Genomic DNA, 288,358 nt, shown 5'->3' on the forward strand with positions numbered 1-288,358 from the left:
TGAGAGAACCCTGAGTCCGTGGATCAGGCGTCGGCTGCTCTTCGCCCTATGGACCTTGGAGTTCTGCTTCAGTCCTTTTGCCCGGGGTCACCCGACGGTCTATGTGGGTGCACCTCCGGGCCCATCACGACATTTGGAACCGTAACGATGGCGTTTCACCGCTGCTCATATCGCCGTGATTTTAACGAATTTGTATCAAGAAAAACAAAAAACCCACCACTTCATTCCAGGTTAAAAATGCATTGTGACACGTGTTACTGACATTTGTACCAAGTAAAATATGACAATTTTTTCCCACTGTAATGCCTTACGTTTGTTACTTTTATAAAGTGTTACTCCTAATCCTGCCTACGAGTATGAAAAAAAATCAAAATAAGTTTATCTTTGCAGTCACATTAATGCACTTCCTGATTCTTGGACGATAAAAACACTTTACGATTAGAAGCAGACAGAACACAGCAGACTTATTTTAAACTCGAGAGCTGGTTATAAAATAAATCTGTACTGGGGTAAGACACGTTTTGCTCAAATACATGTGCATAAAGACGGCAGTGAGGCAGGAGAAATCGGATCTGACCGGACCCGTGGAGCTATTGCAAAACGTCCGCCGAGATTTTCCCACAAAGTTTGACAAAAATCAGACAAAAAGTAAAATAGGTCAATCACTCTGGGCATGCCCCCGAACGTGCCAAAAATAAAGGTTCTGTGTCTTCTCTTCCTCCTCCTCTTCCTCTCCTCTGTCTCTTGTCTGCGCTAATCAAAACCAGATGGACTCTCCCATGCGCGGGGGGCTCACTGGCGCTCTGTTCTCCCCCCGCCGTCGTTGAACGCACCATGGCCGGAAATAGTCCAGGTTCCAGGCCCTGAAGGCAGCATGTCTGGGCTAACCGCTAACAGATGAGGGGATGAGGGAAGGAGGAGAGAAGAGAGGGAGAGAGAGAGATAAGGATGGATGATAAGTAAGTTGTTTAAAGTGTGACAGATTAGACTAAATACAATTCACTAAAGGAACTTGATTGTATTTAGGGTTTAAAGCTTCTATATTAAGCAAAAAAGACTCTTGTGAGCTTTAAGCCGTGTTATAATGTTGTTACCTCATCTAAAACAGACCTGGAGTTGGGTCCAGTCAAGCGGTAACGGAGGGGATGAAATATGCAGCACTTTTTGGGCAATAAATACAAACAGTGATAACTAGTGGTTCTCACTTACATATCCTTAACAAACTGGTTTGAATATTTGCTTCATATAGTTTTCTACCATATGGTACAAGATTAGGTTGAAAAACCTCTTACTTTTTGAGTAATGAGATTTTTTATTAAGAAAGGTCATGGTAACGGAGGGAAAAGTAACAGAGGGAAAATTGTGCAAGTAGAAGGTGCATGATTTTGCATCATTTGTCGCTTTTTTCTTCCGAATACTTTAATATTACTTCAAAATGAAAGGAAACTATTTCTATAAAATATGTCAGTCCTTCCAAGCAAATTTTTATCATTTTAAATACATAAAAAAAAAAAAAAATCATGTACCTTCAACAGTTCAAAGATGGAATAACACAAGATATGATGAAATACATCCATTTATTTACATGATTTGCAGGTCTTTGAAATTTGGGAAATAATTTTTGTTCCATGTTTCATACATGGTCTGTTTAAAACGTATGTAACTTTAGAACCACAAATGGTACAGAAAAAAGGTCAAACAGTTTCATAAACTAGAGTACATATGTATCTGTTCAATACATTTTTATATCAGATGCATTAACTTGAATTTTTGGCCTTGCTGTTTACTTCTGCTTGACCGGGCCCAGTTGTGTTTGTTTTGTTTCATTCACACTTGTTTGAATAACCCTTTATTATTAGTCTGTCTACATCTCCAAAGCTCAAAATGCTCCGTTCCTCTTTGTGACGTTGCGTAGCAGTAATTTTCAAGTTAATGGTTACTCTTTACCTTTTGTTCAGCAGAAATTGGTAATTCTAGGGCTGACATTATCCAAAAGTTTAAAAACACAGTGGAGCACTTCTTGCATTACCACATGACATCACCAGATGGAACAGAGTGTTTTTGTTTAAGAGAAGAACTCTTAAATATGCAGGATTTGTGCTGAAACTTGTGTGAATAAAACAAAACACAACTCCAGGTTTGTTTGTGACGAGGAAACAATATTATAACATGGATCAGGAACCAAAAAGAGAGAGCACACTACCCCAATCCTTCCATCGTTGCACTGGTTTCCTGTTAATTTTAGAATTGATTTTTAAGATTTTGTTGTTTGTTTTTAAAGCTTTGAATGGACTGGCTCCACAATACGTCTTGGACCTCACCCCCCGTACTCGCTCTGAGGTCCGAGGGCCAGCTCCAGCTCGTGGTGCCTATGATGAGACTTAAAACCAGGTGGACTGGACCTCCTCTGTGGTCGGCCCTGAACTCTGGAACGTTCTGCCGATCCACGTCCGAACAGCCTCCACAGTGGAGAGTTTTAAGTCTCGTCTTAAAACCCTCTTTTATTCTCTGGCTTTCAACACTGCATGAGTTGTGTGGTCCTCTGTGTCTTTTATTTATTTTATTTATTTTTAATGCATTTTATTGGCTTTATTTATTTATTGATATTCTGTTACAGTTTTATTATTTTAAGACTAGTATGATTAAATCTGAGCGTTTATTTGATCATTGTATTATTGTTATTATCTATTTGTGCAGCACTTTGGAAACTGTTTGTGAAATGTTCTATATAAATAAAGTGAGATCAGAAAATAGTGTAATATGAGCCCTTTAATAAAATTACATGCGCATTGTAATATAACATTTTTCTAAGTTTTATGCAGATTAATTGATATTTAGAGGTTGCTCAAGACACTTGAAAATTGCCCTGTAGGATTACACTATAACATAGTGAACCAAATAAATAAGACGTACTCGAATAATTTTTCATTTTATTCTGCAAATACAAATTGAAACTTGTATAAACATTATCTTTAGCAGAATGTTAACCTTACTGAAAGATGTAAAAGTGGGCAAGGTACAAACCCGTGGCACTCTGACTGAATATGTTAGAAGTACTTTATTACATGAAGGGACGGCAACGCGTTTCGACAGCAAGATGGTCTTCGTCAGGGAAAAAAACAAAAAAAGAAAAATAATAATAATAATAATAATAATAATAATTGCCATCTAATAAAGGGCTTTTAATATATTCAGTTGGAGTGCCTCGGGTTTGTACCTTGCCCACTTTTACATTTTTCAGTAAGGGTAACTTTCTGCTACAGATTACGAGTTTAACCCTCGTAGAGCACTGGTACTGCTTTTTTTTTTTTTTTTTTTTTTTACTTTTTTATGACCCTGTACCTCTTTTTTTCAACTATTGTATAAAATTTACTTAGAAAGTCCATAAATATTCAAAATGTGCCTGTGTTCTTTCACAACCTGCAGTAGATTCTGTTTCTGATCTTCATTCTTTGTTCGGCTACAGTTAAAATATTGAATAAACTTCACCCCCTTTCAGCAACATCATCGACTACTTTCCTGGAATGCTCAGTTTTATCAGCCTTCTGAAAGTCTACATCATCAGCCCAGTCTGCTGTTGGGGAATTGTTAAAATGTTTTTGGCAGATCAAGAGTGTCGAAGAAACGCATCGTGCTGGCGGTGACAAAATCCCTGATCTGCTTCCCTTCATAATCTGCTTGATTAACAGTGTCACGTCGCTTTGGTGGAACCTCTGAACCTTCCTTTTCCATAATATTGTGAACCATCAGCTTCTTCTGTTCTTCTGTCACACTGGAGTCGAAAAATCCCAGGCCAAACATTTCTTCACTCAAGTACCAAAGATGTCGGGCCGAAAGCTGTTAAGGTTCTGCTTTCTTGACAACTGCATTTTCATACTGGTACAGCTTCTTAAGGAAAACCAAATCATCTGCAGGAGCTTCAAAACTTCATACAGAAAATTCACGCAGCTTGAGCCACCTCCAAAACATCTCCAAGTCTTCCAAGTTTTTTCCTAAATTATCTTTTGGATGCATTGCTCCAACCGAGGATATCTGAAACTTTATTCTTTACCACACTTTGATGGACCACCATAATGCTCCTCTGTGTTTTTAGACTCCTTCACTAGAAACATTTGGATAATTTCAGCTCTGTAATTGCCAAACTGTACTGAACTAAAAGAAAAATGAGCTGTTAACTTGAAAATTACTGCTTGATTGCATCACAAGAAAGAACAGAGCATTTTGAGCTGGAGATGTAGACAGACTAATAATAAAGGATTACTCAGACACATGTGAATGAAACAAAACACAACTCCAGACACGTTTATGGGGTTACAACATTATAACATGGCTTACAAGAGTCAATTATGTGTAATATAGGACCTTTAAACTATAGTATAAACCAACTCCTGCCCCACCAGCTCTGATGCCACAGGGAGGAGGCCCACTCAAGCCCATTCTCCATAGACTGTATATTATTAGAAGCATTTAAATACAAACTATAGGATTTATGCTTGAGGCGGTATACTGTTTTCACACAAAAGCCCACTGAGCGCCTGCTTCCTCTGGTGCAAAGCATGATGGGAGACTGCCCACTGAGTGACCGGGTGTTGTACTTTCTCTGTTGAATAAGATGAAGCACACTTGCTCTGTACGCATGAGGTGTTTTGAAAAGTGCAGTCATGTTACCGATTCTAACGCGCTGTGAGCTGTTGGGTGTGGAAACATGTAAGGGGAACTTCACAGACCACAATCCTTTCCTCTATTTTGGTGGAGCTATAGTGAATATTGGCTAGAAGTTGCTCAAGAGTCACACAAGCCAAAAACTGTGTAATGAAGAAGACAAAAATACATACTTAAGTCGTACTGAGCTATAAGTTGCACTTTTTAGGGGAAATTTATTTTATAAAATCAGACACCAGGAACCGACATTTCATGTTGAAAGGCAAGTTATAATAATAACAACAGAACAGAGAACAACAGACTGTTAACGTCACATATGAACAGTTCTTCAGATAAACTATAACATAAACAACAGAACAGAACAAGTTTAACAAACTCTCCATCTCACTCCAAATCACTAAATCCATTCAATTCTTCATCCTCGGTGTCACTTCTGAACAACTCTGTGACCTCCGGAGGTAAACAGAGCGCCACTTCCTCTTCTGTGTAGCTGTCGTCAGACTCAGCATCAGTTAGAATTATTCCGACAGAATGGTATCAGTTGTCACAGAGGTCCAGGCTTTATCGATCCAGCCGGCAGTGTTGGGGAGTAACAGATTACATGTACCAGAGTTATGTAATCAGAGTACAAATTATGAGTAACTGTATTCAGTTACAGTTACTGTTTCAGTGAGTGGTAATTGGATTACAGTTACTTTGTTGAAATAAATGGATTACATGGCGGTATTTTCCTGTTTTCACATTTTGGGCTAAACCAGGTCTAAACCAGGACTAAAACCAGGACTAAACCAGGACTAAACCAGGTCTAAACCAGGACTAAACCAGGTCTAAACCAGGACTAAACCAGGTCTAAACTAGGAACTAAACCAGGTCTAAACCAGGACTAAACCAGGACTAAACCAGGTATAAACCAGGTCTAAACAGGTCTAAACCAGGTCTAAACCAGGTAAACCAGGTCTAAACCAGGAAACCAGGACTAAACCAGGTAAACCAGGACTAAACCAGGACTAAACCAGGACTAAACCAGGTCTAAACCAGGACTAAACCAGGTCTAAACCAGGACTAAACCAGGTCTAAACCAGGACTAAACTGTGTCTCCTCCTCTTCTATCAATAATATTTTTAATTTGGTTGAGTAAAGTCTGGGCTTTTTATTTTCTTTTAGCAGACAAAATATCTTATGTGAAGATTTCCTCATCTTTGCTTCTCTACAGCAAACCATGTAATCCAAAGTATTCAGATTACGTTACTCACTTTAAGTAATTTAATGGATTACGTTACAAACTACATTTTGGGGTGTGTAATCTGTAATCTGTAGGTGAATACATTTTAAAAGTCACCTTCCCAACACTGCCTGCCGCTGACTTCCAAGGAAGTTACATAGCACATCCTCCCTGATACCATGAAGCTGTGTTCTCCATCTCTGCCTTTCTCCAGTCCCTCACAAGTTTCTCGCTCACTCCAAACTTTCATTCTGTTGCTCGATTACTGTTTGTGGCTGAATATTTCACTACTTACAGCAGGAGACATGCGCAGTAGAGCGAAGTGACAGTGGTACAGGAGTAATATGAGCAGCAGATACTGACACACAAGTCTAGAGCCTCTTGCGGCTGTTGAATATATAAGTCACACACTTAAGTATAAGTCGCAGGAAACACCCAAACCATAAAAAAAAGTGACTTAGTTACTGTTATGAAACAACTTCAGTCTTGATTCTTTAAAATGCATTAGATAAGGTGCAGATATATTGTATTTGCAGTTCCTGAGGTCAGAATAAGTTCACCGTGTTCTAATTGTTGTTTGCTTTCAACTGAAAAACTCTCTGAGAGCTGTGAAAAGCAATTAGAAACTGATTGTGGGGAATAATTAGGGCTGCAAACTATTTTAAATGAACTAGTTTGACTTTTATGTTTGAAGAAGTGGATTTATTAGGACATCATCATCTAACTAAATTCACAATTTGCACGTAATATGGTGTGCAAGATTTTTTTTTTTTCTCTTTTAATGTTCTTGGGCGACCCACTCTCCTCCAGATTACCTGTTCAGAAACGTATATGTGCAGACAATGATGCAAACAAACCCACTAATTATAATAAATAAACAAAAAAAGACATAGAATAAAAATAAATAAGGAATAAATGGGTGATTTAAAAGATGATACTGATGGTGCGTTCCAAAGCCGAGGCGCTCGAACTGAAAAGGATCAGCTTTCGTCCAGAGCCTGGATTTTGGTACAGGGACCTGCATGAGGCTCGTACAGGGTTAAAAGTTCCGAAATGTAACTTGCAAGACCTAAAAGAGCTTTAAAAGTGATCAGTAAAATCTTAAACTCAATTCTAAAACACTCAGGCAGCCAGTGAAGGGAAGCTTAAACAGGGTCATGTGCTGATGTTTGTTAAACCCAGTGAGGAGCCGAGCTGCTGCGTCTGAACCAGTTGGAGGTGGGAGATGGATTTGGAATCGAGGCCGGAGAGGAGGAAGTTGGAATAGTCTAGACTGGAGAAGATGAGCACATGGATGATGCAGGCTTGCACACTGTGAGTCAAATGCAATGTTGTCATGAGTTTCCCACATGTAGTTGTGGTAGGACTAGGCCTTGGGGTAGTAGTAATAGTCGTTTTAAGCTTTGTTCAGACTGCAACCTCAAGTGATTCAAATACGACTTTTTCACCCCTATGTGACCCTTTTCTGATCTTTTAATGACAGTCTGAACGACACAGACAGGACCCAGACCACTTGGATATGTGCTCCTGAAACTGATACATATCTGATCTTTTAACATGTGACTTCAGTCTGAACTGCCAGGTCGCATTCATCCCACCTACACGTCAGGCTCAGAGTCCCGTCAATGGAGAGGAAGTGAGGTTAGTGAGTTTATGAATATTTGGGGGGATTTCTGTATTCAGGCCAAATTGGAGGAGTCTCATTGGGACCGTTTTTGTTTGTTTGTTTTATTTGTTTAAAAAGGGACAATGAATATTCATGAACATCTGTAGTCCCTGGCAAGTCAGAGAGATAACATAAGACAACGTCACACAACAGACAAACTGTCAATGACATTTCATAGGACAAACCTAGTAGAAAGGTTGTTTTTGAAATGATTGCCTAGCTCCAATATGAAAAATAAATACAAGGAGGACAAACGAAGTGACCGTGGAACCTGTCCAAGCCCAGCTTTTAGGCAACTTCAATAAACACTGCGCACGTTCGCTGCGTGTGACGTCGTCGTGTCCTCCAATGCACATGCGGGACACTTTTGGGGCGTTTAAAGTTTACACTGCAGATCACATACAAGTCACATTTAACTGGAAAATGTGAACGACCTCGCAAAAACATCAGATTAAAAAAAAAAAAATCTGAATTGAGCATTAAGCCCTGCAATCTGAACATAGCCTTAGTAACAGCAGTTGTAGTAGTTGTCGTAGGCCAAACTTACACGTACTTCCCAATCACAATGGGTAAAGTGTGATGCCTAAGGGCCCAGTAGAAGTTTAGTGGAGCAGAGTTCATCGCACCAACCCTGCTAACCACTTCACTGACGTCAGCCTCCCAATCTGCCAGTTTAGCTCTGTTTGAAAAATGTCTGTGGGCGGAGTTTCTGTGTTTAGTCCCACTTTAATGACCTGTAATGCAATGTTATTTTTCACACCATTGGCTCCTTTCCCCTCACAGCGTTACGTCACCTGACCACACACACTCATCACCACGATCCGGGTCCAAACAGGGAGCTCCGCCGCCTCTGCCCGGCTCTTTCCCTTCATCCTTCATCCTCTGCTCCGGCCCCGGTCTCCCACGATGATGTCACGCCGTAGGGACCGCTGCGTCCGTCGTAAAAACAGCCCAAGCCTCAGAAATCCCCTCCAAGTCTCCAGCCTTTACTTTGCGCACAGTTCAGTAACTCCGTTTAGAACCGTAGTGATGAATGAAACATGACCAAAATACATTAACTGTTTTATTTAAAGGAACTGTATATAAGATTCTGATTTTTCCATAAACACGACCGAATATGAGGTAAACACGTTCAAATCAAATATAGCTTTTACTGGGAGCAACTGTAATGCTGATTTATTCTTAACTGAAATATTGACGATTGCCAAGCTGTTTATGTTATAATTTGGTGTTTTGGTTCTCAGGGCGATTATCCAATCAGAAGAAAAACAAACCTCAAACGAGTCTCTCATTTGGGTTGCCAGTTTCAATGCTGAAATCCAGTGGGTTTACATGAAGCATGGCCTGTCCATAAACTGAGAATGAGGAAACTTGTATGTGTCTGCAGATTCAGCTACTGGCAACCCGACCTCAGTGTGTGTTGTGCTTTTTTAAAAACAGTACGAGCACAGGCTACACACAGGTTTTTTTTTAATTTTTTTTATACAATTGTACTTTTTGGAGTAGTTTTCAGACACCATGCATTCCCACTTGAGTAATTTATTTGATGGTGTAACAGTACTGCTACTTGCGTAAATGTTTTGGTCATTCTTCTCACTGTAGGGCTTAAAGGTTGTATAGAGGATTTTCCAAGGAACGAGAAATCCAGCGACTGTTTGTCCTTTTTCAAATGTTGCGCATGCGTGAAACCACCCCTCCTCCCCTACAGCTCCCTACGTAGAAACGCCTCCTCCCTCCTCCTCCTTACACCAGAAACAGGTTTGTTTACAGCCGGTGCGCTGCACATGACTTGTAAACAACTAACTACAGTGTTGGTTAGGCAAGACGGAGAAGTGAGGAGCGGGGGGAGGGGGTGCGCGGACATTTCGTGCACGGAGAAGAGGTGAGGAGCAGGGAGAAGAGTGGAGCGGGGAGCGAGGAGAGGAGAGAGGAGAGGGGAGCGGTGCGCGGAGATTCCGTGCGCGGAGATTCCGTGCGCGGAGATTCCGTGCGCGGAGATTCCGTGAGGAGTAGGGGGAAGAGCGGAACGGGCAGCGGGGAGAGGAGCAGAGAGGGGTGTGCGGAGATTCAGTGCGAATGAACTAGCTACTACTACAACACGCAGCAGCAAGCGGACTCTTTCTTTGCCTTGAAAATGACGTTTTCAGACATAGGATATCGCATTCGTGTCCTGTAAAACGTTTGTCTAACTCTTGGATATAAAGTACGTTTTCATAATAAGCAGAAGTTTCCTGTCCAGGAGTAATTTGGCGACCAGTGCGTCAGTCTTTAGACCCTTCGTCTGCTTCAGTCGCGCCATCGCTGGAATGAATCTCCAAGAATCACCTTAGTTTGGCTTCGCTGCTTTTCCCCTTGTCTTCTTCTTTCAGCGACCCCAAAAATGGACTTTCTTTTGCGGCGAACTGCTCCTGGATTCTTGTCGCCATTGCAACAAACTTTGTGCGAACTGCGAGGAAGATACAGGTCAAAAAAGCCGCTAAGAACTGTTGCGTTGGTGGAGTAAACAGCGTCTGTGCGTCTTGCGTCTGTGGACTGCGTGACAGGCGTACGTAAACCACGTACCGGCGGCGCGCAGGCAAGTCAGTTACGATAGAAACGTAGGGAGATTGATTGACAGCCTGTCAGCTAACGGATAACGAGGAAGTGTTGTTATCTATTGGCAAATCTTTAGCCCCACCACGAGTTGATGAATTTTTATTCTCTTTTTTTTGGTCATCATAATTACAAGGTTACTGCACCTCTATAATGCTATCATTGACAATTTGAAACAAAAAAAAATCCTCCATACAACCTTTAATGCTCAATTCAGATTTTTTGTGAAATCCGATTTTTTTGCAAGGTTGTTCACATCTCCAATTAAACGCAACTTGTATGTGATCTCCAGTGTGAACTTTAAAGGCCTGAAAAGTGTCCCACATGTGCATTGGAGGACACAACAATGGCACAGGCAGCGAGTGTGTTCAGTGTTTGAGGAAGTCACCTAAACATGGACGTGAGCATCGAGCACCTGGAGATTTTAAAGTCGCTGTTGTACCGGAGCCAGAACATGTACAGCTTATTTGTTTCAAGGAGGAGATTGAGAAGGAGAAGGACGAGGTTTTAGGCCGTGGTGTTTTGTGGGGCAGCGGCAGCGACGTCTGTAGAAAGGAACGTGTGGGTGCGGAGTCGCAGCCAAGAATGGTGGGACTGAAATGTGCCTCACTGACTTGGGGTTTGTACACAATTTTTGTATGACGACAATGTTTATATACATTTGTGAGTGCCTACTTGTACAACTTTCGTGGGAGGAGACACGTCTTCAGAGAATAAAAATTCTCTGTCATGCGCTATTGTTATGGCTTTCTTCCAGTTTCCACCTACTTCAGTGCAGAATAGTGACATTTGCTGCTTGTTGATGACGAATGAAAAAAACAGATATATATCGGTTTTAGGAGCACATATCCAAGTGTCCTGGGTCGCACTTGAAAAAATCTGATCTGTGTCATTCAGACTGTCATTAAAAGATCAGACACAGGAGCATAAGGGCGAAAAAATCGGATTTGGGTCACTTCAGGCTGCAGTCTGAACGTAGCCTAAGTCTACAAGTGACAAAAGCTTTATTTTGATGATATGAAATTATTTGAACATCCTCCTTCACATATGATTTTGTTTTGGTAATTTCCTCCATTTCCTATCCATTAGAAATATTTTTTTTTATTGCATTCAAATTATTAGCGAAAAATCATGTTCAGAGGGTTTGTTTTTCACTTCTACTTGAATAGTTTCCTCAAATATTTGTATCACTATGGTTAAAAAAAAAAAATGGTAAAAGGTCACATTTTTATACAGCGCTTTTCCACCTTCAATGCACTCACAGGAATCACTCACCCATTCACACACTCATTCATACACCAGTGTACACAGACAACGGGGGTGAGGTGGGCTAAGTGTCTTGCCCAAGGACACAACAACAGTATTCAACTTTCGGATCACGATCTGGACAAACACTCTTCCAGCTGAGCTACTCCCACCCCATCACTGTTTTCCTTCGTGAGTTATATTATTTATAAGTAAAATTTTTGGCGTTTCTATCGTCTCGGCAGACTTCAGATGCTGACTAAGGAGTATATATAAGAAGAAAATGAACTAATACGAATCCTGCTCCTGCCAGCGCCAAACCCAAAGCCACATGTATGCTAATAGCAGATGGGGTCACTCTGGAGTTTCATGCTCAGTAACGTAATATCAGTGTGTGTCAGAATGGAAGCTCGTGTAGTTTTGGGTTAATATGAAGAATGACAGCTGCGTAAAAGTGGTGATAAAACATGGCGCCATAGTTGCTACTTCTGTGTGGAGTTACTGACCCGAAGCCAGGTCTGTACAGCTGCAAGGTTCCAAGGAAAGTAGTTGGACATTAACTCTGTCTTCCTTTTATGTATATGCTCTGGAACATAACAGACTTTACAATAGAATGGAAACACACAGTTATAAAAGTTCAAGGCGCCATACCTGAATTTTTCTGTCTTAAAAATGTGAAAAACAGAAGTAGTTCATTTTAGACAGTTTGCAGTGGTCCAAAGTTATTCTTCACTTCCCCGCATCCTAATACTTCATCAGATGAGTAAGTCAGGAAGTAAGTTTTTTATTTATATAGCGCTGTTTCATAGACGTTTGTCACAAAGACACTTTACCAGATCATTATTCATTCACTCCAGACCTGATGGGAGTAAACTAAGATTGTAGCCACAGTAGCAGTGCCATCATCGGTCCCTCTGACCACCACCATCACTCCTGCACACACCTCTTTCATACTAGGCAATGTGGGTGAGGTGTCTTGCCTAAGGACACAATGACAGGTTTTTTTTATTATTTATTTTTTTTGTTCCCAGTGGTCTTCCATCCTAATACTAATCAGGCCCAGGCTTGCTTAGCTTCTGAGATCTGACAGGATCAGGCTTTGACAAGATGGTATGGCTTTATAAGCGCTTTTCACAATATTCAGGCCCCATTTACACATACACGGGTATTTTTAAAAACTGAGACATTTCCCTTCGTTTGTACACATCTTTTACACGCAAATGTGGAATTCACCTCTGAACGAATCTTTCTAAAAACTTCGGCTAGAGTGGAGACTCTGGAAAACGACGATTGCACATTTGCATGTAAAGTGAGATAAACAGAATTTTAGGAGAAAGTGTGACCAATGTTTCCTTTTTGCTCTGATGATGATCATGGAGCATTCAGAGCAGCAGTCACATTTCTTCTGGCACAAACACTTTTCATGTGTTTGCATTTGCACAAACAGCTGATATTTCATATTTCATTAATGAAATAAATGCTACAGGTTTGAGTCTAACACAGGTGCCACCCAGAGGCTTGGTGTAGTTATGATGGCACTTGATGGTGTAAAACCGTGCTATATGATGTTATTTTGGAAAATGTAGAGAGGGAAATATTTGTTTCTCAGCGTACCCGGCTATGTGTAAATGTAGCCTCAGAGACCAGAGCACGAGTTAGCAGTGCTGGTAAAGCTATCAGCTAGCATGCTAACAGTGCACTTTCTCATTACCAGACAATAGAATGCTTTATAATTACATGCAGACAGTACACCGCAGACATATTTTGACCTCAAGAGCTGTTTATACAATATATTTGTACAGCTGTTCAGTTGTACAGTTTACAATCACATTCTTTATTTTCACACAACTTTTGGGACACTTTTTTCAAACCAGTTTCAGAATCACTTGTGGATATTGTGCGTGGGCTGAGACACATAAACAACAGCTCTATGTGTGAAGAAAACTTGTCACCATATTGCATCTCTGGCAGTCGAATTTATAAATGTACTTAGCTGAAAAACTTAATATCAGAACTGCTCAATCTTAAAGGTTCTATATTATGAGAAATGAACTCTTTTAGATTTAAGCTACATTATAATGTTGTTACCTCCTCTAAAACATACCTGGAGTTTTGTTTCATTTACTTATGTTTGAGTAATTCTTTATTATCAGTCTGTCTACATCTCCAAAGCTCAAAATGCTGTTCCAGGTAGTCTTCCATTTCCATTTTACATTTTGTTCAGTAGAGATTGGCAATTCCAGGGCTGAAATTTTCCAAAGTGAAGGTGTACGGAGTTTAAAAACACAGGGTGCTTTCAATTTGAGAGAACACAGACTAAATATGCAGGGTTTGTGTGTTAAATGTGTCTGAACGAAACAAAGCACAACTCTAGGTAAGTTTTGATGAGGAAATGACATTACAGCATAATTAAAAAGATAATATGGGCCTTTTAAAGCCACAGTATGGAGCGTTTTTGCCATTTGGTTGTGTTTATTGCACTGAAAAACTTTCTTCTTTACTGTGAGTTGCTTGCATCTCCACAAATCTTGCTCTTATTCAGTCTGGAAGAGCTCGTTTGTGTGGAAATGCTGTTCTATTTGCTATAATATTTCTCTGTATGCCATAAAACATATCCATAGCCATGAATAGGGTGACCAGACGTACTTATTTACCCAGGACAGTCCAGGTTTGAGCCCCCAGATTTATCCAAAACCAGTGATTTGTCCCAGTTTTATACAAGAAATGTCCCAGGTGTCCCTATTTTTGACCAATCTGATCCCTACCAACAGTGAAGAGAGATATAAATGGTAATTTGTTTAGGTAAAATACAGAAAAGCTGCTTAAAAATGACCAAAAGACAAAGAAAATGTGACTATATTGACACATGTTAGTCATGAATGGGCTAAGTGCAGAACAATTCTCCTTAATTACACACTTATTTCACAAATTTATTATTACCAACGACCATAAACCAGGGATGTCCCAAGTTTTTATTTTGAAATTCTGGTCGCCCTAGCCATGAAGTTGTTGAAAATGTTCCTAAGTATGGTTCTAATTTTCTATTTCACCTCCAGAAAATTACACACTGTACCTTTAAATATTTCTCCTCTTACTTCATCTGAATCTATTCTCCGTCTGTCCAATTTGACCAGTAAAATTTTTACTGCGGAATACCGGCCACAAAACGCCGGTGCCATCATTAACCCTTAAACCAGCCAACATTCCCAGTGTGCCCATAACACTTAGCCCCTCCCCCTCCACAGGCCAATCCCCCTCCTCGGTACCTCCGTCGAACAGCACATGTGCGCTGTACCTGGGTGACAGCGCCTGGGTGGTCCACGTGGTGCACTAAAGCAGATGCCAATCACAGCCTCGAAGTGCAATTGTACTTTTTAAACACAAAAAGAAAAAGTAATTTATGTTTTTTTTATATATTTTAATAAAAACACTGCACAAATTTTATACAAAAAGTTACATCATAATAGTTTGGCTAGTGCACTCTTGTGATAATACTGACGATATTCAAAGTGACAACATATGACATTCTTTGGTTGGTAATTTTGCAGATTCTGAACAGTTAAGGGTTAAGTTAAATCGGGTGAGACATTCAAAGTTCATTTAGAGTTCACACTTGTACATGCAACATCAAAACTGGGACTGAATCCAGAACTAATCCTGAGCTAAACCAGGGTTAGAACAAGAACAAATCAAGTCGACATCAGGACTAAACCAGGTTTAAACAGGATCAAACTAGAACTAGTGTGAACAAACTCTTACATTTTGCAGCTTAAAGAAGACATATTATGCTCTTGTCTGGTGTATAGTGAGAACATGACACCGTGGATTATTATTTCATGTTTGACGGCTTGTTTACACAAGAATGCTTGCGGGTTACAACGACAAAATATTTGATCAGAAGTGCCTTTCTTTTAAAAAGTGGCGGCGCTTTTGAGGCTTAAAAACGCCAAAATTTGAAACCACCCTCCAGAGTTGAATACGCTCCACCGTAGTGTTTCAGTCTACACTGCCCAAGACGCAAAATTCTGGTCAGATCTGCTCAGGTTGCGTACTCGTTTACATCACATACATCACCACCTCGCCACCTGGTGTGCATACCCAATCGAACTTCACACACTTTTGCGTCACCGTATGCACGTAGACTTCCTCCTCAAAATGCTCATCTAAACACGGAATAAAAAGTGAAAACACGATGCCACTTTTACGTCTTCTGTTCAGACCGTGATCATATAAACGTAGCCTTTGGCAGTCGTCTAAGCTGAAATATTGATCTAAAAGAACTCAAACGTGAACTCTCTCAATTTTTATGAGTTAACAAACTCTTGAGAATCTGTCTTGTTTGGCTCCGGCTGAATGGTTTGCATGTAATAGGTCCCACACACAACTGCGCAAATCAATCTGCTGACAGGCAGTTTAACTTACAGTCACAGTATGTAACCTTTTAGACAAAAAAAAAGAAAAAAAAAAAAAGATTGAGATAAAAATATGTGGGTTTTTTGTTTTGGCTTTTTTTTCTATGAATGAGAATTTCCCAAAGTATGGTTTTATCTTTATATTTCCATGAAATCAATCAGATGATGTTCCAAATCCAGAAAGTTACATACTGTACGTTTTAATTAAGATTCCGACTGGAAACTGCTGAGCTGATTTCCAACTTCCCATTACAAAGCTTTATTGTAAGTCCTTTGTACCTCCAAAAAACTATATAGAGCAGGGGCGGTCCTAGGGGGGCCGACGGGACAGCCACCCAGGGCACCGCCCCCAGTCCTCACTTTTTAAAATGTATTTTTAAATTTATTTTTACAGTGGGACCCCCTGTGTTTTCTTCCTGGTACGCCATGAGGAGGTCTCACCCAGGGCGCCAATCAGTGTAGGATCGCCACTGATATATTGTAGACCAGTGGGCGTGTATGCGGGGTAGGGTAGAACTGTAATTTTCTGAGTAATGGCACCTTGATTGCAGGAGAATTCAGATAAACATGCATCAGTTACTGTATACAACTTTGGGTGGGTAAATAATAAAAGCTGTTAAAAGTTGATTTTGCAAAATATGTCTTCTTTAAGAGCCATTTTGAAACATTCTATGAAGCTGTATGATTATTAGGTCAGAAGAGAAATGGAAGTCATTACATTTTGGCACACTTTAGATTCTGTAAATTAGTAAACGTCCAATTCAGATTTCAGATTTAGTACTACTGTATCTGTAGCCCTACCACAAATTACAGTTAGAAACTTGAGTAATTGAATCCCGTTGCCAAAACCTATTTCTATTATGTCAGAAGAACCAACCACAGAAAGGCTGTTTTAACAATCTGCTCTTTCAATAGCTAGTCATTTAATGCACGGCCGCCATATTCTCCCCATGTGTGGGACATAAATTACAAAACACGTAGAGGCGCTGTACCTGATTTTTTTACTGTTCCAAAAAATGAGAAAAACAAAACTAGTTCATTCAAAGTTATTGCTTTATGCATTCTGAGCATCCTAATGACTCACCATGATGAGTTTGTAAGAGGTATTTACTCTCAGTGTGATGAGTAGTAGTCACAATACTAAAATTTACTAAAACAACAGTACTTTATTTTATATTACCTTGTGAAATATCTGTGTAATACCTCAGTGGTCCAGGTAGGTTCCATAGTGGTCCATTGGTGTATACTAGTCTATGTGGTCTTATATTTGTTCAAGATCATTCTAAAACTATACATAAAAAGTTCATTTCTGTCCTGTGAATGTGATTTGTTTAGTATCGATCTTCCTCAAATGAGAATCTAGTTTTGATTCTAGTTTAAGTATTGATTAGTAGCTGATTTTTGATACTTTTCACTACCCTAAAGCTAAACAACAACGTGCACTTCCTGATTATCAGACAATAAATCAGGTACAGGGCCTTACCGACATGTAAAAAGCATTAACTTTGCGATCCACGTTAAGTTATTATTCGTTACTTACATTAAAACAGATATTCCATACTAACAGGTAGATGTCATGTGTTAAGGAGTTACACAGTTAAGGAATCTCTCAAAGCAACCCTGTACTTGAAGTATTTACTACAGGTAGTTCCATAAGTCGTCTCTTATTAGTGAGAATAGGGTTTCATCATGGTGCTATTCAGTGACCAATGTGGCCAATAAAAGTACCATTTTATATTTAGGATAACCTTAATAATACTTTTTATTTACATATATTCATTTGTAGAGTTTAGTGATGACCGGTTTTCACATTGAGTCGCATGAGTACCTGTAGGTATTTAATGAAAATAGTTTGGTGAGTCTCTTGTCTCACACACCAAAAACAGTTATCCAGAATCCAGAGAAAATTGTCTTGATTTTCTAAAGTTGTGACAAATTCAAACTGATAAGAACGAGAACCAGAGCCTGTTTATCGAAATGCATTGCTAACTTGGAGTCGAGTTGAGTATTTGGAATTAAGAGCATGTGCATCATAGCAACCAAAGGCCCAATCAGGAGCGAGGTTGTTGAAGGCACTCGGTCCTTAATGCCTGCACCACTGGTTTGGCAGGGGGTGGGTGTTTAGCAATGTTGTTTATCAAACCTGTTGCTGACGTTAATGGGAAACCTGCTGCTAACCTCAGGGAAAACAAGGCATCTGATTCGTCTTTTATTAATTTTTTATTTCTTGATTTATGGACAAAATATCCATCCATCTATTTCACTTCCGCTTATCCGGGGCATTGGTGAGGGGGCAGCAGTCTAAGCAGGGACTCCCAGACTCCCTAAACTTCCTCCAGCTCCTCAAGGGGGGACCCCAAAGTGTTCCCAGGCCAGGTGAGAGACATAGTCCCTCCAGCGTGTCCTGGGTCTTCCCTGGGGCCTCCTCCCATTGGGACATGCCTGGAACACCTCCCGAGGGAGGTGCCCAGGAGGCATCCAGGACAGGTGCCCGAGCCACCTCAACTGCTCCTCTTGATGTAGAGGAGCAGCGGCTCTACTCTGAGCTCCTCCCGTGTGACTGAGCTCCTCTACCTGTCTCTAAGGAAGCGCCCAGACACCTTGTGGAGGAAACTCATTTTGGCTGCTTGTATCCGCGATCTCGTCCTTTCAGTCATTACCAAAAGCTCATGGCTGTAGGTGAAAGTAGAACATAGATTGACAGTAAATCGAGAACTTTGCCTTTCAGCTCAGCTCCCTCTTCACAAGAACGATCTGATGCAGCACCCGCATCACTGCCGACGCTGCACCAATCCGCCTGTCAATCTCACGCTCCATCCTCCCCTCACTCGAGAACAAGACTTGACGACAACGAAAATAAAAAATAGCAAAATTAAAACACCTGGATCATGTAGAGTGAGATTGAATATTGAAAATGACAAGCCTGACAGCAGCAGTTACAAAAAGAGGGGCAACAACTTTGCACCAGAATGTGAACTGATCGCTGGAGCCAAGTAGCACCCTGGCGAACTTCCTATGTGGAACACAGACACTAGTGGGCGGGCTATGTCTGTTTATATGTACAGTATTTTATCAACAACCTCATGATGGCGTCAATGGCGTAAACGGAAAACTGAAACCCATGAAACCCAATACAAATTTGCTTCAATTCCAAATAGCTCAAACTTGATGTGATGATTTTTAATACTGACAACCATAATGTTAATATTCTGTCTTCTTCCTTGTATCCTTTTTATACAAACACAGTCGAGAAAATTAAAACAAAAAGCACATTTGGCAGAAGTCCTTCATCATTTGTAACATCTTAAAGTCCATATTAATTTACTCATCTTCTAGTACCTTTATACACATTTTGTACAACATACTTTAAATCCCATTTTACATCTCCAACATCTCTTTGGTGAGTCTTTTGCCAAAACCAATTCACCAACTAACCACAAACATTCGACATAGCTCTATCCAGTCTTCCTCCTCACACAGTAGTCATCACTTTCAGCGAACCAGTGCGGAAGCGTAGGATCTTCTTCTTTAGCGCGTGCGAGGCCTTGATCTTCACGAAGGCCTTCTGCTGGAGAGGTCCCCCTGGTGCCGCGGCTGCTGCCGACGGGGGCGGGTGGGCCAGCTGGGGCGGGAGCTGCTGAGGCCAAACAAGCCCCCCGCTCTCGTCTGAATCGCTGGACAGAGAGCTGGAATCTGGAGACTCCGCTTCACTCGTACTGGACTCGGACTCCCCTTGCGCCCCGTGGTGGTAGTCCTCAACCGGCCGACTGTCCAGCTGGTACTCCATGTGCTGGTGATGGGAATGGTGGTGGGAATGGTTGTGGTGGGGGTGGTTGTGGTGGTTGGGCGCGGGGTAGGCGTAGGAGGGGTGCGTGGGACGGGATTTGCGGGTGCGCTTTGAACAGTGGTCCCTCTGGTTGGAAGTTGGATGGACCTGCACATGTGTTGGACCATGTGGTTGTTCGGCTTCATCCTGACTGAGCTCCAAGGAGGACTGCCATCTCCGGTAGTTTCCATTGCTGTGATGCTGCTGCTTCTTACTCTTCGTCTGGCTACCCCGGCTACCCCTGCTACCGCTCCCACTCCCCGCTCCATCGCGTTCAACCGTGTTGTACTTCCTTTCTGGCGCTCTCTGCAAACTATTTTCTGATTGCGACCTGCTTGCCTTTTTGCCTTGCTTCCGAGCGGCGCCATTTTTGTCACATTTCTTGGCGTTGCTTCGAGATCTTGACGGCTGGCTTTGCGTCGGTTGTTGTTCTTGATGGTGATGGGTTCTTTCCGGGGAATATGTGCTCCGGTTGGGTTTGGAAGCGCCGGAAGTTTTGTGGTGATGGTGGTGATGGTGCGCATATGCCCTGGTTGACGCTCGGCAAGGCTGGGCGGGGATGTACTCCGCGTTGACTAGATGTTCTTCAGGCGGGGGCAGTTGCTGGGGTTTGGGCGCTGCCGGTGAGTAGCCTCCTTGGAAGTTCTGGGGCGAATCAGGTTCACTATTGCTTGAGTCCACGTGGGTCGGAATCACCCTACAAGACTGATATTCCAACGATATCGACCGATTGGCGACCATCTGAACTTGTTTGGGTTTGTGGTATGGACCTGATTGATGTTGGATGTTTTGCGGAAGATGATGATACGGAGGTGGCGGTTCGTCAATGTAAGCACTTCCTTGAAACCGTTCATGGTCCAAGTTGTGGACAGTGACAGTTGGAATCCTTTCTGGAACTTGCGATTGGATAAGAACTGGAGAAGCAACCTCAGGAATCACTTGCGTAGGCACTTGCTTTGGGGAATGCTGGTCTTCTTTGCGACATAAACTACTCTGCCTCACCACGCCTATCGCACGGGCATCGGGTGCTAAGCTTGTGCGAGGTTTTGAAGGCCTCGGCGGTAGGGCTTTACGCTGGATCAGTCCGAAAATATAGGTCTCTGCCTTCTGAGCTTGCTGGTTGCCCTCTTGACCCTGTTCGAGGCTCTTGAGCTCCGCCAAAGCGTCTGCAAACAATGTACTTCTGGCTAAGTCGGAGAGCCAGGTGTCAGTGTCCGGGGTCCCGTTTGGAGCTGATAAAGAGCGGGGAAGCCTCTGGTGAAAGGTGGATACTTCGGTGGGTAAGTCAGCTTCTTTAGGCAGAGAGATTTCTGTAAAACACAAAAAGATACAGTATTAGTGCAACAATAATGGGAGTACTGGTGGTGTCATGTTACTAAAACATCAAACTTGACTTTGATACCAAAGAATTCACTCAATACTCATTTTACAATACCACAGTGAAGACAAAATGTTTTCTTTTTAGTAATAGAATGCAAATTTCATATAAAAAATAATAGTACTTTCTTAATCTTAGCATGATGTCTTATGTTCTTTCTGATAAAGCTCAAAATCAAACTGTTCACGAAAGCTCAAATTTTGTCCTGTGTATTTTTTATATATTTTTTTGCAATTTCAATATTGATTAGATGTTCGATACTTTTAACAATCCCTGAAAATTGTTGTTGTGGTTTTTTAAAAAATAGATTACAATGTATCTGTATCTGAAGTTTTTGATTTGACTTTTAATTTCACTTAAAAAGAAACAAATACTGTAGATTAGTAAAACTAAAGCTGCACAATTTGAGGAAAATATCTAATTATTACTTTTTCTTTTCTGTCAGGCAATGCAATTCGATTTATAATTTAGGTTTTGATAATAGGATTTTGTTCAGAGTAGACACATTCAGAAAAAAACTAAGAAAAAGACTGAGATATGAATTGACAAACTAATACCAGAATCACATTTCAGAGCATGTTTGTACAGATGTAAACTATAGACCTAGCAGTGTTTATGCAAAATAAGATGGGAGATTTTGTTATTTGTGGAGGAAATTACAGTACTTCAGAAATGGCAACTATACAAAATGAACAAATACACAAAATTCACAAATGTTTAAAGGGACAGGCTGGAATTTTGGACATAGGACCTAGATAGCCAGAGTGTTGGAGACGTGGAGACACTTTTTAAAATATTCCATCCAGTCCTTGTATTTGCAGAGGTCGCTGGTGCTAGACTAGTGCATGCCAATGGCAATAGTTATCCTGCCACTTACCCACTCCACAAAACACCCGAAAAAAATGTATTATTACACCAGACTGTTGATGTGAATGTCTGTGTCAATAGAATAATTTTAGAAGTAAAACCAACTTTGCATTTGAAGGATTTATGTCTGAGCAGCAGCAGCGAGCTGTACTTCCTGATAAAAAGGTTGGCAGTGGCGGACTGATATATGAGAAAATAGTCCCTCAACATGCGACAATTCATGTAATGCAAGGTTAGTTTTATTTCAAACATTATTCTGTCAACACAGACATTTACATTGATAGTCTGACATGATAACAGATTCGCTTCGGGTGTTTTGTGGAGTGGGTAAGACTATGACATTGACATGCACAAGCCTGGATGGAAGGACTGGATGGAATATTCAAAAAAGTGTCTCCACACGTCTCCAACACTCTGGCTCACTAGGGAATGAGGTCCTATGTCCAAAATTCCACCTGTCCCTTCAACCTGATCATTTCTATCAATGACTAGACCCACAAACTCCCTGTATTACAACACAAACCTGCACTTTGACAATATTAACTATAACTGCCCCCGACTATATTAAATATTATTGACCAACAGAACGCTGTGATGCCATTAGAAACCCAACAGTTAATCACAATTTAATGGGTTCTTCTTGGGCAATCTGTCATAACAGCAACTGCTAAATGTTTTAAACAATCGAAAATCCATTTGTGCTTTAGCCAGACCCAAGAGTATACTAGAAGCAACAGGAACAGACAACAGTCCCTGCATACCTTAAACAACTCTCCAGCCCACTATGGCGTGATGAGCCAGGGAGACACAGTGCGCTTGTTTGTGCCTTTGCCAGATTCTAAAATGCCTCTGTAATGACCTCAGTGCATGCAATATGTCCAGGATCAATGTTGTGTTCATCTTTGGCACTTATAGAGGCTTTCATTAATCATTTATGGGCTCTGGATCTTTTTTTACACATCTTAAATCAATGTTAAATGTCAAATGTTAAAAATACAGTCTGTAACTTTCTGAAGGTGGTGTGCCAACTGCTTAATTCCATAGAAAAAGATAGTTAAAGCCAAACTTTGGAACATTCAGATACATTTTATGTCATAATAGAGAGTTTTTTTTTTTTTTTTTAATGCAATATACACTACCAACATGAACAACCAGGTAAAAAGTAACATATTGTGGCTTAAATTTTTATGACTCAGCAAAATAGGAAAATAGACTTAGATTTCTGTAGATATGTTTTATAAATAACACTGAAAGGGTCTTACTAATGCTTTTCCATCAATCGTGAGCCAAAACTGTCTATTTGAGACATTAAAAGTGCACTGACTAACATTTTTAGTGCAGGGTTTGCCACCTGCTTATCTCCATGGCAAAGTTATTGGTTTGTCTAGAATGTTCCATAGTATAAATTAAAGTGTCTACACTAAACTATCTATTAAATGTATCACAAGCAGGTTACAGCACTATGCTCCATTACAGTTCAGATCTGTGGAGAGTTGCCCTGATTCACAGAAGGAATTACTGTATTTTTGAACAATAGAAATACCCGTAATGAATAAATGTTAGATGGATATGTTAAATGTCATAACATGGAAAATGCAAAGCAATAATATCTCCATGGAGACAAATCATTAGCAGACCCTCTACCAGAAAAGTTGCGCAGTGCATCTTTAAGGCATGAGGACAGGGGACCAGAGAAAGTGAAATAAGGATGTGAGGAAGTTTGCCTGGACAACACAGTGACAAACTCTGAAGTAGCTGTAAAACTACATGGAGCCAATGAAAGTGCGGTGTGAGTCCACTGCTATCTAAGGAAGCACATGAGAAACACTGGAAAGGCCTTAGTTAGTTAAATAGTTAGATTGTTTATTTTCTTCGGTCATTTTACATAATCATTAATCATATTAAAATTATTTATGAGTAACGCAAAAACAACGGATAACACTTCAGTTATTCTACAGACCGAAGGGCTTTAGGCTCAAGTTTAGCACTTGTTTTGCTTATTTTATAAAATAGAAGATGGGCAGAAAATCAATTTACAGAAAAAAATAAATAAATAAAAAATCTAATACTTTTATGAGAGCAGGAAAGAAGACCTACTTAAAGGTCTGGTGGAAGGTCCAGCAAATGTTTCTCTCCATGGAGATGCTATTGCTTTGTTTGGAATGTTTCACAGTGTGGTACTGAAGCTTTCTCTCTTCAAGGAGACCAAACCAGACCAAGTTACAGGTCAGATCTGTGGAGAAGCAACCCCACTCACAGTCAGAATGCCTTTTGAGGCAATAATAAATCCATCTGTATTTGAATAAATCTGAATTAAAGCTGTTTAATGTCATACTGTGGAACACATATACATATACAGACACGCAATCCCGTTGTCTATGTTCATACCATAGAACTATAATAAAATCTGGAAGGTAAACTCAAGATGGGCCCCAAAAACATGTTCACTTCTGCATTTATTTCCTCAGTAGAGGCGAGCTCTTCCCACGGTGTGGACCGTTTGGACCAATCAGAGCGAGAGTTACTAGAGTGGAGCTTGTACGAGCTCAGGGCTAAGTCTTACAGAGATCACTTTTAGGCGCTTTGAGGAAAAGTTTATGTTGTGAAAATATAAAATAATCCCTACAAAATCCAACCTTTGTTAAAGTTGTCAATGCCCTGTCAGCCGAACACGGGCAGTTTGAATTCCCAAAAAATGCATTGTGCTTCTATGGGAAAATTCTTTCTGGGCCCAAACTCCCAGGGGCTGCAGTACCTGGAGCGGCCACTAGTCTGTCTTGCAATGGGGCAGAGGGGAATGCTTTATCCAGGTTTATAATAGATCCATGGTTCATACCCCCACACACACACACACACACTGATCCATGAAAGTGAAATCTGTGTGTGCCGGGGGCGGGCGCATGTGAGAGTTTCTGAGCACCCACTTTAAAAACAGCCCCTTTAACAGGATTTTCAACAGCGATCTAATTTGGACAAATAGGCCAAACCGAGTTACATAATTGTCCTGATTGGAATTTCTGGAGCCAGTCTTAGCGTTTTTACCTGCGGGGGCTTGGCAGTCATCCAGTACGGTGGGCAAATCTGCTAATTTCACCTCAGCGTTCACCTTCAACTGGGCCACATGCTGCTCCAAAGATGCCATAATGCCCCATGGTGTGCACTGCAAGCTGCTCTGAAAAAAAAGAACAGAGAGAAAGCTAAAGTTAGAAACTGGAGAGAGACGTAGTTTCCCATACCCTACCATTATCCCAGACATGACAGGAAAGCTTTTATTTTGAAGGTCCTAGCTGTCTCTTCTGTCAGAGAGTGGAGGTGGGCCAAAATACACTACACTCTGAAATCTCTTTGACATTTTCGCTCTGCATGTGGGTTTTTCGGTTGCTGTAGTGACGGCCGCATTTCATTGGCCCGAATGTTGAACAAACAGAAGTGAAGTATGATGTGGAAATGGGATGTTCGAAAGGCCTTGTAATCAATAGCCCCAAAATAAAATGGTATAAAGTACATGCAACTGATAATATTATACAAGAACTTTAACTAGTTTCTGAGAAGTTAAAAGGTCAGGTGTAAGAACTAGATATTATTCAAGTGAAAATTGTTAGAAAAAAGCATGTTTAGTTTATTAAAGAGCCAATACTACACAAAATTGACTCTTGTGTGCTTTAAGCCACGTTGTTATGGAGTTGTGTTTAGTTTTATTCACACATGTTGGAGAAACCCTTTATTAGTCTGTCTACATCTCTAAAGCTCAAAATACTCTTAAATAGTTTTATGCCATACTGTGGAAGATTACGTCAAAAGGAACATTTCCACGGAGACAAGCAGGTCAGGTTTGTGGACGTGCAAGCCCGCTCACACGAAGGACGTAGTTTTCCTATAGTTCTTATACTTGAGGCTGTAAGAATAAAAATACTGCATTTTTCTTGTAACTTCTTCTTAACACATCAGCTTTGTGTAGATACTTCAACATTACGCTGGGGGTGTTCTACAGGCATCTCCTCAGCAGAATTTTCAGCAGTTACCGTGGTGAACGCAATGTACACACTAGCCAACACAGACAAAAAAGTTTTACAAAAATCTGAAAACTCAAAAAATATAAAGTGGATTTAAACAACACTTTGTATTTTTCAGGAGCCTGTGATCAATACGAGCGTTCATGGACCTGTTCAGTTTGATTTTCAACAAAAAGGTGAGAGTGACTAACTTAGGGTGACCAGATTTTCAGAATAAAAAACTGGGACATCCCTGGTTTGGGTTGGTTGTTAACAAAATTGTGAAAGGAGTGCATAGTTAATTAAGGAAAATTGTTGTGCACTCGACTCACTAATGTGAATCAGTACACTTTTTCTTTGTGTTTTTGTAATTTTTAAGCAGGTTTTCTGTAAACAAACGACCATTTATGCCTCTCTTTACTAGCTGGCAGGGATCAAATTGGTCCAAAATAGGAACACCAGTGACATTTGTTGTATAAAACTGGGACAAATCACTGGTTTTGTATAAATCTGCTGGGACAGGGGACACAGGGCTCAAAACTGGGACTGTCCCGAGTAAACAGGGACATCTGGTCACGATAAACTAACTGAAAAACTGTTGGATAATGCTGGTTAGATTACGAATTTTAGGTGCGAGAGACTTGTTTAACAGCACAAAAACATGTCAGCTGTTGTAGTTCTGGCTAAATCAACTCTGTCTTGCCAGATTGTGTAAAAAATAAACTCAGATTAAGTCTAATTTGTGTAACAGAGCTTCAGACAGAGTAGTGCTTTGACGCCACTTTCCATGGTATGTTAGAGTGTTCTAGATCATCACATTTAGAAGCGCACAACTGTCATTTTGTCACCTGCGCCGTACGACTAAAATCCGCTGTGTAACGACAACAGAAAAGCTCAGATGGAAACGTAATACTTTGTTTAGTGAAAACAGCGTAATTGGAACACAGTGTTTGGGGTTGTTTGCATGTCTGAGCCTTGGCCTGCGTCCTGTCTCTTTCCACTGCAGCTGCTGTGAGTGTGACCAGACGGCTGCTTTCAACACCACCTCAGATACGCTGGCATGTCTCACAGTACAGCCCCCGGTATCCACGGCAACAGGGACAGCACAATACTCATCTGGATTTTGGTTGGTTTTGCTGACTAGGTTAAAACAAATCTATGTATGTTTTTGATTTTAAAGGTCGTAGCTACACAAAATGGGTTCTTGTGAGCTTTCAGTCATGTTATAATGTCGTTACCTCCTCAAAAACAAATCCAAAGTTGTGTTTTGTTTCATTCACGCATGTTTGAGTAAAACTTTATCGTTAGTCTGTCTACATCTCCAAACCATTACCTTTAATTCTGTAAAGATGGGCAATGCCAGAGCTGAAATCATCCAAATGATTCTAGTGAAGGTGTATGGAGTTTGAAAAGACAGAGGAGCACTTTCTGTATTTCCACATGACATCACAAGGTGGAACAGAGTGCTTTGCAGTTCTCCCACGGTCATGGAAATCCTGGAAAAGTCATGACATCTTGTAGATTCAATGAAAGTTTTGCAAAAGTCATGGAATTTCAGGATCTCTTTCAAGCTACTAATTAAGTTCTTATTAGGCTATTATGATTATGTCCGAACGTTTGCGCTTTTTGTTTTAAAAGAGACGACAATAAATGCACTGACAGGATTTTGAATGTTAAAAAACTATAATCGAAAACCATAAGTTGAGTGGAAAGGGTTAACATTTCATAGTTGCCCCTAAAAGTCTGATCAAATCTACACATGTTGGTGCCGTAAAGTCAAAATTCACGGTTATGGAAAAGTGTTGAAATTTTGTCAGTGAAAAAAAGTGGAAACCCTGGTTTTGATAGAAGAACACGGTCTAAATGTGCAGGATTTGTGTGTTAAACATGTGTGAATGAAACAAAACACAACTCCAGGCATGTTTTTGATGAGGAGACAGTTTCAAAAAGGTGATCTACCCTGTCCTCAGATGCGAGTTGTTTTTGTATGTTGTGATTGTGATACATATATTTTACAACAGCAAGACAGTAACTTTTAATTTACTTGTTGGTTTTGCAAATGTTTGTGTGGATTTGTCATTGTAAGGGCATTTATTTTACTCCCACATGTAAGCACAAAACCACAAATAATAACATCGAGACCACCCAAAAATGACCTTGAAGCAAACACGTGTAGCCAAAACCAGACCAGCAGTTAACAGCCTAAAACTGTGACAAATACAACCGCTAGTTCATTTGAAATGGTTTGCAGTTAAAGGCATTCTTCACAACTTTAAATGTGCAATGTGCAAGTGTGGTGGTATGACATAAAACATATTCACAGCATTTAACAGGTGTTTCGCTGCACTGACCACAACAGAAGAGCCCTGCAGTACATAGTGAACATTACCAGCAAGATCACTGGTGCACCACTCCCCTCCCTGCAAGACATATACACCACCTGCCTTACCATATCCAATTTTTTGCAAGGTTATTCACATTTCCAATTAAATGCAACTCTTATGTGATCTCCAGTGTGAACTTTAAACGCCCCAAAAGTGTCCCGCATGCGCATTGGAGAACACAACTCATGAAGTAGCCTAAATGCTGGGCTTGCTTCTTAAAATATGGTCCAGTTCTTGGTAAAATGGACAGGTTACACGTCCACGGCCGCTTCATTTATTTTGAGTCTTTAGCCTCCTTGAATTTGACTCGCAGGCTCTTTATGTTTCCTTGACATTGGAGCCAGGACCACCTGTAGTCGGGCTCGGACATTTCTTTGGCAGTCATTTCAAAAACTGCCCGGTTTCGATAAGACCCCTCCAATTTGACCTGAATACAGCGATCCCCCCAAATATTAATAAACTCTCTAACCTCACTTTCCCTCCATTATCTAGACTCCAAGCCTGACCTGTAGGTGGGATGAATGTGACCTGGCCGTTCAGACTGAAGTCGCATGTCAAAAGATCAGATATGTATCCGTTTTAAGGGCACATATCCAAGTGGCCTGGGTCACATGGGAAAACATCGGATCTGTGTTGTTCAGACTGCCATTAAAAGATCAGATACAGGTCACATTGGAGCAAAAAAAATCAGATTTGAGCCACTTCAGGCTGCAGTCTGAACGTAGTCTAACAGCTTCATCCACCAGGCTGTTAGGATGCTGAACTCTTTTCCCTTTCCAACCACCAGAGGGCCAGGAAGCTATAAATCTGCATCTCCCCAAAGAACACTTGGACTTTTCCATTTATTATTATTTATTTATACATTTCGGAGTGAGAAACACAATGCTGATTCTTCATATGTTTCATATGACGAATTGACAGTAAACGTTTCTGAATTGAATTTGAACTGAATTTGAATTTCTATTGCTTAAAAATACAATAATTCCTTCTGTGAATATGGGCGACCCTCCATAGATCTGAACTGTAATGTAGCGCAGTGCTGTAATCTGCTCATCTCTCTCATGATGGTCACATTGGTCACATTTTTCTGTAGCACTTTTCCACCTTCAAGGCACTCAAAGTGCTTTACAACAAGGAACCACTCACACATTCACACACCAGTGTACGCAGACACTGTGGGCAAGGTGGGTTAAGTGTCTTGCCCAAGGACACAATGGCAGCATTCATCTGTGGGAGCTGGAATCACACCAGCCAACCTGTGGGTCAGTGGATCTGACCGCTCAACCTGTAATGTTTATCTCGAGATCTGGATTCGAACCGCCAACCTTCAGATCAGTGGGCGAACATTCTAGACAAAGCAATAACATTTTACCACCACAGTAAAGCTAACAACAACTAGCACACGCTTCCTGATTCCCGGACAATAAAGCGCTTAAAAATGCAATGCTTATTTAACCTCTGCTTATGCAATATAGCTGTACTGACACATTTTCAAGGGCTTTTCTCTGATAAACATTGCAATTTTTGATTCACATAATGAAACAACATGGGAAATTCTGCCCGTTGAGAGTCCTATCCAGAGGGCTTACATCTGTATCCTCTCATCTCAAGAACACAATTAAACGCATTTATCGAAAGTGCGCATACAAACAAATGGGGGCTAAGGGTTAGGAACGCACGCACAGTACAAAAACAGATCCCATTCCCTGACTATGGGGAGGACCACATGCTCTGCTATGATAACAACGGAACAAGAACAGTCCCCTCTCCCCGTCTCGCACACACACGGACACTTCTGCGCGAGCCAAAGGATGGGACGAGTCTGACGGTTTGCCAAAAGCTGTGCAAACAAAACTAGCAGGACATAGAAGGCGATGGAGACGCAGCAAGAGACCTGGGGAACTCGAGACTTGAAATAATAATACAGTTAAAGGCCATGTGTTTTTTTTTCCCCCCCATGTATTTGAGAAAAACAAGGTCAAAATGAGTCCACTTTGTATTGTCTCGCAAGTCGTGATTTGGACTTGAGTCAGACTTGAGTCACTGTTTTCAGGATTTGAGACTTGACTTGATAAAATAGACGAAGACTTGGGGCTCGACTTGGGCTTGAAGGTCAATGACTTGGGACTTGAGAAGACTTTTCTCTTTACGGTTGATAAATGCAGTGCTCAATTTTACAGGAACAAACTGGAACATGTCCTTCTACTTTGGATGTAACTGAAGTACTGTGATATCCTTAAATGTATGACAGTAATATACAGTAATATAGAGTAATATAGAGGGATGTAACGATATCCAGATCTCTTGGTACGATATTATCACGATATGCATCTCATGGTACAATATTTATTACGATATTTTTTGGAGAGGCTAATGTAATTATAGATTGGACACTTTTTTTGCTTTTAAAATACCTTGACAAGATTTTGGTGTCAATTATTTTTATCATAATCTCAAGAATTCAAGTAAAAAACAAACGTCTTCATGTTGTCTGAACCGAAATGAATCATGGGATATGTAGTTCCCGATGTTCATAAGCTGTTACTACTATAAAACCATGACTTTACACAAAGGAACTTTTGATTCGATACAATGTGATGGCCCACAATATTATTGTGAGACTTTTGATGATACGATATCACGATATTTCGGTTATTGTTACATCCCTAGTAATAATACTAATAGTAATACAGTAATACAATATAATACAGTAAAACAGAGGGAACTGTATAGAACATTCTTATTCTGACAGTAATGATTTGCACTAAGGTCTTGTGAAGACATTTAAAAATGGAAAAAAAAAATTCAACAACTGTTATATAAATAATAAATATTCATATATGAATATACCATGACTTTTTAAGTACAATTCAAATAAATTGCAAAAATCTGGTTTAAAGACTTGAAATGACTTGAAGCTCAAAGCAGACGACTTGGACTTGGACTTATAGACCAGTGACTCGAGACTCGACATGGACTTTCCCGTCCTTGACTTGGGACTTGACTCGGACTGGAGCTCAAAGACTTGAGACTTACTTGAGACTTGTGAAAACAACGACTTGGTCCCACCTCTGCTGTCTGCATTTAGTGTCCGAGAATTAGGGAGTGTGTGTTAGCATGCTAGTTGGTATTTGTTTTACTGTCATGGCAAAAGCGGCTCTAAAAAAGCACATAAACTCATCGTCGGGAATAATTAGGATGCCCAGAACGGCTAAGGTAATTGAGGAATAACATCGAACCACGGTAAATTGTTTAAAATTAACTTGATTTTTTTTAAGTTTTGAAGACAGTAATAAGTTCCATTAAAAGCCAAAATGGTATGTTTTTGATGAGGTAACAACATTATAACATGGCTTAAAGCTCACAAGAGTCAGTTTTTGTGTAATATTGAACTTTAAGTGAACGTGTCATGCGCATTTTTAAAACTCCAGACTAAAGTGTATCATGTTCCCAAATCCCTTTTTAGATTCCTGATGAGAAGCTGACAGCATTGTACTTGTCTGTTTTCTGTTTTTAGGATTACTTGTTCTTTTCTTGACGACCACATCTTATTATTGGCTCACTTAGTCCATACTTTACTTTGTTCTCTGGCAGTTTCTCCAGACAGAGTATCATTTCACTAACCGCTATAAGACTTCTCGTGTAACCTAACATTTATCCTCAAGTCGCTACAAAGAAGAACAAATGCACTGAGAGACACTGACTGACACCTGGATGTTACGGGGATCATTTGTACTCTCTTTCTTTCTTTATGTTCAGTGATGTTGCCCAAGAAAACAACTACAGTGTGAACAACAAGAACAGGAACTGAACCAAGAGGGAGATGTTTTGAGTAAGGATGCACTGATTTGATATGTCGGCGACAATACTGACAAAATTTCGGTTTAAAAATATCGGATCAGTTGATATCCTGGTTTGGCATAAACATTGATGTAATAAAACTATTTACTCATCCAGAGAGTCTCACTGGAAAAAAAAATAAAAAATCTAGGTAAGTTAAAATGACTTAAATCTAGAATATTTTGCTTTATTTGAGTCAATTCAACTTGACAAGTAACATTATCTACCAATGGAATCAGTGTGTTTTTCTTAATTCAGGCAACATTCAATTTTGTTTCTTATTTTAAGTGCAAAAAGTATTTTTTTTTTTTCATTTTAAGTATAGCAAGATGTATTTTTATATTTTAAGTACAAAAACTCTTATTCCACTTGCAGATAATTTTACTTGTCAAATGAAATTTACTCAAATCATGATCAAACTTTCTAAATTTGAGTTAAACTAAGAAACTACTTTGAAAAAATCCTACAAATTGTCCAAAATACTGCCAATCCCGATGTAAACACCATAATTCGGACATGACGATCTCTCTTGCCCTCTGCGTGACTACCCATCATGCTTTGTGGTGTGTGACCTATGAACTCGGGTGTGTTTGTTTTAGTCGATGGCCCCCTGGGGTGTAGCCGGGCCAGACGGAGGTGCTGTGGTGGGAGCCGCAGCAGTGGAACAGGCCGCCTCTTCAGCTAAGTACCGCTCCGTCTCCAGGGGCCCCTAAAAGTTCACTGAGAGCCCATTCTGTTTCACCGCTGTCTCTACGGGTCAACAAAAGAGCAGTGTTAGGAGCTTTACACCTTTTTTGGACTGACGTCTCTTTAGCTTTGATTTTCTAAAGCGTACAAATGACCCTGGAGCAAAAAAGTGGGTGTTTCTAAAGAGGTAACAACATTGTAACACGGCTTGAAGCTCACAATTTCATGTAATATAGAAAGTGTCTGACAGAATCAATGCAATAACAAGGGAAGTACGTTAATGTGGCTGAAAAAATGTTTGTTTTGTTTCTACCAAACTTTCTGTGTTCTGCAGTTTGAACAAGAAGTGATTGAATCTGTTTCTGTTATTAAACTATTTTCGACCAATATTGTGGTTTACAATGAACAAAATGTAAAATGATGTCTTTGTATATTATAGTTTCATACTAGGCCTCGAGGAACACAAATAAAGAACCCTGAACCTTGAACACACGAGAAGGGCATAATGTCTTTTTTAAAGGTTATGTACCTGTTTTTTTCAGTCTTAAAATGTGAGAAACAGAAGTTGTTCATTTGCTGTGGTCTAAAGTTATTCCTCATTTACCTTATGCATTCAGAGCGTCCTCATTATAAGCATTTTTCACCAAAACAGAGCTTTTCTGCAATGGTATAGTTGTCAACTCACATGTTAGCAATGTTAACCAGGGGTGTGCAAAAATACTGAAATATCAATATATCGTATTGTTTAATGTGATGATACCTGTATCAATATATCAGCAACAATATTTTTTGGTATATTTTACTCAATTTTGTTACAGTGCTACAGTTTTGTTGCTTGTTCAGAGGAAAGAAACTTGTTATTCGACACATTTGACATTTTTACTGTTTTGATGATTAAAATGTTTGTGTTTCATATTCACTTTGCACAGAAAGGGGTTTAACAAAGACTTTTAGTATCACACTCATGATTTAGCTTTTATTTTTTTGTTGAACCGTATAGAATCGATTTGAAATAGATCGTATTGAATTGTACACGAGAAAACGTTGTTTTTGTTTACATGTGGCTTTTCCACACGTGCACAGTGGCTGGTGGGCAAAAAGTCAGTGAGGTCGCTCGTTTGTGTTGGCAGTTGTGTTGTGTATGTCTGTCATGAGATAACTCGTCTTATTTTGAAGTAGGTTTTGCATTTAATTGTTTTTACATGACTTCATCATCTTACTCTAAGTCACTGAATGTTGAGGATCAAAAACGTTACTTTGAAAAGTTAAAACTCGTTGATAACTGTTGATGTTGACTTGCTGATACAGATGCTTTATGCCCACCAAAATGGCTCATGTGATGTCATCGTGTTTTCTCGTATTGAATTGTAAGCTCACTGTATCGAGATATGTATCGTATTGTGGTTTATGTATTGAGGTATGTATTGTAATTTGTGGTGTCACCTGCCTATGGACTACAGATAGAAATGAGCATTTTTGCTATAATCGGGCATATTTACCCTGCAGTGTTGCAGATGTTCATTAATATTCACTGTCCCTATTAAATAAATAAAGTATCTTGGCCTATGTAGGTATGTATCGTATCGGCAACTTCTGAATGATAGCCAGCCCTAATGTTAACATGCACTTCACTTACTTTAGACCATTGCAATTCATTTAAAGTAAATTTAAGTAAATTGTAGGTAAAAATACGGTACACTGCCTTCATTATAGCTGAATATTAGATATTGATTATGTAAAAAATCATAGCTGCCAATCACCCACCCACAAACTACGAGCACGCTGATGGGTGAAGTCTCTTGCCCATGAACACAACAACAGCTCGCACTGGAATCACACTGTCAACGTCTACTTTACCACAAAGTCACTGTTATTGATTCCTGATTTTCTTACGTTGACATACTTAAACCTCAAGAGCTGCTTATACAATATATCTGCACTCGGGCAAGTCAGATTTTTCTCAAATAATAAAATCTGGTACAGGGCCTTTAACTAAAACCATATTCTTTTGTCTATAGTACACAATGCTGGCTCTTCGGTCATACTCCTCCCTGCATGGCTCCATAAAGCTTTATAACGCATTTAATGAAAACAGCTTGTGTCAGCACCGGGGACGTTGAGATCCGTGAGGTGCGGCTGCCCTGAAATCTCTGCAGGAACCACTTCGCAATCCACATGTTTCTACTTTGGCATAAAACGCACCAAATGCTCCATCTGAAACTTTAATAGCACCTTATTTATGGCTTCGCTCGCAGATAACAGACGAGAATAAATCAAAAAATGACAAGGTAAAAGTTTTGAAGTGCTACTATTTGTCAGAAGTAATATGCTGGAAAGTACACAATGGACGTAAAACAGTTGTAAGAGGGATAATGGAGTCTGAGAGGAAGCATCGGAGCTACAGGAGAGCCATAAAGAAGAAGAAGAGGTGACCAAACATGGAGACAAAGAGGGCAGTGACGAGGAGAGAGGCCCTGGGAGATTGGAAACAGAGAGAGGAAGTACAAAGGTCTGTGGAGGGTTTGTTGGGAAATTTTACTTGAGGAAGTCCAAAAACATTATTTGTTTTGATTTCTGAAAAGATAAATAATCTGTCTATACATATATGCAGTTCTTCTCTCAAACTGAAAACACTCCAGTCCACCTTGTGATGTCATGTGGTAATACAAGAAATGCACCACTGTGTTTTTAAACTCCATACACCTTCACTAGAATCATTTGGATAATTTCAGCCCTGAAAATGTCTAAAGGTAAAAAAGGAAGTGGGAAACTCATGGAAATTGAAAATGTTATTTCCCTGGCCTGGAAAAGTCAAGGAAGTTTGTAAATTCAAAGAACATTTTGGAAAAGTCATGGAATTTTAGTATCTCTTTCATGCAACTACAATGTTCTGTTAAGTTCTCATTAGACTATTATGATTATTTCCAAGTGTATATGCCTTTTTTTTTTTTAAGAGATGACAATAAATGCACTGACAGTATTTTGAATATTAAAAAAACGATAATACCAAACCATAAGGTGAGTGGAAAGGGTTAATATTTCATGTTTAGCCCTAAAAGTCTGATCAGTTCTACACATGTAGGTGCCGTAAAGTCATAATTCACTTTAGGTCATGAAAAAGTCATGGAAAAGTTTTTGAAATTTTGTCAGTGAAAAAGAGTGGGAACCCTGTAAAGAGTTACTCAAACATGTGTGAATGAAACAAAACACGACTCCAGGTCTGTTTTTGATGAGGAAACAAAATTATAACAGGGCTAAAAGTTCAGAAGAGTCAATTTTGTGTAATACAGGATCTTTAATTTGATTAGTTTAGATTAGATTGCAAAAGACCTGTGAATATGAGATTTTTACTAAAGTTTGACCCAAACACTGTAATTAATACCGGAGATAGAAATCAAACCACCGACCTCACATAACAGTGGGTAAAATGTCTTGCCCAGTTACCCAAGATTAAGAGAATCAAACCACCATCTTTTTTCATGATCACCCAATACAGACATGTCCATTCATTTATGCATTAGAATTGTAAATAAAGTGACTTGTCCAAGAACACAATGTCCACATTTCAATAGTGGTTGTATAGGAATGGAACAATGAACCACCAAAACACACGCTCACAATCCAAAAGCACAACATCCATATGCTAAACCAGGGGCAATTATTTTATTTCCATGGGGCCACATGAGAAACAGAAAATATTTCGAAGGGCCGGCCCAAAATGCTTAACTCAGTTCTGCATTATATTAATTGTGTTTCTTTATAAAAAAGTAGTAAATAGCATTGTTCTGATGAGCTGGTCAGACTGGTAAGAGTACTGTATTTTAAGTTGCATGGTTTGGGTGTTTCCTGTGACTTATACTCCGGTGAGACTTATACATCAAAATTTTCACACTGACAGTCGCGAGAGGCTCTAAGCTTAGTGTGCCAGTATGTGCTACTCCTATTACTACTATTACTCCTGTACCACTGTCACTTGGCTCTACTGCGTGTCTCCTGTAGAAAGAGCCACTATCCTGTCTGTATCATGTCAGTCGATCGCACCATTACTTCTGTACCACTGAACATTTAAAATTTAAGTGAATTCAGTGACAACCGAAACCATCCTGTCAGGATTCAGAAAGGCCGGAATAATTCTAACTGGAACTGATGCCGAGTCTGACAACAGCTGCACAGAAGAGGAAATGGAGCTCAGAAGTGACACCAAGGATGAAGAATTCAGTGGATTTAGTGGTTTGGAGTGAGATCAATAGTTTGGTAAACTTGTTATGTTATGTTGTTCCCCCAGAAAGTGTGAATTATATATGTTTTTTCTTCTTCATTACGCATTTTTTGGATGGTGCGACTTATACTCTGGAGCGACTTATAGTCCAGAAAATATGGTTTATGTTATGACTAATCAATGAAAAGTGAGGTTGCAATGCAGCTTTAGTCCATGCATGAGATAAAATGATAAAATATGTTTATTTTGTAATACCAAATGAGCTTAAATGCGCAGGTCAGAGTCAACCAATGGGGCATATGTGGCCCGGGAGCTGCACAATGCCCAGGTCTGTGCTATACTGTAATGTTGTCACAATGCCAACATTTCAAACTTGATTTCAGTACTAAGGAATAGACTTGATACTCAGAATTGTTTCTGATACCACTCTTAAATCTTAATATTTTCTTTTTTATATCTGTGCAATCCCTCAGTGGTCCAGGTTCCACAGTGGTCCATGGGCATAAACTAGTCTATGTGCTCTTATACTTGTCCTTATACAGCTCAAGGTCATTCTAAACGATTCAGGAAAGGCACATTTCTGTCCTGTGAATGAGACTTTTTTAGTATCAATACCTGGGCATTCGATTAAACTTTCTTAATCGATCGTCAGGAGAATTAATGATCGATTATCGATTAATCATTCGTTTTTATATTAAAATTATCATCATTATTATTACTATCTGCACTACTAATCTGCATAAATAAATTCAACTTTACGACATATAAACCGTAACCACTCTAGAGCCACATCAGCCTGTTTGAGATTGTGTTTAATGCAGCTTTGTGCAACTCTCACAGAAACGAAACTTAAACCGCATGGCTAATTCGCATAAAATGCACTGATGCGGCATGACTCAGTGGAATACAGGTTAATGTAACCATATTTGCATTTGTCAAAACCAGGACATCGTACGGGGGTGGGAGGTGGGGCCTCGTCATTGACATTGCGCTACTCTCACCTGGCAAAGCTTTTTAAGGTTTTTCGCTGTCCTGGTGAACTTTGTGTGATGCTTTGTACCCTGTGCACGTATCGATTAGTATTTGATTTCCAATACTTCTGACAACCCTACAACCCCGTTAGTACATGAGAACCAAACCTCCTTCATCACTTTCTAACCCACACTTACAACCATGCGTTTCTTGACATGTCTTCCGTAGGCACGAAGATAGTCATTGTGGTTCTGGTTTGCCTGTATCCACTCTAGTTTCACTCCCCACTTTGTCTCAGCTCTGTGGCCTTCTCCGCGCCACAACAAATACTCACCCAAACATCTAACAGCTGTAGGAGAAGGTCTTACGCAACTATTGGCCCCATACTAAAGAACTCGCCTTTCAAAACGCTTTATTTTAAGAACATTAAAACTTCAAATATCTGAACGTTATAAGGTGTCGTAATGATTTTCTCGGGCCAACTGCGGGCTCGTACAGCAGCAGCGCCCTGGTTGTGATTAGGTGTTACACAACCTCGGCATAAATAGTTTAGTACAGGAGCAAAGAAGGACTGGGCACTGTAACCTGCTCTGTTTCAAGGTTAATCTCCTTAAATTTGACACATTTCTGAAACTGAGCAGCTGCAAGGTCTTATTCTACTGACGCGTATACCCATGTCCAACACGATTTCATGCACGTTGTGGTTTTATTGTTGTATGTATTGCAGTTTGGTTTTGATTTGTTACTTAAAAAGCGTATGGCAGGTTTTGATGATTCTCCAAGGATCCATCTTGGCGTCCGCTGGTGCGATAAAGCCCGACAGGAAATGGGCGACCAATAACAGACCAGTATTTATGTCTGTGCAGAAGCCAAAGGTGAAGCGCCCAAACCAAAACAAACATTGTGATGCTGACCATACCATACCAACTTCATTTATTAAGCACTTTAAAAACTTTACAGCTGGCCAAAGTGCTGTACACAAACACAGGACAGACAAGGACAATCACAATACACAATACAAACACAATATAACTACTAAAAAAACCAAAAAGATATAATAATAACAATAAGATATTCAGCAAGAAATGTACATCTCAATTGTGCCAGTGAAAAAAAGTGCATTTTTATGAGTGATTAAAAACGGGTACAAACTCGTTTAATCTCTAATGGCAAATGGTTCAAGAGCCGTGGGGCAGCAACAGAAAACGCACGGTCCCCACAAAGTCTTTGGGACATTTAGGTTGTGAACAATGTATAGAAGATAAGCGTTTTGTGCATGTGTGGACAGGGAAGATGTCTGTGCTTTTCTCTCAACTGATTTAACAACTTGTTCCTCCGTTGTCACACTGTCTGATTCATAGAATGTACAAAAAAAGTGGACTAAGCGAGTGTGACGTCATCCACAGTGTTCAGCGCCACTCAAATGAAGCTTGCGATGTTCACGGTTACACGAGCAAATCTGGAGACAGGCTCTATGTTATGAATAGGATTTGCATTAGGATTTGTTCGCTCGATGGTTGGCGGTACTTTTTAAATTTAACCAATCGCTGCTATTTGGTTGTGACGTATGTAATGCTCCAAATCCTGTATGAAGAAGGGCAATAAAGTCTTTCCCCTTGATAAAAATTCACTTAACATTCTCTTTGTTCCGGCTTTAAATCCTCGATCTCGGAAATCGTTGCCAACACAGAATGTATGGCTTCGTCTACATCCATCTCGACCGCTTTGTTTACTGTTGAGTTGTATCACATAAAGTGACCCAGTAATGGCTTCTCAGCTCTTCGCTGACTGGCCGATGCGCAGTCCAATTTCCCGGGTTCTTGCAAACCATCTAGTGTATTCCGACTTCCTAACCTAATCACTGAAGAGAAATGAAATAGAGCGGAGGCACTAGGTGGCACCAGCCTGGCTACATGTAGAGCGGGTTAATAGGAACATTTTAAGACCAAAATGAGAGGGGAGACAATATTCCAAAGTAAGTAACTTCCTATTTGGACCACAGCAGCTAGTGTGTTAGATATGTCCATTTATATATATACAGTCTGTGGTCTGATTCAAATGATCGTCATGACACTCTGCGGTTTCTGATCACTTTCATTGAGCGCCATCCCAGAAAGACACTGTGTAGAAGTCAATGCAGAGTGACACACATACTGTGTCTATCCGGTGTGAGTCCTGTAAGGGATAATACCTGTTTCTAAATCTAAATCTAAATTATAGTTTTCCACCAGTCAAGTTATATGTGGAAAATTACAGGAAGCTGAGTTCTAAACATGTGACATCATACTAGAGAGTCAGTACAATTTACACGCAAGAAACTTTTTATTTATATGTCAAATATTATTTTCTGTGACATGCTATGCAATCTCCTAGTGTAATGACACGATTTCCAACCAGAAAGTACAATTTTAACTAAAATCCTGAATATTGTAACTGTGTTTTAGAGATTTTTTTCATTTAATAAAGTAAAAATGGTTCGTCCAGTACAGATACATTGTAAAAGCAGCTTTTAATGAGACTGTGTCGGGTTTATTTAATTAAAAGATGTGATCTGGCACATTCATTCCATCGTCCGTAAACCAAGAAGTAACGCTGTTTATACTAGTACTATTTGCTGTTAGCAGTACTTTGATGTTGAAATCTGCTCTAAAAGTCGTGAAAAGTGCTCATAAACTCATCATGGTGAATAACTGGGATGCTCGGAATGTGTTAGGAAAGTGGAATAAATTTGGACTGTTTGAAAATCAACTAGGTCTGTTTCTTAAGACGGCTCCTCCAAATAAATCATGGCTCCTGACCACCAATCACTTTGACACACAACCAAACTGTGGATATTGGCGGGGTAGGTGAAGTTTCTTGCCTAAGAACACAACAACAGCTTCCATTGGACTCAAACTGGTAACCTTAAACATCTACTTTAATTTACTTTAGTACTAAGTCACTGTTATTAGTTGTGGTTTACTGCAGCTTATCCAAACAAGGCTGATGTTGGACAGTCTAATTAGTCTAAAAACATCATCATAATTACAGTCTTAAAGGGACAGTTGGGAATTTTGGACATAGGAACTCATTTCTTAGTTAACCAGAGTGTTGGAGATGTGTGGAGACAGTTTTTAAAATATTCCATCCAGTCCTTGTTTTTGCAGAGGTCGCTGGTGCTAGACTAGTGCATGTCAATGGGCATAGTTACTTTGTCACTAAAAACAGTCTTACCCAAAGATGTTCATTTTGTCTTCTTATGTACTTTAACTTCTTGGGTTCTGTTGTATTTGTATTTACCTTGTTGACATGTTTCGGCTGCTGCTGCAAGCCGTCTCCAGAGCTGTCACCGGTGTTGGTGGTGACGTGTCGTATATCAGCTGTTGTTTTCCTGTAGACATGGTCAGCCTGATTGACCTGGCAGGTCGCTCAGACTGCCGAAACATGTCAACAAGGTAAATACACTTTACTGTATTGTCTTTAAAAAGGATGCAAGAAGTTAAAGTCCTACCCACTTCACAAAGCACCCGAAGCAAAATCTGTTATTACACCAGACTGTCGATGTAAATGTCTGTGTCAATAGAATGATTTAAGAAGTAAAACCAACCTTGCATTTGAAGGATTTGTGTCTGAGCAGCAGCAGTGAGTTGTACTTCTTGAAAGAAAGCTCGGCAGCAGTGGACTGATATCACCAAGCGCCTATCTTACCGGCAAAGTAAAATTTAGCTATTCCTGAGAAAATAGACACAGACATTCACATCGACAGTCTGGTGTAATAATAGATTTACTTCAGGTGTTTTGTGGAGTGGGTAAGACTGTTTTTAGAGGCAGGATAACTATGGCCATTGACATGCACTAGCCTAGCACCAGCGACCTCTGCAAATACAAGGACTGGATGGAATATTTCAAAAGTGTCTCCACACGTCTCCAACACTCTGGCTCACTAGGAAATGAGGCCCTATGTCCAAAATTATGGATTGTCCCTTTAAAAATTTGAAAAACAGATCAAATAAATACACGGTTTGCAGTGGTCCAAAGTTATTCCTCATTTACCTTATGCATTACAATTATTTATCACAGAGTTTTGTTAGAATTTGCATCCTAACAAAGCACTTCTTGATTATCTGTTGCAGTTTGACCGCAAGAGCTGCTTATATAATATATCTGTGCTGGGGCAAGACAAATTTTCCTCAAACGGGTACAGGCCCTTTAATAAAAATAAACCAAGGTACATTTTTGCACTATTATTAAATTTCACTTTACATGGCCATGGCAAATAGTCATTGTTTTCTTGTCCCTGGCGAAGTGTGAGAACCAGACAGCTTGTGTTTACCCACTGTTAGGTCACTGGAAAGGATTTCAGACAACTGCAGAAGCGTGCGCCTGCCATTTGTTTTTATAAGGCCGCTTTTGCACTGTAATGAAACACAAAACTTCATATAATACCCCCATCGAGTAAAACACACCACGACCCGAGACCGCTCCAAAACCGCACACATTAGCCACCGACACGGTAACGCTCGTCAAACTCACCCCATTTTTTTACAAGTCCTCCTCCCCGGCTGTTCAGACCCAACCATGCAGGTATTCAGGTCAGCTTTTAAAGGGTCCATGTTACGCAATTTTCTGATTATAATGTTGTTTCGTCATCAAAAACATACCCGGAGTTCTGTTTCATTCACACGTTAAACACAGAAACCCTGCATATTTACGCTTCGGGTTCTTCGGTTTCATGCTGGTATTCAAACATGCCGCCATTTAGACATTGATCGCCAACAGGAGCGTGCACATGTTCCCTCAGCTTTATGTTCTAAGGTTTTTAGTTGACTGAATCATTCCTTTAAATGTGTTATAAAAGAAAAAAAAAATGACCTGAATTAAAGATTCATTTTGAGAAAAATCTTAGAAATAAGAAGAATCTTAGAAATGAGGGAACATAGGGCTGACCCTGGCGGAGCGGCATATACATTATTTTTCAAGCAACCCACTACTTCAATATTTTCTTTTTTTTTTTTTATTGTCGGGGTAGCGGCACTATACTATTTTTCTAACATTCTGCCTTTCCGATTATATTAAAGTGATAGCCTCTTATACTTTGTGCTTGGGCATCTTATGATATCAGAGAATACTTTAGCCACATAGGAAGATATCAGACAGTGGGAAAATGTCCTAACTGATAGCCGTGGGAAGCAGTCGTGTCGTGAGGATGCCCTTGAAAATGAGATGGCGAGACATCTCAGGGGGCTTATCCTCCAAATAAATAAATTCAAATTCAAGCATTATAAAAAAGAGCTTGGGCCAGCCTTCGGGAAAATATCAAATCTAAAACGGAAGCTGCATGTGCCCTTTGTGCTTCATTCATTTGGTCATGTAGGATATCTGCAGAGAACACCACATCACCTAAATAAAGAACTTTAAAAAAAAATAAAAATAAAAAAAATAAAATAAACTATAACATGTCGGAATAGTGATACTAAAAAGTGTCAGAAAACCGGCTCGTCTAAACAGAGACATATTGTAATGAAGGGATGTCAGAATAGACGGCAGCGCCCGAGTTCTTCTCTCTAACTGAAAACACTGTTCCACCTTGTGATGTCATGTGGTGATACAGGATGTGCTCCACTGTATTTTTAAACTCCACACACCTTCACAAGAATCATTTGGAAGAGTTCAGCCCTGCAATTGACTATCTCTACTGAACAAAAAGTAAAACGTAGCTGTTAACTCAAAAACTACAGCTTCATGACATCACAGGGTGGAACAGAACATTTTGAGCTTTGGAGATGTAGACAGACTAAGAAAGCAGGATTACGCAAACATTTGTGAATGAAACAAAACACAACTCCGGCTGTGTTTTTGATGAGGTAACAACATTATAACCTGGCTTAAAGATCACAAGAATCCATTTTGTGTAATATGGGACCTCTGACCATCGGACCGCGTGTGTAACTGGAGATTATAGTTATAAAAGTGGATAAGAGCGTGAAAGTCTATGTTTTTTTCCGAACATAATCACGTCTGTGCTGGCCCTGGAGAGTGGAAAGCTGTCGCCGTTGGAAGACCGCTGTAAACAGTGGTGAGCTGAAACCGCTCTAAACTTAAACACTGGGTCCAAACTTTCCTCATGAGAGAGACCACAGCCACAAGAGGGACGGCTCTGGTCTGGGCAGGTTGCTATGGGAAAGTTTAAAGGGCCTGTACTGGACTTTTGAGTGAAATTTGTCCTGCACCACAACAGCTATATTGTATAAACACCTTGCAATATATTTAAAGGTCCTATATATTACACAAAATTGACTCGTGAGCCATGTTAGGATGTTTTTACTTCGTCAAAAACATACCTGGAGTTGTGTTTTATTTCTTTTACATCTTTGAGTAACGCTTAATTATTAGTCTGTTTACATCTCTAAAGCTCAAAATGCACTCTTCCACCTTGTGATGTCATGCAGTGGAAGTTTTTGAGTTTGCAAGAACTCCGGAAGTTGTAGACCACCACCGGCCAATGAGCGAAAAGCTGAACCAACCTGAGTTGTGATAGCAGACTATATCCGCTATCCTCCTTTGGACTTCCTTTGTCAAATACAAACTTCACTTTTTTTTTTTTTTTTCATCTTTAATTCACAAATTCATCGCGCAGAAACGACAATGATCGTTGACAGACATTTTCACTCTCTGCTTTGTTTGCTGTTGTGCCGGCAATTACTTGGACACTATTGAGCGTTCCGGCGCATTACATACGTCATGACCAAATAGCAGCGATTGGTTAAATTAAAAAAAGTACCCTTCTATCGTCAAGCGAATGAATCCTAATGCAGCGAGATCAGAGTGTTTCCACAAAGTGAAACCATCTGATGAATCAGGCTAGAGATTGGCAGTTCCAAGGCTGAAATTATCACCTTTTTTATTTTGATATGATCATAAGCAGTAGATTTTGTCCCTTCTTTGTTATTGTTATTGGTTTGTATGACCATCAACAAAAACAAAACCGGCATCTTTAAAAAATGAAGAACTATAAAAAAAAGGGGGTTAGTATATGGAACAAACTGAGTGATGATTTTTAAAAAGTCTAACACTGTAGGAGCCTTTAAAAAAAGAGTAAAGCGTTATGTTTTGAAAGATATCGAGCTCTGGAATGAATGAATTATGCATTAAATTTAGTTTAATTTATATTCTGTCTTTTATATGTACAGTAAGTCATAAGTGAAATTGTAAACGTAAACTTGCTGTTCATATGCTGCTTTTCTTTCTTGGAATTCCGTTATTGTTTAATAGGGTTTGGCATTACAAGTAGTTTTTACTTCGGCCTAAACCCTTTCGTGATCCATGGGGTTGTAGTCCATGTTTTGTTTTGTAGTGCTGCAAAATGACTGAATAAAAAACTACTACTAAAAAAAAAAAAAAATCCAAATGATTCTAGCGAAATTGTATGGACTTCCTGTATTACCACATGATATCCCAAGGTGGAACAGTGTTTTCTGTTTGAGAGAAGAGCTTAGCCTAAATACACAGCATTTGTGTGTTAAATGTGTGAATAAAACAAAACACAACTCCAGGTATATTTGTGATTAGAAAACTACATTATAACAGATCAGAAAATAGCATAATAGGACCTTTAATGTCTCAGAATCAGGAAGTGCGTTGTTATCAAGCTTGATGCTCGTATTACCATGTAAACCAAAACTACACTCAGGCCTCTGAAAGTAGAGCAACGCACTTATAAACTATAAATAATGAATAATTCGGATGCTGAGAATGCATAAAGTAAGTGAAGAGGAACTTTGGAAAACTGCAAAATGTTTAAAATGAACTAGTTTTGTTTTTCACATTTTTAAGGCAGGAAAAATCAGGTAGAGCCCCTTTAATCTAGTGTCACAATACGGATTTCACTTTTGAGTTGATTAAGTTGGCTAAAGTAGCGTTTTCATATAAACAGTACAATTAGCAAACCATCCAAACGCTAGCGGATTTATTTAGACTTGGAATAGGCCGACTTTGGGTAATTGGATGTGATTTCACTTTAAAAGCCAACATGCTGTATTGATTCACTGTACATCAAGTGTGTTATAATAGCCTATAGTCACCACAGTTACACCATTAAAAGACATAAAATGAGTTTAGAGAAGCTGTTTTCTGAATAGTCTTTGTGTACTGACATTTAGCCATGACGTCGCGCTGGGGCAGCACAATGCACACGTTAACACACTGTCAAACAGTTTTAAGATGCTCTGAAAACTCGAGAACAGATACAACATGGATTTAAACAACGCATTTTCAGAAGTCTGTGATCAATAAAAATGTTCCTGTTTAGGAGTTTGATTTTCAACAAAAATGGTGAGTGTAGAAAACTGAAAAATTGTTGGCTTGTTGGCTGGGGTCCGCTGCCTATTCCGACATCCCTTCATTACGACATGCCTCTGTTCAGACGCATCAGTTTTCAGACACTTTTTAGGCCCCATCAACACTACTCTCACTCGAGTCGTTTTCATTGCAGATGCAGTGTTCGTCCACACTAATCCGATGGAAAACAGCTTCAGAGCCGGAACGATCTGGTGCCACTGGTACGGATCTGATGAACAGGTTGATACACTGATGTAGGAGCTCTAGTCGCCGTCCATATTCAGGGTCTCCCCAGGTTTGACTACCTCAAATTTAAGACTTTTTAAAGAACTTTTTAAGACCACTCAAATGAAAATTAAGACCAACATCGCATCTATTATGCGGGCGAAAAATACCAGATCCAATTCGAATAATGACCAACCAAACACTGAATTTAAGAGCCACTGTGGATAAAACCGACACTTCCCCATGATCCATCCAACGTCTTCCTCCACTCTACTGATTGTTTATTCATTGCCGTCGGCGCCTGAAACCAAAGTATTGTTTGCACATACTCCAAATTAGACGTTCATTCATGTTACATGATTTCACGTTGTTGTTGGTGGTGTTTTTTCCCCCTCCATTTAACATTGCAGTGCAGCCTGGTTAAGTTTAAAAAAAATAAATAGGCTAATGAAATTTAAGACCTTTGTGAAAAAAATAAGACTTGAACAGCAAAATTTAAGACCTTAATTTAGGAACATGAAATTTAAGACCTTTTTAAGACTTAAGACCCCGCGGCCACCCTGGTATTGGACCACGTCACTGTGACTTGTGCCTTCCTGATTCGTTCGTCACATCGGTTATGTCATTGCTATTGCGGAAAAACATTTAAACAAACCGTAGACAAAAGGGAAACAGCGTAGCTAAAACTACTTGTTAGTAGGCCATAGAAAACGAGGAACAACCTTGGATGCCTCTGCAGGTCACTGACACACTTTGCAGAACAGCCTAGTCATGTGACTAGCGTTTCAGGCGGTTTCGTGTTACTGTGTGGATAGGGACGGCTTTGATTGTGGACACACTGAAATGACGTGTCTGAACGCAAATCGTTTCCGATACGGTGATTTGTTTCAGTGTAAACGTAACCTTAACGTTAACCTTAACCTTAAACGTAACAAAAAAATGTTGAAGTAGTGGGATGATTGAAAAATAATGTTTATGCCCCTACTCCGACAATTAAATGTCAATGTCAAAATAACGCCATGTTGGAACAGCAGCATGTAACCTATCTATCTTGTGACCGTAATGTTATTTGACAGACTTGTTTAACAGCACAATCATCTCATGTGTTATAGTTCCAGCTAAGTCAGTTCTTTCTGGTCAGATTGTGTTAAAGATAAATTCAGATTAAAGTCTAACTTGTGTACCAGACATTTAGACAGAGCATGCCTACAGTTAGCATCACAATTCCAGTGAATGTTTATGATATTCAAAGTTAGGTCAACCAGACATCCCTGTTTACCTGGGACAGTCCCAGTTTTGAGCCCTGTGTCCCCTGTCTCAGCAGATTCATCCAAAACCAGTGATTTGTCCCAGTTTTATACAAGAAATGTCCCAGTTTTCCGTACATTGGACCAATCGGACCCCTGCCAACAATAAAGAGAAGCATGAATTGTCATTTGTTCAGATAAATTAAAGAAAAGCTGCACAAAGAAAATATGACTAAACTAACAATTTTCCTTAATTACGCACTCATTTCACAAATGTATTATTACCAACATCCCAAACCAGAGATGTCCCAGTTTTTTATTTTGAAAATCTGGTTAAAACACAGAAAAACAGCCAAACAATAGCCTACATTTTAACAAATTAGTGAGAGAATCTGTGCATAAGAGGCTACTGCAGCTTCTGGAACATGGCCACCACCTGCTACATGTCAGTGCCTGAAGTGAGTGACACATTTGGCGGGGTTGTGCGGCAGTAATTAGTAATTCATGAGCTGAAGGCCACATGCCAGTCCATTAGAACAGTCTGTGCTACAGTCAGGTCTTAAATGTGTGCCCTTATACAAATGTGCATGGAGGCATATGAAGGGCAATGACTCAGGATTTGTAAATGGACTTATTGGGGTAGTTATTTAGACATTTATAGATACCAGTACATTGCCAAAAAAAAAATACATGAAAAATTGGGTGTTCTACGTGTATCTCTATGGCATATGGTTCATCAGTTACTTTGGTGCGACAATGCAAATATTAAAATACACTGTCAATAAAGTTTTAAGATTGTCTGAAAACACAAAAAATACAAAGTGGATTTTAACAACGCATTTTCAGGAGTCTGAGACCAAAACGTGATCATGGTCCTGTTATTGTTGTTAGTTGTTTGATTTTCAACAAGAAGCTGAGTTACAGTAGCCTGATTCATGAGCCAGTTTCACTTCGTGGAAACCGTCTGACCTCACAGCATTAGTATTCGTTCACTCGACAGTAGGAAGAAGGGCTATAACGTCTTTCCCCTTGATAAAATTCACCAAACATTCTCTTTGTTCTGGCTTTAAATCCTCGATTTCAGGAGTCGTTGCCAACACAGAATGTCTGTCTTCGTCTAAATCCATCTCGACCGCTTTGTTTACTGTTGTGCTGTACCAAAAAAGGGACCCAGACAGGTGCTTGAGTTTGACGTCATGGCTTCACAGCTCTTTGCTGATTGGCCAATGCACGATCTACAACTTCTGGGGCTTCTTGCAAACCGTCTAATGTATTCCAATTCCTGACCTAGTCACTGGAGAGAAATGAAATTGAGCGGAGGCACTAGGTGGAGGCTAGAGTAAGGGTGACCAGATTTTCAAAATAAAAAACCCTCGGTTTGTGGTGGTTGGTAATAATACAATTGTGAAATGAGTGCATACTTAAGGAAAACTGTTCCACACACGGCCCATTCGTGACTAATATGAGTCAGTATAGTCACATTTTCTTTGCATTTTGGTCATTTTTAAGCAGCTTTTCTGTATTTCACCTAAACAGATGTCAATTTATGTCTCTCTTTGCTGTTAGTAGGTATCAGATTGGTCAAAAATAGGGACATTTCTTGTGAAAAACTGGGACAAATCAGTGGTTGTGGATGAATCTGCTGAGACAAGGGACACAGGGCTCAAAACTGGGACTATCCCGGGTAAACAGGGACATCTGGTCACCGTGAGCTGAGTGTGACCGCTGGCTAATGCTATGTGGTATGTGCTATGTGGAGGGACTTATTTACTTACTCACAAATCAACTCTTCTGTTGCAGCACCAGCTAAGTCAGCTCTTTCTGGTCAGACTGTGTTAAAGCCAAACTCATATTTAAGTCGAAAAGAGCAGTGCCCATCAGATGCAAAATATTAATAAAGGAAAAAACTAAACAAAACATGCTCCAGCACCAGCACCGAAAATAGCGTATCATTTAATTAAGTGTACCCGTAAAAATGCAGAAGTTCCAGCCCTAGCTACATACACATTCCCATATTTCACAAAACAACTAGGCCAACACGGCGCACGAAAATTCTCTAGTCCAACTAAACATAAACCTTTTGCAGCTGTAGCTTGTACCTGCATTAATCAACTATGGCAGGGTAATTACGTCACCATAAAACATAGCATCACAGTTTGCTAAAAACAACGTACGTCACCTTTGCCTCGACTTGTCTGAGCGAACTGACAGAAACGGGACCTGCACATCGGTGACGATAGAAACAGATGATAGATGGTCTTTATAACGACGCGCAATCAGTTTGAGTCACGATTAAATAAACATGAGAGTCCTGGTTGTAGAATCTTCTCGTTGTCTCTAAACTGTGACTAAACGGGAAAAGCATTACCGTCTGCAGTAACGTGACGACGGCAGACTCCTCAGGCCCTCGCAGACATTAGACACACGTGATTCACTGTAAAACATGGATGTCCCCGGGCACCTCCTGCTCTAACAGCCATTGTCCATTAAGGATATTTTTTTCTGACTGTTTCTCAGGGGTTATAGTTTTAAGAATGCCTCGTGGGGATTTGGCACACAGCCTATTTACGCCAGCACGGTTTTAAGATGAATCACAATCTAACTGAAGTACAGGCCCTTAACGTCAAGTATCACAAATACGCGACAAACCGTTTGGATCAAGATCTAAGCAGAAGCGGCTGCATTCCCCCAGTGGCAGTTAGAGCGTATGAAGAACCTTCCTAGGAACTTTTGGCAAGCACTTTTTTGTAGTTGTCGCAAATTTGCAGCATACCCCAATTTTTTTTATATATATTTTTTTGCTATAGTCAAATTAATAATCTCAACTTAATTTACCATCTACTTAAAGGAAAAAACACACCCAAAACATTTTTTTTAAATATACATCTATATAAAAGTGTTAAGGGGTTAAATGGGTGGAATTACAAATTAGCGTTTTCTACACAAACTACTTATTTGGCATAATGAACCACAGATGACATACAGTATATTACAATTATTTTACAGATCCAAGCACAATAGGCCTTCTTTAATAATACCACTTTGTTATACAGTATAAAGGTTTTTGTTTTTGTGTTATAGACAGGGTTCCCACAGTCATGGAAATTGACAATGTCATTTTCCAGGCTTGGAAAAGTCATGGACATTTTGTAAATTCAGTGAAAGTTTTGGATAAGTCATGGAATTTTAGTATCTCTTTCACTCAACTACAGCGTTCTGTTACGTTATCATTAGGCTATTATGATTATTTCTGAACGCATGCGCCTTTTGTTTTAAAGAGACGACAGTAATTGCACTGACAGTATTTTGAATGTTTAAAACTATAATACCAAACCATAAGTCTGATCAATTCTACAAATGTAGGTGCCATAAAGTCAAGGAAAATTCACTTTAAGTCATGCAAAGTCATTGAAAAGTTTAGAAATTTTGTCATTGAAAAAGAGTGGGAACCCTGTTTAGAGTCTGCATAGTCCAGATAACAATTACTAACAACAATTACAATCAAAATAAAACATTATCTTTTTAGAGTCGACTAGTCATTATAAATCAATTAATCGTTGCAGCAAGGTTTTAGGAAGTCAAAACGCTTGTCTTTCTAAAACTAGCATGCTCAAACATAAAAATCACTGTTAATACATTTACAATAGTTTAATTTAGGTGCTTTTACCATATTGTCAAAATGACCCTGTGCCATCATGTCCATAAAGCATGTCATACACATGTTTACAGTGTTGTGATAATGTCTTTACAGAGTTCATTAGACAGTGGAGGAGAGTCATTTGTCTGCACGGTTCCTGTGGGCCTCTTCTCAGAGCTCATGCTCGCTGGAATGTAGCACACTGCAGCTGTTATGTAAAACAATCAGCAGGAGACCCCTAATTGAGATCACATGATTTTAGTGGTTAGCCCAGAGTCATCCTCTCACAACAACACGGCTCTACCACAGCGATACAAGGAAGAATACGTTTATGTTTCAATAATAGGAGTCTGTTCAAAGTTTGCTCTAAAAATGGACAAAAAAAGACCATGAAATAGGCGTGTGAACTGATAAATGAATTGAAGGATCAGGGCTGTAACTACAGGGTTAGGATGTTTCTATGCAGAATAAGAAGATATTTTGGGGTTTGTGGAGGAAATTTTGGTACTTTGGAAAATTTAGTCTTCGGAATCTTCTAATCACATTCATTTAAATTGGAATTTCATAAAATTTTTGATGTTCGGTCCCAGGCTCTTTATGTTTCTGTGCATTATTAAAATCTACAATTCCAAAATGTCTATGGTTCTTTAGTAATAGTTAATGCGATGGTATTGTACAATGAGATTTGCTGCCACAAACTAACAAAAAAATAATACACTGAGTTGTATTCACAGTTTAAAAGGCTAATCCTGATTGGTGAGGTTGTCTCCTTCTGAACAGACTCAAACATAGAATAGCTATGCTGCTAATTTGTCAATAAGACATGCGCCAGGTCCCAATATGTCCAGCAGAGGGCATGAGCCACTCCAACACAACTACTTTTACGTACATATCCATAGCCATACATGCATATATACCGTATTTTTTGCACTATAAGATGCACCGGATTTTAAGGCGCAGCATCAATAATGTTGAATTCTCTCATCTATTTTCATACATAAGGCTCATCGGATTATAAGGCACACTAAGCAAAACAAACGGAAGACACTTGAGACTGATCCCTTAGCCCAGGCGTTTCTTGCCTGGCATTGCCTCCCTGTCTTGGTGAATTATGAACGTGAATGTGGGTGGATAATTTATGCTTTATTTATTTTTAAAATTTAATACTCAAATATATTTTGAGTAATGATGTGTTTGATGCAATTTTGTGGACATTTGTTTACGTTTTACAGAAAAAAATCTTAAAACCACATGGCTAATCCTGATGCAGTCATCTTCTGTCAGACTTACTCTGCGAGGCTCCTGACTACAGTAGCTGTAATGCTCCAACAATCCATCAAGCGGTGCGGCTTCGTAGTTTACTAAAGTCGTACTAAAACATTTTGACAGATTTTTGAGCGCCATGTACCACATAAAATTGGTTCGTTGCCAATAAGCACAACCAGAATTAATACATAAGACACACCCGACTATAAGGTACACTGTCGATTTTTGAGAAAATTAAAGGATTTTAAGTGCGCCTTATGGTCCAAAAAATATGGTAATTTAATGAAAGTTAAAGTTATTCCTCACTTAACTTATGTGTTTCAAGCATCCTAATTATTCACTGCAATGAGTTTATGAGCACTTTTCACAACTTTGAGAGAAACAACCTTTGACCAGTTGACAGAGTTCAACTTCTCCTTTGCAATGAATCCTACTTGTACGACTGAAGGATTGCACAAATGTTTCAAAGACCAGAGTGGTTGATTATCAGACAGTAACAAGACATTCTTGGGTACAGCCCCTTATCAGACCCTTATAAGTTATATCTGATCTCATCCACCTCCACCAATCACACTAACATCTTAAAGACAAAGACAAGACAATGTATGAAGTGACTGTTATCAAACCTACCCAAAGTTCTAGACCAACTTACTGAGAAAGAAGCTCACTGCAGTCAATCGGTTGCCATTTTTGCCCAAACCCTCATGTTTATACATTGCCTAATTAGCTATTTCTGGTGGCTAACTTCCCTGTTGCCCATTAAACCCCTTTTTTGCGGTCTGCCCCATTTCCTGTGCCAGAACTCGCTCATGTTGTGTACAAACATCACGGCTGTTGGACACGGCGTTTCAAACCGGGCCACACACAATCGCTGCACTTGGAATCGTTTCAGGAATAATTTATATCCCAGATGAAAACTCAAGCTTGCAAACAAAATTAAATCGATGCGCTGTAGTCTTTCTTTCCATCTGTAAACCATTGTAACCATTGATCCAGACTTATTAAAGGGCAATTAATCATTCAAAGCTGTTCTTTTTGGAAGCAGGGCAAAGCTAAATGTCCCGTCAGCTAATGGGTATTCGCGTTTCATTAAATCGGCAATAAATTACAAATAGAGATGCAACAAGATGATGACTGTGAGGATTTTAGGAGCAGCAACGGTGGTTTTAATAGTATTCTGTTCTGCATAACTAACAAACCAATACTAAAGAAGATATACGTTGCTTGAATCTGCTGGATAGTTGGATGGATCATTAAAGTTATAATTTGGACCTTTTAAATCGCAATATTTATCTAAAACGACTTAATAAAAGAAACAAGTCCGCTGACCTCTGTGTTAGAAAAGTATGGGAGCTGACGTTGCCGTAAATGTCGTCACAACAAAGAGTCTGCACCTATGGATCGCTGCAGATCACAGATGACAAATCCTACGTGTATCATGGATTAAGAAAATAAAATTGGTGAACAAAATAAGTTGACGGTAAAAACCTTGGTTGATCGGCAAAATGGCGTCTTGAAAATAAGTGATTAAAGATCGCTCAAACAATCACAAATCACACCAAATACAACGTCAAGAGAGTAAATGAGATGGTGAAAAAACTTTTACAGTAATAAATGCTCGTTGTTGTTGGTAGCAATACTGATGGCTTTTAAACTCAACCCAGAGAGGAATTTTGACAGCAGCATAAAGTAATCACGTAATCACTTCTTTATTTTTGGGCAGTAAATAAAATGCTTTATAATTACGTTGACCACAATTTCGAAATCAAAAACTGACAGTTTCGGTTTGGGGCAGTTGGTAATAATGAAATTGTGAAACAAGTGCGTAATTAAAGAGAATCGTTCTGCACTCGGCCCATTCATGACTTATTCAAAACTAACATTTTCTTTGTGTTTTGGTCATTTTTAAGCAGCTTTTCTGTATATTTCATAAACAAATGTCAATTTATGCCTCTTTTTACTGTTGGCAGTGATAAAATTGGTCAAAAATAGGGACACCTGGGTAGTGTTGTAGTCAAGACCGCACTGATTGAGACCAAGACCTGTCCGAGACCACAGGATCCCGAGACCAAGACAAGAACAAGACCTCTGGGGGTCAAGACTCAGACAAGACCAAGACCAAATTGAGACCTTCCTTGTCATTTTCTAAATTTAGAGTTATTTTGGCACATATATATCAATGTTTTTATGAATCTATTTCCATTTTATCACTCGTCAAGTGTCAGACCTCGAGACCAAGACCAGTCCAAAACCACAGGGTCCTGAGACCTCTGGGGGGTCGAGACCGAGACAAGACCAAGATTTTTAAAAGCCAAGACTGAGACAAAGCCGAACCCGTGGCCCATCAAAACCAAATCGAGACCATCTTTGTCATTTTCTACAGTTATTTGTATTTTAGAGTTATTTCAGCACATATATATCCATGTTTTTATAAATCTATCTCCATTTTATCGCTCGTCAAGTGTCAGACCTTGAAACGAGACAAGACTGTGTCCAAGTGCCTTCAAAAGTGAGACAAGACCAAGTCCAAGTGTCTTCAAGACCGAGACAAGACTGAGTCCAAGTGTCTTCAAGACCGAGACAAGACTGAGTCCAAGTGTCTTCAAGACCGAGACAAGACCGAGTCCAAGTGTCTTCAAGACCGAGACAAGACCGAGTCCAAGTGTCTTCAAGACCGAGTCCAAGTGTCTTCAAGACCGAGACAAGACCGAGTCCAAGTGTCTTCAAGACCGAGACAAGACCGAGTCCAAGTGTCTTCAAGACCGAGACAAGACCGAGTCCAAGTGTCTTCAAGACAAGACAAGACCGAGTCCAAGTGTCTTCAAGACCGAGACAAGACCGAGTCCAAGTGTCTTCAAGACCGAGACAAGACCGAGTCCAAGTGTCTTCAAGACCGAGACAAGACTGAGTCCAAGTGTCTTCAAGACCGAGACAAGACTGAGTCCAAGTGTCTTCAAGACCGAGACAAGACCGAGTTCAAGTGCCTTCAAGAACGAGACAAAACCAAGTCCAAGCGCCTTCAGACTGACACAAGACCAAGTCCAAGCACCTTCAAGACCGAGACAAGACCGAGTCCAAACGCAGGCACGTCCGAGATGAGACCAAGACCACAAAAAAACAGTCTCTCAAGTACTACGACACTACACCTGGGACATTTCTCTAAAAAAACTGGGACAAATCAGTGGTTTTGGATTAATCTGTTGGGACAGAGGACACAGGGCTCAAAACTGGGACTGTCCCGGGTAAATAGGGTCATCTGGTCACCTTATGCAAACACTACACAGCGGTAGCAGGTACAGGCCCTTTAAAAGTGCAGTTAAACTTGAGTTATACACATCAGAAATCTATAGCAAACTGGCTTGCGGGTTGGTGTGTGTGCATATGCAAAACTTAAGCTAGTTTATGTCTACCACAGCTCACATAAAGAAACCCAGTGTGCAACTCTGGGCAGCGACTTCCAAGGACCACACTGCTTCAATGGCTGCTTGTTCCCCCTCCCGAACACACACATATTTTTCATATTCATACGCACATACACGCACTCTCTGGGGCTGTAGCGATAGGCCGGAGTGGCATTTGAAGCAGGGGTCAAAACTGCCAGGCATTCCCCTCTCCACACAATTAACAGAGTGTGCTGCGAGTTTAACAGGCTCTTCATTGGACCGGGATAGAGCGCGGATAGGCCATAAGTCCGGTGTTTAAAATTAATATGTAGAAGCATGTGAAATATGCGACAGCCGCGCGACGGGTGGGACAGTGCCGGCAGCTGATGTGTTCACTGTCAGTACATAAATAGGAGAAGAGAGGTTCAGGGATTATTCTACAGGAACTGCTACTTCTGTTGGGAGCTATAATTGTCACTCGGGATGGATAATGTGGATCATGTTGGAAAGCAATATAGCAATGAAGCAAAATTATCTCTAAATAAGACATTATGGCTTTTGGGGTATTAGAGAAGACCTGTTGTGCTTGTGTCTGATGTATACCGTATTTTTCAGACTATAAGGTGAACTTAAAATCCTTTAATTTTCTCAAAAATCACCAGTGCGCCTTATAATCCAGTAGCCTGATTCATCAGCCGGTTTCACTTGGTAGAAACTGTCTGACCTCGCAGTATTAGAATTCATTTGATCAACGGTAGGCAGGTACTTTTTTCATTTAACCAATCGCTGCCATTTGGTCATGATGTATGTAATGTATATTAAGCTTTTCCCAAATCCTGTAGGAAGAAGGGCAATAACGTCTTTCCCCTTGATAAAATCCACCAAACATTCTCTTTGTTCCCGGCTTTAAATCCTCAATCTTGGGAATTGTTGCCAACATAGAATGTATGGCGACTTTCTGCGAACCGTCTAGTGTATTCCAATTCCTGACCTAGTCGCTGGAGAGAAATGAAAGTGAGTGAAGGCACTAGGTGGCGCCAGCCTGGCTAATAATCCAATGCGTTTTATGTATTAATTGTGGTTGTGTTTACTGACCTCAAACCGATTTTATGTGGTACATGGCACTCAAAAATCTGTCAAAATGTTTTAGTACGACTTTGGTAAACTACGAAGCCGCACCGTTTGATGGATTGTTGAAGCATTATGGCTGCTGTAGTCAGGAGCCTCGGAGTCCTACAGAAGCTGACCGCATCAGAGCACAAGGGGCGAGCTGTTTTTTTAAGCGCTTATAGTTTATGCAAATTAGCCATGTGGTTTTAAGTTTGGCTTCTGTAAAACGTAAACAAATGTGTGCAAAACTGCATTAAACACATTATTACTCAATGTATATTTAAGTCCTCCTCATAGGAAATAAAAAAAAAACTTAAATTATCCATCCACATTCACATTCATAATACATATTCACCAAGACAGGGGGACAACGCCGGGCGAATTACGCCACGATCAGCCAATGGATCGTCGACGCCTGGGCTAAGGGATCAGCTTCAAGTGTCATCTGTTTGTTTCTCTTCTTTCTCTAATCCGATGCACCTTATGTATGAAAATAGATGTGAGAATTCAACATTACTGATATAGCGCCTTATAAATTTATGACACCTTTGGATCATTATCTTTCAATTTAGACATTTTAAATCACAATATTCATCTAAAATGTTCTAATAAAGAAACAGACCAGCTGGAAAAACGCGATGCCAAATGGGAGTTGATGTCACCTTAAACGTTGTCATAACAAAATCTGAAGCTGTCAGCACCTCCGATGGATAGTAACACATCATGCTGGCAAGCTGTGGATTTTTTTTTCATGCATACCAAAACGACTACGCAGCATTTGTTGAATCCAACATGATCAGACCACTTAGATTAGTATACACTCTTGGATCACTATGGAACCTACCTACACAGATATAAGACCACATAGTAAAAGTACTTAAGGTTGAAAATCACATTCTGTCATCTAAAGAAAGAGTGTTTTTTATTTTCATCGTGGTATTGGTATTGATTATCTTGTCTGCATCAGGATTAACCACAACCAAACCAGGACTTAACCATGTTTTAATTTATATCTTGTCTCTTACAAATACAGTAAATCGTAAGTGACGTTAGAAATGCAAACTTGCTGTTCATACGCTGCCTTTCTTTCTTGGAATTCTGTCATTGTTTAATAGTTTTTGGCATTATAAGTACTTTCTACTTCAGCCTAAACCCTTTCAGTCATGATCCGTGAGGTTGTAGTCTATGTTTTGTTCCGTTTTGTTTTGTAGTGCTGCAAATTGACCCAATAAAAACTACTACTATACTACCTCACTCATTACTACCTATTACCCCATTGTGTCTTTACAAATGCCTGTGTATTATATTTGAACTTTCCTTTCCATCAATAGTCTAGACTTAATAAGTGAAAAGTCATTCCTGTAAATGTTATATATATGCATTTGTGCATATAGGGCAGAGTGGTTAGGGGTTAGCCACAAATAGACTGATACACTATGGGGCACGGGCATTTATATTTCTCTTGGACTCCAGACAAGCCACCTATTGTCAGCACCCAGCGGTACCTCCACCACACCGTGTTTACGCTGTTTTATGGAGATTTTATATAGAGCAGAGCAGGAAAGGCCCATTAGACTGGCTGTCCATAGGGTTTGTGTGGGCCACTGGCAAAATTTATAGCCTCTCCCAGACTTACGGCGTACAAAAATAGGCCAGACATTTTTGTGAATAGAGCTTTTTTTTAGGGCGCTCTCTCCCCAGGATCTGTTCAAACAAAGTACATATTGTAACACTGTTGATCTTCTGTTTATTTACGTATTTTCTCAACAGAAGCTTTAAGATTTGCTCAAACACTGGTTGTGAATATAAAAGAAACTCTATGTAGCCTGCACTTTTACAGTTTTAGAAAAGGTCACAACTGAACAGACAGCCTGCAGATAAAGGACACATTCTCAGTTTATGGACAGGCCATAGCGCAGGGGTCTCCAACCTTTTTTCTTCGGTGAGCTACCTGTACAAAATGAAAATTCCAGAGAGCTACTAGTCAAAAGAAACTGAGTACCATATTTTTTGGACTATGAGTTGCACTTATAGTCCTGTGACTTATACTAGAGTGCGACTTATATATTAAAATTTTCACACTGACAGCCGAGAGAGGCTCTAGTCTTGTGTATTAGTATCTGCTGCTCCTATTACTCCTGTACCAATGTCACTTTGTCCTCTACTGCGCATGTCTCTTGCAGAAAGAGACTCAGTCCTGCTGCAAGTACTGAAATATGCAGCCGAAAATGGTAATTGAGCAGCAGACAGAAAGTTTGGAGTGAGCGAGAAACTTATGAGGGACTGACGAAAGGCAGGGATGGAGAACAGAGCTTCATGGCAACCAGGAGGGCGCACCGTGCAACTTTCCTGGAAGTCACTGGATGGATCGACAAAGCCTGGACTTCAGTGACACCGAAATTATCCCGTCAGGATTCAGAATAATTCTAACCTTAACTGATGCTGAGTCTGACGACAGCTACACAGAAGAGGAAGTGATGCTCCGTTTACCTCCAGAGGCCATGGAGTATCTCAGAAGTGACACAGAGGATGAAGAATTCAATGGATTTAGTGATTTGGAGTGAGATGGAGAGTTTGGTAAAGTATCTGAATAACTCTTAATATGTGACGTTAACAGCCTGTTGTCATCTGTTCTATTGTTATTACTATAACTTGCCTTTCGAGGTGAAATGTCGCTTCCTGGTCTCTGATTTTATTATATAAATTTACCCAAAAAAGTGCGACTTATAGTCTGGTGCGAGTTATATATGTTTTTTTCTTCTTCATTTCGCATTTTTTGGCTGGTGCGACTTATACTCTGGAACAACTTATAGTCCGAAATATATGGTATACATACATAAGAGCCATGGCAAGCCTTAGATGAGGTACAGTTAGATGCCTATAAAACATAAACCGTTGTCCATTTATTAGTGTAGTTAGGAATTAAAGTGATACATGTACAATGGTAATACTAATAGGGATTTAAATAATCAGATTTTACTTATTCAGCACAGTAGGTGTAATTCAGAAATCCCTTGGCGAGCTCCTTGGAAGGGGGTGGAGAGATACTGATAGCTCCCCAGCTACAGGTTGGAGACCACTGCTATAACTCATGTGAAAGCTCAGAACCTCCAGAATTCATTTACTGAGCTGCTTTCAGATTAGAGAGACGCAGTTTACGTTTAAACCAACTGGATTTCAGCTTTGAAACTGGCAACCCAAATGCTCTTTCTGCTTTTTGACACTAACACTAAATTCTAACATACATGGCCTGCCCATCATGTCTGTGTCATGTGTTTTTGTAATTAAGAAAAAGTCCAAATAACAAGAAAAGCTATAACTGATTTGAAAATGTCCTTGAAACTGGGGACACAGTTAAGTAATGTGTATGGAATTTTAATAAAAATCTTTGATACAGTTCATTTAAAGAAAATAACTATAGACAAAGCACTATAAAACTCCACCCATGACTTATGAACTTGTGAACAAAATTTGCAGGAAAAGAAGTTTCAGTGGAAGGCCTGAGTCATCAGTAAAGCTGTGCAATTAATGACTTAGTTGGAACAATGTGTGTGAACTGTGATAAAAACATGAATGAGCACATTGCAATGATCAGTTTGGGAGGTTTTCAATCGGTCCTGTTTGAATGATTTAAGACTGAAGACTCTACACTGATGAGCACTCAATAAATGCGCTTTTGTTTTTAGTAAGAAAAAAATCATATTGCCAAGCTGTAGTCATATTTTCTTGTCAACACTGATAGACGATCTTAACAGGGCTGAACTACTTCAACTTCTGCTATGGCACCAAACCAGGATTCATCAACCGAACTTCTCAAATGACTCAGAATCTGGCCAGTTTGAAATCATCAAATTGTCTTCTCTTTCCTCCCTTCCAGAGGCTAAAGGTGCTGTATCTGAATCTGTGACTGAACCGAACAGAACAAGTTCATTTTAAAAGTTGCAGTGGTCCAGAGTTATTACTCACGACCGGAGCGGAGTTTTCCCATCATGATTAAGTTGACATAGGGTGACCAGATGTCCCTATTTACCCGGGACAGTCCCAGTTTTGAGCCCTGTCCCTGTAAATCTATCCAAAACCATCAATTTGTCCCAGTTTTATGCAAGAAATGTCCCTGGTGTCCCTATTTTTGAACAATTTTATACCTGCCAGCAGTAAAGAGAGGAATAAATTGACTTTTGTTTACAGAAAAGCTGCTTAAAAATGACCAAAACAAAGAAAATGTGACTATACTGACACATGTTAGTTGTGAATGGGCCGATTGCAGAATAGTTTTCCTTAATTATGCATTCGTTTCACAATTTTATTATTACCAACCACCAAAAAACCAAGAGTGTCCAAATTTTTGGTTTTGAAATGCTTTACAATTAGATGCAGTCAGTTCAAAATGGACTTAGTTTAACTTTAAGAGATGCTTATATAATATATCTGTACTGGGGCAAGACAATTTTTGCACAAATACACGCAAAAAAAAAATAGATAGAGGCTCATAACTGAACCGCTTTTCTTGTGCTTGTTTTGCATTCACTCAATATCTTTAAACTCTGAAACATGAACCAATGGAAAAAAACGACAACGTCACTGCTGTACAGTCACACTTTGATCCTATTGACCCAAAATAGCTCCATGTCTAAAGCACAGGTCCAGGCAAACATGTCTGGTATGTTTCCATATAAAGACCATAATGCAGAGGTGTAAAGTACATGTGTTGTGCAACTTTTAACACTAATGACAACTCTGTGGACAAGTGAAAATTTGAGCAAAATGTGGCTTGCCCCAGTACAGACATAGTGTATAAGCAGCTCTTGGGATCAGTTGTTTACTATATAAGAAAGTTTTTTTTTATCATTTAGCATTACCGTGACGGCTAAAACTCTGCTCTGGTTTCTGAGAGTTATAAAAAGTGTCTGTGTATCAATGTCTGCGTACACTGGAGTATGAATGTGTGTGTAAATGGGTGAGTGGTTCCTTGTTGTAAAGCGCTTTGAGAGCCTTGAAGGTGATGTAAAAAAAATCTGACCATGTACCATCATTTTGAACCACTGCAATCAGTTTAAAATGAACAAGCTCTGTTTTTTCTTATGTTTTAGGACAGTACAAATGAGGTACTTTAGTGTACTTGGAAGGATAAAAGTGGTATGTTCAAAGGATAGACCACAAAAATGAGAAAAGCTAAATAATATCTGAAGGAGCGGTGCAAGAAACTCAAATGGCAAAAGCAGAAATTCAGTTTGTCAACTGGACAAAAGTTTATTTGGTCGATTACGTTTTAGTTATTTATCCAAACTGCTTCTTCAGTTCTCAGGGCCTGTTGAGGGTAAATACGACAATATTTTATCAGAACTGTCTTTCATTTAGATGGTAAGGGCATTTTTGGGGCTTAAAAATGCAAAAATCTGAAACCACCCTCCAGAGTGGAAAAGTTGAATACACTCCACCGTAGTGTTTCTGTCTACACTGCCCAAGATGCAAAACTCTGGTCAGATCTGCTCAGGTCGTGTACACATTTACATTACACATATACAGTACACAGGAACCTGGCATGCATACCCAATTAAATTCTACACACTTTTGCGTCACTGTATGCATGATGTATGATTTCCTCCCGAAAACGCTCATCTAAACATGGAATAAAAAGTGAAGAAGCAACGCCACTTTTGTGTCTTCTGTTCACACCGTCATCATATAAACGTAGCCTCAGAAATGAAGTTTTGAGCCCTGTGACCCCTGTCCCAGCAGATTTATCCAAAACCATCGATTTGTCCCAGTTTTATACGAGAAATGTCCCTGGTGTCCCTATTTTTGACCAATTTTATACAAGACGTGACGAGATGCACACATTGACATTTGTTAACAGAAAAGCTGCTTAAAAATGACCAGAACACAAGGAAAATGTGACTATACTGACACATGTTAGTTATGAATGAGCTGAGTGCAGATCAGTTTCCTTAATTACGCACTCATTTCACAATTTTATTATTACCAATCGCCACAAACCAGTCTCCCAGTTTTTCATTGTGAAAATCTGGTCACCCTAATCTAACAACAACTAGAAACATCCAAGCTGTGAAACATATTCAACCAAGCTAGTTGACAAATTGAATTTCTCCTTTTGCTGTGGATTCCACCTCGGACGACTGAAGGATTTTTACACACAAGAAACACAAATGATCATAAAACTTTCGTGTTTTGTAGACTTAAGAAGAAAACTTTTGTCACTTGTAGATTTACAACGGAAAGCGTAACCAAAACTTTTACTGAAGTAAGAGTACTGTTTTATTGTCAAATAATATGTTACTCAAGTAGTAAAAGTAAGAGAGTAAAAGTATGTCTATGAAAACAACTCCAAGAAGTACAATTATATTAAAGTTATCCAAATAATTTTGACTTGAGAAAATATAACTGACTATTTCCCAACTGTGGAATTCAGTGTTTAAGACTCAAACACAGGAAGTGCACAATAGCATGCTAGTTGTTGTTAGGATGACCATGCATAAACTCTGCTCTGGCCTCTGAAACTTGTGAAAAGTGCTGATAAACTCATTGCGTTGAATAATCAGGATGCTCAGAATGCACAAGTTAAGTGAGGAATAACTTCTGGACACTGCAAACTGTTTCAAATGAACTAGCTCTGTTTTATTTGTTTTTAAGTCGGTAAAAGTGACGCCCAAACAGCAGGCTCCTCTCCGCTCAGGAATGCTCTGTTGACTTGTTTTGGCCTTAAATTAGATTTACGCTTTAACATGATTACACGCACACGGACATGCAGGCTCTGTCACCAAGAGTCTGGAGGTGAAGTTTGGATAAGACCAGACCAGCTTCCATCTTTCATAACGTCGGGGTGAAGGGCCAGTGACCTCTGAACCCCAAATCAGGAAGTTAGAAAAAAAAGTTTGTTATTCTTCATGTGCCCCAATCTAATCAGGTCTGTTCTCACACGACTGACCTCACAACATTTTCAGTCCAGTCCAATCCACGTTTTTTATAAACATGACAGTTTCCAAAGTGCTGCACAGACAAATTAATCAATAAAAGACAGTCAATCATAAATAAAAAGTGTTAAAGCTAAAAATCAAATAAATAAATAAATAAAAGACAGAGAGGACCACACAACTCACGCGGTGTTAAAGGCCAGAGAGTAAACGTCGATCTTAAGACAAGATTTAAAACACTCGACTGTGGAGGCTGTTTAGATGTGAGGGGGCAGAGCTTTCCAGAGTTTAGTTAGAGAAGAGAGAAGGTCCTGAATACGTGTATCATTCATTCATTCATTTTTCAAAATAAAACCAAAAATAAGAAAACGAAAAACCAACTATTTTCTTCATTATTTGTCTCTTTTGATTTTGTGTTTAAAGGAATAATGGAAAAAAACTTGATAATGGCCGTTTTTAGTTTCCCGTGACTTAAACTGTGATGTTGGACTAAACCAGACCTAAACCAGTTCTAAACCAGGACTAAACCAGTCTCAGTCTCGGTCTCAGTCCCAGTCTCAGTCCTCGTCTAGGCCCGGTCTCAGTCATGGTCTCAGTCCCGGTCTCAGTCCCAGTCTGGTCCCCGTCTGGTCCTGGTCTCAGTCCTGATCACCCAACAATCTACGCGGGTGCACCTCCGGGCCCATCCCGACATTCAGTCCTGGCGTAGTCTTGTTTTAGTCCTGTTTTAGTCCTGGTTCAGTCCGGCATTGCATTTAAGTCATGGAAATGGGAAATGGCTTATCTGTTTTTTCCATTATTCATTTAAACACAAAATCGAAAACTGAAAAACAAATCGTTATTTGATTTTTCATTTTGGTTTTGTACACAAATAATGAAGAAAACAGTTTTCTTATTTTTGGGTTTATTTTGAAAAAATAAATGAATGAATGATACACAGATTGCCCTGTCCCACCTGGTTTTAAGTCTCGTCTCAGCAGCTGGAGCTGGAGCTGGCCCTCGCACCTCAGCATGTGTAGAGGTGTAAATCTGGATGAGGTCAGAGATGTAACGTGGGGCCAGTCCGTTCACAGCTTTAAAAACAAACAATAAAATCTTAAAATCAATTCTAAATCAAACAGGAAGCAAGTGCAAAGACGAAAGAATTGATGAGATATCTTCTCATTTTTTGGTTCCTGTTAAAAGTCGAGCCGTGGAGTTCTGGACTAAGGGCCTGTTTACAAGAGAACACTTGCGGGTTAAAACAATAAAATATTTTATCGGAAGTGCTTTTTGTTTAGACGGTGGCAACATTTTTGAGGCTTAAAAACGCAAAAATCTGAAACCACTGTCCAGAGTGGAAAAGTTGAATACACTCCGCCGTAGTGTTTCCGTCTACACTGCCCAAGATGCAAAACTCTGGTCAGATCTGCTCACGTTGCATATGTATTTATGTCACATACATCACCACCTAGTGTCACCACCCAGCCCAGCAGAATTCCACACACTTTTGCATCACCGTATGCACGCAGATTACTGATAACTGCAGACAGGAAAGTGTGTTTTGAGAGATACCCGTGTAAAGTGCACTGAAGTGATCAAAGCGTGACAAAATAAAAGCGTGCATGATCTGTTCAAAAAGATTAAAAAAATAAAAATGGTTTGACTTTGGATAAAAAAACGCAAAAATATAAAAACTCAAATTATATGCTTATCAAATTCAGGGCTGGTGACTGTGGGACAGACATGATTTCAACCAACCACCAATCTTATTTCATACTGATAGAACAGAAAAAAAATGTGTTAATAATATGATATCAACTACTTTCTATGGGTAAGCTTGTGTATTAAGATCAGGACAAGGTTCTCATTTAAAGTACTGATATTGTAAAAAAAAATAATAATAATAATGAAGTACAAAAGTAAAAATACATTACTTAAATACAAATTTTAGGTATCTGCACTGTACTTAAGTAAATTTTACAGTGGACAGTTTTAACTTTTCTTCATTACATTTGAGAATGTGTATTTGTACTTTCTACTCCACTACATTTTAGAACTGGACTGAAAAGTATAAAGTACTTTTCTTTATACTTTGAGACCTGTTGAACTGTGTTTTTAGCACATTTATTTTGAGCTTCTGTCCCAACTTTGAGCAAACCAAAGAGGTACACAGAAAGAGCTAGGAAAATTGAATCAGTTGAATCATTTAAAATCATCTTAATTCTTTATCAGACTCACTATATTTCATCTTTTAATTATTCTAAAAATCTCTGCAAAAAACTTTTACTTAGGTAAAAGGTAAAAGTACATTACTTAAGTGCAAATTTTAGGTATCTGTACTGTACTTAAGTAAGTTTTACAGTGGACACTTTTTACTTTTACTTCACTACATTTGAGAACGTGTATTTGCACTTTCTACTCCACTATATTTTAAATCTGGACTAAAAAGTAAAAAGTACTTTTCTTTATAATTTGAGACCTGCTGAAACATATTTTTAGCGCATTTATTTTGAGCTTCTGTTCCAACTTTGAGCGAACCAAAAGAGGTACACCGAAACAGTTAGAATGATTAAGAATTCTGTTGAATAACTGAAATCAGCTCAATTCTTGATCAAAATCACTATTTCGTCTTTTAATTGCTCTAAAATTTTCTGCAAAAAACTTACTTTTTACTCTTGAAGTACATTTTTAAACAGGTACTTTCATACTTTTACTTAAGTAGATTTTTTCATGTGATACTTTTACTTGAGTAACCTTTTGCCCCGGGATCTGTATTTTTACGTAAATACCAAAACTGAATACTTCATGCACCACTGCTTGGAACCCAAAACATACAGCACAGGTTTAATCCTCCAGCTAAGTAATCCTGACCAAGCCAAGCAACAAGATCATGAAGATGGGTTCCTGGGAATTGACAGATAATATTATTTTGAATTAGTTTTTCTCTTACTCTTCTATTATTCTTATTCTGCAGTCTGTGTGTGTGCATAAAGCGTATTAACTGTAATATTCTATTGAAACGTCGTCCTGTTCCTGACCTTTCAGCTGTCCAGATGAGCAGATACAGTGACTCTGTGGTGGGCGTCTGGGCGGAGTTCGGAATGCGCTGTGAAAAGGCGAGTCTCTGATCCAGTGCACAGAGACGTGTTTGTGCTGATAACAACACAAAAGTCCAGAAATAATAATAATATTTGGGAAAAAAATGTTTCCATGACGACAAAAAGGGCAGGGGTTCGAAATGGTTAGTCAGACAAGTTGTTCATTATGTGAGGATTTTAGATGAGCTGTTAAATTGGATTTGTTTAATGGTGCACAATGCAGCTTTTTGATCTGTGCGTGATGGGTGACGTATGGGAGGAGGCAGTCCACGTGGCATGGATAAGTCCTGGCTAAATTCTGTTTTAGTCCTGGTTTTAGACCCTGTTTTAGACCTGTTTTTAGACCTGTTTTTAGACCTGGTTTAGACCTGGTTTAGTCCTGGTGGTCCACGCCACGTACAGAAGGAGGGACGGTCCACGTGGCATATGGGAGGGCGGGGTTGGCTCTTTCGTGGCCTGGTACCAAATGACCCACGACCCGGTTCTGTGGTATTTACCAGGGTATATACCACAGAACGTCAGGGGAGGAGGTCGACTAAAGCTCCTTTTACAACGCGAGTCTTACTGGATCATCGAATTAAGAGCTACAACCCACCCAGGATTAAATGAGGAAATGGACCTCTCACCTTATCTGTAACATCTGGATTGCAGTTTTTCATATTTGCGGTGTTCCTGCCAATGTCTGTGTCATATTTACTTGTGTATAATTCTTTTGTGCAAATGTGTCCTGCTGGATTTTGTATGTGTGAGTGTGCACCACTCTATCCACAGTCCAGAAGTTAATGGTGATCTGTGCCCAAATGGGTACATGCAAGGATTGGTGTGATATATTCTCATTTTCTGGTTCATGTTAACTTTTTTCCCCATGAAGACTACATTTGACGACCCTCCCTTGTTTACTTAATGACGTCTTTTGACACTTCCGCTGTATCACTAAAGACGTGATTTGACGACCATTACAAATGGCTCGGTTTTTCACATGTCAGCAGAGGCTGTGATAGGTGGGGGCCACTACAACCCATACATACTAATATATGTATGGGTTGTTCCAAGTAGGAGTCCAAGGGGGAAATAGTTAAAAGTCATGCTGTGGAGTTCTGATCTAAGGGCCTGTTTACACGAGAACGCTTGCAGGTAAAAACGACCAAACATTTTATCAGAAGTGTCTTTTGTTTAGACAGAAACGGCGTTCCTGAAACCACCCTCCAGAGTGTAAAAGCTGAATATTTTCCGCCATAGAGTTTCCGTCTACACTGCCCAAGATGCAAAACGCTCGTCAGATCTGCTCACGTTGCGTACATGTTTACGTCACATACATACAGTACACAGAAATCTGGCATGCATACCCAGTCGAATTCCACACACTTTTGAGTCACCATACGCACGCAGATATTCTCCCGAAAACACTCGTCTGAACGCGAAATAAAAAGCGAAGACGCGACGCCGCTTTTACATCTTCTGTTCAGACTGTTTTCATATAATCGTAGGCTGAAACACCGCTAGTACACACCTGTGATTTTTACGTGCCCTGACGAAGACGCAAGCCAAACCGCATTGGCGTTTGACATGAAATAAAATTATAGCAAAGTATATCTAGGTTATATATAGTGCCTCGGATCTCCTTTTTCCTCAAAAGTCCAGGACTGGAACGATCCAAATGACTCTACTGAAGGTGTGTGGAGTTTAAAAACACCGTGGAGCACTTCCTGTATTATCACATGTGTTTTCTGTGAGAATTAGACAAAACATTCCAGGTATGTTTTGACGAGGAAACAACATTATATGAGAAAATAGCATAATATGGGCTCTTTAGAGTTCAAATTGGTGTTGCATACTATTTGGTAATTTTCTCCACTGCACGCTGTGAGACATTAGCTGCCATTATAAGACAGGAAATCTGCTTGAGAAGTGTTAACCGACTGGCTCATTTACCGGTCCAAAATTGCACATATTTTCCAGGACTGCATTTTCAGCTCTCGTCAATGGATTCTACAGATTATATTTCACTTTTGAGCATTTTGACAGACGCAGGGACAGAGCGTTTAGGGCTATGTAAACAAGATGAGCTGAAGATGGAAAATAAGTAGATTTCGGTGCTGTCAAAACAGAACTAGTTCATTTTAAATGGTTCGCAACGGTCCAAAGTTATCCATCACTTACTTTATGCGTCAACTTTCAGAAGCTATTGCAGTCACGGTAAAGCTTACAACAACTAGTCATACACTTTTTGATTAATAATAAACACAAAAAGACATTAAAACACCTCATAATTGCAAACACAGTGCACATCTGACTTATTTTGACCGAATCGAGTACTGGTCCTTTGAGTGACAGTGGCGATGCAATTGGTACAAAGCAAGTAAACTCATGTCAAATCATATGACCTATCGCGCTGATTGCTGTCACTAAATGAATTTGTCTCACCCCAGCACAGATATACTGTATAAGCAGCTCTTGAGGGCTAAAAAATAAGCCCGTTGTGTACTATGTGTGTCTAATTATGAAGCATTTTATTGTCTGTTTTAGAGAAATTGCTGTGCTGAGCGGGAAGTGAGAGCCCTCAGTTCAGTTCAGCCTCGGAGACAAGAACGCTCAAAACACTGTGATAGCGTTGTCCTGTCTAGTCTGGCTATGCTTCATGTGTAGGGAGTATTATATCTCTGAAGACTTGAGCTAAGATAACAAGGACTGGGTGGGCAGTGAGAGCCCAGAAGTGAAATTTCTCTAAGACTTCTAAGACTTTGTCCACACGACTTTGTCCACTACTGGATTTTATTTTATTTCATTTTTTTTGCGTGTTGAAAAAAAATTGCGTCCACACATGTGTCGGATCAATAAATACTAATGTCCAGGTGTGCTGAGCAAAAACGGTGTAATACATATGCCACGCCTGTATGTGGAGCTGTAAACAGGAAAAAGCCAGAGCGATTGGATACACAAGACTACAAAGAGCGCATGTGCATAAAGTCCTTCCTCTTCAAACAAACAACAAACAAACACAAGAAGATGATGATGGCGATGGTGGTTTTGATGCAACAGTACAAATAAACTTAGAAGCGTCCGCAGCACAAGCTCCATTGTCTGCCATGGTTGTTATAGTTGTTACTGATTGTTGCGTGGGGTTCTCTTCTGGTCACGTGGCGATGACGGGGTTGCGACGGATGTCATTGTTTTCCAAAAGCTGGGGTTTGCTTGTCCACACAACAACACAACACCGGCGTTCTCAGATTTCTCTGCTCTGGAACCGTTTTTTGCCCACTTGAAACGCCGGCTCAGTGTGGACGAAAGGCCAAATCGAATAAAAACTTCACAGTTTGACCAAAAAAGTTGTTGTGTGGACAGTACCTAACAGTCAGATAATCAGGAAGTACAGGTTAGCATGATAGTTACGGTCACAGCAAAACTCTGCACTGGTCTTTGAGAGTTGTGAAAACTGCTTAGAAACTCATCACTGTGAATAACTCGGAGGCTCAAAATGCAAAATGTGAGGAATAACTTTGGACGGGAGCCTGTCTATGTTCCCTCAGCCTTAGGTTCCCTCATTTCTAAGGGTCAAAATTAGGCCCTATGTTCCCAGATTTTCTTTATCATCAGTGTGACTCAAAATTTATTCCCATTTCTCCCAATTTGGTTGTTAATTACACCCAACCTATTATCCAGCAGCAGTGGACTACAGATGTAATGTAGAGGTCGTGGTGCAAAGGATCCTAGGTTGAAATTACTCTGAATCATCCCGTTTAAATTTGGTATAAACAGTTTAAAAAAATGACTTGATTTAGAGTTTAATTTTGAGAAAAAATCTTAGAAGTCAGGAAACACAGGGCTGAGGGAACATAGGGCTGCCCCCGCTTTGGACCGCTGCAAACGAATTAAAATGAACTCGTTCTGTTTTTCACGTTTTTCAGATCAGTTACCGAACATTTAACATAACTCCAAACTCCTCAACGCTCTTCTACACACATTTACATCTGAGAGCGATTACAAAACTGCAAACTTATCCACACTTTAATTCTGGCGAGTGTTATTTCTCCAAACACCTTCCACATGACCCGGGCTAATCCGACGCTGCTGCCGTTCGTGTTGTTATGGTTACGTTGTGTGACCCTGGGTCCGTGAAAACCCACCCCTCCCTCACCTGCGGGGGCCCCTCGTGTCAGCCTGACCCCTGGGGGAGCCGATGACCATAATGACTTAAAGACTCCTTAAACACGGCGGTAGTTATAAACCAGGTTGTAACACGGTTTAGCATCTGGAAGTCTGTGTAGTTGTAAAGGTTTGGCTTGCTGTTGAATGTTGGCATGGGGGCTGTTAGCGGGAGAGGTATGTTAATGGAGAAAGCGTATGGTCCGGAAAAAGAAGAACGTCCAATTCCGTGATGCATGTTTGAAGTGACTTACTGCGGTAACAGGAATTCAATATAAAACTAAATGTATGTAAAAAGTTATGTTTGGATTGCCAGTTTGACTCAGGGCCGATATTACACTATTTTATGATCTATTTTCTTCATCGCAAACAGACCTGGAGAATCCGTGTATCATTCGTTCATTTGTTTTTCAATATAAAACCAAAAATAAGAAAACAAACAAACAAACAAAAAAATTGTCATTATTTGTCTCCAAAACCAAAATGAAAAAATTTCTAACGATTGTTTTTTTCAGTTTTCGATTTTGTGTTTAAATGAAGAATGGGACCGTTTCGTGACTTAAATTGAGATGCCGGACTGAACCAGGACTGAACCAGGACCAGGACCAGACCAGAACCAGACCGGAACTGAGACCAGGACTTAGATCGGGACTTGACCAGGACTGAGACCAAGACTAAGACCGTGAACAGGACCATGACTGAGACCAGGACCAAACCGGGACTGAGACCAGGACTGAGACCAGGACTGAGACCAGGACTGAGACCAGGACTGAGGACCAGGACCAGACCGGGACTGTAACCAGGACTGAGGCCGGGACCAGACCAGGACTGAAAACGGTTTAGTCCTGGTTTATTCCTGGTTCAATCCTTGTTCAGTCCGACATCGCAGTTTAAGTCATGGAAACAGGAAACGGTCATTATCCGTTTTTTCCATTATTCATTTAAACACAAAATCGGAAACTGAAAAAAACAAATTGTTGTCTGTTTTTTTTTGTTTGTTTGTTTTTTATTTTAGTTTTGGAGACAAATGAAGAAATTTTCCACAAAACTACATCAAAACACAAAGAAAACAATCAGGATAGCCAGGTCAGGCCCAGAAGTGTGAAAGCTCCATTTTGGCCCTGAATGATTCTGCTAATATGACCCCAAACTCAGTGCAGTTCAATAGGCTGAGCTAACAAACAGAAACTGTAAACAAATCTGTGTGTTAGTTTCAGAGTAGTTTCAGTGTAGTTAGCTCCTCCCTTCAAGCAGATATAAGGAACTGTCCACCAACGTCTGACCAGAACTGAAGAAGCAGCTTGGATGAGCTGCAAAACATATTTAACCAAATAAAGTTTTGTCCAGTTGACAAAATGAATTTTTCCTTTTGCCGTGGATTCTACCTGGACGACTGAGGGATTTTACTCACATAATTTCATCTTACTCAGTAAAACCCTGGAAACCGATTGCCTTGAATTGAGCAAGAAAATGTTACTTATACAACAAGTTAGAGTAAAAACAAGTTATATTCTACAATAATGCGGCAAAGACCTAATGAACAGAGGTAGGATATAGAGACGGCCCTGGGATGATCAGGGAATGAGTGGCGGCTATAGGAAAAGCAGGAAGGAAGCAAAACGAGGACCGGATCAGACTGGGAAATGGAGCTGGACTCTTGACAATAATACGTCACTGTTGAAACTACTTGTCTCATTCAAGTTGACCTTAGTCTAATTGACAAGTAATGTGCTTTTTTTCTGCCCTGAAAGTAACTGTGTGGTAAAACAGGAAGTGCTCCACTGTGTTTTTAAACTCCTTATACCTTTAGTAGAATCATTTGGATGATTTCAGACCTGGAATTATCGATCTCTTCTGAACTACTGATAAAAGTCGCTGTTGAAAGCTCTTGAAAACTAAGACTTCATGACATCACAAGGTGGATCAGAGCATTTTGAGCTTTGGAGATGTAGACAAATAATAAAAATATCTGTGAATGAAACAACTCTAGGTATGTTTTGGATGAGGCGACAAGATTATAACACGGCAAGAGTCAATTTTGTGTAACATAGGAGCTTCAAGAAATGATCTTCCTTAAAATCATATTGTTATTATGTTCTTATATAACAAAAATATTCAAACTACCCACTTTGTTTTTATGCTTCAGTTGATGTGATGAGGCTGAACTAGTGTTAGTTGTGTTATGTAAAAAGCTGCTGTGATTCACCTGCTGCCCACTCCTACTGCTGCTTTGCCCCGAAGCCAATTTGGTTATTCAGCTGTACAACTGTTCAAAACAACTGGCACAAAAACATGTCATCGAGGCTCACGCTGCAAAAATATCACCAAATTATTGATCGAAAACAAATACAACATGCACGAATCAGTCAGAAATAAAACAATTTGGTATTTATAAGCATATTGTAAGCAAGTAATTACCCAGAAATGATACAAAGATGATGGTATTATTGTAAAATTCAGATATCACACTGCCTTTTTTGCCGAAATTGTCTGTAGTTCAATGCTATTAGCCCAGTGTTGTTGGTACATTAACCATGACCATTTGCACACTCCCCTTTGTGGAAACCAGATGTGTGCCACTCCAAATATGGTCGTCTCATCACAGGGCGGACATGCTGACTGTGGGTGACCAACAGGCAGAAAATCAGTGTTCACCGGGACCTGCTGTGGTCTGAGGACAGGTGAAAGGGTCATGTGCAGCTGTTGTGTTCTGTATGAGAGATGGCGCTCTGAAATGGGATGTAATGGTTTTCACTGTTTGAACTAAGGACTTGTAAATATCTTAAAGCTGATCTAGTCTGCAAAATTAACTTTTCTGAGCTTTTAACCATGTTATACTTGTTTCTCATTTACCTTCTCAAAGTTGCATTGGCAGGTGTTTGTGTATGTTTGAATAATCTTTATATAATCTTTTAATAATTGCTTATTGTGGCCATACCAGCTTGTCAAAGCCTGATCCCGTTGGATTTCAGAAGCTAAGCAGGGCTGGTCCTGCTTTGTACTTGGATGGGAGACCGCTGGGAAAACCAAGAGCCACAGTTACAAAAACTCATTGTGTCCTTAGGCAAGGCACTTCACCCACATTGCCTAGTATGAAAATGCTGTGTGCATGAGTGATGGTGGTGATCAGAGGGACCAATGGCACAGATTGGCATTGTCACTGGTGAATGAATAATGCTCTGTAAAGCGTCTTTGAGTGTCCAGAAAAGTGATATATACATAAACTGATGCATTACTCATGATCAGTCCCTGTTTTCACCTCCACAGGTATACACTGCTCCGTAGTTCAATTCTTCAGTTTAATTTTCTCAATTGGTGACATGTGTAAAGCTCATCAGCATTGCGTAGTCATTTTGATAATGAAAAATAAATAAATACAAAAATCTGCAAATTTGCTACTTGCTAGTGTGATCTGCAGCTATCCACAGGACATGCTGACATCTTCATGACTCTTTATTATGATGTTTACAACAGCTGCTCCCATTGGACACCACAGTTTTGTAACGCAGAAATCAGCAGACTTGTTTATTTTTTATTAAACATGGATATTTAAATTTAACACATTAGAAAACAATGATCCACCGGTGTCATAGATTATTATAACTACTGTATATAGCAGACACAAACACAATAGCTTTTCTTTTTATTCTTTTAAAAAACTGAACCAAAACTACTCCTCAGCAGTACAGACCAGTGGGCGTATGTTGGTGATGTTAAAAATTATTATTTAAAAAAATTACTAAAACTGCTCAAACATGCACAAATCACTCCATATACAACTCCAGTGTGTAAATGGTGAGGAGAAGCAACTACAACATGGTCAAAAGCTCTGAAAAGTCCATTTTGCTTTACAGATTTGCTTTAAGATTCCTTGGAGTGACACGTTGTTCGCAGGGTGAGGCATCTAGCTCCTACAACCCCCTAAAACAAAACTTGTACCCACTTATAGTATCAGCATAATCTTCGTGGACCTCACAACTACTCATACCCTCGTAACCTCCCAGCATACTCTTACCTGATTGGCCAGTGTTTACCTCTTACTCTGACCTGATTGGAGAATACTCGACATAAGTGGGACTCGCTGATGGCTCCTCTCTCAGTAACCACACTTGATCCTTCCTGGAAACGCATTGATTATAGGCGGAAATCTCCTCTCCGCTTCCTAACTCACTTTCCCCTGATTGAAAACAGACAGTGAGCGCATCCCGGGGGCCCGTACTGTAGGATCTTGTGACTTGCATGTGCGCCGGGGGGCCCCTGGAGCGTATATTTCATTTTACGGAGGGTCTTTGAAGCAGCAGTGTTGCCTTTGTTGTCAGCAGACTCAGGCGACCGGCGGTGAATTATGTTTGGCTGTGCAGGGCCTCGCTGGTTAGAAGTGTGGTTGGAAAAATGGGTCTAGCCAGTAACATTAGTTTTGCTTTAGCTTTGGCTCAGAAATCACAGTTTCATTTGGATTTGATGAAGAAAAGAATCTTGTCTTTTACTCAAAACTAACAAAAATATTTAAGAGAGGGTTTATTTTACTTCTGAGGGGTTTTAACAGCAAACACAAAACAAACTTAGATCACAAAGTTATCTTTTTTGTTTTGAAATGCTATATTCATCAACAAAAAAACCCAAACAACAACATGTTTGATAAGTTTGACTTTTCACTCTCTTTGCTCTCTGTGGTAAGTCACACCCCCTTTCAAAACTACTGCACATCGCATCAGGCTTGTGAAGTTGGAAAAAAAAAAAAAGTAGTAGAAGTAGTAGTAGCAGTAGTAGCAGAAGTAGTAGTACTAGTAGTATTAATAGTAGTAGTAGTCATAGTCGTACTACTAGTAGTAGTAGTCATAGTAGTAGTAGTACTAGCAGTAGTAGTAGAAGTAGTAGTACAAGTTGTAGAAGTAGTAGTAGTAGTAGGAGTAGTAGTTGCAGAAGTAGAAGTAGTAGTAGCAGTAGCAGTAGTAGTAATAGAAGTAGTAGCCATTGTAGTAGAAGTAGTAGTAGCAGTAGTAGCAGCAGCAGTAGTAGTCGTAGTCGTAGTAGTAGCAGTAGTACCAGCAGTAGTAGTCGTAGTCGTAGTCATAGTAGTAGTCATAGTAGTAGTAGTAATAGTCATTTTCAGCCTGTAGTTAAAAGTTTTGAACCACAGTTTGCACATCTGTGCAGTAAATCAATGCGATGTCAACAAAGACCCATCCTAATGAACCACTAGCGTGTAATTACACAGTTGTCGTAAAACTGTTTTCTTTCGACACCCTCACCTTCAGCTCAGCGCATTTGTCACCTCGAAGTACAACAGCTGTGACAGAAAGTACCCAACTAGTGTTTTTCTTTGCTAAGACCCCACAAGTCAAGACCCCTCCCCCGTCGCATCCACGTTGAATCAGCACTGGCCGTACACGTAAACGCTTCTGGAACAGATCCGTTCGCGCCTGGATGTTTCTGCAAGGACGTAGAGACAAGATGTCGGAGTTTGTTGTGACAGTGACAGGCAATGTTGGGAAGGTGACTTTTAAAATGTATTCCCCTACAGATTACAGATTACATACCCCAAAATGTAGTTTGTAACATAATCCATTAAATTACTTAAAGTGAGTAACGTAATCTGAATACTTTGGATTACTCGATTTGCTGTAGAGTAGCAAAGACGAGGATATCTTCACATCAGATTTTTTATCTGCTAAAGGACAATAAAAAGCCCAGACTTTAATTAACCTTGTTAAAAAATATTATTGATAGAAGAGGAGGAGACACGGTCCACACAGCATGATTAAATCCTGCTTTAAACCTGGTTTAGAACTGGTTTAGTCCTGCTTTAGACCTGGATTAGACCTGGTTTTAGACCTGGTTTAGTGTCCGATAATGAGTGGAATTACCTAGAAAAAAAAGGGGGGGGTTTAGCCCAAAATGTGAAAATACTGCTGTGTAATCCATTTATTTCAACAAAGTAACTGTAATCCAATTACCACTCACTGAAACAGTAACTGTAACTGATTACAGTTACTCATAATTTGTACTCTGATTACGTAACTCCGGTACATGTAATCTGTTACTCCCCAACACTGGTGACAGGGGACATTAAATCCTCCTGGGACCCGAAGAAAAAAGGTGTATTGCAATGAATATTATTTTGTGATTTTCTATCTATTTCCTTTTCTAAACAAATACCTTAGCGTTTAGATTTAAATTTTATTTTTACTTATAATTTTATAACATGTCCTCTGTAATGGACGCCAGGGACACTTTGGAGTTAAATTCATGTGAAGTTAACAAGCCAACAACAACAACTTTTCTGATAACCAGCATCTCTGACAAGCTTCTACAGTCCCCTCAAAAAGTTTTTAGACCCTTTAAATTTTTTTTTTTTTTTTTTTTAACTCACCACACTTCCCTATTGTCCTGGGACAGTCCAAGTTTTGAGCTCTGTGTCCCCTGTCTCAGCAGATTTATACCAGTGATTTGTCCCAGTTTTACACAAGAGATGTCCCTATTTTTGACCAGTTTGATCCCTGCCAACAGTAAAGAGATGCATAAATTGTCTCTTGTTTAGGTAAAATACAGAAAAGCTGCTTAAAAATGACCAAAACACAAAGAAAACCTGACTATACTGACTTACACTTTGCGCTCGTTTCACAATTTTATTATTACCAAACGCTCCAAATCGGGGGTGACCCAGTTTTTATATTTTGAAAATCTGGTCCCCCTACTATTGAGTTCATTTTTTGTCCTAGACATCATTGTACCCCAACCTAGTCCCCCCCTTAAGAGTCAATCTCAAAACACTTAAAAGACAGACTGGTTAACTCAGTGTCCACTGTAAGGGACACAAATGAATGGGCCGGGTCTCAGGAGGATTTACACTAAGGTTGTCACAAGTATCAAAAAGCAGCTACATATACCAAAACTAGTACTGAAACTAGATACTCATTTGAGCAAGTATCAATACTACAAAAGTCACATTCACTTTAGAATGATCTTGAGCTGAATCAGAACAAGTTAGCAGCAGGGCCCAGTCAAGCAGAAGTAAACAGCAAGGCCAAAAATTCAAGTTAATGCATCTGATATAAAAATGTATTGAACAGATACATATGTACTCTAGTTTATGAAACTGTTGACCTTTTTTCTGTACCATTTTTGGTTCTAAAGTTACATACGTTTTAAACAGACCATGTATGAAACATGGAACAAAGATTATTTCCCAAATTTCAAAGACCTGCAAATCATGTAAATAAATGGATGTATTTCATCATATCTTGTGTTATTCCATCTTTGAACTGTTGATGAAGGTACATGATTTATTATTATTATTTTTTTATGTATTTAAAATGATAAAAATTTGCTTGGAAGGACTGACATATTTTATAGAAATAGTTTCCTTTCATTTTGAAGTAATATTAAAGTATTCAGAAGAAAAAAGTTGACAAATTATGTAAAATCATGCACCTTCTACTTGCTTGCACAATTTTCCCTCTGTTACTTTTCCCTCCGTTACCATGACCTTTCTTAATAAAAAATCTCATGACTCTAAAAAAGTAAGAGGTTTTTCAACCTAATCTTGTACCATATGGTAGAAAACTATATGAAGCAAATATTCAAACCAGTTTGTTAAGGATATGTAAGTGAGAACCAAGAGTTATCACTGTTTGGATTTATTGCCCAAAAAGTGCTGCATATTTCATTCCCTCCGTTACCGACATGAGTTTTAAAATTTTTTGTCAACAACTTGAAAGAATATCACAGGTTTAACTTAACCCTGTTGGAGTGTAACTCTTTCCTACATTCTGATACTTTACTTATTTCAATAGTCCCTCTAGTTTCTGAATAAGAGACATTTGAATGTCAAAAATCTGCCCCTGTTTCCCTCCGTTACCACTTGACCGGACCCAGCACATAGACTAGTATAAAGCCACATGGTAATACTGAAGAAAGTACAGTGATTGAATGTTCTTTTTCTAGTGTTTTTATATTAATTGTTGTATTGGAATCATTACTGAGCACAAAGTCTATTCCTTAGTTTCGAAATCGAGTTTGCAATTTCAGTATCGTGACAACTCCGGCAAACACAAGATGGTTTGTTCTGACCGTCACAGGGGGACATTTAATACACGTTTAATCAGCATGCGAGCGGACATGTATACGCTTCCAAAACAGATGTGTTAGCGCCTGGATGTTTCTTCAGGGCAGTGGACGCAGGAGTGTTTGTAGTTACAGTGACAGGGCAAACACGCACTGTAAATAAATGTGCATACAAAGGGTCTGCAGGTTGCCAAGGAGATGGAGGATGTAAACTAAAACTGGCTCGTACCCAAATATTTTCCTTGTATTTGCAAAACGTGTCTTGCCAATTGCTGATATATCGTATAAGCAGCATTTGAGGTCAAAATAACTCTGCTGGGTGCTGTCGGCATCTAATTATAAAGCGTTTTTTTGTTTTGTTTTGTTTTGTTTTGGTTTGTTTTGTTTTGGTTTGGTTTTTTGAGAGAGAATCAGGACTCATTTTTCCACAACTTTCAGAGACCAGAGTGGAGTTTATGGAATCAATTTTGAGTCGTATCATTCTAAGAACTCTTATATCAAGCAAAATAACAAAATAACTCTGCTGTGTGCTGTCGATGTCTAATTATAAAGCTTTTTTTTTGAGAGAGAGAATCAGGAATCATTTTTCCACAAGAGACCAGAATGTTTTTTATGGAATCAATTTTGAGTCATATCATTCAAAGAACTCTTATATCAAGCAAAAAAGTATTTAAAAAAAATACCAAATAAAAAAGAAAGTCTACCAAAAAAGTAAAATAAAAATAAATAAATTTCCAATCAAATTTGTTGTGTAATCTGTTGTGCAAGCTGATTGTCAAACATGAATTAACCAATGGGAATCCACTAGGGATGTAACAATATCCACATTTCTCGGTACAATATTTTCACGATATACATGTCCCGGTATGATATTTATTCCAATATTTTGTGGAGGCTAACGCAAATTCTAAATATGCTACTTTTTCCTTTTTAAAAGGCCTTGACAAGCCTTCGGTTCATAGCCTGGTTCATCAACTGGTTTGTAGAAACTGTCTGACCTCGCAGCATTAGGATTCATTTGCTTGATAGTAGGCGGGTACTTTTTAAAAATTTAACCAATCGCTGTTATTTTGTTGTAACGTATTAATGCGCTGCTAACAGGGCTAACTGGTATATTAAGCTTTTCACAAATCCCGTAGGAAGAAGGACATTAACGTCTTTCCCCTTGATAAAATTCACCAAACATTCTCTTTGTTCCGGCTTTAAATCCTCGATCTCGGGAATCGTTGCCAACACAGAATGTATGTCTTCGTCTACATCCATCTCAACTGCTTTGTTTACTGTTTTACAAATGTCTACAACTTCTGCGGTTCTTGTGTCTAGTATATTCTCATTCCTGACTTAGTCACTGGAGAGAAATGAAATTGAGCAGAGGCACTAGGTGGCGCCAGCTTGGCTAAAAAGAAAGTACATAGAAAACAAGAGCAGGGTGTTTGTAAGTATCTGAAGACTGTCGTGGATCGGATTGAGGAGTTAAACGCTCTGTGGCCAATTTCTTTTTTTATGGTAGGAACATTAAAAAAATAGTTGTTCAGTGTGACATAAATTATCTGCTGATCTAAATGGAATAAGAAACTCTTTTAAGTAAGGTGGAAACTTTGAGTAATAACACTGTAGGTGTCGTCTGGATGTAATAGAGCCAGTTGAGTGATGAATACATGTGACAGTGGTCTAATAATAAAAAGCTACATATACTATTATAAATTACATCTAACAATCGAAGAGTAGCTGCTGAAGTGTTCTGATAAATTATGTCTGCGTAGTCGAGTACTGGTAGAAGTAATTGTGAGGTAATTCTTTTTCTGACAGGTAACGTAAATCAGTTAATGTTTGAGTATAAATCCACAGCTGGGTAGAAACTTTCTTTATAAATAAATGCAGACAGCACACAGTGAACTCACTTTGACCTCAAGAGCTGCTTATACAATATATCTGCACTGCCTTTAAATAAAAATAAATCTTTAAGTATGCTTCTTCATAGCTCCAAACTACAACTATAGCCACACTGACTTCTGCATAGCCTACCTCATGCAACCCCTATTCCCCAAATATCACCCAAATCCAAATTTAACCCTTGTTCTATAAGCCTCCGCTCACTCTTCACTGTTGCCCCTGTGTGGGTCCATGGACCAGCTGCCCGGTGATAATTACCCCACACTACAGATCGACTTATATGGGTTTTTTCATGGCTGATGCCTGACCAATTGTTTAGAAACTTGAGCAACTGATGGCCGATAACATCTGCTTATCCAATTTTGATTATTTTTCTCAAACTATATCATTTAAATGTATAACATACTCAAACATAGCCCTATTTTTTCATTTTTTTTCTTACTACAAACAAGTCTAATTACATTTTGTGCCGTTATCTCTTCGCAATAAAGTGTTCAAACGAAGCTTTATGTGTACGTGAAATATCGGCCTGTGTTGGAGATTTAAGTTGATATTTGATATGGTAAAAAGGGTAAATATCGGTGTAATATATTGGTTTATCTCGGGGGTTGGCAAATTACTAATATTAATAATAAAAAAATAGTATTTTTAATCTGGCCTGCCGAACTTTAATTATACTAATAATTTTCAGTGTTTTAAAAGTCATTTCAATAAATAGTAAATACCGTGGGGCAGATGCCGTATTTTCCGCACTATAGAGCGCACTTAAAAGCCTTTAATTTCATCAAAAAAGACTGCGCCTTATAATCCAGAGCGCCTTATATATGAATTTATTTAGGTGTCTTAGTACGACTTTAGAAAACTCCAAAGCCGCACCATTTGCAGCGCACGTAAACACGCACGGAGCATGCATGATGGTGATTGTGCAGTGAAAAATACTTGTAGCCACATTTATTATTCCACGTGGACGAGGAAAGGAATGGAGGAATGAACTGAAAAAGTGAGTGTAATGTGTTATTTTTAGTTATAACTGAACAATTGACTTATTGTGAATATGTAAACAATTTAGCGCTCTCAGACAGTATTTTTTTTACGCGTTACGATTGAACAAAGTTGAGAGTTATTGTGAACGCGTTAAATAAAGTTTGACTGACTTATCTAGCTGTTGTGTTTCGTTTAATGTGTGACAAAAGTTTGAAAATAGACCATTCAATGACAGTGCGCCTTATAATCCAGAGCCCTATAGTGCGGAAAATACGGTATTTTGTTGTTATGCTTTGTAATGATTTTCAATTATGGGATATTTCAATAACATGGGATGTGTTTTCTACATATCCCATGTTATTTTTTTCTTTTATGAGGTGGATTACCAAACAACTTCATCCATCTTCTCCTGGTCCGTCAAATTTTAGAACCCTTTGTGGCCCACGAGTCAAAAAGTTTGCTCACTCCAGGTCTATCTCTATCTCTAACCCAGACCCTTTCAGCTCTACCCTATCTGTTCTGATGTGTCTATACAAGGATCACACGCGCCGCTCCTGAACTTCGCCGTGCTCTTTACTCTCCTGGGACCTCTGGGGGTGAAAGAGGACGGGGGGGAAAGGGGTGGCACTCCAGCTGCCGCCCTGCGTCACATGTCAGCTCAGAGTCCAGCACTAAAGGAATGCACACTCACACACTCACACACTCACACACTCAAGTTAGTTTTCCATGATTTTTGGAAACATTTCATTTTTGGCTTGTATTCATTTCCTGGAGAAAGATCTTAACCTGAACCATAATCAATTCAAGTCTGTACCCCAAAGTTCCCGTTTTGTTTCCATGTACATGAGCACCATTTGTCTTTCCCCAGTACAGATATGTCGTAAAAGCTGCTCTTGAGGTAAAAAAAAAAAAAAAAAGTCAGCTGTGTACTGTCTGCGTTTTATTGTCCGTCAGTCAGGAAGTGTGTAGTTTGCATGATACCAGTTGTTAGTGTTAGTGTACTGCTCTGTCCTCTGAAAGTTGTGGCAAGTGCTTATAAACTCATTGGGGTAATCCTGAATTCAAGGCGCAAAAAAAAAAAAAAAAAAAATAAAAATCTGTATCACCTATCACCTATCTCCACCCACTGCTCTGTATTTATTTGCAGTTATTTATAAAACTCAGACTTTGGCCACACATGTAGGGTCAAATATCAAGTACAAGTTATGGAAATCCTGGAAAAGTCATGGAATTTTAGTATCTCTTTCACACATCTACAGCGTTCTGTTCAGTTCTCATTAGTCTATTATGATTATTTCCGAACGTTTGCGCCTTTTGTTTCAAAGAGATATACAATAAATGCACTGACAGTTTTGAATGTTAAATTATAATCCCAAACCATAAGGTGAGTGGGAAGGGTTAATATTTCATATTTAACCCTAAAAAGCTGATCAATTCTACACATGTAGGTGCTGTAAAGTCATGGAAAATTCACTTTAGGTCATGAAAAAGACATGGAAAAGTTTTTACATTTTTGTCAGTGAAAAAGAGTGAAAACTCTGTAACCCTGCTAACTCTTATTATTATTCATTCTTAATTATTCGTAAGTCTCTTAGATGGTCCTATATAATGAGCAATTGACTCTTGTGAGCTTTAAACCATGTTATAATGTCACTACCTCCTCTAAAACAGACCTGCAGTTGTGTTTTGTTTAATTCACACATGTTTGAGTAATAGAGCTGTGCAAAAATATCTAAATATCGATATATGAGTATGAATATGATGATGAAGTATTGATATATCATGGGCTGCTGTATCTATATATTGCCAAGAGTATTTTTTGGCATTTTATACTAAATAATTCTTGTTACAGTGCTACAGTATTTTAGCTTTTTTTAGTGGAAAGAAAATCGTTTATGCGACACATTTGACATTTTCACTGTTTTGATGATTAAAATGTTTGTGTTTCATATTAACTTCACACAAGAAGTGGTTTAACAAAGACTTTTAATATCATAGCCATCATTTAGCCATATTTTTTACTGAACTGTATCAAATTGATTTGAAATATATCGAATCGAAAGCTCACTGTATCGAGATATGTATCGTATCGGCAACTTCTTAATGATACCCATCCCTACCACCTAATGATGACCTTTAGTTCAGCAGAGATTGGCAATTCCAAGTCTGAAATCATCAAAATGATTCTCGTGGGGGTGTATAGAGTTTAAAAACACAGTGGAGCACTTCCTGTATTACCAATGTGTTCAGTTTGAGAGAAATATGGAGGGCTTGTGTGTTAAACATGTGTGGGTGAAACAAAACACAAGTCCAGGTCTGTTTGTGATGAAGAAACAACATTCTAACAGAGATCAGAATGCAAAACGATGCAGACGGCTGTGGGTGAGGCGCGATCACATGACACGTCAGTCTGTGCCATTGGAGACACATGTGGCGCGTTTGCAGTAATAAGAACAGTGTTACGGTAAAGATGCACAGCCCTCGGTGCCAGAACAGTGTTGTGGAAGAATGTGTTTACCCTGAGGTGTAATCCTGTGCTGATGGAGAGAATCTACGGGGTGCACATTCCTTCGCAACACCAGCACAAGAGCAGCTTTTAACACCGAGAGAGAGTGGAGACAGCAGAAAAGTACTGTTGAAAATGAAGCCAATGCCAAAGATGTGGATGTGATTTAGTTATTTAAAAGTCCTGCATTACGCAAAATTGACTCTTGTGAGCTTTAAACCGCATAAGAATGTTGTTACTTCATCAAAAACATACCCAGAGAGTTGTTTTTGTTTCATCCACACATGTTCCAAAGCTCAAAATGCAAGTGTCACAAAGTTCCAAATGATTCTAGTAAAGGTGTATGGAGTTTAAAAACACAGTGGAGCACTTTCTGTATTGCAGAGTGTTTTCAGTTTGAGCCTAAATGGAACAGTCGACAATATATGTAAAAATTCACTTGTTATACCCATAGTTTGTCTCACTCGTTTTCTCTTATACAGTTTTATATTTGGTTTCTTATTATTTGTTAATCATTTATAAGGCGATATATGAGCAATACTATTTTATTTTGTACAATATTGTGATTTTTTTTTAGCTTATTCTAAGTCTAGTTTAAGGTCAAAAAACTTCTTCCCGTCTTCTGGTTTAATTTTATGTTTATGCGAAGTCGATCAAAATAAATCTTAAAGTTTTTAGTTCACTGGTTTGTTCACTTGCATGCCAAAGTGGTATGTATGTTTTCCGTGTTAATGTGCGACTTTGTGTGTATATAATGTGAGCCAGACCTTATGTTTTATTGTATATGTTTGCAAATTCTAGGGTGTGAACTGTGACGCCACAAAGACCACAGTAAACATCACTTGAAAAGAAACCTCATGTCTCTCGTGTTTGTGGAGAAACCAGCATACTAAATATGCAGGATTTGTGTGTTAAACATGTGTCAATGAAACAAAACACAACCCCAGGTACTGTTTGTCCACACCACATACAGGATTAAGGGAGTTTGACATCAACCACAGAGTTCGACTACAGTGAAATGAAGTTCACGAGGCTAGAAGTTTTAGATGCAAATTTGGGGCCAAGTTTCATATCCACATAGGCGAGTTTCAGCTGACGTCATTATTATTTAAATCCCGCGTTGCATGCTGGGAAATATTTTGGTCGGAGGCAAGAAACACAATAGCGGTCAAACAGCGCGAATCCAGTGATCTCCCCGATAATGGTAAATTCCTGCTGCATTATGGGATGCACAAATAGAAGCACGGAAGAAGGAAAATGTCTTTTTCATATTCTGAGTGAAAAGAACCGCTAACGGTGAATTAAACGGCTTTCAAACATTCGCAGAGCAAACGTAGAAGATCCTAGCAAACCGTGGACTCCAACAAGTTCAACAACACATCGAGACTCTTGGAGGTTTTCATCTTTTCTGCTGTGAATGGCCCAGGAGTTTCCACCAAGTCATTGTGGATATCGCTGAAGTGAATATTTGTCCAGGTAGTTGACAATTCTGACCAGAAATTTGGTTTGGTCCACCTTTTGTTGGGGTTGAAAATTTCTGGTCAAATCGTCTTGGGTCCTCTGCCGTTAGAGTGGATAAATAACCGGGATCAATACCCTTTACGTGCTTTCTCGCTCCGTCCATCATGTTGAATTAGTGTTTCTTGCTGCCGACCAAAATAATTCCCAGCATTCAACGCGCGCTTTTGTCAACAATGAAACTCGCCTATTACAAAATACCAAAATAAAAACAGTAGGATCATGTAAAGCAGGTTACTACGAATGTTTTAAGACCAAACTGACAGGGCGCACTGCAGCACTTACAGAGATTTTTAAATATAAACTGAATTGGAACCTGAGTCAATGGAGCCAGAAGAGCCCCCAACACAACGGATAGCAGATTAGCTATGTCCATTTATATATACAGTCATACCATATCATACCAACTTTATTTATAAATCACTTTAAAAACTTTACAGCTGGCCAAAGTGCTACACACAAACACAGGATAGACAAGGATAATAACAGTACAACACAATACACAATACAACTACTAAATACAATAAGATCAACAACAACAAATGTACATCTCACTTTTAAAAGTCAGTGAAAAAAATGCAGTTTTTAGGAGTGATTTAAAAACAGGTAAAGTCTCGGCCTGTCTAATCTCTAAAGGCGACTGGTTCAAGAGCCTTGGATAGCAACAGAAAACGCACGGTCCCCACAAAGCTGCGTTTAGTTTTTCTGACGGCGAGCTGGAGCTGGTGTGCTGACCTGAGGGTGCGATATGGGGGCGTAAGGGTGGATCAAGTCAGCGAGGTACGAAGGCGCTAGGCCATAAGTAAGTAACTAAAAGAATGTTGAAACTGACTCTAAAAGACACTGGGAGCCAAAGGAGAGAGTTTGAAATAGAGTTTGAAATAGCGCTCGTGTTTCCGGGTTCCAGTTAAAAGCCAAACTGCTGAGTTTTGGACCCGTTGCAACACGACTGTAGACCACTGTCAATCAGTCTCCTCTGTGCCGTGTGCATTCAGTTCGCCAGATTTACACAAACGCTCAATTTTTAGCAGTGTGATTCTGAAGTGCTGTATGTCTGCAAGTTTTCTCCCCGACAAAACCCACAATGTGGACGAAACATTCTGCACCGACAAAGGCTCCTGCGGTCGCACCCAAAAGGCAGAGGAACATGCAAACCATCGCACAAAAAGTTGAACTTCTTTATATGCCGAAGGAAGAGAGAAGTTACACAGCTGTAGGGCACCATTACAGAATAAATTATTCTTTGGTTCGTTACGCAAAGAAGGAAGAAAATAACATAAGGACGACAGCAGCAATACGTTTTAAGAAGGATGCAAAAAGGGTTCTAACTGTCCTGTCTGAGAAAAGTGTATAAAGTGTAGAGTGTGAAAGACGGGGACATGAGGGTGGATCAGGTCAGCCAGGTAGGAAGGCGCTGGGTAGGCCTGTAACGATAACAAATTTTGCAGGACAATTAATTGACCAAGAATTTATTGCGATAAACGATAATATTGACATTTTAAGTCTCTGTAACCAAATTGTCCTTAAAAGTTATTTTAGTGATTGACATACATTGGAATATTGTGTCTCCTATTTCTGTGGCTGCTGCTGTGAGCCTCGTCATTTTAGTCTTGAAGTGTTCGTATAAACCTGCGACACAGGATGTTATTGATGGAGCCTCTGTCCTGTCTGGTGTCGAGTTGGTTCGGTTTCGGGATTTTGGGTTCTCCCAGGCATTAGGCTAGTTCCGTCGCTTTGGGTTTATGTCGGCTGTTGGGGTTTGAGACATTTCTTCTCATCATTTGGGCGCTCGCTGCATTGCACGCATGTGGCTGTTGAGACGTGTCCCGTTCACTCGTGTTGATTCGGCATCGTGACTTGTTTTGTCACTCCGCGATGAACTGTTTTGGTTCTGACAGCGGCGCAAGCTTGTGTTTCTGCACTCAGACAACGCGCGCATTTGGTTCAAGCGTCATTCCGCTTGTTAAACGAGAGGAATCAGAGAGCGAGAGAATCTTCTAACATTCAGTCTCTTTGAGAGCGAGAGAGAGCGAGGAAAACAAACAAGCATGCAGATAGAATTTATCGTGGCTGGAAAAGTTATCGAGCTCGTTAAAAGTTATCGTAATTAATTGATTTATTGATTATCGTTACAGGCCTAGTGCTAGGCCGTAAATAAAAGAATGTTGAAATTTATTGTAAAAGACACTGGGAGCCAAAGGAGAGAGTTTGAAATAGAGTTTGAAATAGAGTTTGAAATAGAGTTTGAAATAGCTCTCGTGTTTCCGGGTTCCAGTTGAAAGCCGAACTGCTGAGTTTTGGACCCGTTGCAAATGGCAAAGTGCATTTTGGCTGACACCAACATAAAGTGCATTACAATAATCCAATCTAGTCGTCCCAAATGCATGTTGGACAGTTTCGAAGTGTTCTGCTGACAGAATGGGCTTAATTTTGGCCAGTTGTCTTAGCTGGAAAAAACTAGACTTTAAAACAGCACGAATCTGCTGATCAGTCTAGAGATACTTTGCCGTGACATCATGCTGGGGGTATGCTACTTGTATCTCTATTGGCGGAATCCTCAGCAGTTACCACGGTGAGAGAACACACACATTAGCAAACACAGACAAAAAAGTTTTAAGATCGTCTGAAAACCCAAGAAAGGACACAAAATGGATTTAAACCGCGCATTTTCAGGAGCCTGTGATGAATACGAGCGCTCATGGTCACCTGTCAGTTCTTTCTGGTCAAACAGTGTTAAAAATAAAGCTCATATTTAGTCTAACTTGAGTAAGATTGTAACAGAGCAGTGCTTTCAGTTAGCTTCACACCCGCGAGGAATGTTGGACGACATCAGCTGCAAAGTATCACTGCTCCACACGCTAAACAAATGGCTTTAGTTTTTATACAGTGTACACAGCTCACAAGTGTAGACCGTGTCAGAACAGATTTGAGGAAATGTGATTTGTGAGTTCGCTGTCAGACTGATTTGAGTTTTAAAGCGCGGGCAGTGATTGGAGCGATGATAAATATACACGAGAACAACTGAGAATTCAAGTCTGACCTTGGGACGGGAGGAGGAGGAGGAGGAGGAGGGGACGGGGCTCAGAGCGGAGGGGGCGACGGAGGACAGACCGGCTGGAATGTGCACTATTGGGATCCCCCCGAATCGATACTCTGCAGCTGAAGGCGTCGACATTCCACGGGGGTGTGACGCTAACTGTAGGCACTGCTCCGTCTGAAGCTCTGTTACTCACGTCAGACTTTAATCCGAGCTTTATTTGAACACTATCTGACAGAAAGAGCGGCTTTAGTTCGAGCTCAAAAGGTGAGAAGATCTATGCCTCTCAAATAACATTCTTGAGTTTTCAGACAGTCTTAAAACTTATTTGGTAGTTATTGCAATAATTGTGTCACCATGGTAACGGCTGAAGACTCCGCTCTAGGCATTCTTGCAGAACACCCTCACCGTGATGCCACTATGTTTTTAAATGCAATGACGTATAATTACATGCCTAGAGTTATACTCGGATAAAGTACAGGTTCAAAATTGTACTCAGAAAAGTACAACGAACTAAATAAATCAGTTACAGCAATATACTTGTAATGAATAAATTTACATCCAATTTAAGTGTAATTCTGCATCTTAAGCATCAGGGTTCTCCACTCTTTTTCCCTGACAAAATGTAAAAACTTTTCCATGACTTTTTCATGACCTAAAGTGAAATTTCCATGACTTTACCACACCCTACATGTGTAGAATTGATTATACTTTTAGGGCTCCCCTGCATCCTGATTGGCTAAGGCATTGTAGACCATTGTCAGTCAGTCTCCTTCGTCCCATGTCTCCTGTACAGTACAGAATGTGTTCAGTTTGCCAAATTTACGGAAATGTTAGATCTCTAGCAATGTGATTCTGAAGTGCTGTACGTTTGCAAGTTTTACGTTTGCAACAAAACCCACAATGTCAACGCAACATTCTGCACCGACAAAGGCTCTTAGACAGTCTTGCGCCACCTAGTGCCTCCACTCAATTTCATTTCTCTCCAGCGACTAGGTCAGGAATCGAAATACACTAGACAGTTCGCAAAATCCGGGCACCAACCAATCAGTGAAGAGCTATACATTCTGTGTTGGCAACAATTCCTGAGATTGAGGATTTAAAGCCAGGATAAAGAGAATGTTTGGTGAATTTTATCAAGGGGAAAGACGTTATTGCCCTTCTTCCTACGGGATTTGGGAAAAGCTTAATATACCAGTTAGCCTCGTTAGTGGTGCATTACATATGTCACGACCAAATAGCAGTGATTGGTTAAATTAAAAAAAAGTACCCGCCTACTGTCAAGCGAACGAATCCTAATGCTGCGAGGTCAGAAGGTTTCTATGAAGTGAAATTGGCTGATGAAACAGGCTAAAAGGCTCCTGCGGTCCTACCCAAATATCAGAGGAAGCTACTAACCAATGCAAAAAAAGTTGGACTTCTGGACATGCTGAAGGAAGGTACAAGTTACGCGGCTGTAGGGGCTATTACTGAATAAATAATTTTCTGTTCATTACATAAAGAAGCAGGAAAAGAAGGACGACAGCAGCAATAAGTTTTAAGAAGGATGCAAAAAGGGTTGTAACTGTCCTGTCTGAGAAAAGTGTATAAAGTGTGTGGTGAGGGGTTTTACGGCCTTAAAACAGATTGAATAATTGTACAAAATAAAGCTGACAACTTTGCAGATTTTGCCTATTGAGGGTTATTTTTTAGAATGTAACCCCCGCAATAAACAAGGGACCATTGTATAGTTTTTTTAACATTCAAAATACTGTCAGTGCATTTACTGTCGTCACATACGTTCGGAAATAATCATAATAGCCTAATGATAACTTAACAAAACGCTGCAGTTGTGTGAAAGAGATACTAAAATTCCTTGACTTTTCCAAAACTTTCGTTGAGTTTACAAAATTCCATGACTTTTCCAGGATTTCCATGACCGTGGGAACCCTGTACTCTGTCTCCCTCCTCCTCGTTCACAGGAAAGCCCACAGACTTTGACACGTCGAGACCAGAGCACGGCTCAGCTCACTGCACGCTCCACTGGCCTCCGCTGCTGATAACTTTCTCTGCCTTATCTTTACAATGCCACCTCCCTCTGTCTGCGCCTGTCTGCAGCTCCTGTCTACCCACATGACGCTGTTACCCAACCAGAGATCACACTTCAAATGTATGGAGGACAGTCATCAGCACCAGGACTGTGTCGACGTGTGAGGAATATAGGAGTAGTGTGCTGAAAACGAGCCAAATGTTCTACACGGATCCATTTTCTGTGAAACTACAAAGTGTAAATGAAGATGAATGACTTTTTGTCTGCTACAGTCAAGACCAAAATTATTCATACCCCTGACAAATTTTGACTTAAAGTAACTTTTATTCAACCAACAAGTTTTTTCTTGATTGGAAATGACACAGGCGTCTCCCAGAAGACAATGTACAAGGGGCATCATTGTGGAAAAAAAATATTTCTCAGCATTTATTTACATTTGAACGAAAAGTGGCATGTCCAGAATTATTCATACCCTTCTTGATAATCAATAGAAAAGCCTTTATTGGCTATTACAGTAATCCAATGCTTCCTATAATTGCTAACCAGTTTTTTACATGTTTGCACTGATATTTTTGCCCAGTCATCTTTAGCGATGAGTTCTAATGTTTTCAGATTGGAGGGTCTCCTTGCCATCACCCTGATCTTTAACTCCCTCCACAGATTCTCAGTTAGATTCAAGTCAGGACTCTAGCTGGGCCACTGCAAAATGGTAATGTTGCTGTCCAATAACCATTTCTTCAGCACTTTTGCAGTGTGCTTTGGGTCATTGTCGTGCTGAAATGACCACTGGTGCCCAAGTCCAAGTTCCTCTGCAGGCTGCATGATGTTGTTGTTGAGAATCTAGACGTATCGCTCTTTGTTCATGGTGCTGTTTACTGTGATTAGACTCCCTGGCCCATCGGCTGAAAAACATCTCCAACACATTAGGTTCCCACCATCATGTTTGACAGTGGGGATGGTGTTCTTAGGGTTGAAGGCCAAATCATCAATACATCATTGTGGCCAAACAATTCAATTTTTTGACCATAAAACAAAAGACCAAAAGTCTTCTTCTTTGTCCAGATAAGCATTTGCAAAGGCTAAACGGGCTTTAGTGTGTCTTATCTGGAGAAGTGGCGTCCTCCTTAGTCTACGTCCGTGGAATCCTGCAGTATGTAGTGTCTGTTGGATTGTCTGGCTTGTCTTATTATCTTCTGGGAGACGCCTGTGTCATTTCCAATTAAGAAAAAAACTTGAAAACTGGTTGAATAAAAGTAACTTTAAGTCAAAATTTGTCAGGGGTATGAATAATTTTGGGCTTGAATGTATTTAGTTATAATCTGACAAAATATTGATCTAAAATGACTTAATAATAGAAATAAGTCCACTGATTTCTGGATTAGAGGGCCCAGTGGGAGCTGATTCTCTTTGACCTCTTTATCGTAAATCTCCGTAAACGTCATCACAACAAAGAGCCACGGCTGATGTTTTTTCATCATTTGTGCCAAAATATCAACACAACACTACATTTATAAAGGATTAAGTCGATAATATGATATAATACAGAGCGGTGGGCAAGTACCAGAGGCAGTGATACGGTATCTTGGTGAAATTTCAGAACAGTTACATTGAAATTAAACATACATTTACATTTTATGATAATTTTCTTTTCTTTACTTGATAGGTCTTGTTCAATACTTAAAATATATGATTTTAGAGTTAAAGGGACAGTATGTAGCCTCTGCTCTTACTGGTTTAAAAAGGTCCTACAATCACAACTGAACCAGAGCCTAAATCTGTTTGCAGAAGACACAAGTTTTTCATGGATGGCTGTAGGTGCTGGTGTTTAGGTAGTGACCATTCAGATCAGAGAGAGACATTTTAAACCAACTGGATTTCAGCATTGAAACTATCTCTATTCACACTTACGCCTCAAACAAGGAAGATGTTTGGGAACATCCGATGACAACTTCCGGCGGGTTCTGTTTGTGGTAGTAAGTCTGATAAAATCTATGAGAAATGAGAAAATGGTCCAGTTTAAATAAATAAAAGAACTTGCGGTGTAGTTCCCAATACTGGGCTCGTCGACCGACTGTGATAAAACCCACTGAAGTAAACGTCATCAGCGGTTAGTGCACTCATCTCTTCTAATCTCATGTACCCAGTGTGCTCAGAGTTGTGTGTCAGTGGGGAAATTATGAAAACTGAGATATGGTCGTAATTGTTGATCAGCCGAACATAACAGAACACTAAAATGACATGGAGATGAAGAAAACTGGGTCATTTTCTCATTTTTCCAAGATTTTATCAAATTTACTACCGCAAACAGAGCCTGTTGGAAGTGAAAAGTGCTTATTAAAACATTGACCAATGGTTTTGTAATTAAAAATAAGCAGCATTACAGTTGTTACCAGTACAATAAATATTTGATTTGAACATCATATTGTGCAAGAATTACTACAAAACATTCTTTTTTTTCAATGTCAACCACAGCCACATCAGATTTCCTGCTCATTCCTCTCTTGTTTTGGAAACCTTTAATCTCCAGCCAATAACAATGTCCAAATAAAAGTAAAAGGCGTTATTTAAGACTTGCGAGACATTCTGGGGGGACATTTCTGGACAGTGTCTCGAGAGCGGGGGTGGTCCCGGGGTTCAGGCGACATAAATAGTCGTAATGCGTCTGTCAAACGTTGTGTCTTCGGTGTTATTTACATTAAAGTCATGAGACGTGTGAACGCTCAAAGCTCCGGAAGAACCCAGAGGGACAGGATGTACCTCGGGACCCGTGTCTGTAAACCAGGCGTCCTTCAGGAGGGCTAATGGTGACAGCAGCTCTGAGATAAGACATAAGATACAGCAGATGTTTAGCATGTGCTTCAGTACAGGCTCTGGACATGACTTTTCCATGTTTCTGAGCAAACGCCGTCTTGTCCCAGTACAGATATAATGTAGAAGCAGCTCTTGATGTAAAAAAAAAGTATACTGTGTGCTGTCTGCATCTAATTTTAAGTGTTTTATTGTCTGAGAATAAGGAAGTGCGCAGTTAGAATACTAGTTGTTGCAGTATTATGATTGTGGTGAATGATTAGGATGCTCTGAATGCATAAGATAAGTGGGGAATAATTTTGGACCACTGCAACATGATGCTTTTTAAATCTGGTAGAGCGCCTTTAAACATTCAGTATATCGATACGACACAGCTTCTCAAGTGCTACCGTAATTCATTCACACTTCTGTCAAAACAAAACAAACAAAAAAGTAAAAGTACTTTATCCACAGACACAACATCAGTGAGCACTGGTTGCAGCAGAGATTCAACTGCCAACCTTCTAGTAAAACCATCACGATCAAAAGTGGTGACGTATTTCAGAGCCCACAGCTGCCCCGCTGCAGATTGACTGACAAAATATAGATTAAATAAGGGGTTCCCAACCATCGGGCCGTGGACCGGTGTTGGGCTGTGGGTCATTTGGTACCGGGCCGTGAAAGCGCGAACCCACCCTCCTGTACACCGCGTGGACTGTTTCTCCTCCAGTACGCTGCATCTCTAAACCAGAACTAAAACTAGGACTAAACCAGGGCTAAAAACAGGACTAAACCAGGATTAAACCAGGTCTAAAACAGATCAAAAAACAGGATTAAATCAGTACTAAACAAGGATTAAAATGGGTCAAAAACCAGGACTAAACCAGGACTAAAACCAGAACTAAACCAGAACTAAAAACCAGGACTAAACCAAGACTAAAACCAGAACTAAACCAGAACTAAAACCAGGACTAACCCAGAACTAAAACCAGGACTAAACCAGGATTAAAAACAGACCCAAACCAGGATTAAACTAGGTTTAAACCAGGTCAAAAACCAGGACTAAAACAGGATTTAGCCAGGACTAAACCATGCCACACCTCCTCCCGTGTACCGCATCTTTGTCGATAAAACCGGTCCATAGTGCAAAAATAGCTGGGACAACTGGATTAAACTCTGTCATGAAATTCTGTGTGCTGTTTTGAATAACCTACAATAAATGATCTAAATAATAACAGAGATTTTAAAGAACCTGTACAAACATTTTTGTGCTTGAGCAATTTTTTTTAGTACAAATAATATTGTATAAGCAGCTCTAGAAGTAAAAAATATGTCCCGTGTATTGTCTGTACGTTTATTGTCCGATAATAAGGAAGTCCACGTTATCATGCTAGTTGTTAAAATAACGGCTCTGATAAAAGTAAAAAGCACTTAAGTGAGGAATAACTTTGGATCCAGTGGTGTAATGGGGATTTTTTAAGTGGGGGTACGCGATCTGTAACCTGTAATCATCGATGTGACCCCCCCAGGACTGAACCAGGATTAAAACAGGACTAAACCAAAACTGAACCAGGACAAAACCAAGTCAGAACCAGGACTGAACCAAAACAGAACCAGGACTGAACCAGGACAAAACTAAATCAAAACCAGGACTAAACCAGAACTGAACCAGGACTGAACCAGGACTAAAACAGGAAACCAGACAAAACTAAAAAAACCAAAACTGAACCAGGACTGAACTAAAACTGAATCAGGACAAAACCAAGTCACAACCAGGACTAAACCAAAACTGAACCAGGACTGAACCAGGATAAAACCAGGACTAAACCAGGACTAAAACCAGGACTAAACCAGATCTAAACAAGGACTAAACTAAGACTAATTTTGGACTTGAGAGCAAGAGAGAAAACCCGAAGCCCGTGGAGCAGGGTGTCCACAAAACGTGATTGGGGGACCTGGTTTAGAACTGTTTTAGTCCTGATTTAGTCCTGATTTAGTCCTGGTTCAGTCCTGGTTCAGTCCTAGTCCCTTATGTCTCAGATCACTATAGGACAGTACTGCAGATATCATGCAGATTGTTTTTGCCATTGCATTTACAGAATTCAGTGGTTGCTGGTTTGCTCTCTGCTCCATCCAGTGCATATTTTTGATGTGTCTTTGGGCAAAGCACTTAACCAAATACGCACAAATCATTCCAAATACAACTTTGAGAGGGTAAACAAGGAGCTGAAACTACTATAAGTTAAAAGTTAAAAGCTCTGAAAAGTTGATTTAACATAATAGACCTGCTTTAAGTCAAAATCCGGTACAGTTCCTTTAAGAAACCGTTGCACAATTGACAGCTGGGCCGATAGCAGAAGACGTATGGCTCTTACACTGACCATACCCAGCTAATGCAACCAGAAAGTCCATTAACACGAACATATCTGCTGAAAAATGTTCCAGTGGATGTTTCATAGTTTATATCTCAGCATCTCTGGATAAATATTTGCTTAATTGATTCCGCAGCCCTGGCCTTTTCACTTTCTCATATATCTTAAATACTTGCACTATCATCTGCAGACTGCATTAGCCCCTATAGCCGCCCCCCTCCCCTCGAAAAAACACCAAGCGGCTGCGTCCAGTTTCACTCATGTTGCTCTTGGACGCTACTTCAAAGCCTCCTAGCCTCCTCGCTTCCTTGGCTCCTCGGGTGCAATCTGAACTCCAATCTGGAAAGCTTTATGAAAAACAAGGGCTTTTAATACGGCTGTTTGCACGGTTTATGTGGAACGCGGAGAACGCACATGTCTGGGTAATTCATTAGGGCAAATGCAGAAGGGAACCTAACGAAGCAGGCTGGTGTCCTTAAATGGTAATGACTCGGAGGGTTCATAGCGGCGTGCTGAGGTCAATGGTAGGATTATGGAGGATTTACGAAGACAATTAGTTAGCGAAGAGAATAGTTCAAGTTATCTACTGCCTACAGCTGCGGGTAGAGTAGACAAAAATGTGCTGAAGTAATAATATTTTGAAGTAACAGAGCGTATTCTTACTTGAGTAGAAGTAGTAGTCAAAGAAAAGACTGAAGTAAGAGTAAAAAATTATTTAGGGAAACTACTAAAGAGCCGATATTACGCTATTTTCTGATCTATGTTATGCCGTTTCCTCATCACAAACAAACCTGGACTTGTGTTTTGTTTCGTTGACACATGTTTAACTCACAAATTCTGCATATTTACGCTGAGTTCTTTTCTCAAACAGAAAACTCTCTGTTGTGATGACACTTTCACGAGAATCATTTTGATCATTTCAGCCCTGGAATTTCCAATCGCAACTGAAATAAAGGTAAAAGGAAGCTGTTAACTTGAAAATCATGTGTCAAATTGAGATTTTGGAGATGTAGACAGACTAATAAGAAAGGATTATTGAAATATGTGAATGATACAAATGTTTTTTGATGAGGTAACAACATTATAACATGGCTTAAAGCTCACAAGAATCAGTTTTGTTTAATATAAGACGTTTAAGTAAGGCTACGTTCAGACTGCTGCCTCAAGTGACCCATATCTGATCTTTTAATGACTTTTAATGAGATCCGATTTTTTCAAATGCGACCCAGGCCACTTGGTAGCCAGGCTAGTGCCACCTAATGCTGCCGCTCAATATCATTTCTCTCCAGTGACTAAATCAGGAATCGGAATACACAAGACAGGCACCAGCCAATCAGTGAAGAGCCAAAGATTGACAGCGATTCCCGAGATTAAGGATTTAAAGCCGGAACAAAGACAATCTTCGGTGCATTTTAGCAAGAGGAAAGACGTTATTGCCCTTCTTCCTACAGGATTTGGTGCATTACATACATCATGACCAAATAACAGAGAATGGTTAAATAAAAAAAAGTACCCGCCTACTGTCAAGTGAATGAATTCTAACGCTGTGAGGTCAGACGGTTTCTACGAAGTGAAACTAACTGTTAAATCAGGCTAGCCACTTGGACATGTGCTCCTAAAACCAATACATATCCGATCTTTTGACATGTGACTTCAGTCTGAACGGCCAGGTCACATTCATACCACCTACACGTCAGGCTCAGAGTCTAGTCGATGGAGGCAAAGCGAGTTTAGCCAGTTTATTAATATTTGGGGGGATTGCTCTATTCAAGCCAAATTGGAGGGGTCTTATCGGAACCAGGCAGTTTTTGAAATGATCGCCAAAGAAATGTCTGAGCGCGGCTAGAGGTGGTCCTGGCTCCAATGTCAACGAAAAATAAAGCGAGCCAAATACAAGGAGGATAAAGACTCAAACAAACGAAGCGATCTTGGATGTGTAACCTGTTGATTTGACCATGAACTGGACTGTATTTTGGGAGACAAGCCCAGCGTTTAGGCGACTTCCGTAAACATTGAGCATGTTCGCTGTGTGTGACGTCGTTGTGTCCTCCAATGTGCATGCGGGACACTTTTGTGGCATTGAACTTCACAATGGAGATCACATATAAGTCACATTTACTTGGAAATGTGAACGACCACGCAAAAAAATCTGATTTCACAAAAAAATCTAAACTGAGCATTAAGCCCTGCAATCTGAACACAGCCTAAGAGCACTGCCTATTACTTCAAATTATTATTACTCGAGTAGAAGCACAAAACAGTAGTCGAAGAAAAGACTCAAGTTAAGGTACTACTTAAGTAAGAGTAACTGTCAGATTTGTCATTTAAAGTGAATGAAATTGGATCGACACAACATGTACTTGAGCATAATGTGTCTTACCCTAGTACAGATATATTATATAAGCAGCTCTTGAGATCTTGAGTGTGTCTGATAATCAGGAAGTGGGTGGTTTGCATGCTAGTTGTTGTTAGATTTACAGCGACAGCAAAACTCTGCTCTGGTCTCTGAAAGTTGTTGCTTAAAAACTCATTGTGGTGAATAATTAAGATGCTTTGAAAAGGGATGTAACGATATCCGAATCTCTCGGTACGATATTATCACGATATGCATCTCACTTTACGATATTTATTACGATATTTTGGAGAGGCCGATCTAATTGTAGATAGGACACTTTTTTGCTGTTAAAATACCCTTGACAAGATTTTGGTGTGAATTATTTCCGTCCTAATCCCAAGAATTCAAGTAAAAAACATATTTCTTCATGTTGTCTGCCCTGAAATGAATCATGGGATATGGAGTTTCCGATGTTTTTTAGCTGTTGCTGCTATAAAACCATGCATTTAAACAAAGAAACATATAATTCGATATATTGTGACAGCTCACGATATTATTGTGAGGCTTTTAACGATACAACATCACGATATTTCCAATATTGTTACATTCTTAGGTAAGTGAGGAATAACTTTGGACTTTCCAAACTGTTTTAAAAGAACTAGTATCTTCTATCTATCTAGAGCTTCAGGAAAAATGAAGTGCGGCGCCTTTCTATAATAAAATAATGCTGAAAAATCTGGTATTTTCAAAGGATAGACCACAAACTAAATCATATCTGAAGTTGGCCTAAGCACATTTTCCGTATATTTTCTTATCTCTTATTTTGACTCGTCTTGTCCTGCAGTGTCTCTCTAAAACTTCTCTGTAATAAAGGGAGGAAACCAGGTCTGAAGATTGAATTAGGATTGTCAAAACTGTTGAAAATAAGACACTAATCCACAGAGGTGGGACCAAGTCGTTGTTTTGTAAGTCTCAAGTAAGTTGAGTCTCGAGTCGCTGGTCCATAACTCCAAGTCAAGTCCAAGTCGTCTGCTTTGAGCTTCAAATCTTTTCAAGTCTTTAACCAAAGAACCAAATATTAGAGTTTTGCGTCTATGTCACAAAACCACGTGACTTGGTGTTTATGCCGCCACATTGAAGGTCAAACTATCCATCTGGAAAAACGTGTAGTATTTGTGTGCAATAAAATTTTAATTGAATAACAGTGGTTTTGACCTGCGTTGCTATTGGATGTTCTAATCGGAGTCAATCTGCTAAAGAAGGAGGCCAAAGTATCTTTTTATCAGATCCCGACTGAGAAAGATCGCAGACAGAGGTGGAAACGAAGAAGGGATTTACACTAAATGAAATGATAGATTCCAAAAGAATTTTTTTCTCGTCGGTATGAAGAATGATAACCCACTTTCACCAGATTACGTCCCATTATTATTCATGTTCGCCCCATCGCCAGTGAAAGACAAAGCAAAACGTTTGATTATTTCCAATGAAAGAAAATCTAACGTGAAAAAACAGACACTGGAGTTTAGGCACAGACGAGCGTTGATTCAACTAACAAAGCGGTCTGTCGGAATTAGATCGGGATCTGTTCCACAACCCAGGAGGACGACTTTAGCTTTACACCTTTCTAATGACGGCTGATCTAACGAGCTGGCGATTTCAGACAGTTTTATGTCGTTTACGCTCTTTAAAGTCGCCATGATTATATTGTAAATGAATAACACCGTCTGGATCAACCCCAACCTTGACCTCCAGTATGACCACCAAAACATTAAATCATGTGACTGCCACGTCGCACGCAAATCCTCAATTTTCAAGCTTCAAATTTATATGTATTTTAAACTAGATTGTACTTAAAAAGAGTAGAAATGCTAATATTTCCTTTTTAAATGTCTTGACAAAAGTGCGAATCATTAGGGTCAGAATAGAAAGAATGAAGATTTAAGAGTGATTAAGAAGGTTAATTTGTCAACTAGTCTAAGCATCAAGTCTTCTCAAGTCACAGGCCTCAAGTCCGAGTCAAATCCCAAGTCTTTGTCTACTTTATCAAGTCAAGTCTCAAGTCAAAAACATAGTGACTCAAGTCTGACTCGAGTCTAAGTCAAGACAACTCTACTAATCGATTCCAAATCTAGTATCAAAACTAGATTCTCATTTGAGTATGTATTGATACTAAAAAAGTCACACTCACAGGACAGAAATGAACCTTTCCTGAATAATTTTAGAATGATCTTGAGCTGCATCAGAACAAGTATAAGAGCACATAAACTAGTTTACAGAAAAAACTCCAATTTAATGTTGAAAATGACTCTATTGCCTAAAGAAAGAGTGTTTTTCATTATCATTGGGTATCGACTATGATCTTTAGTATCAAAATTGAGTTTGAAATCTTACTATCACGACAGCAGCCTGTATATTTTTGTTTACTCAAAGCTGGGACTTGAACTTTTAGTCTGGTTGTGCTAAAAATAACTCCTCAAACCATATGGAAAGTTCTTTCTAGTCCAGATCAAAAGTATAATAGGAAGTACAGATAGGCCAGATTAGAAGAGGGGGGTGGGATTAAATACATTTTCTTCTTCCCACTCCTTTTCGGGCCAATTTTTGTTTTGTTTTGTTTTGTTTTTTGCTGTTGTTATTTCTGCTATGATTTCATTAATGTCATGTGTTCCATTTCTTACTTGCCCAAAGTAAATACATGAATACAAAAACCTGAATACCTGCTGTCAGATGTAGTGAAGTTTAAGTAAAAAGTATCTTCTGGAAATGTACTTCACTAAAGTACAGATATCTAAACTGTAGTTAAACATAGTACTTTTACTTTTGTACTTACTTACTCATGCTGACTCAATCCAAATGCCCGCAGTACCGCAGTTACATGTACTTGAGTAACTTTTGTAAAGAAATTGTACTTTTCAGAGTATTTTTAGCAACATACTTCAACTCCTTCTTTATTGGAGTAACACTTTTCTTACTTGAGTAAAAGTTTTAGTTACTCTTCCCACTGAGAGCAAGTCTACAAGTGACAAAGCTTTATGTTGACAGTAAACCTTTGTGTTTCTTGCACCGCTCCTTCAGATATGATGCAATGATTTTGTCCAATTTTTGAGTCTGTCCTATACCAAATTGTGTGCATTATTTCATGTTTTTTGTCCTTCCACTTGCATCAACTTTAAAGTATAAATCAGATGTTGCATCCACAGTTGCTCTTTAGTTCCACTTTTCCCAAAGTGATTTTTTGGACCACTACTTTGTACTTCTACGTATTATTTTGAAGTAAGTCCTACTTGAGTACATATTTTGGCTCCTCTATCACATCAGCTCCACAAAATCACTCAAATTGTGCAATATTTCATGTTTTTTGTCCTTCCACTTGCATCAGCTTTAAAGTATAAATCAGATGTTGCGTCCACAGTTGTTCCTTTAGTTCCACTTTTCCCAAATTTTAGTGATTTTTTGGACTATTACTTTGTACTTCTACGTATTATTTTGAGGTAACTCTTACTTGAGTATAGTTTTTGACTCCTCTAGCTCCTCTGCTCCACAAAATCACTCAAATTGTGTGCATTATTTCATGTTTTTGTCCTTCCACTTGCATCAACTTTAAAGTATAAATCAGATGTTGCGTCCACAGTTGTTCCTTTAGTTCCTCTTTTCCCAAATTTGAGTGATTTTTTAGACCACTACTTTGTACTTCTACGTATTATTTTGAAGTAAGTCCTACTTGAGTACAGTTTTTGGCTCCTCTATCACCTCTGCTCCACTCTCACGCACAGTTAACGCACAGTCTCCCCTTTGGCACATTACTTCTAAAAGCCTCTTATCAACTTCAACGGACCATTTCTTTGTAACCATTTCCTACTCAGCCCACGTCAAAACTCCCGTCTGCTCTCTCCACTCCTGCCTTTCAGTCCACCGAGCCCCTCTTGTTACCCCCCTCAAACCCTGAACCCTCAACCACAACTCACGGTCTGCAGCCTCACGCCGAAATCCGGTGCGTCCTCCTCCGTCGCCCGCAGCGCCGTCCAAGCCGTGCGCACCGGAGCTTCGTCCCCGAGGCATAGCGCGCTGAGAACCCGGCTCTCCTGCCTCTGTTTCAGCAACTCCAGCTCGCACAGCGCCGCCAGGCTGGCCTCCAGGCGCTCCTTATTCCGGCTTCGCTCCTCTTTGAACGGGAACATGAGTCCGAATGACGCCGGCGGTTCCAGGCTGGCAGACATCCCCCGTGTAGTCCTGCTCCTCTTCCTCCTCTTCTGCCTCCTCCTCGCTGGGTTTGGGTTAGATCCGTGACCGTGGTGCTGCCGACCCCATTACCCCTCCTCCTTTTACGCGTGTGCTCCGTGGTTTTGTCAGCTCTCCCGGGCCGGTCTGAAGCGCTCGAGGCTCGTCTCCGGTTGAGAGTGCGCCGGGACAGCTGCGCGCGGTGCTGTTGGAGGAGGGCGGTTTGGTTTGGTGCGCTATGGTGTGGAGCTCACTCACTTTATGTCACTATAGGAGGAAAAACTACAACTTCAAAACTATAAAATGGCATATCATATCATCAAAAGTCTCAGTTACACCATGGGCCACCACAATATATCGATTTACAAGTTTCTATACTCTGCAAATTAACTCTTTAAGTCATGTTATAACGTTTTTACTTCATCAAAAACTACCTGGAGCTGTTTTGTTTCATTCACACATGTTTGAGTAAACCTTTATTATTAATCTGCATCTCCAAAGCTCAAAATGCTGCTTTCCATCATGTAATAGTGTAGTTTTCAAGTTAACAGGGAGGAAACCAGGTCTGAAGTTTGAATTAAGATTGTCAGAAGTATTGAACATAAGATACTAAACGATTCCAAACCTAGTATCGAAACTAGATACTCATTTGAGCAGGTGTCGATACTAAAAAGGAGAGAAATGTACCTTTTTTTGAATAGTTTTAGAACAAGTATAAGAGCACATAGACTAGTATACAGAAAAAAAACCCTACAATTTCATGTTGAAAATTCCATTCTATTGCGTAAAGTCTCACAATTATACCATGGGCCATCACAATATATCGAATCACAAGTTTCTATAGGATGCAAATTGACTCCTGTGACCTTTAAGTCATGTTATAATGTTTTTACCTCATTAAAAACTAGGTGGAGTTGTGTTATGTTTCATTCACACATTTTTGAGTAACACTTTATTATTAGTCTGCATCTCCAAAGCTCAAAATTCTCCTTTCCACCTTGTGATGGTGGTAGTTTTCTATAGAGATTTGCAATTCCAGGTCTGAAATAATCCAAATGATTCTAGTGAAAGTGTATGGACTTTAAAAACACAGTGGAGCACTTCCTGTATTACATATGACATCACAAGGTGGAACAGAGTGTTATAAACGTGTGAATGAAACAAAACACAAATCTTGGAATGTTTTGACGAGGAAGCAACATTATAACAGATCAGAAAATAGCGGGGTCAGCTTTCCTCTGCCCTATGTTCCTTCATTTCTAAGATTTTTCTTATTTTTAAGAATTTTCTCGAAATAAAACTGTAATTGAAGTCAATTTTTATCTTTACACAGCATTTAAAGGGATGATTCAGAGTCATTTCAACCTAGGATCCTTTGCACCATGACCTCTACATTACATCTGTAGTCTAAGATCTTCAAAGAAATACAGTTTCCAAAGTTACCAAAGTGAGGCTCTCTTTTTTACTGCTAGGCGCCAGTGGTGATGAAAGCCAAGTGCGCCATCTGGTGGTTGAATAGAGCATTACGCACAGTTCGGTTGGACCTAAAATTTTCTAAGCATCACAAGGAAACGTTGTCATACGCCAAAACTATGTTCAACTTAAATACAGTTTTGTACACATTATTTTTGTTGCCTTTCTTAATGTATATACATGTATAATATGTATAATATAATGCATGTATACATTACATATTAACGGTCTCAGGGCTACAGAGAATGTTAACGTTTTTAAGAGCAGGCTCAAGACCCACCTTTTTAGCTTAGCTTTTGATTGAAGTCTTATACTTTTACTTGTTTCTATTGTACACATTTTATTATATTTATTTATTTTAGGCATATTTTTAGGATTTCCAGTGTTTCCTCTGTAGGAGCCTCTGCATCAGGAGCGGAGGTCGGCTGTGGCTGCCCGGTCTGTCTTGTGGGCTCCTGGTGGAGAGTTAGTGCTTGGGCCTCATCTCTCCCCTGGGCCCTGTGGTGGTTCCTGGTGGCGCTGGATGACTCTGCTCCTGGTGTAGACATCTCCTCTGATGGTGCTTTCTGATGGTTTGCCTGTATTAAGCCTCACATTTTACTATGTGTAGTTTTATGTATTTTAGCATATTAGTGTGTGTGTGAGTGTGTGTGAGTGTGTGTGCATGTGTGCGCGCAGTGTTGTGAAGGTGACTTTTAAAATGTATTCCCCTACAGATTACCAGATTACATACACCAAAATGTAGTTTGTAACGTAATCCATTAAATTACTTAAAGTGAGTAATATAATCTGAACATTTTGGATTACTTGATTTGCTGTAGAGAAGCAAAGACGAGGAAATCATAACATAAGATGTTTTGTCTGATAAAAGAAAAGAAAAATCCCAGTCTTTACTTAACCGTATTAAAAATATTATTGATAGAAGACGAGGAGACAGGGTCCGCACAATATGGTTTAGTCCTGTTAAATCCTGTTTTAGTCCCATTTTAGTCCTGGTTTAGACCTGGTTTAGTCCTGGTTTAGTCCTGGTTTAGTCCTGGTTTAGACCTGGTTTAGTCCTGGTTTAGACCTGGTTTAAGTCCTTGTTTAGGCCAAAATATGAAAACAGGAAAATGCCACCATGTAATCATTTTATTTCAACAAAGTAACTGTAATCCTATTACCACTCATTGAAACAGTAACTGTAACCGAATACAGTTACTTATAATTTGTACTCTGATCATGTAACTCCAGTGCATGTAATCTGTTACTCCCCAACACTGTGTGCACATGTGTGTCTGGGTTGTTTGGTTATGTGGGGTCGGGCAGCTGTGGGGACTGGGTGGGTGGGTGATTGGAAGGAAATGAGGGATTGTTTTTAATCACTGTAAAGCACTTTGTGTTATGTTTTTGTATGAAAAGCGCTTTATAAATAAAGTTTGATTTGATTTGATGTATGTATATAACTGAAGTACTGTGATGTGGTATCCTCAAATGTACTACAGTAATATACAGTATAATACAGTAAAACAGAGGGAACTACACAGAACATTCTTTCTGTTCTGACTGTAATGATTCACACAAAGATTTTGTCAAGACATTTAAAAAAGAAAAAAAAATGCATTTCTACATATAAATATTTATAAATATATATACATATACCATGACTTATGGACCAGTAACTCGAGACTTGACTTGGACTTGCCTGTATTTGTCTTGGGACTTGACTTACTTGAGACTTACAAAACGGTGCTGGACCCTCTACCAGAAAAGTTACACAATAGACCTTTAAGTATCAAAATAGCATTCTTTTTATCATCTCTGCCTTTGTCCTAGAATCTAGAATAATACCTGTAATAATCTAGGCCCTAGATTATCCCAAAAAATACAGTGAAAAAACAAACAAACAAAAAAGACAAAACCACAGCAGTATTTCATTCTTCTCCTCCTTTTATTCATTCTGTTGCAGGCCTCTTTGAGCAATACTTTCATTTGAGTGCGCTTGGTCCGGGGCCACTGCCAGCGCGTCCCCACGAACCAACTAAACCTATACACATCAACAATATGCTGTACAACATGATCATATAAATAACCAGGAGTCATGTATGCAGTCAAAATAAGTCATTTACAAATATAAGTATACGCACATACAAGGCTACACAACAGGTGAGCTGGAGGAAGGCAAGACACAGGAAGTACACTTTTGGATTGTCATGGAAACGAGGGACATATTACGTGATACATCTTTAATAATTCTGATACTGTATCGTCTATGCTGGCGTTAAGATCCACGGTTAGGGACATTTACCACTTGGTCTAGTTATTTAAGGGTCTACTTTCTTAAAATACCCATGCGATATAACGGTCCTCTAATAGTACGGGATAGCATTCATATGACAGCCATGCATTTCATATACAGCGGAGTGGTTTGGTCAAGTGAGGAAGGAAAATAAGTAAGTAGAAGTAACAAAATGCAATGTTAAAATGGCCTTGGAGTGGAAAAATATGCATATACACCAAGAAAATGGAAGATCGAAAAAGGTTTGAAGTAACAGTAAGCAAATTAAGTAGCATATTTTTAATGGGAACAGATTGATTAAATATTTTCAGTGTGAATCAATGTTGAACTTTTTCACTACTAAACCGTATCTGGTGTTTTCGCAGCATTATCTACTGCTCTTTAATTATTTTTTTGGCAATTTTAGTGCAAACTACTGTCTGTACATTTGCAGCTTTGTGTTGAAAATATATATTAAAAAAATGTGTGATTTGCTATTTCAAGTGCTATGTGACATCACAGCTGGGTGTTTTTGATACAAACACCAGGCTGCAGGGGCGGAGTTTGACAGTGTGATTAGTCGTCTGTCCTTCTATTGTCTAGCTTGATTCATCCACGAAGTGAAACCGTATGACTCGCAGCATTAGGATTCGTTCGCTCGACGGTAGGTGGGTACTTTTTTATTTAACCAATCGCTGCCGTTTGGTTGTGAAGTATGTAATGTGCCAAATCCCGTAGGAAGAAGGGCAATAACGTCTTTCTGCTTGATAAAATTTACCAAACATTCTCTTTGTTCCGGTTTTAAGTCCTCGATCTCGGAAAGTGTTGTCGACACAGAATGTATTTCTTCGTTTACATCATTGACCGTATATATGAGTGGACTATCGCTTTAGCCGCTGTGTGCCAAATAGGAAGTTCGCCAGGAGGCTCTTCCGGCTCCTTCTGACTCTGGCTCCAATTGATTTACATTAGGATCTTGTCGCCCCTCTCTCTGTAACTGCAGCAGTGAGCCTCGTCATTTTGGTCTTTAAATGTTCGTATTAACCTGCGACACATGATCCTGATTTTTTTTTTTTTTTTCAGCTATTTTGTCCCTCAAAAAAATCCAATTCATAACATACAGCCTGGCTCCAGATTCGCTCCTGTAACCGAGCTCATCGTGAGCCTCATTTGAGCGGCGCTGAACGCTACGGGTGATGTCACACTCGCTTAGTCCACTTCTTTTATACAGTTTATGATCTACATCCATCTCGACCGCTTTGTTTATTGTTGTGCTGTTGCACAAAAGGGACCCAGACAGGCGCTTGAGTTTGACGTCATGGCTTCACAGCTCTTCGTTGATTGGTCGGTGCGTGGTCTACAAGATCCAGGGTTCTTGAAAACCATCTAATGTATTCCGATTCCTGACCGAGTCGCTGGAGAGAAATGAAATTGAGTGGAGACACCAGCCTGGCTACCTATTGTCTCCTGCACTGCTCTGTCATAATGTCCATCTTTTTTCAGTTGAGGCTCCTCGCTGAAATAAAGCCCTAACCTCCCACAGCCAGATTTCGAAAAAGCGATCCATGCATTTCTAACATCGTGCCTGGTCTATCACAATTCTTTGTATGTCGGGTTGGAGCTCGTCTGCTGACAAATACCAAGAGACGAGAACATATTAAACCTGTGCTGTGCAAACTGGCTCCCTGTCTTATATCGGGTGCAATTTAAAATGCTATTGTTTTCCAATGTTTGCACTCTATGGGTCCAGTCTATTTTCACGATTTACTGTAGCCCTGTACTCCGCCCAGAGCCATGAGATCAGCCGTCCACCTCCTGTTGGTCGTACCCAAAACTCGCCTCAAGACGAGAGGTGACAGAGCCTTTTTTTGTGTCAGCGCCTGGACTGTGGACCAGCCTTCCTCTTCCTGTCAGATCCTCTTAAGACTAGAATGAAAACTCACCTCTTCTCCTTGGCATTTAGTACGAGCGAGTCAGGTTATCTTGGTGTTTTTATTGTCGTTTTCACATGTTATCTGTATATATCTATATGTAACCCTTTCTTCTGTTTTTGTTGACTTGTAGGTGAAGCCCTTTGGTCACTTGAAGTTGTTTTAAACGTGCTATATAAATAAACTTGAACTGAATTGAACTGAATACGTGTTCGACCAATCACACTGTTCCTTATACACCCAGACTCCGCCCCTTCTTCTCTCGCTCTTTTCTTTTGTTTCGTTTTCCAGGTGCTGCCCGGTTTAGCAGCTCTGATTGAAATGTATTTATGGGTGGAGATGCAAAATTATCTCTTCAAAAATTGTTCATCGAATGAGCATATTTGATGTATTTAATATCTGGCGTGATCACATTCAAGGTCAAAATGAAATTGCATTGTTTTTATTTTTTACATTACATTATTGCGATGGCCTACCTCTAGACATATACACTAGAAGTCTATCAAGCTATTTTAATTATTCACTTGGTCGTTCGTGACCTGTGCAAAGCAAGCCTTAGAATTCAAATTTGGGTTTTTTCCCCCCTGTATTTGAGCAAAATGTGCACAGATAAATCGTATAAGCAGCTCTTGAGATCGAAATAAGTCCGCTCTGCATCAGATTAAAAAGCTATGTCTCATTGAAGTGCGTGTTTGCATGCTAGTTGTTGCTTTGCTCCTCTGCAAAACTTCACTCTGGCTCTTAGAAACTCATCACGGTGAATAATTAGGATGCTCGGAATACATAAGGTAAGTGAAGAATATTTTTGGACCACTACAAAATGTTTAAAATGAGCGATTTTGTCACATGTAAGACCGTAAAAGTCAGGTACAGCGCCTTTAAAAAACAAAAAAAAAGAGAAAAATGAAAAGTACTTATGCATTTCTAAATTTCAAATATTGACAATTTTAACTTTTTTGGTAAATTTGCCGTTACAAACCCCACGGTGTTTTACAGATAGTGTTGAAATGACATTACGAGTGATCAACATTTCACGTTTCACATCAATGACGTATCGTACACTGTGTTTGTGTTGCCAGGTTTGTGGGGTTGTGTCACTTTTGGAAGAACATAATTCAAATAAAATAATAATAAGTAAAAACGGTGAACAATCTCGGACATTGGTGCAGCTAAACGTCAAATGGCTGTCAAAAGGAAAGAGTTGGAAACATACCCGCTGTTCGCCAACTTTTAAATAATCACGTACAGCCATTTAGATTCTATACAAGTTGGTTTGATATTACATGGAGGTATAACTTATATTGTATGTTAGAGAGACATCTGAATGGAATGAAGAAAAGGTGAACCATGTAGAAAAACAAAAGGTATCTTAAAAGAGACGTATTATGCATTTTTCTCTTTAAAAGGCCCTTATTACTCCATTTCTGATCCGTGTTATAATGTTGTTTGCTCATCAAAAACAGACCTGGATTTGTGTTTATTTCATTCACACGTTTAATATAAAAGACTTATAGTCCAAAAAATACAGTACATTTAGTTTAGTAGAAATTGGAATTATAAGTCAGACTTATTTTCATGGTTTAGGTGTTTCCTGCGACTTATACTCCGGTGCGACTTGTATATGAAAATGTTCACACTGACGCCATTAGAGGGCGCTCTAGTTTTGAGTGTGAGTATCTGCTGCTCCTGTTCCTCCTGTATTGCTGTCACTTCACTCTACTGCGCATGTCTCCTGCAGAAAGAGCCTCTGTCCTGTCTGTCGATCACTCCATTACATTTAAAATTTTCAGTGGTGCAGAAGTAAACAAACTTATAAAGACGACTGAACACAAATGTCACCAAAAAGAAAATCACATTTCGCAGATTACAAGCTGCAAGTCGTGAAATATGCAGCTGAAAAAGGTAATCGAGCAGCAGAAAGAAAGTTTGGAGTGAGTGAGAAATGTGTGACATCCAGGAGGGTGCGTCATGCAACTTTCCAGGAAGTCACTGGATGGATGGACAAAGCCTGGACTTCAGTGACACCGAAACATCCTGTCGGGATTCAGAAAGGCCGGAATAATTCTAACTGGAACTGATGCTGAGTCTGACGACAGCGACACAGAACAAGTGGTGCTCCATTTACCTCTGGAGGTCATGAAGTTGCTCAGAAGTGACACTGAGGATGAAGAATTCGATGGATTTAGTGATTTGGAGTGAGATGGAGAGTTTGGTAAACTTGTTCTGTTCTGTTGTTTTTGTTATAGTTTATCTGAAGAACTGTTCATATGTGACGTTAACAGTCTGTTGTTCAAGATGAAATGTTGCTTCTTGGTAAATTTCCCCCTAAAAAGTGCGACTTGTCTATGTTTTTTTCTTCTTCATTACACATTTTTTTGGCTGGTGTGACTTATACTCCGGAGCGACCTATAGTCCGAAAAATATGGTACTTGGAAACTACCGCTTTATGACATCACAACATGGAAAAGGGCAATTTGAAGTTTGATTGATTGATTTTTATCGTAAGATTGTGATTACCAATTTTTTATTAATCTAGTAGTGAAAAGCTATGGACTTTAAAAACAGAGGTGCACTTCCCCGGGTTCAATAATTTACATAATGACTCAAATTGCTGTTTTAAGTCAGTCAGCTGTCCAAATAATTTCCCTTGTGGATCAATAAAGTTTGTCTAAGTGCAAGTCTAAGTCTAATAAAAGTAAGTAAAAGGAGTCAAGGAAGCAAAAAACGACTTAACTCGGATGTTTTTGATGAGTAAAACCTGATAAAAACCTTCTGTCAAGTTAAACCTCTGCGTAATACGTCCCCTTTAACCACACATTAAAGATGTGAAAAACAAAAAACGCACAGAAATGTAAAGCACGGTTTTCAGAGACCCGCCCTGATTCACTGCATATGTCCTGTTAAAGAGTTAGCCCTGATGCTAAGTGTCTGTTTTTTATTAATTTTTTTACAAATACTGCTAGCCTGTTATAGTTAGCGTGGTTTCCAGTTTATAGGATTCCCCAAAAAAAGGGAAAAATGCGTTGTTTTTGCAGTGCTAAAATAGATTCTTATGGTTTGAATATTAACTTACGCAGCATGTTAATATCAGAAATAAAAACAGCGAGGAGAGATTTTTGCGGCGGATGTCCAGACGGTTGGAGGTCACTTGAGTTGTTGGTTGTTTGAAAAACCTGGTCTGGATCAGAGGAGGAGGCGGAGTTTTGGAGGATATTGCACATGTAGTTTTGTCCGCCTATGGGTCAGTGGGGGTACTGCGCTTTCTTCTGGGATTGGGAAGAGGAGGAGTCCCTGAAGCCCATGTTTTTGTGGAGGGTCACCAGGGAATCTCTGAGCTGGAGGAGACACAAAAGAGGAAAATCATGATACACTGAAGAGTTGAAGTGAAAGAAACTGTACCAGATTTCAATGTATTTCACTTAATAAGTCTGCAGTGCTTTGTCTTTATCTGAAGCTACGTTTATATGATGACGGTCTGAACAGAAGACGCAAAAGTGGAGCAGCATCTTCACTTTTTATTCCGCGTTTAGACGAGCGTTTTCGGGAGGAAATCTGTGTGCATACGGTGACGCAAAAGTGTGTGGAATTCGATTGGGTATGCATGCCAGGCAGCTGGTGGTGACGTATGTGACGTAAACGCGTACCTGACGTGAGCAGATCTGACCAGAGTTTTGCGTCTTGGGCAGTGTAGACGGAAACACTACAACGAAGAGTATTCAACTTTTCCACTCTGCAGGGTGGTTTCAGATTTTTGTGTTTTTAAGTTCCAAAAACGCAGTCACCGTCTAAACGAAAGACACTTCTGATAAAATATTTTGTTGTTTTTACCCGCAAGCATTCTCGTGTTTAATTTATTTATTGGATCATTTTGCAGTAGCCTAATTCATCAGCTGGTTTCACTTCGTAGAAACCGTCTGACCTTGCAGTGTTAGAATTTGTTTGCTCTACGGTAGGCGGGTACTTTTTATCATTTAACCAATCGCTGCTATTTGGTCGTGACGTATGTAATATGTAATGCACCACTAAAAGGGCTAACTGGTATATTAAGCTTTTCCCAAATCCTGTAGGAAGAAGGGCAAAAACGTCTTTCCCCTTGATAAAATTCACCGAACATTCTCTTTGTTCCGGCTTTAAATCCTCGATCTCGGGGACTGTTAACAACACAGAATGTATGGCTCTTCGCTGACTGGCTGGTGCTCGAACTTGCACTTCCGGGGTTTTTGTGTATTCTGATTCCTGACCTAGTCGCTGGAGAGAAATGAAACTGAGCGGAGGCACAAATTGGCATTTTGCAGCACTACAAAACAAAAACAAAACAGACAACAACTACATGGATCATGACAGAAAGAGTCCAAGTTAAAGCGAAAGTACCAAACCCTATTAAACAATAACAGAACTCCAAGAAAGAAAAGATAGCAGCGCATAAACAAGTTTGCATCTGTACATATAAGAGACAAAACATGAGTTAAAACAAACCAAATTTAATGCATAATTCATTCATTCTAGAGCTTTATATCTAAACACTAAACAATCATCTCTCAGGCTGTTCCATAAACTAACCCCTCTAACAGAAATACAATCACTTTTTTTCTTAGTTCTTATCTTCATTTTTATTTATTTTTTAAAGATGGCTGCTTTGATTTTTTTGTTATTTTCGTTTATGGTCATACAAACTAACAGTAACGTTAACAAAGGCATAAAAGTTTATTGTTTATGATTGTTGAAAATAAACCATAATGAGAATGAAAAACTGTAAGGACCTAATTCTAAAGCCTTTAATTGTCTGAGATGGAAGCGTGCGGTTAACATGCTAGTTGTTGTTAGTTTTACTCATGGAAGTGTAATAACATCTGAAAAATGAACCAAAGATGACGACGTATTGGTTTCATTAACTCAGGCAGGCTCACTGGCGCATGTGGCCACAAATGATTTTCTCCTCTGCATTACTTCCTCAATACCACGATGCCCACGGTGTGACGACAGAAACGGGCACCGTGTGATCAGTTCTGACCAATCAGAGTGACAGCGCAGTCTCAGAGCAGAGGCAGGCCAAATCTTACATAGCTAACTTTTAGACACGTTGAGAATTAAAAATAAATAAAGTTAATGTTGTGAAAAAACTAAATAATTTCTCCAAAATCTGATCTTTGTGAAAGCTCTCAACACCCTCAGCAGAACACAGCTCATTTTTCTTTTTGTCAATTCTTGTGGACGTGTTTAAAATGTGAACTTTGAACAGAATCCTATTAATTAAAAAAATAAAGAGCAAATCGTAATGCTTGTCAGAAAAATCTAAACTGTATATTCTTCACAAATGTTTCAGCTCTATTCCTGTGTTATGCTTGTATCTAATGTCCTGGAGTGGCCTTGTGCCTGTCACAGTTCATTTGACAATAAATGGAGAATAAAGCCACCGTTCTCTCACCACATCAGTCTTTCCATGTTTGTTTAAGCAGGAACCGGCTCAGACTTCCATAAAAGTCCAACTCTGGCTCCTTGTTTACAGCAGCGTGGGGCAGTGGGGATAGAGGAGGGCAGCGGGCCGTGCTGCTTTGAGTTTAGAGGAAACAGTCTCTAAATCAGATATTTAGGATTATCAAGTTTCTGTTTTAACTGTGTTTATATTACGACCTTCATTTATTAATGTCGGCTGCACTGACTCAGAGGATCCTGGTCACTGCTGTTCCCCATTCCACTGTGACTGAGCAACGTGTTTAAACTCCACAAGTTTAGTGTTTGATATTTTTAAAGAGCACGCCAATACAGACTCTAATATCAGAGTTTTTTACGCATCAAGATGAATTCTTGTGATATTTGAGTTCACAAATGCTTTGTGGATAGGGAAGATGTCTTTGTTTCTTTCTGGATTGAACTGAATTTAACTAAAGTTCGATTTTTTGGCTTGTTCTTCTGTTCGCTTCGACATATAGGTCGATAAATCCTGAATGCTTTCAGTGAGATGATTGTAATGGTCAGCACTGGAAAACCAGAAAGACAGGGCAAGAGGTCGGTGCTCAAAAGTAAATTTACTTACACAATTAAGGTAGAAAAATCGAACAAAGAAAAGATGCCCCGGTCTTAGCTAAAAATAACTGAAGAGACAAACAAAAATGAACAAGTGCAGCCTCAATCCATGTATCATTCGTTTATTCAAAATAAAACCAAAAATAACAAAACAAGAAAACAACTATTTTCTTCCATTATTTGTCTCCAAAACCAAAATGAAAAAAACAGATAATGATTTGTTTTTCAGTTTTCGATTTTGTGTTTAAATGAATAATGCAAAAAATAGATAATGGCCATTTTCTATTTCCGTGACTTAAACTGTAATGCCGGACTTTTACATGCAGACTGTTACATACAGACTGAACCAGGACTGAACCAGGACTAAATTAGTCTCAGTCCTGGTCTGGTCCCGGTCTCAGTCTCAAAACTAGGACTAAATCAGAAGTGAACCAGTGTGTGTCAGGACGGGCCCGGACGTGCGCCCGCATAGACTGTCGGGTGATCGGGAAAATGGGACCAGACCGGGACCAAGACCAGGACTCAGACAAGGACTGAGATCGGTTTAGTCCTGGTTCAGTGCTGGTTTAGTCTGTATGTTTCGCAAAAGTCCGGCATCGCAGTTTAATTCACGGAAACAGGAAACGCCTGTTATCCGTTTTTTCCATTATTCATTTAACACAAAAGCAAAAACTGAAAAAAAAAAAAAAAAAAAAAAAAAAAAAAAGAATCGTTATCAGTTTTGTTTTTTTTTCATTTTGGTTTTGGAGACAAATAATGAAGAAAATTGTTGTTTTTTCTATTTCTTATTTTTGGTTTTATTTTGAAAAACAAATAAACGAATGACACACAGATCAGCCTCACTCCAAGCTGACCTCTCTTGATTCTCCTAAGCCAAATTAGAATTTTATCTCCCACTCTCTCACCATCATGCATGTTTTTTCAATGTCTTTGTATAAATGTAAGAAAAATATGAGGTACAGAAAGTTCAAAAGTTACATAGAGCACCTTTCAATTTGACGTGTCCCGTGTCTCACCTGGTCCAGCAGTATCACAGAGGACTTGATGATCTCCTTCCACTTGTGCAGCTCGGTGTCGTGAAAACGCTGCTGAGAGTCCAAGAGCTGCACCCACTCCATCTGAGTCTGTGGGGCTTTACTGAAGAGACACAACAAGAAACACTTCAGTATACAACTCCATTTTAAAGAAGACATATCGTGCTTTTCCATGCAATAGTTATAATCTATGACACCCATGGATCATTATGTCATATTTCAACTAAAATGACTTAATAAAATCTACAAATTGTTGCCCAATGAGGTATTAGGAGCTTTAAGAGCTTTAATAAACCTAACATTTGGTTTTAAACTCTGTATCTGTGCTTTCTAAACTGGTAGTCTGCAGAATATTTTTTTATTAAGTCTCGTTTTAGATGACTATTGTGATTTAAAATGTAAACTTTATAACATAATGATCCATGGGTGTCGTGGATTATAACGATATCTTTGTTGTAGTAGAGTGCAAAAATATTGAAGTATTGAAATATTGTATTGTTTAATTTGATGATACAGTATCAATATCGTGGGCAGCTGTGTCGATATAACTATTTTTAGGTATATTTGACTTTATTTTGTGTAAGAGCTACAATTGTGTTGACATTTTCACTGTTTTGATAAGTAAAATGGGTGTTCTTCAGATTAACTTTGCACAAACTTGGTAGACTTTGTAGACTTTTAGCATCACAGCCATGATTTAGGCTTTGTTTTTCACTGAACCGTACTGAATCGATTTGAAATATATTGTATCAAATCATAGTGGATTGAAAATGCACTGTATCGAAAAGCATATCGTATGGTGGGCTATGTATGTTACTGATACCCAGCTCTACTTTGGTGTATGTCAGTCTTTATAAAGCAGAGTGGAGGAGTCTTAACATCATACATCAGGTCTACACATGAACTGCAGTGGAAAAAAGCTATACTGTACTGTCTGTGTTTAACTCTGAGCTCACCTAATGTTCCATTACATAGGTGTTTATAGACCTCCACAGGTTACCAAGGAGTTAGGAGAGTCAGAGTATTTACAAAAGAATATTTAATAGGCACACAAAACTAAGATTACCATATTTTTCGCACTATAAGTCGCACTTTTTTCATGGTGTGGGTGTTTCCTGTGACTTATACTCCGGTGTGACTTATAATATTAAAATTTTCGTACTGACAAACTCAAGAGGCTCTAAGCATCTGCTGCTCCTGTTACTCATGTACCACTGTCACTTCACTCTACTGCGCATGTCTCCTGCACAAAGAGCTGCTGTCCTGCTGCAAGTAGTGAAATATTCAGCCGAAAACAGGAATCAAGCAGCAGAAAGAAAGTTTGGAGTGAGCGAGAAACTTGTGAGGGACTGGAGGAAAGTGGGGATGGAGAACACAGCTCCACGGTAACCGGGAGGGTGCACCATGCAAATTTCCTAGAAGTCACTGGATGGATGGACAAAGCCTGGACTTCAGTGACAACCAAAACCATCCTGTCAAGATTCAGAAAGGCCAGAATAATTCTAACTGAAACTGATGCTGTCTGCGTAGCTGCAGAGGAAGCAGCGCTCCATTTACCTCTGGAGGTCGCAGAGTTGCTCAGAAGTGACACAGAGGATGAAGAATTGAATGGATTTAGTGATTTGGAGTGAGATGGAGAGTTTGGTTCTGTTCTGTTGTGTTGTTTATGCTATAGTTTATCTTAAGAACTGTTCATATGTGACGTTAACAGCCTGTTGTTCTCTGTTCTATATTCTGTTCAAAAAGTGCGGCTTATATTTTTTCTTCTTCATTCCGCATTTTTTGGCTGGTGGACTTATACTCCAGAGAGACTTACAGTCCAAAAATACAGTATCTTTTTTTTATATAGAGAAAAATACAATGTGCTTGACATGAATCTGGCTTTGGATACAAACGTCTAAAAAGTGAACTGTGTTTCTGATGGAGAGTCTGCAACTTGCTCGTCTTCATGGAGATGTGCTTTCTTGACCTAGAATGTTCCACCATATGACATTAAGCAATTGAACTCAAGAGCCACAGATATCACCAGGCCAAGATACAAGTCAGATCTGTGGAGATGTGTCCCCACAAGAATTCTTCAAGGCATTTTTGAGCAATAAAACACCTGTAGTGGAATACATGTTGGGCAGATATTTAATGCCATACTGTGGAACACTTTAGGTAAACAAGTAAAAGTACAGTTTTCTTTTAACTGTGTAAAGCGTTGCCATGGTTACCTCTCCTGCGGCCTCAGCCCGTGGGACGTTGTCAGACTTGAGGTGGTGTATTCCAGCATCCACAGTTTATAGAACAGCATCAAGTGAAGAAATATCAGCAAAATTAAGCTGCAATACAAGAAAACACATTTACTTCAATACAGGCCCGTAGAAATACAGCAGGTACTAAACAACACAGAATCAGGAGCCAGGTTTTAGCAAAGTACCTTATACAGATCCTATTGGATGCAGAAAAAATAAAGACAGGCAAAATTAGACTGAAAGAAATCATACAAATAATATAAAGTCTAATGCAAACAATTAAAATAATACTTAAAGCTGGGGTACCTGAATTTTGTGTTTTCCCACAAAGAGCACAGGGTAAAAGCAGAAGTTTTTGACAACATGAGCCCACTGTGCACTGTAACTAATAATACAGTAATTTCAAACAGAGCTACTAAACTGGGAAGTACATGGAGGACTAACTGTGTGTTTTAGACTACATTTACACTGAAAAGAATCCGCTTATCACCGTATCACCGTATCGGAAACAATCTGTGTCCACACAAGCCGTTTCTGTGTCCACAAGCCTTCCCTCTCCACACAGCTTTGAACATATTTGTTTACGTTTTACAGAAATTAAACTTAAAACCACATGGGTAAATTGCATAAACTAAGAGCTCAAAAAACAGCTCTTTCCTTGTGCGCTGATGCGGTTCAGCTTCTGTCGGACTAAAGGACACGACTCAGTGGAAGATGAGTGTCTTTCTGTGACAGAGGATGTGCTGATGGTGGTGAGTCTGTTCTGTGCTTCTGTTTTGTTGGAGATGGTTCATGCGAAACTTTTCAGAGATTATACGTCTGCAGGTCACACACACAGACCGTATATATGAATGGACATATATTCTAGCCTCTTAGCGTTTTGGTGGTGAATTACTTCGAGGCACATAGACCTACATCAGTGTATCAGCGTTTTCAGGTGTCCACACAGTGCCGGATCAGATCTGTACTCAGGTGAATGGGTGGGAGCTGGCAGCACTAGATCTGGAGCCATTTTCCATCGGATAAGTGTGGACGAACACTGCATCCTCAACGAAAACAACTGGAATACGTACTAGTGTGGACGGGGTCTTATTAACCATCCATCTTAGAAGTCCGAAGACGTTGCCTAGTGGCACACACTGACACACCCCTTTTTCTCGGCTGGCGGAACTCGGAATTTGGAAGAACTTGGAACACAGAAGAGCTAACAGGAGACCGAGCAAGGACTCTGAGACAGAATTCAAGATGGCTGAGTGCAGTGTCACTTTTAAGTATGAAGTGTTTTCATTGTGTTTGGACGCTTTGGTGGTTTAAATGACAATTTCAATCACTCATTATTGCAATACTTTACTGAGCCCGTATCACTGCCTATGGGTGTGGTGGCCTGTGTTGCGGTGATTGATATTATGAAGCTCTCCAGGCAGGTGTTGCAGATTTACAACAGCCAAATTCCAATTACTTACTCCACATCCATATTTTATGAGCTTTTTTTTACTCAAGAGCCTTTTTTCCCATCCATGCTGATAAATGTGGACGATGCAGACTGTGCAAGAATGGCCTGCCAGAAGTGGAAAATACTTTTTTTGTTTATAAAGGATAAAAAAGTCAGGATTGTATATTACTAACTATATGATAATTTTCCCCAAATATCAGATTTTTCCTGATACTAAAAATTAATTTGAGCCTGAGAGGGATAATAATATTGAAGAAAGACTTGTTTTAAACGGGTTCTAAACATCCCTAGGGTCGCTAACAGAAGATAAACGACAACAGTAACAGCTTTCCGGGTGACGTCCACATTTTTCTCCAAGTCGGAACGCACGAAACATAATAAAACGCTTGAAGTGTGGATGTGATCATATCCGAGATCCGAGTGGGTTTGCAGAAAATAATAAAACGCAGCATAAAAGGGACAGTGAGTAGGGGTGGAGTCTGGTGGTATACGGAACAGTGTGATTGATGGAACAGGTATCCACACTTCAAACTCCACTCCTGCAGCGAGGCGTTTGTAACAGAAAAACCTGGTTGTTTAGCCGTTTGTTCTGTTTATCTGCATATGACTGAAAGATTTTTAGGCCGCACTCTTCTCTCTAATTTAATGTCTCTCTCTCTTAATTTTATGATGATTATTTATGTTTTGATTTGTTTTTATTGTGACTTTACTGTATTTCTTATTCTGCAAAGCACTTTGAATTACTTTGTGTACGAATTGTGCTATACAAATAAACTTGCCTTGCCTAATCACAAAAGTTGGGCACAGCAAATTTCTCTGGTCTGACCAAGATTTTAAAACTTATATCGGGTTATTCATCTTGTTTTCAGATTTATTATCTACTTACTAGTTCTGAATTGTTTGTATAATCTTAAAAATTGTCACTTTTATTTCTACCATGACTAGTTAGAAATCTTAAATTTACGCAATAAATGTTTAAAAGAAGCTACAGTCCGTTTACCAGTTTTCCCCTGCAACACTTAACTTATTTTTAACTTCAGTGATACAGATTTGCTTGATACTCAAGAATGTTTATCTAAAAACTTAGTATCCATAAACTTATTTCCAGCCCATAAACACTTACCAGACACTGCGTAATTCTCGTCTAGAGGTCGTTTATTTTAAGATAACTTGTCAAGTAAAATTATCTTGCTGCATGGACAGATCATTTCACTATCTTTAAGGCATTTTCGGATAGATTTAAAGTGTTTATATCTTACATTTTGGCCAAGCAGTGTGTGTGATGTCATGTAGTACTTGAATTTTTTTGTCATTACAGGCAGTCTACACTATTTTTATTTATTTATTATTTATTTTAAACCAAAAAGCTGCATATTTACCTAGTTTGCCATAAAACACCATATACATAGTTTCATAGAGAACAAAAAATAATGTAGTGTTTAGTTTAGTGTTTAATCCATGTGACAGATTTAAATTCTTTCTCATTCTGTGGTGTGAAAATCAGATACCCCAGCTTTAAACTGAAACTAAAATTACACAAAAAGTCCAGGTGATTTTGCATTGTTCCTAAGACTAATTACAGTCTGACATAAACATACACTGTTTATGATCTGGGATTTTTAAAAGGTGCATTGTGTAACTTTTCTGGGGGAGGGTCCGTCAAATAATTTTCTCCACGGAGGTGCTTTATCTAAAATGTTTCACAGTATGGTATGAAACCTTTCTATCAGGTCAGATCTGTGGAGAGACAACCCGCTCAAAGTCAGAATTAATGTTTTTCAAGGTATTTTGAGCAATAAAACCACCTGTAATTTAATAAATGTAAGGTTGAGATGTTTAATGTCATACTGTGGGACATTCTAGGCAGAGCAATGACCCCCAACCAAAAAGTGAAAACCTTTAACCTTTTATAACTTTCAGATAAGAGAGTTAACCTTTAGCACTGAACCAGCACTTACACAAGGCTTATAAAAAGTAAGATTTTGGAGAAGCTGTAAAGTGCCAGGCCTCCTGTAGAGTCCGAGAGGTGTCTGGTCTGAGTGGAACCTGCAAAACAAACTCATATTAGACACAAAACCTGCATCTTCTGACTTCAACTACTGATTTGTATCAATATAACATAATCCTGAAAACACTGAGGTCACAACAATCTGAAAAGTGTCAATAAAGGGCCTATACAACGCTATTTTCTGATGTTATAATGTTGTTTCTTTGTCAAAAACAGACCTGAAGTTGTGTTTTGTTTCATTCACATGTTTAACACACAGTTACATATTTAGGCTGAGTTCTTCTCTCAAACAGAAAACACTCTGTTCCACCTTGTGATGTCATGGGGTGATACATGAAGTCAGAGGTGGGACCAAGTCATCGTTTTGCAAGTCTCAAGTAAGTCTCAAGTCTTTGACCTCAAGTCCGAGTCAAGTCCCAAGTCAAATACAGGCAAGTCCAAGTCAAGTCTCGAGTCAGTGGCCCATAAGTCCAAGTCAGGTCCAAGTCATCTGCTTTGAGCTTCAAGTCATTTCAAGTCTTTAAACCAAAGTACAAAATATAGCTTAGATTTTTGTTATTAAATGACCTTTAAGATAAATTGTACTTATAAACTCATGGTATATTTATATATGAGTATTTATAGATTTTATAAGAGTTGTAGAAATGCATATTTTTCCTTTTTAAATGTCTTGACCATATCGTGGAGTCAAATACAGGCAAGGCCAACTCAAATCTCGAGTCACTGGCTCATAAGTCCAAGTCAAGTCCAAGTCGCTGAGATTTTTGCAATTTATATGACTTTTAAGATAAACTGTACTTATAAACTCATAGTATATTTATATATGAGTATTTATCGAGTATGTAAAAGTTGTAGAAATTCATTTTTTTCCTTTTTAAATGTCTTGACAAGATCTTAATGTGAATCATTACCATCAGAATAGAAAGAATTCAGATTTAAAAGTGCTTCTCACATCTTCTAAAGCCACAGTCCTCAAGTCCAAGTCTTAGTCTGAAAAATATTGACTCCAGTCTGACTCAAGATCAAGTCATGATTTGTAAGTCCCCACCTCTGCAGGAAGTCCTCCAAAGTATTTTAAACTCCACACACCTTCAGTAGAATCATTCAGCCCTGAAATTGCCAATTTCTACTAAACAAAAGGTCAAATTTAGCCGTTAACTTGAAAACTACAGCTTGATGACATCACAAGGTGGAACAGAGCATTTTGAGCTTTGGAGATGTAGACAGACTAATAATAAAGGATTACTCAAACATGTGAATGAAACAAAACACAACTCCAGGTCTGTTTTTGTGGAGGAAACAGCATTATAACATACAGTAGATCAGAAAATAACATAATAATAATAATAACATAACACAGGACCTTTAAAGGTGCATTGTGTAACTTTTCAGTGGAGGGTCCATCAAATATTGTTCTCCAAGGAAATGTTATTGTTTTTCTATCTTCATGAAAACGTAATCGGACCAAATTACAGGTCAGATAAGTCAGAATGCCAGATTTTCTAGGTGTTTTAAGCTATAAAACCACCTGTAGTTGAATAAATGTAAGGTGGAGATGTTTAATGTCATACTGTGGAACATTCCAGGCAGAGCAAACAAGCAGGTGACGTACCCTCCACCAGAAAAAAGTACACAGTGCAGCTTTAAACTACAGTGATGTTAGGTGAGGTTCTCGTACCTGCCACGTGCTTTATGAGGTGCATATCTTCGTCCTCCTCCTCTGGCGTGGTCACTGCCCCCATGGCTCGGTCCACGCTGCCGGCGGGCCTCAGGTGGTGGGAGAAGGTGCGTCTCCGCCTGCGCCCGCTCCTCATGCCTTTGCCCGGGGACGAGGGCGAGTGGGCGTCCAGCAGGAGCAGCTCCAGTTTGTTCAGCTCCAGCTCTGCGCACAGCGGGGGGCAGGAGTCAGGGCATTGTTCTCGGACAACAAACGACCGGTTATGTAATGATTAAAGGGGACAAAATCTGCGTGATGTTGTACTTTTGGTATTCCATGTTTTGCACTTAAAGGTGCGCTGTGTGACTTTTCTGGTGGAGGGTCCGTCACCTGCTTGTCTTCATGGAGTTGTTATTGCTTTGACAGGTTCCATGGTTAAACACATCTATCTAATATTTATTCATTGCAGGTGTTTCTGTTGCTCAAAAATACAATAATTCTCTCTGTGAATAGTGTTGCCTCTGCACAGATCTGACCTGTAATGTAGCCTATAGTTGCCTCCCTTGAGAGAGATTAAAAGGTTTAAACCATGGAACATTTCAGACAAAGCAAAATCATCTCGATGAACACGAGCAGGCAACAAATTCTCCACGAGAAAAGTTGCACAATGCACCTTTAAAACTCTGTATGTCAGGGATAGATGGATTTTTTTCAGTCAATGCAACATATAATATTTGTCAGTATACATAGTTTCAAATCTATGGTAAGACCTGTAGAGAAGTTGTAGTAATATTCACAAATTTATTGTTTGTTGATGTTCTTTTAATCACTTGAAATGTGGTTTAGTCTTTCTAAACTATTATGCAAAATTTACTTTCTAAAATTCTTGGATCAATTATTTTCAAGGGGCCATTTTGCCAATCAACTCTTGTTTTCACCGCCACCAGCAAACACCCACTGCTCTGTACCAACATCGTTCTCCAGTTTTTTTTCTTAATTGGCAACTTCGTTTAGTCATTTTGGTACAAATCTAGCAAAATCTGCAGCCTTGGAGATGCTGACCACAGGACACTACAGTTTTCTACTGGGGAAGTCAGTGGCCTTGTTTCTATTTGTTTTTATTACATAGTTTTTCATCAATATTATGGTTTAAAATCCAAATTCCAAAGTCCAAATTATAACATAATGATATATGGGTGTCATAGATTATAACTATTTAGCAGAAACACACACAATAGGTCTTCTTAGAAAGATCCCAAATAAAAAAGTTATAAATTGCTTGATTATTCCCTGTATCAGCAGATGCAGCAATAACACCATCTGCTGGAGATTACACAGATGGAAAGAACATGGTACCCAAATAGTTTAAAAGTGCAGACTCATCTACAGCTGTGTTTTTGAGATTTAGCATTATTTATTTCTTAAAATAAGTCAGCTGACCCAAGTGTCTGAAGTACTCGTCCAGGCCGCTCCTGAAGCTTCTCTCGATGAAGGTCTTGACCAGGCCCCACGGCTGTTTCCTGTAGCGCAGCTCTGTGGACACCCTGAGGAACCACACAAGAGCACCGGGTCAGTACAGTTCAACAGGAGGTTCAACAGGTCTGAAATGTACAGCAGGAAACGTGCACATCACATGTTCCAGTCCTGTTGATTTACTGGTTTCCATGCTCCCACTATTAACATAAAAAATGCACTATGTATGTGTATGTGTCTATGGAGATATGCTACGGAGAGTGCCTTCTCTAGAATGTACCACAGTATTGCATTAAAGTTGATTATTATTTCATTATAGTTTTTTTTTTTTTTGGCAATAAAACAAAACCTTGAAATATATGCATACTGTAAGCGAGCCCACCTCTCCACAAATTGGACCAGTATATTGGCCCCTTTAACAGTATAGCACCTATAATATTCAGGTTTTTTTTCTCAACACCACAAATTTGGCGATCGATTAGAATAATTCCTGTAATTGCCATCAATATGTGACTTTGCTCAATCACAGGTAATAACTAGAAATGTATTTTCTATGACAAAAAGTTGTCACCTGCTCCAAATCATCGACTATCGGGCTTTAAGTGAGACACAGTGAGACTGAACATTACCAAAGAAGCAGATTACTTTACTTACGTCATAGATACATTAAAATATAAAACTACGCAATGGACATGAACTACACCAGGACAGATGTTCTGAGGTTATGTCCTAACATATACATTACACAGATGAAAATACCAAAAACATGGTACCCAAATAGTTTAAAGCCCCTGTAAGTGCATATTTAAGAACATTTAACGTGCAGACTAATCTACACATCACATGTTCTAATGTGGATTAAAATATACTCTCGGTTTTTATGGTGACAAACATGGAATTGTAGCACCAACTAGTGGATCAGTGGGTCTGACTGCTTTACCAACAATGTTTACACTAGGTTTATAGACTGTTTGTATTCAGATCAAAGGACAAACAAAGACCCATCATCATCATCGAGTCGTTTTAGCACAGACCTGAGGCGACACTTGTTCTTGGCCACTCGTGTGAGGACGTAGCGGTTCACGGTGTAGAAGTAATCGTGATACGGGACGTCGTGAGCGTTCACCTCGGTGTCGATCACGTAGCACTCGTTCTCCTGACTGCCTTTGTACAGAGTCTGGACAAACACAAGAGAAGTCAGTCACGTCCACACTTTACTTACAGTAAATTTAAAGAACACATATTTTACATTCTGACTAAAATGACATTGTAAACATGCTTTTGGTCACCTTGGAATAATTTCACATTTTCTAACCTAAAATGATGTTTTGACAACTAAGCCATGTGAGCCATGTGCACATAAGTCGCAGTTTTTTTTCATGGTTTGGGTGTTTCCTGCGACTTATACTCCGGTGCGACTTATATATTAAACACACTGACAGCCGCGAGAGGGCGCACTAGACTTGTGTGTCATCTACTGCTCCTATTATTACTCCTGTACCTCTGTCACTTCTACTGTACTGCACATGTCTCCTGCAGAAAAAGCCGCTGTCCTTGCTGCAAGTAGTGAAATATGCAGCTGAAAACAGTAATCGAGCAGCAGAAAGAAAGTTTGAAGTGAGCGAGAAACTTTGTGAGGGACTGGAGGAAAGTGGGGATGGAGAACAAAGCTTCACGGTAAACAGGAGGGTGCACCATACAACTTTCCTGGAAGTCACTGGATGGATCGACAAAGCCTGGACTGAAACCATCCTGTCGGGATTCAGAAAGGCCAGTATAATTCTAACTGGAACTGATGCTGAGTCTGACAACAGCTACACAGAAGAGGAAGCGGCGCTCGGTTTACCTCATGGATCTACGGTTTACCTCCAGAGATTGTACAGAAGTGACACAGAGGATGAAGAATTCAATGGATTTATTGATTTGAAGTGAAATGCAGAGTTTGGTAAACTTATGTTCTGTTGTTTATGTGAGAATTATCTGAATAACTGTTCATATGTTACGTTAACATATTAACACCTATTCAGCCTGCTGCTCTCCTTTCTGTTGTTGCTACTAGAACTTGACTTTCAAGATGAAATGTCGGTTCCTGGTCTCTGGTTTTAGAAAATACATTTCCCCAAAAAGTGTGACTTATATATGTTATATGTTTTGTTCTTCTTCATTACACATTTATTGGCTGGTGTAACTTATACTCCGGAGCAACTTCTAGTCCGAAAAATACGGAAATTTGGAGTTTGATTTGTGACACAACAAAACTGGCTAAGCACACATACAAAGCCTTTTGAGTGCTTAGAGAAGACAACTTTGGATTTATTGATTAACAGAACAAGCATGAAGAATGAAGAAAAATACAACTAGGGGTTTGTTTTTGATGTAGATGACAAACATAAATTTTGCACAATATGAGTTCTTTAAAAAAAAAAATCACAAAAGAGCCAGAGGATTTATCTGCTGACTGGCAAAGCCGGTGCCCACCTGTGTCTCAGTGACCGTGGCAGCCTTCGGGACCAGAGGGTTGTTGAGGACGATGCTGTACATGAGCTCTCTGGTCTGGTTTCCATCTGGATCTTTCCTCCACGGCCGGTGCACCACATCTGGAACAGAAAATCATTCACATAAGGAAGTCAAATCCACAACAGTTCTAGACTAAATGACTTGACTGAATTAAAACACAGTGTCTGTTGTGCAGTAAATAAATCATTGTGTTAATTTGTTTAGCACTGCATGAGTCTGTCCTTGTTCTACCATGTTGTGTTAATTACATTTTTGTTCTTATGTTATTGTGTCCAGAGGTGGTTAGTACTCAGTTATATTTACCCAAGTAAACTTTTAAAGAAACTGTAGTTCTCTAAGTAGTTTTTGGACTGCAGTGAAGTGTAACAGTGCTCTTACTTACTTTGGTCAATGTATGTCTACAAGTGACAAAAGCTTAATTTTTTTATAGTGATGTAACAATATCGTATCGTCAAAAGTCTCTCAATAATATCGTGTGCTGTCACAATATATCGAATCACAAGTTTCTTTGCTTAAATTTATTGTTTTGGTGCAGCATTAGTTAAAATAACAGAGGGAACTACATTGACCATGATCCTTTGCTGCGTTTTGGTGCAAACTAAATGAAACCATAGCAGTTCTAAGCATTTTTAAATCTTAGTTCTTTGAATTAAGTCTTGTCGAGGCATTTTAAGAGAAAAACGTAAAATAAATACTGTACAGGGAGATGTATATCGTGAAAATATTGTACCGTGAGATTTGGATATTGTTACATCCCTATTTTTTATGATAATTTTTCCAACATGACATGACTCAAACATTTGTGTAGAGAGTTTTTCTCATTTTTGTCTTTATCGTTTGAAAATAACATATTTTGTGCATTATTTAAGGTTTTGTCCTTCTGGTCACAATAACTTATATAACATATTATACATCAGATGTTCAGATGTTCAGACAGTTGCTTTTACAATACTTCCTGGAGATGTCAAATCATCTGGATAATTTCATGAAAACAGAAAGTTAAAACCATAGTTCAGAACCTTTTTCATAGAAATAGGAATGCTTTATTCATTTATCTATTTAATTTATTTATTTATTTATGTATAAGGGAAACCCCTTGAGATGTAGCAACTTGTTTGTGAAGGGTTCCTAAATACATGAACAAACCTAGCATTTACAGAAAAGAAAGAAAAAACAAATCAAAACAGAACAAAAGACAAACAACACACAGACAACGTTCATACTATACAATCCAGAATCCTAAAATATACAGACATCTGTCTGGTTTTATCATCCCCACACTTATATTTGTAAATTAGTGAAGAAAAAAAACAACTTTATGTACAACAGAAAGTATACAGAACAAAAATGTATTTTTTATCAAAAACAGGAGCAGGATGTTTGTAAATATCTGAAGACTGACGCCTTAAAATGGTAGAATGATGTAATTGATTGGATTGAGGAGGGTAAGTTGTTCCATTCATTTGGAGCTTTGAAGTTAAATGCTCTGCGGGCCAGTTTCTTTTTTTATAGTAGGAACATTAAAAAAATAGTTGTTCAGTGTGATGTCAATTATATGCTGATCTAAATGGAATCAAAAACTCTTTTAAGTAGGGTTCATGCCATACTGTTGGAAGATTACAGGCAAAGGAACAACTTTTCCGTAAAGGACGCAAGTTTTTCTACATTTGTTCAGTATAATAAAACCAACAAAAAGTGCTATTTTTAGATAATGTTGCATACTGTGACTTTAAGCAGTTATTTCCTGAAATATTTATTCTTTTCATTGACCACTACACTTTGTACTTCTACTCGAGTACCTGTAATATTATTCTGAAGTAACACTATTTTCTGATCTGTTATAATGTTATTTCTTTATCACAAACATAATGTATCTGGAGCTGAGTTGATTCTTTCACATGTTTAACACACAAACATGTATTTTAGGCTGAGATCTTCACTCTGGTTCACCTTATGATGTCATGTGGTAATGTGGGAAGTGCTCCACTGTGTTTTTATACTCCGAACACCTTCACTAGAATCTCTATTTTGTAAGTAAATTCTATCTAGTCTTTGCACCTTTGCTTGTAAAACTATTAGACTAAGATAAGTGTCAGACCAGTGGAAGTCACGATCAGAGCACAGATTCACCTGAGAACCTCCTGCGCTCCAGAAAGTCCCTCATGAAGTCGGACTCGGAGAAGAGGAGGTCGTACATCTTGTCCACTCCCAGTCGGTACACGCAGTTCATGTACTGGCGTCCGCTCAGGTCCTCATGGAACGGCTGCACCTCCCCTGCACACAGGAACACAGCAGTGACGGTGAGATATGAATGTTTAGACCAGCCCAAATAAACACAGCTCCTAATCTGTTTTTGGGACTGTGGGGCAACAATCTACTGGGATTAGGAAAGGGCCGATTTGGGATTTTTAGACATGATGTTTAGCTTCCAAAATCCACAGCGAGAGCCACAAATTTATCTCAAGTTAAAGTAAATCATGAAAAAACTCTTGTAAAAATAGCTGTTTTTATCTAGCCAGGCTGGCTCCACCAAATGCCTCCACTCAATTTCATTTCTCTCCAGTGACTAGATCAGGATTCGGAATACACTAAACTGTTTGCAAGAACCCTGGAAGTGCGAGTTGGGACACCAGCCAATCTGCGAAGAGCCATATATTCTGTGTTAGCAACGATTCCTGAGATTGAGGATTTAAAGACAGAACAAAGAAAATGTTTGGTGATTTTTTTTTTAGAAAAGACAGGAAGGACGTTATTGTCCTCCTTCCTACGGGATTTGGGAAAAGATTAATATACCAGTTAGCTCCGTTAGCGGCGCATTGCATACGTCACGACCAAATAGCAGTGATTGGTTAAATAAAAAAAGTACCTGCCTACCGTTGAACGAACGAATCCTAATGCTGTGAAGTCAAGTGAAACCAGCTGATGAATCAGGCTAGTTTTTATATGGGATATAAAATAATTAGTTACATGTTTGCGTAAACATACAGTCATATAACGCTGTTCTGTTTCCATTTTAATCTGTTCAAAAAAGGCACACAAAAAGAGTGGCACAGTGCAAAAAATATTGGTTTTGAATATCAGCAGCAGGTATCGACATAGACCAATATCAAAGAATCTAATCTATATCAGCAGATACCGATACTGGAACTGATATACAGGCCTGCAATTTAATCAAGTCTAAGAAAATTATACTTTTTGTGATGTATTGCCAGAAAAACAAAACAGCTCTTTCTAGGCCGGAGCTCCTGGAAGCTGCAGAACCAATGGAGCGACCACGAGTCGATCTCGCTCGCAGAGTTAGTCCTCTTCTTTATACAGTCTGAGGTCCTAACTCTGACTCAACCTGTAGTGTCGTTCTCACCTTCGTCGTGCGTCTCAGACGAGTCGCTGAGCTCCGTGGGCAGGTCCTCGTTGTCGTTGAGGTCCAGGGTCGGCAGGGGGACGTGAGGGGGGGCGAGTGGGGTGAGCGGGCTCCTCTGGTGAGGGCGGTGATCGGGCACGGACAGGGTCACGGGGTCAGCCTCCGGGACGGTACTGGAGACGTCGTCCACCGGAGGAGCCTCGTACTGCTGTCAGAGAAAAGATAAAAGAAAGATTTAAAAAAAAGATAAGATAATATTTATTTTGATGATTCCCAGGTTTGTAGTTCTGATATTTATTTTTGAAAAGGTCCTATTTTACACAAAAAGAGGGAGTGAGTCAAAAACAAAACTGAAACTGAATAAATCATTAAACAATAAAAAAAAAGTAGTGTGGTGATCAAAAATGTGTTAGTAGTTAATACCTCATAGAAGTAAAATATCTACTCTTTAACAATATCTCTGCGTGGTTCCACATTTTTCCACCTTCAAAGCACTCACACACACATTCACACACCAGTGTACACAGACACTGGGGGCAGGAGGGGTAAAGTGTCTTGCCCAAGGACACAACAACAGCATTCATCTGTGGGAGCTGGGATCGCACCGCCAACACATGATTGCTCTGCCAAGATGGCAACACAACAAAGTATAGGCCTATATTATTTAAAACAGAATAAAAAAATTAAATAATAAATAAATACAGTGTTAAATAGAGTGTTGTTATACAGTACAGAGTGTCCCAAAAAAATTGACATCATTTTACAGGCCAATAATTTTGGCAATTCTTGTTGAAAAAAACTCAAATTTTCACAGAATGTATAGAAACAGACCAAGATTTTATACTTCATTTTGTTAAATATCTTATTTTATTTTTGTTCTGTTTTCAGATTGAGCCACATCGTTCACTCCCAAAGCGAAGTCAAGTCTTGGAATATGCTCACACATGTATGTAATCCTTTAGCCCTACATAAGAAGTCTTCCTCTTTAAATTTTTGGTACCAAGTCCAAATTTGTTTGCCAGTTGGTGAAGTGTTTCCAAATTTTGCATTGCAGGCTGTGTGCGAGCAGATTCCAAGACGCAAAGAGACTTCTCTTTGGGAGTGATCGGCATGGCTCAACCTGAAAACAAAAATAACACATTAAATATAAAATCTCGATCTGTTTCTGTCCATTCTGTGAAAATTTTAGGTTATTTCAACAAGAATTGGCCTGCAAGATGATGTCAAATTTTTTGGGACACCCTGTATGTGACAGAGCAGAACTACCACTGCATCACTGTAAATATTTTTTCACGCACATTTGGCATCTTTTTTTGCACTGCGGGACAATAAACCAGCCAAAAAACACAAATCCCGACTAAGCCTGAGTTTCCTGAAGAATCCCACCACACTGTAAAGCAAGTTCATGGGTCTAGTTTCATAAGAAAGTACAATGGAATTCAAAGGAGAAACTTGACATTATCACATTTTACAATCTAAAATAAACTGATATTCACTGACGTTCACTCTCCATACAACAGCTTTTGGCGGCGGGTTGCTTACAGGTAACGGGGACTCGTTGCTGGGCAGGTCTGGCGGGGCGTTGTTACTGCAGAAGCCTGTGTGGGGCGCCGTGGGGCTGACGTCGGCCTTGGTCTCGGCGCTCTTGTGGTTGTCCGGGGGGGTTTTGGCCGGAGTCTGGCTGGTCTCCTGGTTCTGCTCGGTGTTCTCCTCCACGGGCAGCTCCTCACAGTATCTGCACCAGGGAGACGGACAGCAGCTGTAGGTCAAGGTTACACGCCTGTGGCACGCCGTGGGCACTGGGCTACGCTCAAACAGGCGGTGGGGTGAGGAGGGAGATGGCATGGAGGGTCTAACTATAATAACTGCATACAAAAGTTAAAAGACTAGTGTGACGGTGTACAAAAACCACAGTTTGGTACCTTGGCTTTGAGCTCATGGTTCGGTTCATTTTCGGTCCAGTATGGGAACAAAATGCAGAGCCATTTGCTTGTTGTTTATTTGTGTGTTTGTTAAACCAATAATTTCTTTTAACATTATACTAACGGGAAAATAAAATAAATGCAAAGTGATCGAGGATTTAAAGCTTAATATACAGTTAGAGGTGCATTACATACGCCATGACCAAACAGCAGCGATTGGTTAGATCAAAAAAGTACCGTCGAGCGAACGAATCCTAATGCTGCGAGGAATTTTCGGTGCAACAACATTCGTACCAGCTTCATTAAGGACTGGCTCCTGACTTCCCTCGTTTCCCTGAGGTGCACAGATCTTTCTGGATTTATGTCCCTTTTTTTGGACAACCAAGCAAGCATTTCTCAACTTTAGCTGCAGGAACACTTGTCCAGGGAAGGCAGGTAGGACTCGCTGAGTCACCAACTGGACTTCTGCCGGACGTCTGCACCGCATACGGACTGAACAAGGACTGATCCAGGTCCGGGACCAGACCGAGACCAGACCGAGACCAGACCGAGACCAGACCGAGACTGAAACCGGGACCAGTGTGGGACCAGAGCGGGACCGAGACTGAGACCGGGACCAGAGCGGGACCACAGTGGGACTGAGACTGGGACCAGACTGGGACTGAGACAGACACCAGGACGGGACCAGACCGACACCAAAACCAGACTGGGACCAGACTGAGACCAGACCGGGACCAGACCGGGAACCAGACCGACACCAAGACCAGACCCGAGGCTCGGACCCCACGGAGGCTCGGAGTCAAAGTTCGGAATCCGCTCTGGTCCCGGTCCCGCTCTGGTCCCGCTGTGGTCCCGCTGTGGTCCCGGTCCCGCTCTGGTCCCGGACCGGTCCTGGTTCAGTCCGACATCGCAGTCACGGAAGTCACGTAAACGGCTGTTATCAGTTTTTTCCATTCTTCATTTAAATACAAAATCAAAAAATGGAAAAACAAATCATTAACAGTTTTTTCATTTTGGTTTTTGAGACAAATAATTGTTTTCTTATTTTTGGTTTTACATTGAAAAACTAATGAACGAATGACACACGGATTCCTTTAAACTGCTACAAAACTAAAAAGTGATTTTATATCATAGTTATTTCTTCATGTTTGCAACAAAAGATCATTCCCTTTGTGGTTTGATGTTTTTGTATCATTTCAGTCCAACAAAACAAGTGGAAAATACAGTGTCATTATGTTTGGTTGGGGAGATTTTGCAAGATCAAAGAATTGCGCAACCGGAGAGATAAGCTACTGACGTGCGTGTGGGTCTGAGCTTCCCGTTTTTTACCTTGACTGGTGTCATCGTGTGGCGAAATCCAGCTTCACAAAACTCATATGATTATTATTTGTACATAAATAGTTGTGTGCGAGTCTGAGCTGATCATCATTTATGACAGAAATCAAGTTCTGTCGGAGTTTAGTGGATTTCACCCAGACGCCAGAGTCACGTGATCAGACTGTGGTGAGCTGCGTGTCTGAAACTTAAACTGCGATGCTGGACTTTTGCGTCGCATAAGGACTAAACCAGGACGAAACCGGGACTAAACCAGGTCTGAACCAGTACTAAAACAGGTCCAGGACCAGACCAGAACCAGACCAGTCCTGAGACCAGGACTGAGACTGGGACCAGACCAGGACTGAGATTGGGACCAGACCAGGACTGAGATTAGGACCGAAACCGGGGCCGAGAGTGGAACTGAGACGGGACTGTGGCCGGTACTGAGACCGGGACCAGACAGGGACTGAAACCGGGATTAAGACCGAGACCAGACAAGGACTGAGATCAGGACTGAGACCAGGACTGAGACTGGGACCAGGACAGAGACCAGACTGGGACTGAGACTGGGACTGAGACTGGTACTGAGACTGGTACTGAGACCGGGACCAGACTGGGACTGAAACCGGGACTAAGACCGAGACCAGACAAGGACTGAGATCAGGACTGAGAGGAGAACTGAGACTGGGACCAGGACCAGACCAGGACCAAGACCAGACCGGGACCGAGATCGGGACCGAAACTGGGACCAGACAGGGGCTGAGACCGGGACCGAGACCGGGACTGAGGACTGAGACTGGGACCATACCAGGACTGAAAACGGTTTAGTCCTAGTTTAGTTCTGTTTTAGTCCTGGTTCAGTCCTGGTTTAGTCCTATCGGAGTTTAGCTGATTTTTTCTCGCCCAGACACCAGAGTCACGTGACCCGACTGTGGTGAGCTGCGTGTCTGAATCTCTCTGTGAATGAGTGCAATATGAAGTGCAATATGAAGTGCAATATGAAGTGCAATATGAAGTGCAACATGAAGTGCAATATGAAGTGCAATATGAAGTGCAATATGAAGTGCAATATGAAGTGCAATATGAAGTGCAATATCTGGAGTGACTGAGGGGTTAGGGACGAGGCTGGACATTCAGACATAATGGACAATGACATAATGACAGAGCTCAGGTCGTATTTAACACTCACCCCATTGTGTTGAAGTCTTCATCAGGAGGAACATAGTCTTCATCGTCACTGGTCAGACCGAGCTCGTTCCCGTAACACTGGTGAACGAAGTGCCACAGCTCCTTTGGACACAGAGGCTGGAGGAAAAGGAGGAAAGTAACAGTAAAAGATTTTCATGAGCTTTAAGTCATGTTAGAAAGTTGATACTGCCTCCTAAACAAACCTGGAGTCGTTTTGTTTCATTCACAAATGTTTGAGTAATTCTTTATTATTAGTCTGTCTACATCTCCAAAGTTCTTAATGCTCTCTCCCACCTTGTGACGTCATAATGCGGTAGTTTTCAAGTTAACAGCTGCCTTTTACCTTTTGTTAAGTAGGCAATTCCAGAGCTAAACTCACTGAACTGATTCTAGCAAAGGTGTACGAAGTTTAAAAACACAGTGGAGCACTTTCTGTATTACCACATGACATCACAAGGTGGAACAAGGTGGAGTGTTTTCAGTTTGAGAGAAGAACTCAGCCTAAATATGCAGGGTTTGTGTGTGTGAGACTCAAACAAAACACAACTCCGGGTCTGTTTTTGACATAGGGATGTTCAAATCAATATTCAATACGATATTCAAATCTCTCGGTACGATATTTATTGTGATATTTTGGAGTGGCAAATATAATAGTAGATGGGACACTTTTTGGCTTTTAAAATACCCTGACAAGATTTTGGTGTGAATTATTACTGTCAGAAGCTCAAGAATTCAAGTAAAAAAACATATTACTTCATGTTGTCTGTGCTGAAATGAATCATGGGATATGTAGTTCCCTATTTTTATAAGCTGTTCCTACAAAAGAACAATGCATTTAAGCAGAGGAACTTATAATTTGATATATTGTGACAGCTCTCGATATTGTTGTGAGACTTCTGACGATACGATATCACGATATTTTGGTTATTGTTACATCCCTAATACATAACAGTGAAATACAGGCCCTTTAATGGACTCAGCCACACCTTACGGTTTTGTTTTTTACCTTTTCCATGAGAGCATTTTGCCACAGTCTGAACATCATCATGTACGTCCGGTCCCGAGCCCCAAATGAGGTGAAAAAGTGCTGTGAAGATACAAAAAAACAAACAAACTTATGATTAATTTAAAATATCTTTAGGACAGGGGTCTCCAACAGTAGCTCTCCACCATGTTTCAAGTAGCTCGCCAAAGAATTTATTTTCTTTTATACTGAAAAACTCAAATTTGATTAATTACCATTGTAAATGTGTTACTTTGAACTATGTACACTAAAAAACGGATACTGATTTTATGTTTTAAAGGCATCTTAAATGTACAACATGTAAGGCTTGCTCTCTTATATCCACTCAGTTTCTTGCGGCCGCTAAAATGAGTAGCTCTCCGGCATTTCCATTTTCTAAAGGTAGCTCACTCGATGCAAAAGGTTGGAGACCTCTGCTGTAGGGACTTCACGTAGTGTTAAATAGAGATAGTGATTTATTGGGAAATGTTTGAATGGCTCCTTTTGTAGTTTGGGCGTATTGTCATCAGAGATTCAGATATACTCTAGTAGAGAGCATCAGAGAGAACGTAGTCTTAAGAAACTTACAGTTTTTACGGCTGTCCAAATGCCAAGCAGGTGAAAACAAAAAGCACATAATCCAGTCTGTTTGTGTGAGATGCAGCGATCTGATCATTATTTATGGCAAATAAAGTTTTATCTGAGAGCCTGTTTACACGAGAGTGGGTACAAACGACAAAATATTTTATCAGAAGTGCCTTTCCTTTAGATGGTGTTTTTGGGGCTTAAAAACGCAAAAATCTGAAACCACCATCTAGAGTCGAAAAGTTGAATACGCTCCGCTGTAGCGTTTCCGTCTACACTGCCCAAGACGTAAGACTGCTCACGCTGCGTACGCGTTTAAGTCACATACATCACCACCGAGCCACCTGGTATGCATACCCAATCGAATTCCACACACTTTTGCATCACCGCATGTACGCAGATTCCTCCAAAAGTGAAGTGAAGACCACTTTTGCGTCTTCTGTTCAGACCGTCATCATATAAACATAGCCTCAGTTGACTTTTTTTTCTCCCAGAGGCCAGAGTAAGAAAGTAGTGAGCTGTGTGTCCTAATCGCTCTGTGAATGAGTGCACTATAGAGGGCGCTAAAGAGTGCAGGACTGTGTAGTGAATGAAGGGTTTAAGGGTTAGGGTGGATCTTCAAACACAGCCAGCAACTACAATATACTACTACTAATACAAACGCATATATTTCTATTACTTCTCTCTTTAAAAGCTAACAGACCTTCTCGTTGTTGGTGCACAGCTGGATGGCGTTTGGGATGAGGCGGGCGGTCTTCTCCTTGGTCATGGTGCAGATATCCTTCAGCTGGACCATGAGCTGCGCACACACACACACACACACACACACACGTACAGTTCAGTTCTTACTCTTAAAACACTGCAGACACCGGTGGATTTTCCAAAGCTCTTACCAATGTTTCCCATCGGAAAATGTTGCTGTAGAAACAAATCCAGTTTTCGGAGAGGTAGAGGCGTCCCTGAAGGAGGATGTCACGCTGAAGGGCACACGAGTAGTCTGAAGGAAAAACAGCACGTCAAACAACATGTATTTATTATTCTAAATGTTGTTCATTAATAGAATTGTAACTATAACCACATCTCTGTACAATATTTTCACGACATGCATCTTATAATATTTATTGCAATATTTTATGGGCGCTAACAAAACTGTGAATATGCTACTTTTTCATTTTAAAACGCCTTAAACAGCCTTTAGTTCTCTCATAACACAAAGAACAAAGATTTAGTTGTAATTTTACCATTTATGTCCATGTGTTTGTATTTTTTAAAAAACAATTTGAGAAACGCTAATAAAATATTAGTGTTTTGTCTTGAATGCTGAAGACTTGCCAAATAAAAAATCATTTGCATTTGAAAAAAAACACCAAAAAACCCCCAAAGATTTACAAGAACAAAGATGTAAAAGTGCTTAATGATTTTTTTTATGTGCACTGAAGCAGAGCAAAGGATCATGGTCTATGTAGTTTCCTCTGTTTTTTTAGCTATAGCTGCATCATAACTATTCATTTCGGCAAAGAGACTTGTAATTTAATATACTGTGATGGTCCATGATATTATTGTGACATTGGCGGTACGATAGTGCTGTATTTATGATATCTGTTTTGGTTATTGTTACATCCCTATTAATTAATTATGAGGCTGAAACTTGTTGTATCCAAGGGCAAGACACATGATCTGCCTATGTACATGTGTCTATGTACATTGTGGTTTGAGTACGAGTGTGTTTATGTGTGTGTTTATGATGTGTGTGTTTATGAGAGCAAACACAGGACACGAGATGGAAATGAGCCCGAAGCTACACTCTGTTTACATGTGGCTCCTGTACATGCACTCTTCAATCAAATAACAACCTGAAACAATCATTTTAGTAAATTATTTTTCCCCTTTTTCATTAGAACACAAAAGAGTAATTGTGAAAGTGAGATTTTTACACAATTTAATTCAATTTAAAGCCACAGTTTGTTATCCAGGCTGGTGCCACCGAGTGCCTCCGCTCAATTTCATTTCTCTCCAGCGACGAGGTGAGGAATCAAAATACACTAGACGGTTTGCAAAAACCCCGGAAGTGCGAGTCTGGGCACCAGCCAATCAGCAAAAGAGCCATATATTCTGTGTTGGCAACGATTCCATCGAGGATTTAAAGCCAGAATAAAGAGAATATTTGGTGAATTTATCAAGGGGAAAGACGTTATTGTCCTCCTTCCTACGTAGTTTGGGAAAAGCTTAATATACCAGTTTGCCACGTTAGCTGCACATTACATACGTCATGACCAAACAGCAGTTATTGGTTAAATAAAAAAAGTACCCGCCTACCGTCGAGCGAACGAAATCGGATGGTTTCTACGAAGTGAAACAAAGCAAAACTGGCTGATGAATCAGGGTAACAGTTATACCTTTTCAGACAAAAAATTAGTAAAATAATTTGTGTTTATTGCTTTAAAAAAATCTAGAAAGCTGTGCCCCTTACACTCAGCAGGCTTGCCCCTCCACAGATCTCACCTAGAGGAGGGCCTTACTCCTGCTCGTTTCCATGGAAATGTTGTTCCTTTGGTGAATTGTTTTAAAAGGAGCTTTGTTCCAGCTGCTTATGAATAAACTGTTATCTAGTTATCTATCAATTTTTGTACACTGTCTGGGAAATCATGTGTTTTTTATATATATTTATTTAATATTTATTGTGCTCTTAGCTCAGCGTGATGGATAAATGTATTTACTGATGGCACAAAGGCATTCAGAACTGGAGCACTGTAACACTTTATTTTGTAATTGTGTTTTTATTCGTGTTTATTGTGCATAATGTTGATGAATAAAATGTGAAATGTGGGACCAGCCTCTCAAATCTGCAAAACAAATTTACCTACGCGCACGAATAAAGCAACCAAACCTACATCATGCAGGCGACGAGCTCCCTCCAGAAAGTTACACACTGTGCCTTTAAGCTACAGTGATGGAGCTTGGAAACAAAACATGTAATTTTGCTGCAATTACAGAATTACGGAACTGAATGAGACTTTTCTGACATCTTAAACTGCAACACATTTTGTTTCTGGCTGCGTGTATAAACAACTCTTTTCAAATCTAAGTCAGACAAAGTAAAACTCCGTCTTTATATATATTTAATCTCTTTTGTATTTGATCGTCTCTGCTCACCCACGATGAGGCGTTCAGTGTCAGGCAGTTGTTTGAAAAGCTTCCGGAAGTCTTCATTCCGCTGTTTGTAGGTTGGGCTCAGGACCTGGCAAAGACATAGACAAACAAAACTAGTTCAAATACAGAGTCAATGGAGCGTAGCCTGGTTTACATAGACATCCATCCACTCTCTCCTGCTTTATCCAGGGATTTTAGTAAACACATTGTATTAATTTCACATCCGTTGAAAGTGCTTTGTGTAAATTTTTTGGTGGAGAATCCATCAAATGCTTTTCTCCATGGAGATGTTTTTGCTTTGTCTTGAATGTTTCAGAGTATAAACCTTTTTATTTTCACGGAGACCAAACCAGACCAAGTTACAGGTCAGATCTGTGGAGAGGCGACGCCGCTCAGTCTGAATACCAGTTTTTCTAAGTATTTTTGAGCTATAAAACCACTTTTAATTTAAAGGGGACACTCAGTTTTCTGTTAAGTTAATGTTTTTTTTTCCAGGAAAGTTCAACAGCATGGCATTTCTTTTCATTATCTCCATGGAGACAAGCAGACCACATTACAATGCCAATTTTACAGGTCAGTTCTGTGGAGAAGTGGGCCCGCTCACAATAATAATGCATGTTTTAACTGTAGTTTTAAGAAATAAAAACACCTGTAATCGAATAAATACTAGATATACTTGTCATTCACCAGAAAAGTTACACAATGCACCTTTATTGTTGATATTGTGGAACACTGCAGGCAAATCAATAAATTCAGGCACACTCCAACAGAAAAATTACTTAAATTAGGAAAATTTAACTTTATTTGAGAAGATTCAACTGGACAAGTCAAATTATCTAGCAATGAAATAAGTGTGTTTTTCTTTATTCAGGCAACATGACATTTTATTTCTTATTTAAAGTTGCTCTTAAAGTTAAAAAGTTGCTGTATTTTCATATTTTAAGTACAAAAAGTCTTGCTCCATTGGTTGACACACTCACATTCTTAAGTCATTTTAACTTGGCTAGGTTTCAGTTTTTTGGTGTGTATACAAGAGTCACACTTTAACTGACGCAATTAGAGACAGATTAGGCTATTTACCTTTGTACTCCTAGACAAACCTACAAATAACTGTCAGTACACACAATACTGGTCCAACTGCTTCATGCGACAAGACTAAGTCTACAACAAGAAGGATTTCAGTGACTGAAAAAAATCCACTTTGCAGGAAAACTTAGTTCAGTTACGTTAATGCGTAGATCTCAAACTGATTATTAATACTTGCAAGTTAAAAAACCCATAATACGCTATTTTCTGATCACAAACAGACCTGGAGTTGTGTTTTGTCCATCTCATTTGCACATTTTTAAACACACAAACCCTGCAAATTTTGGCTGAGTTCTTCTCTCAAACTGAAAACACTCATGTTATGTGGTAATACAGGAAGTGCTCCATTGTGTTTTTAAACTCCATACACCTTCACTAGAATCATTTGGACTATTTCAGATCTGGAATTGCCGATCTCTGCTGAACTAACGGTAAAAAGTAGCTGTAACTTGAAGGCCCTGTCCACACTAGAACGTATTCTTTTTTGTTGTGGATGCAGTGTTTGTCCACACTAATTCGATGGAAAAGGGCTCCAGAGACGGAACGATCTGGTGCCGCCAGCTCCCACGAATTCAATTGAGTACAGATCTGATCCGGCACTGTATGGACGCCTGAAAACAGATACACTGATGTAGGTCTATGCACCGCGAAGTAATTCACCGCCAAAAACGTTAAGGGGCTAGAATATATGTCCATTCATATATATGGTCTGTGTGTGTAAGACCTGCAGACGTATAATCTCTGAAAAGTTTAACGTGAATCATCTCCAACGCGATAGAAACACAGAACAGACTCACCATCAGCAGAACACCCCTCTGTCACAGAAAGAACACTCATATTCCACTGAGTTGTGTCCTTTAGTCCGACAGAAGCTGAACCGCATCAGGACACAATAGCGAGCAGTTTTTTTGAGCGCTTAGTTTATGCAAATGAGCCATGTGGTTTAAAGTTTCGTTTCTGTAAAATGTAAACAAATATGTGCAAAGCTGTGTGGATAGGGAAGGATTGTGAACACAGAAATGATGTGTCTTCCAATACGGTGATTCGTTTTAGTGTAAAACTACCACTACATGACATCACAAGTTGGAACGGAGTATTTTGAGTCAAAAGTTTGACATGAAATAAATAATAGCAAAGTGTATAGGAGTGCCTTGGATCTCCTTTTTCATCCAGTAAGTTATTTTCCCATTTGGGATCTCCTCATTATTATCTTCTGATTATTATTTCACTTCAGCGGTGATCCAGAGAGCGCTCCAACTGCATCTATTTCAGAACATTTTGAGCTTTGGAAATGTAAACACACTAAAAAGATTACTCGAACGTGTGAATGAAACAAAACACAACTCCAGGTATTTTTTGAGGAGGTAACAACATTATAACATGACTTAAATCTGCCCTTTAATAAAAGAAGTAAGAACATTGTCAACAAGAAACCGTTATTATCAAAAGATTCGCTACCTATACTTGTCTACATTTATAATTCCTTTTATATTATGTATTTTTTGTTATATTTATTTCACCAAAAAGCAAATATATTGCAAAAAAAAAGAAAAGAAAATGGGATATTAATCAGTCTCATAGTAGACTGAGTGAGCTTTGACAAACAAGACACTACAAAAGGTCAGGTCTTTCTCAAATATCACATGATTGTACGCCGACCTCCAGTGCCGTCTTTCATATAGGAACTCTTTGTGAGATTTGCAATGACACAGGAACAAATATTGGCCAAAAAGGTAAAAAAAACAAAAAAAAAAACATATTCATATAGTTGTATTCTTCTTTTAGAGAGAATTTGTACATGAATATATCTTTGGATTCTCTTTACATAACAATAAAAAAGTGATAAAGGTGCACTGAGAAACTTTTGAGTGTGCAAAAAAAAGAAAAGAACATCTCTTGGTAGTCTCGGTGTCTCAGTGTGCATTGTCAAATATCACATGTCACTCAGTCATTCTATAGGAACTCTTTGTGAGTTTTGCAATGACATGGAACTATTACAATTTGTACAAACTTGTTTCAGTCAAAAAGGCCAAAAAAAAAAAAAAAAAAAGACTTTGATTATGTATTTTTAAATTGTATAAAAAATGTATCTCTGGATTATTTTTACATAACAATTAAAAGGTGTTAAAGGTGCACTGTGAAGGGTAACAAGTTATTTATATTAAGTTGTTTTAGCTTTGCCTACAATGTTCCACAATATGGCATTAAAGGTGCACTTGTACCTTGGTCTGGTTTGGTGTCCGTGAAGATAGAAAGGTTTAATGTCATACTGTGAAACATTTCAGAAAAAGCAACATCATCTCCATGGAGAAAAACATTTGATGGACCCTGCTGCACCAGAAGTTACACAGTGCACCTTTACCTGGATTGATCTCCATGAAAATCAAGTTACAGGTCAGATCTGTGGAGAGGCTCACAGGAAGAATGTAAGTTATGTTTAGTGTTATACTATGAGACATTACAGGTTATGTAGTGCACCCTTTACCAGAAATGTTACACAGTGCAGGATTGAACCAGGACTAAAACAGAACTAAACCAGGTCTAAACCAAAACTGAAACAGGACTGAGTGTTGGTAAGGGCTCAGAGGTGTGCTTGTGTGCGTTGGGTGATCACACGTGAAAGGACCGGTGCAGAGCTCCGCACCCCACGGAGATAAGCGCAGCTGTCGCCGGATCGTGCTTTGCGGACATCCTGCTCCACGTGCTTGGGGTTCTCTCTCTTGCTTTCAAGTCCAAGATTAGTCTTGGTTTCGACCTGGTTTCGACCTGGTTTCGACCTGGTTTCGACCTGGTTTCGACCTGGTTTCGACCTGGTTTCGACCTGGTTCAGTCCTGGTTCAGTCCTGGTTCAGTCCTGGTTCAGTCCTGGTTCAGTAATGGTTCACTAATGGTTTAATCCTTTTTTAGTCCTGGCTTAGTCCTGGTTCAGTCCTGATTCAGTCCTGGTTTAGTCCTGTTTTAGGCCTTTTTTAGTCCTGGTTCAGTCCTGGTTCAGTCCTTTTTTAGTCCTGGTTTAGTCCTGGTTCATGTGTTGTAACCTATGATTTATGTTCTGTAGGTGATTATGAATGCCGTTAATTCCACATCATTTTGAGCAAAACATTATTATTATTATTATTTTTAAATAAACAAACATCTATATGACAACTGTGTTTGAGTGCATGTAAAGTTGAGTGTTCGGCTTTTGCGGTGGAGGTGGATGGATCACACGAATCGCGTACCCCCACTTAAAAAAATCCCCACTACACCACTGCCGAAAAGTTACACATTGCAGCTTTAATAACTCACTCAAATAATTAGTTGACAGTTTAACAGCTCTTCAAATGTCACGACGCGCCTTAACTTGCTTTTGACCACACTCTTAGCTTTAGGTCTGGGAACGTTTAAGCTCGGTTAGGGTTAGCGTTTTCCACTTAAACCTTAACGTGATCCATATCCCGGTCGCCACTTAACTTACAGCTGGGACTTTCTCCGATCTCCATTCCTTCCTCTGCCTCTCCCCACGTTCCAAATCCCAGTTCACTTCACTGTCAGAATCCATAGAGCTCTCTGGCCCCATGCTTGGAATAGTTCAAGGTTAGGCGCTTAAAAAAGAGCTGTATTTCCAGAATTCTGATATGTCATAACTGGGAAAAGGTTGGATCACATGGCGTAAAACGTTGCATGGATAAATATTGTCTTTATATAATTATTTGAATGAAAAATGAAAAAAAAAAAGTTCAAGAAATTTCACATTTGCAAGGACAAATTCTCAAAATTGCGATATTCCCAAAAAACGATATCGGAATTCTTCTTCAAACACTTATCCTGCGTCCATTCTTCTCTGATCCGGCATGGAAGAAAAAACAATGCATAAATCCAAATGAAGTTTTTGCATACACGTTCTTGGCTGTCCACAAACACGGCAGCTCTCAAAGAACGCTCCGGTCAAATTTGCGCCTGTCACAACTTTTTCTCAGGAGTTGTATTCCAGGTATCCGTGAGGACGTCTGGCCGCACAATTCAGAAGATTCCACCTCCTTCGCTGACATTGTTTGGAGTCGGTAGTGGAGGAGAGGAGTGGGCGGGGCTTCTGTGTGTTTTTGACTGAGAGAGGGGAGGTCCTAGGAGAGCTCGGGTTCACTAGAGTTCATTTGGGAAAACTCTGCAGTGGGAATGTTTGGCAATGATTTTAAATTGGGATTGTGCATTTGAGGAATTTTAAGGAGTTTTAAGGAATGCCTAACCTCATCTGATTGATTTTATGTCTTGAGAAGAGAAGGTTTTAGCAGTTTTTTCAGTGTAAACGTTAAGTTGTCAGAGTGCAGAGTTTGACCAGGAGTAACCCTGCATAACAGGAAGTCGGGGGAAACCAACAGCTTCCAGGAGGTTGTGTCTGATTATTAGAGTCGCGTTGGGAATGTGCTTATTTGGAAATGTTGAAATGTAGAGCACCGGTCAAAAGTTTGTACACACTATCTCATTCAGTGTTTTTTGTTTTCTTTATTTGTACTACCTTTTATAATTTAGATACATACAGACAAAACCAAATATATGAAGTAAGACATGTATTTTATCAAAATATTCAAAACAGACTTTGCTTTGTCAAAAAATATTTAGTAGATTTATTGACTTGTTTTTTTCACCACATAATTCCATATCTTACTTCATATACTGATAATGTATTTCAAGCAACACCAGTCAAATATTTGGACAGTTCTTTAAAATACTTTTAATATAAATATATAAGCCTGAAAGGTGAAGGCATCAGTGGTGCTCGTGGTCATCGGAGCACTCGGGGTTCTAACCCCCAAACTGGAGGAGGTGCTACAGCAGATCCCAAGAAAAACATCAGACATCTCAGTCCAGAAGTACAGTGTAGTTCTATGAACAATAAAAATACTGCGCAGAACTCTAAAGCTCCCAGGTCTCTGGGAGAAAACCTGAGCTGGATGAGGGTGAAAGACTGACACAAACTTTTAACTGAAAGTTCAAAAGTCTGGACACACAAAAAAGTTAAAATAACTGTACTAAATATTTTTAGACAACGGAAGGGATGGCTACTTTGAGGATTTGAATATGAAATATTGAAAAAACATTATTTTTCCTACATAATGCCATATAGTTTACTTCAGATATTTGATGTCTTTCGTATCTAAGTAGTAAAAATAAGGAATAACATTGAATGAGAGGGTGTGTCCAAACATTTGACTGGTAGGATATTTTTAGATGGTTTAGATCAGACATGTCAAACTCAGGCCCAGGGGCCAAATTTGGCCTGCCATATAATTAAAATTTGGCCCACAAGATCATGTCAAATATGTATTAGAGCTGCCCGCCAGCTACAGATAAGACTATAGAGACTTTATTTATTTAAAATGTTGTTAAATACTGGTTCAAAACTCTTATTAAACATTTATTTTGATAAGAAAAGGTTTAACATGACATATCTCGAAAGATATCTTTATTTTATTTTATCAAGTCTTAGTCCATTTTATCAAGTCAAGTCCTAAAAATAGTGACTCAAATCTGACTCGAGTCCAAGTCACGACTTGCAAGTGGAACTGATGCCGAGTCTGATGACAGCTACACAGAAGAGGAAGTGGCGCTCCGTTTACCTCATGGATCTATGGTTTACCTCTGGAGGTCACGCAGAAATTACACCGAGGATGAAGAATTCAGTGGATTTGGTGATTTGGAGTGAGATCGAGAGTTTGATAAACTTATGTTCTGTTGTTTATGCTATAATTATCTGAATAACTTAATATATTACGTAAACATACAAACACCTCTTCAGCCTTTTGTTCTGTTCTGTTGTTGTTACTATAACTCTCCTTTCAAGATGAAATGTTGGTTCCTGGTCTCTGATTTTATAAAATACATTTCCCCCAAAAAGTGCAACTTATAGTCCAGTGCGACTTATGTTTTTTTCTTCTTCATTACGCATTTTTTTGGCCGATGTGACTTATAGTCCAAAATACAGTACTAAAAAGCATGCGGCAAGAGCATTTTTTATCTTCATGTTGTATCGTAATCGGTATCGAGTATTGAGTTCTTCCTTTGCATTGAAATCAAGTTTGAACTTTTAGAAACACAATGACAGTTCTGGAGATGACTCGCAGCAACATGAGGTAATAATTACATCTCCTACTGTATTGGCTTTGAAAAGAACCCAAGAAGTGAACGTACAAAAGACGACAAAATGAACACGTTTTTGGATTACAGAGAGTTTTTTATGTTGTTTTTGGCCTGGACTTTCTAGAAACAACCGTCACGTCATTATATCTGTAGCTTTTCCAAGAGGCCTATGGGGACACACTGGATCTGTTCAGACACACACAGGGGCTTTATGTGAGTGTGTATTGTGTGAAACGTGTAAACAAGCTCCCAGCGCCAAACTGGGCTCCTCCGTACCTCCCCCGTCTCGCCCCCCTCGCTTCTCTCAGTCCTTACTAAGTCTTATCAGTCGCTCTTCTATTCCCACACGCCGTTTCAGAGCCCAGGTTTGTCAGGGAGGTGAAATGAGGACGGGATTAAAGGTGCAACGCGTAACTTTTCTGGCGGAGGGTCCGTCAGACGCTTTCTCCCAGTGGAGTAGTGGGGATTTTTTGAAGTGGGGGTACGAGATTTGTGACGTCATGAATCTCGCAAATCCACCTCCACCCTAAAAGTCGTACATTCAACTTCCAAAATACACACAGGTGTCCAGTATAAATTGTTTGCTTATTAAAAAATAAATAAATAAATCTCACTTTCAGTACAAATATAAAGGTGCCAGTCCAGTAAAAATCTGTAATATTTGATGTTTTTTTTACTTAAAATGATGCGGAATTATGTTATTAATATTAACATCGTTCATAATCATCTACAGAACATAAATTATAGAACACCACATGAACCAGGACTGAACTAGGACTGAACCATGAGGACTAAACCAGGACTAAACTAGGACTAAACCAGGACTGAACCATGAGGACTAAAGCAGGACTAAAGCAGGACTAAAGCAGGACTAAACCAGGACTAAACCAGGGCTAAACCAGGACTAAACCAGGACTAAACAGGACTAAAACAGGGCTAAACCAGGGCTAAACCAGGGCTAAACCAGGGCTAAACCAGGGCTAAACCAGGACTAAACCAGGACTAATCTTTGACTTGAGAGCGAGAGATAGAACCCGGAGCCCGTGGAGCAGGATGCCTGCAAAGCGTGATCGGGCGACAGCTGCGCTTAGCCCAGTGGGCATGGAGCTCTGCACCGGTCCTTTCACCTGCAGTCACCCAACAGTCTACGGGCGCACCTCTGGGCCCATACCGACAGTCAGTCCTGATTCAGTCCTGGTTCAGTCCTGGTTCAGTCCTGGTTCAGTCCTGGTTCAGTCCTGGTTTAGTCCTGGTCCCTCATGTCTCACATCACTATAGGACAGTACTGCAGATATCATGAGCCTATGCAGGTTGTTTTCACCATGGCCAGTAGCTCCAGTTTGACATTTAAGTTGTAGTTACTTTATATATATTTATTTTTTTATTTTTTTTTTTCACGTCGGGAGAAGTGCACCCACACGTACCATGCCCACTACACCCACTTTCTACTGCCCACTTTCTCCATCTCGATGTCATTGCTTTGTCTGGAATGTTTCACAGTGTAGTATTAAACCTTTCTATTTTCACACAGATCAAACCAGACCAAGTTAGAGATCAGATCTGTGGAGAGGCGACCCCGCTCACTGTCAGAATGTCTGTTTTTCTAGGTATTTTTGAGCTATAAAACCATCTATAATTGAATAAATGTACGGTAGCACTGTTAAATGTTACATAGTGCCCCTTTGAAAAACTGTGACCTTCGTGATTTGGTAATCACGTCCCGTCAAACTGCAGTAACAGGACGGTGTGAGCTCCATCTCCTTAAACGGGAGGGCAGCGTCAGACAGTCTGTAGATAACGTTTTCCTGGAATTCTCCTTTGTAGTCGGACAAATGTGACAGACAGAAATATAAACAACGAGTCTGTCCAGAAACAAAGCTGTAAATGTTCACCTCATGACCACTCTGCAGATTCAGTGAGGTAATGCGTCATGAACAAACTCGTGATTATGAAACTATCAAACTAACAAAATATTAACACTTTTGGAGTTGTGGGTGCAAATTTGTATTGTTATATGTCCTGTATTATGTTGGACCTCAAGTTATTTTCAGTTATCTATTATCTAAATTTTTATTTATTTACTTTTTATTTATTTTTTATAGAAATCAGTGTTAATTTTGACCAAAAAAAAAAAAAAAAGTTGATAGAATTATTTTTAGTTTTAGTCAAAATCTTAATATTTTTGTCCCCTCATATTAAACATAATTATGCACTCAGGTACAGTTTATTATTTTGTAAAATATTTAATAAATAATAATTAAAAAATAAATAACAATCACAAAAAAAAAAAAGTTTAAACCCATGTGTAGTTGTGTAGTGTAGTGCCACCTTGTGATGGACTGATGCAAATGCTGCAACAAGGTCAAACAAAGCTTCATGGATTTTGTTTAGTCAGAGCCTGGAGCTCAAGCTGAAGGCTCGATAGCTATTTCCAAAAACATTGTAATATTAATCCAATATTATTTAAAAAATAAATAAATAAATAACCGTATGAATATTTTAGTGGTTTAAGTTGCCACACAGTGAAACGGGTTGTCAATAATGCCACTTTATTAGATAACGGAGTTGAATTGATTTAATAGTTTACACTAAAAAGAAACCAAATTGCTGTAGAAAAACGAAACAGAAATATTCGTGCAGCAGCTATAACACTGCACAGTAGCCAAAGCCTTTAGGACTTTCCAAAGTGAAATGGCGCCCTCTTCTTGTAGTTCACAGCACTACATTTTACAGAGTGCTTTATACAGCAGCTTTTCTCAGAGGACAACAACCAGCAGTGGTGAGCAGAGTCATTCATAACTCATGTAAGAACAACTTTACTTCAAAATATTACTCAAATAGAAGTAGCAAGTGGTGGTCCAAGAGATAACTCAAGCAAGAGTAAGTAAGTTTTTGCAAAAAGTACTACACAAGTAAGAGTAACTGAAAGTAACTGTTGTCCGATTTATAATTTGGAGTTAATGTAATCTGAAAGACAAAATGCTTGGTATTTTCAAACAATAGAGCCAAAAATGTCTAAAACTGCATTATATCAGAAGGAACGGTGCAACAAACACAAATGATCAAATCTTTTCATACTATCAACATAAACTTCTGTCACTTATAAATGTACTTACAGCAGGAAAAGTGACCAAAACTTAAGTAATAGTATTGTTGGGTCCAGTGAAGCAAAAGTAAACAGCGAGGCCAAAAATTCAAGTTAATGCATCTGATATAAAAATGTATTCAACAGATACATATGTACTCTAGTTTATGAAACTGTTGACCTTTTTTCTGTACCATTTTTGGTTCTAAAGTTACATACGTTTTAAATAGACCATGTATGAAACATGGAACAAAAATTATTTCCCAAATTTCAAAGACCTGCAAATCATGTAAATAAATGGATGTATTTCATCATATCTTGTGTTATTCCATCTTTGAACTGTTGATGAAGGTACATGATTTATTTATTTTTTTATGTACTTAAAATGATAAAAATTTGCTTGGAAGGACTGACATATTTTATAGAAAAAGTTTCCTTTCATTTTGAAGTAATATTAAAGTATTCAGAAGAAAAAAGCGACAAATTATGTAAAATCCTGCACCTTCTACTTGTTTGCACAATTTTCCCTCCGTTACTTTTCCCTCCGTTACCATGACCTTTCTTAATAAAAAATCTCATGACTCAAAAAGTAAGAGGTTTTTCAACCTAATCTTGTACCATATGGTAGAAAACTATATGAAGCAAATATTCAAACCAGTTTGTTAAGGATATGTAAGTGAGAACTGCTAGTTATCACTGTTTGGATTTATTGCCCAAAAAATGCTGCATATTTCATTCCCTGTTACTGACATGAGTTTTTAAATTTTTTGTCAACAACTTGAAAGAATATCACAGGTTTAACTTGACCCTGTTGGAGTGTAACTCTTTCCTACATTCTGATACTTTACTTATTTCAATAGTCCCTCTAGTTTCTGAATAAGAGACATTTGATTGTCAAAAATCTGCCCCTGTTTCCCTCCGTTACCACTTGACCGGACCCTGTTACTTCAATAAAATATTACTCAAGTAGGAGTAAAAGTATGCAGCTAAAAATGCAGTCTGAGAAGTACAATTTCATTAAAAAGTTACTCCAACTGTAACTAAGTACAACCCACATTTGACAACCAGACGCAGCCGCACATTTATATTCATATTCACAGTCATTATTATTATTATTTTTACTATTATTATTACTAAAAGAAAAAAAAAAAAATCACTTACATTGTACCAGCTCTGGCTCTTCTGTTGTCGGTTTCAGTGAAGTGGACCACAGCAGAGACGAGGCAGAGAATCACAGGGGAAAAAAGTAAAAAAAAAAATTATTACCCATCACAATGTACCAATAAAAGCCAAAAAGGTTTAAGATTTTTTACACCAAGATTATCTCTGTGTCACCAAATCTAAAATATGTCATGGAAGTCAAAAGGGAGCGATGCTGCAACGAATCTGAATTTTTTTATATCTCAAAACATGTTTGAACGGTTTTTATGCTGAATTTTCGTTGATAAAATTCTAATAATAACAAAATAAATCACCTTTTAAATATTCAGCAAATATATTTTCAAATCCTCAAGTCTAAAATTCTGTAACTCCCAGTATTACAACATAATTTTGCATTTTGACATTAATTTTTAGTTGCCTCCCATCTGCTTTAAAGGTGCACTGCGTAACTTTTCCGGTGGAAGGTCCGTCAAATGTGAAATGACTCCGCTTACAGTCAGAATGTTGGTTTTTCTAGATATTTTTGAGCGATAAAACCACCAGTAATTGAATAAATGTAAAGTGGAACTGTAATATCACACTGTGGAACATTCCAAGCAGAGCAATGACATACTGTATCCATAGAAACGGACCCTCAACCAAAAAGTTACAGCAATAGAAATGATCAGATCTTAAATTTGTGCTTTTGCCTTTTGGATATTTCATGGCAAAGTACAAAGTAATCAAAAGGGAAATGTGGCTCCTGCTCCCAATTAACCTTCATTTATTTCTGCTTTGGGACAGACTGTGTATTGTTCTTAAATGTGCACTGTGGAACTTTTCTGGTGGGGGTTCCGTCACATTCTTCTGTTGATAAAATTTTATGTTATTGCGTAGCTTGGAGTGTTCCACAGTCAGAATGCATGTTTTTAAGTGACTAAAACATAATTGAGTAAATGTAAAATGGTTTTGGGTCGACAGTAGCTCTGTTGGTAGAGCTTTTGTCCACTGATCCAAAGGTTGGGGTTCGTCGAGTGGTCAGATCCACTGGTTGGCTGGTGTGATTTCAGCTCCCACAGGTAAATGCTGTTGATTGTGTCCTTGGGCTTCGCACTTCGCCCACGGGTTAATAAACACTGAAATGGGCGAGTTTTAACGTTCTGGAATTTTACAGACGGGTAGTGACCACATACAGGCGGCTCAAGTGAATCACACGAACGACGAACGGAAGAAAATGCTTGGCTTGTAATTATCACATAAAACCCATCAGTGGAGGCGATCGGCTCAGTGGCTACACTCCTGGTCCAGTCCTGGTCCAGTCCTGGTCCAGTCCTGGTCCAGTCCTGTCCAGTCCTGGTCCAGTCCTGGTCAGTCCTGGTTCAGTCCTGGTCTGGTCAGTCAGTCTTGGTCCTTGGTCAGTCTGGTCCAGTCTGGTCCAGTCCTGGTCCAGTCCTGGTCGGTTGCGGTGTGTATATAATTATGCTAATAACCTGGTCAGTCAGTCCTGGTTCAGTCCTGGTTCAGTCCTGGTTCAGTCCTGGTTCAGTCAGTGGTTCCCTGGTCCAGTCTTGGTCCAGTCTTGGTCCAGTCTTGGTCCAGTCTTGGTCCAGTCTTGGTCCAGTCTGGTCCAGTCCTGGTCCAGTCCTGGTATCCTGGTCGTTGGCGGTTGCGGCGTGTATATAATTATGCTAATAACACTGGTTCAGTCCTGGTTCAGTCCTGGTTCAGTCCTGGTTCAGACCTGGTCCAGTCTTGGTCCAGTCTTGGTCCAGTCTTGGTCCAGTCCTGGTCCAGTCCTGGTCCAGTCCTGTTATAATCCTGACGATCGGTTTGGCGGTTGCGGCGTGTATATAGTTATATGCTAATAACACTGGTTCAGTCTTGGTTTAGACCTGTTTAGACCTGGTTTAGACCTGGTTCAGTTCCGGTTCAGTTCCGGTTCAGTTCCGGTTCAGTTCTTGTGTAGTCCTGGCAATTGGCTCTGCGATTGCAGCGTGTATATATTTATAATCCACTAAAGTCACCGTGTAGGTTGAGTCCTGGTTTAGTCCTGGACTACTGGGCTGTCGGGCTAATGGGTTGACCCCGATTTATCACGGGCACGTTAACGGGTCCCGGTGGGTGCAGATTTAATAATATAATCACGGGTTAACAGGCAGGTGTGGTGCTGTACCGCGTGGGTGCAGGTCTCCAAGAATGGCTCTGGACAGTACTCTGCCCCAGTGTCTGCGTACACTGGTGTATGAATGTTGTGAACGTGTGAGTGGTTCCTTGTTGTAAAGCGCTTTGAGAGCTGTGAAAGTGGAAAAGTGCTGTATAAAAATGTGACCATTTACCATTTACCGCTGTACTGTGGAACATTCAACATGGACAATGCACGTCCATGGAGAAAAGCAGGTGACGGACCCTCCACCAGAAAGGTTACACATCGCACCTTTAAAGCTTCCGTGTGGTTTACGGCCGTCTTCAACAGCCTTTTAACCCGGGACAGACTGTCTCACTTGAGCTAACCCGGGTCAAAGTGATTAAACTGTTGTTCCTGACAGAAAATCAATAGCAGTGGTGATAAAATGAGATTAAATGCAGTCAGTGTTTCTTTAACCAGGTTTAAGTGATCAGACTGGAGGGAACATGCATAAACACAGAGACACGTGTGCCATGCGTATGTCAACATGAGATCAACACAGGGAGGCAGGGGCAGTGAATATACGATTGGGACGTTCAATTATTAAAACTAAAAATAATAATAAATAAATAAATAATAATCTATATCATAATTTTGTCTAATACAGGAGCTTTACAGGTGCAATGTGTAACTTTTCTGGTGAAGAGTCCCTCGAATGCTTTTCTCCCTCGAGATGTTATTGCTTCACAGTATGGTATTAAAATTCATGTATCATTCATTCATTCGTTTTTCAATAGAAATAAAATAAAATAAATACGAAAATTAAAAAACAACTGTTTTCTTCATTATTTGTCTCCAAAACCAAAATTAAAAAAAATAATAAAGATTAATTTTTTTCAGTTTTCGATTTTGTGTTTAAACGAATAATAGAAAAATCTGATAACGGACTAAACCATGACTAAACCATTTTCAGTCCTGGTCTGGTCCCAGTATTGGTTCCGGAATTAGTCTCGGTCTGGTCCTGGTCTGGTCCCAGTCTCAGTCCCGGTCTCAGTCCTGGTCCTAGTCCTGCTCTGGTCCCAGCCTCAGTCCAGGTCTGGTCCCAATCTCAATCCAGGTCTGGTCCCAGTCTCAATCACAATCCCAATCTCAATCCAGGTCTGGTCCCAGTCTCAATCTCAATCCAGGTCTGGTCCCAGTCTCAATCACAATCTGGTCCTGGTCTGGTTCTGGCCTGAGTCCTGGTCTCAGGACCGTTATCCGATTTTTCCATTATTCCTTTAAACATAAAATCGAAAACTGAAAAAACTAATCCTTATGTGTTTTATTTTTTTCATTTTGGTTTTGGAGACAAATAATGAAGAAAACGTTTGTTTTTTTGTTGTACTATTTTTTGTTTTATATATAAAAAAAAACGAATGAACGAATGATACACAGAACAAATTAAACCTTTCTATCTTCATGGAGACCAAACCAGACCAAGCTACAGGTCAGATCTGTGGAGAGGCGACCCTGCTCACAGTTTTTATTGGCATTTTTGAGCTATAAAACCACCAGCAATTTAATAAATGTAAGGAACCAGCTGTTTAATGTCATACCGTGGAACATTTTAGCCAGAGCAATGACCATATATCCATAGAAACAAGCAGGTGATGGACCCCCAATGAAAAAGTTACATAATGCACCTTTAATCTTATGGCTTAATGTCTTTTCAGTGACGTCAATCGCAGCTTTGAGGTTGAGTAATGTCACCACTTTCTGAAACTATTAAAAATATATATATACTAAATACTAAAAAAAAAAAAATGTATCTGCAGCCTCAAACAGAGCAGTGCCTCCATTTAGCATCACACCCCCAGGAAATGTTGATCAAACTCATGTTGAAACGTAAACCAAGTGGAACCGGGCAGTGATTAGAGTGACAGTCCCGCTCGTATTGTGAGTTGAATGTTGTGCAGGGTCAGGGAGGGGGACTGTTCCCAGGCAAAAGCAAAGATCCAGAGAAGAATGGTGCTTACTTTAGTGTGCCGCCTGTGAGACTATAGCATGCATGAGAAAGAAAAACAAAAACAACAGATTGAAAAGAACCAATAAACATCACGGAGAAGGATGAAATGAATATCGGTGATTCACGTGGCGCAGTGGAAACAATAAAAAGCAGTTACAGTCATGTTCAGTGGTTAAAAATAATGGTTGATTCATCATTTTGGTTGCATATGAATGGAAAAAACAACAAAATGGCAAAGGCTATAGCTCACATCTGTGCGTTATACAATAGTCATAAACTAGAGTGACCAGATGTCCCTATTTTTACACAAGAAAAGGTCCAAATTTGCCTTTTTTTAACTAGAGATGCATCAATACAATACTGCTGTCAGATATCAGTGCCCATATTGAAAATTCTGATGGATCTGGTGTTGATTCAAAGATATCAATTCAGTCGATATCCCATTTTGGTCTATAAACTGGTGTAACAAAACAATTTACTGGCCAATACTTGCTCAGACTGTCTAGTAATATCAAAGTTGTATTTTTTCACAGCGCTTTTGAAGTTTCTTTAAATGATAAATAACATTTACAAAACACATTGGACATTTATTTGTGTTTATAGGAAATAAAATATATTTTCAGTCCCTGCCCTAGTATCAGTTGATATCAGCAATAGGCACTTCAAATTATCAGTCAAATGATCAGTATCCGAACAGAAAACGCTGGATCAGTGCATCCCTGTTTTTACCAATATTCACGAACAGCAAGGAGGGAAATTTACGGTAATTGGTTTAGTCTAAATACAGAAAACCTGTTTGAAAATGACCAGAAGACAAAAGATGCACTCTGTAGCACTGATTGAGTGAGTCGTGAAAGAGCTTTATGAACCATGAATGGACGGAGTGCACACTCATTTTGAAAATCTGGTCACCCTGAGCTTATGTTATCTAATCATTTGTGCCTTGCTACTGGAGAAGACAGTCATGAAATAATCACTGTATCTTATATTGGTGTTTCCTCATCAAAAACATACACCTTCACTAGAATCATTTGGAGAATTTCAGCCCTGGAGTTCATAGTCCAGGTAGAATCCATGGCAAAAGGAGAAATTCAATTTGTCAACTGGATAAAAGCTTATTTGGTCGAATGCGTTTATTCGTACTCATCCAAGCTGCTTCTTCAGTTCTCAACTGAAGAAATGAACTGAAGTAGCAGCTTGGATGAGCTGCGAAACATATTCAACAGGGGTGTAACGATATCCAAGTCTCACGATACGATATCATCACAGTAGGTACAATGTTTATTGCGATATCGTGGGAAAGCTCACGATATGGTGGGCTCACGATTAGAGATGTAACATCCAAATCTCTCAGTACGATATTTTCACGATATACATATTATGGTACGATATTTACTGCGATATTTTGTGGAGGCAAACAGAACTGTTAATATGCTACTTTTTCTTCTTAAAATGCCTTGACAAGACTTAATCCAAAGAACTAAGATTTAAAAGTGCTTAAAACTATTATTTCTTCTTGTAGTCTGCACTGAAATGGAGCAAAGGATCATGGTCTATGTAGTTCCCTGTGTCTTTTTTTTTTAGCTACCACTGCACCATAACTCTTCATTTAAGTAAAGAGACTTGTAATTCGATATATTGTGATGGTCCACGATATTATTGTGAGAACTTTGACGATATGATATCATGATATTTTGGTTATTGTTACATTCCTATTTGACCAAAGTTGACAAATTGAATTTCTTCTTTGCCATGTATCTTAAGATGTAGTTGGAAAATAGATCCCACCAGTAATTTGAATCAGTGCTAATTATCTCACACATGTGACTTTAATAAATTGCTTGGTTGTATTTAACTTTAGCATGAAGGGTTAAACTGCATTTCACATTTAGGCGAATACAAACAAGGGCGTAACTTTGTCTTCAGGATTGGTGGGGACATTTTAGATTGGAGAGGAGTGAGGGTTCAGATAGTGCATCATAATAACAGCTCAATACCCATTAACATGGAGCATAAAGTGGTTTTATTGTTAGTGCCCGGCCACAGCACCAGCCCTGCTCCAGAGCCAGAGTCTTCATCTGTTCAAGTGCGAGCTTTAAGAGTGTTGTTTTTTGTTTCATTCACACAACTTTGAGTAATCCTTCATTGTAAATCTTAATGCATTTCCAAAGTTAATACCTCCCTTTTATGTTTAGTTCAGTAGAGATTGGCAATTCCAGGGCTGAAATTCTCCAAATATTTCAAGTAAAGTTGTATGTTTTTGATGAGGAAACAACATCATAACATAGATCAGAAAACAGCGTAATACGGGCCTTTTAAAGTGAGCAGATTTACCTTGGAGTTCTTGCCCCCGGTGCGCCCGCTGCTGTTGGCGTGGCTGTGCGTGTGGTTGGGTTGGACGGGCTGGGAGTAGGAGCGCTGGTGGTGAGGGTGGGGGCCCTGGTGCTGCTCGGCGGAGGTGGGCGATCGGTCGGAGGAGGGCTGCTCCGAGCCCTTCTCCACCATCGTGTTGCTGCCGCTGCTGCTGCTGCTGCGGTCGGGGGCGGAGGGGATGTGCAGGGGAGTGGAGGAGCGCGAGCGTTTCCGGAGGACGGGCGAGCAGACGGGCGTGCTCCGGTGGGAGTTAGTGGCAGTACTGCAAACAAACAGTAAAAAATATACGGTTATAGAACATCAACATCAGTCAGTCGTAGTGATGTAATGATATCCAAATCTCTCGGTACGATATTATCACGATATGCTCCTCACGGTACGATATTTATTGCGATATTGTAGATGGGACACTTTTTACCTCGTCCCCAAAGGATTGACCAGGTTTTGTATTCACCCTGTGTGTCTGTGTGTGTGTCTGTCTACCTGAAATAATTCCGCCATTTATGGACCAGTTGTCACCAAATTTGGTACGTGGGTCAAGCCCCCGTGCCCAATGCCGCAAGAAAGGTTTGGTGGCAATCCAAGATCATTTGAGGTCACACGGGTCAATTGAAAGGTCACGCCATTATAAAGGACAGGCAATTTCGGCAATTTCTGAACCATCTGCAGGCTAAAATATTCCCCCAATCATCAGTCAAGTTGAAACACACATAACTGGGGTACACTGGATGTTACAGGTTGAAACTGGTCAAGGTAACCAAGGTCAAATATGCGTGTTTGGTCATAACTCCGCAAAGGATCGACCTAGAGCAACGGGAGTGGTCTCAAAATTTCAGAAAAATATTATCTATTTATAATTCTATGCATTTGTATAGTAAAATATTAATAGTTTTCGAGATAATCACTAATTATAACTTTCTTCTTTCTTAATCACTAATTATAACCTTCTTTCTCTTTCAGTGTATGCTGTTAAAAATTCTAATTAGAATGAAAATCATTTCCATTTCTTGTTTTTCTGGTGATACACAGCACACTGATCTACAATCACACAACTAACACACACACAACTCATGAAAAATGACATTTTCGTTACCCGCTAGTAAACACACACATTCTCATGTGTGACCAATATCACACTAATGTTCATGGGCCTGTACAGATACACACATTACATTCATGTAATCTGGGCTGGGCTCCTCATAAACTGCTTCTGTGCTGATGAACTGACCCCACTGATGCCTCATGGGGACCAGGTTGCTCTCTCTGATTGTCTTGTTTGCTTTTAAAATACCTGCACAAGATTTTGGTGTGAATTATTTCCTTCACAATCCCAAGAATTCAAGTAAAAAACATATTTCTTCATATTGTCTGCACTGAAATGAATCATGGGATATGTAGTTCCTGATGTTTATAAGCTGTTGCTACTATAAAACCATGCATTTAAGTAAAGGAACTTGTAATTCAATATATTGTGACAGCCCACGATATTATTGTGAAACTTTTGAGGATACGATATCATGGTATTTCGATTATTACTACATCCCTAGTCAATGGTCAGCTTTTCCAGTCCGTTTACTGTGAATTAGCCATAGACCGGATATATGAATGGACATAGGTAACGCTCTAGCTACCGAGTGCCATATACGAAGGCTGCCAGAAGGTTCTTCCGGCTCCTTCTAACCCTGGCTCCAATTGACTAACATTCAGTCGATCAAAATGTATTTATAAAGTGCTTTTCATACAAAAATGTAACACAAATTGCTTTACAGTGATTAAAAACAAGCCCACATTTACTACCAAGCAACCACCCACTCAGCCCCCACAGGTGCCTGACCCCCTACAACCAAGCAACCCAGACACACACACTCACACACACACACACACACTAACATGCTAAAATACATAAAACTACCTATAAGATAAGTAAGATAAGTAAGATTTGAGGCTGAATACAGGTGAACCAACATTAGGATCTTGTCGTCCCTCTCTCTGTGACTGCTGCTGTGAGTCTCGTCATTTTGGTTTTAAAATGTTCGTACTAACACGCTCTATGTGATCCAGATTTTTTTATTCATAACATCCAGCCTGGCTCCAGACTCGCTCCTGTAACCAGCCTCATGTGAGCGGAGCTGAACGCTGTGGATGTGGATGTCACACTCGCTTAGTCCACTTCTTTTATACAGTCTATGGAATTAGCCCAGTTACAGTGTATTCCACATGGGCCAACTAGATCTGGCCCTAGTTTCTGGACCAAGATAGAGAAACTAATCCCAAACAGACCGTGGCACAGGCATTATTTGCACACCGTTCTAAATACCACCATTTGTTGTCCTATAAAACACTGGCATAGACTATGGTAAAAGGCGGAACTTTTTACTATAAATACAAATAATTCTACCACTATTACCTCAATCGCACCGCTTTGTGACAAGCCCTTACTCCTCCGAGCTTTATTATTCAGGAAATGTTCATGTCCAAGCGGTATAAAATGCACCCACCTGAATGACTCACTGTATCGACACAGGTCTGTGGCCCTCTGCGTGAAATATGGTTCAATATGTGGCCCTCGGTTTGGACACGCCGGGGCCGGGCATAGACAAAGAGACAGTGGCACAGGTTTTATTTGCACACAGTTCTAAATGATGCTATTTCCTGTCCTCTAATACACTGGCAGAGGCTACAGTCAGTCTGGGTTAAATATAGGCCTCTTCCTTCATTGATCATAAATGTCGTGTACTACTCTTCTGTTGAGTACTTGAATTACATTATTGTAGTGTGTAGAGGCATTCTATATCAAATATCCATCACATCTGAAAAACAAAGTGTTGTCACAATAGTGTTGTTCTTGATACTCGATGTCAAGGTTCCAAAACCCCTCACCAAACACTTTTCTCAGACAGGACAGTTAACTCTTTTTTGCATCCTTCTTAAAACTTATTGCTGCTGTCGTCCTTATGTTATTTTCCTCCTTCTTTATTTAACAAACCGAAGATTAATTTATTCCGTAATGGAGTCCTACAGAGCAGAGTCCTGCATGGTTCCATTTTTGGAGACCCACACCCGCGCAGTACAACACCACACCCGCCCGTTAACCCGAGATTATATCAAACTGTTGCGCTGCATACGCCACGGACTGAACCAAGACTAAACCAGGACTAACTCAGCACTAACCTAGGACTGATTCCAGGACCGAACAAGGAGGACTGAACTAGGACTAAAACAGGAGTAAAACAGGAGTAAAACAGGAGTAAACCAGACCTGAACCAGGACTCAACCAGGACTCAACCAGGACTCAACCAGGACTCAACCAGGACTCAACCAGGACTCACTATTGGGACTGGCTCGGAAGTGACCACAGGAGAAAGGACTGACGGAGAGCTCTGCACTTCACTTGGGGGCGGCAGTAGCTCAGTTGTTAGAGCATTCACCCACTGATCTGAAGATTGGTGGTTTGAATCCAGCTCGACAGGTTGAGCGGTCAGATCCACTGACCCACAGGTTGGCTGGTGTGATGAATGCTGTCGTTGTGTCCTTGGGCAAGACACTTAACCCACCTTGCCCACAGTGTCTGCGTACACTGTGTATGAATGTGTGTGTGAATGGGTGAGTGGTTCCTTGTTGTACACCACCTTGAAGGTGGAAAAGCGCTATAGAAAAATTTGACTATTTACCATTTATTTACCATTCACGTTAAGCACAGTCGTCGCTCGATCGCACCGCACTTCAGAATCACACTGCAAGCGATCGAACATTTATGTAAATTTGGCCTCTGAACGCATTCTGTACTGTACAGGAGACACGGCACGGAGGAGATTGATTGACAATGGTCTACAATCCCTTAGCCAATCAGGACACAGGGGGAGGAAAGAGAAAGAGCGAGACTGCGAAAGGTGAACCGCGATATAGCGAGGGACGACTGTAGTGCAAAAAATACAAAAGTGCTACAGATACAACATGTATAATTTGTAAACAGATTCATGGAGACGAAGATGTAAAAAATAAGATTGCACATTTAAAGCTTGTGGTTTTCTAACTCTCCATTCATTTCTGTCCTGTGAATTTTACTTTTTTAGTATCGATACCTCCTCAAATGAGTCTAGTTCCGATACAAATTTTAGTACACAATTTAGCTATACAATCCACCCTCAAAATACCGCAGGCTTATATTTCTGTTTTTGATGTTCACTGAGAGTCTATTCCGAGCACTGATTAACGTACACAAACAAGTAGCTATAGAATTAATCTGCATAGGATTGAAGCTCTAAGCTCTTTATGTGGATGGAGGCTCCGATGAAACAAGTGTGCCGTGCATTATGAGATCAGTTTCCTAATATAAAATCTAGTTAGGACCTTACATAACCTAAGAGCCATTTAATCGACCCATACACTACACAGTAATTGTTTTTGCACAACAACTGTGTGTGTATTACGCTCAGAGAAGTTTGTGTCGTTCTATTAAAGCTGCATTGTGTATCATTTCTGGTGAAGGGTCCGTCACTCTCTCGTCCCTATTGATGTATCTTTGCTCTGCCTGGAATGTTCCACAACATGATTTTAAACAGAGCTACCTTACATTTATTTAATTACAGTTGGTTTAAGAGTTCAAAAATGTCTAAAAAACAGGAATTCTGGCTGTGAGCGGGGTCGCCTCTCCACAGATCTGACCTGTAACTTGGTCTGGTTTGTAGGGATGTAACAATAACCAAAATATCGTGATATTGTATTGTCAAAAGTCTCAAAATAATATCGTGGACCCTCACAATTACAAGTTTCTTTGCTTAAATGCATGGTTTTAATTCGGAAACTACATATCCCATGATTCATTTCAGAGCAGACGACATGAAGAGATATGTTTACTTTTGGGATTGAATTCTTGAGATTATGACGACAATAATTCACACCAAATCTTGTCAAGGTAATTTAAAAGCAAAAAAGTGTCCTATCTACAATTATATCAGCCTCTCCAAAATATCGCAATAAATATCGTACTATGAGATGCATATCGCGATAATATTGCACCGAGAGATTTGGATATCGTTACATCCCTACTGGGTTGCTCTCTATAAAGATAGAAACAGACCCTCCACCAGAAAAGTTACACAATACACCTTTAAACATGTCCCGAAGAATTGAAAAAAAAATACAGAAATATGAACTAATACAGCAATCACATTTCAGATCATGTTTGTACAGATATAAACTACAAAATTAGCAGTTTTAATGATCATTTTTTGCTTGTGGATGAAATTTTGTCTACCATTGTGTCATTTCAAATTGCAATTTCAATTTGTTTATGATTAATCTTACTGCTCAAGCACTTTTAAAATCTGATGTGGTTTGCCAAAGTCACATTAAGTTCTTTCTTGGAATTGGCAAGAAAAAAGCAGCTGTCCTTAATTTCAGGTTAAATAAGAGCCAGAATAACACGTCGTACGTCACATTATTGATCGGCAACAAGGGCACCGCTGACAGAGAGACTGACCCTGTCCAGCGCAGCCTCATCTCTTAAATCAATTCATTTAGTAAGTCCGTTTTAATTAACTTCTAAGCTTCATTTTTAGATCAACACTGTTCTGTAATATTTAATAACTACCTGAGAACTACATCCTTGTGTCAAAGGTTGCCACCGCACGACCAAAACTGTCTGCAGAGGTCAGCCTAGGTCCTCGCAGCCACCGTCATCATCGTCACGTCAATAGTGAGTACAGTCAGGTTCAATAGTTTTACAGGGTTCGGACATATTGTGGTGCCGGTATTGACGGATGACAGCTGCTAGCTCTTATTTAACACTCAGCTCTTCTGTGAAAGGAGCGATCAATGTCCACTAGACCAGATAAGCCACATTTAGTGCAAAAAATACAAAGATATACGTGTGCATTTTGTTTAGTTTGTAGAAATGTAACCAGGCTGCGTTAGGATCTGTAAACTATCAGGGATGTAACGATAATTGAAATATCATGGTATCCTGTCATCAAAAGTCTCATAATAATATCATGGGCCATCAAAAATATCAAAATATCCATATATTGTATCTTTTAATGTGATGATACAGTATCGATACTGTCTGCAGCTATATCGATATACCGTGAAGAGTATTTTTTGGTATATTTTACTAAATTATTTTGTTACAGCACTACAGTTTTGATGCTTGTTTAGAGGAAGGAAACTCATTTATGCAACACATTTGATATTTTCACTGTTTTGATGATTAAAATGTTTATGTTTCATATGAACTTTACACAAGAAGTGGTTTAACAAAGACTTTTAGTGTCACAGCCATGATTTAGCCTTTATTTTTAATTAACTGTATCGAATCGATTTGAAATATATCATATCGAACCGAAAGTGCGCTGTATCGAGATATGTATTGTATTGGGACCTATGTATCAAGGTATGATACCCGATACGTATCTCAATACATAGGCCACAATAAGATAACACTCTTCAATACAGTGAGCTTTAGAGTTCAATTTGATATTATATATTTCACATAAGGTTCAGTGAAAAATGAAGGCTAAATCGTGGCTGTGATACTAAAAGTTCACTAAGTTTGTGCAAAGTTAATACAAAAAACACCCATTTTACTCAAAACTAGGGCTGGCTGTCATTAAGAAGTTGCCCATACGATACATACCTCAATACATAAGCCACAATACGATACATATCTCGATACAGTGCACTTTCGATTTAATACAATATATTTCAAGTCGATTTGATATGGTTCAATAAAAAATAAAAGCTAAATCATGGCTGTGATACAAAAAGTCTTTGTTAAACCACTTCTTGTACAAAGTTCATATGAAATACAAACATTTTACTGTGAAAATGTCAAATGTGTTGCATAAACGAGTTTCCTTCCTCAAAACAAACAAAAAAACTGCAGCGCTGTAACAAAATCATTTTGCAAAATATACCACAAAATACTCTTGGCGATCTATTGATACAGCAGCCCACGATATCAATACTGTATCAGCACATTAAACGATACGATATATTGATATTTTTGATATTTTTGCACACCCCTAAACACAATATATCAAATTACAAGTTTCTTTGCTTAAATATATCATGATGGTGCAGCAATCGCTAAAAAATAGACAGGGCTACATATCCCATGATCCTTTGCTCTGTTTCCATCCAATCTACATGATGAAATAACTGTTATTAAGCACTTTTAAATGTTAATTATGACAGGAAAGTAGCACAGTATTATTAGCCTTTACAAAATATCCGCAATAAATATCGTACCGTGAGAGATTTGGGTCTCGTTACAGCCCTACAAACTATCAGATGCAGAGATCTAAAATGGTGCAAGGTGACACATCTAGTCTCAGTTTCTATAAAAATAGCATGATCCTGCAAAACCATGGCGACCAAAAAGGAAAAAAAAAAAAGCGTACGATATGGAGTAAATCCGTTATTATTAAAAGAGACACTAACCAACCTGGCAGCCATAGACAAGCTCAACCCATGGCATCAACCAGCGCCCGCTTCATTCATTCAGCCATCGTTCAAAAGCATGAAGAAGAGGAGACAAGCAAGCTGGAGAGGAAGAGGGGAAGAAGAACAGAGGTGCGATCCGAGCCAGCGAAAACAGCCAGCTTAAAAAAAAAACACACACACACGCACGCATCCACGGTACGCAGTTATTTTCTCCTGTTTTCTCTCTTTTGCAGGATCATTCAGAGACCATCCGCTCGGCTACAACTGCATAGCCCCCTCTCTCCTCAGCATCCGCCCCCCTCCTGAATCCCGGACGCGCCCGATTGGTCGAGGGGGGCGAGTGCTAGCGTCCACTCCGGGCATTGTTAGCGTCAAGCCCCTCCCCCTTTCTGGCTAATTCACGAGCGGCATGAATGAAACGGGCTGACGCGGTTTAACCCTCGCTGTCACACCACGAGAAAGACCCCTCCCCGTTAAAAAGACCGTACACACAGACAGCTGGCTGCTCTGTGGGATTATACAAGGAGACCAGCCACGGTAAAGGCAGTGTTTACAATAAAAACATCCATATTACATAATTTTCTGATCTGTTAAAATGATTTTTCGGCGTCACAAACATATCTGGAGTTGTGTTTTGTTTCATTCTCACATGTTTAACGCGCAAACCCTGCATATTTACGCTGAACTCTTCTCTCAAAACTCCACTGTATGACGTCATGCGGTGATCCTGGAAGTGGTTCACCGTGTTTTTAAACTCCAAACACCTTCACTAGAATCATTTGGATGATTTTAGCTCTGGAATTGCAAAGTAAAAGGTAGATGTTCACTTGAAAACAGCTTGAAAAAAGCATTTTGAACTTTGGAGATGCAGAAAGTATAATAAAACAGGATTACTCAAAAACAACTCCACGTATGTTTTTGAGGAGGTGACAACAGGGAATGGATACCTGGCACATTAATAACAAAATAGACATGACAGCATATAAGACTAACACACACCACAAAACAAAAACAAAAAACAAAACAACAACAAAAGAAGGGTTGTGTGTAGTAGAGTTTCTCAGTGCCGTGTTTGTACGTGTGTATTTACATTTTAGCGCTGTCAAATGAATTTTGCATTTACATATTTTCTGTTCCCTTATATCTTTTGCTTGTCTGTTTGAGGTAACAACATTATAACATGGTTTAAAGTTCACAAGTCAATTTCGCGTACTATAGGACCTTTAAAATGAGGGACCAGTATCGCGGCGTGGGTCATTTGGTACCGTGCTGCGAAAGCGCGGACCCTCCCTCCTGTACGCCATATGCATCGTTCCCCCTCCCATATGTTGCGCGGGATGTGCATCTAAACCAGAACTAAACCAAAACTAACTAAACCAGGATTAAACCAGGTCCAAACCAGGTCCAAACCAGGTCCAAACCAGGTCCAAACCAGGTCCAAACCAGGTCCAAACCAGGTCTAAACCGGGACTAAACCGGGACTAAACCGGGACTAAACCGGGACTAAACCAGAACTACCAACCCACTGTGGTCCGCGAAATATTGTCTGATATAAAACCGGTTCGTGGCGCAAAAAAGGTTGGGGACCACTACTTTAAAAGACTATGGTGGTTCTTCTTCTTCGTAGTCGTAAAAGAGCATGGACTAAACACTGCCGTAGTGCAATGGAAATGTATATCTGTGGAAAGAAACTGGGTCCTCTTAGTTGTCCTCAAATGTAAGTTAAGTTGATTAGCACCAGCCTGTGAGACAAGTGTCACTCTGATATTATATGTATGTAACACGTATTTCTATATAAACATCAAATCAAGAGCTAAAATGCTTTGGGGCCTTGTCCATATCTGCTGTAACAAGAATAAACCTTGATCTGTATTCCAAAAACTCATCAGGCTTCACAAATGGATTAATTATTTATCATCACGAGATGTATAATTTTTTCCACAACAGCAGCAAAATCTCACTTTGTTGCTCCCTCTGTTGTCATGATCATAAAAAGCAGAAACATCCTCAGAAACATTACTTGCACATTTAAGTCTGTAAATCACTGAATAAACATTAGTGCTGACAAAAGTATCGAAAATGAGATACTAATCGATATTAACACTAGTATCAAATCTAGATACTCATTTGGGCAGCTATCAACACTAAAAAGTCACATTCACAAGACACAACTGAGCCTTTTCTGAATAGTTTAAGAAAGATCTTGAGCTGTCCAAAGTCCAAATAGACTAGTTTACGCCCATGGACCAGTATGAAACCCATGGACCACTGAGGGATTACACAGCTATAAGACCACATGGTAATATAAAAGAAAGTACTACGATTTAATAGTGAAAATCACATTCTACTGTCTAAAGAAAGAGTGTGTTTAATTATCATTGTGGTATCTGAATCATTATCGAGCCAGGTGTTCTTAAGAGTTCTGGTAATGTATCTTCCAGTCATAACGAGGGTCTAATGTGGTAAAAATGGCAGCGAGTGTCTTAAGTGAACTGAATCGGATTTTCCATCTTAACGTAACCCGGGATACGAGGGAATTCGCTGACTTATTTAGACGCGTAATGTGCATGTCAGCAGTCGCTATGGCTGCTCAATATGTGTGTGCGAACAGGAGACAGAGGAAAAACAGGGACTTAAAGGTACAGTATGTAACTTTCTGAAGGTGGCACATAAGGTAAAACAATACTCTGAACAATCTCAATGGTGATAGATACGTTTTGTGTCATATTGTGGAAGATTATAGCCAAATAAGTAGAATTTCACACACAAAACACACACACAAAAACAAATGCTTTTTTTTTTTTCAGTCTATTTTCAGCCCAAAAAAAAGGGGGGATTTTCCGAAAAAGTGAGCATCAAACCGCCATGTTTGTTTCCCCGTTGGGTGCGTCTATTGACAAAGTCGATCTTTTCAAGTCTTTTGAACCGTATCGCTTTTGTTTCTGGTTCTGATATTGTCATATTTTAGTTTTGGGACTCGGACATCATAATCGTGTGGTTGTTGGATGTCCTTGGTCGCTTTGGAGTGGAAGGTGTTTCTTGGCGAACAGCTGGTGCCTTTCACTTTGGCTTTTTAAATTTGTAACCAAGATTGAGGGAGGGATCGGGATTTTGCTTTGTTGGCGCTCCACATACAAAATATTTGCTGCGAACTCGGGATGATTTCTTAGGAAGCCAAAGGTTTCCTGTTTTGTCCTTCCTGTGTATCAATCCTGCCCATCGCCTTCGCCTTTCTCTATTTTTCAATTTCGTTGGGAAGGGAAACAGTTTGAACGGAGGTTTGCAGTCACACAGATCTGATTCCCTTTTGCAGTTATGAAGTTCGCAAACAAATTTCTCAACCCGTTTTCAGTTGTTAGGACATCCGACAACCCCACAATCATGATGGCCGAGTCCCATAACTAAAATATGACAACATCAGAACCAGAAACAAAAGTGATACGGTTCAAAAGACTTGAAAAGATCGACTTTGACAATAGACGCATCCCACTGGGAAAACAAACATGGGGGTTTGAAGCTCATTTTTGGAAAATCCTTCCCAATATGCACTGCGCAATGACCAAAGTCTGAAATTCGTGATGGATCTATAGCTAAATCAACTGGGCGGCAGTAGCTCAGTTGGTAGAGCATTCGCCCACTGATCTGAAGGTTGGTGGTTTGAATCCAGCTCTCAACATAAACATCACACATCACAGGTTGAGTGGTCAGATCCACTGACCCACAGGTTGGCTGGTGTGATTCCAGCTCCCACAGATGAATGCTGCCGTTGTGTCCTTGGGCAAGACACTTATCCCACCTTGCCCGCAGTGTCTGCGTACACTGGTGTGTGAATGTGTGAGTGAATGGGTGAGTGGTTCCTTGTTGTAAAGCGCTTTGAGTGCCTTGAAGGTGAAAAAGCGCTATAGAAAAATGTGACCATTTACCAAAAAGGCCCATATTACGCTATTTTCTGATCTATGTTATAATGTTGTTTCCTCTAATACAGGAAGTGCTCCGGTATGTTTTCAAAGTCCATACACCTTCACTACAATCATCTGGATCATTTCAGCCCTGGAATCCCCCGTGTTTCTCTGATGCTGCTGACCTGTTTTTGACCTTTGACTTCAAATGAATCGGAGCACAAAGTCTGGATAAACTGAACTGACCTGTGAGCAAACGGACCTGACTCGTCACTGCACACAAAAACTTTATTTAAATAATTATTTTAACGTAGGCTAGAAATAGTTCAATACCGGCAAATAAGAGCTTGATGAAGCACTGTGGTTTTGGTTAATCAAGAATTGCTTGTTTCCCAGTTGATACTTTGCGGTGGTCCTGATGGCTCTGCTCCTTCTGAGGCTTTGTTACACTTTAATCTAAGCTGTTTAGTTTTCGTGTACAGAGCTCCACATAAGTGTTTGTTGCTGTAGCAATTCTGTCACACATCGCATCTTGGAAAAAAAGATATTTCAAAGGACCAGCTTGAGCAACACCCAGATTTCGGGGCAATTTTGGGCCATAATCGAGTATAAAGTCCCCGATAGTTTCAGTTCAGATATCGCAGGACTCCATGCAGGTGCATCACCGGCATTCTCACATTCGTAAGTTTCACTCTCTGAAATTCCGTTGCCATCACTGTTTTCCACTTTATAATAAACTTCATCATCACTTCGAAATCTATAAAAGTCACTCTCTCCAAAGTTATCCAGAAAATACGCCTGCTCCTCATTATTTCTAAAACTGTGTGCCGCAATCTTCCCATTGCACATGTTTCGTGTTGTGTTTTTTCCGGAAGCTACAATCATCACTACTTCGATTAACTTTGGAATATCTATATATCTATAATTATATTAACCTCTTCCAAAATATCACAATATATATTGTACCGTGAGATGCATATCGTGATATCGTACTGGGAGATTTGGATCTTGGTCTCGCCCTCAGGTGAGTCACAAGAGATTTTTTTTAGGGGGGGGGGGTCCCCCTGGCCCGATCTGCATGTAGTTCTGCAATATACACTTCTGACACATGAGAGAGCGAGTGAATATCCTGTCCTCAGTAGAGCCAGTATTTCTATGCTTATTCCTTTCACTACTACATACATGTGTGAATTGGGATTTTCTGTGCTCAGAAAAATGCAGACAAAGCACAGAAACAGACTGAATGCTGCTGCTGCTGCTGCTGCTGCTGCTGCTGCTGAAAAACGCAGACAGGTCCACCTATCTCATTAGAAATGTTGAAATGTTGAGATATGTTTTATATAATTTCTAGGCATGTAACAATAACGTGATATCATATCGTCAATGTTCTCAAAGTCTCTTTGCTTAAATGAAGAGTTATGGTGCAGCAATAGCTAAAAAAAGACAGAGGGAACTACATAGACCATGATCCTTTGCTCCATTTTAGTTTAGACAACAAAAAGAAAATCAAAAATTTTAAAGTGCCTAGAATGGTTAAGTCTTGTCAAGGCATTTTAAGAGGAAAAAGTAGCATATTCACAGTTTTGTTAGCCTCCACAAATTATCTCAATAAATATCGGACCGTGAGATGTATATCATGAAAATATCGTATCAAGAGATTTGGATATTGTTACATCCCTAATCGTGAGCTTCCCCACCAAATCATGAGCTTTCCCACAATATCACAATAACTATCATACAGTGAGGTTCATACCGTTACAATATCGTATCGTAAGACTTGGATATCGTTACACCCCTAATAATTTCTAATCTTTTTGTAATTATTTTAGTGACAATCATGTTCCAATATTGCTGGTTCAGTTGAATGTTGAAAAAAACAAATCGGCCAAATAGGTCACTTATGGATCCTTTTATTGCCGTTTTTCATTGTTTAAAACTTGAGAAATACTAATAGAGAGACACGATCACTCAATCAACAATAAAATATCCTCACTGATGTTCAATAATGGTCAAATCCAACTTTTATTTTGCGATTGACAAATAACGTCTATTGACTTGGGTCGCGAAGATTTGTGACTTTTAAAATACTGTTCCCCCAGAAAAAAGTTTGGGAGTCTTGCAGATTGTTTACTGTTAATCTTTTAAAGGTGTGCTATATAAGTTTATCAATACATTACAAGCCAGGTCTGTGGAGAAGCAAGCCAACCAATGTTTTTTTGCAGACCTATAGTTTAAAAAAAAACATCTGTCATTCAAATATGTGGAAGATTCGAGGCAAAATAATAAAATCTCCATGATAACAAGCAGCTGGTGGCACCACAAAAGTTACACAGTGTAGCTTTAAGTCTCTAAATCTCTGAATAACCATGAAACCTCGAAGCGTTCATAAACTATCTTAATGTTGGCATGTCCTAGTCAATACCGCACCATTTCTCTCTGTATATTTATGTATAGATTTACAGAGCCGCTAAAGCTATACCATAAAGCACTCCACCGGCCCTGTCCCATCCTAACGATTTTCACATTTTCGTCTCCTGCGCTCCGCTCCGTCCCGATCCCATTCTGTGCACTAACCCAGATTCCCCCCTCTCCCTCTCTCCCGCTCTCTCTATCTCTCTCCCCCGGGACAGATCCCTCTACATACAATATGGCCTGAGATCGCGGCAGCCAATTACGTCGCTCCACCCGACCCCCCAGACTCCGCGTCGGCCAATCGCAGCCGGAGCAGGGGATGAAGAGCCGGGGATGCAGCCAATGGGGACGCGGCGAGGGGAACTGATGAGAGAGCGAGGGAGCGTGATTGGACGGAGGCAGGAGCTAAAAATGCACACAGAGGCACACATGCATTAATTATTAGGGCTGCTGTAAATACAGAGAGGCGTGTAGAGTGCAGAGTATGGAAAATCTATGGAAGCCGATGTATGTAGTTTCATCATATGGAAACAGTCCATTTTTACAGTGACTTATGTTGTCTCAAAACCCAAGACTATCACGCACGGTAACCTAGTCTCAACAATATTCATTTTAAAAGGTGATGTACTGTATTTTATGGACTATAAGTCACTCCGAAGTATAAGTCGCACCAGAAAAAAATGCATAATGAAGAAGAAAAAAAACATATAAGTCGCACCAGACTATAAGTCACACTTTTGGGGGGAAATTTAGTTTATAAAATCAGAGACCGGGAACCGACGTCACATATGAACAGTTCTTCAGGTAACTATAAGTATAAGCATAAACAACAGAACAGAACAAATTTACCAAACTCTCCAAATCACTAAATCCATTCAATTCTTCTTCCTCAGTGTCACTTCTGAGCAACTCTGCGACCTCCAGAGGTAAATGGAGCGCAACTTCCTCTTCTGTGTAGCTGTTGTCAGACTCAGCATCAGTTCCAGTTAGAATTATTCCAGCCTTTCTGAATCCTGACAGGATGGTTTCGGTGTCACTGAAGTCCAGGTTTTGTCGATCCATCCAATGACTTCAAGGAAAGTTGCATGGTGCACCCTCCCGGTTAACGTGAAGCTGTATTTTCCATCCCCACTTTCCGCCAGTCCCTCACAAGTTTCTCGCTCACTCCAAACTTTATTTATGCTGCTCGATTACTGTTTTCAGCTGAATGTTTACTACTTGCAGCAGGGCAGAGGTTCTTTCTGCAGGAGACTTGCACAGTAGAGTGAACTGGCAGTGGTACAAGAGTGATACGAGCAGCAGATACTGGCACACAAGCCTAGAGCGCCCTCTCATGGCTATATATTTTAATATGAAGGTCACGCCAGAGCATAAGTTGCAGGACCACCCAAACCATAAAAAAAAAGTGTGACTTACAGTCCGAAAAATACGGTACACCATTTTTACGGTCTTGAAAGTTCCACATTACACTATTTTCTGATCTGTTATTATTAGTAGAGCCCGACCGATATGGATTTTGTTGTGGCCGATATGAAACCGATATAATGGGAGTTGGCGCTGCCGATAGCAGATATAATCACCGATATATTTAGTGATGTAAAAATTCACTGTAAATGTTGAATTGTTTAAAAAACTTAGGTTTGGCTCTGGTGGATTTTAAATTGGGTTTAATTAGGCAACATTTATTGTTATTCTGCCTCTTTACATCATATTTACAGACAGTAGGTTGGCTTAATGGCATTTTTGCATCACATTCTAGACACTAGTGATGGGTATTCCAGTTCTTTTTAGAGAACCGGCTCTTTTGGCTCGGCTCACTAAAAGCTGCTGGTTCTTTTGGCTCCCAAGCGGCTCTTCAGATTGTTTTGTTGCAAGCAGGACTAAAGCAGGTCTAAAGCAGGACTGAATCAGGACTGAACCAGGTCTAAACCAGGACTGAAAAAGGACTAAACCGGGACTTTATTTTATGCTAAACTACAGTCAAATATGCTCGTTTTTTTAATTTTTTATTTTCTTTAATCCTACGTACACGCAAATTTCTCAAAGTTTCGTTTTCAGCCGCTGCCGCTGTCAAACCACGAGTCTGCACGCGGCGTGAAGAGAAAAAAAGTGAGAGAAAGAGAAAACACGGCTCCCAATAAGGATCAGGCTCCCGTCGTTCGCTTTAAAGAGCCGGTTCTAAGAGCCGTTTCGTTCGCGACCGACCCATAACTAGTAAAGAAAGTAGCGCTATTAGCCTTTAGCCGTAAATACGTGCACGCCGCGGTAATTAATTATATGTGCAAATGTCATAATTCACACCTCTATTCACAGCTCATTTACATATCAGTGCAGGTCCAGTAGCAAATATACGGCCAATATAGTCACTTTACAATAGGCCAATAGAAAACAGCCTGTTTATGTGCGGGAGCTACAGCAGCTAACCCATAACAAATGACAAAAACTAGCTTCAAAGTCGACATATTTCCAACACTCACCGCTCACACAGGCTCCTCCCACATCACAAATCTGCACTAATAAATGTCCTTTTAATTCAGACTCAAACCAATTGTCCGTAAAAGGAAAATAATCTCAATGTTTGGATCTGTGTCTGCGGATGTAAACAAACACACGTGAGTGACGCGACTCTGTGGTGTGTTCAGGAACAGTACGGACGCACACAGACAAATGACTCCGTAGATAAATACTGATGTGGAGCCACATATTAGGACATTTATCTGTCTGTAAATTGGATTAGATGAACAGAATGTGGAGAGTCTAAGCTTTATAACGAGGTATAACATGCCCACGTGAAATATCGGCCCATATCAGCAAGCATATCGGCCGATAGCCGATATGCCTCCAGTTGCCCATATCAGCCGATAATATCGGCCAGCCGATATATCGGTCGGGCTCTAATTATTAGAGATGTAAAATATATATATAGTATCATCAAAAGTCTCTACACAATATCATGAGCCATCACAATATATTGAATTACAATCTCTTTGCTCAGATTCATTGTTGTGGTGCAGTAATAGCTAAAAAAAAACATAAGTACATAGACCATGATTCTTTGCTCAAATATTTGGAAAAAAAATTGGTTACAGTGACACTTATTGTGAAAACGTTCTTGATTTTTGACACCAGGATGAAACCACTCGAGAGAGAATTTGAAGACCAGCAAAGATTTGTATCCTGGCCAGACTATTATAAGATTATTAACTTAAGGCTATTACATACTTTAACTGTATTTTGAAATGTAAAATAGAACTTTTAAAGGCCCTGTACCAGATTTTTCCCCATGTATCTTGCACCTGTACAGATATATTGTCTAAGTTGCTCTTCAAAATATGTCCCTTGTGTACCATCTATAAGAAAGTGTTTTGGGTTTTTTCTTGTCCAATCATCAAGAAGTGCATGTTAGCATGCTATTTGTTATTAAAAGCAGGCCTATTATGTGAAATTTCACACTTTTAATGATATTATAGCTGTTTCCCCATCTAATTTACACTCTTAAAGTTGTTTTTGGAATGATTTGTGCATGTTTGAGTGATCTTTAAAGGGACAGTCCAGAATTTTGGACATAGTACCCAATTTCCTAGTGAGCCAGAGTGTTGGAGACATGTGGACACACTTTTCTAAATATCCCATCTAGTTCTTGTATTTGCAGAGGTCACTGGTGCTAGGCTAGTGCATGTCAATGGCCATAGTTATCCTGTTATTTTCAAGACATCACGTAAAATGTGCAAATTATAACACAACGATCCAGGAGTGTCAAAACAAAAGCACAGTAAGTCTTCTTTCAATGCGCCTTCTACACCAGTCTGCTTGTAACAGTATCAATTATTAACGTGCACAAAGCTTTAACACTGCTCGGTGTGTTCTATCTTTTTAATCCAGTCACAATTAAGATAAGAAGCAGAGGGAAAAATCACATGCCCTTCTCGTTATACTTTAACTTATTTCTCCTTAAAAAGTCAGACTTCGTTCACTAAAACATGGATTATGGGATTATTTTTAAGCAAGACTTGAGTAAAAATCGTGTCTAGTTATTTTAATTTATAACTTTACTTCTTGGTTTGACAAAACAACAGATATGACACACATACTGTAGAGGTAATTTATTAACGAGTCCATATTACTCCTTTTTTTTATTATTATTATAATGTTTTGTCATCACAAACAGACCTGGAGTTGTGTTTTGTTTCATTCACACGTTTAACACACAAATCCTTCATATTCAGGCTGAGTTCTTCTCTCAAAACTCCCTGTTCCATCTTGTGATGTCATTTGGCAATACATGTTTTTACACTCCATTAGGGGTGTAACGGTACATGTATTCACACCGAAACGTTTCAGTACGGGACATTTGGTGCAGGGCTGTGCACGAGTGAATTTGCGCAATTTGTGTATGTTTACATTCTACAGTTACAAATGTGCAGTTACATGGAAGGTGCAGCTCTTTAATATTCACAAGGGAACTCGTCCGCTTTATAGTTAGGACTGCCACCTTCACAACAATTGCCCCCCGCCTTGACTACGTCCCTCCGAAACACATGAATCCTCGCAAAACTACAGTCGTCGCGCCCTACTTTTGCCTTGAAAATTTAGTAAAACTTCATCCTGAAACTGTTAGTGCTGTACTATACTTTTTGAAAAGTTTTGTTTACTGTTTACAAGGAATTAATTTTTTATAACATTTCATACATTTGTTGCTTATTTGAGAATATTTTATTTAACTTATTAGTATTACCAAGCAGCACTTTGCATTTATGTTATTTTCCCGTTTGTATAATGTTAAAATAAATTGTTGGTTTAATAAAAACACAAACAACAAGGATATAGTTTGGTATTTTGTTCCCATACCGTATCGTAAATCAACCGTAACCTCAAAACCGAGCTACGTACAAAACCGTGATTTTGTGTACCGTTATACTGAATACACTTTCAGTAGATGATTTCAGCCCTTGAATTGCCAATCTCTGCTCAACAAATCGTAAAAGGTAGCTGTTAATTTGAAAGCTACCACTACATGACATCATAATGTGGAAAAGAGTATTTTGACTAATAATAAAGGATTACTCAAGCCGTGTGAATGAAACAAAACACAACTCCAGGTCTGTTTTTGAGAAGGTAACAATATTATAGCATGACTTAAAGTTTACAAGAGTCAATTTTGTGTAATATAGAACCTTTAACTGATGTAAAACTACGATGAATATTTACCACAGGATCTATCTCGCCAAACCAAATCATGTTAAGAGAAACGTTTACCTCATATCCACTTTAAATTTGCCCGTGTCTTCTCCCCAGTGGACACAGCTCCTAATTCACTCTTTTATTCTTAGGTAAGTCAGCTCCACTTTGGTGCAGAGTTAATAAGAGGCAGAGGTACAGTGACGAGCAGCCGTCCCGAAAGGCAACGCCAATTAAACAGGCCAGAAATGCACCCAATATAATTAACTACAGGGGAGGGACCAGTTTTGGAGTACTGAAGTAAAAATATCACATGAAAAAATCTACTTAAGTAAAAGCATTAATGTACCTGCTTAGAAATGTATTTAAAGAATAAAAAGTACAAGTATTTCAGATGTAATTTTAGATCTTGGTACTAAATTTTGTTCAATAGCGGCAACAAACAACTGAATACATCATTTATTCCTGTTTTTATTTGTATGTTTTTGTTTGCTCAGATTAAGAACGTGTTAAAAATAAATCTTCAGCCTTTTCAGCAGGTTTCTAACAAGAATGAAAAATACTTTTACATAGTAGAGTAGAGTAGAAAGATACCTGCTCTCAAAATGTACTGTACTGAAGTAAAAGTAAAAAGTATCCATTGCAAAACGTATGCCCTCCTAGGACTTGGCAGATGTGGGGACTTGCACGTCATGACTTGGGGCACTATTTTTTGGACTTGAGACTTGATTTGATATAATTACAACTATAACTATAAGACTTGGGACCCGACTTGGACTTGAACCCTGTGAATTGAGAAGATGATCTTGGCAAGACATTTAAAAAGGACACATTTGCATTTCTACAAGTCTTATATAAATATTCCATGTTTTTTTAAGAACAGTTTAGTTTAAAATTCATATAAATAGCTTTTTTTTCCTCTTTTCTTTTTTTTTGATATTTGGTTTAAAGACTTGAAATGACTTGAAGTTCAAAGCAGACGACTTGGACTTGACTTGGACTTATGGACAAGTGACTCGAGACTCGGCTTGGACTTGCCTGTATTTGACTTGGGACTTGAATCGGACTTGAGGTCAAAGACTCGAGACTTACTTGAGATTTTCAAAACAACGACTTTGGCTACGTTCAGACTGCAGGGCTTAATGCTCAATTCAGATTTTTTTTGTGTGAAATCCCGATGTTTTTGCGAGGTCGTTCACATTTCCTATTAAATGCGACTTGTATGTGACTCCAGTGTGAACATTAAACGGCCCAAAAGTGTCCCACATGTGACACTGGAGACACGACGACGCCAACCACAGCGAGCGTCTCTGTGTTTACGGAAGTTGTCCAAACACGGACGCAGCATTGAGCATCTGGAGATTTTAAAGTTCCTCTCTACAACTTACTTGTTTTAAGGAGGAGATTGAGAAGGAGAAGGACGAGGTTTTTGGCCGTGGCTTTTTGTGGGGCAGTCCGTAGAAAGGAACGTGTGGATGTGGAGACGGAGCCAAGAGTGGTGAGTGGTGAAGTGCTTCGTTTCAGTGACACGGAGTTCATTAACAATTTTCACCTACTTCAGCGCAGAATAGTGACGTTTGTGGCTTGTTGATAACGTGTAGGTCGGATGAATGCGCTTTGGCTGTTCAGACTGAAGTCACATGTCAAAAGATCAGGATATGTATCGGTTTTAGGAGCACATATCCAAGTGTCCTGGGTCGCATTTGAAAAAATCGTATCTGTGTTGTTCAGACTCTCATTAAAAGATCAGATACAGGTCACATAGAAGCCAAAAAATCTGATTTGGGTCACTTCAGGCTGCAGTCTGAACGTAGACTTAGTTTCCACATATGTAACATATATGTCCAACACATTTTGGGTTGTTTAGGCACTTAATACATAGTTTTTGCAAATCATTATTCGATTGTGACTTTACTGTATTTCATCAAAATGATTCAAATATAAAATGTATGTTTTATATATCAAATGTGGACATATAAATGTAAAAATATAATCAAAATATAATAGTTTTTGTACTCATCAGGTTCCTATTAGTCCAAATAACAAAGAGAAATTAATAAAGCCAAGCAAGATAGTTAAGTACAGTTACCTACATTTTTAACTTAAGTACAGTACTTTACAACTTTTACTTTGACGAGGCACAATCTCCACAAGACGAGATGTGATACAAGACTGGGAACAAGAACAGACATAATTCTTAATATATACATTTCATGATTCTGTTTCCAATTTTGACCTCACATTTTTTCACAAAGCTTTCAAACTTAATAATTTTTACTTTTCAAGTCTATGGGGAAAAAAAAAAAAAATCTATGAGAAATTTCCTTCCAGAACCAGAAGCGGGCGATCAATGTTGAGCTCCAGATTGGTGAAAGTTAAACTAAAACAACTGCATATGACTCACAAAAATCATCTCTTATTCTCTCAAAATGAAATATCATCAACTCCACTGTGTTTTTAAACTCCACACACCTTCACTATGATCACTGGGATCATTGACAGCTCTGGAATTGCCAAAGTTTGGAGACACATCTATGGTTCTAGCCTTGTTGAAACTTCTTAGCTTCAGTGGCAATTAAACCGCGTTTAAAGCAACAACTTGAAGATATTTTTGTGTACTACAGAGTAAAGCAGTTCATCTGAGCCTAAAAATAGCAAACATTCAAAACTACCACATACTGCACTGCAAATTTCTCTGATCTGGTCAAGATTTTAAAACTTAAATCAGGTTAATCATCTTGTTTTCAGATTTATTATCTACTTACTAGTATCGCTGGGTATCAGAAGTTACCAATATACATACATACCTCGATACTGTGCACTTTCAATTAGATCAGGCATGTCCAAACTATGGTCAGTGGGCCAAATGCGGCCCTCAGACAAATTTTTCTTGGCCCTCAGGTTTCCAGGTGAATGGGTCCCAATTACCTTGCATCAATTAAACATTAATTTAACTTATTTAATATTTAGTGTGTGGTTTTAAGGATCTTAGCATGAATAAAGACTGATGGTTCATTCTAACGTGTTAAACATGCACATATTTCAATCATTCACTGTACTGAGCACCAGTCTACGGCCCTCGATCGGTCCTCTGCTTCGTCTACGTTTGGATATGTGGCCCTTGATGAAAAAAGTTTGGACACCCCTGAATTAGATACTAGGAGAGTAACGATATCCAAGTCTCATGATACGATATCGTCACGGTATGAACCTCACGGTAAGATATTTACTGCGATATTGTGGGAAAGCTCACGATTAGAGATGTAACAATATCAAAATCTCTCAGTACAATATTTCCACAATATACATCTCACGGTACGATATTTATTGAGATATTTTGTGAAGCAAACAAAACTGTGAATATGCTACTTTTTCCTCCTAAAATGCCTTGACAAGACTTAATCCAATGAACTAAGACTTAAAAGTGCTTAAAACAGTTATTTCTTCTTGTAGTCTACACTGAAATGGAGCAAAGGATCATGGTCTATGTAGCTCCCTCTTAAGTTAAGCAAAGACACTTGTAATTCGATATATTGTGATGGTCAACGAATGTTATTGTGAGAACTCTGGCGATACAATATCACGATATTTCCATTATTGTTACATCCCTAGTAGATGTGATATATTTCAAATCGATTCGATATGGTTCAATAAAAAATAAAGGCTAAATCATGGCTGTGACACAAAGTCTTTGTTAAACCACTTCTTGTGCAAAGTTTATAAAAAACACAAACATTTTAATCATCAAAACAGAAAATGAAATGAAAATGTCAAATGTGTCGCATAAAAAAAGAGTTTTCTTCCACTGAACAAGCAACAAAACTGTAGCACTGTAATGAAATAATTGAGTAAAATATACTAAAAAATACTCTTGGCGATATATCGATACAGCAGCCCATGATATCGATACTGTATCATCACATTAAACGATACGATATATTGATATTTCGATATTTTTGCACACTCCTAATGACTAATTCTGACACAGCTTATAGTTTAGCAGGGGTGTCCAAACTTTTTTCATCAAGGGCCACATATCTAAACACAGATGAAGCAGAGGACCGATCGAGGGCCTTAGACTGGTGCTCAGTACAGTGAATAATTGAAATATGTGCATGTTTAACACGTCAGAATGAGCCATGAGTTTTTATTAATGCAAAGATCCTTAAAACCACACACTAAATATTAAAAACTAGGTTTATCAAGGTAGATTTTCAAAAAAAACTTGCAGTAAAAAGTTAATATTTAATTGATGCAAGGTAATTTGGGCCAATTCACCTGGAAGCCTGAGGGCCAAGAGAAATGTGTCTGAGGGCCGCATTTGGCCCATGGGCTATAGTTTGGACATGCCTGGTTTAGAGGTAGTTTATTTTAAGATAACTTGTCAAGTAAACTTATCTCGCTGCATGGACAGATCATTTCACCACTTTTAAGTCATTTTCAGATAGATTTAAGTGTTTATGTCTGAAATTTTGGCCAAGCTTTTTGCAGGTGGCACAGATCATTTTGAAAACTGGAGTTGCAGACAGTCCGATAATCAGTGTTGAGGAGTAACAGATTACATGTACCGGAGTTACGTAATCAGAGTACAAATTATGAGTAACTGTATTCAGTTACAGTTACTGTTTCAGTGAGTGGTAATTGGATTACAGTTACTTTGTTGAAATAAATTGATTACGCGCCGGTATTTTCCCGTTTTCACATTTTGGGGCTATATCCCCTTTTTTTTCTCCGGTAATTCCACTCAATGCCGAACACTAAACCAGGTCTAAACCAGGACTAAAACCAGGTCTAAACCAGGACTAAAACCAGGTCTAAACCAGGACTAAAACCAGGTCTAAACCAGGACTAAACCAGGACTAAAACCAGGTCTAAATCCAGGACTGAACCAGGTCTAAACCAGGACTGAACCAGGATTAAAACAGGATTTAACAGGACTAAATCAGGCTGTGCTTCCTCGTCTTTGCTTCTCTACATCAAATCGAGTAATCCAAAGTATTCAGATTACGTTACTCACTTTAAATAATTTAATGGATTACGTTACAAACTACATTTTAGGGTATGTAATCTATAATCTGTAGGGGAATACGTTTTAAAAGTAACTTTCCCAACACTGGCGATAATGCAGAATTACTCAACCACGTGTGAATGCAACAAAAACACCTCCGGATATGCTCTGGATTAGGAAACAATGTCAAATCTCCCGGGAGTAAATGGCGTGTTTAAAATCTCGCGTCTCACCAGCTGATCTTGAATCCCCTCATCAAGACGAACTGCGCGGTCCGGTCGCCATAGTCGGGTCTGCCCTCCCGGCCTGCCTCTCACACGCCCGCGGACATGGCTCGGCTCTGGTCGGTGCAGGTGGACAGTGACGGCGCGGGGGGAGCGGTGCCGAGTGGAGCTGGGGCTGCAGAGCGAGCGGCAAGATCCATGGAGGACGGGCCGACGCGCGGGCAGGAGCCGTGGAGCCGTAGAGCCGTGGAGCCGAGAGGGGGACGGTGCGCCTCCGCCTCCTCCTCCTCCTGCCTCGGTGTGCGCCGCTGCTCCCGGAGTCAGCTGAGAGGAGGCAGGAGGGGGCGTGTGCGCATGTGTGAGAGGAGCTCGAGGTGACCCGTGTGGAGATGGCACACTGTCTGTTTGTGTGTCTCTCCTACACGCACATACAGCGCACTAAAGCTCCCGTGTTTACGTTGTTTAGGTCAAAGAGCTTGTATTTATGGGGTTTCTTTTGTCTCATTAATCTTCATAAATTCACAGAGGGTGATCTACAAATAGTCATTGGTTTGTACATGTGTTTTGATATCCACAAATGCAAATTTAACATTTCTAACTTGTATTTGGTAGATGTGTATTTGTAAATATACATTATTTCATTGCAAATATATATATGTGTGTGTGTGAATCACATTTGTGGATCACCAATTACACAAACTGACCGATTTCCTCTATGACAGGGGTCTCCAACCTGTAAGTTGGGAGCTACCAGTAGCTCTCCACCTTCTTCCAAGCAACTCACCAAGAGATTTCAGAATAATGCCAATTGTGCTTAATATCTAAAGTTTGATTATTTACCACTGTAAATGTGTCATTGGCTCTGTGTGGCTCTTTTGCATTTTCGATTGGTAAAGGAAAAAGGTTAGAGACGCCTGCTCTATGACGTATTTGTGAGACATTCTTTTTGGAAATCCACAAACAGCCTAAACATACCTGACACAAGAGTAATCCCCTCCTCAAAACCAGCAGCTGGCAGCAGGTGACACACGAAATATTTGACACTGTTGAAATGGAAGCGTCTGGGTATGTAACATTAATGAATTGTCTACAAAGTCTATTCCTTGTTGATGATTAATTATGATGTGTTGTTAGGAAATAATTATATGTAAAAAAAATAATAATAATAATAAAATAAATACATAAATTTGTCAACTTGACAAAAGTTTCTTTTGGTCAAATATTAGTTCTGGTCAAAATGCTGGTGGAATCTTCCTCATATCTGCCTGAAGGGCAGATGACACTACTCTGAATATAACACACCAACTTTTGTCCAGTTCACAAATTGAATTTCTCCTTTTTCCATGGATTCTACCTGGACAACTGAGGGGATTTTACACACAATGATAATATGTGTTAGTAAACCTCATAGTCTCTTGCTAAATTAACGTCAGGTAACGTCAGGTAGGCCAATGTTTATCTTTATCAAAAGCCTCAACAGCTGAATGCTCAATGATTAGAATTAAATATCCAACATTTGTGTGTTTGCTGTTGTGTGTGTGAGTATTAGATCACTCTCTGTGCATTTATGAATGTGAATGAGACAAAAGTAACTCCATACATGTTATTCTTTTTTCTGATCTATGGTATAATGTTTCCTCATCACAAACAGACCTGGAGTTGTGTTTTGTTTCACACATGTTTAACACACAAACCCGGCATTTTTTATTATTAGGCTCAGTTCTTCTCTCAAACAGAAAACAATCCTTGCTTTCATTATTTTCCTGTTTTCTGTCAAAAGTGTTAAAATTAATATGAGGAAATTGCAATTTTCACTTCATCTACGACAACTGACATCAAGTTTATTTCGTATCCAGAAATCCTGTATATTTTGCTGATTTCATCTCTCAAGCTGAAAAAAAAACAAACTTATGGTACATAGAGGAAGTGCACCACTTTTTAAAGTTCGTACACCTTCACTGGAGTCATTTAGATAATTTCAACTCTGGAATTGCCAATCTCTACAGAAGGTAGAGGAGCTGCTAACGTGAAAACTACCACAAATAACAAAGGATTACTCAAACATGTGCGAATGAAACAGAACACAACAACTTTTAAATGAGAAGTGTTAAGAAATCTGACCTAGTTTTGTTTTTTGTTTTTTTAAAGGAGACTTGTTATGCAAAATGTTCTCTTCTCATTTATTCATTTGATTCATGCACGTCTGAGTAATCTTTATTCTTCTTCAATCTACGCTTTTTTCAGTCTACCAATGCACAATCTCTAAACTTTGTGCATTGGTAGATTGAAAAAATCCAGTAACATGGATCCTCTTGACTTTTCTCTCAACTCGATACAACAAAAGATTCCCATTTTAGTCCTGACGTTTGGTCTTTTCCCAGACTGATAAAAGTCTCTGGTGTCTGTTGTGAGCAGGTTACACAGCCACTGCTCTGGACTTTATTCTCAAATCTAATTTTCTTTTCGGCAGCGGCACAAAGTCATTTCGGGTTAATTTGGCACAGTTTTCCAACACTAAAGTCAGAGCACGTTTCCTTTAAAATTGAGCTGAGAGTTATTAATATTCCAGTAACCTACTAAGTAATAAGCAGTGAACCTAAATAATTGTTCAAATAAGAAATGAGTGTGTGAAATGTGTCTAAAATATGACGTGTGACAGAGTTCAGTTTGAATCAGTGGCATATTGTTGGGTTGGACGGTTTGGGACAGTGTGTCTGTCTGTGTCTGAGGGCATTCCCTCGCTCTGGGGGATTACTGTGTGCTGTTCTGAGCAGCTGTGTTCTAATCTCCTCGTACATGTGTGTGCGGTGTGTGTGTGTGTATGTGTGTGTGTGTGTGTGTGTGTGTGTGGGGTGACAGGACAGTATTTCTGTTTGTCCTACCAAACCTCACGGACTCACACTACCCACAATACACTGCTACAAGGACTGACGACTCATTCCTGTGTAATCGTAGCAAAAGCTGCACATGGGGACATAGATTTACAAATGTTTTTTTCCTATGCAACATCTGGCACAGACAGACAACTAATCACATTTCACTAAATCACTAAACAAATCACTGAACATGTCAACAACATTTCTGTGAAAGGTCTGTTCAGTTACATGAAATGTTGTCATCAAAATACACTTTATTAATAGTTCATGACTGTGTGGTTCTAACCTGTAAAATCTGGAGCAAAGTCACCTGTCTGTTACAGCAGCTTTGAAAACAAATGTCACTAAATATTACTGATACAAATATTTTTTTCTATAGGTACATTTTGGTCCAACTGACCAATAATCAGGAATATTAGGAGTGTAACGGTACATGTATTTGTACCGAGCCGTTTCAGTACGGAGCGTTCAGTTCGGTACAGGGCTGTGCTCGAGTGAATTTGGGCAGTTTGTCTGTTGTTTACATTTCTCCCCTACATCTGCAGCTACAAAAAGGCTTGGCTCATCCGTGATTGGGGGGACAGTGTTTCCCGCAGCGCTTTATAGTTAGGGCAGCCGCCTTCACTACGTCCCTCCCAACCATGTGAATCCTCACAAAACTACAGTCGTCGCGCTGCCGTCCTCACTTTTGCCTTTCACCGGGTCTGCATTTACTGCAGACAATGTGGACAAGTTGATTTTTCTCGCCAAAAATATGAAGATTGAGTAAAATTTCATGCTGGAACTGTTAGTGCTGCGCTTTACTTTTTGAAAAGTTTTGTTTTACTGTTTACAATGAATCTATTTTTTTTATAATATTTCATACATTTGTTGCTTATTTAAGAATATTTTATTTAACTTATAACCAAGCAGCACTTTGCATTTATTTTTTTTCCTGTTTGTATAATGTTAAAACAAATTGTTGATTTATTAAAAACACAAATAAACAACAAGTAGATGGTTTTGTATTTTGTTCCCAAACTGAACTGAAAATGAACCGAACTGTGACCTCAAAACCGAGGTATGTACCGAACCATGATTTTTTGAACTGTTACACCCCTAGGAAACGTGCATTAACATTCTCGGAGTCGACATGTGTTATCATGTTAAGTGTTGTTGGCTTTACCGTGACGCTGCTCTAGTTGTGAAAAGTGTTTGTAAACTCATCACAGTGAATCATTAGGATGCTCAGAATGCATAAACTTAAGTGATGAATAACTTTGGACCACTGCAATCAGTTTAAAACAAACTAGTTCTGTTTTTCACAATTTTAAAACTGTAAAAATCAAGTACAGCCCTTTACCATTTGAAGTTACATCCAGTTTCTCCTACAATAACTTTTACTTAAATAGCAGTACAATACTTGATTCAACTCTTACTTAATGTTGAGGATCACTACTTTAGTCTTCTACTTGAACAATATAACTTTGAAGTAACTTTACCTTTTACACTATATATTTTTGTCTTTTCTGTTCACTTCAGGCCTTGTGTCTCAGTATTTTTATGCTAGTGTAAATATGAAACCTCCAGTGAAAGTTTGATATAAGCGGAGTGTAATATAGAGATATACAGTTACCCCTGGGTGTGAACCGTCCTGCACGTGTATATAACTCTAAAAGCACAGACTAATGGCCGTATATCTGACCACGTCTCCCCCGTGACTCTGACCCCAGCTCTGAGATCGATACAGACGTTTCTATTTCCTCAGAGATATTGAACAGATAAACCACAGCCTGCCCCGGCTTTGAAAACAGAACCGGCCTCGTGTAGCGTCACGGCGGTCCTCATCGATCCCGCGCCGGAGTCACGTGACCGCACCGCCGTTTGATCGGAGTAACAGGAGAAGACCGTGCTAAAACGTGAATCCTACTGCGGCATCCTGGGAGATTACGTCATTAAAGGGCCCAGATTACACAATTTTTCTGATCTATGTTATAAAGTTTCCTCGTCCCAAACAGGCCTGGGGTTGTGTTTTGTTTCATTCACACGTTTAACACACAAAAACCAAAACGAGTTCTTCTCTTAAACAGAAAACGCTGCTCCACCTTGTGATGTCATGTGGTAATGTGTGTTTAAACTCCATACACCTTCACTAGGATCATTTAGAAAAGTTCAGCCCTGGAATTTCAAATCTCTACTAAACAAAAGGTAAAAGGAGCTGTTAACTTGAAAACTATTGCTTCATGACATCACAAGGTGGTACGAAGCATTTTGAGCTTTAAGATGTAAACGGACTACTGTATTTTTCAGTCTATAAGTCACACTTTTTTTCATGGTTTAGGTGGTCCTTCAATTTATACTCCTGTGCAACTTAGGCTACGTTCAGACTGCAGGGCTTAACGCTCAATTCGGATTTTTTTGTGAAATCCGAACGTTTTTGCGAGGTCGTTCACATTTCCAGTTAAATGCGACTTGTATGTGATCTCCAGTGTGAACATTAAATGGCCCAAAAGTGTCCCGCATGTGCACTGGAGGACACGACGACCCCAACCACAGCGAGCGTGCTCTGTGTGTACTTCAGCGCAGAATAGTGATGTTTGTGGCTTGTTGATAACGTGTAGGTCGGATGAATGCGCTTTGGCCGTTCACACTGAAGTCACATGTCAAAAGATCGGATATGTATCGGTTTCAGGAGCACATATCCAAGTGGCCTGGGTCGCATTTGAAAAAATCAGATCTGTGTCGTTCAGACTGTCATTAAAAGATCAGATACAGGTCACATAGAGGCCAAAAAATCAGATTTGGGTCACTTCAGGCTGCAGTCTGAACGCAGCCTTACATATTAAAATTTTCACACTGACAGCTGCGAGATGTTCTAGTCTTGTGGGTCAGTATCTGCTGCTCCTATTTCTCCTGTACCACTGTCACTTCACTCTACTGTACATGTCTCCTGCAGAAAGAGCCTCTGTCCTGTCTGTATCATGTCAGTCGATCTGTTACTTCTGTAACACTGAAAATTTTAAATTTAAACAAACTTATGAAGACAACTGAGAAGACTGAACACAAATGCCCCCAAAAAGAAAATCATATTTTGCAGATTACAAGCTCCAAGTAGTAAAATATTCAGCCGAATGGTAATCGAGCAACAGAAAGAAAGTTTGGAGTGAGCAAGAAACTTGTGACAACCTGGAGGGTGCACCATGAAACTTTCCTGAAGTCACTGGAGGGATGGACAAAGCCTGAACTTCAGCGACAACTGAAACCATCCTGTTGGGATTCAGAAAGACCAGGAATAATTACCTCCGCCAAGGAGGTTATGTTTTTGCCGGCGTTTGTCTGTTTGTTTGTTTGTTTGTTTGTTTGTTTGTTTGTTTGTCTGTTAGCAACATAACTCAAAAAGTTATGGACAGATTTTGATGAAATTTTCAGGATTTGTTGGAAATGTGAAAAGGAAGAACTGATTTCATTTTGGGGGTGATCCGGAAGAAATCCTGGATTCTGGATCACTTTGAAATTTTAGTTAACATTGTGGTAAATGGGGCCAAAAATTTAGTTTCTCAATATCTCAGTTAATTATTGACCAAACCCCATGAAATTTGACTCAGGGATGGACAATGGGATCCTCTTTCATATTCCAAAGGCTGATCCGGAATCTGATCCAGAAGACTGATTTTATCGCAATTTATATAAAAAATGGGGGTAGTCCTTGGCGGAGGTCTGCGCTCTCTGAGTGCTTTTCTAGTTTCTAACTGGAACTGATGCTGAGTCTGACGACAGCTACACAGAAGAGGAAGCGGCGCCCTCTTTACTTCCGAAGGTCACGGAGCTGCTCTGAAGTGACACCGTTGCACCCAAAGCTTAAACCCAACCCTCGTCATAACCCTGACATTTTTCAAAACTTTGGCGCAAAATCCAAGATGATGAATGTGAGTATTTCACTTTTACTGTACTTTGTTACCTTTTCAGCACTGCAAATTACACAGATTAAGTCTATGGACACATCAATATTTAATAAAGAAAAAAAATAAAGGAAAAAAAATATATATATATATATACATATATATATATATATATATATATATATATATATATATATATAATATATATAATATATATATAAATATTAAAAATAAAAAGAAAGAAAAAAAGAAAGGAAAATAAAGAAGGAAGAGATTCAAATATACATACTTATACACTATAATACTCCACTTTAATGTTTTTATCTCCATATCTCCCTCCTTGTTCATTTCCTCACTTGAGATCACCTTTACTCTCTTTTCCCTTCAACTTCAACACACACACATGCACACTACTGTACATATATTCACTCAATCATGGTTTATTTTTATTTCATCATAATTTATTTGATTTATTTACTGTTTTTTTGTTTCTTTGTTTGTTTGTTTTTGTCTTGTCTGCACACAGTCCTGACTGTCATGTCAGTTGAAGTATGTCTTGTTATTAATATTTCGGACCTATAATCTTGATTTTAAAAAAGGTTTAAAATGCAAGTATGCCTGAAATAAATAAATAAATAAATAAATAAATAAATAAATAAATATGGTGGTACCAGGGCGAGTGTGTGGGGGCATTAGTCACGCGCGCTGAGCCTGGACCAGAGAGACCAGGGCACAGACAAACCCTCACTACAGGGGCGACTGCTTCCACTGGAGCCAACTCTGCGATTCTGCTCAGCCATAAATTAAACAAGAAAAGCCCAGCAGCACTAGGCCAAGTAAACAAAAAGGGCAGAGAAAACCACGATGGGGCTGCTGCTTTTATTATGTGTGACAGGACGTGGGGAGCTTTAAAGATGCATTGTGGAACTTTTCTGGTGGAGGGTCTGTCAAATGTTTTTCTTCACGGAGATGTTATCGCTTTATCTGGAATGTGTCAGTCTCTTATTAAAGCTGAAAAATGCATGTTTTTATCTTCCTTCTAGACTGAGCCAGACCAAGTTACAGGGCAGATCTGTGGAGAGGTGACACCACTCAGTCAGAATGCTTGTTTTTCAACTTATTTTTGAGCTTTAAAACTACCTGTAATTGAATAAATGTAAGGTAGAGCTGTAGAACATTCCAAGCAGAAACAAGTTACACAGTGCAAATTTAAGGAAACATTATAAAAGTTTATTAAAGGAGAATTGTTTTTACGTTTCATAGTGGTCCACCCTCATTGGTATTCATTATTTTGATTGATTCATTTAATATTTTTTTGTAATCTTTTATTGTCCTGACAGACAATTTATTTCAAGATGCAATAAAATATGTTGTTTTCAAAACCTAAATTACTAAAATACAGATGTAATTTGACAATAGATTTATAGATGCATTAACAATCATTAAAAAATATGTATGTAGTCTCTGGGTTCCCACGGTCATTGGAAATCCTGGAAAAGTCACAGAAATTGAAAATGCCATTTCCCAGGCTTGGAAAAGTCAAAAAATGTTGTAAATTCAATGAAAGTTTTGGAAAAGTCATGGAATTTTAGTATCTCTTTCACGCAACTACAGCGTTCTCTTATCATCATTTCTTTATATTTATGTTTAAACATTTTCATAGTTAGGCATTTTTTGAGCTCATCACTCATAGGCTACGTTCAGACTGCAGGACTTAAGGCTCAATTCTGATTTTTTTGTGAAATCCGATGTTTTTGCGAGGTCGTTCACATTTCAAATTAAATGCGACTTGTATGTGATCTCCAGTGTGAACATTAAACGGCCCAAAAGTGTCCCGCATGTGCACTGGAGACACGAACGACATCAACTGCAGCGAGCGTGCTCTGTGTTTACGGAAGTTGTCCAAACACGGACGTGAGCATTGAGCACCTGGCCATTTTAAAGTTCCTCTCGCACCGGAGCCAGAACATGAACAACTTACTCGTAAGGAGGAGATTGAGAAGGAGAAGGACGAGGTTTTTGGCTGTGGTGTTTTGTGGGACAGTCCGTCAAAAGGAACGTGGGGATGCGGAGACGTAACCAAGAGCGGTGGCCATGTGCTTCACTTCAGTGACACGGAGTTTATTAACAAGATGATGACGAGAAGAACATGTGTACATTTGTCGCTTGTTGATAACGTGTAGGTTCAGACTGAAGTCACATGTCAAAAGATCGGATATGTATCGGTTTCAGGAGCACATATCACATTTGAAAAAATCGGATCTATGTCGTTCAGACTGTCATTAAAAGATCAGATACAGGTCACATAGGGGCCAAAAATCGGATTTGGGTCACTTCAGGCTGCAGTCTGAACGCAGCCATAGAGTTCCAGATTTTGATCCCACAACCTGAAATCCAAAAACTTTTTCTTGTTGTTCGGACTCTGGCCATTTTAAAGAGATGAATTCTCCTTAAATTATAAATTCCTCTTTCCATCTTTCCTTTCTGCCTTGTACATTATTTTTGCTGTCTGGCGCTTATCAGATCCTTAAGTTTTAATGTTTTTGAAGTGATAAATTGCTGCTTGGTGTGGTCATAAAACCCAATGTTATGAATTATTTGTAGTGCTCTTTTCTGTCATATGAATAGTGGTTCCAATATTGTTTTATAATTATTACCCCAGATCTCAGCACAATATGTTAAATATCTTAAAGATGCTCTATGTAACCTGCATGGAATGTTCCACAGCACGAAAAACATGAATTCTTACTTTGCGCTGGCTTGCTTCTCCATAGATCTGACCATGAACTTGTCTCCAATGTGATTCTCAAGTTTATTTCCACACTGTGAAATAATCAAAGCAAAGCACTAACACCTCTAAAGAGATTAAATCAAAGTTCAGATCAATGTTGTCATAATTTAAGCAGCTGATTTACAGGATTATTGGAGCAGATGCTCTACACCAAGTTTAGTTTATATACACAAGTTATATTTAGAGCCACCAGCAGAGGGCAGTAAAGGATTTGTAGTTCAAACTCAGGTCAGTCACAGTTCCATTTTCTTTTTTATCTCTATCAAAAATTCAGTGGTAGACTTGCTTTTTTTTCACCAAAATTAGCAAATGTTCACAAAAGATTTTTCATTAACACTTAAGACAAAATGATAAATATTACAGATATTAACTAACAAGCACAAACTGTAGTATTAATATCTAATAATCCACAACAAAACTCATTTAAAAACAACAGCTGACCTAAAATCTTATAATAGCTCTTATATTATTTTCTATTTTCCTCTTTTTTCCTACTGGAGAGCTTTGACCACTCAAATTATGTGTCAGTAGTTCCTTTAAAGTGCCCATATTAGACAGTATTTTCTGATTTATGCTACAATGTCGTTCCCTCCTCAAAAACAAATCTGGAGTTGTGTTTTGTTTCATTCATTCGTGTTTAGTTCTTCAGTAAAACACAAACTTGTGATGTCATTCAGCAGAAATGGTCAAATCCATGGCTGAAATGATCCAAATGATTCTAGTGAAGGTGTGTGAAGTTTATAAAACACAATGGAGCTTTTTTCTATCACCACATGACATCACAAGGTGGAACAGTGTTTTTCATTTGACAGAAGAACTCAGTCTACTGTAATGCCGGGCGTACACTGTGCGATATTTTCGGTCGTGTCACTCAGCCCCAGTTTAAACTGTACGACCAAATCGAAGGGTTTAAAAGTTCACAGCTCACGAATCATGTTCTTACACTGTACGAACCGATGCTCGAACGCGACCTGCCTGCGCACACTGTACGTCCACATAACGGCCAGAGTTGTTGTTTCAGAAGTAGAAAACCACGAAGAAGAAAACCACGGAATTAGAAAACCACAGACGTGCGGAGACACAATGCTGATCCAGGCAAAAAACAGACGCGCTGCCTTGACAATTTGTGCCATTCTCTGCACAGACAAGAACAAAAAGAAGAGGCGACGAATATGTTCAAAGAAATGCCTGCGTAGACGTGGGCAGTACGGGTTGTCAGTTCTTCAGAAGGAACTGGTGGTAAGTAGCATCAAGTTTTTCACCAAACTTCTGTTCTGTGTTGGTCGATTAGCTGCGCCTCCATGTCCGGTGTCCAAAACCTCGCCGGCGCCATCGTCCTCCACAACCTCATATCCTGCTTCTGCTTCTGTGTCCGCGCATGCTCAGTCTGACAGATTCTGGCAAATCAGCTCACAGAACGACTTCAACAGAGCGAAACCCTCACAAGAGGCGAGTGGATTTCAAACAAGTTTGATTTTCTTGCGACCTACGAAATGCCGATCGGGAGCTGGTCGTGAGGTATTAATCGGTTCTTTTTACCCCATGTTTACTCCACGAAGCACGACACACAATGATCCAAAACTCGGCCCGATCCCCAAAACAGTCGCACGAGTGAAAAATCGTGTCAAAAAGGGTCAAAAATCGCACAGTGTACGCCCGGCTTAAATCTGCAGGGTTTGTGTGTTAAACATGTGTGAATGAAACAAACACAACTCCAGGTCTGTTTCTTGATGAGGAAACTACATTATAGCGTAATTTGGAGCCTTTAAAAGAGCTGATTCTGAACCTTTATCAACACATAGCGCTTTATTTAGAAATGTCACGTCAGCACGGCTCTTACCTCAGCCTGGTCCCACTGTCAGACCTGAAACACACAAGGAGAGGAGGCGGTGTTAAAACTGCACCGTCACAACCTTCATCACACTGCTGCGGCACGTGGTGGGACCAAATGTATGTATGCATGTATATGTGTATGTGTATATATATGTGTACAGTACAAAATGGGAAGAAAAAAAAAACAATTTGGGGGTTAAAGCTATATTTTGTATGAATAATATGGAATTTATTTTGCTATATGTAAATATCTGTTAAGTTCCGTTATCATTTTACAGAAGCAACCGCATCATTTTTGAAACTGTGTCATGAATAGGGGTGGGTTCATATAAGTTTTTCTTCTTCCCCTTCCTTTTCGAGGAATGTGCTTTTCTGTTGTTTACAATGTATATGTAGTATATATGATTATTGTTTCTCTCTTGGCATAAACTCGAAATAAAAACGAATCAATCAAAATACCATTCAGAGGCGGCTTTAGGATTTTTCTGAAACAGGGGCCATTAAGGGGCCACATGTTACACTACTGTTCAAAAGGTTTGGGGTCGACCAGACAATTTTGTGTTTTCCATGAAGTCACACTTTTATTTATCCACCATGAGTTGTAAAATGAACAGAAAATATAGTCAAGACATTGACAAGGTTAGAAATAATGATTTGTATTTGAAATAATAGTTTTTTTTCCTTCAAACTTTGCTTTCGACAAAGAATCCTCAATTTGCAGCAATTACAGCATTGCAGACCTTTGGCATTCTAGCTGTTAATTTGTTGAGGTAATCTGGAGAAATTTCACCCCACGCTTCAAGAATCCTCCCACAAGTTGGATTGACTGGATGGGCACTTCTTGCGTCCGTACGGTCAAGCTGCCCACTTCTCTTTCTACTCTGCTTACAGCCTTTTTGTGCTGTTCTCTGAAGGGAGTAGTTCACACCGTTGTAGGAAATCTTCAGTTTCTTGGCAGTTTCTCGCATGGAACAGCCTTCATTTCTAAGACCAAGAATAGACTGTCGAGTTTCACATGAAAGTTCTCTTTTTCTGGCCATTTTGAGCATTTAATTGACCCCACAAATGTGATGCTCCAGATATTCAACCTGCTCAAAGAAAGGTCAGTTTTATAGCTTCTCTAACTAACTGTTTTCACCTGTTCTAACATGATTGCAGAAGGGTTTTCTAATCATCCTTTAGCCTTCTGATGCAATGAGCAAACACATTGTACCGTTAAAACACTGGAGTGACAGTTGCTGGAAATGGGCCTCTATACTTATGTAGATATTGCATCAAAAACCAGACATTTGCAACTAGAATAGTCATTTACCACATTAGCAATGTATAGAGTGTATTTCTGATTAGTTTAAAGTTATCTTCATTGAAAAAAACAGTGCTTTTCTTTCAAAAATAAGGACATTTCTAAGTGACCCCAAACTTTTGAACGGTAGTGTATATTCAGAGTACAGTACAATACATCCAAGCACACAAATGATTAATTCAGTACAGTGCAAATACAAGCATAGACTAAAAAAAGCCCTCCAAAAGTCTGTTTCTTCTCCCATTAAGTTGAATTGACGCAATAGGTTTACTGCCGCCAAGAGTTTGGGAGTGGAACTGCATTAGTGATCATTGAATACATGCATCACGAATTTCGGACTTCATTTCGCAATTCATACTGGGAAGGATTTTCAGAAAAAGTAAACATCAAACCACCATGTTTGATTTCCCAGTGGGATGCGTCTATTGTCAAAGCTGATCTTTTCTAGTCTTTTGAACCATATCACTTTTGTTTCTGGTTTTGATATTGTTTACATGTTTCAGTTATGACATTCGGACATCGTAATTTTGTGGTTGCTGGATGTCCTAACAGTGAGCGGGGTTGCTTCTCCACAGATCTGACCTGTAACTTGGTGTGGTTTGATCTCCACGAAAATAGAAAGGCTTAATACGAGACCGTTAAACATTCCACACAAAGCAATAACATTTCTATGATGAAGAAAAGCATTTGACGGACACTCAAATAATCCACAACAATACACAGGGTCCAGTCAAGTGGTAACGGAGGGAAACAGGCAGATTTTTTACATTCAAATGTCTCTTATTCAGAAACTAGAGGGACTATTGAAATAAGTAAAGTATCAGAATGTAGGAAAGAGTTACACTCCAACAGGGTAAAGTTAAACCTGTGATATTCTTTCAAGTTGTTGACAAAAAATTTTAAAACTCATGTCGGTAACGGAGGGAATGAAATATGCACTTTTTGGGCAATAAATACAAACAGTGATAACTAGCAGTTTTCACTTCCATATCCTTAACAAACTGGTTTGAATATTTGCTTCATATAGTTTTCTACCATATGGTACAAGATTAGGTTGAAAAACCTCTTACTTTTTGAGTCATGAGATTTTTTATTAAGAAAGGTCATGGTAACGGAGGGAAAAGTAACAGAGGGAAAATTGTGCAAGTAGAAGGTGCAGGATTTTGCATCATTTGACGCTTTTTTCTTCCGAATACTTTAATATTACTTCAAAATGAAAGGAAACTATTTCTATAAAATATGTCAGTCCTTCCAAGCAAATTTTTATCATTTTAAATACTTTTTTTCATGTACCTTCATCAACAGTTCAAAGATGGAATAACACAAGATATGATGAAATACATCCATTTATTTACATGATTTGCAGGTCTTTGAAATTTGGGAAATAATTTTTGTTCCATGTTTCATACATGGTCTGTTTAAAAAAACTTTAGAACCAAAAATGGTACAGAAAAAAGGTCAACAGTTTCATAAACTAGAGTACATATGTATCTGTTCAATACATTTTTTTATATCAGATGCATTAACTTGAATTTTTGGCCTTGCTGTTTACTTCTGCTTGACCGGGCCCAATTTTAAAAACAACAGCTGAACTGCTTGTTAGACCTAAAATTTAAAATAGTGCTTATGTTATTTTCCACTTTTTTCCTACTTCTCTGTGTTGCCTCTGGAGAGCTTTGACCACTCAGCTATGTGTCCCATATTGGTCTATTTTCTGATTTAAGCTATAATGTTGTAAGGCCAGGCTGGTGTCCACCTTCTGCCTCCACTCAATTTAATTTCTCTCCAGCGACTATGTCAAGAATCAGAATACACTAGACAGTTTGCAAAAACCCCAGAAGTGCAAGTTCGGGCACCAGCCAATCAACAAAGAGTGATATATTCTGTGTTGGCGACGATTCCCGAGATCGAAGATTTAAAGCCGAAAACAAGGCGAATGTTTGGTGAATTTTATCAAGGGGAAAATCGTTATTGCCCTTCTTCCTGTGGGATTTTGGAAAACCTTAATATATCAGTTAGCCCCGTCAGCAGTGCTTTACATACGTCACAACCAAACATCAGCGATTGCCTGCCATCGAGCGAACGAATCCTAATGCTGCGAGGTCAGACGGTTTCACGCTAATAATATTGTTCTCTCATCAAAAACATATCAAACAAACAAACAAAAGATATAAGGGAACAGAAAATATAGAAATGCAAGTTTGATTTTAAAGCCCTAAAATGTAAATACTGCCCTGAAAAAACTCTGTACTTTTCTTCTTTCTTCGTCTCTTCTTTTTATTTACTCATGGTTCTTTTGTTGTTGTTGTTGTATTTTGTGTTTTCTTTTTGTTTTTCTTTGTATGTGTGTTAGTCTTACATTTTGTTATGTCTATTTTGTTATAAATGTGCTGGGTATCCTTTCCCTCAAAAAAGACAAATTATTAAAAAAACAAAAACATATCTGTAGTTGTTTTGTTTCATTCACACGTGTTTAGTTCTTCTGTCAAACAGTAAACACACCAACTTGTGATGTCATGCAGTGGTAGTTAACAGATACACCTTTCTACCTTAGGTTGCCAATTCCACGGCTGAAATGATCCAAATGATTCTAGTGAAGGTGCATGAAGTTTATAAAACACAATGGAGCTTTTTTCTATTACCACATGACATCACAAGGTGGAATAGTGTTTTTCATTTGACAGAAGAACTCAGCCTACAGTAAATACGCAGGGTTTGTGTGTTAAAAATGTGTGAATGAAACAAAACACAACTCCAGGTCTGTTTTTTGATCAGGAAACATTATGATATAGACCAGAAAATAGCGAAATAGCGTAAAAGAGCTGATACTGAACGCTTTATTTAGAAATGTCATGCCAGCACAGCAGAAAAGTTTCACAATGCATCTTTAAATAACTAAAACTTCAGTCATGAACAACTACACAAACCCCACTCTGTCCTAACTCTGTTTAACTCCCGCGTGGTGTTACTGGAGCCGGGGTGGCGCAGCGGACACTCACTTGACCCGGTGAAAGGGCAGCCTCTTTCGGAGAGAAGACACCCGCGGGTGACAGCTCTGACCCTGCATCACCATGACGACGACGACGACCCCTCCTCCTCTCGCTGCAGCTCGGCCAAATCACTCCCATGCGTGTCCCTCGGAACCGACCCAAAACCCGGACCTCTTCATCCTTTCCGCTCCAGTGCGCGGCCGGACCTGCGCTACTCCGCGGTCATTTGCCTGCTTCTTGTTTAGCAGCTCCTCCTGGCCCCTCCTCTTCTTCTTCTTCTTCTTCCTCTCCTCCTCCTCCTCCTCCTCCTCCTCTTCTCTTCGTCACTGACCCATTTCTTTAGCACACCTGCGCGAGACCTGCAGGTATGCGGGGGTTTGTGGCGTCACGGAGCGGCCCACGGGACACAGCGCGTTCCCGCATCGCATTAGTCACGAGCTGTCTTCTTTTTCTTTTCTTTTTTTCCCCACTAAGCCCTCTCTTTCTCTCCTCCGCTCCGCTCCGTACGCTCACAGCTCTATGCAAATGAGTGAAGTACTTGGTTGACCACAGCGCACCGATCACGGGCCGGTGACAGCGGAGATGAAGAAGTGGCGCAGTGCAGCAGTGAACTGTGCCTCATCATCACTATTGGATGAAATATGTTTTCCCTCAGGTTTCGTAGAATTCATTAAAGGATCAACATAAAGAAAAGTGATTTGTGAGCTTTAAGCCATGTTACCTCCTCAAAAATGTGTGAATGAAACAAAACACAACTCCACGTATGATGTTTTTGAGTAACTCTTTATTATTAGTCTGGCTACATCTCCAAAGCTCAAAATGTTCTGTTTCACCTTGTGATGTCTTGAAGCTAGTTCAATAGAAATGGGAAATTCCAGGGCTGAAATGATCCAAATGATTCCAGTGAAGGTGCATGGAGTTTTAAAACACAGTGGAGCACGTGACATAATGTAGACCAGAGTTTGAGAGAAGAGCTCAGCTTCAGTACACAGGGTTTGTGTGTTAAACGTGTGAATGAAACAAAACACAACTCCAGAATCTGTTCGTTCATTCGTTTTTTAAAAATAAAACAAAAAATAAGAAAATGAAAAAACAACTGTTTTCTTCTTTATTTGTCCCCAAAACAAAATGAAAAAAAAAAAAAAAAGATAATTTGTTTCTTCAGTTTTCGTTTTTGCGTTTAAAATGAATAATGGAAAAAAAAAAACAAAAAAAAACTTTTAACAGCCGTTTCACGTTTCCATGACTGAAACTGGACTTTTGCGACACATAGGCATACGGACTGAACCAGGACTGATGCAGGACTAAAACAGGACTAAACTGTTTTCAGTCCCGGTCTGGTGCCGGTCTGGTCCCGGTCTCAGTACTGGTCTCAATCACGGTCTCAGTCCCAGTCTGGTCCTGGTCTCAGTCCCAGTCTGGTCCTGGTCTCAGTCCCAGTCTGGTCCCAGTCTCAGTCCCGGTCTGGTCCTGGTCTCAGTCCCAGTCTCAGTCCCAGTCTGGTCCCAGTCTCAGTCCCGGTCTGGTCCTGGTCTCAGTCCCAGTCTCAGTCCCAGTCTGGTCCCAGTCTCAGTCCCGGTCTGGTCCCAGTCTCAGTCCCAGTCTGGTCCCAGTCTCAGTCCTGGTCTCAATCCCGGTCTCAGTCCAAGTCTCAGTCCCGGTCTGGTCCCGGTCTAAGTCCCGGTCTCAGTCCCAGTCTCAGTCCCGGTCTAGTCCCGGTCTAAGTCCCGGTCTCAGTCTCGGTCTCAGTCCCGGTCTGGTCCCGGTCTAAGTCCCGGTCTGGTCCCGGTCTCAGTCCCGGTCTCAGTCCCGGTCTGGTCCCGGTCTCAGTCCCGGTCTGGTCCCAGTCTCAGTCCCAGTCTGGTCCCAGTCTCAGTCCTGGTCTCAATCCCGGTCTCAGTCCAAGTCTCAGTCCCGGTCTGGTCCCGGTCTAAGTCCCGGTCTCAGTCCCAGTCTCAGTCCCGGTCTAGTCCCGGTCTAAGTCCCGGTCTCAGTCTCGGTCTCAGTCCCGGTCTGGTCCCGGTCTAAGTCTTGGTCTGGTCCCGGTCTCAGTCCCGGTCTCAGTCCCGGTCTGGTCCCGGTCTCAGTCCCGGTCTGGTCCCGGTCTAAGTCCCGGTCTGGTCCCGGTCTAAGTCCCGGTCTCAGTCCCGGTCTCAATCCCGGTCTGGTCCCGGTCTCAGTCCCAGTCTCAGTCCTGGTCTGGTCCTGGTCTGGTCCTGGTCTGGTTTAGTCCTGTTTCAGTTTGTATGCGGCGCAAAACTCCAGCATCACAGTTTAAGTCACATAAACAGGAAACGGTCGTTATCTGTTCTTTTTTATTATTCATTTTCCGTTATTATTATTATTTTTTTTATCTTGAAAAACAAATGAACAAATGATAGATCAGAAAAACAGGGTAATATGGACTCTTTAAAAATGTCATATACTTGAAGAAAGTATCAGCACTGAAGTGATGTACCATCAACATATCAAATTGTTGTCATAAACTAAGCCCTTATTCTATTTAAGCATCATGTCTGTTTGAACATTTTTACTGGCCTGGTAGTAAAGCAATCAGAGCTCATTAATTAGGCTATGCAATTTTCAGCTCTATGTTCTAATGTTTTTTCCTCATCACAAACAGACCTGGAGCTGAGTTTTGTTTCATTCACATTCATGTTTAACACACAAACCTGCAGATTCACTCTGAGTTCTTCTCTCTTATTTGAGCTCCTCTGGATGGGACATGAGGCTGGAGTTATAGGTGGTTTTATAACGCGAAAATATTGAAAAAACAGACATTCTGACTGTGAGTGTGGTCGCCTCTCCACAGATCTGACCTGTAACTTGGTCTGGTTTGGTCTCCATGAAGATAGAAAGGTTTAATACCAAACTGTGAAACATTCCAGACAAAGTAATAACATCTTCATGGAGAAAAGTATTTGATGGACCCTTCAAAACAAAAGTTACACTGTGCACCTTTAAACAACACAGAGTAACCAGTAATAGAGTATTATTACACTTGAACTGGGGTCTGACGCTGCTTTCAACTGCATTACAAGTGTGGACATACATCACTTAGTCCTAATTTAAGCGTAGAGTCTGTGCGAGGCTCACACCAGCTCACGTAAACACATTTGCATAGTCATAAATCATTAAGACCTCCACCAGAGCACAGGGGCCGCTCTCGTAATGAAAACATGCATCAGGGAGCGAGTGACTGAGGCCTGGACACAAACACAAACACATTTGCCTGAGTAACTTTTGAAAGAAGTTGTTAAAGAAGAGTACTTTTCTAGCAGCATACTTTTACTTGCTCTTAGGACTATAAGTTGCACTTTTTTTCATGCTTTAGGTGTTCCTGCGACTCTTTGCTTGTGTGTCAGTATCTGCTGCTCCTATTAATCCTGTACCACTGTCACTTCACTCTACTGCGCATGTCTCCTGCAGAAAGAGCCTCTGTCCTGTCTGTATCATGTCAGTCGATCGCACCATTACTTCTGCACCACTGAAAATTTAGACAAACTTATAAAGACGACTGAGAAGACTGAACACAAATGTCCCCAAAAAGAAAATCATATTTTGCAGATTACAAAGTGCAAGTAACAAAATGTACAGCCAAAAACTGTAAGAGAAGCAGAAAGAAAGTTTGGAAAGAGCGAACAACTTGTGACACCAGGAGGATGCACCATGCAACTTTCCTTGAAGTCACTGAATGAATCGACAAAGCCTGAACTTCAGTGACACTGAAACCATCCTGTCGGGATTCAGAAAGGCCAGAATAATTCTTACCGGAACTGATGCTGAGTCTGACGTCAGCTACACAGAAGAAGACGCGGCGCTCTGTTTACCTCCAGAGGTCGCGGAGTTGCTCAGACGTGACACCGAGGATGAAGAATTGAATGGATTTAGTGATTTGGAGTGAGATGGAGAGCTTGGTAAACTTGTTCTGTTCAGTTGTTTATGTTACAGTTTATCTGAAGAACTGTTCATATGTGACGTTAACAGTCTGTTGTTCTCTGTTCTATTGTTATTACTAGAACTTGACTTTCAAGATGAAATGTCAGTTCCTGGTCTCTGATTTTAAAAAATACATTTCCCCCAAAAAGTGTGACTTATATATGTTTTTTTTTTCTTGTTCATTATGCACTTTTTGGCCTGTGCAACTTATACTCCGGACTGACTTATAGTCCAAACAATATGGCAAGTATGCAAAAATTTCAATAACTTTAGTGCTGAATTAAGAATCTTTTAATAACACAGAAGTGTCAACATTAAGTAACAACTAAATTATACTTGATTTAATGTCATTGTACTTTTTAAAAATAACTGTTTGTATATAGATTGTATTGTTTATGATATTTTTGTATTCTGTGCTTTGTTTCAGGAACTGCAGATGGAAATTACTGCAGCAAGAATTACAGTCTTAAACAAAGCATCTCTTTAATGTTAGTTACATTAATGCTCCTGTACGTGGTTCCTGTAAAATAAATTAAAACTAAACTAACGGTAAATGTGTGTAAAAGTTTTGGTTCCTCTTCCCACTGTGAGAAAATCTACAAGTGACAAAGCTTCATGTGGCAATATGAAATGATTTGAACATTTGTGTTTCTTGCACCTTTCCCTCAGATATGATTTAGTTTGTCAAATGTTTATGTTTATTTATTTACAATTTAGATTTCCAGATTTTGAGCATTAGTTAATATTTTGTTGATCTATTTATATTCATTTTTAATTATAAATCAGACAGTTACTCTTTAAGTAACTTTTATTTGAGTAGTACTTTTCCCAAACACACTGTTAATCTTTCTTGAATAAATCCTTGGAGCACTACTTTGTACTTCTACATGAGTAATATTATTTTGAAGTAGCATTACTCTTACTTGAGTACAGTTTTTCTGCTCATGTTATTCACTCTGCAGAACGGGACAGACTTTTTAGCTACAGAAGTGAAATTAACTCATGGAAACTATGTCTTAATTAGGGGTGTGCAAAAATATTGAAATATTGATATATCGTATTGTTCAATGTGATGATACAGTATCGATATCGGGGACTGCTGTATTGAGTATTTTTTGGTATATTTCACAAAATTATTTTGTTACAGCTACAGTTTTGTTGCTTGTTCAGAGGAAGGAAACTTGATTATGCAACACATTTGACATTTTCACAGTTTTGATGATTAAAATGTTTGTGTTTCATATGAACTTTGCACAAGAAGTGATTTAACAAAGACTTTTAGAATCACAGCTATGATTTTTATTGAACCGTATTGAAGTGATTTGAAATACTGAATCAAAAGTGTGCTCTGTCGAAATAGGCATAGTATCATGGCCTATGTATCGAGGTAAGTATCATATCAGCAGCTTCTTAATGATACCCAGCCGTAGTCTTAATCCAGTAACTCAGGCCCCGTCCACACTAGTTCGTATTTGAGTCGTTTTCGTTGTGGATGCAGTGTTCGTCCGCACTAATCTGAAACTGGCGCCAGAGACAGAACGGAATGATCCACGAATTCATCTGAGTACTCATCTGATCCGACACCGTGTGGACATCTGAAAACGCTTGTGCCGTGTCTGTGACTCTGCAGACGGGGTTGTCTTTAAGCAGGTTTAATGACGCTTGAAAAGGTGAAACTGTAGAGCAGACAAATGTGACATTACAATATGTCTATAAACGGTTACAAAAATACAAAGTAGCAACTGTAAGTACAAGGTTGTAACTCCACACACTGTTTTGAGAGCTACCTGGTTCGCGTGTAATTATCATATTACAATGCTAGTATTAAACACAAACAATTACGACTAAAGTTGTTGAACATAGGTTGAAATACGTAGCAGCGATGCAACCTCAAAAAAATAAAAATAAAAAATTGACGACTCAGAAAGCAACTGCATTCTGTAATGTCTGCTGTTCACAACCGTTACTACCGTTCAATAAAGTTCGATCAGTACATGCAATTTCAAAGGTGTCCACTAGATGACACCATACACAAGCGAAACTTAAGAATTATAAAGACAGGTGAATTATACATTTAAACATTTTTTAAACAACTTTTTATGCATAACAGAACAACGCTGATACACTGATGTATGCATTCATATATACGGTCTGTGTGTGTGAGACCTGCAGATGTATAATCTCTGAAAAGTTTAACATGAACCATCTCCAACGTGATAGAAGCACAGAACAGACTCACCATCAGCAGAACACCCCTCTGTCACAGAAAGAACACACATAATCCACTGAGTCGTGTCCTTTAGTCCGACAGAAGCTGAACTACATCAACACACAATATCGAGCTGTTTTTGAGCGCTCAGTTTATGCAAATTAGCCATGTGGTTTTAAGTTTCGTTTCTGTAAAACGTAAACAAATGTGCTCAAAGCTGTGTGGATAGGGAAGGACTGCGGACCCAGAAACGATATGTCTGGACGCAGATCGTTTCCGATACGGTGATACGCTGATTCTTGTAAACGGGGTCTGAGTGTTTCATTTGTGAAACAGCTCTTACTTCAACAGTTTAAAGGTCACATTGTGCAAAATCTGCTTTTCAGGGACCATGTTGTAACTGTTTCTCTTCTCATTTACCCTCTTAAAGCTGTATTTAGAGTGATTCATTCATGTTTGAGTCATCTTTATTGTCCTATAGTCAAGACATCATTGCTTCCATCAACCTGTTTTCACTCCACCGCTACACGCCCACTGCTCTGTACTAACTTTATTCTCCAATTTATTTTCTTAATCAGTGATGTGAGTAGTTTGGACAGTGGCACATCACCATTTTGGCACAAATGGCGTGAGCAGCATGCGGCACTTTGTTGTGTTGACGTTTATTGTGATCTACCTTGAAGGGGGAGGCGGGAATTTCACTGAACATCGCAATTTTCCAACCCAGATGTCAGCCAACCGTTTTCTTATATCTTATATCATTTTAGACCAATATTGTAATTTAAAATGTCCAAAATACAACACAGTGATCCTGGGGTGTCATAGATTATAAATATATTACAGACACAAACTTCTTTAAGAGTTTATTTGTTATAGAGATACTTAATTGTGCAATATTTTACACGTATTTGGAGCCTTGATCTCATCGATATTTTTTTCTTTCTACTCAACAGACGTAGGAACAACAGGACATGTAAATGAGTGAGACAGAAGTTTTGTTTGGAAAGATGGATGCTTTAAGTTTCCATAGGGCCTGGAGTCCAGATGAGGCTTGGAAATGGACTTTGAAGGAAATGGAAACCATATTCAAATATATTACAAAAGTCAATGTATGTTTGTAAATGAGAGCTTATACTTCACTTCTGTATGGGGACATGTGTTGAGACCTGGTAGCTGGCTAATAGCGCCACATATTTTGCAATTATGGTTATTATATTTGATCGGCTAAATTGGTACACTTAAAGAAGATATTGTGCTTGAGTCTGCTGTGTAGTTTTGGACATTTTAAAATCACAATATTCATCTAAAAAACGAGTCAGTCAGCTGAGATTTTTCTATATCTAAATAAAAGAATTGGTCGACTGATAAAAAAGTATCCAATATTTTTTTATAAATGAAACCCTGACATCTTACCTTTCATATCTACAATACTAATATTTGTATGTAATGTTTGTGCATACATGTGGTTTAAGAGTCTGTTTGTCACAAATGTCAAAGTATGTGACACATTCTAACCAAGGACATTTTTAACATTCTTTTGCTTTTTTCAATATTATATCAAAACCACCTCAGATAAAAAAAATCATAGTCAATAGGGTTTAACTAAGAACACCGACCTCTGACTGGAAATGGTCCTTCATTAATATGGCAATTAAAGAACACAATATGTTAAAATTTGCACATTTTAAATCACAAAATTCATCTAAAACAGGGATGGGCAAACTACAAACCCAGGAGCAATATGTGGCATTTAAATTTTTTTAATCCGGCCCACCAAACTTGAATAATAATAATAATTTTCAGTGTTTCAAAAGTCATTTCAATAAATAGTAAAATACTGTGGGACTTGAAAGACAGATATTTTGTTGTAATGCTTTGTAATGACTTTCAATTATGGGATATTTCAATAACATGAGATATATTTTCTACATATCCCATGTTATTGTTTTCTCTTATGAGGTGGATTACCAAAAAACTCCATCCCTCTGCTCCTGGTCCAACACTACCATCAAATTTTAGAACCCTTTGTGGCCCAAGAGTCAAAAAGTTTGCCCACCCCTGATCTAAAGTGACTTAAAACTAAACTGGTGAAAACTAACCTGATTCATCACCTGGTTTCACTTTTTGTGGAAACCGTCTGAACTCGCAGCATTAGGATTCGTTCGCTCAACGGTAGGCGGGTACTTTTTTTATTTAACCAATCGCTGCTATTTGGTCGTGACGTATGTAATGCACCGCCAACAGGGTTAACTGGTATATTAAGCTTTTCCCAAATTCCGTAGGAAGAGGGACAATAACGTCTTTCTCCTTGATAAAATTCACCAAACATTCTTTTTGTTTCAGCTTTAAATTCTCGATCTCGGGAATCGTTGCCAACACAGAATGTATGGCTCTTCGCTGATTGATGCCCGGACTCACACTTCTGCTTTTCTTGTGAACCGTCTAGTGCAGGGGTGTCAAACTCAATTTGGTCCGGGGGCCGTATCCAACCGACTTTGATCCCAAAAGACCCGGATCAGAAAACTCATGTCATATAAACCCCAAAAATAATAATAAGTTCAAATATTTGTGCAGAGAAACACAAATCTATTACAGAAAACTGTTTTAATTGATGAACTCTTTCTTTTACAAAATATTATAATATTATGAACAACCTGAAACTTTAAGAAAAATGCAATTTTAACACAATGTTTTAACATGAACTTGTTTGTAAATAGGAAGAAGTAAATTTTTGTTGTAAAATCCTGCACTCGGCTCCACTTTTCTCATGTTGGACATTTTGTTGATGAGGGTGTCACGGTCAACAGTCAAAACGATCGTCCTTTAAGAGCGTTTGGAAAGAGACAAGTCTTCATTTGTGCTGCTCTGGTGGGAGGGGCCACGTACAGAGACACTGGAGACGCTGCTGTGATAAACACCACAGAAAATTAACAGTATTTTAATAAAAAATAGAATCAAAATATTTTAGTAGAAAATCAGCCGAGGGCCAGATTAAAGGTCTTGAAGGGCCGGATCTGGCCCCCAGGCCACATGTTTGACACCTGTGGTTTAGTGTATTCCGATTCCTGACCTAGTCGCACGAATCATTCCAAACACAACTTAAATGAGAAGGAAAAACAACTATGACACGGTTATGAAAAGTCAATTTTGCGAAATAGCCCTGCTTTAAAAAATTCAAATCAAAATATTAAATCTCAATGGGGAAAAGTCGTCACAAAACAAAACCCTTCATATCAGGAAGGAATGTTTGGTATGAAGAGCTATAGACTCTGGGAATGTTGACCCCTGCACACTAGAATCACATGCTTTGGCAATTCATTCAAATGAACTACGGACAAAAACTGTTTTTAGTGAGCAGGTAAGAAATACTGTATATAGTCAGTGTTGGGGAGTAACAGATTACATTATTGTAACGGAGTTATGTAATCACAGTACAAATTATGAGTAACTGTATTCAGTTACAGTTACTGTTTCAATGAGTGGTAATTGGATTACAGTTACTTTGTTGAAGTAAGTGGATTACACGGCGGTATTTTCCTGTTTTCACATTTGGGGCTGAACCAGGACTAAAACCAGGATTAAAACCAGGACTAAAACAAGGATTAAACAAGGACTAAAACCAGGACTAAAACAAGGATTAAAGGACTAAAACAAGGATTAAACAAGGACTAAAACCAGGATTAAACCAGGACTAAAACCAGGACTAAACAAGGATTAAACCAGGACTAAAACAAGGATTAAACAAGGACTAAAACCAGATTAAAACCAGGACTAAAACAAGGATTAAACAAGGACTAAAACCAGGACTAAAACAAGGATTAAACCAGGACTAAAACCAGGACTAAAACAAGGATTAAACCAGGACTAAAACCAGGACTGAAATCAGGACTAAAACCAGGACTAAACCCAAGATTAAAACCAGGACTAAAACCAGGACTAAACCAGAAGTAAACCAGGACTAAATCAGGACTAAAACCAGGATTAAAACCAGGACTAAACCAGGACTAAAACTAGGATTAAAACCAGGTCTAAACAATATGATACCTAACAGTAGGGTGCACACAATTGAAGGCACCAGTGATTTCATATAAAAATCTTTTCTCTATCAATAATATTTTTAATCTGGTTAAGTAAAGTCTGGTCTTTTTTATTTTCTTTTAGCAGACAAAACATTTTATGTGAAGATATCCTCGTTTTTGCTTCTCTATAGCAAACAACTGTATGAAGACTTGGGCTCAACAGCCAATTTGAAGAGAACAAACAAGAATTGGCAGGATGTGGTTGCTACATTCATGTAGTTTTAAAAAGCATCACAATATCAAGTAATCCAAAGTACCCAGATTATGTTACGCGCCTTAAGTAATTTAATGGATTACGTTACAAACTACATTTTGGGTTATGTAATCTGTGATCTGTAGGGGAATACATTTTAAAAGTAACCTTCCCAACACTGTAAATACGACATATACTACAGGATATAGAAGGTGTCCCCTCCTCTTCGGTCACTGTAAATCTGCTGTTTAACCAACCTCATGACCTTGTCCTGGTTTGGTCCAAGGTAGAGCTGGACACACACACATACACTTACACACAACACACGCACACACATACACACTATACGGACACATTGTTTATGAGGATGAAGCCTTGAACTGCCACCTGGGACTAAATTGTGCTTTTTTTCTGAATTATAACGTCAGGAGCAGCGCTGGAGTCACATCGGGTCATAGAAAGCTGACGGGGAGATTTTGACCTTCTGTTTTGTGGCTCTAGGCGTGTTGTTTTCGTACACTTTATCCAAGTCCCTGTAGGGAAATTTGTCCTCTGCATTTGACCCGTTGTTCAATGTCGCAGGGGAAACCTGTCAGGAGAACTGTTCCCAGATCTTGAGCTGGTCTTGGTCAGGAACTCAGCTGAAGGATTTTATGGTGCATGTTTTGTTTTATGGTCAACATGCTGCCTTTAAACACCAAGCCTACTACTACTACTCTGGTTGTTCTGTCGTGTGCTGTAGGAGCGGCGCTGATGTCGTGTGTTCATGTTGTTATCAGAGCCTCTTATCTTATTGTAGTTTTATTGACGTTGTTGGTCTGGGTGTGAGCAGCGTGTTGCATTGTGTTGTTGCGTAAAGTTTTTGCGTGGCTGTTCATTGTGCTCTGATATAGTTCAGACACTAGTAACCAAAATATTCATAATTTATATTTATAATTTTTGGCCTTGGTGCTTTTTATTTCTTTTTTTTTATATCTCACATCAGGAGAAGTGTGTGGACGGTGTACCCTCGCGTACCACGCTCACTACAGCCCTGGTGTTGCCCGATGCGTGGCTGATCCTTGCCCGCTTGTTTCTTTCAGTGATGTTGTTCAGCGGTGTTTTTGACGAGAGGCTGTTGTTTATTGTTTACAACCAGTGGCAGGCCTTATTGTTTTTTTTAATAAACCTCAACCTTTTATTATTGTCTTGTGTGCGTATCGTCTACCACACAGCGGTGTCGGCGGCAAGGTGGGGCATTTGAGGGCCGTGCCCCCCCTAGCGGCCACTGGTGCCTCACCCCCCAGCACAGGCCGTTATTATTACTATTTAAAAATGATTTTGATTGGCGCATTTCACTTCGGGCTGAGGGCACAAACTTTACAATATCACAGTCTCTGTTTATTTAGTGTAGTGTGATTGGACAACTGTCCTGTCACTCACGTCAACCTGCTGCGTCAACAAGTAGCTGCTTCACGATTAGCTGCAGCTGCTACTTTAGCCTAAAGCTCCACACAGGAAATGGCGAGAACAGAGTCAAAGACACTGACAGACCCGCCGCCCGGACTGTCGCCGCCGGACTCGGGACAGTCTCTGCCGGGACTGGGGCAGTTGCCACCGGGCCGGGCTCTCGGCCGGCCTTCACCTTATGAACAACTAAATGATTAATTGAAAGAATAATCACAAGATGAATTGATCACCAAAAATAACTTTTAGTTGCAACCTTGGCAGATTCCCACCAGTCACGTAGTGTTAAATATTTAATATTATAAATATATACTGTTAATACTCTACGCAATAAGGATAAATTTAGATTACTTTATTTATTTCAGATTCAAGAGATTTTATTGTCATTTTCATATGAAGCAATAGTTTAGAGCATCAAACACTGCATTAGTTTTGATGTGAAGCACAATACTACAGGTGTAAAACCCCACCCAATAACCCCTTAAGTACTAACTCCAGTGTAAACATTAGCACAGTAAGGATATTCAGGGCAGCACATATATAATAATGCAACAGTGCAAAGTCCAGGTCACTGATATTTTATTGGTGGATGTGGTTATTGTCCATGGGAGAAAGGCAGAGAGGGAAAGGGGGCAGTGTTCAGCAGCCTCACAGCCGGGGGATACAGGCTGTTGGTCAGTCTGGTTGTTCTGGTGTTTATGGACCTGTACTTTCTAACTGAGGGCAGCAGGTGGAAAAGGTGATGAGTAGGCTGGTGCCGGTGACGCAGACCACGGGTCATATAGATGCTACTGATCTGTGGGAGAGTTGTCCCAGTGAGTTTCCCCACTGTTTTTACTACCCGCTGGAGAGTGTGTAGGTTGGCCTTATTGCAGCAGGAGAACCACACAAAAACTCCAGATGTCAGAACACTTCAGATGGCACAGTTGTAGAAGTTCCTCATTAGTGGACTGGAGATGTTGGCACTCCTCAGTTTCCTCAAGTAGTAAAGGCGTTGTTGGGCCTCCCGACAGCTCAGGCAGTGTGAATGCCTCAGGACAGGTCCTCAGTCACGGTCAGCCTCTCTACTACCTCAGTGCCGACACAGTTTGATGGTTGTTTTGCCCATTTTAGTTGAAGTCCACAATAATCTGCTTGGTTGTCACCATGAGGCCAGATGTCACACATCGTTCCTGTAGTCCGTCTCATCATCACTGTCCTTTTTCTCCAGGGGCGTAGTCTTCTATATGAGCTTCATCACTTTGTTTTTGAGTCCTCCAAAAACCATTTGTCTTTTTTTGTTCCTCCATTAAATCCACAGGTCCAATGTGCTCCTCAGCACCTGCACAGTTACAATATAACACAGGGATCAGACAGTAAAAATCTTGTTATAAAACCTGCAAAGATTTAGTATAGGTTCTTTTCTCTCACCACTGTTGGAGTTTCTTGTTCCTCTGGAGATCTTCATCAGCAGTGATGCTTCAGTTTTGATTAGACTGAACTTCAGAGTAACAGCAGATTACACAGACTGAAGGCCTTCTCCCTTGTGTTGGGCCAAGTCTCTTATTGGACCAGGCCTCGATCACCTCTTCTGACGGGTCACACTCCAGGAAACTTTATGGATCCTAAAACACATGTTGAGTGTAATTTTACATTCTACTTTATCAGATTTAAATTATTTTCAGATAATAACTTACAGAAGTCTGTGGATCATCTGACTGGAGCGAGACAAGCCACTGCAGCTGCATACGTCTCAGCAGAGATGGCGATGACTGTGGCTCCTAAAAGTGCAATAAAAGTACAAAACTCATTATTTATCATTATTTCATTATTAATTCTCTCATTTCTTGGAATACCTTGTGTTCCAACGTTACAATCAGGGCTCCCTCTGGTGGTTAACTGCACTTTGTTGATGATGCCATGGACAGTTCCATCAGCGACACGCCTTTCTTTTAAAAGTGAACAAAGGTCTTTAGTAATTAATACAAATATTACGTTAGTATTGGTCTTTACTCACCAGGACACGATGGATCTGACTGGAACATACTTCTGGACATATATGTAATAAGATATCAACTTACACAGAGGCCCACCTCCCCAATCAAAGCTCTTTTAATGGAACTAGGGAGAAAGCCTTAAGTGTGCATCTACGCTCCTTCTGTGTAATTCATCCACAAATATTAGAGCGATGCACTTTGGTTTAGGCCCTCGTTTGAATGAACAACCATCCTGAAAAACAGAGGCTTTTGCGTACCAATGCGCTGTGCAAAAAAGCAAGTACAGTGTTTTATCTTGTAAACACACAGTTAAAATTCACCTTAAAACAGGAGAAGTAGGGAGTGTCCCACCAACCGACAAGTTAGTGAACAAACCCAAGTCTCCACATCTTACAAATCAGTATAAAGTAAAAGTACAGTCTCCACAGAGACTGTTTACAGGAGTATAACGTTACAATATAGTACACATTTGTATACTATTTGTAGTACAAGGTATTCGGAAAACAACAAATTAAATGGGAGAATTAAGGAGTGTCCCACCAACCAAAAACTTAGTGAACAAACCCAGATCTCCACATTTTACAAATTATTATAAAGTAAAAAGTAAAAGTACAGTTTACAGAAAGACATAATGCCACGTAGATACACATGCATTGTAAACAGTTTAATTCTAAATACCATGGTTGTGCTAATTCTGCATTTTAAACTTAAATTACAATTACTGGGAAAAAAAAAAAAAAAAAGAGAAAAGAGAGAAACTTAGTGTCCCACTAATTCTCTAGTGAATGGACAAACACAAGTCTCCACATCTGTTTACAGGAGTATAACATTACAATATAGTACACATTTGTTCATTTGTGTACTACTTGTAGTACAATGTAGTCATAAAACAACAACAACAACTCGAACGGGAGAATTAGGGAGTGTCCCACCAACCGACAAGTTAGTGAACAAATCTAGGTCTCCACGTCTTACAAATTATGAAAAATAAAAAAATAAAACCACAAAAAAAGAGAAACTGAGTGTCCAACTAACTGTTGAATGAGCAGACAAAAACAAAATCTCCTAATGAAGACAGGGAAATGTTTCCTCCAGTGAGGGATTTCATTGTAAGTATATTTAAATAGATTTTTATTTTTTATTTTATAATTTTTTTTTTTTTTTTAGGTATTTTAAAAATAATATTAATGAGTTAGTTAACCCTCCTATGACCAGAGTGGAACCAGCTCAAAGTAAATTCAAGGCAAGGTGTACTATACAGGAAACTACAAATAAGCATCAGATTGACTTTTTTCTCAATTAGAATTTAGTCATTGAGCACATTTAGAGAATTTGTTCATGTTTTTGTTCTGTTACGTTCCTACATAGTTTTCCTTCCCTTTCAACACACAAACAAACACGGCAAACAAACACAGCAAACGAGCGGGAATCGCACCAGCAACCCCACTACCTTCTCACCTCTAACCCACCTATGCCCAGAGTAGAATGCGAGGCGTAATATGCAGGACATCTGTGACATTGTAGCTTAAATTATGTTTATCTATTACTATTTACTTACTGATCATGTTTAACTTCTTTTTTTTTTTTGCTTATAAGACTTTTCAAGATTTTAGAAATCCTACATACTATTCCTTGCTTTCTCTCTTTTTTTTTTTTTTTTGAAACACACAAAAGATGAAAAATTATTTTGGCACACAAAGCTACTACTACTACTACTTAACACACAGCTGAGATAATAAATTGAAAAACTATGTACAAGTGAAATCTGCAGTGTTAAAGGTGGTAAATGTTGCCGAAAATGATGTTACAAAGCCCAGAGTCTCACAGACGGAATTCAGTCATCGTCCGAGTCAGGGTATGGGGGCAGAGGGCGGAAGTACCACGAGAAACCTGCAGACGTCCCAGAAGATGTGGAGGGGACGGGCTCTGGGGAACTGGAGGAAGGACGCGGCCTCTTGGAGCTGGGGTCTCCCTCTTCATCCGCATCTTCATCTCTGTGGCGCTTGAATCCACCGAGAGGCAGGACGTCCAGAGCAAGGCCCACAGGGGGAGGGCAAGGAGCAGGATGGCAGGAGGGCGCAGGAAGCACAGCAGCGGGAGAAGACGGGCGATGCTCCTCTTCAACACCGGGACTGGGTGCAGGAGAAGGGCTCTCTGCTCGCTGCCAAGCAAAGGGGGTCGGAGGACGATCTCTCACATTCCGAGCTTGAGCAGGACGGGCCGCCTGGCGCCAGTCGGCCCAGAACTCCTCCGGAGGGAAAACCTGGTCGTCATCTTCCCCCTCCACGTCAACATCTTCATCTTCATCGCTGTCTTCCTCTGAGAGACTTGAGTAGCCAGAGTCAACGTCATCCAAGTCCTCCTCCTCTTCTTCACTCCAGTCCTCTTCCTCTTCCTCGTCCTCCTCTTCTTGATCCTCCTCCTCTTCCTCTCGTCCAAGCACGTCCTCTCGCCGAGGAGGGGAGAAACGAGCAAGAACAAAAGGCATACTTACCTGCACCTCACCTGCGTCGTCCTCACCTGGCGAGGAGCCGGCAGCAGGAGGGTCCCCCGGAGTGTCCCGCGGATCCAGAGTCACTGCAACATTTTACAACATTAACAAGTTGTTCCATACAAAGGTTTTCCTGATGTTGTGTCGATGGCACAAGGAGCCAGACAAATTTTTACACACAAGTCATTCTACAGAATTGTAAAAACAGGGAAAGACCAGAACTGCTGGTCAGTGCAATATTTTAGCCTATAACTACTTTTTTCCTTGGCTCATGTCCTGAATTACAGACTTACCAGCAAGGTTTTAGGTATAAATACAGGCCTACAGTTTTTGTACAAGACTCTAAACACAGAGGTCTGTCTGGCTTCTCTTGCACAAGTCCACAGTGCATCTGCCAGTGTGCAGTGCACCTCAGTAATCCCATTCATCCCTAAAACTCAAGTAAAACTCAACCAAAACCTCATAACATGATCTCTTTCAATATAAAATGTACATCTCTGTAAATATTCTAGTGTAGAATCTTTGGCTGGGTGCCATCTTTTTTTTTTTTTCAAAATGATCTAAAACACTGATGAATTTCGACACCTACAAACTAAACTGTCCTGTCAACCTCCAAGCGCTGTTACAGTTTAAATAAATGTCCATCGATTTGAGCTACCCGAGGCAGAAGATTTGCAGCAGAATACCTATGTTAGATGATTGAATAGTTTGGATTTAATATTTGATTTTCTGGTCATCATTTTCATTCCATCTATTTTATTTTGCTTCCATGTGTAGAAAACATTGTAAATTTGTTTAGAAAGCTGCTGAATAAATAAAAACTCAGTTGCATAGAATTGTCCCAGGATCACAAAGGTCAGTTATGCTATCTCTAGTGGATGCAGTATTTGGGAGAAGATAGTAGGACTGTCCAGATAAGCTACCTCGACCCATATTCATACAAACAAGTAAATAATGGTGATTCTACAGTGGGAGCATTATTCAATGGCTAAATTGGCCTGTCGATATGTGCTACTTTTAGTCGGAGCCCTATTTGATAGCATAATACAACTGTCGAATATTCATACGCATATTCATAAAGATGAGTTGAAATGTACATGACTTAGGTATAAGTGTGTGATCACCGTGTGCAAACAACGGCGACCCATAACAACGGCGGCCCATATCAACAGCGGCAGTTTTCCCAGAAAATACTAATAACTTTTTACTTTGTACCCATACCAAGAAAAATAGGTCCCTTTTACCAGTTATTATTATTACACCACAGTAAGTAATCGTCGATTGAAAGTCATAACCTCTCAAATGAAGCAGTTTCATATTCGACCTATGATACCATTTTACCCTAACCCGAGTAGAAATAGCCATGCGTGGACAAAATGGTTGACAACATGTAGCATTTAGTTCATTTTATCTATATTCACGAATATTTCAGTGATCTGTCTTACCTCCAGGGAAGAGGTCCAGGCGGGCAACAGGGCGAGCCATGGTTGACTTAAGTTGAGTTGCAAACCTTGAAAAGAGTTAACAAAGTAGGATTAGAAAGTGTGCTGATGCCCAAAGTGTAGTTTTTTTTTTTCAAGAAATATTGGTATTAAGGAATCTCAAAGTATATTTTACCAGCAGCAGCGATATTGCGTGAAATTTCTCACTCGAGTTCAAGTGAAAACAGACCGATTTAAAAGATGCAGCGCTTTATATAGTCCCCGCGCCTGGACGTTGCTATGGCGCCGACGCACGGACGTGTCTCTCACGTTCACCGGGTTTAGGAACAAGAAACTTTAACTTCACCTAAAGTGTAATCTTATCCGCGGTGTCGGCGGCAAGGTGGAGCATTTGAGGGCCGTGCCCCCCTAGCGGCCACTGGTGCCTCACCCCCCAGCACAGGCCGTTATTATTACTATTTAAAAATGATTTTGATTGGCGCATTTCACTTCGGGCTGAGGGCACAAACTTTACGATATCACAGTCTCTGTTTATTTAGTGTAGTGTGATTGGACAACTGTTCTGTCACTCACGTCAACCTGCTGCGTCAACTCGTAGCTGCTTCACGATTAGCTGCAGCTGCTACTTTAGCCTAAAGCTCCACACAGGAAATGGCGAGAACAGAGTCAAAGACACTGACAGACCCTCCGCCGGGACCCGGTGTTCCGGATTGTCTGGCGATCAGTTTAACTGGTAAAGGCGGGGCCACATCTGGAAGCATGGGGGGCGTGTTCTCTCGCTTCCATTCACTCCCATAGAGACACAAAACTGCCAGAGCTGTATTGTCGCGTTAAACCTTCTTTATCGTGGCGTATTATTTCCCCATTGAAAAATAATACAAATGTATCCCGCACATGTTCCCATCAAGACCTGGTTTGAAATAACAAACGTTGCTCTTTACTGCAGCGCATAAACGCGCTCAACCACTTGATCTGTTCGCTGCTCCAGACGCTCCTATAACAGGTGCCATATCACTATGTCGTGTAACAAATAAATATGGTTAAAGACAAAATACTGTCCGTGTCTTCACTGTCATGAATGTAGTGTTTGTGTAGACATGTACAGGCTTATATAATGTGTATAATGATCTAGTTCACACAATTTGCTACCAAAATAGGGACTGACTCATTGGATCATTTTGACACAATCACCCAGAGTGAAATCTTACACTACATCTTGCTGTGAACACAACAGGTAAACTACATCTCCTGCTTCCAGATCCAGACGTGTTGGGCGTGTCCACTCAGCTGTAGATCATGTAGGGCAGGTTAATATGAACATTTTAAGACCAAAAATGCTCACTTCCTATTTGAGATGCAGTGGCTAGTGCATTAGTTATGTTCATTTATAAATACAGTCCATGTACTTCCCATAGTATTTCTTGGTATGGAATCGAAACAGAAATCACAGATGTTTGTTCATCACCAAAGTATGTCTGATTACATACAGTTACACACTACACTATATACACTCATTACATAGACATTTGACACAAAACTGACCTTTAATATCGTCAATAAAACAGCGTGGCCCACACAGACTTGTTTTAAGAGATTGAATCCGTGTTACCTTCACTTGCCCTCCATAAACCCACCCATTAAAAGCTATTAAAACTATAAAACACTCATCTTCATTCCCGTCCGGTGTCACAACAGAGCACAGTTCATCCCTAATGTTCTTAATGATCACCTATAAAGACAAGCACCCCTCAAACGAGCTTTTACCAGCTCCTCGCCACGATCAGGTGCATTCACTGACTGTAGGACACGACGATACCATGATGTGAAATATGGTTTTGTTTGTTTGTGTTTTTGTAATTGCTGTGCTTCAGAGGACATGACTTTATAGAACAAAATTAATCAATACATTGTTGAAATGCAATATGATGTTGTACTACGGTGAGTTCTTGGGTTTAATCAGTAATTGAAAATACCGGCTTCAACATTTGTGAATTTACAGGGTTCCCACGGTCATGGAAATACTGGGAAAGTCATGGAGTTCTTAATTTAAATCATTTTTACTTACCTAGATGAGCAGATTAGAGCAGATTTGCAGTGCAGCGTTGGACCCTCTTCTTATTAAGTTGTATTAGAGGGGTCCCATGTGACGATTCTTGACCTGGGCCTTTATATTTTTGTTGACGGGCCTGTACGGAGGGATATCGGTCTGGTCCCCGTGCCCCCTGCCACTTCTCAAAGCCAGTCAGACAAGATCGTCCAGTCATATTTGTTTATTTCAGTGACACAAAGGAGTTCATCTAATTTATCTCACCTCACAGAGTTTAATGTGTCGTTCATTGATTCTGCAGAAATCCATCATATTTATTCCTTTATTTTTTCCGATGCAGAGTCCATGTCCCAGGCAGCTTCACTAGTGACCAGACTCACATCTCTGTAAAGTGATATAGACTTTGAAAGAAGGCTGGCTGTGAGGGCAGTGGAGAAACCATCAACTGGACGAAAAACGCTCTGAGAGAACAGGACTTTGAGAAACTAAAAAATGTGTTTACGATGCAGTAGACTGGGTTTTACATTTTGTGGAAGGAAGAAAAATCATTACTGAAAGCTTGTTTTTGGAATAATCACTATTTATTTTTTTACCTGAATAATCTTCCATCTGTATTTTATAGCAGTGTTTCCCAAACTGTTTTTCTGGAACCCATATTTTAAAAGTCACAAACCTTTGCGACCCAAGTCAATAGACATTATTCTAAAATCACAAAATAAAGGTGGATTTGACCATTATTGAACATTAATGAGGATATTTTATTGTTGACTGAGTGATCGTGTCTCTGAACAATTAGTATTACTCAAGTTTTAAACAATGAGAAACTCATTGAAGCAGCAATAAAAGGATCCATAAGTCGCCTATTTGGACATTAAATGTAGCCCATTTCTTTTGCTTTTCCATCCATCCATCCATTTTCGTCCGCTTATCCGGGGCCGGGTCGCGGGGGGAGCAGCCTAAGCAGGGACTCCCAGACTTCCTTCACCCCAGACACGTCCTCCAGCTCCTCCGGGGGGGCCCCGAGGCGTTCCCAGGCCAGCCGAGAGACATAGTCCCTATGTCTTTTGCTTTTCAACATTCAATTTAACCAGCAATATTGGAGCAAAATTAGGTTAGGTTGCTTTATTCGTACCCGTAGGTAAATTTGCTTTTCAGATTTGAGAGGCAGGCCCCACATTTCACATTTCATTCATCCACAAAACACGTATAAAAACAAAATGACAAAATAAAGTGTTACAGTGCTCCAGTGCAGAATGGTTTGTTGCATAAACGGTTCCATAAATGGTTTGTTCCATAAAATTGTCTGTAGAACTGTATATTGAAGAACTACAAGCAACCCCTCCCCAAAAATCTCTTGCTACCCACCTGAGGATCAGGACCAAGTCTTTGGGAAACAATGCTGTAAAGTGTTGAAGAAGTGTGGATTCTGGATCCCAGGCAAGGAAGAAATGTAGCACAGACCCATTCAAGATGCACTGTGTAACTTTTCTGAAGGAGGGTCCTTCAAATGCTTTTCTCAGGGTTCCCACGGTCCCAGAAAAGTCATTTTCTAGGCCTGGAAAAGTCATGAAATTTTGTAAATTCAATGACAGTTTTGGAGAAGTCATGGAATTTTAGTATCTCTTTCACGCAACTACAGCGTTCTGTTCAGTTCTCATTAGTCTATTGTGATTATTTCTGAACGTCTGTGCCTTTTGTTTAAAAGAGACGACAATAAATGCACTGACAGCATTTTGAATGTTTAAAACTATAATACCAAAGCATAAGGTGAGTGGAAAGGGTTAACATTTCATATTTACGTCTGATCAATTCTACATATGTAGGTGTTGTAAAGTCATAGAAAATTCACTTTAGGTCATGAAAAATTTAAAAGTTTTGAAATTTTGTCAGTGAAAAAGAGGGGGAACCCTGGTTTCTCCACGAAGATGTTATTGCTTTGTCCAGAATGTTCCACAGTATGGCATTAAACCTTATCCTTAACCTTAAACTTTAAGCCTCTATCTTTATAGAGACCAAACCAGACCAAGTTACAGGTCAGATCTGTGGAGAGGCGACCCTGCTTATTATCAGAATGCCTGTTTTTCTCTGTATGTTTGAGCTCTAAAACCAACTGCAATTGGATAAATGTAAGGTAAAGCTGTTTAAAGTCACACTGTGGAACATTCCAGGCCTTGCACTGACATGATATGACAAACAAGCAGGTCCAAAAAGTTCCAGAGTGCACCTTTAAACGTGGATAGTCCCTGTAATGAGGAATCCTTCAACAAAGACATTCTGAGAGGTGAAGAGTGCGTTTCTATTTATGTTTCATGAGCTCCCCCACACTTCAATTATAAACTATTGGCTTTTAAAAATTTTACGATGTCCCATGAACACAGCATGTCCCCCAAACCCACTTGTCCAATCATCCCAAACAGACAGAGCCAGGAGAGGTCCCAGTGCGCCAAGTCCTCACAAATGTCAAAACAGTGACTCGAATCTGAACACGGCCCAGACAAACTGACCTTTAAGTAATTAACCTTTATGAGGACTTTTATGTTCCCACAGCAGAGAACACGTCTGCACAAGGCTGCGTGTGTGCTGGGGGAAACATGCTTAACCCCTGATTTCACCACTGATTTCACCACTGATTTAACAGCATTTGAAAAGACTGGCTGTTGAATTAAAGATGCATTATGTAACTTTTTAGGTGGGCGTCTGTCACATACTTGTTCCTATGGCTGTGTCATTGCTCTGCCTGAAATGTTCCACAGTATGACATTAAAAAGAAACATTCTGGATCAGAAAGTGGTCCCAACATATCGGTTCAGTAGATATCCCATCTTTATATTTACACTGCAAAAAGCCACATCTATATCAACCAAGTTCAAATGAATTTAAAATTAAGAATTTTTTGTTAATTTGAGCAGATTCAACATGACAAGTAAATTTATCTCCCAATGGAATAAGCTTAAAGTTAAGTTTCTTAATTCGAGCAACATTTTTTTAGATTTTACAGTTTATAGATTTTGTTTCTTATTTTAAGTGCAAAGAGCTATTGTTTTTCTTATCTTCTTAAGTGTGGCCAAATGTATTTTCATATTTTAAGTACAAAATGACTTGTTCCACTGGTAGATCATTTTACTTGTCAAGTGAAATTTATTCAAATCATGATAAAACTTTTTAAATTCAACTTCAACTTGGCTAGATTTTAGTTTTTTGCTGTGTAAATTGGTGGTTTCATTACAAATATTAAACCAAAACACCTTGTAATATTACCTTGTAATAACTAGATTTTTTTCAAAGCAGTTCTGTAGTTACTTTATATGATAGATAAGTTATAAAAGTAATTTAGGTTTAAACTCATTTGTGTTTAAATAAAATAAATTATATTTTCAGTCTCTGCCCTGGCTGATACCAGAGCATTGGCAGATACAAAGCCATAGAATCGATATCGGAACAGAAAAAGCTGAATCGTGCATCACACTGGAGTATCATACTTATCATAACATGTCAGGAAATGATCGGTTTTACACACTCATAGTCTTTAGAATTTACTCACTGAATTTATTGTACTTAACACATAAAGCACATTGATATACACTTAAATAAATTAACCAGAAATTGCCTAAATATACAGTATGAGTCAAAAGTCTGGATGTTGGTGTTTTTTTTTTTTTTTTTTTTTTTCCACACACACAAAATTAGAAGAAGAACACAGAAGACATAAAATATATGAAGCAAGATATAACAAAAAAGTTAATTGCTACATAATTCCATATACCATGCTTCATAGATTTGATGTCTCCTGTGTGTATATCAAATGTAGAAAGTAGTAAAAATGTGCTGAGGACAGTTTACCTACAGGGATAACGAAGTACTACAAAACAAAACAAAATAAACAAAAGTAAATAAAGAAAAAAGCACTGACTGAGAGGGTGTGTCCAAACTTTTGACTGGTACAAAGATAAACAATACAAGACATCACGAAACATTTTAGTTACTTTACTATCAATCTCTATCTATCTATCTTATAGGCAAAGCAAATTGTATAGCACAATTTGTACACAAAGTAATTCAAAATCCTTTACAGAATAAGAAATACATTAAAATGACAATAAAAACTAATGAAAACATAAACAATCATCATAAAATTAAAGATTAAAAAAAAAAAAAAAGAGAGAGAATGAATTACATAAATTAGAAGAGTGTGGAATGAAAAATGAAAACTTTTCAGTCATACGCAGCTGAACAGAACAGTTTTGAGCCTGGATTTAAACAGCGTCTGTAAGTAGAGTCTGTCTCACATGTTCAGACTGTTCCAGGTTTTAGCTGCATGAATCTGAAACACTGACTCCCAGTGTTTAGTCCTGACTCTGGGCACCAGCAGGAGGCTGGTCCCTGAGCTCTTCAGAGTGTGAGATGTTTCATGTGGCACTAACATGTCACAGATGGACTTTGGTGATTGGCCATGGAGAGACTTGTACACAAGCAGAGCCGCAGGAAGCCAGTGCAGAGACACACAGGATGCATGTACTTATACTTCGTGGTACGAGTCAGGACCCGAGCTGCAGTGTTCTGGATGTTCTGCAGCGTCTCGCAGCTCGTTTGCAGAGGCCAGTGAGCAGAGCGTTACAGTATCTAACCTACTGAACTAGCATGATACACAAGAGGGTCTTTGCTTCACAATGAACTACCCTCGTGTACAGTGAGGGTATTAAAAAGATGCATATGTGTGAATCTGAAATACAGATGCTATTTTTAATGTATCATAAACTTTTTAAAGGTTTCCCGTCATGTTAGAATGATATTATCTCCTCAAAATTATATCTGGAGTATACTATTTGTTTTAGTATTTCTTTAATAAATCAAGTACTTTTGCAAAAGAAGTAACAATAACTGACATATCGTGATGTATCGTCAAAGGTCTCATAATAGTATCGTGGACCATCACAATATATCGAATCACAACTTCTTTTCCTTTAATGCATTGTTTAATAGTAACAACTGCTAATAAACATATGGAACTGTGATTCATGTCATCTATAAACACTGTTGGGAAGGTGACTTTTAAAATGTAATCCCCTACAGATTACAGATTACATACCCCAAAATGTAGTTTGTAATGTAATTCATTAAATTACTTAAGGTGAGTAATGTAATCTGAATACTTTGGATTAGTTGATTTGCTGTAGAGAAGCAAAGACGAGGAAATCTTCACATCAGATGTTTTGTCTGATGAAAGAAAATAAAAAGCCCAGACTTTACTTAACCGTATTAAAAGTATTATTGATAGAAGAGGAGGAGACACGTCTTTTAGTCCTGGTTAAATCCTGGTTTAGATCCTGTTTTTAGACCTGGTTTTATACCTGGTTTAGATCTAGTTTAGACTTGGTTTTAGTCCTGATTTAGACCTGGTTTAGATCTAGTTTAGATCTAGCTTAGACCTGGTTTTAGGGGGGGGTTACTCATAACTTGTACTCTGATTACATAACTCCAGTACATGTAATCTGTTACTCCCCAACACTGTCTATAAAAATGATTTCAACATCACAACAGCATTTCGTATCGAGTCCTGGGCAGTGTAATCGGTCTCCAGTCTGCGCTCCTCTGTCAAAGCTCGCTCTTCAGCCGGTAAATAGAGCTGACCTTTGACCTTTGACCCTTGACCTCCCCTTGGGGTTGCTCTGGCGTTCACTCGCTCACAGTCACTTCTCACGTGTATTCCCCTGGTACCTGCTGATACCAAAGGACATCGAGGCAAAGCAGAAAAAATGTGAAAAAAAAGTACATTTCGCTTGATGAGTAAAATGATCTATCAATGGAACAAGACTTTTAGTTGAAGAAAAACAACTACCCTTTGCATTTAAGATAAGAAACTAAATCTAATGTTGCTTGAATTAAGAAAACACACTTATTCCATGAAGACCAAAGCAGATCAAGTTACAGGTCAGATTTGTGGAGAGGCGACCCCACTCACAGTCAGAATGTGTTTTTATAGATATTTTTGAGCAGTAAGCCTACCTGTAATTGAATAAATGTAAGGTAGAGCTGTGGAACATTCCAGGCAATGACATCTCCATAGAAACAAGCAGATACCCAAACAGGACCCTCCACCAGAAAAAGTTACACATTAGAGGCGACAAAAGGAGAAGTTCAGTTTGTCAGCTGGACAAAGGTTTAGTCCATTGAGGTTCATTTGGGCTTCTGATATTTCATGTTATTAGGTTCTTTTTTCAGACCCAGAGTTTGTTTTCATACGTGACAGTTTCGACTGCTCACTCACGGTCTTCCTCAGAGTCACGTGATGTTGCTGTGACGTGTTCGATCAGCTGATTTATACAGGTTTTGATGCTGTCTTCCTACCGGTGGAGGCAGGTCGACAGCGCCATCTGCAGTCCCACTTCCTCAGGACAGTATCCCAGGTGTGTACGAGTAAAAAAGTCCCCAGCTGCAGATCGGATACGTCACAGCAACATCACATGACCACTCTGAGGAAGACTGCTAATGAGCAGTTGAAACTGTCTGATATGAAAACAAACTCTTGGTCTGAAAAAAGAATCTAATAACATATGGACAAAGGTGTATTTGGTCGAATATGATTTGTAGCTCATCTAAGCTGCTTCTGGTCAAAATGCTGGTGGACACTTCCTTATATCTGCCTGAAGAGAGGAGCTAACTACACTGAAACTCCTCTGAAACTAACACACAAACTTGTTTACAGTTTCTGTTTGTTAGTTAGGCCTATTGATCTTGCACAGAGTGTGGGGTCTTATAAGCAGAATCATCCCCCTATTGCATTCTTTGTTTGTTTTGTTTTGAGGATGGAGTTGTAAAGTCAAAGATGGATTGTGTTTCCTAACAAAAACAGTTTCTTTAACTTCTCTCTCAAACCAATTCTTGGTTTCTCTGGCTGAGATCTGTATCTCACTTTCATCAAAGGAGTGGACTGTGGCTTTTAGATGGAGATGTACAGCAGACTGAGGTCCACTATTGCTCTCTTGTCTGTGTTGGTACATCCTCTCGTGAAGTGGCTGTTTCATTTCTCCAATGAAACTCTTACTGCAGTCTTCATTACACTGCATGGAGTAGACCACATTGCTTTGTTTGTGGCTCTGTGTTTTGTCCTTTGGGTGGACCAGTTTCTGTCTTAAAGTGTTTGAAGGTTTGAAATAGACCGGGATCTCATGTTGTCTGAAAATCCTGTCGTTTTTTCGTTTTTTCAGAAACACCATCCATGTAAGGAATAGTTACGCTCTTTCTCCTGAGTTCTGATTCTCTTTTGTCCTGTTTTTTTGGCTCTCTTTGTTTTATTGAAAGCCCATTTTGAAGAGGGCTTTCTTAGACCTTGGAGATTAGGCATACATCTGTAATGCTTAATGTTAGGAAAAGGGTTTGAGCTTATTTTTAGTGTAAAACAATGTCAAATTTTGTATCATTGTGTAGAAATCAGCACTCAGGAAACAGTGGACTTTGGTTTCTTCAGGCATGGCGGCTGTTTGTTCACTTTTACAAAATGTGTGAATGAAGTTACATGACGTGAGAACTCTCTTGAACATGAATAAAAACAGGAGCTGTCTGTGCATCCCAGTTCAAAGTTTTATTGAAAAACCCAAAGAGGAAACAGTTCTGTACAACTGTACATCTGTCACGAGCAGAGGAGTCTGTACAGGGGCTTTTTGGTTGAGACTCTTCAACACGAGAGAAGACACAAGTCCCTTTGGCACTGTGCTGCTGCATACGCCACAGTCCCTATCGATACTTTGCAGTGACATCGCTCTGGGGGGGGGCTCTACATTTATCTCTATGATGGTACACACACCAGTTACCATGGTGACGCAATGCATACATTAGCAAACACTGCCAAAAAAACAAAATAAATAAGATTGTCTGAAAAAACAAAAACAAAACACAAACCACACATTTTCAGGAGCGTGTAGTTCCAGATAAGTCAGTTTTTTCTGGTCAAATAAAGCTCGGATTAAAGTCTTAACACGCCTCAGACAGAGCAGTGCTTACAGTTAGCGTCACACCCTCGGAAAATGTCGATGATCAGCTGCAAAGTATCGATTCACACCAGTCACGTAGCACTGCGAGCATTCAGCAAACAAAGCAAAAATATATATTTATGAATTTACACAGTGACTTATATGACCATTACATTTCATCTATAGGAGTAGTATTTCTATAGTGTATAAGCTTTGAAAAAGAAATATGTCTCTATATAATATACGATTCGACAAAGAAAAGTCTCTTCCTTTAGTTTAGTATCTGTAACATGCATATAACCATCATTCCTTGTCTTTTTGTCAGTATCGGTATGTACGAGTAGTATTTTTCGATTTCTGGAGACATTTCTGTTTGCATTGAACTCCACTGTCGTCCCGTCACGCAATTCGGATTGGAAATGAATGAACGCAACAGCATGAAAACAGTCACATCCTCTTAAACACGCCCTTAAAAAACACATTATGGAAAATCTACTTATTTTTTTTTTAACTTTTGACCATGTTTTTATTCCATATTGCTGTCAAAATCAAACCTGGAGATGCATTTTGCTTCATTTGCACTTTCATGAAATGGCAAATCCAAAGTTGTTTTCTCTGAGCACTGAAAAATTCTGTTTGCAATTTGCCCAGATTGTTGCGTCATAGGTAAAACTACTGATCTATCCAGTTTTTAAGTCCATAAACCATCACATTTCACTTTGTTGACTTTCTGATAGTTTATACCTGTTTCTGACAGGAGAGGGAGCTCCAACGCCAAACTGGACATTGTTTTAAGTTAGAAAAGCATGTTTAAAAGTGAATTAAAGCCACAAGAATGCATAATATGTGCTCTTTAAGATCTGTCATACCTGCAGCAATTGTCATGTGTTTGTTCAATTTGAGTAAAATAAATAAATTGATAAAAACAAATCCACCTGGCCTCGGTCGGCTGGTCTTTAGGGGGCATTTTCATTCACGCTTTCATGAAACGGCAAATCTAAACTTGTTTTCTCTGAGCACTTAAAAATTCTGGTTGCAATTTGCCCAGATTGTTGTGTCATCGGTAAGACTCCTGACCTATACAGTTTTTAAGTCCGTAAACCGTCACATTTAGCTTGGTTTGTTGACTTTCTGATTGTTCATTCCCATTTCTAACAGCAGAGGGAGCTCAAACGCCAGACCGGACATTATTTTAAGTTAGAAAAGCATGTTTAAAAGTGAATTAAAGCCACAGGAATGTAAAATATGTGGTCTTTAAGATCTGTCATACCTGCAGCAATTGTCACGTGTTTGTAAATTTGAGTAAAATTAATGAAAGGATAAAAACAAAACAAAACATAAGCTCAAGTTTGGCGACGCAAATCAATCTTTTAGTGTGTTTTTCGTTTCGTTTTGTAAGACTTTCCATCATCCACCTGGCCTCGGTCGGCTGGTTTTTAGGGGCATTTTCATTCATGCTTTCATGAAACGGCAAATCTAAACTTGTTTTCTCTGAGCGTTCAAAAAGGAGTTTGCAATTTGCCCAAATTGTTGCATCATAGGTAAATCTCCTGGCCTCCTATGCAGTTTTTAAGTCCATAAATCATCACATTTAGCTTTGTTTGTTTACTTTTTGATTGTGTATTCCAGTTTCTGACAGCAGAGAGAGCTCTAATGCCAAACTGGACATTATTTTAAGTTAGAAAAGCATGTTTAAAAGTGAATTAAAGCCACAGGAATGCATAATATGTACTCTTTAAGATTGGTCATACCTGCAGCAATTGTCACGTGTTTGTTAAATTTGAGTAAAATTAATAGGAGGATAAAGACAAAACAAAACATAGGCACAAGTTTGGCGACGCAAATCAATCTTTTAGTGTGTTTTTCGTTTCGTAAGACCTTCCATCATCCACCTGGCCTCGGTCGGCTGGTTTTTAGGGGCATTTTGGGATCTACCGGTGGTTGTTTTTGGTAATCAGGAAGTCTCCCACAGGTGCTGTCATCGTGTTCGTCTCCTCTCTACGCTCAAACCCCGAAAAAACCCACACAAACAGGCTGCTTTATCAACCTAGAGAGTCTAACGGGCCGTGACGCTGCACCTATAACTCAGTATTTCACACAGCGACGTAATCCGAGAAGAATCTGCAGTGCTAACCTCGTTCTGAACAACTTCTCGCCGATGTGATAACGGGGGATATTCTGTCAGGCCGCCATGACACTTCTAATCCGTTTTCGCCGTTCGGTTTGATCCAATTTGGAAGCCCCGAGCGAAAGAACAAGCTACGTGGAAATTCAGGGTCTACGAGGAGAGTTCTGGTATTGACGCAAGAGAGAAAGAAAGAGTGGGAAAGAGGAAAAGAGCACTGCGAAAACTATAATCTAGTCAAGTTAAAGGTGCATTGTGGAACTTTTTGGTGGTTCTTGTTTCTATAGATATGTCATTACTCTGCCTGGAATGTCCCACAGTATGATTTTAAACAACTCTTAAGTTACATTTATTAAATTACAGGTGGTTTTATGGCTCAAAAACACCTAGAAAAACAGGAATTCTGACTGTGAACCGAGTAGCCTCTCCACAGATCTAACCTGTAACTTAGTTGAGTTTGTTCTAGTTCTTGTTCTCCATCAAAATAGAAAGGATTAATACCACTGTGAAATATTCCAGATTCAATAACAACATAACATTGTTAAGAAACAATAACATCTCCATGGAAAAAAAAAAAAGAAACATTTTGACGGACCCTCTACCAGAAAAGTTACACAATGCACCTTTAATGACTTGAATTAAGAAAGTTTTGACACAGTTGCATCAACTGAATTTCACCTGACAAGTAAAATGATCTACTTTTTGTACTTAGAATATGAAAAAAACACATCTTGCGACCCTTATAAGAAATAAGAAAAATAACAACTCTTTGGATGGATTTTGTTTCTTATTTTAACTACAATGTTGCTTGAATTAAGAAAAACACACTTATTCCATTGGTAGATCATTGTACTTGTCAAGTTGAATCTGCTCAAATAAAGTAAAATGTTCTTAATTTAAGTCATTTTAACTTACCAAGATAATACAAGATGTTTTTTTTACAGATTGTAGAATGGGAGCTGGTATTTCTGTATCTTTTATGTCGGTCTAAATATGTTAATTTGAAACTGAAATTTGTTCTGCCTGGTCAGATGTATAAGTGATAAATTATAATCCTGTTATATTTATCCAACCACATCAACGTCAATAAAAATGTACTTGTATGAGCTTTTAATCATGTTGATGGTGTTTCCTCATTATTATACTAAAAGTTGTATTTCGGTTGATTCATGCTTGTTTGAGTGATGCTGCATTCTCTGTATTTGAGGCCTGACTGCTCAGAAAAATGTGATTTTCACCTACTCTCTATCTCCACCCACTTCCCTATATTTACTTTGTTTGCTTTGTTTTGTTTTTTGAATAATAAACAAAAAACCCTGTAGTCTAGGTTCAAGATTAAAAACACATGAATGAAAATCCGCTGGTTACTCTGGTGAAATGTCGCTATGAAGAGGCGGGGCGTCTCAGATCTGCAATTTTGAACAGAAAGTCACTGGACCTGTTTCTATTAACTGCTGCTTTAGGTCAATATAGCAATTTAGAATGAAAAAAAAGTTAGACTAAAATGTATTTTAATACTAACAACATAATGTGCCTCCTTGAAAGCCAACTTCATTGAAAAAAGTAAAGCCTTATGTTACAAATTTGCCTACCAATTTTAAGGTGATTTACGTGAATTTCAGGTAACGAGTCCATCACCTGAAAATGTTTTTGCTTTGTCTAGATCAGACATGTCAAACTCAGGCCCGGGGACCAAATTTGCCCCACGATATAATTACATTTGGCCCGTGAGATTATATCAAATATATATTAAAGCTCACCCGCCGACTACAGACAGAGATATTATTTATTTTGCGTATGTGCTTTCATTTCCCTAAATAAAACTCTTACTCATATATTTCCTTTAAAAAATAATCTGTCAGAGCCTTAAAGTTCCATTACAAAACCACGCACAAACCCGAAATAAACCCAAACGCCTCCCGCTTTAATGATAAACGCCGTGACGCTGATGCAGAGTGATGATGTTCAGTGGCGAGTTCACAGTTCTCGCTCTCTGGAACTCCCCGTCGGACTGCAGCGGTGGGTTGCTTGAGGATATAAGGGCACCTTGTTTTGCACATGTTTGCTTATGTTTATTCAAGCCATGTCATCGGCGCATGAGTTTAGAGCCCGTGGCCCCGCTCCAGGCTGCTTTTATAGGCCGGGGCCCGTCCACGCTCCTCTATATTGATTGCACTGCCCTCCAACAAATGAGTATGTAAAGTGGAGGGAATAGAAAATCTGAGCGGCTGTGCTAGTTTTAGGCTCATAGTTAGACCATAAAACTAAATATATAGAAATAATGGCACTTATAATAGACCAAAGGAAAATCTATAAAATTAATTGTGATCATAAATTGTGGTTATAAAGGCAATTACACTTTTAAAGGTCCTATATTATGCAAAATTGACTCTTGTGAGCTTTAAGTCATGTTGGAATTATTGTTACCTCATCAAAAACAAACCCAGAGTTGTGTTTTGTTTCATTCGCACATGTTGGAGTAATCCTGGTTTATTAGTCTGTCTGCATCGCCAAAGCTCTAAATGCTCTGTTCCACCTTGTGATGTCACGCAGAGTCCCGCACCAGGTCGGGAACCCGCACATAGTTGCTGAAACGGGCGGGTTTTAACGTTTTGGGATTTTACGGGCGGGCGGTGACTACAGCCGGGCGGGTCAGGTGAATCACATGAATGACGAACGGGAGGAAAATACTTGACGTGAGTCCAGAGCGTCCGTTGCCCTGGAAACAAATGTTATTTCCGGGTCTTTTCCTTGAACGATGGACCAGGAAGAGAGAGAAACTTTAGTGTATTTATTACATAAAACCATCAGTGCAGGTGATCAGTTTGGCAGCTGCACTCCTGGTTTAGTCCTGGTTAAGTCCTGGTCCGGTCCTTGAGTAATCCTGGTGATCGGCTCAGCAGTTGTGGTTTGTATATATTTATGCTAATTGTTCTGGTTCAGTCCTGGTTCAGTCCTGGTTCAGACCTGGTTTAGACTTGGTTCAGTCCTGGTTTAGACTTGGTTCAGTCCTGGTTCTTTCCTGGTTTAGTTCTGGTTTAGTTCTGGTTCAGTCCCGGTTCAGTCCTGGTTCAGTCCTGGTTCAGTCCTGGTTTAGTCCTGGTTCAGACCTGGTTCAGACCTGGTTTAATCCTGGTTCAGACCTGGTTTAGACTTGGTTCAGTCCTGGTTTAGTCCTGGTTCAGTCCTGGTTCAGTCCTGGTTCAGTCCTGGTTCAGTCCTAGTTCAGACCTGGTTTAGACTTGGTTCAGTCCTGGTTTAGACTTGGTTCAATCCTGGTTTAGACTTGGTTCAGTCCTGGTTTAGACTTGGTTCAGTCCTGGTTCAGTTGGTTCAGTCCTGGTTCAGTCCTGGTTTCAGTCCTGGTTCAGACCTGGTTTAGTCCTGGTTTAGTCCTGGTTCAGTCCTGGTTCAGTCCTGGTTCAGTCCTGGTTTAGACTTGGTTCAATCCTGGTTTAGACTTGGTTCAGTCCTGGTTTAGATTTGGTTCAGTCCTGGTTCAGTCCTGGTTCAGACCTGGTTTAGACTTGGTTCAGTCCTGGTTTAGTCCTGATTCAGTCCTGGTTTAGACTTGGTTCAGTCCTGGTTTAGTCCTGATTCAGTCCTGGTTTAGACTTGGTTCAGTCCTGGTTCAGTCCTGGTTTAGTTCTGGTTCAGTCCCGGTTTAGACCTGGTTTAGTCTTGGTTTAGTTCTGGTTCAGTCCTGGTTTAGACTTGGTTCAGTCCTGGTTTAGTCCTGGTTCAGTCCTGGTTTAGACTTGGTTCAGTCCTGGTTTAGTCCTGGTTTAGTCCTGGTTTAGACTTGGTTCAGTCCTGGTTTAGTCCTGATTCAGTCCTGGTTTAGACTTGGTTCAGTCCTGGTTCAGTCCTGGTTTAGTTCTGGTTTAGTTCTGGTTCAGTCCCGGTTTAGACCTGGTTTAGTCTTGGTTTAGTTCTGGTTCAGTCCTGGTTTAGTCCTGGTTCAGTCCTGGTTTAGACTTGGTTCAGTCCTGGTTCAGTCCTGGTTCAGTTCTGGTTTAGTTCTGGTTCAGTCCTGGTTTAGTCCTGGTTTAGTCCTGGTTCAGTCCTGGTTCGGTCCCGGTTTAGACCTGGTTTAGTCTTGGTTTAGTCCTGGTTCAGTCCTGGACTAATGGGCTGACCCTGATTTAACGAGTAACGGGTGGAATGTTAACGGGTCCGAGCGGGTGTGGATTTAACTTCGATATAATCTCGTGTTAACGGGCGGGTCTGGTGCTTTAGGTCTCCAAAAATGGACCTGTGCAGGACTCTGCCGTCATGTAGACTTAGTTTTCAAGTTCCCAGCTCCTTTTACCTTTTGTTCAGCATTACAGGTCGTCAATTCCAGGTCTGAAATTATCCAAATGATTCTAGTGAAGTTGTGTGTTGTTCAAAAACACAGAGGAGCACTTCCTGTTTTACCACTTGACATCTAAAGGTGGAACAGAGTTTTTCAGGTTTGTTTTTGGTGAGGAAACAACATTATAACATAGACCAGAATATTGTAATGGTTTTAGGCTGCAAAAAGAAATAAATATAAAACAAAAATTACCAGAAAAAAAGCAAAAAAACACAGATAATAAATAAACTTGATGTCATTTGTCATTAGTTGTCGTGAGTCATTTGAAAATTGTAATTTCCTCACAATAATTTTAACACTTTTGACGTGAAACATGAAAATAACGAAAGAAAGAATTGATATTTAGTTTGTGGCCTTCTTCACCAACGTCACTCAGATTTATCTCTTCCTCCAAATCCACTTTCTCCTCCTCCTCCTCTTTGTCTTTTGCACCAGATTGAATCCTCACTCCTCTCTCTCTCTCTCTCTGCACTATCTCTGTCAGACGAGGAAGAGGAAGAAAAGGAAAAAAATAAACTAAAACTAAAACTTGGTGAATCGAAGTAAACAAAAAAGCGTCAGTTGTCATCAGCCCAGATGAAAAATTGTAATTTCCTCACAGTAATTTGAACAGTTTTGACGCTTCGCCAACGTCACTCGGGTTTATCTCGTCACCAACTCTTCCTCCAAACCCACTCCTCCTCCTCCTCCTCTTCCTCTTCTTCGTCTATTGCACCAGATTGAATCCTCACTCTTCTTTCTCTCTCCCTCTCTCTACACTGTCTCTGTCAGAGGAGAAAACATGAAGATAATTCAATCGATCTGAAAACATTTTAGGCTGCAAAGTAAAATAAATGAATGAAATAAAAAATAAAACTTGGTGAATCAGAGTAAACAAAAATCCGAAGATGAGGAAAAGGAGGAAGAGAAGGAGGATGAGGAGGAAACATAAAAATGATGAAACCGATTTGAAAACATTTTAGGCTGTGAATTGAAATTTAAAAAAAGAAATAAAAATAAAACCTGGTGAATCAAAGTAAACAAAAATCACCCAAACCCACCCAAAGAGGAAGAGAAGGAAGAGGAAAGAAGATAATAATAATTAAAGCAATTTGAAAAGAGTTTAGGTTCCAAACTAAAATAAAAAAATAAAAATAAAACTTCAATAAATAAAAATCCCTCTAACCCACTTTCTCCTCCAGATTGAAACCTCACTCCTCTCTCTTCACACTGTCTGTCGGAGGAGGAAGAAGAGAAGAAAGAGGAAGAAGAGAAGATGAGGAAAAGGAGGAAGAGAAGGGAAAAAAAATAAAAAATTAAAATCTGGTGAATCAAAGTAAACATAAATCAGTCAAAATGTAGTGTAATGTGGGTCCTTTAACACAGACTGATTACTTATTACAGATATTGTAATCTGGGCCCGGTCAAGCAGAAGTAAACAACAAGGCCAAAAATTCAAGTTAATGCATCTGATATAAAAATGTATTCAACAGATACATATGTACTCTAGTTTATCAAACTGTTTACCTTTTTTCTGTACCATTTTTGGTTCTAAAGTTACATATGTTTTAAACAGACCATGTATGAAACATGGAACAAAAATTATTTCCCAAATTTCAAAGACCCAAAAATCATGTAAATAAATGGATGTATTTCATCATATCTTGTGTTATTCCATCTTTGAACTGTTGATGAAGGTACATGATTTAAAAAAAAAAAAAAGTATTTAAAATGATAAAAATTTGCTTGGAAGGACTGACATATTTTATAGAAATAGTTTCTTTCATTTTGAAGTAATATTAAAGTTTTCGAAAGAAAAAAAAAAGACAAATTATGCAAAAATCCTGCACCTTCTACTTGTTTGCACAATTTTCCCTCTGTTACTTTTCCCTCCGTTACCATGACCTTTCTTAATAAAAAATCTCATTACTCAAAAAGTAAGAGGTTTTTCAACCTAATCTTGTACCATATGGTACAAAACTACATGAAGCAAATATTCAAACCAGTTTGTTAAAGATATGTAAGTGAGAACCGCTTGTTATTTCATTCCCTCCGTTGCCAACATGAGTTTAACTTGACCCTGTTGGAGTGTAACTCTTTCCTACATTCTGATACTTTACTTATTTCAATAGTCCCTCTAGTTTCTGAATAAGAGACATTTGAATGTAAAAAATCTGCCCCTGTTTCCCTCCGTTACCAGCTTGACCAGACCCAATGTCACTCGGGTTTGTCCTTTCACCAACTCTTCCCATAAAACTCACTTTCTCCTCTTCCTCTTCTTTGTCTATTGCACCAGATTGAATCCTCACTCGTTTTTTCTCTCTTTCTCTCTTCTTTTTCTCTCTCTACACTTTCTCTCTGTCGGCAGAATCCACAGTCACATGAAAGTAACTTCGGCATTAACCGGGACAATGAAAAAAATCTCTCCTGTCCTTGGACGAAGGTTGTACCGAGCACCCACACCCCCCACCCATAACCCCGAAACCCCCACCCGCACCCACTCCCGCCCAACCCCCCCGTCCCTCGACCAGGCAGAACAATGCAGCTCCTCGAAGATCCAAGTGCCCCGGGAGTGAGCGAGGTGATCGCAGAGACGAAGAGCAGGAGAAGAGGAAGATTACGTTTGGAAGAGCGGAGGAATGTGATTGAAGATTGGGGACTGAGGGAAGGAAAGAGGAGGAGGAAGAACAGGAAGAGGTGAAAGAGTCAAGAAGAAGAAATGAAAGAGCAGGAAGAGGTGAAGGAGGAAGAAAAGGAGGAGGAAGAGAAGAGAAGGAAGAGAAAAAGGAAGAAGAGGAGAGGAGGAAGATGAGGAGAAAGAACAGGAATAGGTGAATGAAGAAGAAAAGGAGGAGGAAGAAGAGAAGAAGTACAGGAAGAATTGAAGAAAGAAAGAAAAGGAGGAGGAGGAAGAAGGAGAGGAGTGGAGGAAGAGGAGGAGGAGGAACAGGAAGAGGTGAAAGAGGAAGAAAAGGAGGAGGAGAAGGAAGAAGAAATGAAGAAGGAAGAAAAGGAGGAGGAAGGAGAGAAGATGAGAATGAGGGGAACGAGGAGGAGGAGGAGGAAGAAGAGGAGAAGAACAGGACGAAGTGAAGAAATAAGAAAAGGAGGAGGAGGAAAAAGATGAGAGGAGGAACAGGGAGAGATGAAGGAGGAAGAAAAGGAGGAGGAGGAGGAGGAAGAAAAATGAAGGAGCAGGAAGAGGAAGAGGAGGAAGAACAGGAAGAGATGAAGACGGAAGAAAAGGAGGAGGAAGAAGAGGAGGAGGAGGAGAGAAAGAAAAGGAATAGGTGAAGAAAAAGAGGACAAGAAGGAAGATGAGGAAGAGTCATAGAAGGGAGGAAACAGGAGATGAAGGGAAGGAAGAGGAGGAGGAAGAACAGGAAGAGATGAAGGAGGAAGAAAACGAGGAGGATGAAGAGGAGAGAAGGAGGAAGAAAATTGAAGGAAGAGAAAGTACAAGAAGAGGAGAGGAGGGGGAGGAAGAGGAGGAGGAAGAACAGGAAGAGGTGAATGAAAAAGGATGAAAAGGAGGAGGAGGAGAAGAAAGAGGAAGAAGAGGAGGAAAAGGAAGGAAAGAAGAGAAGAGGAGAAGGTTGTAGAGGAGGAGAAGGAAGGAAGAAAGGGAGGAGCAAGAGAAGAGAAGGAGGAGCAGGAGGAAGAGGAGGATAAAGAAGTGGAAGAGGAGAAGAAAGAAAATGGAGGAAGGGGAGTAGAGTGTGTGTCCGTGTGTTACTGCGTCTGGAATGTTTCAGGTCGGTTATTCCCGATCAGTGTCATGTTCTTCACAGGGAAACACAAAAACACTGAACTACTGTCAGTGTTGGGAAAGTTACTTTTAAAATGTAATCCCCTACAGATTACAGATTACATACCCCAAAATGTAGTTTGTAACATAATCCATTAAATTACTTAAAGTGAGTAATGTAATCTGAATACTTTGGATTAGTTGATTTACTGTAGAGAAGCAAAGACGAGGAAATCTTCACGTAAGATGTTTTGTCTTATTAAAAAAAACAATAAAAAGCCCAGACTTTACTTAACTGTATTAAAAATATTATTGATAGAAGAGGAGGAGACACGGTTTGCGCAGCATGATGTAGTCCTTTTAAATCCTGGTTTAGACCTGGTTTTAGACCTGGTTTAGTCCTGGTTTAGTCCTGGTTTAGTCCTGGTTTTAGACCTGGTTTAGACCTGGTTTAGACCTGGTTTTAATCATGGTTTAGACCTGGTTTTTTAATCCTGGTTTAGACCTGGTTTTAGACCTGGTTTAGACCTGGTTTTAGACCTGGTTTAGAGACCTGGTTTTAGACCTCCTGGTTTAGACCTGGTTTTTTAGACTCCTGGTTTAGACCTGGTTTTAGACCTGGTTTAGACCTGGTTTAGTTTTTAGACCTGGTTTTAGACCTGGTTTAGACCTGGTTTAGACCTGGTTTAGTCCTGGTTTAGAGGTTTTACCTGGTTTTAATCCTGGTTTAGTGTTTTAGCCCAGACAATGGTTTAGTGGAATTACTGAAAAAAAAAAAAAAAAAAAAGGGATAGAGCCCAAAATGTGAAAACAACCACCATGTAATCCACTGATTTCAACCAAGTAAATGTAATCCAATTACCCCTCATTGAAACAGTAACTGTAACTGAATACAGTTACTTATAATTGGTACTCTGATTACATAACTCTGGTACATGTAATCTGTTACTCCCCAACACTGACTATTGTTGGACGTGAACCACCGAAGGCACTCGCTCTGTAGAGTCTGTGAGTCCGCCGTGAGCCGCCGTGAGCCGCCGTGAGCCGCCGTGAGCCGCCGTGAGCCGCCGTGAGCCGTGAGCCGCCGTGAGCCGCCGTGAGCCGCCGTGAGCCTCGCAACACAACTCAACCTCACATTTCAGCATTTTGGGAGGAGCGTTTTATCTTATTTCTGATTATTTCTGATTATTTTATTCGTGTTACTGCCAAAACCAAGGTTGCTGCAGGTATGACCAATAACACACGGAGATGCAGCAGGGTGACAGTTTCGCTACGAGGCTGACAATACATAAAGTGTGCTACATACGAACAATTTATCCTTAAAATTTCATTTGTCTAGAAAATAAAATCCTGTAAATGTTATTTTTTTATATATATGTATATATACTGTATATATAAGTACACTACCAGTCAAAAGTTTGGACACACCCTCTCATATGTTTATTTATTTGTATGCATTTTATTTTGACTACTTTCTACAAACATGAAGTAAGACCCCATCCACACTTGGGCGTATTCGAGTTGTTTTCGTTGTGGATGCAGTATTCGTCCACAATAATCCAATGGAAAACGGCTCCAGAGACGGAACAATCTGATCCACCACGGTGTGGACGCCTGAAAACGTTGATATGCTGACGGAGGAGTTCTAGTTCCCGTTCGTATTCGACCACGTCACTGTGATTTGCGCCTTCCTGATTCGCTGGGTTCGTGACATCGGTCAAGTGACTCTACTGTGGAAAACAGTTTAAACAAACCAGGGACAAACGGGAAACGGCGTAGCCATGCTCGTCTTAAAATCCAGTGTTACATTCGGTAACAACAGAACCTCGTCGTCGGTTCACGAAAAGACACTCGCCGTCTTCCTCGGCTCGAAATCGTCCGCTGCAACTTCAGACACGCTGCTCCACTTCCTTGTTTTTACCGCCCACGTGTTTCAGGCGGTTTCACTTTACTGTGTAGATGGGGAAGGCTTTGATTGAGAACGACATGTCTGGAAGCAAATCGTTTCTGATCCAGTGATATCGTGATTCGTTTCAGTGTAAACGTAACCAAAAATAGATATAGAATTTGGTGTTTAGATTTTATATTCAAATCGTCAAAGTAGCCTCCCTTTGCTTTGTTGACAAATATTTAGTAGTTATTTAAAATTTCTCATATCATCCTTCATATATCTGATGTCTTCTGTATGTATATAAAATGTAGAAAGTAGTTAAAATAAATACAAAAATGTATAAAACAGAATAATAAGGTGTGTCCAGAGTTTTGTCTGATAGTGTTCACTGTACAGTATATTTCTCTACACATTCATACAGTCTGTTCTCTAATGAAGGGACAATGAAGCTTATACCTTCACAAAGTGGCACTTTCTAAAGCAGACTTTTGTTATAGTCCAACAATCCTCAGAAAAAACCCAGGATCCTGAATCTGGTCAGATACTGTAAAACAAAATGGAATAAGAGAAGCTCAGTCATGGCCTTTTCTCTGCAACTGAATGAACGGGTTTTCTAATTGTATAATGTGTGATTTCGAGCACAAATTTCAAATATACACCACTCTTGAGGTGAAAATAAGTCTGCTGTGTACTGTCTGAGTCTAATTATAATGTGTTTTATTATCTGATCATCTGGAAATGCACTGTTGGCATGCTAGTTTTACTGTGAAAGTTGTGAAAAGCGCCACTAAACTCATTGCTGTGAATAATTAGGAATGCTTGAAATGCGTTAAGCAAGTGAGCAATCATTTTGGACTTTTGAAAACCAGTATACGGCCCACAGCTCTGTACTTACTTCCTCAATTTTATTTTTTAGGATTTTGTAGAATATGGCAGCGTCATTTTGGTCCAAAAAAAATACAAATTCTGTCATTATCACCCAAGAATATCTGTACGGCTCTTTGTGATGTTGTGATGACATTTACAGTGACCTCAGCTCCCATCGGGCATCGCAATTTTCCAACAAAGAAGCTCGTGGACTTGTTTTAGATCAGTATTGCAATTTAAAATATCCCAAAATATAATTATAACAATCTGCAGGTGTCGTAGGCTATGTTCAGACTGCAGGGCTTAACGCTCAATTTGGAATTTTTGGTGAAATCCGATTTTTTTTGCGAGGTCGTTCACAATTCCAATTAAATGCGACTTGTATGTGATCTCCAGTGTGAAGTATAAATGGACGTGAGCACTGAGCACCTGGCGATTTTAAAGTTGCTGTCGTACCAGAGCCAGAACATGTACAGCTTATTTGTTTTAAAGAGCAGATTGAGAAGGAGAAGGTTTTTGGCCATGACGTTTTGTGGGGCAGTGGCATCAACGTTCGTGTTTTAATGACACTTTGAACGACACAGATCTGATTTTTTTCAAATGCAACCCAGGCCACTTGGATATGTGCTCCTAAAACCGATACATATCCGATCTTTTGACATGCGACTTCAGTCTGAACAACCAGGTCACATTCATCCCACCTACACGTCAGGCTCGAAGTCTAGTCAATGGAGGGAAAGCGAGCTTAGCGAGTTTAATAATATTTGGGGGTATCGCTGTATTCAGGCCAAATTGGGGGGGGTCTTTTCAGAACTGGGCGATTTTAAAAATGATCGCCAAAGAAATGTCCGAGCGCGACTAAAGACGATGCTGGCTCCAATGTCAACCAAAAATAAAGAGCCTACGAACCAAATGCAAGGAGGCTAAAGACTCAAACAAACGAAGTGGCCGTGGACGTGTAACCTGTCCATTTTACAAAGAACTGAACCGTATTTTGGGAGACAAGCCCAGCGTTTAGGCGACTTCTGTAAACGCTGAGCACGCTCGCTGAGTGTGACGTTGTGATGTCCTTCAATGCACATGCGAGACACTTTTGGAGCGTTTAAAGTTCACACTGGAGATCACATACAAGTCGCATTTGAATGGAAATGTGAACGACCTCGCAAAAAAAACGGATTTCACCAAAAAATCTGAATTGAGCATGAGGCCCTGCAGTCTGAACATAGTCTTAGATTGTTAACTGTAAGCAGACACAACCCTATTAAGTCTTCTTTAAATCGACAATTAAACGTAACACAGAGTTTTGTCAAAATTTTTGTGGGAGGTCCATGACTTCGCTTCTTTTATACTTCTAAACCTTCTAAAAACAGCTTCATCCTGCTGACCCCAAAACAGAAAATCTACATTAAAGTGAGCGTCGAGTGGAATGGCTGTGACTATAGTGACTTTGGCAAACTGTACACATGAAACATGACCGACGTGGAGACAGCAGAGATGATACAACTCAGTAAAGTGTTAATACAATGTGGAGTCTGTACAATCAACACCTCTCATCCCAATGCAAAGTCAATGTCGCGTCGTCTGAAATTATCTTGAGGCTGCAACTGGAGTTTGAAGAGTTTCCCGTACTCCGTAGTCCACATATCGCAGTATAAGTATTCCGCTTTCATAGCAATACATCCTTCGATCGGCCGTCTTGACAATAGTTCGTCAATTTGTGGAGTTTAAAAAATAATAATCGATTAATAGTGAAGAAGATTGTCCCGAAGTTTATAATGAGTAGAGCTGGTTGCCATGTCCTGAGACTTGAGCAAAGGGGGTAAAAGGGGAAAGGACGAAAGGGGGGGATTCTGGTCTAGACAGTCTGGAAGGCCTTGCTCTGGGCTGGGATCATGACCGGAGTGGCCCCCATACGAGACAGGTTGGCGGGGCTGAGTTTGGGCGGCGGGCTGGGCTTGGAGGTGGTGGTGGTGGAGGAGGAGGTGGGGGTGGCGCGAGGTTCGGGCGTCTTGGGCAGGGTTTGGGGGTACCCGGCCGGCTGCTGTTGGGAGTAGCCGGGGGGACTCTGGGAGAAGCTGCCCGGGGCCTGGTGGCAGTTCTCTTTGAGGGCGGCGACGGCGGGCACGCACGCTCGCTGGGGGCGCGGGGGCATGTTGTGGACCATGGACTGGGTGGAGGAGGTGCCCGAGCGGGAGCTGCCAGAGCGGGATGACGACAGAGAGTTGGGCTTCACCAGTTTGGCCTTGGGAGCCTCGGCGTCCTCCCTGGAACAAACACAACAGGTTTAAAGTGAGTATGACAGGCTTTATCATTGTCTAATTTCTATTTATGCTGGTGAAATAAAACCTGTTGTAAATATAAGTGATAATTTTACACAAATCAACGAGGCATTTATGAAAAAAACTTGAAAAATATGATGAAAATTACAGGAAGTATTCTGTTTTAGAGTTCCATATTTCAACAAAATAAAGGCATTTTCTTATAATTTCTTTTGTTAAATAATAATCTCTGTGTACATTAGAGGAGTTTTGGTTGCTAGGTAACAGTTATCGAATTTTCACTAGGGTGATGGCATGATTTCCTAGCCTGATTCATCAGCCAGTTTCACTTCGTAGAAATGTCTGACCTCACAGCATTAGAATTCATTCGCTCAATGGTAGCAGCGATTGGTTAAATGATAAAAAGTGCCTGCCTATTTGGTTGTGACGGATGTAATGCACCGCTAACAGGGCTAACTGGTAAATAAAACTTTTCCCAAATCCCTTAGGAAGAAAGGCAATAACGTCTTTCCCCTTGATAAAATTCTCTTTGTTCCGGCTTTAAATCCTCGATCTTGGGAATCGTTGACAAACTGAATGTATGGCTCTTTGCTGATTGGCTGGTGGCTGAACTTGCACTTCCAGGGTTTTTGCGAACCGTCTCGCAGGGGTGTCAAACTCATTTTGGTCCGGGGGCTGTATCCAACCGACTTTGATCCCAAAAGGGCCGGATCAGAAAACTCATGTCATATAAACCCCAAAAATAATAATAAGTTCAACTATTTGTGCAGAGAAACACAAATCTATTACAGAAATCTTTTTTAATTGATAAACTCTTTCTTTTACAAAATATTATAATATTATGAACAACCTGAAATTTTAAGAAAAACACAATTTCAACACAATGTTTTAACATGAACTTGTATGCAAGTAGGAATAAGTCCATTTTTCTTGGAAAATCCTGCACTCGGCTCCACTTTTCTCATTTTTGACATTTTGTTGATGAGGGTGTCACGGTCAACAGTCAAAACGATCGTCCTTTAAGAGCGTTTGGAAAGAGACAAATCTTCATTTGTGCTGCTCAGGTGGGAGGGGCCACGTACAGAGACGCTGGAGACCCTGCTGTGATAAACACCGCAAAAAATTACCAAATTCTATTACCAAATAGAAAATATAATTAAAATATTTTAGTAGAAAATCAACTGAGGGCCACAATAAAGGTCTTGGAGGGCCGGATCTGGCCCCCGGGCCGCATGTTTGACACCTGTGATCTAGTGTATTCTGATTCCTGACCTAGTTGCTGGAGAGAAATTAAATTGAACGGAGGCACTAAGTAGCGCCAGCGTGGCTGGCTTCCAACCAGAAAGTAAAATTTAAAACCTAAATAATGACCAAACAGGGGAAAAAAAGCACAGTTTTTGGCTAAATCTTAAATATAATGATCTTAAAGTGTCTTCTATTAGCCCTCACAGCTGAAGTGCGAATAAACCACAAAGGCCACAAGTCCTGCGCTGTAAGTTTGCAGAACTTCCAGTTAATTCTTTTATATGGCAAAATATCTATGGAAATGTCTCACATATTCTACACCAGCTTCATAAATCTGCCCCATCACCAAATTTTCAATGAACAAGGTCCACAAAGGATAAACATTCTGTCCATGAAGAATTTATCCACAACTATCAAGGTAAAAAAGATGAAAACTTAAAGGCGAACAACGACGACACATTAGTGAACTACTCCTGAGCAAAACTAACGCTATGGTCAGGAATAAAACATAAGCAACTTGTTCACTCAGACTGATTCTACAATTGAAATAAAAAATCAGTTTCATGATGTTGATTTTAGCATAGACAAAATGATTTGTAGAGATATGGAGACATCTCTAGGATACCATAATGTTAATTTTGCTCAGTAGTTCACTAACACTAATCTTTGTTCTCCTTTAAGCTTTCATCTTTCTTACCTTGATAGTTGTGGACCTTTGTGGACCTTGTTATTTGGTGATGGGACAGATTTATGAAGCTGGTGGAGAATACGAGAGACATTTCCACAGACATTTTGCCAAGGAAAACCATTAACCAGAATTTCAACAAACCTAGAGTGAGGCACTTCCAGCCATTGTGAAAAAGGTTTATGCTTATTCATGTCTGTCACAATACGAAAATCAAACTCACTTTCAATACTAAGGAATACACTCAATACTCAATAGCAACAGTGTTGGCGAGTAACAGATTACGGGAGTTATGTAATCAGAATACAAATTATGAGTAACTGTATTCAGTTACAGTTACTGTTTTAATGAGAGGTAATTGGATTACATTTACTTTGCTGAAATAAATGGATTACATGGTGGTATTTTCCTGTTTTCACATTTTGGGCTATATCTCTTTTTTTTTTTCACGGTAATTCCACTCATTGCCAGACATTAAACCAGGTCTAAAACCAGGTCTAAACCAGGACTAAACCAGGGCTAAACCAAGACTAAACCAAGACTAAACCAGGGCTAAACCAGGTCTGAAACTAGGTCTAAAACTAGGTCTAAACCAGGTCCAAACCAGGACTAAAACCAGGTCTAAACCAAGTAATCCAAAGTATTCAGATTACGTTACTCGCTTTAAGTAATTTAATGGATTATGTTACAAACTACATTTTGGGGTCTGTAATCTGTAGGGGAATACATTTTAAAAGTCACCTTCCCAACACTGAATACCAATTATGATACCATGATGATAATAAAAAACACTCTTTATTTAGACAATAGAATGTGATTTTCAACCTTAAATGCTTATTATGGCTGTTATTGTGTGTAAGTAACTTGTCTAATTTGCATTTTGGGAGAAAATAACTCGTGATGGTCTAATACTAATATCACTAATGGATGACCCGAGTTTCACATTTAAGATTCTCTATAAACTTGACCTATTATAATAAATCGCAGGGCTGCTGTGGCTCAGAATTCTTTTTCACAATATAAGAGACAAAGTTTGTGAAGCAGTATCGCTGATGAGTTGTTTACGCCGTAGCTAAGTTCTTCCTCCACTTCTCATGTCTTATCTCTTTCCTTATTAGTGTTTTTGCCTCTGCAGAGCCTCCACAGTCGGGTTTGAGTCGCACTAGACTTTGGCGATAGCAATTAGCCACAATCTCTGTCTCTCCCCCTCGCAACAGAAAACGAAATCAGAAAAGAGGATCTCACAATGTTCCTAATAGCGTACTATCAACTTATATAAAGTACCAGTCAAAAGTTTGGATGTAACCTCTCATGCACTGTTTTTATTTGTGTTTACTTCTATATTTTGTATAGGCGAGCTTCATTGTTGACAAAAGCGCGCGTTGCATGCTGGGAATTATTTTGGTTGGCGGCAATAAACAGTAATTCAACGTGACGGACGGAGCGAGAAAGCACGTAAAGGGTATTGATCCCGGTTATTTATCCACTCTAACGGCAGAGGACCAAAAGACCATTTGACCAGAAATTGGTCATAAGCATCGACGGACGACAAATCACCCTTTTCAACCCCGACAAAAGGTGGACCAAACCAAATTTCTGGTCAGAATCACCAACTACCAATATTCACTTCGGCGATATCCACAATGACTTGGTGGAAACTTCTGGGCCATTCACAGCAGAAAAGATGAAAACCTCCAAGAGTCTCGATGTGTTGTTGAACGAGTCCACGGTTTTCTAGGATCTTCTATGTTTGCTCTGCGGATGTTTGAAAGTCATTTAATTCACCGTTAGCTGTTCTTTTCACTTGGAATACAAAAAAGACATTTTCCTTCTTCCGTGCTTCTATTTGTGCATCCGATAATGCAGCAGGAATTTACCATTATCGGGGATAAATACACGAGGTTACGCACTGTGTTTGACCGCTACCGTGTTTCTTGCCTCCGACCAAAATATTTCCCAGCATGCAACGCGGGCTTTTAATAACAATGACGTCAGCTGAAACTCGCCTATATACAGAAGATACAGAAGACATCAAATATATGAAGTAAGATGTATGGACTTATGTAGCAAAGAAAATCTAAATTCCTCTCAGTAGCCTCCCTTTGCGTAGCCATTAAAAAAAAAAAAAGTGTAGTGTAGCCTGTCGAGATAATTACTATATCGACTTATCGTTGAATACATGGCAGATGGAACAATAATTTTTGGGAGTCAATATTACCTATTACATATGCATTTATATAACTACTGTTTTTTGGACTATAAATTGCACTTTTGTCATGGTTTTGGTGGTCCTTATACTCTGGTGCGACTTATATATTAAAATGTTCACACTGAAGCTGCAAGAGGGCGTTCTAGTCTTGTGTGTCAGTATATGCTGCTCCTGGTCCTCCTGTACCACTGTCACTTCACTCTACTGCACATGTCTCCTGCAGAAAGAGCCTCTGTCCTGTCTGTATCATGTCAGTCGATAGCACCATTACTTCTGTATCACTGAAAATTTGAAGAAACTTATAAAGACAGCTGAGAAGACTGAACACAAATGCACTCAAAAAGAAAATCTTATTTTGCAGACTACAAGCTCCAAGTAACTAAATATGCAGTTGAAAATGGTAATCGAGCAGCAGAAAGAAAGTTTTGGAGTGAGTGAGAAACTTGTGACAATCAGGAGGGAGCGCCATGCAACATTCCTGAGAGTCACTGGATGGATGGACAGAGCCTGGACTTCAGTGACACTGAAACTATCCTGTCGGGATTCAGAAAGGCCAGAATAATTCTAACTGGAACTGATGCTGAGTCTGACGACAGCTATTCTATTGTTATTATCTTGTCATTTCAAGCTGAAATGTCAGTTCCTGGTCTCTGGTCTTTTATAACATAAATTTCCCCCAAAAGTGCGACTTATAGTCCGCTGCAGCTTATATGTTTTTTCTTCTTTTTTTTGGCTTATTTTTGGCTGGTGCGGCTTAAACTCTGGAGCAGTGTTGGGGAGTAACAGATTACATGTACTGGAGTTATGTAATCAGAGTACAAATTATGAGTAACTGTATTCAGTTACAGTTACTGTTTTAATGAGCGGTATTTTCCTGTTTTCACATTTTGGGCTATATTCTGTGGGCTTTTTTTTTTTTTTTTCCAGTAATTCCACTCATTGCCGGACACTAAACCAGGTCTCAACCAGGTCCAAATCAGGTCTAAACTAGGAATAAAACGGGATTTAACTAAACCATGCTGCGTGGACCGTGTCTCGTCCTCTTCTATCAATAATATTTTTAATAAAGTCTGGGCTTTTTTATTGTCTTTCAGACAAAACATCTTATGTTACGATATCCGCGTCTTTGCGACTCTACAGCAAATCAAGTAATCCAAAGTATTCAGATTACGTGACTCACTTTAAGTAATTTAATGGATTACATTACAAACTACATTTTGGGATATGTAATCTGTAGAGGAATACATTTTAAAAGTAACCTTCCCAACACTGCTCTGGAGCGACTACACAGAAGAGGAAGCGGCGCTCCGTTTACCACCGGAGGTCGTGGAGTGTCTCAGAAGTGACATCGAGGATGAGGAATTCAGTGGATTTAGTGATTTGGAGTGAGATGGAGAGTTTGGTGAACTTGTTCTCTTCTGTTGTTTATGTTATAGTTTATCTGAAGAACTGTTCATATGTGACGTTAACAGTCTGTTGTTCTCTGTTCTATTGTTATTACTAGAACTTGACTTTCAAGAAGAAATGTCGGTTCCTGGTCTCTGATAATCCAAAAAAAAATTTCCCTCAAAAAGTGTGACTTATGTATGTTTTTTTCTTCTTCATTACGCATTTTTTGGCTGGTGCGATTTATACTCCGGAGCGACTTATAGTCCGAACATACTGTATGCCTTTTTTTGACACGTCTCTTGCTGTTTTTCCTACTTTTTTACAATTTAGTATTACCATTTATATTTGTTCTCTTTGTTATTATATTATATTGTGAGCTGCTCTGTCCAAGTAATTTCCCTTGTTGATCAATAAATTTCGTCTAAGTCTAAGCCTGTTGTGTTGACTTTTTCTTTGCCCTGCAGTAATTTGACATTTGTGGTTATTTTTCTGTATTATGATATAATTCGAGCTGTGGAGTGTCGCATTATGAAATTCTATGACTCATTATAGACACAAATGAATTACATAACTGCTGTATTCTGTCTTTTATTTCTTGCAGCTCATGTTTTTCACAATATTGTACATTAAGAAAACATTTTGCGGATAATTCTACTTTATGGTTTGGTTTTAATATTATCGTTTATGCTCTATATGTGTACAGCAATATATCACACTTAGTTTTGATGCCTTCAGTGAGAATCTACAGTGTAAATAATCATGGAAATAAAGAGAAAAACATACATTTGACTGGTAATAAATGGCCCAGCCCTCATTACGAGACTATACTGAGGTTATTATGTGCTTTTATGTGGTGTTTTAGTTTTCTTTGTCTGACAACGTTTTGATATTCTTCCCCTGCTCTTCTAACTTCAGACTTTTGTGTTAGATCGAGGTCTGAACCACTGCAGCTCTGTGCCAGTGAGGGGTGAAGGTCTGTGGAGGAGACCTGTGCCCAGCCTGTGCCCAGAGGAGAGTCTAAAGCAACTCGAGTCAAAAGGAAGATTTTAGTTTGACTACAGTTAAAGATAAAGGTCTTATATTACACAAAACTGACTCTTGTGAGCTTTAAGTCATGTTATAATGTTGTTACCTCTTCAAAATATATACCTGGAGTTTGAGTAACACTTTAGACTGCAGGCTGAAGTGACCCAAATCAGATTTTTTTGCCCCTGTGCGACCTGTATCTGATCTTTTAATGAGTCTGAACGACACAGATCAGATTTTTTTTCAAATATGACCCAGGCCACTTGGACATGTGCTCCTAAAACTGATACATATCCGATCTTTTGACATGCGACTTCAGTCTGAACGGCCAAAGTGCATTCATCCCACCTACACGTCAGGCTCGGAGTCTAGTCAATGGAGGGAAAGCGAGGTTAGCGAGTTTATTAATATTTGTGGGGATCGCTGTATTCAGGCCAAATTGGAGGGTCTTGTCGGAACTGGGCCTTTTTTGAAATGATCGCCAAAGAAATGGTCGAGCGGGGCTACAGGCGTCCTGGCTCCAATGTCAACGAAAAATAAAGGGCCTGTGAGCCAAATACAAGGAGGCTAAAGACTCAAACAAAGTGGCCATGGACGTGTAACCTGTCCATTGTACGAAGAACTGGACTGTATTTTGGGAGACAAGTCCGGCATTTAGGCGACTTCCGTAACCCATGAGCACGCTCGCTTCGTGTGACGTCCTCCAAGGTGCATGTGGGACACTTTTGGGCCGTTTAAAGTTCACACTGGAGATCACACACAAGTCGCATTTAATTGGAAATGTGAACGACCTCGCAAAAAAAACAGATTTCACAAAAAAATTCAGAATTGAGCATTAAGCCCTACAGTCTGAACACAGCCTATGTCTGTCTACATCTCCAAAACTAATGATATCAAAGCGGTAGTTTTCAAGTTAAGTTCAGTAGAGATCGGCAATTCAAGACCTAAAATCATCGAAATGATTCTAGTGAAGGTGTATGGAGCTTAAAAACACAGTGGACCACTTCCTGTATTACCACATGACATCACAACTTGGAACAGCGTGTTTTCTGTTAAAAAACTCAGCCTAAATATGCAGGGTTTGCGTGTTAAATGTGCAAATGAAATAAAACAGAACTCCAGGTATGTTTTTGATGAGGAAACTTTATAACATAGATCAGAAAATAGCCTAATATGGGCCCTTTAAAGCTACCACTTGTAAGTTGATCTAACAAATGGTAGCTTTAATTACTTTTTTTTTTTTTAACCAATGGAGTGAGTTTTTCTATATAGCAGTGATTCTTGAGAGTAGAGACAAAATAAAAACAGGTTTTGACTTGTTGTTTTTTTTTTTGTCAAAAGTATTCTATGTTCATTAGAGCTGTATATCTTTGTAGACTAAGATCTGAACTGTACAGAAATGCAAAAGAACAGGTTATGAAGAAACTTGAAGACCGGTCAACTACATCAGACATGACAAAGCTGACAAAAGGGCAGGTTTTTCTCTTGTTAAGCGCGTGGAAAAACCTGCAGCTATTGTTGGCAACATCATCTGCATAGTGTCCCATAGATAAAAGAGATGTTTCTGCGCTGTGTCTGAAAGAAAGTGAGTTGACAGTTTACCTGATCTCATTGGGCGTCTCCTCCTCCTCGTACTTCTTCATCTCCTTCTTGCGGAACACCAGCCAGATGATGAGGATGATGAGGAGCACGCCGAAGGACACGCCCACCACGGCACCAGCGACCACGCCCATTCCCCTCACATCTGCGAAAAACACCACAATATGAAAATAATTAGAAACGTTTCAAAACCTCTTTTACTGTCATCCAGTGATCTTCAGTTCTGTGAGTTGTCCTGGGGCAGACTCACTAATCACTGGTACAACACAAACAAGCTGGAGTGTCTTGCCTGAAGACACGACAATAAATACCATAAACAAAAACTAAAATAAAACAGTATGCAGTGGAAATCGGTTTGCCAGTATTCAGGTTATTTGACATGTACCAATCCTGCTTTTCAAGTTACTATTATGCAATTTTTTCCATTTATTCCAAATGAAACGAGAAGTGGAAACAACTATAACCTGGTTAAAAGTTTAAAAAGGTCTGCTTTAAAATGGAACTGCTGTTTGTGTAGTGACACTTCTGTTAAATCAGTGCGGTCAGGGGTGTAGTGGGCGTGATACAAGGGGGTACATCGTCCACCCACTCCTCTCGATGTAAAAAATAACAAATCTAAAATAGATATAACTTAAATGTCAAACCGGGGAGATTTGCCATGGTGAAAACAACCTGCATAGGCTCATGATATCTGCACTACTGTCCTATACCTGGGACATGAGGGACCAGGACTGAACCAGGACTAAACAAGGACTGAAACAGGACTAAACCAGATCTAAACCAGGACTGAACAAAAAATAAACCAGGACTGAACCAAGACTAAACCAGGACTGAACAAGGACTAAACTAGAACTGAACCAGAAGAAAACCAGGACTGAGTGTCTGGACGGGCCTGGATGTGCGCCTGAATAGACTGTTGGGAGACCGCGGGCAAAATGACCAACGCAGAGCTCCGCGCCCCACAAGCCCAAGCATGTGGCCGCCACCCAATTGCGCTTTATGGACACTCTGCTCCATGGGTTCTGGGTTCTCTCTCTCGCTTTCAAGTCCAAGATTAGTCCTGGTTTAGTCCTGGTTCATGTGTTGTAGCCTCTGATTTATATTCTGTAGATGATTATAAATGGCGTTAATGTTAATAACATGATTCTGCATCATTTTGAGTTAAAAAAAAAAACATCTAATATTACTGATTTTTTTTCTGGACTGGCACTTTTATGTTTGTACTGAAAGTGAATTGGGGAGGGGGGATGATGACGTCACAAATCACATACCCCCTCTTAAAAAAATCCCCACTACACCAGTGAGTGCGGTGTATTTACCGGCTAGTTGACGTGGACATTTAAGCCAAGTTGCCACTGAAGGAATATGAGTTTTGTGGTGCTTGTGACTGGTTTGGTTTTGTGTGACTATCAGCATTAGTAACACAAATATACTAAAACTCCTAACTCAAAAAACAATGCACTCTCTCACCTTTGTCCATAACCTAGCTTCAGATAACTTCCAAACCTCCTCCTCGTCTGTACTGCCTGGGTCTAAGTCGTTCGTGCCTGTAGGAAGCCCTGATTGATTGGACGGCGTTCAATAAAGGGAACATCAGATTGAGTTGTGTGGGTCTTGTTAGCTCCTCTGTCCACAATGTCATTAATAACAGGCTCTTATCCGATCACGTGTGAGGACTGTCCACAGGTGAAATCCCGTGTTATCGGCCCGAGCGCAGCACAGAGGTCGTTCATACATTAACGCGAACAATTGGCTATGGACGTGAATTGATAGAGGTTTAATTGGTGACAAGGGCTAATTAAGACTGAATAGATCTGAATTTTTCTTCTTTTTTGAGTGAATAATAATGCTTCCATTTATTCTCTCTTAAAAGGTGAACTATGTAACTTTTTGGTTAGGATTTGTCACCTGCTTATTTCTATGGATATGTCATTTCTCTGCCTGGAATGTTCCACAGTATGACATTAAATAGCTCTACATTACATTTATTCAATTACAGATGGTTTTATTGCTTAAAAATACCAAAAAAAAAAATGCATTCTGACTGTGAGCGGCGTCGCCTCTCCACAGATCTGACCTGTAACTTGGTCTGGTTTGGACTCCATGAAGATAAAAAGGTGTAATATCAAACTGTGAAACATTCCAGACACAGTAATAACATCTTTATGAAGAAAAGCATTTGACGGACCCTCCACCAGAAAAGTTACACAATGCACCTTTACTGACGCTGTATTTGATTTTTCCTGTCTTATGCTACGTTCAGACTGAAATGAAGTGAAATCTGATTTTTTTTGCGAGGTCGTTCACATTTCCAATTAAATGCGACTTGTATGTGATCTCCAGTGTGAAATTTAAATGCCCCAAAAGTGTCCCGCATGTGCACTGGACGACACGACGACGTCACACACAGTGAGCGTACTCAGTGTTTACGGAAGTCGCCGGAAATTTGGCCCGCGATATAATTATATTTGGCCCACGAGATCACATCAAATATGTATTAGAGCTTACCCGCCACACACAGATAGGCTATAGAGACATTATTTATTTAAAATGTTGTTATTATTTTATATTTTGCTTGGTCTGGATTCATTGTTTAAGCAAAACTATTAATTAAATATTTATTCAAGATTACAAATCTCGAAAGAAGAGAAAACATGCAGATGTTGTTGAAAATTTTCAAAAAATATTTAGTTTGGCCCACGACTTAGTCCCAGTTTTTAATTTTGGCCTCTGTGAATTTGAGTTTGACACCCCTGGCCTTGTCTCCAAAATACGGTCCAGTTCTTCGTTAAAATGGACAGGTTACACGTTGTTTGAGTCTTTAGCCTCCTTGTATTTGTCTCGCAGACTCTTTATTTTTCGTTGACATTGGAGCCAGGACGCCTGTAGCCGCGCTCGACCATTTCTTTGGCGATCATTTCAAAGACCTGCCTGGTTCCGATAAGACCCCTCCAATTTGGCCTGAATACAGCGATCCCCCCAAATATTAATAAACTCACTAACTTTGCTTTCCCTCCATTGACTAGACTCTGAGCCTGACCGTTCAGACTGAAGTCACGTGTCAAAAGATCAGATGTATCGTTTTTAAGAGCACATATCCAAGTGGACTGGGTCACATTTGAAAAAAATCGGATCTGTGTCGTTCAGACTGTCATTAAAAGATCAGATACAGGTTGCATAGGGGCAAAAAAATTTGATTTGGGTCACTTCAGGCTGCAGTCTGAACGTAGCCTTAAAAACGTGAAAATTAGAACTAGTTCATTTCAAACAGTTTGCAGAGGTCCAAAGTTATTCCTCATGCATTCAGAACAAGCAAATTATTCACAGCGATGAGTTTATAAGCACTTTCCACAACTTTTAGAGAGTTGTGATGTGAAAAGTGTGTCTATTCTCATCACAGTGAATAATTAGGATGCTCAGAATACACAAGATAAGTGAGGAATAACTTTGAACCAGTGCAAACATGTGTGAATGAAACAAAACACAACTCAGAATCCATTTTGTAAAAGTACAGGAACGTTAAAATGAACTAGTTCTTAAGACTGGATCCTTTAAGTACGTAAAAACACACAAAATCCTCCACAGTACCTGAGTTTGCACATTGGATTCAGTCTTCTCCGGTATGCGTGCTATGTTTAAATGCGGAAAAGTACAGGTCAGAGGTCAAAGGTGACTCACAGTGCATCTTGACCTCCACGGTGCAGCTCTCCTCTCCCACGTCGTTACTGGCCGTGCACTTGTAAACGCCGGCACTCTCCTTCGTCAGGTTTCTCAGCGTCACGATCTCTGGGTTTTTCAAATCTAGAAGGAAAAACAAATCGTAATGAAGTGACTTAAATTAAGAATTAGTTTAAATAAGAAAAACCTAATCATGAAAGGTACAGGGAACACTCAGAGAAAGTAGTTTTGCTTGAAATAGAAAACCAGTTATGAGCATAATATTACTCCAAACATAAGTCATTTTAACCCAAATAAACTGTCCGTAGCCTGCACTTCTACTGTTATTACAAGAATCACAACTGAACCTGGGTTGTCAAGAGCCTTAACCTGCAGACAGAGAACACACACAAGTTTTTTCTTCCTTCTCAGTAATATCGACGCTCCATTTCTCATGTGAACCTCCAGAATTCCCACACCAAGCTGCAGAGGCTGCACTAGTACTGACTCCTCACTGTCTGCAGGGGCTGGGGTTTAGGCAGTGACCAAGGGTGGAAAGTATTGAATTACATTTACTCACGTTACTGTAATTGAGTAGTTTTTTATGAGTAATTTGAAAATTTTAAGTAGTATTTGAAATAGGTAATTTTACTTTCACTCGAGTGCATTTTGACCCAAGTATTTTACTTCATTACACTGAAACCCACCCTCGTTATTGAGTAAAATCAGACTGATAGAGAAAAAAAAAAAAGAAATATGAAAAAAATAAAATAAAGATATGCCAGAAATGAAAGAAAATTGTACGTGCTTACATGTGAGGCATTTTCACTATAGAAAGTACAGTCATTGTACAGAAATGTCAGTCTGTCTTGGATCAATTTGGATGATTCTGGGCTGATATTCAAGACAAAGATGCACTGAATAATTCTCAAGAGGAAAGGAAACCCCTGGCCAAACCTCGGACAGTCCATTTGTGTTCAAACACAAAATGGGGAATAACACAATGCAAAATGTGCCTAAAGGTTCATTAAAACTTGTGCTGATTAGATTTATGATTCATCCCTTTTTACATCAAGTAATTGAAAGTAACTAAGTAACTTTTACTCAAATTACATTTTAAATTAGATACTTTTCAAGAAAGTGATTATATCAGGTATAGGTCAAGTGTTTCATGTCGCTCCTCCAGGGCCACAACACGAGGTGACTGTGAGGTGCCTGATAGAAAAACCTCTTTCAGTCAAAATGTGTTTTCATATAAGGGCAGTGTTCTGTGGAACAGTTTACCACCCACAGTTAGAGACTCCCCCAGCTTTACGACTTTTAAAGGCCATTTAAAGACATGGCTCAGGTCGACACAGGTGTGTGATCATTTACGATAGTTTACAATGTGCAATGGGCAAAGTGCAATATGCTATTAATTAAGTATTTTAATATTTAAATTACGGGCAATATGTAATATACTAAAGAATTTTACCTTCGAGGGCACGTGCAATACATTGTAGAAAAGCACTTTATAGTAATTTTAGCTTCATATCTCTACACTGGCATCTTAACTAAACAAGGCAGCGTGCAATCCAACATCCTTTACTTGACCTGTGTCTGTGATCTTGTGACTGACCAGCTCTTTGTGTCTGTCTATTTGTATTATTGTATTGTCTGTCGGGGTGTATTGTTTTTACTGTGATTTTGTTTTATGATTACATCAACCTGCCTAGGGACAGCAGATGGAAATTAGCCTTGGGCTATAATCTGATAACATATTTACATATCATGTATATGTTCATTAATGTGTTTTGTCCCTATTTTCTTAAATAAATTAAAAAAAAAAAAAAAAAAAGATTTTTAGATGGATACTTTTACTTGAGGAGGAAGTAAACAAAGTAAAGATACTTTTACGTAATGACAGTTTTTCAGTACTTTTTCCACCTTTGGTAGTGACCATTCTGATCAGAGAGGTATTTTAGGTTTAAACCAACTGGATTTCAGCGTTGATGTTGGAAACCCAAATACATAGAACCTCATGATTGAATAATCATTTATTATTAGTCTGTCTCCATCTCTAAAGCTCAAAACACTCTGCTCCACCTTGTGATGAAGAAGCAGTTTTCAAGTTAACAGCTACTTTTAACTTTAGGGCCTGTTTACACAAGAATGCTTACGACAAAATATTTACTTACGAAGTGTCTTTCGTTTAGGCAGTGATGGCGTTTTTGGGGCTTAAAAATGCAAAAATCTGAAATCACCCTCCAGAGTGGAAAAGCTGAATACACTCCGCCGTAGTGTTTCCGTCTACACTGCCCAAGACGCAAAACTCTGGTCAGATCTGCTCACGTCTTGTATGCGTTTACCTCACAGAAACCTGGCATGCATACCCAATCAATTCCACACACTTTTGCGCCACCGTATGCACACAGTTTTCCTCCCGAAAATGCTCATCTAAACACGGAATAAAAAGTGAAGACGCGATGCCATTTTTGCGTCTTTTCTTCAGACCGTCATCATATAAACGTAGTGTCAGTTTAGTAAAAATGGGCAATTCCAAGGCTGAAATTATCCAAATGATTCTAATGAAGGTGTATGGAGTTTAAAAACGCAGTGGAGACATTCCTGTATGTGTGTTAAACATGTGTGAATGAAACAAAACACAACTCCAGGTATGATTTTGATGAGAAACAACATCAGAAAATAGCGTAATATGTGCCCTTTAAACATTACATTACTTGGGAAAAAATAAACATTGGATGAACAGACATTAAATCCAGTCCTGTCACAGTCGATAAAATAGCAATTCAAGTCATTTTAACCAACAGAGTGTCTTGGTTTTGTCCATGAAAGCACTTTTGTAAGTTGGATTTAAAGCGCGTGGGGCAGATGGAGAAAGCGGGTGATGAATCTGAACAGACAGGGGACTTTCTTGTGTGGGAAGAGACGGCGCAGTCAGCACAAAAAGCCATAAAAGTCCTGAAAAGCCTGAACGTGACAAGTGGCAGTTTTCATTTTTCTCGACTGTACTTGAACTCGCCTTCTCCACCTGATCCGAACACGACCGGTCCCCGCGGCGACGCGCAGAGGAGCATCGGTCTCGCGGTGAGGACGTTAGAGCAGGATTCATTAGATCAGAGTAGAATAATGTGAAATATACAGTAGGTGTTCTCTTAGCTTCTCACAGTTTAGCATTTTTCTCCTGCATCAAATTCGATTGCTTTTCTTCTTGTCTGCAGGGAGACATTTTGCTTCTGCTTTGAGTGGGAATGTTCCATAGCGTTGCATTAAACATATTTATATATATTCGAGGTAAATCAGTCATGCATCCCAAATTTTTGGACTTCTGGTCATCGCTCTATAGGCAAGTTTCAGCTGACGTCATTGTTATTAAAAGCCCGCATTGCATGCTGGGAAATATTTTGGTCGGAGGCAAGAAACACGGTAGTGGTCAAACACCTCGCGTATTTCTCCCCGATAATGGTAAATTCTTGCTGCATTATCGGATGCACAAATAGAAGCACGGAAGAAGGAAAATGTCTTTTTCGTATTCTGAGTGAAAAGAACCGCTAACAGCGAATTAAACGGCTTTCAAACATTCGCAGAACAAACGTAGAAGATCCTAACAAACTGTGGACTCCAACAAGTTCAACAACACATCGAGACTCTTGGAGGTTTTCATCTTTTCTGCTGTGAATGGCCCAGGAGTTTCCACCAAGTCATTGTGGATATCGCCAAAGTGAATATTTGTCCAGGTAGTTGGCGATTCTGACCAGAAATTTGGTTTGGTCCACCTTTTGTCGGGGTTGAAAAGGGTGATTTGGCTCCGTCGATGCTTATGACCAATTTCTGGTCAAATCATCTTCGATCCTCTGCCGTTAGAGTGGATAAATAACCGGGATCAATACCCTTTACGTGCTTTCTCGCTCCGTCTATCATGTTGAATTAGTGTTTATTGCCACCGACCAAAATAATTCCCAGCATGCAACGCGCGTTTTTGTCAACAATGAAACTCACCTATTGTCAAAGCCGATGTTTTCAAGTCTTTTGAACCATATCGCTTTTGTTTCTGGTTCTGATATTGTCATATTTTAGTTCTGGGACTCGGACATTGTAATTGTGTGATTGTTGGAAGTCCTAACAGCGGAAAACGGCTCGAGAAATGGGCTTTGGAAGTTTGCAAACTCCATAAATGTGTGTGACTGCAAACCTCTGTTCAAACTGTTTCCCTTCTCGACGGAATTAAAAAATAGTGAAAGGCGAAGGCGATGGGCGGGATTGATCCACGGGAAGGATGAAAAAGGAAACCTTTGGCTGCCTAAATCATCCCAAGTTTGCAGCGAACATTTTGTACATGGAGCGTCATCAAAGCAAAATCCCGTTTGTTAAGCGAGACGTACAGAAGACAAACAGGCTGAGCTGCACGTTCTTGTTCTTGTGGTTTTACAGCAACATCACATCTTGGTCTCTATGCAGTGGAAGGTGTTTCTTGGTGAACAGCTGGTGCCTTTTGCTTTGGGGTTAACTTTTTAAATTCGTAACCAAGGTTGAGCGAGGGATCAGGATGATTTCTTAGGCAGCCAACAGTTTCCTTTTTGGTCCTTCCTGTGTATCAATCCTGGCCACCGCCTTCGCCTTTTCACTATTTTTCAATTCCGTTCAGAAGGGAAACAGTTTGAACGAAGGTTTGCAGTCACACACATCTGATTACCTTTTGCAGTTATGGAGTTTGCAAATTTCCGAAGCCCATTTCTGGAGCTGTTTTCCGCTGTTAGAACATCCAACAACCACACAATTACAATGTCCAAATCCCACAACTAAAATATGAGAACCAGAAAAAAAAGAGATATGGTTCAAAAGACTTGAAAAAAATCAGCTTTAACAATAGACGCATCCCACTGGGAAAACAAACATGGCGGTTTGATGCTCACTTTTTCTGAGGATCCTTCCCGGTATAAATTGCGTGATGACCGGAAGTCAGAAATTCAGGACGTATGGATACAGAATACACACTTCGCCAACAAGTGAGTTTGGTCACTATTGAATCACCCAGAGTTCAGATGGGTGTGATTGACAGGTGGATTAACCAATCAGGGACACGTATGAACCATCCGTATCAAAACAAATATGACCGCTTACGAGAAAAAAAGAATGGAAAAAATATTATGAGGGAATGAAAAACTGTGAATTTTATCAGAATCAGTGAGCCAAACTAAAAGAAACTGTGTAACTAAAATCTGCAGTGAGGAAAATGAGGAAAATTTAGCTCCAAATGTTAGTTGACCAATGAGCTCCTTCGTGTAATAATAATAAGACATAACAAGGAATGTAATGATATCCAAATCTCACGGTACGATATTTATTGTGATATTTTACAGAAGCTAATATAATTGTAGATTTGTAATTGTAGGACACTTTTTTGCTTTTAAAATAGATAGTAATAGATTTTGGTCTAGTTAGATGGTTTTCCAAAGGTTTTATTAGTTCAGTTTCAATCGGCATTGGCAGATCGTGGTGTAATTCGCCTGGCGTTCCCTCCTTGTCTTGGTGAATGTGTTTTATGAATGTGAATGTGGGTGGATAATTTATTTTTTATTTTTTCTATGAGGAAGACTCAGATATACATTGAGTAATAATGTGTTTAATGCAGTTTTGCGCACATTTGTTTACCTTTTTACAGAAACAAAACTTAAAACCACATGGCTCATTTGCATAAACTATAAGTGCTGGAAAAAATCGGCTCGCTCCTTGTGCGTTGATGCGGTTCAGCTTCTGTCGGACTAAAGGACACAACATACTCCGCGAGGCTCTTGACTACAGTAGCTGTAATGCTCCGACAATCCATGAAGCGGCGCCACTTCGTAGTTTACCAAAGTCGTACTAAAATATTTTGACAGATTTTTGATCTGATTTTCCGTGTACCACATAAAATCGTTTCGAGGTCAGTAAGCATAACCAGAATTACCACATAAGGTGCACTATTGATTTTTTTGATCAAATTAAAGGATTTTAAGTGCTTCATAGTCCAAAAAATACGGTACACACATTTGTTAACCCCCACATTTGATAATGAATTTAAAATGATGCTTTGAAAACAAAAACATCTACCCCAGAGGATTTAAGGCTATATAAAAATACTGTTCTCCTCATTATAAAATAATCAAACAGAAAACACTATCCTGAGACGGTCTTACCTATGAGAGCCATGGGAGGGAGCTTTCCCACGTACTTGCCCTTGTCCAGGACCCGCTCCCATTTGTAGTGAATGGGGTCTGAGCCGTCTGAGGACTTACAGCTCATCTTCACGTCTCCCCCCTCCAGGAGCTTCCCCTCCATCCAACAGCGAGGCTTTGATGGCTTCACTGTACAAACACAAACATACAAACAAACACAAATAATCAGTCATTTTCAATAATCAATCAATAATACACTTGGGTAGTTTATTTGTTTAAAGGCCCCATATTACGTTTATGATCTATGTTATAATGTTGTTTCCTCATCACAAACAGACCTGGAGTCGTTTTTTGTTTCATTCACACGTTTAACACACAAACTGCATATTTGTGGCTGAGTCCTTCTCACAAACAGAAGACACTTTATTCCACCTTGTGATGTCATGTAGTGGTCATTTTCAAATTAAACCATTCCAGACCAATGTTATCGTTTATGATACCTGGGAATATGTTTTATGTAACTGTGCAAGATAGAAACTGACATTTTTTCTTGTAAAGCTGACAGTTGCAGCTTTCCGAGCACACTGCGTGATGATGTAGAGAAAACAGGTACCCGATAGGAACTTTGTTTTCCGCCAAACACATGTTCTCTATCCATTTTGAATGGCCCAAACTTTGCCAAATTTGCCAAAGAGTGTAGTGAGTCAAGATGGTCAACTGCTCTGAGCGTCTGTGTTCGTAACAATTGAAAACGCTGCTTTAAGTGCAGTTATTTCTCAAACTAATGGCAAATTACAAATCTCAGTCTGAGCATCCCTTGTTATTTTTATTTGAAAGGTTTATTTCAGTCAAAATTTACAAATACAAACGTAATAAACATCATGGAAATGCAGGAAGTGATGTGGCTCTGTGACCTGGACCTGACACGAGCTGGTTCCATGACTTGACTGGCACCAGGAAAGTCATGGGGCCATTGTACGTTTTTTTTTGTGTGTGTTTTTTTTTTTTTTTTTTTTTTTGAGGCAATAAGGATCTTTTTAGTTTACTAACAGACATGTGATTTTGTACTTTTGTAGCTAAGGCTCTAAATTAGGCTTTTTTTTATATCCAAAAAGTTGTTTATACATGTTTGCTGTGAGAGTTTAAATTGAATTTTATTTTATACATTTTTATTTTATTTATTTATTTATTTGTTTGTTTATTATTATTATTATTATTATTATTATTTTAATTAATTGATTAATTATTTTTTTTTTTATTTATGGGCCTATAGCTTTTATTACAACCATATGACATAACTACAGCAGCAGATTGTGATAACAGGTTGTACTGAAAAAAAAAAAAAAAGGATGTATAACACTTTATTAGACGGTAAAAGGGAGGATTTTAAGGGCAAAATTAAGAAAAAAAAATCCAGACGAGGACAAATGTACTAAAATTACCCTTAAGTCTTGATGGGTTAATATGCATGAATCAAACAAAACACAACTCCAGGTCTGTTTTTGATGAGGTAACAACATTCTAACATGACTTAAAGCTCAAAAGAGTCCACTTTGTGTAATATAGGACCTTTTGAAAATGTATTTAAAGCTCTCAGCGCACAGGAGTAACCATCATTTGACTGATCACGGCTAAACTAATCATTAGATGCAGCTTTAAAAACAAGTAAGAGTGCAGTTGTAATTTCCTCTTGTAACGATTATTTGCTTGATCCGATGTTCTTCACATAAGAGGCGCTGGGCAGCAGGACTTTGTTGCTGGGTCAGGACTTTGTTGTCAGTCTGAAGTTGTTCTGATCCGGTCTCTGCAGTCCGTCTCCTCTCAATAAACTGTCATTCTCACCGACGTCTCCCGCCCACGCCTCTTCATCTCGCCTCGACCCTTCTGAACTCTTTGGACTGACAGAATACAAGATGTACCCTCCTCTCTCTCTCCTCTCTCTCTCTCTGTCTCTTTATCCCTTTCCTCTCGCCTCCCCTCTTCTCTCCCTCTTTCTTTCTCCCACTCTCGCTCTCTCTGTGTCCCCCTTTCTCTCTCTCTTCTCCTTCTCTTCCCCACCTCATCTCATCCCTTCTCTCCTTCTCCCACTCTCTTCCTCTGTCCTTCTCTCCCCTTCCTCTTCCTTTCTCCCGCTCTCTACTCTCTCTCTCTGCAGTCCTTTTCTTGTTTTCTCTCTCCTCCTCTTCCTCACTCTCTCACCACCACTCTTTCTCTCTCTCCCCCTCTCTTTCTCCCTCTTTCTCTCTCTCCCTCTTTTTCTCTCTCTGTCCTCTCTTTTTCGCTCTCACTTCACTCTTTCACTCTCTCTCTCCCTCTCTTCACTCTCTCTCTCTCCCCCTCTCTTTCTCTCTCTCTCTCTCACCCTCTTTCTCTCTCTCCTCTCTTTTTCCCCTCTCTTTCTCTCTCTCTCTCCTCTCTCACTCCCTCTTTTTCTCTCTCTCTCCTCTCTCACTCCCTCTCTTTCTCTCTCTCTACTCTATCACCCCTTCTCTTTATGTCTCACTCCTCTCTCTTTCTTTCTCCCTCTCTTTCTCTCTCTTCTCTCTTTTCCCCTCTCTTTCTCCCCCTCTCTTTCTCTCTCTTTCCTCTCACCCCCTCTTTCCCTTTCTCCCACCCTCTCTTTCTCTCTCTCTCTCCTCTCCCACCCTCTCTTTCTCTCTCTCCTCTCACCCCCTCTTTCGCTCTCTCCTCTCTCTCCTCTCTCACCCCTCTCTTTCTCTCTCTGTCCTCTCTTTCGCGCTCTCTCCTCTCTTTCTTTCTCTGCCTCTTCCTTTCATCCTCTCTTCTCTCTCCTTGTTTCTCCCCCTTTCTCCTCTCCTCCTCTCTTTCTCACTCTCCTCCTCTTATCCTCTCCTCCTCTCTCTCTCTCTCCTCCTCCTCCCTCTCTCCCCCTCTCCCCGGGCTGCCTGTGTTTGGCCCGGGGCGTGGGCCGGTGGTGGGTGAGCAGAGCAGTGTGTTCAGAGTGTGTGTGTTCAGAGTGTGTGTGTGTTCAGAGTGTGTGTGTGCAGAGTGTGTGTGTTCAGAGTGTGTGTGTTCAGAGTGTGTGTGTGCAGAGTGTGTGTGTGCAGAGTGTGTGTGTGCAGAGTGTGTGTGTGCAGAGGAGTGTGTGTTCAGAGTGTGTGTGTGCAGAGTGTGTGTGTGCAGAGTGTGTGTGTGCAGAGGAGTGTGTTCAGTCATGTGTGTGTGAGGTCTGAGGGCCACAGAGCTCAGAGGAACCTGACAGAAGAACCAGGACTCTGCACCAGACTCACACAGAGCAAAGATCAGGCACTGAAAACGTGACTTACAGTTACATTCTGATAGATTTTCAAGTCAACAGCAGTTATTCAAATGATTCTAGTGAAGTTGTTTGAATTTTAAAACACAGTGGAACACTGTGTTTTTAAACTTTAAACTGTGTTTTGGAGTAATGCACATCCAGCATTACTGGATGACATCACAAGGTGGAAAAGAGTGTTTTCTGTTTGAGAAAAATCTACAGTGGACACCAGTCTGAACGATCACTGTTCCTTAGTATGTTAATATGAGTATGAAATGGTGAGGTAAAGTCCAATGTGGAACTTTTCTGACAGGTCAAGTGTTTTGGGATGCAATATACTCTCAAACATTATGAGAAAAACAAAAACATCTTCATGGGATTTTTACTTTATTGCCATAAAAACTAGCCAGGCTGGTGCAACCTCCACTCAATTTCATTTCTCTCCAGTGACTAGGTCAGGAATCAGAATACACTAGACGGTTTTCAAGAACCCCGGGAGTTGTAGACGGCGGACCGGCCAATCAGCGAAGAGCTGTGAAGCCATGACGTCAAACTCAAGTGCCTGTCTGGGTCCCTTTTGTGGAACAACACAACAGTAACCAAAGTGGTTGAGATTAGGGCTATCGCAATAACCGCAAAACTGAATCACCGCAGTACTAAGAGGCCCAACGTGATCTCCGCATGGACCAACGTGACCCGACCCAGAGTCCTGCACGGGTTCATTTTTAGAGACCCGTTGCCCCCCGGACCCGTAAGCATTCCACCCGTTACTGCTCATACTCTTGATAAACCAGGACTAACCTAGGACAAACCCAGGACTAACCCAGGACTAACCCAGGACTAACTCAGGACTAACTCAGGACCAACCCAGGACTAACTCAGAACTAACTCAGGACCAACCCAGGACTAATTGAGGACTAATTGAGGACTAATTGAGGACTAATTGAGGACTAACTGAGGACTAACTGAGGACTAACTGAGGACTAACCCAGGACTAACCCAGGACTAACCCAGGACTAACTCAGGACTAAGGTCCGCCTGCGTAGACCATCTGGTGACCGCAGGCGAAAGGACCGCAACAGCTCCACACCACACAGAGTTAAGCGCGTCCGTCGCCCGATCGCGCTTTGCGGACACCCTGGACGGCGTGCTCGTGCTAGGGGCTCTCTCTCTTAAGTCCGCGGGTACTCGACCTGGAGTTGACCTTTGACCCGACCTGGTGCAGGACTTGACCCGAGCTGAAACAGTGAGGGCTGGAAAGATGCACTTGTTCCAAAGCCAAATGTTACTTCTTCCACGCTACATCCACACGACAACCAAGGTACATGTGCATCTGCACAACAAGTGCATCAGAGAGTTTTCAGTGCCGCTGGAAATATTGTAACTCCAGGGGATGTGGGGTGGGTATCACTGCATACCGCGCTGTTGAGCCGCTGTACCGCACCGAAATTCCCAAACCGCGACAGCCCTTGTCAAGATAGATGTAGACGAAGACAGACATTCTGTGTTGGCAACGATTCCCGAGATCGAGGATTTAAAGCCGTAACAAAGAGAATGTTTGGTGAATTTTATCAAGAGGAAAGACGTTATTGTCCTTCTTCCTACGGGATTTGGTGCATTAAATACGTCATGACCAAACAGCAGCGATTGGTTAAATAAAAAAAGTACCTGCCTACCGTCGAGCGAATGAATCCTAATGCTGTTAGGTCAGACGGTTTCACTTCAGGCTAATAAAAAAACGCATGTTACATTTAGTTTTACTTTTTTGGAGTAGGTTATGCTTTTTTTTTTTTTTTTTTTTCCTTTTAAATCAACTAATAGTTCAAAGAGCTTAAACATAAAAGCTTAATTCTGAATGTTCTGCTGATTTGAGACACGTCGTTAAAATCAGCTTTAATCATGTACAAAGGCAACAGTGAATGGGCACTGATTAAACTTTCATCTGTGACTCAGCGCCCCAAATATGCGAAATTCTGGGAAAATTTTGCAATTACACTGAATCGTTTCCTTCACAGGCGCCCCATAACCCTAACTAACCATGTCGTGCTGGGCATTCTGGGTAAATGTCTCCATGGCGTCTCATAAACAGGAAGCGGCTCTAATGTAAAGGACTGCAGACTGCGCTGGGCCCAATCGATAACCTGCTCCCCACCTGCGCGCCATGCACTCAATTCCAGGAAATAGTCTGCTCCCTATTCTACAAGTGTTATCTGCAGTCCACAGGGAGAGGGGGGTGGAGAGGTGGAGAGGGGGATTAGCACGAAGCCAGCACGTTTGACATCCGAGCGGAGAGACCCGGGCGGGGGGACTGCTAATGTGGTCCCGCTTTTGCTTCCAATTTGCTGGTTCTTCCCGACGTGCTTCATTAAATGTGCCGTGCCCACTTTTTACCCATGTATTTGAACGAATATACACACGGGCCCGGTCAAGCAGAAGTAAACAGCAAGGCCAAAAATTCAAGTTCATGCATCTGATATAAAAATGTATTCAACAGATACATATGTACTCTAGTTTATGAAACTGTTGACCTTTTTTCTGTACCATTTTTGGTTCTAAAGTTACATACGTTTTAAACAGACCATGTATGAAACATGGAACAAAAATTATTTCCCAAATTTCAAAGACCTGCAAATCATGTAAATAAATGGATGTATTTCATCATATCTTGTGTTATTCCATCTTTGAACTGTTGATGAAGGTACATGATTTAAAAAAAAAAAAAGTATTTAAAATGATAAAAATTTGCTTGGAAGGACTGACATATTTTATAGAAATGGTTTCCTTTCATTTTGAAGTAATATTAAAGTATTCGGAAGAAAAAAGCGACAAATTATGCAAAATCATGCACCTTCTACTTCAGGGGTGTCAAACTCATTTTGGTCTGGGGGCCATATCGAACCTACTTTGATCCCAAAGGGGCCGGATCAGAAAACTCATAGCATATATACCCCAAAAACAACAATAAGTTCAAATATTTGTGCAGAGAAACACAAATCTATTACACAAATCTTTTTTTAATTGATGAACTCTTTGCATGCAATTTCAACACAATGTTTTAACATGAACTTGTATGCAAATTGGAACAAGTCAATTTTTTTCTTGGAAAATCCTGCACTCGGCTCCACTTTTCTCATTTTTGTCATTTTGCTGATGAGGGTGTCACGATCTACAGTCAAAACGATCGTCCTTTAAGAGCGTTTGGCTCTGGAGACGCTGTTATGCTAAGCAGTGCAGAAAATTACCAATAGTTTAATAGAAAATTTAATGAAAATATTTTAGTAGAAAATCAGCCGAGGGCCAGATTAAAGGTCTTGGAGGGCCGGATCTGGCCCCCGGACCTTATGTTTGACACCTGTGTTCCACTTGCTTGCACAATTTTCCCTCTGTTACTTTTCCCTCCGTTACCATGACCTTTCTTAATAAAAAATCTCATTACTCAAAAAGTAAGAGGTTTTTCAACCTAATCTTGTACCATATGGTAGAAAACTATATGAAGCAAATATTCAAACCAGTTTGTTAAGGATATGTAAGTGAGAACCACTAGTTATCACTGTTTGGATTTATTGCCCAAAAAGTGCATATTTCATTCCCTCCGTTACTGACATGAGTTTTTAAATTTTTTGTCAACAACTTGAAAGAATATCACAGGTTTAACTTGACCCTGTTGGAGTGTAACTCTTTCCTACATTCTGATATTTTACTTATTTCAATAGTCCCTCGAGTTTCTGAATAAGAGACATTTGAATGTCAAAAATCTGCCCCTGTTTCCCTCCGTTACCACTTGACCGGACCCACACACAGATTTAATGGATGAGCAGCTCTCGAGGCCAAAATAAGATAATCAGGAAGCGCGCATTAGCATTCTAGTTGTTGTTCGCTTTAACGTCACTACAAAACTCCACTCTGGCCTCTGAAATTTGTGAAAAAGTCATTGTGGTGAATAATTAGAATGCTCGAAATGCAGAAAGAAAGAGAGGAATTACTTTATTATTAGTCTGTCTACAACTCAAAAGCTCAAAATGCTCTGTTCCACCTTGTGATGTCATGAAGTGATTGTTTTCCTATACAATACCTGGGGGTATATTTTATATAACCATGCATAACTTTCCAACCATAAAAGATAGAAACTTGCTTTTTTTCCTTGAAAAGCTGAGAGTTGTTAGTCAGGCTTGCGCCACCTAGTGCCTCCGCTCAATTTCATTTCTCTCCACCGACTAGGCCAAGAATCAGAATACACTAAATGGTTCACAAAAACTCCGGAAGTGCAATTTCGGGCACCAGCCAATCAGCGAGGAGTCAGACATTCTGTGTTTCCCGAGATCGAGGATTTAAAGCTGGAACAAAAAGAATGTTTGGTGAATTTTATCAAAGGGAAAGACATTATTGCCCTTCTTCTGACAGAATTTGGGAAAAGTTTAATATATCAGTTAACCCTGTTAGTGGCGATTTATGTATGTCATGACCAAATAGCAGCGATTGGTTAAATTTAAAAAGTACCCGCCTACTGTCAAGCGAATGAATCCTAACGCTGCGAGGTCAAACGGTTTCTACGAATTTAAACCTTCTGATGAATCAGGCTAAAGAGTTGTGGCTTTCCAAACATATTTATACTGGAAAACGAGTGTCCAATAGGAATGTAGTTTTTCTGCCAACCACATGCACTCCATCCAAACTTTGTTAACGAGTGTAGTGAGTCAAGATGATCGACTGCTCTGAGCGTCTGTGTTCGTAACAATTGAAAAAGCCGCTGTAAGTGCCGTTATTTCTCAAATAAACAGCAAATTACACATCTTGGTCTGAGTAATGGTGCATCCATTGCTATTTTTATATGAAAGGTTTTAAATGTGCAAATACAAATGTAATAAACACCATGGAAATGTAGGAAGTGATGTGGCTCTGTGCTCTGGACCTGACACGAGCTGTTTCCACAACTGACACCAGGAAAGTCATTGAGCGATCGTACTTTTTTAGTTTTTTTTTTGTTTTGAGGCAATAAGGATAGTTTTAGTTTACTTACAGACTTGATGTTTTGCACTTTTGTAGCTAAGGCCCTAAATTAAGCATTTTTATGTCCAGAAAGTTGTTTATACATGTTTGCTGTGTGTTTTGTATGAAAAAGCGTGAATTTTCTGTTCCACTTTGTTTTGTTTTTCATTTGTATTTCTGGTCCTATAGCTTTTCTTACAGACATATGACACAACTAAAGCAGCAGATTGTGAAATAACACTTGTACTGAAAAAAAAAAGGTTGTATAACACTTCATTAGGTGGTAAAAGGAGGAGTTTTAAGAGCAAAATTAAGAAAAACAAATCCAGGCAAGGACAAATGTACTAAAATTATCCTTAGGTCTTGAAGGGTTAACAACTGCTTTTGACATTTTGTTCAGTAGAAATGGGCAAATCCAGGACTAAAATCTTCTAGGCGATTCTAGTGAAGGCGTATGGAGTTTAAAAACACAGTGGAGCATGTCCTACAAAACATTACAAAGTGGAACAGAGTATGTTTACTTTTCGGTCCTGTTCAAAAGTAGAAAGTACAGATACCTGCTCTCAAAGTATCAAGTATCTACTTTAATATTTACTTAAACAGAGTACAGATACCAAAAATTATACTTAAATGCAGTACTTATCTACATTTACTTTGTTTACATTTCAGTACTGCACAAACCTTACCACATTTTACCCCTGATGCCCTCCCATCCTCAACTCCAGACCCACAAAATGACCACTTGCTTTGTCTAATTCCTCTGGACGTCTTTTCTTTACGAGTCCCAAACCTGCCCAACTCTTTCCTATAAAAACCCCGCCTCCCCTCCACGCCGCTCCGTTTGCGCTCTTATATACGACCGCGGATCAGACCGGGGACCCTACAGCCACGGGGCGCAGTCCGGTCAGCCTGCGGGAAACCATAAATAATGAAAACTGGGTACTAAAAATCCGCCCGGGATTGTTTACGCCGGCTGAAGTCTATTGTAAAGAGGTGTTTGCTCTGCTTATGGAGGCCCCATGCATTATAGATGCTCTGCGAGACTGTGCACGTTTAACAGCAGCGAGCGGAGGGGAGCGGCGAACGGGGACGTGCTACTGCGAACTGTAGCGGTTTAATATCCTGCTCAAAAATCATTAAAATTGAGGAAGCAGATGTAGACGCCGCGGTGGTGCTGCCGGAACGTGAAACGATTAAATTTTGATAAAGACAAACTGGAACAAATGATGGTGGTTTTATCGCCATCTGTCAAGAAAAATACGCCTCAGAAAACGGGAGCGGAGGCAATCGCTATGACAACAGTAAACAAGCTCAATAATAAGTCAACGGCTGCAGAAATTAATTAAACTGAAAAAGTCAATTAGCACTAAAATGTTTAATTGTCGTTTCAAAAGACAAAGGCGATTATGGCGACAAACTGAACTGTCACTGAATTATAACCATCATATTTCTGGCACATTTTTACTTATATTCCATTGTTGAAATAAAGGATAAATTAACTGAATATGACATTTTCCATCTGTGCTCCTTCATCGGCCAGTTTGATAATTTGTGTGAAGTTTATTATTGTACTTAGCACCGTTTAGTACCATTTAATTTTAACTCGTTGAACTGTATTAATTAATTTGTTTTTCAAAATAAAACCAAAAATAAGAAAATGAAAAATCAACTGTTTTCTTCATTATTTGTCTCCAAAAGCAAAATTAAAAAAAAAATTTTTTTTAGTTTCTGTAACTTAAACTGCAATGCCGAACGTTTGCACCGCATACGGAGTGAACCAGGACTAAACCAGGACTGAAATAAGACTAAACCAGTCTCAGTCCCGGGCTCAGTCCCGGTCTGGTCCCAGTCTCTATCACGGTCTCAGTCCTGGTCTCAGTCCTGGTCTCTGTTCCCGGTCTTAGTCCTGGTCTGGTCCCGGCCTCAGTCCTGGTCTCAGTCCTAGTCTGGTCCCAGTCTCAGTCCTGGTCTCAGTCCTGGTCTCAGTCCTAGTCTGGTCCCAGTCTCAGTCCTGGTCTCAGTCCCAGTCTCAGTCCTGGTCTGGTCCCGGTCTGGTCCTGGTCTGGTCCCAGTCTCAGTTCTGGTCTGGTCCTGGTTTCAGTCCCAGTCTCAGTCCTGGTCCTGGTCCCGGCCTCAGTTCTGGTCCTGGTCCTGGTCCCGGTCTCAGTCCCAGTCTGGTTCCAGTCTGGTCAGTCCTGGTTCAGTCTGTATGCGGCGCAAAAGTCCGGCATCGCAGTTTAAGTCACGTAAACTAGAAACGTCTTTTATCCATTTTTCCCATTATTGGGTAATACTTTATAATAACTACACCTTATTTAGCCTTAATAAAGCATGAACAAAGACTTAATTAGTAATGATTCAGGCTTAGTAACGACTTAATTACTACCTGAATTAGCACTTAACTTGCACTTAATTCACCTGTGCTGTAAATAGTTACTCAATACTTCTTAATTACTCATGAACTAACCATTTGCATGTTTACAAATGCATATTTAAGTTCACATTTGAGCATTTATGAATCATTAATAAGCTAAGAGAGAATGATTTACTAATAATGTAATGCAATGATCATTCAGGCAGCTGTTATCTGTTTGTTAAGTCTTTCTGGGAGCTTTTCTAAAGTGAAGGCTAATGATGCTTTATGAAACATTTGTTAAGGTTGGTCAAATTCCAGAGAAACAATAATGCATTATTAGTAAATCATTCTCTCATGGCTTAATAATCATTAATAAATGCTCAAATTTGGACTTAAGTATACATTTACAAATGCACACGCAAATGGTTAGTTCATGAGTAATTAAGTAAGAAATACTTATGAGTAACTATTTACAGCACAGGCGAATTAAGTGCAAGTTAAGTGCTAATTCAGGTACTAATTAAGTCGTTACTAAGTGTGAATCATTATTAATTAAGTCTTTGTTCATGCTTTATTAAGGCTAAATAAGGTGTAGTTATTATAAAGTGTTACCCATTATTCATTTAAACATAAAATCGAAAACTGAAAATCTTTTTTTTCATTTTGGTTTTGGAGACAAATAATGAAGAAAATAGTTGTTATTTTCATTTTCTTATTTTTGGTTTTATTTTGAAAAACCAGTGAATAAATGATACATGGATTTTTCTTGCTTATTACTGTAATGTTATTTGAGATGGGCCGGTTTAACAGCACAAATCAGCTCTCGTGTTGTAGTTCGAGCTAAGGGAATGTTGATGATTTCAGCTGCAAAATATGAATCACAGTAGTAGAAGTAGTAGTAGTATTTGCAGTGAGTTCTTACCGAGTACTATGAGGCTGATGGTGCTCCAGTGGTACTGCGCTCCGGTCTTCACTTTGCAGCTGTACTCTCCAGAGTCGCTGAGGGAGAGGTCACTGATGAGGAGGGAGGCGTCGCCCTTCAGGTACTCGCCCGCAAACGCCACACGGTTATCATCGTTATGGTCGTACACGCGGCCCGCAAAGTACGTGATGATCTACAAGAGAAGGGTTGAGTTTATGTACATACTTTTCTGTTACAACAATGCCACTGGTGGTTTTTACATTCAGGAATGTGATGATGCTAGACTTACATTTCCAGACAATTGTACATTGTCTTGAAATATATAAAAGATAAAGTCACAAATGTTGAACTTGATTATTTCTATGACCGTATTTTTCGAACTATAAGTGGCACTTTTTTCATGGTTTGGGTGTTTCCTGCGACTTATACTCCGATGCGACTTATATATTCAAATTTTCACAGTGAAGCAGTGAGAGGCTCTAGTCTTGTGTGTCAGTATCTGCTGCTCCTGTTCCTCCTGTACCACTGTCACTTCACTCTACTGCACATGTCTCCTGCAGAAAGAGCCTCTGTCCTGTCTGTATCATGTCAGTTGATCGCACCATTACTTCTGTATCACTGAAATGTTTTTATTTAAACAAACTTATAAAAACAACTGAGAAGACTGAACACAAATGCCCTCAAAAAGAAAATCATATTTTGCAGATTACAAACTGCAAGTAGCGAAATATTCAGCCGAAAACATTAATCGAGCAGCAGAAAGAAAGTTTGGAGTGAGCGAGAAACTTGTGCCAACCGGGAAGATGCAACACGTAACTTTCCTGAAGTCACTGGATGGATCAACTAAACCCGGACTTCAGTGACACCAAAACCATCCTGTTGGGATTCAGGAAGGCCGGGAAAATTCTATCTAGAACTGATGCTGAGTCTGACGACAGCTACACAGAAGAGGAAGCGGCGCTCTGTTTACCTCTGGAGGTCGTGGAGTTGCTCAGAAGTGACACCGAGGATGAAGAATTGAATAGATTTAGTGATTTGGAGTGAGATGGAGAGTTTGGGAAACTTGTTCTGTTGTTTATGTTATAGTTTATCTGAAGAACTGTTCATATGTGACGTTAACAGTCTGTTGTTCTCTGTTCTATTGTTATTACTAGAACTTGACTTTCAACATGAAAATGTCAGTTCCTGGTCTCTGATTTAAAAAAATAAATTTCCCCCAACGAGTGTGACTTATATGTTTTTTTTTTCTGGTGCGACTTATACTCTGGAGCAACTTATGGTCCAAAAAAAAATGGTACTGACTAGACCCATGAACTTGCAATATTTCTACAAAAAGCAGCATTTCAACAATAATCATTTTAGCTACTCCTATTTGTATTAAATATTATAAAATGTCATCTGTTATCTGAAACTAAACAATTTCCCAAATAGCAGTAATACATGTTTTTAATTTAAAATTAATTTTATTTTATCAATTGATCATATATAAACTTTAATAATTTAAATATTTCTCATAACAAAGACTTTCATATTTATTCAGCCCTATAATGAAGCCCTTCCTCAGACCAGTATGACAGTATTCACCAGTTTTCTCACTCACCACTCTGTGCTTGTTGTTGGGTTTGAGCAGGAGCCACTCGATGTCCAGTGTGGGGTCGTCTCCCACCCAGAACTGATGGTGACAGGGCAGCGTGGCGTTGTCTCCCACCACCCTCTTCATATCCGTCTGCGCTCCGGCCACCAGCACCCCGAGGAGCACTGCACACACAAAGCAAAAACACAAGATCATTAATATCTTTGTTTACTCATCAAATCCTTTATTTTTGGATTAACAACTTGAAAAACAGCTTGTTATATGTATAGGCGTAAATATTGAGTCTCTGCATGAGAATGTCGACACAGACTCCTTGTACAAGTATGGCTTTCTAATATTAGAATAAGTAAGGCAAGGCAAGTTTATTTGTATAGCACAATTCATACACAAAGTAATTCAAAGTGCAAGTAAATTGTCTGGATGTCATTTCTGTTTCAAAAGTGTATTATTTATCTAAGCAGAAACTAATGCCGGACATACACTCTGCGATATTTTCGATCGCTTTCACTCAGCCCCACCTCAAACTTTATGACCAAATCACAGAGTTTAAAAGTTCACAGCTCATGATTCATATTCTCACACTATCCAATTGGATGCTCCGATGCGACCTCACGAGAGGCTGAAAACATGGATTCCAAACAGGTTTGATATTCTTGCAACCTACGATGCTGACTGGGACTTTGTCATGAGTTATTAATTGGTTCTCGTTACCCCATGTTTTCTACAGGAAGCATGACACACGACTAAGCCAAAATTCGACCTGATCCCAAAAACAGTCGCACGAGTGAAAAATCGTCTCAAAAAGAGCCAAAAAAATGACATTGTGTACACCCGGCTTAAAAGAACACGAGAGGAAAAGGCTGTTTTCCTCAACACTAACAGCATGCTAACAAGCACTTGCTGATTATTAGACAATAAAATGCTTTCTAATGAGATACAGACAGTACACAGCTGACTTATGATGACTTTATTCATCTAAACTGGGGCAAGATAAACACATGGGGAAAAAATTGGTCTTTACGGATAACCATTTTACTTTTTTTTTTTTTTTCTTCCCAATTCCAGTATTTCACTTTTAAAATCCATGGTAAGGCCCACAAATACATCTTAAAGCTTCACTCTAGGCTCTAAAAGTAAAGAAAAGTGGTTATAAACTCATTGTGGTGAATAACTTGGATGCTCAGAATACATAAGGGTCCAGTCAAGCAGAAGTAAACAGCAAGGCCAAAAATTCAAGTTCATGCATCTGATATAAAAATGTATTCAAAGTATTTAAAATGATAAAAATTAGCTTGGAAAGACTGACATATTTTATAGAAATAGTTTCCTTTCATTTTGAAGTAATATTAAAGTATTCGGAAGAAAAAAGCGACAAATGATGTAAAATCCTGCACGTTCTACTTGTTTGCACAATTTTCCCTCCGTTACTTTTCCCTCCGTTACCATGACCTTTCTTAATAAAAAAAACCTCATGACTCAAAAAGTAAGAGGTTTTTCAATCTAATCTTGTACCATATGGTAGAAAACTATATGAAGCAGATATTCAAACCAGTTTGTTAAGGATATGTAAGTGAGAACCAAGAGTTATCACTGTTTGGATTTATTGCCCAAAAAGTGCTGCATATTTTATTCCCTCCGTTACCGACATGAGTTTTTTTATTTTTTGTCAACAACTTGAAAGAATATCACAGGTTTAACTTGACCCTGTTGGAGTGTAACTCTTTCCTACATTCTGATACTTTACTTATTTCAATAGTCCCTCTAGTTTCTGAATAAGAGACATTTGAATGTCAAAAATCTGCTCCTGTTTCCCTCCGTTACCACTTGACCGGACCCATAAGGTAAGTGAGGAATAACTTTGGATCACTGCAAACTGTTTCAAATGAACTAATTCAGTTTTTAAGACAGAAAGAAAAATCAGGTACAGCGCCTTTGATTTAAATGATAAACACATATAAGGTTCATAGGACTAAAGTGTTAAAATGAGACACAAAGAACTGCGCAGACCGTAACTTTTTGTTTTCTCTGTGTAAACCAAATGAGGAGATGACAGTTATTAAACTATTACATCTAATTAAATGAAATGTCATTATGAGTCTTATGAAATGTGACACTGATTGGACTGAAGGCACAACAGGACACTTGAGATCAGACATTCACTAATAATGTGTTTTTATGTCAGATAGTCTTGATTTTTAAGTGACACTCAAACCCATTCTTACCCATGAAATGTGTCCTGCCAAATGACACAACATTGACAATATGAAAAGTCGATATTAAGGACTGAGATGACCGACTCGGGATCAGTGGAAAATATCAAAACAGAACTTATTCTTCGATATCTTTGCATTCAGGTTGCGCGATATGGCGACAAAAATAATCAAGATTTTTTTTTTAAAGGTTCACTGTGGAGCTTTTCTAGTGGTTTTTAAGCCAAGTGTTTATCTCAATGAACTGTGACTTCACAGAGACCAGCAGGTGGCAGCAGCAAGCAAAGTTACAGGTCAAATCCCTGGAGTGGCGACCTCGCAAACAGTAAGTATGCAAATTATTCGAGGTATTTTTGAGCAATAAAAACAACAATTTAAAGGTGCATTGCTTCATAATGCCATGGAAACATTAAAACAACACTTCAGGGAGATGGACCAGTTTTATGCAACACTGTGGAATACTCTGCTCTACAAAAGCAGTACGGCGTAACGTCATGTTTGGTAAAAAAATTGTTTTAATGTCATTTTAGGAGGATTTGAGACCTCCTTTATAATGTGAATAAATATCGTGAAAAATATTGAGCTTGTGCAGGGAGGAGGCTAAAGGCAGCGAATGACACTGTTTCTGCCTTTTGCCTTTGAACAACTTCTTATTTTTGGCTCGTGATACAACGGGGGAGTGCAGTAACTTCCAAATTTGGGTCAATTGGGTCAAAAAGGTAAATTTTGAGCTCAATATTTTTCACATTCAAATATTTCTTTATTTATTCAACTACTTGTCAAATTTTGGGAGCCCTACCTATTATACTTTTGTCTGGACAAAACGGAATCTTTGAAGTCATTTTTCTCAGTTTCAGGGGTCTGTTGTTTTTGTAGGGCAGTACTGTGGAAGATTTCAGCCAAAGACAACAAGATTTCCATGGAAACAAGCAGGAGGCGCCAGGTTTGTGGAGTTGCAAGCACACTCACAGTAAAGATGTGAAATAAATTGAAGAAAAGCTTTTGTTTTAGTCTATTTTATGGCTAAAAAGTTACATACTGTGGCTTTTATTATACATTAAAGTCTATATTTCACAAAATTGACTCTTGTGAGCTTTAAGCCATGTTATAATGTTGTTACCTCCTCAAAAACTTATCTAAACACAACGGAATCCAGCCGCTCCAAAGAAGTAAAAATCGCACAAGGAAAAATTGGCCTTTATTAGGATAGCCAAAGCCACAATTAATGAAATCATTTTATCTCTTGATTGGGGCACTTTACTCACTAAAAACAATACGACTAGATCTAAAACTTAGAGTACTGTTGCTGAACAAATCAAAAATATTGTTAAAGACAATTGGTCCATACTCCTAAGTGATGCTGTATTAAGCAAAGTTTTTTCTGAACCTCCTTTATTTTCTTTTAAACATGCTCCAAGTTAATGAACACTTACCTTCCACCAGAAAATAAAAGCACATGACTACAAAAACCTACGGGCACATTTAAGTGTTTGAACTCTCCTCATTGTCCAAATGTCCTTCAAACAAAAACGGTCAAGGATGTACACAATAGTAGATTGCTCACACAAAATAATTAATGAAGGCCTTTTAACTATATTTTTCCTTGTGCGATTTTTACTTTGCACTTTTCGAGTTCCTGGATTCTGTTGTGTTTAAAGTTTTGATCCTTTTTCCAAGAGCGCCCTCTACCTGCTCCCACTGACTGAAACACTTGCAGCAAACAGCCCCATTTATTTATTTTTTTTCTGAACATAGCTACCTAGTTGCGTTTTGTTTTATTTACACACATGTTTCAGTGATCCTGCATTAGTCTGTCTACATCTCCAAAGCTCAAGATGCTTTGTTCCAACTTGTGATGTCATGAAGCGGTAATTTTTAAGTTAACATCTGCCTTTTTACCTTTTGTTCAGTAGAGATTGGCAATTCCAGGACTGAAATGATCCAAATTAGTCTACGTTTATATGATGACGGTGTGAACAGGAGACGCAAAAGTGGCGTCACGTCTTCACTTTTTCTTCCGCGTTTAGACAAGTGTTTTCAGGAGGAAATCTGCGTGCATACGGTGAGGCAAAAGTGTGTGGAATTCGATTGTGTATGCATGCCAGGTTTCTGTGTAAAGTACGTATGTGACGTAAACGTGTACATGGCGTGAGCAGATCTGACCACAGTTTTGCGTCTTGGGCAGTGTAGACAGAAACACTACAGTGGAGCGTACTTTTACAACTTTTACTTCTTCAACTTTTACACTCTGGAGGGTGGTTTCAGATTTTTGCATTTTTAAGCCCCAAAAACGGCGTCACCGTCTAAACGAAAGACACTTCCAATAAAATATTTAGTTGTTTTTACCCACAAGCTTTCTCGTGTAAACAGGCCCTTATTCTAGCAAAGGTGTATGAAGTTTAAAAACACAATGAAGCACTTCCTGTATCACCACATAAGTAAGCATTTTTCGGTTTGAGAGAAGAACTCAGCTTAAATATGCAGGATTTGTGAATTTGTGAATGAAACAAAACACAACTCCAGGTCTGTTTGTGATGAGGAAACATTATAACATAGATCAGAAAATGGAAATATGAGCGCCTTCACACATGGACTAAAGCTGTGAAGTAGAACTGTTTGTAGTTTTTGGCAGTTTTGCGTGCGTGTGTTTTATGTGAGCGTTCTGACAGCGAGGTCACTGGGGGGTCCCGGCGCTGTCACCATGAATGAAAGCTCCCATATGTTTATCCCTCCCCCAAGATATGAACAAAACCAGCACCCAGAGAAGAACCGTTACTGACACGCCGCCGAGGGAGTCCAAAATCATCTACTCGAAGCATGATTCAGACATTTTAAAAGGACACGTACTCTGCAAAATGTACCTTTTTGATGTCCCCTCATCAAAAACACATCTGGAGTTGTGTCTAGTTTCATTCATGCTTGTTTTATGAATACATTAATCCAAAATCATCTTCTCTGAGCACTTAAAAAAATACCTTGTTTGAATTTTACCAGTTTTGTTACGTCATAGATAAAACTCCAAATTTATACGCAATTTTTAAAGGTTCTGTATTACACAAAATTGACTCTTGTCAGCTTTAATCCATGTTAGAATGTTACTTTTAAAGAACTTTGAGTCCAGGAGTTGTTTTTTGTTTCATTCACGCATGTAACCCTGCATTGTTATTATGTCTAAGGCTATGTTCAGACTGTAGCCTGAAGTGACCTAAATTAAGATTTTTTGGCCCCTATGTGACCTGTATCTGATCTTTTAATGACAGTCTGAACAACACAGATCCGATTTTTTCAAATATGACCCAGGCCACTTGGATATGTGCTCCTAAAACCAATACATATCTGATCTTTTGACACGCGACTTCATTCTGAACGGCCTGGTCACATTCATCCCTCCTACACGTCAGGCTCGGAGTCTAGTCAATGGAGGGAAAGCGATGTTTTGTTGGATGGTTTATTAATATTTACTTATCGGAAGTGGGCATTTTTTGAAATGATTGCCAAGGAAATGTCCGAACGCAGCTACAGTCGGTCCTGGCTCCAATGTCAACGAAAAATAAAAAGCCTGCGAGTCAAATACAAGGAGGCTAAAGACTCAAACAAACGAAGCGGAGGTGGACGTGTAACCTGTCCATTTTACGAAGAACTGGATCGTATTTTGGTAGACAAGCCCAGCGTTTAGGCTGCTTCCTTAAACACTGAGCATGGTTGCTGTGTGTGACGTCGTCGTGTCCTCCAGTGCACATGCGAGACACTTTTGGGGGGTTCAAAGTTCACACTGGAGATCACACACAAGTTGCATTTAATTGGAAATGTGAACGACCTCACAAAAAATTGGATTTCACAAAAAATTCTCCAAAGCTCAAAATGCTCTGTTACACCTTGTGATCTCATGAAGCAATATTTTCTATCTGCAAGAAGAACTCAGCCTAAATATGCAAGGTTTGTGTGTTAAATATTTGAATGAAACAAAATACAACTCCAGGCATATTTTTAATGGGTCCTTAAAGTTCATAAACCATCACCAGACTCATTTTGTGATGAAATTATGCTCACAACAAAAGCATGGCTAAACTTTAAACATGACATTCACCAGAGATACAGACTTCATTTGTTTACTTTGTCATTGTTCATTCCCATTTTTGTCAGCAGAGGGAGCTCCAACATCTAAATACCTGATTAGAAACTTTGCTGAAGTTCATAAAGTACATTTTCCATTATGCAGACGTTATTTTAAGCTAGAAAATGTGAAACACTTCTCCCAAGGTGACCTAAAGCATGATTATATAGGATTAAAGCCTCAAGAATGCATATTATGTGTTCTTTAGAAAAAACGTCTATGGTATATTTGTGTAGGGGAGGTGAGCGCGTAGAGACGGAGAGATGTTTATTATGACTAGCACCTTGGTATGCATCAACTAAAGCATGAGTTACTAGAAAAATAAATGAAGTAGAGGACAGCCGTTTGAAAATGTTGTGTTGTGGGTAAAATAATAAAGCATAATTTTGACAGTTTATGAATAACATACCACACAGGCGTAACAGAGCTATCAGGAAGGACTCTGTGTCTTCATATAAACCTGACTTAAAGGGCCCATATTACACAAAAGTGATTCTTGTGAGCTTTAAGTCATGTTAGAATGTTGTTAACTCATCAAAAACAGACCTGGAGTTGTGTTTTGTTTCATTCACACATTTGAGCAAGTGTTTATTATTTGTCTCTCTACATCTCCAAAGCTCAAAATGTTCTGTTTCACCTTGTGATGTCATGAAGTGGTAGTTTTGAAGTGAGCAACCCCTTTTACGTTATTTTCTGGGACTATAAATTGCACTTTTTTCATGGTTTGGTGGTCCTGCGACTTATATTCCAGTGTGACTTATATATTAAAATTTTCACACTCCTATTGCTCTTGTACCACTGTCGCTTGGCTCTACTGGGCATGTCTCCTACAGAAAGAGCCTCTGTCATGTCTGTATCATGTCAGTCGATCACACCACTACTTCTGCACCACCAAAAATTTAAAAAATTAAACAAACTAAAATTAATTAATTAATTAATTAAAATTAAACAAAAAAGACAAATGAGAAGACTGAGCACAAGTGCAAAAAAGAAAATCATGTTTTGCAGATTACAAGCAGCAAGTAGCAAAATACTCAGCCGAAAACTGTAATCGAGCAGCAGAAAGAAAGTTTGGACTGAGCGAGAAACTTGTGACACCTGGAGGATGCAACATGCAACTTTCCTGGAAGTCACTGGATGAATTGACAAAACCTGGACTTGAGACTTGAAACCATCCTGTCGGGATTCAGAAAGGCCGAAATAATTCTAACTGGAACTGATGCTGAGTGTGACGACAGCGACACAGAAGAGGAAGTGGTGCTCTGTTTACCTCCGGAGGTCGCGGAGTTGCTCAGAAGTGACACCGAGGATGAAGAATTCAATGGATTTAGTGATTTGGAGTGAGATGGAGAGTTTGGTGAACTTGTTCTGTTCTGTTCTATTGTTAATGTTATAGTTTATCTGAAGAACTGTTCATATGTGATGTTAACAGTCTGTTGTTCTCTGTTCTGTTGTTTTTACTAGAACTTGGCTTTCAAGATGAAATGTCGATTTCTGGCCTCTGATTTTATGAAACAAATCTCCCCCAAAATGTGCGGCTTAGAGATGTTTTTTTCTTCCTCATTACGCATTTTTTGGCTGGTGTAACTTACACTCCGGAGTGATTTATAGTACAATATGGTACCTTTAGTTCAGTAGTGAATGGTAATTCCAGGGCTGAAATTATCCAGATGATTCTAGTGAAGGTGTATGGAATTTAAAAACACAGTGGAGCAGAGAAGAACTATTTGAAAGCAAAACTCAGCCTAAATATGCAGGGGTTGTGTGTTAAACATGTGTGAATGAAACAAACCACAACTCTAGGTATATTTTGGTTCGGGTTATACGGGCCCTTTAAACATAATTGGCATAAATCTTGTATAATCTAATGCATTTTCTACATAAATCTTTTAAGCTAGTTGCTTTTTAAAGTTCAAAACATTGCCAAAGAACATTAGAGGTCAACTGCGGAGAAATCAAACAGGATTAGACCACTCCAAGGACAAACTCACACAAACACACATACGCACACACACACACACACACACACAGCATCCCAGGTTAGTCTAACAATACCCCTTAAAACAAAGAGGATCCACGCTACAATGGTCCCGTTCCAATGGGGAGCTCGCCTTACCAACCTCACACACACACACTCTGGCTCTGCTGACTGGCCTGAAATTCCCGAGAGGCCCCAGGATGAAAGCTAACGGAGCGCGATTGTTTCCTCTTTTTATTTATTTATCCTTCCTCTGGACACTGGTCAGCTGTGGATGAAAATAGAAGGGACAAATGCGTGCGGATTTGCGTGGGACTGGCAGCGGATGTGAGGCTGCGGAGACAGATAATATGAGCTCGGGTTAAGTACATGCTTGGATGTAAATGCGGCGTTGTGGATTGAGGATACTTGGACACATGCTTTTGTTAATGCGTTATGACAAAGTGAAAAAAGACGTTGGAGCGCGTTCAGTTTCCATCCCGAGCTGTTCTGGGCGTCTGGGAGGGATCACCGCGCTGGCGACGACAAATTATTCACAGGCAAAAAAAAAAAAAAAGAAGAAGAAATAATGTAATTGCCGTGAAGTACTAGTGCTGACCATAGACTCTATAAAGAAGCAGACTAAGCGAGCGTGTCACCCATATCGTTCGGCTCCAGTCAAATGAAGCTCATCGAGGCATTTATAGAGGCGAATTTGGAGCCAAGTTCTATATTTGCAATTCCGACTGCGAGTATCATCGAAGCTGATCCGGAGGAACGCTGTTGAAGGTAACCGCTGAACAAGGAATTCCGCCTCTGTCCCGGCTTGAGCCTGACTAGTGGCCGCTCCAGGTACTGCAGCTCCCGGGAACTTAGGCCCAGAGGAAGCACAATGCTTTTTTTGGGAATTCAAACTGCCCGTGTTTGGCTGACAGGGCATCGACAACTTTCGCAAAGGTCGGATTTTGTAGGGATTCTTTTCTGTCGTGCTGTGGTCCAAAGCAAGAAAAATATCTGATGAAGACTTTTTTTTGCCGAAACGTTATTTTGAAAATAAAAAAGCTTTTGGACATCGGCCATCTAAGTGTGCTATGCATTTTTTCACTTTTGTCTGGCTGCTCCTTACATTCGCACCTCTACAAGAATTTTGGTGTGTGTTTTCTGTTTCTTTTGATTCTTTTCTATCACAACATAAACTTTTCAAATTTTTTATATCCTCAAAGTGGCTAAAAGTTAAGGTTTTCTTTCTTTTTTTTTTTTTCTTTCAAAAATTTGGTCCTATGTTTACACATTTCCCTTACCATGAATTTGCATCAGATTTTATCCCCATTTCTCCCAATTTGGTCACTAGGTTGAAATGACTCTGAATCATCCCTTTAAATGCGGTATAATAATGAAAATGACTTGATTTAGAGTTTAATTTTGAAGAAAAATCTTGACTGGGGGAACACAGGACCAAGTGAACATAGGGCCGAGGGAACATAAGGCTGACCCTGGTCCAAACACTCCTCATAATGCATGTTACAGACGTCATACAGGTGGGAGGTGCTTGCCAGTATTGAGGAAATAAATGTGGAAGAGAAAAAAATTTGGGGGCCATTGAGCACAGCCCATTGAAAACAATACGATGTCATCTTGGGTTCACCTTCCAGATTTTATTATAATTCTATGGGACTGCTTAGTGACGGTGTCAATCAAACCTGTTTCTGACATTATTGGGAGTGACCTTGGGTAAAGAAGGCACTGGCTTTGTCAGTTATTAATGTTCATATTTTCATTTACAGACAAAATAAGGAAATAAAATCACCAGGATCATGTAGAGCTGGTTAATATGAAGGTTTTCAGACCAAAATGAGGAGACTGACAGCAGACGTGAATTGAAGCCAGAGTCGATGGAGCCAGAAGCACACCTATGCTCACTTCCTATTTGGAACGTGGCGACTATGGGGTTAGCTATGTCCATTTATATATATAATCTATGAAATGATGCTCAAATTTGCACCTTGATATCGATACTAAGGAATAGACTCCATAATCAATACGGATTCCGATACCATGATGATGATTTAAAACACTCTTCATTTAGAATCGTAATACTTTTTTTTAATATTACATGTGGTCTTATATCTGTGTTATTCCTCAGTCATCCAGGTAGGTTCCATAGTTCCATAGTCCATGATCTTATACTTGTTCTGATACAGCTCAAGATCATTCTAAAGCTATTAAGGAAGGATTCATTTCTGAATATGAAATATACAGATATATAAATATACATTAAAACTAGACATAAGGAATAAAAACCAACAAATGTGGCCATTTGAGCGAGAAGAGCAACGGTTTGAGTCGTGTTTGAGACCAAGTTTGGCGCTTCCTGTGTCTCTTAAGGTCACTTTGGAGCGGCTTTCTGCACTTCTTTGTTCTTCAGAGTTTTACAGAGTTTCTTTGATGCTAATCCAACGCCTGTACCAGTGTGAGAGGACGCAGTCACCTTACAAAAACAAAGACGCGCCAGGAAATCCTCTCTTACTGCTGTTAGAGGAAAACTTCAATGGTTTCTTATCATTTACATCAGGATTTGGCACCTTGGTTTTCTACATATGCATGTTTTATAAAAAGGGCCCCACACCTGAGTTCAGAAAACACTCTGTTGGAGAATCATTTGGATAATTTCATGCCTGGAAATGCCAATCTCTGCTAAATAAAAGGTCAAATTTTGCTGTTAAAGTGACATTACAGAATGGAACTGAGCATTTTGAGCTTTGGCGATATAGACAGACTAATAATAAAGGACTCCAGGCATGTTTTGAGGAGGCAACAACATTGGAACATGGTTTAAAGCTCACACAAGTCAAGTCTGCGTAATATGAGACCTTTATGCACATTGTAAGGCGTCAGTATACACACCGAGTGAGCTTCTGCCCATGTCTGTGCCAGTGTTTGTGCCCAGGCTGGTGGCAGCACATGTCTCTGTTTGCTCCAGACTTCCTCTCGGATTACCACCCGGCTGCAGCGCTTTGGCCGCCGCTCCGGCCCGGTGCAAGATGGGTCCAACTGCTGCGCCCAAACACCCATGGGTGCTCTCGTGCCCCAGTAAACTCCCCATCACCATCCCTGACCACTGTGAGCCTCGCCGAGACAATTATAGAGGCACTGTGAGCCTGGTTATCTTTCAAACTGTGTACAGTCCCACACAGCTCCTGCTTTGACAATCCCTCTGCCAGATCATTCGGCCGCACAGAAAGAAATCCAGAGTTAAAGGTTTTCCATGTGTTTGAGCAAAATTTGTCTTACCCAGTACAGATATAGTGTATAAGCAGCTCTTGAGAGTAAAATATGTCCACTATGTGCTACTGTGTGATATTAAAACTAGTATCAAAACTAGAAAAGCAGTCAGAGAGCGCAGACCTCCGCCAAGGACTACCCCAATTTTTTATATAAATTGCGATAAAATCAGTCTTCTGGATCAGATCCGGATCAGCCTTTGGAATATGAAAGAGGATCCCATTGTCCATCCCTGAGTCAAATTTCATGGGGTTTGGTCAATAATTAACCGAGATATTGAGAAACAAAATTTTTGGCCCCATTTACCACAATGTTAACTAAAATTTCAAAGTGATCCAGAATCCAGGATTTCTTCCGGATCACCCCCAAAATGAAATCAGTTCTTCCTTTTCACATTTCCAACAAATCCTGAAAATTTCATCAAAATCGGTCCATAACTTTTTGAGTTATGTTGCTAAAGACAACAAACAAACAACAAACAAACAAACAAACAACAGACAAACAGACAAACAAACAAACAAACAAACGCCGGCAAAAACATAACCTCCTTGGCGGAGGTAACTAGATAATCATTTGACCAGGTATCAGTTGGAATCAGAATTGAGTAAAGAGTCTATTCCTTTGAGTCAAAGGAGAGTATGAAATTTTAGTATCATGACAACACTACTGATTATAAAGTGTTTTATTTATTTATAATCAAGAAGTGCACATTAGTAAGGTAGTTTTTTGTTAGTTTTATCATGACAGGAAAACTCATCTCTGGTCTCTGAAAGTTGTGAAAAGTCCTCATAAACTCACTTTTTTAAAATTACACACTTTAGACATGTTCTTAAATGTTCTTGCAATGTAGCCAATATTTTGTGCAATCAGCAAATATGGCTTCATTCAGTTATTTATTTGTTGCTGTTCATGTCTTTTCTTGAGGATATATTAAAGAAACTGTGTGTAGCCTGCAACCCTACAGTTTAAAAAAAGGTACTACAAGCACAACTCAACCTGTGATTGATCAGTACGAGCATTCACGATCCTGTTTAGGTGTTTGATTTTCAACAAAAAAGTGAGAGTGACAAACTGTTGACTAATGGTACCTGACTTGCGATAGTGAGAGAGAATACAAATCAGCTCTCCTGTTGCAGTTCCAACCAGCTCAGTTCTTTACAGTCAGAGTGTGTTAAACAAAGCTCAGATTAATGTCTAACTTGAGTAGGGTGACCAGACATCCCTTTTTAATTGGGACAGACCCGGTTTTGAGCCCTGTGTCCCTTGTCCCAGCAGATTTATCCAAAACCAGTGATTCGTTCCAGTTTTATACAAGAAATGTCCCAGGTATTCCTATTTTTGACCGTTTTGATATCTGCCAGCAGTAAAGAGAGGAATATATTGCAATTTGTTTAGATAAAATACAAAAAAAAAATCAACTTATAAACGACCAAAACACAAAGACTATGTGACTATACTGACTCACATGTTAGTCATGCGTGGTCTCTGCGTAACTATTTTTCTTAATTTTATTACCATATTTTTCGGACTATAAGTTGCACCAGTCAAAAAACGCATAATGAAGAAGAAAAAAAAACATATATAAGTCACACCGGACTATAAGTTGCACTTTTTGGAGGAACTTTATTCTATAAAATCAAAGACCAGGAACTGACATTTCATCTTGAAAGTCAAGTTCTAGTAATAACAATAGAACAGAGAACAACGGACTGTTAACGTTACATATGAACAGTTCTTCAGATAAACTATAACATAAACAACAGAACAAGTTTACTAAACTCTCCATCTCACTCCAAATCACTAAATCCATTCAATTCTTCATCCTCGTGTCACTTCTGAGCAACTCCGCGACCTCCGGAGGTAAACAGAGCACCGCTTCCTCTTCTGCGTAGCTGTCGTCACACTCAGCATCATTTCCGGTTAGAATTATTCCGGCCTTTCTGAATCCCGACAGGATGGTTTCAGTTTTGCCAAGTGACAGTGGTGCAGGAGTAATAGGAGCAGCAGATACTGGCACACAAGTCTAGAGCGCCCTCTCGCAGCTGTCAGTGTGGACATTTTAATATATAAGTCACACCGGAGTATAAGTCGCAGAAAACACCCAAACCATGAAAAAAAGTGCCACTTATAGTTCGAAAAATATGGTATTACCAACCACCAAAAAAACAGGTGTTCCAATTTTGTTTTGTTTTTTTATTCTGGTCACCCTAAACTTGAGTAAAAGAGCTTCAGACAGAGCAGTGTCTACAGTTAGCTTCATAACCCCATGACAGCAGCTGCAAAGTATAATCTGACTCAGTATTGAAAGTGTCATACATTTTACACCCCTCTGTTACTCTGCATTGCCAATCCATACAGCACTTAGCACCTATAGTCATGATTTACCGCTCCTGCATTACAACCGTTTTTCCTCGATCTCCCGTATCCTTCAAGTCACAACCTTGAAATGAGCTGAACGCGACTGAAATTTAACTCACAACGCTCAAAATCACAATCCGCTCCAGCTTTTAACTTCAAGGTGAGCTCTGAGGTTTTAGATGTATACGGCCGCCCTCCCGCTGCGGATAAAAGCAATGGCCAATGAATTTTCATGCTTAAAGGCTCTGGGGTTACAGATCCCAGCCGCTTTCTCTACAAACATGATTGTTCTTTGAGTTTAACCCTGCTCACACTCGCCTAGAGGATCAGCAGGCAGCTTTACCAGGCGCTAAACCTGGATAAAAGATTGCTGATGTAGCCAGAAGGAGCCCCTGGCATGACTACTACACAAGTACCTATAGCACATGATGACTTAAACAAAAACGCTAATGATTGGATGATATAAAATGCAAGAGCTACAACGCATTGATTCCACTGTGAAGTTGTACACGCGTTGCTTTTATCGATCCGTGCCGGTAGTAAGTCTTGTGAGGCGCTTTGAGGACTGGCGTTGTGAAATGTCGGGGCGGTAAAGCAGTTAAAGGTGCACTGTGTAGCTTTTTGAGTTGTTTCTATGGAGATATCATCGCTCTGCTTCGAATCTCCTAAGACATTTAAGAGATCTAACAACATTTATTCAATTACTGGTGGTTTTATCGCTCAAAAATACCTAGAAAAACAACAAGTCAACAGATCTGACCTGTAATATGGCCTGGTTTGGTCTCCATAATGATAGAAAGGTTTAATGCCATACTGTGAAACATTACAGACAATCCAGTAATGTGAAGAAAAGCAGGTAGTGGACCCTCAACCAGAAAAGTTACACAATGCACCTTTAAAGAACACATATTATGCATTCTTCTTATTGTTTTAATTCCTTTTTGTTCACCTTGGGGTAAGTAGTTCACATGTTCTAACTTAAAATAATGTCTACGTTTGGAAAAAAATACTTAAACTTCACCTCTGTTTCCAATGAGGTATTTAAGCGCTGGAGCTCCCTCTGCTGTCTGCAACAGGAATGAACAACGTCAAAGTAAACAAATGAAGTCCTGGCAAATGAAGAAGAATGATAACGAGATTGGTGCCATCTAATCCCTCCCCTCAATTTCATTTCTCTCCAGCGACTAGGTCAGGAATCGGAATACACTAGACAGTCTGTGAGAGCCCTGGAAGTTGTAGACCGTGCAACGACCAATCAGCGAAGAGCTGTGAAGCCGTGACGTCAAACTCAAGCGCCTGTCTGGGTCCCTTTTGTGAGACAACACAACAGTAAACAAAGCGTCGAGATGGATGAAGACGAAGACAGACATTCTGTATTGGCAACGATTCCCGAGATTGAGGCTCGAGGATGTTTGGTGAATTTTATCAAGGGGAAAGACATTATTGCCCTTCTTCCTACGGGATTTGGGAAAAGTGTAATATACCAGTTAGACCCGTTAGTGGTGAAGAAAATGGGAAAGCCTAACCCTGTTGTAATTGCCGTACCTTGCCCAAATAGAAGATTAGATAAAGGAGGCTGAAAAATTGGGTGTAAGTTCTGGCCAGCTTGGCGTTAGTGATGATCAGGATATCATCAACAGAAAATTTAGCATGGTTTTCGGGAGCCCAGAGTCCTGGTTACTTAACAGCAAATGGAGACAACTGCTTGACTCCAGGATATACCAGGACAATGTGGTCGGCATTGTTGTGGATGAGGTCCATGTAACATTGAGTTGAAACACATTACTCAAGTGTATATAGGGCCACAATTACAATTACTTGGACACCATTGAGCGTTCTGGCACATTACATATGTCATGACCAAATGGCAGCGATTGGTTAAATAAAAAAAGTACCCGCCTACCATTGAGCAAACAAATCCTAATGCTGTGAGGTAAGACGGTTTACACGAAATTAAACTGGTTGATGAATCAGATTACCGTATTTTCCGCACAATTAGGCGCTCTGGATTATAAATCACACTGTCATAGAATGGTCTATTTTCAAACTTCTTTCACAAATAAACCAATTTTAAACGAAACACAACAATTCGATGGGTCATTGGGACTTTGTTTGGCGTGTTCACTGTGACTTTGGTCTTTGTTCAGTTGTGGCGTGTAGGAAGGGTGCTGTCTGGGACCGCTGGATTGTCGGCATGTTCGCAGTGACTCAGTTGTTTAGTTGTGTCTAGAACAGCTGAAAAGGTGGTGGGCTCCTCACTCCCGAACCTGGACACATCTACTCTTCACGTCTCCACACACGGGCCTCCAACATTTTGCAGGACCCCACACACCCCGGGAACTGCCTCTTCCACACTCTCCCCTCAGGAAGACTTGAAACTCCCCTCACACGCACAAACAGGCTGCGCAACAGCTTCTATCCACGAGCAGTGGACGTGCTCCAAGGGCACAGGCACAGATAAAAGGCCTGAAGGGACTCGGTGCAATAATCTATTTATTTTATTTATTAAATGTTTTTTATTGGTATGGATGTGAGGATGTGTGTATATTTGTAAATTTTTACTGCTACAGATCTGCTCTGTTGAAGTTTCGTTGTATTTCATACAATGACAATAAATAAATCTAGTAAATCTAGTAGAAGTGGCACATTGCACTCACATTTTCCTCCGTTCTGTTCCTCGTCCGTGTGGAGTGATGAGTGTGTCTGTGGGTGTTTTTCGCTGTGCGGTCGCTGTCTGCTCCGTGTGTGTTTGCGTGCGCTGCGGGTGGTGTGGCTTTGTAGTTTACTGAAGTCGTACTGGGACACCCGAGTGGATTCGTGTATAGGGTGCTCTGGATTGCGGGGCGCGCGTCGTTTTTTGATGGGGTTGGAGGCTTAAGAGCACGTCCTATGGTGTGGAAAATACGGTAGTA

At 39.6% G+C, this 288,358-nt stretch overlaps 3 protein-coding genes across 5 annotated transcripts; all 3 read right to left on the minus strand.

Moving 5' to 3' along the window:
- Nucleotides 1-18,839: 18,839 nt before the first annotated feature.
- LOC110159484 (dapper homolog 1-like) lies at nucleotides 18,840-103,086 on the minus strand. The gene is made up of 3 exons (XM_020924039.2): nucleotides 102,797-103,086; nucleotides 24,913-25,042; nucleotides 18,840-20,935 (listed from the first exon to the last, which is right to left on the minus strand). The coding sequence occupies exons 1-3, from the start codon at nucleotides 103,046-103,048 to the stop codon at nucleotides 19,272-19,274; spliced, it is 2,046 nt and encodes a 681-aa protein (XP_020779698.2). The 5' UTR covers nucleotides 103,049-103,086; the 3' UTR covers nucleotides 18,840-19,271.
- Nucleotides 103,087-106,449: 3,363 nt separating this feature from the next.
- LOC110159483 (protein Aster-B-like) lies at nucleotides 106,450-197,506 on the minus strand. Of its 3 annotated transcripts, none has more exons than XM_055148515.1 (20): nucleotides 197,418-197,506; nucleotides 193,123-193,146; nucleotides 157,535-157,835; nucleotides 151,089-151,109; nucleotides 139,643-139,727; nucleotides 137,383-137,486; nucleotides 137,193-137,288; nucleotides 135,908-135,988; nucleotides 134,903-135,018; nucleotides 132,017-132,209; nucleotides 130,475-130,682; nucleotides 129,244-129,387; nucleotides 127,075-127,193; nucleotides 125,631-125,773; nucleotides 124,564-124,667; nucleotides 123,145-123,348; nucleotides 121,417-121,504; nucleotides 117,985-118,092; nucleotides 115,751-115,871; nucleotides 106,450-112,045 (listed from the first exon to the last, which is right to left on the minus strand). In XM_055148515.1, the coding sequence occupies exons 1-20, from the start codon at nucleotides 197,489-197,491 to the stop codon at nucleotides 111,953-111,955; spliced, it is 2,427 nt and encodes an 808-aa protein (XP_055004490.1). In that variant the 5' UTR covers nucleotides 197,492-197,506; the 3' UTR covers nucleotides 106,450-111,952. The 3 variants fall into 3 exon arrangements, with proteins under 3 accessions (XP_055004490.1, XP_055004489.1, XP_055004491.1); XM_055148514.1 differs by having other exon boundaries at nucleotides 132,017-132,233; XM_055148516.1 differs by lacking the exons at nucleotides 151,089-151,109; nucleotides 157,535-157,835; nucleotides 193,123-193,146; nucleotides 197,418-197,506 and adding an exon at nucleotides 144,183-144,759 and having other exon boundaries at nucleotides 132,017-132,233.
- A 42,513-nt stretch (nucleotides 197,507-240,019) lies between these two features.
- On the minus strand, nucleotides 240,020-282,915 carry LOC110159481 (CXADR-like membrane protein). The gene is made up of 7 exons (XM_020924036.2): nucleotides 282,711-282,915; nucleotides 271,532-271,689; nucleotides 269,932-270,124; nucleotides 258,430-258,597; nucleotides 252,275-252,397; nucleotides 248,600-248,741; nucleotides 240,020-240,428 (listed from the first exon to the last, which is right to left on the minus strand). Exons 1-7 carry the CDS (start codon nucleotides 282,913-282,915, stop codon nucleotides 240,020-240,022), a joined length of 1,398 nt encoding a protein of 465 aa, XP_020779695.2.
- Between the last annotated feature and the right edge of the window lie 5,443 nt (nucleotides 282,916-288,358).

The sequence above is a fragment of the Boleophthalmus pectinirostris genome, unplaced genomic scaffold (genome assembly GCF_026225935.1).
Source record: "Boleophthalmus pectinirostris isolate CB_2022bp ecotype Guang Dong unplaced genomic scaffold, ASM2622593v1 HiC_scaffold_12, whole genome shotgun sequence".
Taxonomy (NCBI): domain Eukaryota; kingdom Metazoa; phylum Chordata; class Actinopteri; order Gobiiformes; family Gobiidae; genus Boleophthalmus; species Boleophthalmus pectinirostris.

Excerpts from the sequence above, each read along its gene's own strand:
- LOC110159484 (XM_020924039.2), bottom strand. The coding sequence starts at position 103,048 with ATGTCTGCCAGCCTGGAACCGCCGGCGTCATTCGGACTCATGTTCCCG. Across the intron at positions 25,043-102,796 it reads TCGGCGTGAGGCTGCAGACC|AGCAGCTTGCAGTGCACACC; the intron begins GTGAGTTGTGGT and ends CTTTTTTTTCAG. Across the intron at positions 20,936-24,912 it reads TGACTGCCAAGCCCCCGCAG|AAATCTCTCTGCCTAAAGAA; the intron begins GTAAAAACGCTA and ends TGTGTTTTACAG.
- LOC110159481 (XM_020924036.2), bottom strand. The coding sequence starts at position 282,915 with ATGGTGATGGGGAGTTTACTGGGGCACGAGAGCACCCATGGGTGTTTG. Across the intron at positions 258,598-269,931 it reads CATCAGCCTCATAGTACTCG|TGAAGCCATCAAAGCCTCGC; the intron begins GTAAGAACTCAC and ends GTGTTTGTACAG. Across the intron at positions 252,398-258,429 it reads CCCTCCCATGGCTCTCATAG|ATTTGAAAAACCCAGAGATC; the intron begins GTAAGACCGTCT and ends TTTTCCTTCTAG.
- LOC110159483 (XM_055148514.1), bottom strand. The coding sequence starts at position 197,491 with ATGGTGATGCAGGGTCAGAGCTGTCACCCGCGGGTGTCTTCTCTCCGA. Across the intron at positions 130,683-132,016 it reads GCAACGAGTCCCCGTTACCT|CAGTACGAGGCTCCTCCGGT; the intron begins GTAAGCAACCCG and ends TTTCTCTGACAG. Across the intron at positions 125,774-127,074 it reads CCACGGTCACTGAGACACAG|ACTCTGTACAAAGGCAGTCA; the intron begins GTGGGCACCGGC and ends GTGTTTGTCCAG.